The sequence below is a fragment of the Tiliqua scincoides genome, chromosome 1, assembly GCF_035046505.1.
Source record: "Tiliqua scincoides isolate rTilSci1 chromosome 1, rTilSci1.hap2, whole genome shotgun sequence".
In the NCBI taxonomy this organism is placed as follows: domain Eukaryota; kingdom Metazoa; phylum Chordata; class Lepidosauria; order Squamata; family Scincidae; genus Tiliqua; species Tiliqua scincoides.
Genome location: NC_089821.1, coordinates 208,074,339 through 208,318,131, shown reverse-complemented (window position 1 = coordinate 208,318,131; position 243,793 = coordinate 208,074,339). Strand labels below are relative to the sequence as shown.

Here is a 243,793-nt window from a genome sequence, read left to right as displayed (position 1 = left end):
TTTGAAGATCCTGTTTTCTAAAGCCAATGGGTAGAAAGATCAGCTTCAGACTGAAGGCAGATAATGGCAATTTAAGCTGTTTCTGCCCAACACTGCATATAACAGGGACCAAATGAGTACACCTGTGGGCCTGGCAAAAATGGGTTAAGATACTAGAGATAGCTAGGGGGTAGATGAGCTTAGGAACAGGAAAGCCTCTTAACAGCTAAAATATTTACTCTGCTTATGGGACTGGAATTGGGGGGTTTGAGTCAGAAATATACCGCCTTATCTTTAGTCCTGGGACTGGAGTGTTCATTAGAACCAAAAGGATGGTGTTTCCTGTAAAATTGGGAATATGCATGCGATTCTATAAATCCTAGGTTTTTATAAAGCTATAAAAATGTTGACTGTGCATTAAGATTACCCAGGCTGTGACAAAGACTGCATATGGGAGGTATATATTACTGAAAGACAGCAAGTTTAGCTCATTCTTATGGCCTTTCCTTGGTTTATTTTTAAGGAGCTGTCAGTAGCTAAAACTCGAGTTATCAAAAAAAGTAGAAGATAGATTTAACTGCTGACCAAGCTCTTCTATTGTAATTTTATGTTCCTCGCTCTGGTTCTTTGACAGTTTCAGCAAGTGCCCTGCTACAGTTAGTGTTGACAGTTACTGGAGAATTAAAGCCACAGCATCTGAGGGCAAGTGGGTTAGGGATATTCTTTCATGTGGTTTGTTGCCATTCTCTGTCTGTATGTTCTGTTTGTGGCTGCAGAAGTATACTGTGTGCATGTTCTGTTTCTGGAAATAGATTTTTCTTATCTAAATAAAGTTTTTCTAAACAGTGTCCTGATGGGATGAGAGGATCACTACTACAAATGGTGCTGGCTGGTCTGCAATGCAATGTCTGGCTTCCTGTTCACAGAATGTGTTCTTCTCTTCTATCTCCTGCCCATGTTCATACTCAATTACATCAAGGGAACACTGAGTTTGAAAGAGATCCTAGTGCATTAAGTTTAAAATGTCGCTCTGGAAGCTTACAGCAAATAACAATCTTGTTATTTAGCCTTGCTCTGTCAGTGCAGAGTACGTAGATATACTTTGCATATTATTGACTACACCATTCTGAATTGGATTAAGGTATACTACTGAGTTACTAATTGTGGGGGAATTGGCCCTCTCTCTCAAGCGCTGGCATTCTGTATGACTTTTGAACTACAAAGTACTAAAGTTCTGTTTGCAAATATTATTATTATTATTATTAACTAGGGTATTTATCTACCACCTTTCTGGTCATCGGATTACTCCTCTGACTTTATTCAGGGTGGTTTACATAGGCAGGCGTTTCTAAATCCCTCAAGGGGATTTTTACAATCATAGAGGTTCTCTCTTTCAAGAACCAACCACATTTCTGAACGGATCTTCCTGGTTTGGTCTCACTTCTGGCCTCCAGTTCTCCCACGCAGGCTGACAAGCAGCTCCATCTCTCACAAGGAGGGCAGCCAAGATGCTTCTTGCTCACACCAAGAGCAGGTGGAATCACTCAGCTGGGCTTGTCAGCTGCTTCAAGGTCTCGCCATTCTCAGCCGTTCAGGGAGCTGCCGGTGTCCTCAAACTGGCGACCTTCTGATGTTATCTTTGGGCTAACAGAGGCTCTACCCTCTAGACCAGACCTCCTGTTCCTGCTTACATAAATAAGGGAGGATAGTTGTCAATGAAATAAATGGATTTCTCTTTGGTTCTCTATGGTTCTCTATGCATGATCAAGGATGCTAAGCGAGGTCAGCATTTGTATTTGAAGATGCAGACCCATTAACCCACTAGAGAACATATCTATTTACAGAGAGACCTTTCTAGCACTAAGGCTAGAGACCTTTCTTAGAGACCTTCCTAGGAGTAAGGCTGGTAAGCACTGGACAAAAATTCCACTTGTGTGTTGTATCCTGTCTACACTACATGGTGAGAATGCCAATAGTAGTTTTTGCTTGCTCACAGGTTTGCTTGTCCTGAGAAGTGCCATCTTTGCTCCTTCTCTCTTGACAGTGGTGTTCACTGCACCAAGGAGGTGAGGCAGCAAGAGGCTACAAGGCTTGGTGGCCCCTGTTAGTGGGGGGCTGCATCCATGCCTCAAAGTCCATTCTTAATGTGCCACTGTTCCATTGTGTCTGTTTCTTTCTCAGGTTAGCACTGGTTGGTTTGGCTTAAATTTACCTTCAGCATGAAGTTCATCTTCCTTTCTTCCCTCTAAGGTCTGGGTTTAATTTAAGCTTGGTGCAAGCTATGCATATACACCTCACAAGCCTTGATCCCATTGAGTTGTTTCTAAGTGAGTGTTGCAGCTTTATGGATCTCTGACTGTCTTTCAGTACATTTATTACATTGACGTATTTTAAACAGAATTTAACTTTTTCTCTTTTCAGCTGCAGCAAATATTTTCTGAGCTCTTCTGGCACGAGCAGTGCTAATTTTTAACTGGCACTGAAGGACATTGCTTTGTAAATGTCTCTGCTACTGAATCTCTTAAGGCAAGTGCTGGAATATTATGGTGTGCCACCAGAGGAGGTAAGCAGATAGTATTGTCTGGGATGGTGGTGGGATGATTTTAAGGGCCGAGTTATGGTCGTATCTGTTTTAAGGCAAATGTTATAGATGTTATAATGTGTGCTTCGCCAGTTCAGTTTCATTTTAAACAAAAATAACTGGGCTACTGCTTCTCTTTTGTCAGCATTGTCACTATAGTTGAGAACTTACCCAAGACTTGGGAGGGGGGGAATTAATTGTGGTTTTTTAAGGCTTGCATAGATTCCCTCTTGACTTTGCTTTTTCTTTTGGCAGCTCCTCCAAAGGTGTGAAGTTCTCCTTAATGGTATTGCCCATAGGATTGAACCCCATCTTCCATCAAATGCCTTCTCAAGAACACACCTCCAACAGTTATGTGCTATCTCAAGGAACTATTCGGTGAGAACAGTGCCCTCCTTCTCTTGCTTTTGGAGTGCTTTTGGAGAATACAAGTAGTGGCTAAGTTGATTGCAGCCCTGTTCTCATGAATTACATTTTTAAAACTAGGCCACAACATTTTTTAATTTGATTAATTAATACTTTAAGCATCTGTTTTAATGTGTTGATGCTGATTTTTCATCAGTGAGCCTGAAAGCAAAAGGCATGTGCATATTTTGCTACGCCCATTATAGTTCTGAATATTTGTATTAATAGAAAATGGAAAAATAGTTTTCACTATATCCATAGACTATTGGTTTTATTATAAATTCATAAATTGCCTCACTCTTCAGTACCACAAAAAGGCACCTCGACTGAGTTTTGATCATATACACACGTGTCTAAATGTAATCAATTAGAAGGCAAATGACAAACCCAAACTCTTTAATTGGCTGGGAGTTCTAATTAAAACCTTGCAATTTAACTTGAAAGGCTTTCTTGATTCTTAGATGTCTTGGATTTGGGAAAGAAAAAAATACGGACCTACCCGAAGTTTTGTTCGCAGATTGGGGCAAATTCTTTCGTTAACTCCTAGTCAGAGGCCTCACTTACAGGTATGTGGGTTGTTGCTGAGTTCATTGTTGATACCTTGTTTAAATGTCCTTGTTAATGCTAATGTCTGCCTTAGAAATTTTGTTTCATATCCCATGTAATAATGCAACTCTTTACTATCATCAAACAGAATAACATATTTAATAAATTAATAGACATTGGGTAGCATCCTGAGTATTTCTGCAGTCTGTTAGCAAAAATACTCTTGCAAAAATGGAAAGACAGCAGACAAAGTTATTGTGAGATTCCAGAGTAAATTCTATCCAGAGTCTCTTTCATCCAGAGTAGCTCTTGCACTCAGGGAAGTCATTGAGCTAACTCTTGTGCATACTGAAAAGTTCCTATTCCAATAGTGATTGTGTACCATTGTGAAGTGCTGCTATGAATGCCACCTTCTGGAAAAAAATCCCAAATATCATGTACAGTAAAAATGAAAAGCATTGTTGGAATGCATGATGAGTGTCTGCACATCATGGCTCGCTGTGAAGAGGCAGCTATTTTGGTGAGCAACTTAAGAAGTCTCTATGTGTTTGCTGATTTGTGACACTAGCTCTCAAAATATTAGAATTCTTAAGCCTGGGAAGTAGTTAACAGATGGGCAGTATATCTAGTAAACGGTATAGGGGGAATGCTCTCTAAACAGTGACATACTAAGTGGACACCTATGAGATTTTTAAACTTGACACTTTAAAAAATGAACACCTGTAGTTTTTATCGTTTTATTTTAATAGGTACCTATTTTTATTTGTTGCCTTAGTTGGTCCAAAATCTGAACTCCTTAGAGTCTGAGCAAAGTAGGACTGTTACACCATCTCTTGCGGATGTCTTGTGGTTGGCTGACGACAGAGAACCATCTGCTAGATTTAGGCAAGTAACACTAAAAATTTTCTCAAGATTGACTGAATATATATAGAATTAAACTGAAACCAAGAGTGATAAAGATATCTGACTCCAAAGATTGCAAATGTCAGTACTACTACTACTATTTATATTTTTTTTTTCAAAATTTACCTAACCTAAGATTTTCCTATGCTTTTGCTATTGTGTTTGAACTTCTGAACAGCGACTTAGGGCACAATCCAAACTGGAAGTTAGGCCTGTGGCAGTGGCCTAACATTTAATGCCTTTATGCTAGCATTTCTCAGATGAGAGTGCCAACGAAATTAGAATGTTTTTATGCCAAACTTGTGACAATGTAATTTTGTTTTCTTGCAGATTACAAATTGGTTACTGTACTTTACTGTCTTTTGTGTAAACATCAGTATTGGATACATCCAATACAACTCGTTGGTTACATCCCTTTAATTGGTCTGTTTAAATGTTAGGTGTTCTATAATGTAATCCAGAAGAACAGAACTGTACTTCTGTTTACTTCCACAGTCTAATAATTCACGTAGTTCCTGTGGAAGTGGGAAAGGGGAGGGGGAAATCACTTTCTCTTTCAGCCAACACGTCATGTTAAACTTGAAAAATAACTCCAAGGGTTGTGGCGTGTCTAGCCAATAAATGCATCTTGCAAATATTGGAGAAACGTTTATACTTTGTTAAGTATAAGATCTTGCGTTTACAACTAATGTCACTCAGACTGTGAGTAGACAGAATGATGCCGATAACCACAAGCACTTTTGCAAATTTGAACATCTGATTAACTCTCAAATGTGCTGGTTAGATGTTTACTGGAAAGGTGTGTATGTAGAATGTACTCATCTGATTTCACAGGCCAACACACATTTTGCTTCCTTAAATGTTACACCAATTCCTGAGTATATTTGGGGTGCTGATTCCAAAAATGGCATCCATTTTGCCCTATCACGTCTAGTTTTGGAGACACAGCATAGCCTCTTTAGTGAATGGTTCAAGCAGCTTCCTCATGAGGAAGCCATGGTGTAGGCTTCCTCATGAGGAAGCTGCTTGAACCATTCACTAATGAGGCTATACTATATTTCCAAAACTAGACGTGATAGGGCAAAAACGGATGCCATTTCTGGAATCAGCACCCCAAATAAAGTTTTGGAGAAACTTTTCTGACCCTCAGTTTTGTAGGCCTGTGTTTTCAGAGTGATTTTCTGTTCACTTCAGAGCTGCACTTTGTTTTCTAGATTTGATGAGTGGAATGAGGTAGTACCCCGGACTACCTTTCCCATGTCAACGACTTCAAACAGAAGAGCACAAAAAGGAACTGTTGTGGAGGAAGATGCTCTCAATAAAATATCTGCACTAGAGGATGAGTTGGCTCGCCTTCGTGCACAAATTGCTGCTATTGTGACAGTGCATGGGGCAAGAAATGGGGATCAGTCAAGTAAGTTTGTGTGGCTCTTAATCACTACACCCTTGCTTTTGTTTCTCTCGCCCAGTCATGTGGCCTTTTGACGTAGAATGCTATCTTGCTAGCCCCTTCATTTTATTTATTCTGTGTCTAGCTGAAGCGTTGAATTTAAAAGCAATTGCTATGGTTATCCATGCACTTAACTCTTATCTATGACCAACAGGTAAGAGAAGATGAAATAGAGGCCATAAAGATAAATTTAATATGTATGGAAGGAGAGATATGAGGAATATTGACCTGAAGAGCTACACAACTATTGTATATGCCCCAAAGAGGCGCCTAGCGAATCTTTTGAAATTGAGCTGACACCTTCCTGCTCCCTGGTTTCCCTGGATCAGCAGCTGTGTGGGAAAGAACCTTGGTAGCTTGTATCTGCTGCCACCATCCCAAGCTACAGAGATCAGGCAGAGGGGGGGCTATCTGGGGAGCACGCCTAGAGAGCACTCAATTCTAGGGGTTTTTATTAAAAAAAAAAAATCAAACCCACAGTAACATCTTCAGGGTGAAGAGATGTGACAATTCACTGGATTGCCTGTGAACGTAGTCTAGGCAGACAGTCAAAATATAACTAGTTAATCAAGAGTCCAGAAGGAATAAGAATTAACCAAAAAGGAAGAAAAAAAGATGGTAAAGCACAAGCAGGCTGATGGAAAATGCTTGCGCTCGAGTAGAAAGCACAACCAGGTTTTGATCAAATGAATACCATAAACAGTAGCACCTAGCAGATGGAGCTTGGATGCTACTCAAAGGGGAAAGAAAACAAAACAACTCAGCCCACAGACCCCCCATCCATTGTTACCTTAAACCTTGAGCAAGTTTGCAAGCTGGATTGGAGGAAACGGGAAAAGTAAAAATTCTCTGGCTGTAATCTAGCTGAAAACAGTCCCTAGCAACTTATTTTATCCAAGGAATCCTGGCCCTCTACAGTTACAGAAGAGCAAGTGTGTGTTTCCATGTACTAGCATTGGGTATCTATGGGAGGGCCAGTAGAACACAGCCACTTCTTGTGGGCTTGAGTTTAACTTGTTGGCTTGATAATGTCAGGTTACTTGATTGAAGGAATGGGGACTTCCCTGGTCACTCTTAGATCTAGACAGTTTATTTATTAATTATTATTAACAGTATTTATATACTGCTTTTCAACTAAAAGTTCACAAAGCGGTTTACAGAGAAAAATCAAATAACTAAATGGCTCCCTGTCCCAAAAGGGCTCACAATCTAAAAAGATGCAAATGAATATCAGCAGACAGCCACTAGAACAGACAGTGCTGGGGTGAGGTGGGCCAGTTACTCTCCCCCTGCTAAAAAAAAGGAGCACCCACTTGAAAAAGTGCCTCTTACCCAATTAGCAGGTTTGCTACCCAGTTGTCAGATGCAAACTATCAGCTCCTGCAGACAAAGCACATCCACATTTAACCCATGGCTGTTTGGGAATGGCATTTTTCAAATGGAGAAAAGACAAAGCCTGCTTGCAAAGGATGTCCCAGCAGTGCTTAGCTGCTGAATTTCTGGGGAGGTTAAATGTCCCAAAACACAGGAAATATAGACAAAATGTGGGGGGGGGGGGAGCATTCATCACAAACCTTCTAGAAGTTTGCCTTTAAAAATATGAAGCTTTTAGCCCTTACAGCTGTATTAATAAGCCCACAAGAGCCTATTAATAACTTCTGAAACCAACTCTATAAAAGTTCCAGTAGCTGAAGTACTTTATTGAGCTTTCTGATATAGCTTAATATATTTCAGTGTCACCCCAGTTCCATGACCTCAGGGCAGTGTGCAAGGATGAACTTGGATCACTCTCTGTAGCAAACCCTATGAGATAACCTAAGCTGAGTCTAACTCAAAATCTTTCCAGTGATCTAAACTTGGGTCTGACATGGTATCATTCACTGTGTAGCTTATAGTCGGATACCCAGTCTTTTAAAAAATAAACTGTGCCTCATGCCTGACCTGGATTTGGTCAGTATTCTAGGTGTCTGTGCTTTCCTGGGCTAGACTGCGTATAGATTGTTGTAAAACTGCCTACAGTGATCTAATTTGGATGCATCTGTGTGTCTGTCCACGTTTTCTTGTAAAAGATTCAGTTCTCAACTCTCCTAGTAACTCTCCTTTAGTGGACATCCACTAAAATTGAGTATTGGGAGAGTTAGGACAGACAAAAGAAAATATTTCTTTACTCAGCGTGTGGTCGGTCTGTGGAACTCCTTGCCGCAGGATGTGGTGACGGCATCTGGCCTGGATGCCTTTAAAAGGGGATTGGACAAGTTTCTGGAGGAAAAATCCATTACAGGTTACAAGTCATGATGTGTATTTGCAACCTCCTGTTTTTAGAAATGGGCTATGTCAGATGCAAGGGAGGATGCAGATCTCTTGTTATCTGGTGTGCTCCCTGGGGCATTTAGTGGGCTGCTGTGAGATACAGGAAGCTGGACTAGATGGGCCTATGGCCTGATCCAGTGGGGCTGTTCTTACGTTCTTAGTACATTGTCTCTTCAATTGTTTTTGGTAGGTTCAGATGCAGTGAATTCATCAAACTCCCCCTGTAGTATTCTCCCAAAGCCACCAATAACTTCTACACCAGTTCTCATCACTCACTGTAACACAGTCACGCCACCGCCGCCGCCGCCGCCACCACCAGTGCTATTGCCGTCTGGTTTTGATCCCCATAATTCAGCAGTTGAGCTTATAAAGCAACGTCGGGCAGCACGTAAGATCAGAAGTGTTTCTGATAGTGCTGCTTTGCAGAAAGATGAGACTCTTCCTAGTATGATGGATGTTCTGAAGGATATAAATAAAGTCAAACTAAGAGCTGTTGAGAGGTAAGTTGAGCAGAATATGTTTTCTAGAATAATGTTGTAAGGGATACAAAATAAGAGATCCCCATTGTTGGTCATTGAAACTGGCTATGTATGCACACATGCTGCTGCTATCACTATGCCCTTTCTTATATGCACATGCTACATCAGTCTAATACAACTTTCTCTAGCATGCTGGAGAAATTGCGGCAACTCATTTCCTTAAAACCAAAGTGGTCTTTGACTCCTCCTTCATTGTTTTCCCCATTTACAGTCAATTCCCGCCACCCACAAGCGTTACGTTCCTGTTGGACGTGAATTTGCAAGTATGGAACCATTGATCCCGTAGGATCAATGGGGTTCTGTACTGGGAATTTAGGGGTGGGGGGTGAATTACTTGCTGCCAGCATTGGAAACACTCCATGCTGGTTATAGGCACCATTATGAATGTCACTGCTACACACAGGAACTTCCTGAATGCAGCAGGGACGTTCTAAATGTCACCCATGATTGGTGCAAAGTGCCTTGAAGTGGACAGGAAAAGTCTCAGAGGTTTTTCCCAGCCCCTTCAAAGTGCTCCACACCAAAGCCTCAAAGGCTTTTCTGTCCACTTCAAAGCACACCGTGCCAATCAGAACACCATTTGCAATGTCCTTCTGGAAGTCCTCTGCTGGCACTGGTCTCACTGTTGCTCCTTGCGGGTTCATGAATTTGCAGGTAGCGAATTCAAATCTGCCAAGGGTTGACTGTAACTGCTAGTGCAGGGCTGACTGGGTGATAAAGAGGACCCAGATACATGGTATTGAACCTTTGATACTACAGCCTCTTGTTAGTGGTTGAATTTGAGAATTGGAAGTGGCGGGGGAACTTCCATTGTTTCTCAAGGGCCCCTGGCTTAGATGGGGGGGGGGGGGGAGAATCAGGAATCAGGTGAATCTGAAAGCAAGTGCAGGTGCAAGTCCCAGTCAGTTCACTACTTGGATCTGTGTAACACTATTCTGCAGTTGTCTGTAGTTTTCAGATCTGGCTCATAGATATAAGTTTTGGCCTTTCACCTACAGCTGTAGATTGGGCAAGCTGGAAGAAGAGACAAGCTCAAAAGAGAGGACTCTCTCACCTCAAACTTGTCCTGGATATAGCCACATTTAAGGACTGAGGGAAACTCCACCATGTTCTCCCCCCCCCCCCCCAAACAACAAGTTTGGGAATACTGACTTTCATTTCTGGCAAAGAATCGTGTTGTATCTGTACAAGAAAGGATCTCTGTATGGCTCAGTGGAATCCTAGAATTACCCTTCCTCAGCAGGAGCCCACAGCATCACAATGTGCCTGGCCTTTAACTTGAGTGGAAAGCCTGTATGTGTGTTTTGCAGTAACATCCTGTCTACTTTTCTCTTTTCTGTCACCTAAAGGCTGCATGTACTCAAAGCACAATTGCCCTGTGTGAACCAAACAGCTAAACCACTTTACTGAAGACAGGAGTCAAACCATTTGTTCTGATTGTTCAGGCTAATCTCTAACTTTACAAAAATGATTTGTGAACCAGTTTATATTATATCTCATCAAACCCATAAGTGTCTTGCAAGCAGATGCTGCAGGTTTTATGTTACCTTTTCTACACTCAAGACCAGCATCTGCAAATTTTGCGCCCTTATGTTCCTATTCTTCTCATATAAACCACTTTGAATTTTTTGTTGAAAAATGGGCATATAAATTTTTATCATAATAAGCAACACTTCTGAACTGAAGGAAACTTCTCAGCTGGTGACCAGAGGCGCAAGCTTGAGGTGTAACCACCCACGGAGGTTTTCATTTTCACTATGCTGCAGCACACTGGTGTGCTGTGGTCTGCAGGTGTGCCACAGGAGTTTGGGGAACAGACATTTATTAGTAGGGCCATTAGGGGATGTGATTCCCCCCCACCAATAGCATTATGTGGCTTGTCAATTTTCAAAAAAAACTGATGGTGTGCCTTGACAATTTTAGTACCGTGTCAGTATGCTGTGAGATGAGAGAGGCTGAAAATCACTGAACTATATAGTTATCAGCCAGGAGTATCAGTGGTTTTTATTAAAGCCTGGAATCATTTTGCACCTTTCTTTTCAGATCTCCAGGAGGTACACCTCTTTCCAAATCAAAGAAAACCGTGAGATCTCAGTGGGATCCAGCAGCCTTAATAGCAGAAGCTCTTAAGGAGAAATTTGCAGCCCAGAACAATGTCAATGATTCATTTGATAAAGAGAACAGATCTTATGATGCTTCTCCATTCTCTAGTCCAGATACTCCAATGGTATGTATTATTATTTTTTAAAAAGGTGCTATTCTGCCACATTATACCAATAGTGATGATGCAAGAGGCATTATTTATTTTCCAGGAGTTGTGGATTAGGATAAGTCTCATGCAGGTAATTGAAAAAGCACTGAGGCTCTTTCTTTCCGAATGGGCTTTGTGTACAGCAAAAGTATCCAAATGCTCCTTTTACATATCTTGCAACCATTGTTCCCCTTGACACCTCTACACATTTCAGTTCTTTAAAAGAAAAACTAAACTAAAACCCAAGGAATATACTTCATGCCATATACTTCTTACCATTAAAATGGATCATCACTTCTACTGAAATAAAAAGCAAACATAATGCTATCAGTTTTTAAAAGAAGCTCTTTTATCAGCACTTGGAAATTTCAGGGACATCAGAGCAGCATTTAAGTTAAGCCATTTCTGCCCAATGTTGCATATATGCAACAGGGATCAAATGTGTACACTTGTGGGCTGAGTAGAAATGGGTTAACTTTACTTAGATGTGGCTAATATCTTTTTTTAAACGATGTAAAGCAATAGCATTTTTACATTAGGCCAGGGGTGTCCAAACTTTGTGGCAGGAGGGCCACTTCATCTATCTGACACTGTGTCGGGGGCCAGGGGAAAAAAAAGAATTAATTTACATTTCAAATTTGAATAAATTTACATAAATGAATATATTACAGATAGAAATTATATGAATGAGTGAAGGTCTTGCAATAGCTCAAGGCCTATAAAAGCTTTCCTTCACTGCTGCTGCTACATCACAGACGTGAAACAGCAAGCAGCGGAGGGAGCCCTCGTCCAACATCTCACTCGAGGGGTGTTCACTCACTGAACAGGCTTCAGGCCAGAGTGGGCTCCAGCAAGTCTCCAGAGGGCCAGAGGCTCATTGGAGACTGGAGGCTTCCTGAGGGCCAGATTGGGAGTCCCTGAGGGCTGCAAGTGGACCCAGGGCCGGGGTTTGGGCACCCCTGCATTAGGCTGAAAGCTTTTTCAGAGCTTTCTCCTTGTCTTGCTTTGTGCTCTTGGCAGAATCATTTTATGTCGTATCTTCTTGTTTTGAGTGTTCATAAAGACAGGAAAGAATTATTTAAGCACTCAAACTGTTCAATCTTTTCTGAAAATACAAAGTAAAATGTTGTTGTGTTTTAGGTTGGCCGTCATATATGGAAGCCAAGTATTAAGCAGGCACTTAACAGAACGGAGGAACTGGTGCAGGTATCGGCTACCAAAGCAAGAGTTCTCATTTAGCTATGGTTGTGTAGAACTTCGTGGAATGGCCTACCAAAACGTTAATTGCAGAGACTACTTCTTCGGTTTCATGGACTTGCTCTCTTCTGTGCTACAAGGCTGTACAATACTTGTGAAGCTAACAGGTTTTTGTTTGTTTGTTTGTTTCAGCAGGCAAACATGTTCGTGTGGAATTGGTGTTTAAAATATTTTATAATCAGCTTGGAATGCTTTTTACTGTCGTTTTACCTCAACTTTTATAGTATGACCTGACAAATTTTAATCAAATAAGTAAATCTGTCAAAAGAACAATAACAAGAACATGGGCACAAGATACAATAAATGTGGAGGTTAAATGCCTACCCGGCCAAGATGTTAATATATTGTTTAAACAGGACGCAGGGTCCTGGTGCTTATTGGCAGCCATCTCAAAACAATTTTGATAGGACTTCTATCAAAACCAAGCAAATCTAATTGGTGCTGGTGATTTGCTTGGCCATTAGAAAGAGACCTGAATCCTGTATTTGAATGCTTTGGATACAGTAACTTTATAAAGAAGCCAGAGGAAAATCTGCTTGTTTCCATATATGTATTTGAAATTCATAATAATATATTACTCTTGACCTTTTTGTACCCTTGTAAACTCAAGTTATAAAGTAAACCCTGCATGTGGACTATGATCTTCCTACATGATTTAAATATTTTACATTCCTTGATGTTTGTGTCTGAAGATTTATGGAAGAACATGGGCTCATAACATACAAGGGGCCGTGCAGAGTAGGACTATCTATGATTGGCTTATATATAGCTCATTTTTTTCCAGGGAGTCCAGCCCTGATATTTGGGATTCAGCTACCGCACAGGCCAGAGAGTTTATGGATTGCATCCATAAGTAGTTTATCCATTTCTGCTCCTGTGTTCCACCCTTACGATGCTGTGTTGAAGGCTTTTATGTGTTCTTTTATAAATACGTTCCAGTTATAGGATATTTTTTTTCTGTGCCATGATTCCCTTGAATGTAGGTGGCCAGAAGAAGAATCTTCTCATAGAGGACTCTTTCCCTTTCCTATGATGAAAGTAGTTTCCTTCTGATATCTGTTTGATGCTTGGCATGTTACTGCCATCATTATGTACACCTTTCTCAAGTGGAAAATGGTGTTTTATTTCTTTCTCTCAAAGCCTTTCCCTCAAAGGGTGTGGCTGCTTTACCTAACCTATATGTTTGCCTAACTTTTACATTTGAACTTTGGAAATGGTTACAGTGTGGGTAGCTAAAGGAGAATGGTTGAGTCCTGTGCTGCTGTGGAGTCAGCCACCTATTAACCTTGAAATTTCCCTTTGGAGGAGAAGGTGCACCTAAAGATTCATGTGACAAACACACCTGTCAGGATACAACCTTGCTCATGGAGAATCCTGAGCTGCTCCTACCACTGTTGACCAAGGATCCTGAGCCTGGCCCGCAAGAACCTTGACGCATTCTAAACCAGTGTCCAAGATGCTCTACTGAAAAGACTGCATGCCCACAGCTCACCAGGGATAGACTGGAAGATGGGAATGGAGGGGATGATGGGGGATGCTGTAAGGAAATGAGCACAGCCAGAAAGTGGGGGCCGCCAGTTGAATTCCAGAGTCAATGCCGCTAATATTGTGGCTCAAAGGAACATTTGACGAAGGGAGGTGGATCAATGTGCCCAGTCTTGTGTTGTTGGGTTCCCCTTTTCAGACTCAAAAGTTTTTTGAGGAGACACTAGATACAGTCCTAATAGAGAACAGGGACAATAAGAAGATGTTCATAATGGCAAGAATGGAAAGATGTACAAATTTTCCCATTCCTTTTGGATTCCACTACTTCCAATGCTGTAGGGAGCAAGGCAGCACCATCTTTGGTGTAATGGTGGTACTCACGAAAGTGGTATTTGCACCAAAGTTGAAAACCCTGCCTTAGTCTTAAGCTATTAAAAAAAGGGCAGAAAAGATGAATATAGTGTCTGGAAAACTCTCCTGAACAGGTCAGTTCTGAATCTAATTTTTTCAGTGGTAAAACATATTTTTAAAATACAGAGGGCCCTCCTTAGCCACAGACATGGCATCCGCAGATGCCTCAGAGGGCCTCCCAGACACGAGTGGAAGCTACTGCCAGTTAGCATTGGTGACTTCTTTTCAAGTCCAGGAGGTGTTCTCCAGCATGCAGGCTTCCCCACACCTCAGGAGGAGTCCTAGATGCAACTGGAAGACACTTCAGGTTCACTGGTGCAAGCCAGATGTGCCTTCCAGTTGCATCCAGTAGGCTTCTGAAGAGTCTGCGTGTGACCTCTGGAGGGCTGGGTGCAACTCTTCCCCCCTCAACTTTCATTATCTGCATATAGGGGGCCCTATATTCACGGATCCTGTATTCATGGTTTCACTTATCTGCGGAAGCAGGGGCCCCCACCCCCCCTGTGCACCTCCAGAGGCTCTTCTGAGCCCCGCAGCAGCCACATGCATCTGCCTGCAACCTCTGCAAGCATCCAAATGGCCATTTAGGCTGAAAAAAGTGACTTCCAGTTTCCGGAAGTGATGTTTTTATGCCTTTAAAAGGTATTGTGAGGGCCAGGGAAGCATAAAAATGGCACTTCTGGTTTTACAGAAAAACTGAAAGTGATGGGGTTTTTCTGGCCTCAGTGGCCATTTTAAGGTCCACAAAGGCCACAGGCAGATGTGCACACCCTCTGCGGGGCTCAGAAGAGACTTTGAAAATGAGGGGAGCACAGCTCCCCTTGCCTTGTGAAGCCCAAATCGTGCAAGGGGGGTGCCCCTGGTATCTGTGATTTCATGTATCTGCTGGGGTTCTAGAACAGAACCTCCACGAATACCAGGGCACACCTGTAATTCGGTATCTGTGGACAGTCCTGGAACGGATTCCCCACAGATACTGAGGGCTTGCTGTACAGTATTTATATGCTTTTGAGCCCTTTGGTATATTTTAAATCATTTGTACAAAAAAGGAACGACATTGTCGGCCCCCTGAACAATACAATATTACAATACAGTACTCAGTCATCAGTATGTTGAGAGGAACTCAACCAAGAACAAGTGTCAGCTGTCCACCAGAGGGCAGTGTGATACCAGGCACAACTTGGGGGGGAAAAAAATCTTTGTTTTCTTTCATGGGTGCTTTCTCTAAGTAACACTCTCTCCAGAGATGCAGACTCTGGGCTTAAATACCTTGTTCAGTTGATACGTATACAGTATTTAAGCTTCTGGGAATTATGGGAAACATGTTACAAAATGTCTAAGTGTGCTGAACATGTAGCAGATGGAGTCCTTTCAAGTCTGGAAAGCTGTGGTAGGCTGGTGATAAAGAAGACTTCCAGAGGTAGTATCTGTCTCTGGGCTGTTCTTCCCTAACCGTGCAATTGCAGGGCACTTCTCTGCCTCTGAAGTGTGTGCAACAAGTTTTACAAAATCGCCAATACTCCAAATCTACACTTATGTCCCCATCTTGTGGTTGCCTATGAAAGCCTGTGGCTGAACTGTTGATGACAGCCTGTTTGTAACTGGCGTTATGTGAAGTGTAGTGGCAGGCTCTTAGCTGAGCATGCTTGCTTCTGTTCTTTCTTGCTGTGGCTGATAGATTAGCATGTACTAGTGTAATGGAAATCAGTAGCGTAGCCAATTGTAATGCAGCACTGGTCTGTGTTAATACGTTTCTGTGTGGCATAAGCCATGATGCTTTGTGATCACCTTTTGCTTTTCATTTTCAACAAAAGCCAACAAAGATTGTTAGGTCTCTATGTTTTAATCTCTCGGGATTAAAAATAACTCCTGGAGGGGCCAGTGTCTGGGGCAGTGATGATTTTGAGCTGACAGATAACCAGAAAGGTTACACTCCTTGTCTTCCCTTCCCTGACTGGTCTGCCACTTAATATGTAGCCAATGACCCACTTCTGCTTTATCTGATAAGAGTTTGCTCTTGAGGGAAGAACTTCCCTCACCCCTCAAAACCCCATATATTTTGGAACAGACCCTGCAATTCTGTAGAGTTCTATCCTTTCCTTCCCAAGTATTTCATGTGACCTAGCATTTCTTGTTGACTGTTATAACTGCTTGAATCTCTGATTATGAAGAAGCAGATTCTCTCCCCCCACATACATTTTCCCCATGTATGCCAATGTGGGTGTGTATGCTAAAACCAGGGCTGCAGAGAGGTTAGATGCATCCTGGGGAAGATTTTTAACAAGCACTTTGGTGCCTGTGCCCCTGTTCCTTCTCACTCCCAGGTGAAATGTCCTGGTTCTCTTGGCAACTGGGTTGTGTTTCAAGGTGTTTGGGATCCACAAGAGTTGTTCCTACTCCGTTTTTGTAGGGTAAGTCTGCTGCCAGACACTGTTGAAGGCAAGGTAGCAATCCTACTTGGGGTCCCATTTAATGTCAGGGCCCTGGGGAAACCCCACCCTCTCCACAGCCCTGAATCAGTAGCTTCCTTTGTAGCAGGGGTTTCCACACCCTGGCCCAGGGGCCAGATGTGGCCCACGACAAGCCTTCATCCGGCCCGCGGCAAGCCTCTGGTCCCCCGCTAGCTCTGGCCCGCTCAACCGAATGTGACCAGAGCTGTGCTCCAGTCGCGTCTGGAAGGTGTTCTGAGGGCCAGGGAAGCCATGTGCCTCCCCTCAGAATGCCTTCTAAAGGTCTAAAAACATCACTTCCTTGTTTTCTTGGAAAACCAGAAGTGACTTTTTGGGCCATCTGAAGGCCTTCAGCTTTCTGAGGCTTTCTAATTAACTTTTATATTTAAAATATATTTTTCCAGTCCTTGACACCATGCCAGATATTTTATATGGCCCTCTGGTCTAAAAGTTTAGAAACCTTTGCTTTGTAGCATGGTGTATATGCACATGCTATGAAAGCTTTGTGTGGTGAGTGCAAATGCTGCTCAGTACAGCTGTATCCCTTAAGATATCTAGCACCATTTTGAAAGGGGTGTTTGTCAAAATAGGTGTGTTGGTATTTCAGATGACATGCAGGTCACCAGCCACCTCTTAGAAAATTGAGAATAGATTTGAATAAAGGGAGGCTGAAGCTATCATCTCAGGCAAGAGCTGAGATATCAAATTCTGTTGTTTTTTTTTCTTCACAGTCAGTCAAACAAGGCAGCATTCATTTTATAAAGGCAACTGGCACATGCTTCACACACTTTTGCTCATGGACCATTCCTTAGACTTTGATGAATGTCCAGTCACAGCCAGCAATACCTATTGTTTTTAATATCTAGTGGAGATGCACTATGAGAAGACTCCTTATAATAGTGCAGAACCCTCAACAAGGACAAACCCACGCACGCAACAGAAAAATACATTTCTAAGAAGTCTGTCTCTTTCCCCCACACCTGCAGCTGAACCAGCCTTGGACTGTAGTTGGGTTATCAGTGGCAGCCCAGATGTGCTTGTAGAATACAAGCTGTAGTTACCATAATCAGCGTTTGGGATGTTGAAAATGTTGCTGCTTATTAAGACCCAAGACTTCAGCAAGCAGAAAGCAAGTGTTTTATCAAGGCATGCATGCCTCATGTTTGTGGAGCTATAAACACACACACCCCACCACCACCACCATCAGCCTAAAGATTTTTTTTTATTAGCAGTTACCTCTTGACATGAATACTTACAGCACTATGTTAAAAAAGATACAGTTATGTCTCTGTAGTTCTTGGCATCACTGCATAGCAGTCACAGCATTTCACACAATCTATTGCTTTCTTTCAGCTTAATGCATATTATTTATACACACTCTTAGCAGCTGAATCTTGGTCCCATTGAAGCCAATGGACACTGATTTTATCAGGACCATGATTTGACCCTTATACTTAAGGTATGTGTTTTACAATAAACATACTATTTTACAAAGTTCTGTATACAAAGCTTAATGGAATATGTTAATAGCCAAATCAAGCTTTTTTTTTCTCTTGTAAAACTTGGTGTACCTAAAATACTAGATGAATTGTGCAGAAATATTTGCACCAATGTAAAAGTAAGCGGTTACTTCTAATGCTGCTTCCCCCATAACTTTGTGTTCGTGTTTTTAACTTATCTGATAATAAAAAGTCTGGTTTTAGTACAGGTTTAATATGGCCTCAAGTCCATATTGGCTCAGGAGCCCACACTGACCAGGGAATATACTGTGCTTTGTATGTGACCAGGCAAGATATCAGTCACGAGGCAAGATACCCTGAAGGTTTTATGCAGCTGTCCTTTCTTAGGAAAAAAGAACTATTGAGAAGTGGCCCTGAGCCATTATCTCTGTTATCAGGCTAGTATGTGTGTGGGCCATCATCTCACTATAGGGGTGGGTGTGTTTAAATAAAAAACTATACAGTAATTCTTAAGCACATTCACTTTGGAGTATATTCCACTGAAATCATTGGGACTTCTGACAAGCAATAACTTTTCTGGATTGTAACTTGACAAAATTGAGACCAGAGTTTTTTGAGATCATTGTAATGACAGTGTGGGAAAATGGTTCATTTTCCACCTATTAAAAAAACGCCAAGAATCTGACCCTGTATGCTTCTACAGTACTCAATTTGAAAAAAAGGAATAATCTAATCCTATGCACTTTCTTGTTCTCAGCCATGGTTTTGGTTAGCTTGAACCTGCAGAAAGGTATAAAGATACTGTTGTAGGTAGTTTAGGCAAAAAGAATGATACTGTGAACCCCTAATCAGTTTGTTTTTAATCTATTTTTGTCTTGAGTTACACTGTATGAAAATCTTGGATAGTCTTCGCTGTTATTTTGGGAAAGCTAAAGCAGCTGTTACATCTTATATGAAGCTCACTAAAATGTTGCTTCCTTACTCCAATATCTGAAATGTGATTTGAAAGTCAAGATAACCAGGTATTTTGCCATGAGTTGAATGTGATTCCTCAGCATAAGCTCAGCAATGATGTTAATTGAGGCTGGATTCTTTCTTTCTTTCTTTCTTTCTTTCTTTCTTTCTTTCTTTCTTTCTTTCAGCATACTCATTGATTTTATACTTTGGCTTCTTTAATGCCTACTTCTAGCATAGCCTTTTTAAATGAGGGAGGGCTGGATTGGAGAATATCTTTAAGTGCTCTCTTGAATCTGAAAGAAACTTCATTCACACAATTATGATTCCCTATAGTGGTGTGACTCTCAGTGAAAATACTGCATTTTATCAGCTGTGACCATCTGTTTAAGGAAGCTGAGACATCTGAAATCTGCCCCTAAGTGCGTGAATTGGCCCTAAAGAATTGCCACAGACCTTATTAAGGCAGTGGGCATTTGGATATTTCATAATCATAGATGCACTCTTTTTAGAAAAATTATTTGATTTATTTGAAAAAGTATTTGATTAAACCTGCAGTGGATTTGTGCAGTGGTATGTTGAACATTATTCCTCTTGAATACTTCTTGGTATATTGTTCCTAAAAATAAAATCTGTGTATTTGAAACACTGTATCTGATAGATTTTCTTCAAAGTATTAAAGGTGGACAAAAAGCCTTAGAAACCAGTTTGAACAATTTTACCTCTTCATTTGGCTTGCAACACACACAAGTTTAGGCCAGAAACAAATCAGTTAAGCACTTGGAAGAAAACTCCTTGCCTTGATTATAGTTGTAGAATACTCTGGTCATTGTGTGTATCTCCAGTTTGAACCCATAGCTAATTTTCTTGTTTATAATTAACATGACATTTAAAAGTGGTTGTAGCTCAGTGGAAGAATACCTGCTTTGCATGCTGAAAGTACCAGGGTCAAACCCTGGCATCTCCAGAAGGCTAGGAAAGATGCCTGTCTGAAGGAGTGCAACTGCCATTCGGTACAGACTGAGCTCCAGACATGAATCGGACTCTGAATAAGGTAGCATCCTACATTTGTGTGAAAAGGGATATCCTATTAAAGTGCAATGCAGAGACTCAGTAATTTTTTCTTGTGGAGGACTTGACTCTGTGGCATAAAACTAGTGAGGAGGCTCTATGTACCCATGGAATATTAATGAAAAACAGATTTATTGGAACTTATTGGAACAAGAAGGCAGCCAGGTCCTTTCTGTATTTCTTGGAAAATAACGAAAGGAAAAGTGTTCCCTCCATAGGAACAAAGTTTGTATTCTTCTAATCAATGCAGTATAACTTTAAACTGTCCTTAAGTGTCACACCTATTGAAGACTTTTTTTTAACCTTCCATGTTCTGAAACACAGTGCATCAGCTTTACTATGTTTGCAGCCAATGCAAGTAGAGGAAGGAAGCTAATGGGGGGGGGGGGAAATGTAAAGGAAAAATGTTTGCCAACAGATGGAACTGTGAAGTGCTACATTACCAACAGGTTAGCCTAAGTTTGCTTCACAACATGGAATAAACACAAATCCTGGGTAAACATCTCACCTGGCTGAAAGGTTCAATGAGACACTAATAAAAATGTCTTTGCTATAGAAAGTATGAAGTTTACATTCTAGCCTTTGTCAAAAACAAAAAATGTTTGAAAAAGGACATTCTTCAATAACCATTACTAGAAATAAGAAAATGGGGGAGATATGTTGACTGGTTCCAAAGCCTTTTCTTTAAGTAATAGTCTATTTTCAAATTAGGCACATACCATGAAAGTTGCTGATATAAACTTTTTGGTTTATATCAAAGAAACCAAAAGAAATTTCTTTCCATATAATTGGAAGCCAGTTCCCAGCCCTAATCTGAGTGCAGTTTACCATAATGTTTTATGATGGCTCAATCCTGCACATGTTAGTTAGTGATTTGTGTTCATTGGTACGTACTCTCAGGAAAGTGTGATTAGAACTGCAGCCTAAATAAAGTAAATCTCAAACTCTGAATTTATCAATTTAGATTGCAAAACACCAGTGCAACAATTATGTTGAGCTTCTTAATCAGTCACTGAAACGGGGTGGCTTAAATATTTGGAACCACAAAGGAATGATTGTGAAGTTTTGCAGATTTCCCTGGTAGATATTACTCGTAGCTAATCCTTGGCTGGACAACTGAAAATTGGCCATACTAAAATGATATGACTTTGGTAGCCATCTGAATATTAAGGATGTTAGAAATTAAGGCCTTTATCTGCAAACAAATGTATTAAGAATCTTTAACCTATTTACAAATGCTTCCAATACTAAAACTAATAGTATTTTGTTCACAGTGCCATTGTTTATACAGGTAGCTTTTCCATAATACTTCAATATTTTAGGGTGGGAGTTGGTAGCGCTTTATATATACAAGAAACATACATGTGCGAATATAAACAGTTCACGATTACAGTCATCAAAAGTCATCTGGAAACACTGAAACTGTACACCTCTTCCCTTTGATTCAACAGGAAATACTGTTGCAGTAAGAAGAATCATGTCAGTCTTTTATCTAAAGTGGCTTAAAATGGTTAACAAAATGGGCACCACCATGAAAAAGCTTTTGAGTACACAGAATAACCTTATTTCAAGGTTTTTGGCTTCCTTGTCCAGTGCACCAGATACAAATATTAAAAAGGCTTTAATTGTTTAAAATGAGACACTTTTCTCCTGTGTGACCAGATGTCCTCTGAATTCTGACAGTGCTGGTGGTGGTCTCCAATGTGCAGTTCAATTGTCAGACTGTACATCCAGGTCTTTGTTCAGGGACAGGTGGCGCCGTGACCCAGAGTGAAAAACAGACAACCTTGCCTGTGCCCTTTAACACTCTTGTACCCACTTACTGGCCTAGCTTCAGCACTACTGATTGAAGCTTCTCTTTCAAGCAGTTTGTTATCAGAAGTGATGAATGGCTTTGGGTATCAAGATGAGGAAGTAGGGTTTGGTGTAGCTTTAGAATCGAGCCCAGAATGCACTGGGTTTGTTTGGGGAGGATTCTTGTGGCTTCTGCTTCCTCCCTGCTTTCTTCCCTTCCTGCATGGTTAACAATGGCCCAACAGAGCAGGATTCTGTTCACTGTTGCAAAAGGTAGTGGCACTATAGCATAGAATTGCCACTATGGAGTTTCTCCTTCAGTTAAAGTCTGTTCTTCATTCCCAGTCATTTGACCCAAGCTGTCCATGCTCCTGCTACTGCTGTGTTGCTTGTGAAGCAAACTCTTCCACTTGACCTTGTTCCTCCTCAGGTGGTTTAGCATGTTTTCCGATAAGGGGGTTTTCCCGGTAAAGTTGGCCCATTCTTCAAAAAGTGGCTCCACAATGTAAGTTATGAAGCCTGGAAAAAAAATGGCCATGCATATCAGCTGTTGTCACTTGCCAAACAGGCTAAGCTAACACTCCATTGTGCACTGATTGGGGACCATGTTTTCTAGAGCAGCATAGCGTCCAGCCTGCATTTCTTTGGATTTGTTTAATGTTTTCATTAAGTTGGCACTGCACCAGTCTCCTTCTCCTTTGATATAGTTTTACCAACAAGAAATTGCCCAATAGAAAGGTTAGATTTTGCACTTTCCCAGTTTCCCAGAACCCATCAGAATACGTAGATCAGCTGAGAGGGTATATTAGCTTTCTGGTTAACTTGTTGCATACTCTTGCACAAATGCTTGAGATGCAGGTGAGGCTTGGAGACCATTATTGGCCACAACCCAATACAGCAAAGTATTACTGAACTCTCTGAAATTAAGTGAGTGTTAACATGCGTAACTCTCTCTTGGACTATGCCTTTAAAGTTGCTATTGGTTGTTTTTGAATTTCAAAAATACAACAGACACGTAAGCCTTGCTGATGTATTTTCTGCTGTGTCTGAGAGAATGATGATGTGGAGGTGGTACGGCTTGCTTGTCATCACAAAGGTCAAGAACCTAGTTAAAAGCTTTGTGGTGTCTGCAAGGCTTGCCCATGCTTACCAACAAACAGAGAGCTCCTCTATTTCACTTAGGTATAAACCCCAACAACCTACTCACTGCCTTTAGGAAATAGATGACCTTGGTCCTTGACAAAGCCTATTAACAGACAAAGCCCCCTTCAATTTTCCTGTCTCGTACAGTCAAGCAGATGACACACTTAGTGCCTTTTCTTTTCCTTTTTCCATGTGTCAGTGAGTACAAGACTCTTGCAACTAGATTCTAAGTATCTCTGCTTGGAAGTAACACCCAAATCCTGTGCTTCCCAGCACTCAAGTTGGCAGTGGTGCCAAAATGGCTACCACTGCATCCCATGGGGATGGGAAGCAGCACCAGGGCTACTTGGAGTAAGGGAGCTTACCCTTACCCCAGCAGCCAGGCAGCCCCAGTGGGTTTCCTCAGATCTGTGCCTGCTATTGAGCGGTCTCCTGGGTCGGGAGTGGGGTTAGGATGTGGTGGCAGGGCCTGTTGCCTTTTCCACCCCCTTCTGCCCCACTACCTCCTCTACCACGCCTTCCTCTGCCCTTCCCCCACTGCCCCACTTTCTGTTTCGCCACCCAGCAGTTGCCTGGAGCTCCGAGTGGTGGTCCTCCATCCAGTGCTGGCTCAGTGCAGGCTCATGCTGAGTCAGACCAGTGCCAAAACAGTGCAGTGTCGTAGGTGTGCCTTATGGCACATTTGAGATCATGACTGCTGGCTCTGGGGCGACGCAGGCCCAATAGCATCAGGCCCCCAGTCTCATTGTGTTCTATGGGGCTTCCTCCCAGGAAAGTGTGCCTTAGTATATCTGTTAACAGTTTGAGCTGAGATCAGCCACAGACCTCTTATGAGTTAACCAATCCATCAAAGCAAGGGAAATCACCATTTTCCATTGATTCCCTCTGAGGCTTGTGGCACTCTTAAGTGATCATTTGGTGGGAGATACTAGCCTCATGGACCACCAAGGAAGGGACTTGCACTTTACCTGTAGCTCTTGGTTCAGGCTACAGAGATCTGTAACTCAGCCACTGATATTTTTCCATGGCCAGAACCTTGGTATCCTCCTCACTTTGTTTCCCAGCCCCAGTGCCCCGCACTGGAAACCTTCCTGATTTCCTTATACCCTTTTCTTCCCTTTGATTGTGCCATCATGCACCCCCTTGCCTGTGCAAGGATTTCTTCCCCATTCTTTGTCCTAGAAACCATTAGCTTTAGGGCCCAGTCATGTGACTGACTAAGGTCAAATCTTAACCAACTTTCCAACACTGGCATAGTAGTGCCAATGGGATGTGTGCTGCATCTTGCAGTTGGGTGGCACTCACAGAGGTCTCCTCAAAGGAAGGGAATATTTGTATCCTTACCTAGGTGCTGCATTGCCCTTATGTCAGTTCTAGAAAGTGGGCTCGGAGTTACTAAGTGGCCCTTAGTAACTTTGCACTGCTTTTTATGTTTGATTCCCTTTCCCCACTATTGTAGTATTATTCTCACAACAAAGGTCTTGTTGCTGTACCTTCACCTCTCTGCTTCTTCCTTATATATGCCAAACCAGTGAGCCGTGTGCCATTGGCCACCATGCTCTGTTCCTGCACACACAATAGATTTTGCCCACATACATATGTGTTGTATGTTCTGAAAGGCATGCCTGGATATAACACAGACTTGATTTGTCTTCTGCAATGTTCACAGCTGATTTGATTCTGAGTGAGATAACTTCTGCATTAATAAACTGTTTCTTCTTCCTCTTGCTATAGGTTTGGTTTGTTGGGAGGTGAAGTTAATGATGAAAGGCAATACCCACCAATTTGTATAGTAGGAATTGTGTCCGTCTGCTGATTACAAAGAGGACTTATTTCCAAGTCAAATTTCTGCTCCAGATAACCTATCAAAGAGAAGGAACAATTTTTGTAGGCACCAGGAACCACATGTAGTGTTCAGGATATGAACAGATCCAGAGTAGTTTGGATGTTGAAGCTTTACAGAGACACTGAGAAATAATGGTGCATCTGCACCTGGTACTGATATACTGCTTTTAGAAAGACACACTGAGCTACACATGCATAACAGTGCAATCCTAGGTATGTCTACCCAGTAGTAAGTCTTGCCTGAATTCAGTGGGTCTTAATCCCAGGAAAGTGTATATAGGATTGCAGTCCAAGGCATAATTTTTCCCCCCATGACACAGAGATGTAGTCACGTTTTCTAATGCCAGTATGTAAAACAAACTTAGGCTGCAATACTAACCACACTTACCTGAGAGTAAGCCCCACTGAACAAAATAGGACTTAGTTCTGAGTAGACCTGGTTAGGATTGTGCCCTTAATTATACCCAAAGTTCTTTTACTTTGCTGATGATATTATTTTTGTAACAAATTAGATCAGTGTTGCTTGGACCAAGTGGGACTTTATAAAGCTTCATGAATGAAGCTTTATCTGCATGCAGTGTTTTTTTTTCCTGGCATCCTCTTGGAGTACATGGTAACAACATTCCAGTTATTAGAAGCAATGCAAACACAGCCCTCAGGGTAATCGATGCCTCATTTAACATGGACAGAAGTAGAGGTTTGCAAGTAATAAGACAGGGACATTGTGTTTCTTGTTCAGCCAGCTCCTGCAAGCGGTTTGGTGTTGGGACAGAGAAGGAGCAGGCCAAAGTGTGGAGTGGCTTAAAAAAGCAAAGTTGGATGTGGTTCCCCAAAAAGGTGCTTCAGCAAAGTTGTACAAGTTAGGTCCACGAATAACCCATTTTTGCCTGGTTCACAGGTGTACACATTTGGTCCCTGTTGCATATTTGCAACATTGGGCAGGAATGTTAAACAGTCATGACTGTTGTATTCTCTTGCTTTTTTCTTTCAGTCCCAACCGCTTATTCAGTGAAGGCATATTTCTGTCAGCATATTTCTATAGGAGGTTTTGCGTGAGCATGCAGAGATTCAGAATTAATCGGTGAATAAATGCCACTCCCAATTAACACAATTCTGATTCCAATATAGTGCCTGAGAACATAAGGGGGGGGGGAGTATACCAGACTAAAGACCTTGTCTGTAGAATTCCTCACAAACGCGCTCGCTCCACCGTTTGCTCATCTCCCACAGCCGGCAAGGATTGCAGATGTCTGCACACTTCAGCGCAATCTGAAAACAAATGGGAACATGCTAAGAACAATGTATCAAAATATATTGTGCTCCACAGGTCCTTCAAAACTACTGTGTCTTGCCAGAGACAGAGAGAGAGTTGTTTCAATCTATTCTACAAATGCATTCAAAGCATTAAAGCCTAAAATAAATAGTCATGTTGGCATCCTTCAGTCTCGGAAGACCATGGTGTCATGCTCTGAATGGTGGCTCTGGAACAGAGTGTCCTCTCCAGTGCGCGAAGCCTGGGTAAAGTAGGTATGGAGGATAGGCTGTTACCCATGCAGCAAATCCCCCCTCTCCACATCGCTGAAATTGTCCAATGGAAAGGCAGAGGCCAATATGGTTGGTTCCAGCGGCGTCGCAGGAGTTGCCAGAACGTGACTGTGTTCAGCCATGAACTGCCTCAGGGACTCCGGCTTCGGATTTTGCCTCGAGGTTGACTCCTGAAGCCTTTTCCATAACTGGATGTAGCCACAAGGCAGTGGAGGTTTGGGATCAGAGTTTTCCTTCTCTCAGATGAGCTGCCTTCCCAGGCTAAGGAGTCCCATCTACCCGGTGGCTGTTCAGTCGCCTCTTACGACAAGTACAGCCAAACTGAGGGCCTATTCTTATCCCCAGCCCCCAGGGGAAAATAATAAATTTTAAATAGTAAAATAAATAGTAAAAATCCATTAAAAGGCCACACTAAACTATAAAAGCAATTCAGAAAACAATCACACATCAAATCCCTTCTGTAAAGTCTTCTAAAGACTGAGAGGGAGCCTGTTGAATCCCCCCAAGGGAGGGCTTCTATAGCTGTGGCTTCACCACAGTGAAGGCCCTGTGCCATATTTCCAGCAAGACAGAAATGCCACGGCACAAGACCTGCGAAGTCAGTGTTAGGGTTCTGGCAGATTCATGAGGTGAAAGCAGTACTTAAAGTAAGCCAATCCCAGTCTGCTAAAGGCTTTAATGATTAAAACTAACCATTTCAAACTAAGCCTGGAAACAACTGGATCACCAGTGCAACCAATATATCATCAGGGTATTGTGATGTGAACCAATTATAGCACACTGACCAGCATTCCAAGAGCTGTATTTGTACCATTTTGTATTATGGAATGTCAGTGCCATCTTTGGGAATAAGAATTATTTGATTCAGTAGTACAGACTTTAATTTATTGCTTTTCTTATGTTAGATGCAAACATCAAACCACAAGCAGACAAAACTTGGAACTAGTCTTTTGGCTAACAGTTGTTAGGCAAACACTTAAGAAATATACTAATTTCTGTCTGCTGGATCCCAGTCCATGCAAATAAAAGCAAGTCTACGACCAAGTTTATAAGACTCTTGATATCTATTGTATCCAGATAATTACCAGAACTTTTTGGCGAAACTTCTTAATATGTACATGCACACATACTTTCATGTTGACGTTGGACATATATATACACATTCATACATATTCGTACATATGAATGTTGCTTTTCGCTTTGCCACATTCCGTGTTTTCATCTCTTCCCTTCCCATGGTGGTGGTTTAGTTTTCCAAGTGTTTTATCTCAAATTTCCATTAATATGCCGGGGATCCTTCCCTATTTGAATTTCTCCCTTAATGTAATTTGGCTCCTGGTGATCAGGTAAGTTCAGAAGAAAAAACTGTACATTAAGGCTGCAATCCTAACCTCACTTTCCTGGGAGTAACTCCCATTGAACACAAGAGGACTTACTTCTGAGTAGACTGCCTTAGGATTGTGTCCTAAATTCCCTACTTCAGTACAGGTTAGTCTGTACTCAAGTCAAAACGTACTTAAGGTAAAACATTCAGTTCCTGCAGGCCTAGTGCTAGTGTGCCTGTTTGAAAGCCAGCATTGTTATGAAAGACATACTGTACCTGTACAAAAGTGCCAATGCAACTGACCATCACTCAGATGTCCCTAACTTGGGCAGCCATTGTGTACTGTAGTTTGACTAGTGTTGTGTTCCTAACCTTTTCAATGTTGATTGTTTACTTTTTCTTAAACTTTGTACTGTGTTACAAAATAGAGTTCCTGATGTATTCCCTCTCAATCGTCAATTTTCCAGAAGGGGCACAAAATTTTTCTCCTCTGTTTTCTCCTCTGTAGGTTGCATTGTCTCTGAGTTGTTAGGTTGGCTTGCCCTGTTTTTAGAGATTTGGACTGCTGGTTTTGTTTTGCTTGATGTTTTGTTTGGTGTGGATTGATTTATTGCTTTTGTAAACCACCTTGAGCTTTCCAACTGGATTAGCTAAGGCAGGACAAAATTTGTTTTTGAAAAATATGGAAATATTGAAGCAATGTAAGCTGATCCACTGTCTTTTTTTCAGTTTATCTGATCATAATATCAAAGAACCATCTTTGAAAAGTTCTTAAAGCCATGAAGCCAGGCCACCTGGCCTGCATTGTATCCAGTGCTAGTTGGAAACCAGCTGGAGGCCTTCATAGGGTAATGGGATATTTTCCCCCTTACCTTGAATAATGCCCCAGCCAGCCCTATGGGGTTACTCAGATCTATGTCAGATATTTAGCTGGTGGAAATTGGAGTGGCCCATATAGGGCTACCTGGCCTGGGAAGGAGGTTAGGATATGCTGGAAGAGGCCTCCCACAATCCTGCCCCCTCCTGGACTAGACCATCACCTGTTCTGCCCACCCTGCCGCAATACATCCCTCCCCGCCTCCCTCCCCCCGCTCCTGCACCACTTGGTACTTATCCTGCTTGCACCAGCTGCTGGGGATCCAAATGTGGCACTGGTAGGGTGGCCCGGGCCACTCTGCTGGTGTGGCTTGCTTTTGCGGTGTTGCAACATGCCAAATTGGTGACACCTTCTACCGGCACAGTGGCTACTGCAATGGCGGAGCAAGCGCATAGGATTGTACTCTGAATGTCCTGTTTCACCAGTTGCCCTAATGTTCTGTGAAGAGTGATCCTTTTGGTGGTACACCAGGAGAAATGTGCTTTCATCCCATTTTATAAATTATTTCCACAAAACTTATTTCCATCTGTACTCGTTGGAACTGGTTTCTTGCTTTATTTATCCAGGGAGCCACTGCTCTTAATACCTGGCAAAACAACCCTAATGGTTGCTAACAAGTTGTGCTTGATCATAAATATGGAAATGAAGATCTCCACATTCATTTAGCTTTCTGGAGAATGTGTAAATTCTTTTTCAGAGAACAATAACAATTTGTTTTGTATTATGTTACGAGAATCTGATTTATTATCTTCTCTCATCCTTTCATAACAGTGAAACGTCTGTTGGAAGGGTCTGAAATAAGAAGACGATCTTGGCAAGGCCATCTTCTACAAATGTGATTTTTTTTCAAAACCAGGAAAAACAAAAAATCTGCCAGATGTAAATTCTTCCCATTTAATGGTTCATAATTACTATTTCTTGGCCTTCTCACGCAAATTAGCATCTTTGTTTTCACTTTTAAATCTTCACACTGATACAAATAAACTCCCATTTGGCACTTACTATGATCCTAATATCCCAACTTTAGAATACAAAATGTAGTTTTAGTCTATTTTAGCCTATTTGGCTTATGATAGCTTGTTTTTATTTCTAATTTTAATTTTAACTCTGATTTTATCCCAATTTTAGGATATAAGCTATAGTTTTAATCTGTCTGGAGCTTATGTAGTTAATGCAGCTGATTATGTAGTGCAGCATTGTTTTTGTTTTATGCTGGTCTGTGACTGTAATAAAGATTTGATTTGATCTTAATACTTTTTTCAACGGGGGGGGGGTCCAAGGAGATATGCTGAGCCCAGCTTGGGCACATAGGATATAGGTACTGCCAATGTCACCAATACACACACACAGAGAGAGAGAGAGAGAGAGAGAGAGAGAAGATGACTATGTGTCTAACATTTTGCCTAGTTTGGCCAAAAATCATGGAAAATATTCCCTGAACTGAAAGTAAATTTGCCAGCTTCTTTTCTAGCAAGGGTCCTCTGCCTTTTCAAAGAACCCTGAAAGACAGAAATTTCAAATGTGATGCTCCTCCTGGCACGGAAAACACTGATTGGGAAAGCTTCTTTTTGTATGGCAGGCAACTGTTAAGGACACAGAAGCACTACCAGAAAAGTTAGTGAGCCTAGCTAAAAGGGAGAATCTTAGAACCAGAGTAGTCACCAGAGTAGTTGTACTGATTGCATAAATCATGTGACACTAATTTATCTGTATCCCTTTCATGGTTAACATAAACACTGCACATGCATATAAAGTATTATATGGCTCAAAATGTACTGCATGATGAAAATGGCTTCTGTTTGGGCAACAGCTCACAGTGTGCTTGCGTGAAGAGTTAGCAGGACTGAAGATTGCTTTCCCAAGTGACTACCTTGAGTTGATGAAGAAGAATAGCAGCTTGCAGTGTACCAACTATCCTCTAGCATCTCTGCTGCTGTAATCGTATAAACTTTTACTATAAAGCTTATAGTATAGTATAGGAAGCTTCCACTATAAAGCATCCAAAAATTGCAAATACCAGAGGCTGTTTCATAATAGAAACCAACATACAGAGAGCACGAAAATTTATTTTGAAAACTTAAAAAAAGAAAAAGAAAAGCTTTGTATTTCTTTGGAAGAAAGAGAGGGTTTCATCTCAACTTTCTCATCTCTGCTTTTGTCCCCACTCATATGAGCAGTTTAACTGCAGTCAGCCAGAACCCAAAAGTTTACTTTATATGGATTTTATAGGAAAAAGTCTGTGCATCATTTTTCATTCGTGTACTAGTATTTTCTCGATGGAGGGAAAAATGCTCTACTGAAAGTGGTATTATGGCAGTCCCCTTTGTACTTTCTATCCAGTAGTCTAGATTTATTTGAAATTCTTTCATATTATCTGCACTCAAGATCCACCTTATGGTAACAGCATCCAGTTTAGAAAATCAGAATCTGACACAGCAGTACAGAAAGACACTAATACAGGCATTAATTCCTTCTGTTTATTAATTTGCTGTCATCAGCTTCTATATGAGGAAACAGTACATGGGCAATTATAACTCACATCAACAGGATCTCCTTTTTGTTCCTGTGGTGCCTGGTTTCCTGCATTTTTCCTTTGGAAAGCAAGCTCCATGCAAAACGTTACACTGGATGAATCCCAGATAGGAGGAGAAGTAATAGAAAATCAAACAGGATGGAAATCAGAGGTGAGAAAAACACTAAGGCTAGGAAGTGGCATAGCAGTTTGGAGACAGAGATAGTATAACTTATTTGTAATGTGTTTGATCTTTTTCTGCAGCCCACATCTTAGGCTCCCTAAGATGTCCGAACCTCAATCATGTGTGGTCAAAACCAGAGCCAACATTATTTCTCATCAGCCTCACCCCATTCCTGTAACTACCCAGTAATGTGCTAATAGTGGTGCTGTTGCTTTTCATTCATACTGGTTATTTTTGTGACTTTTATAGATGGAAGGAAAACAAAGGCTTGTTTGAATTACTCAGAAGCTGGGCTGAACATGCAGCAAGTCTGGTCCACAGCCTCAGGACCTCACTCCAATCGAGTAGCTTGGTGAGACAGGGTAATGAAAAGTGGTATATAAATACTGGGTCAGGGTAATGAAAACTGGTATATAAACATTGTTAATAATAATGAAAAACTCTACACATGCTCTTTTGTTTATCCTATAGCCGGAAGCTTTATTGAAACTGCATGATGAAGAAATTCCTTTTTCCTCAACATTCTACAAGTTGGAGATAGGTGGCATTGCTTCCTTCCCCATATACAGGCACGGCCAAGCCGTAAAGGCAACATGGTTGGCAACCTTCAGTCTCGAAAGACTATGGTATAAGCCTACAGCACCTGGTGTTCCCAGGCGGTCTCCCATCCAAGTACTAACCAGGCCTGACCCTGCTTAGCTTCCAAGATCAGACGAGATCAGGCATGGACAGGGTAACAGTTAAACAGCTGCTTTGAGTGGTGGGTTGTAGGAGGTGGCAAACTAGCAAGGGTGCCCCACCACCTTTCCCATTCTCTTCTCAAGCTTGGGGGGGGGGCTATCTCCTCTTCCAGTGCGACTGCTCCCCCATTGCACACTGGTGGTGGCAGCGGATCAGTTTCAGTCACCCCTACTTATATACAACCTTTGGCAAGAATTGCTAAGCAAGCTGTGCATTTAAATATATACAACCATGGTAACATGAAAAAAATGTCCAGAATAAAGACTATTTACAAAAAAGACTATTTCACTTTATAAAAAGAAGGGGAAACCTATACACTTACTTGAAGCATAAAATGCCTGTCTGGTGCATCCTCTAGCCTCAAATCCTGATTTTTGAGATGAGTTTTCAACCTGGTCAAAAATTCATTTTGCCTGTTGATGTCTGTTGCCAAGATCAAGGAACCCAGCTGCTGTTCAATATCATGTCTGCAATTGAGAAAAAACGATGGAGCTGTTTCTGAAGAAAATGGTTATTGTTTAAACATTGGTCTACTTTTCATGCACACAACTAACTCAAAGTAAACAAAAATAGAATATCTTATTGTGTTTAATAAGCACAATAAAATGAAAAAATCAACAAAATGGCTAAGGTTCAGTTCTACAAAAACTAAGTCAGCAGAAACAAGAAAACAGAAGATAATCTTCTTGCCCTAAAGAAGAGAATCACTGAACTAAAGATCTTCCTGAAGAACCAGGTTTTCATCTGGCATCTGAAAGCTCTCAGTCTTGGGGTCAAGCAGACATCCTTAGGGAGCAAGCAGACACCAGGCAGGCACCACAGCTGAGAAGGCTCAGGGTTGGTTTCAGAGACTGGCCAGGATGAACTCTAGCCAAGGGCATACCCAGTCAAGCCAATGCAGGAACTCTCATTACTTTGGCAGCAATAGCACCAGGTGCATCTTCAGGGTCCCAGTGTGGAATTTTGCCACATAGGCCCACGCAACCTGGAGCCATCACAGCTAACATTCACTTCAGTCACATGACACATGCACAGCTCCTGTTAACCTCATTATACATTAAACTAGAAAGCTGCAGGTAGTACTTTTATCACTTAGAGCAGGGGTTTTTGGCAGGCGGGCCACATCGTCTCTCTGACACTGTGTCGGGGGCTGGGGGGAAAAAAGAATTAATTTACATTTAAAATTTGAATAAATTTACCTAAGTTTACATAAATGACTATATTAAAGATGAACTTCTATGAATGAATGAAGGTCTTGCAATAGCTCAAGGCCTATACAAAGCCTTGTACAAAGCAAGGCTGATCTTTCCTTTGCTGCCGCTGCTGCATCACAGACATGAAACAACAAGCACTGGAGGGAGCCCTCATCCCACAGCTCACTCAAGAGGTCAGTCACCCTCATGCTGAGAGCAGTTGCATCGGGCCAGTGTGGGCTCTAATAAATCTCTGGAGGGTCAGAGGCTCATTGGAGACGGGGCTCCCTGAGGGCCGCATTGAGAGGCCACAAGGGCCGCAAGTGGCCCCAGGGCCGGGGTTTGGGCACCCCTGACTTAGAGTGTTAAAAGTCTCACTTTTGGTTGTGATACCCCAAACACAACACTAGTTGGGGGATAGGAACAAAACATTTTTAGGTTTTCCCTTCTTTTTTTCCTATTCAGTCTCTCATTTTGCTTTGTTTTTATTATCCAAGTTAAACACTGGCCTGGACCGAAAAATAAATTGAAATTTGTAGCTGGTTAGATGTAAGAAGTCTGACAATTTCACAGTACACACTTGGTGAAACACAACACTGATTCATTTTTTGAAAGAGAGAACTAAGGAAAAAAACCCATTCTTTTGAGGCAATCTGTACTAATTCTACTTAGTTTGGCAGCAATTAAAAACTTATTCTTTGACAGCCGCCTTCCTTGTGATGTGTCTAGAACATAACAAAGCGTCCGTAGGGGTGCATGTACTTCATTAAAATATTTCTGACAAGTTTGCTATGCCTTCCCAGGTGTAGCCAGGACAAAACAGATGGTGATGTTTTGTCTTTTCCTAGCTAGGGACTGCCAGGTCAAAGGAAAAATTCTTTGCAGGCTCAAAGCCAAATACTCACTTATCACAGATTTGTTAGCCCTGACCAACCTTTAACCACCCTGCCCTACTTATTGTCAGAATGTTTAAAGAGCAATCAAAGGATGGATTCTTTCCTCACTTATTGAATGCATTCTTAAAGGTGGAATGATAATGCTCTAACCTATTTTAGGGTGTAAGAGCTGGGAACTAAAGGGTGCGGATTATTCAGGATTAATTGAAGAAAAGACCATGGATGCCAAGATATCATATGGCCATCAAAATATGAGGCTGTGCCATTAGAATTGTCTGTTCAGACGAAGTGGCATGCTGGCCTAGTGACAATTCTCCCAGTCACAAACAAACAATTGGAAGTGAGCCATTGGGACTGTATGCTCTCTCTCCTCAATACTTCCCCCATTCTGGAGCATCAATTCCCTCTACCTTTTTACCACTGCTAAATATTACCTAAGCACTATAACTAAGGTTCCTTTTTAATCAGTACTTGAAACCATGAAGTGAAACCACTTACCACCAATTGCGGTGATGGTTGGTGCTGACATAGTGCTTAATCACAGTTAAGGCTGGTGAAGTTGGGGGCTATGGGGAGGCACCACATGATACTGCAGCCTGCTCATCATTGTTTTAACTATCTTTAACCAATTAGAAGTGTTGGCTTACTGCTGCTCCTTCTGAAAAAATGAAAGCTCACACATTAGGGTCTAGTAGCTTGTAAAAAGAGTCTACTCGGGTCTAGTAGCTTGTAAAAAGCAGGGGGAAGTTCAAATTAAAATAAAAAATGTATGTATAGGAAATTGGATACCACTCTATTTTTGGCATCAGAAAATTGTCCAATTCAATTTTTCTTTAGAAAGCCACACTGGTAGATACATCAGCTTAGCCCACTTCCCAGAAGCTGGTGTCTACCTGTCTTCCTTTGGCAGATGTGCAAGGAGCCTTGATTCTCGAAGCATGCCTACTGTGGATCTCCAGTGATGGTTTTCTAAGACAGAGACATTCTGGAGAAGGAAAGAAAGAAATATATAAAGACCCATTCTCACTTGGATCAAGCTAGGGGCAGTATACATGTGGAAGCAGATTTCTGTGTATGCATCCCTAACAGTATGGAAAACTGCATATGCCAAGGGCTGATGGATAAACACTTCCTCTGACCAAACCGTCAGAACAAAGCAATGGGAGACAAGCTGATTTCTTAGCTTTAACACCATGATGTGCCCTCTAAGGCAATGAGCATAATGCTGTCAGACATAAATTACTTTGGTATGTTGTTTCTCGTGTTAACAACACAAATAGTAGGATTACCACTGATTTCTACTGGAGAGTTTGTAATATCAACGCACAGGAAAGCAAAAGCTTATGTTTCTATTTTTAATTGTTTATGAAAGTTAGAAGCAATGTCTGCACAAGATAAGAAGACTTTTTTTATAGTGGAAGAAATGATCCCAAGGTCCCTGTTGTAGTTGTTTAAGGCTACCCTGCTGTCCTCGTGACATTGGAAGTTTGAATCAGACCTTTGTACTTTGGAAGGCACACTATAGTATTTGGTACATGCTGTTCCCATCTGGAAATCTCAGGTCAGGAAAGACAGCTCCATCATGCATAAGTGATTGACTGTATTAGAAAAAAATACATTTTCTTTTCAAGTTATTCATGCAGCAACCACTTTGACTTGATGGCTGCTTGCTGTTTGATTCACAACCAGAATTTTCACAAACCTTAGGATATGCATGTATCAGGAAAAGGCTGATCTGGTCAGATCATGTGGGCAGTGTGCCAGAAGAGTCTTGGTCTAGGAATATGAAGGGGGACTTAGAAGACCTAGGCTTGGAATTCTAAGGTCAATGACCAATTTGTATTAAACACAGGAATACCTTTCAAATGACATTTTGGGGAGCAAATTGATTGAGAAGTCTTGGAATCCTTTAATGAAAAGGACATCTGCTTCTTATGTTTGTAATGGTGTTTATGCAATCGAGGGCGCAATCCTAACCCCTTATGTCAGTGCTTTCTGGCACTGGCATTGCGGTGCCAATGGGACATGTGCTGCATCCTGCAATTGGGTGACACTCACAGAATTTTTTGTTGGCATCCTTCAGTCTCGGAAGACTATGGTATTGCACTCTGAATGGTGGTTCTGGAACAGAGTGTCCTCTCCAGTGGGTAAAGTAGATATGGAGGATAGACTGTTACCCATGCAGCAAATCCCCCCTCTCCATGTCGCTGAAATGGTCCAATGGAAAGGCAGAAGCCAATACGGTTGGTTCCAGCGGTGTCGCAGGAGTTGCCAGAACGTGACTGTGTTCAGCCATGAACTGCCTCAGGGACTCTGGCTCCGGATTTTGCCTTGAGGTTGACTCCTGAAGCCTTTTCTATAACTGGATGTAGCCACAAGGCAGTGGAGGTTTGGGATCAGAGTTTTCCTTCTCTCAGATGAGCTGCCTTCCCAGGCTGACGAGTCCCATCTACCCGCTGGCTGTTTAGTCGCCTCTTGCGACAAGTACAGCCAAACTGAGGGCCTATTCTGATCCCTCAGCCCCCAGCCCCAGCACTCACAGAAGCCTCCTCAAAGTAAGGGAATGTTTGTTCCCTTACCCCAAAGCTGCATACAGTGCTGGAAAGCACTGACATAAGGGGTTAGAATTGCGCCCTGTGTTTATGTTTTACACAGCTTTGGGTTTTTAGAAAAGCTGTAAATAAATAAATAGTAGCATATGGGCTGGTTTTCAGTGTCTATTACACTTATATTTATTCAGAGGTCTCATTTAGTTCAATTATGCTTACAGATAAGTGAGTTCTTCTATGAGGTCAGAAACTTACTGAAGTTTGAATGTTGCATACAGTGTCATCATCTTTCACCTGTTCTACCAAAACAAATCTGAGACCACCCTTACTCATGCTGAGTATGCTATATAGAGCTAAATATTACAGCCTGTTTTATAATGGTTGTCTCAGCGATGCTTCCACACCTCTATGTAACATTCCTGCAGTACAATTCTAAGCACGTTTACTTACATGCATAAGGGCCCAATCCTATTCAATTTTCCAGTCCTGATACTGCTGTGCCAATGGGGTATGCACTGCTTCCTGTGTTGGGGAGGCAGTCACAGAGGCCTCCTTAAGGTAAGGGAACATTTGTTCCCTTACCTTGGGGCTGCATCGGTGCTGGAAAGTTGGGTAGGATCGGGTCCTACGATTGCAGTCATTAGTCTGAATTCTGCCCTGTTATACAGAAAAGTGTAGATTCTTTTTAAAAAACGGTATAATTTGCAAATCAGTTTATTACAGTCTCTTTGTATGTGATGATATCCCATGCCCTACTGATTTTTTTTCTTCTGAAGTTAACATAATAGGTTGAGCAGATACACAACACATTGTAGAGCATGTCTTGGCAGAAAGGCACAGCCTCTGAAAGAAGTTTGGCAAATATACTTCTAAAGATTCCTGTCATGTAACCTTCTGCCTGTAACAAATGTATGCTTGTTTTGTTTGGGGGTGGGGTGCATATGTGAAGACTGCATAGTTGTCAGAGAGTAACCTTAACAGAGAAATACTCTCTGACTTTCCTCTCCGCCCTGAGCCAGAAACCATGACATTCAGAGGAGTCTGGAGCAGTGCCTCCAATCACAGCTGAGTATGTCTGGTTGTCTGGCTGTTGCTTGTCAAAACTGAACAGTAATCTAAACTAGTCACAGGGCATCTCAGCAACCCTCTGTCATAGCCTTGGCTCTCATGGCCCTGTCTTTTCCTTTATCTTAGGGTAGAAGTCTAGGTTGTTACATAACTGACAACTTTGAGGAGAATAAACACATATGGAATTGAATTCCACACATGGGAAAAACACACGAGGGGCAGGATCCTGCATTCTTTTCAACTAGTTTAAGTATAAAATCAGGATTGATTTCCCTCCACTGAAGCCAACTGTTCTATTAAGTGCCCAGTGAGATCCATAAATTGTTGCAGTACCAGGAGCCACTTTTGTGCAGTCAAGTCCCATGCGATGCCAAATGTAAGAAGGAACTACATGGGTTCCACGAAGGCAAATGGTTCTTCCTGTGCTGGCATCACTCCAATGGCCATTGTTTGATGGTGTACTAGCTAGTATATAATACTATAATAAAGCCCTGGCCTGGTCCATGGTTAAAAGTCACTTAAGATACAAAAGTTCATTGACAATTAATTGACAAAAGTTCTTATGTTATTTCTCATGTTACTGATGCTCGCAGCTAGTCCAAAGTCTGTGAGAAAATGACAACTTTGAATTATCTGCAATGTCTAAAATTATGTATTTTAAGCACATTTTGCATATTTTCTGCACTACTGTATATTCTGGTTTTGCTAATCGACGTGAGAAAAGAGGAGCTCTGTAGGGTTCTGGAAACTTTTCCCGTATATGTTCAAACATATTTTTGCAGCTACAAGGACTTTTTTAAAAATATGGAATCATTATTGTTATCATCATCATCTCACTTTTTCTCCAAGGAGCTCAGGGCAGCACATGTAGATCCTTCCCCTGCTTTTATCCTTACAACAACCTGTAAGGTAGTTAAGGCTCACAATGACTGATCCGTTCAGTGCAATCCTATCTTGCACTGGAACAGGCAAGCCAGGAGGCCTGCACTGTATCCAGCGCAAGTTTGGGGCCAGAAGTGGCTCAGCCGGGGGCAAGGGGAAATTCTTCCCCTTACCCCTGGGTAAGCCACCATGGCCCCCAATGGGTCTCCTTCGACTTGCACCATTTCAGAAGGTGGCATAAATCTGAAGAGAATCAAGTGGCTTCAAGCTGCTCCACACTGCTTGGGAATGGGGTTGGGATCCGGCATAGCAGCTGGATCTGGGCCCCACCTTCTGCTCTCTGCCCACCTACCCCCAGGACCACCCTCTGCCTTCCCTCCCCCTGCCCTGGAATGCCTCCTTCTTGCCTCCTTCCCACCTCCTCCCCGCCCTCCCCTGCGTTGGCCGAGCTTGGCCAACATAACCCTCCCTCCCCAAGTTGGTGTGGATGCTGGACGCAGCCTCCATGGGCTGGCGCATGTCCCTGTGCCAGCTCAACCAGCTCCCAAGGAGGTGCAAACATGCTTTATGGGATGTTTGCAACCCTCCTGGGATGGTGCAAAGGGCTTGCGCTGGCCTAAACAAAAGTTAGGATTTTGCCCGTAGTCATCTAAGGAACTTCACAGCTGAGTAGGAATGTGAACCTCAGTCTTCCCAGCCCAAGGGTTGAACCCAATCTAACTTTCCAGCACTGATGCAGCCATGCCAACATGGTGTGTACTGCATCCTGCAGTGGGGGGGGGGGCAGTCATGGAGGCCTCTTCAAGGTAAGGAAATGTTTGTTCCCTTATCTCAGGGCTGCACTGAGACTGTATTAGCTCTGGAAAGTTGGATAGGATTGGGACCCTACTCTACCGTGTTAACCAAGACATGACATGACTACAGCCTGTGCTTTTTCTGCATCTCTGTGGAGTCATGCAGTAAGAACTACTTTGTAAGACTACAGTGCTTGGAGCCAGCCACCTCATTTGTCATTGTACTTTCTTTCCAATGTGTGCACAGTCCAAATTATTTTGCACAAGCACAGATGGCAGGCTGGCATTCCCCCTGCCTAATCTACACCTGGGCTGGTTATGTGAAAAGTGTAATTGGGAAGTGAGGTGCAAACAATCTGCAGCTTGCAATATGGGCACATGAACAGGTCCTGAGATGGGAAAGCCCAGCTCCCCAAAGTCAACAAAATGATATTCCACACACTCAAAGACATTCTCACCTGGTATAAACTTGCAAGATGGTGTTTGGTTTTTATCAAAAATGGTTGGTTGACTCCTGGATGGTCTACATCATGTGCTGCAGCAGCCAGTAATCCAAGCATAATATCCAGAGGTGTGAGGAAGTTAGCAAGCTATACCATGAAAAATTTAATATAGCATTACATGGAATGCATGATATCATTTACTGTAAACACAGTTAAGCCAACTCCTGTCTATGGAACTGTTCAGCTTTCAAGTGAATACATAGTAATGACACAAAACACTCATTTATTAAGCCCATTTTAATAGGAAAATAAAGTCTTTTCCATTATAACTCCAAATTATCAATTTCAATTTTTGCCACAACAAAGAAGGGGAAATGGAGGATGTTAAAGAGCCTCCTTTTGCCCCAGTCCTCTGTCTCTGCCTTTCCTTCAGCCTCCTTGGGTTCTCTTGTCCCATAGCTTCCCCTTGTCCAGGAACTTCTTCTCAGTCCTTATCCATCTTATGAGGCGTGCAGACTTGGATATTTTTTCATGTATCAGTTGAATGGATTCAGTATCCACTATGGGAAAGTTAATCTGTCACACTAAATTAAAAAAAAAAAAAAAGGATCGGTACCTTGGGATCCATTAGGTAGCAGTGCATAGCTTGTGTGACATCAGCAGCATGAACAGCATTGTGGTATGGGTTTTGGCTATGGTAATCTTCTTGCACCATAACTGGAAACAAAAGTGAAGATAAAGTTAGCTTCCCCCATTCCCAAACCATGATCAGCCTTTGAATCTGTACTGAAAATACTCTTGGTCATTTTGGAATTTGGGGTTAACACATCTGAATTTGGCACGCGTGAGTTCATGTAAATGGCTTGGAACTACTATGTGACTGCCCTTGGGGGGAAAAAACAGCCACACACCGCAAAAGGTTTGTCAGACTTCAAAGGATTACTTTATATAATCACCTCTTTATTGCTTTTTAAGTGAAGCAGCAATTCAGAAGAAAAACAAACAAAAAACTATTGGGGGGGGAAAGGCAAAAATCTATTATAGTATAATTATTTGAGGTTGCATTCCTATGTGGATATTAGAAAGACAGTACTTTACCATACATTTAAAGCAGTGTTTTCATCCAGTGGTACTTGTACCACCAGTGGTACTTGAGGTGGTGTCAGGTGATACACACAGGACCTGCAGATCCCCGCCACCTTGCAGCAAGACCAGCAATGCAATGTGACAAGCAGCAGTAGGAGGAAGAGCTCCAGTGTGCAATTTCCACAAGCTCAAAAAAGCCCACCTACCCGCTCTGAGTCTCTTACTGGTGTTTGCTGTGTTGCATCTGGTCTCCCAATCCAGAAGTAACTGGCGATGACATCATTGCCAGTTACTTCCAGTGGTACCTGCAATAGGAGAGCGATGCAAAGTAGTACAGCAGGGGACAAACGCTGAGAAATGCTGGTTTAAAGCAACAGATTTGATTTACAGTATTTTAAAACAACAAACTTCAAATATAGTTTGTTGCTCTTTTGACTTATTTTGTGCATGAGATAATGGAGCCCTGTCTCAGACTTAGACTGGGGCTATACGTGCACAGGGTTTGGTGGTACTTTTTTAGCACATTTGTTAGGAAACCACACGGTCCACTGAGGGTAACAGTAGACTACATGTCTACTCACTGCAGCTCATTTGCACTGCAGAAAGCAGCCACAGTGACACCAATGTGAACACTTTCCTCATCTTCCAAGGTGCAATGCCAGTGCACCATTTTTCCACTCAACCAGCTTCCTACTTCTCCAGGAACACTCTATTTGGGTAAAATAAGTGCAAAGTGGAAGTGCTGGAAACTTCTATGCCCATGTTCCCAACAAATGAATCCACATGACCCACTGCAAGATACCTCCTTTACTGGAAGGTTCATTAGCTACAAACCCAGTATAACTTCAGCAAGTTTCTAAAACAGGTTTCCTGAAATTATTCTAAAGATGCAGCACTGAGGAAAATACTGTCCAGGCATTCTCCGTTTAGATTATCACTTTTTTACTCTTGTATTTTTATGCTCCCTAGACTATTTGAAATTTACCATGCTGGAATAGTTAAATTTCATGTGGAAGGCTGGCAGAGAATTTTATAGCTCTCTCTGCTCCCATCAGCATAAAAAGTGAAAATTCTACAATTCTGCTGCTGTAGCCAGTTCATGCTATGTGGTGGTCCAATTTTAATCCACTGAAGACTGATAAGGGAAATGTCACACTAACCCATTTTAGAAATGGGCTATGTCAGAATGCCAGATGCAAGGGAGGGCACCAGGATGAGGTCTCTTGTTATCTGGTGTGCTCCCTGGGGCATTTCATGGGCCACTGTGAGATACAGGAAGCTGGACTAGATGGGCCTATGGCCTGATCCAGTGGGGCTGTTCTTATGTTCTTATGTTAACCCAGCACTTTAGAAGAGTGTACTAAATAATCTGTAAGACATTTTCCTCCTTGAGAAAGATATTTATAAGTATAGCAGAGCTGTTCTGAAAAATGAATAAGTATGCTGGACCATGATCCAGTTCTCAAAATCACTGCAGAAGCACTCATTTAAAACAAAGCTCACAACTGAGCAGATGTTCCAGCAATGCAAATGCAATATTAGCAGTGGCATCACTAGGATTCATGTCACCAGGTGTGGGAGGCCTGCAGGTCACCCCATGCAGTGGGCAGGGCAACGCCCCAGGTGGCGTGGTGATGTACCATCGCCCCTCCCCCACCGGTTTTTTGGCTGTACTTTTGGTTAGAACACAGATATTTCAATGTGGATTGTTTCATTGCATTCTGCATGAAATTACTCATTGATTGATATATAACATAATGGTATTATTCCTCCAAATTCTGATTTTAGTGATTTTGAAAACTTGTAGTCTCTCTCTCTCTCTCTCTCTCTCTCTCTCACTCACACACACACCCCGTGTCAACTTACTAACAACTTATTGCAGCAGTTCTCAAACTTTTAGCACTGGGACCCACTTTTTAGAATGACAATTTGTCCAGGACCCATTGGAAGTGATGTCATGGCCAGAAGTGACGTCATCAAGCAATTAAATAATTAAATAAGGGGGAGCCGTCCTGTTCCACCCTGAGTCCTGAAGCCTCAGGGTTGGCCCAGTATGGACTCTCCAGAGGCAACCAGAGCTGTGTTCCTGTTACCTCTGGAATGTGTTCTGAAGCCTTTGGGAGGCCTTAGAAGGTCACTTCTTTTTGGGGGAAGGCTTGGAAAGGTTTCCCTGAGCCTCAGAGGGTCTTCTAAGGGCCTAAAACATCACTTCCAGTTTCCCCCTAAAAACTGGAAATGACCTTCTAAGGCCTTCCAAACACCTCAGAACATCCTCTGGAGGTGACAGGAGTGCAGCTCCCATTGCCTCCAGAGTGCTACAGGTGCCCAAACCTGTGGATTTCATTATAACATGGACAGTGTGGAACACCTGTAGTACTTTGCACCACACATTATTAATTTGTGGAAGTCATTACTATAAGTTGTGATGTGATGGCTAGCTTGGATGCTTTAAAAGGGATTGGTCAAATTCCTGGAACAAGTCTATCAATGGCTACTAGTCATAATGGCTATGCGCTTCAGGAGATTCAGAAGCAGGATGCCTCTGAATATCAGTTGCAGCAGAGGTGCCTTCTCTCCTGCTTGTGGGATTCCCAGCAGCAGCTTGGAAGCCACTATGGAAAGCAGCATACTGGACTAGAGAGGCCTTGGCAGGGCTTTTCTTATGTTTGCTTAAAAAAAAAATCCTTACAAAAGAAATGAAAAAACTAGAATGACACCTATCTTTCTGAGGAAAAAACTAGAAAGACACCTATCTTTCTGAGGCTAATGCAGATGCAAAAAGAAAAGTTTAATCGTGGAACACATTAGTAGCTGATGTACTAAGAGAACAGATATTCTGAATTGGATAATGGATATTAAGGTACCATCTTTTCTGCATTAGGTTTTGTGGTGCTACTCTTTTTGAAGAAAATTAAATGTAATTCCTAAATGAATACGGTGATAAATAGCCTCAAGCGACTGTCATTTTGAGACTAGGGGCGAAGGGGATGCTTATCCATTTCCCTGAGGGCCGTTCCAATGCTCAAAAATCATCCCTTGCAGCTTTTTTTCCTCTCAGGAGGATTCAGGTTCATGTTTAAATGGATAAAGGGTTAAGAATACTCTGCAAATTCTCCCCCTCCTGAGGCTGCTTTTCACGTTTCAAAAAAGTTGGAATTTCATCACATGTATTTATGCACAATTTTGCCACTTTGTTTACACACAATGCATTAAGAGGACAGGGAGGCAGTTTCTCCCCTCCAACACACGTACCTTGTTACTTAGGTGCATATTAATCTGAGGGTCAAATTTGGAAGGGCAAGGTGGTGAAAGGTGCAATGGCTTTTAGAGTGCTGGAAAGAGGGCATCCTTGTTCCAAATGTCTGGGAACATAGGTACTTAGATAGTTGCTCAGCTACTGTCTGCTCAGGAAGTATTTTATGCTTACCTTTCTCTGTGTGTCCTTCTGTTTGACATGGTGAAATTACACTTGTAAGTTCCTACAAATAAGTCCTCTAACAGGAAATTGAGAAAAGCACTTACCTAAGAATCTGTGTAATGTGACCATGTCTAACTGGAAATGGTGAATAAGCCCATGTACATTGAAGAGGTGGCACAGCAAGGTTACCAGGCTGTTTCCTAGAAAGAACAAAGGAACTCTATTAACTTCACAAAGCATCTCATAATTTAAAGAATAATTTAGAATGTTGCTCAAGTCTTTAAGCCATGGATTAAAACAAATTATAGGATCTCATAATTATCTGATTAGCAACCTTACTGGTTCTGTTACTTTTGGATCAATGCATAGCTCTGTATAGGAAAGTAAAGTTACTTGTATGTGGTATATTTGGAAGATTCATGGATTATTTTGCTAGACTAAGGTCTTGAAGTAGTCACAGATCACCCTGGAAAACCTCTTTGTACATTCAGATTGCAGAAGAAAGCCTAGAATACTCCTGATAGCAATAAAGTCTTCTAGTAATAACATTATGAGAAGCATCTCCAAAATAATTTGGTGGCAGTTCGCATGATTTGCTTGCAGAAGATTTAAGGTTCAAACCTGAGCATCCCTCAAATGGCAGTGGGGTTGGAAATAGAACTCTCTGCCCAAGACTTTGGCAAGTAGCTGCTGGTGCGTGACTAGATGGATCTATGTTTGGATTTCAATGTAAAGCAGCTTCATTATGCCACACATTGGCTTGAATTGCTGGGAAAAGAATGTGTTCATCTTAAAACATATTTATTTCATTTATATCCCATTTGTCTTCCACCCTGGAACCCAACACTGGGTACAGGGGAATTCCCAGATGACCACCCAACCAGGCGGTGATCTGGTCTAGACTGGCTTAGCTACAGCAAGACGGTAGCATCATGTACCCTCAGTTCATGCCCTGGGACTAAGGCTGCACAGTAGAAGTGGCGTTAAACCTTCCAAACCTTTCCAAATTCTGATGAACAACACCTGTGCATCAGCCACAGACTAGCTGCTAGAACGTTGCAGATTCTGCCACAGCACAAAATTCTTGCAGATCTAAGGTTCACATTTTAGGACAAATTCTCAGTTCATATGGTGAACTCGCCTGGTCTATGTACACAGTACTCTGCTACAGGTACACTTCGCAGGGGAAAATTAGTTATCTGACAAGAGGCTTCCCAGGCTTAGACAAAGGGCACATAATTAAGCCCTCCCTACTTTACACACTGCCTTGAGCTCCATGGTGGAAGAAAAGACGTGATACAAATACAGGTGGAGCCTATTTGTTTGCAGAATTCTATCCGCGAATCTGGCTCTACACAGGTCCCCAGGACCTCTGGAGGTGACTGCAGCTGTGTTCAAGTCACCTCCGGAGGCTCTTCTGAGGCCCATGGAGGCCACATACAGCCTCCATGAGCCTCAGAAAGACTTCTGGAGGTCCTAAAAAGGCACTTCCAGTTATTGGGCGAAAACTGGAAGTGCCTCTTGAGGACCTCTGGAGGACATTTTGAGGCTCATGGAGGCTGCGTGCGGCCTCCACAGGCCTCAGAACAGCTCCAGACACGACCAGAGAAAGGCTCTGGTTGCGTTTGGAGCTTGGTGGAGCCCGAATTTCGCATGCCTTTGTTTTACCCGAAATTCGGTATTCGCGATGGTTCCAGGAATGGAGCTCTCACAAATAACAAGGGTCCACCTGTATAACAATTAATCAATAAGCTATCTTCTGAACATCTTCTCATTGAAGAAAACCCTGATAACTCTGAAGAACAATCAGTATAGTACAAGAAAAAAAAACATTCAAAGAAATAGTCAATCTGCTTCAATAATGTTTTCATTTTTTTTTATCCTGAATACATAGGCCAAATTAATCTGCATCTAATAGCAAACGAACTACTGAGAAACCAACAGATATTTTAAAAAAGATTAGTCAAATGAGAACTCAATGCTATGCCATCTACACAGAAGTAAGTCCTGTTATAGATAATGGAGCTTACTCTCAGGAAAGTGTGGATAGGACTGCAGCCTTACATGCACATGTCCCATCAGGGCATGAGCTGTTATTGCATTTTGTGGTTAAACAACTCTCCACCAGCGGTACTGGTATTTGTGTCTGTCACCCCACGAAGCAGGTCACAGCCTCAAAGGAATGATTTCAACCAGGGAGCAGTAAGAGGGAAAGTAGGCCATGGTCCTGACCTGAATTTGGTGATACAGAAGAACCAATTTGGGGCCCACTGAATCCTGTGGAGGAGTTTTGGCCTCCAGAGGCCTCAAAAGGTAAGGGAACATTTGTTCCTTTGCCCTCAGGGTAAGCCTGAGCCAGTCCACTGGGTCTGTTTGAACAATCACCAGCTATATAGCGGGCACAAGTCTGCATGGACCTCGGCAGGGGGATTGATGCAGGAACAAAGACAAAATTTGGTACATGATGGCAATGTAAAGTCATTTTAAGGAAGATCTGATAAGGGAAAGGAAATACTAGCAAACTTCAAAAAAGGGCAGCAATTAACAGTGTCAATAGCCATGGGAGAGAATATACGTATGCTGTAGTCTAAAACTTCCTAACCACTGAATGTCACATAATTATCAGCTAGCTTTGAGCCTTTTCATAAATTTCCATCCCTTGTTCCATAATCATGGAGGCTAGAAACCTGAATTTTTAAAATACAATGGTTGAGATTTTTCAGGTTTTTGCATGCACCACTAGATTTTCATGAGACTGATTCCATGATCAGCGGTGGTGTGATTTCATTAATCCATTTTTCTAAACCTCTGTATTCATTTGGACATTCAAATGTGTAGAAAGAACCGTCTAGCAATTACAGACTTCAGGCTGATGGGAGAATGTAAAGACAATGGCTATGAATAAATAGCATTACTATGCTATATATTTTATAAAATAGGGTGGCATTTGGAGGCAACTTACCATTTGTCAAGCGGTCAAACAAGAAAATGTCAAAATCCCACATTCCCACTTTGGATAGCATGTACTGAAAAAAATAAATATGAAACACAGAATGACCACGTGAGCAGTAAAATCAGACGTAAAAAGTTTCAAATTCAAAAACAAAAGTTTCAAATTCAAAAATGAGATAAGATTTCATTGACATTTATCTTTCAGATGTCTATAAACATAGGAACATTCTCTAAAGTATACATTCATGCAGGAATTCCACATTGGGTCCCTAACACTACTTGAAGCCTTTGTACGATTTCACTTGACGGGTAGTAGCTTGAACTATAAGGAAGTGAGGGGTGAAACTACAGTGGGGGAGGGTTAGGGAGCCTTAGTTTTTTGCCCCTCCATGATTTGGATTTCAGTTACACGTATAACACATTTCTAAATGAAAAAAGAAACACTCTTCACTTGAAGGCCAATGTGCTTCTTCTAGCCTTAAGAATTGAGTTTGTTAGAGATGCCTCTTACCCTTGCTTGTCCAAGGTAGTCTTCATCCAATAAGTACAATGAAGATTGTGGTATAATTCCACGCAATAGCCTGGATGCATGGAAATACCGCTGAAAGCTTAACAGTCTCTTTACCTTTTTCTTTGTTCCTATTTCTCCTGAGTAAACTGTATCTGTGGAAAAACAATTGGTACAAAGATCTTCACTAAATCAACAAGCTAAAACTTAAAAGCCAATGAAATTGGCAGGAGGTCTGGTCTAGAGGGTAGAGCCTCCGTTAGCCCAAAGATAACATCAGAAGGTCGCCAGTTCGAGGACACCGGCAGCTCCCTGAAGGGCTGAGAATGGCGAGACCTTGAAGCAGCTGACAAGCCCAGCTGAGTGATTCTACCTGCTCTTGGTGTGAGCAAGAAGCATCTTGGCTGCCCTCCATGTGAGAGATGGAGCTGCTTGCCAGCCTGCATGGGAGAACTGGAAGCCAGAAGTGAGACCAAACCAGGAAGATCCATTCTGAAATGTTGTTGGTTCTTGAAAGAGAGAACCTCTATGTTTGTAAACCACCTTGAATAAAGTCAGAGGAGTAATCCAATGACCAGAAAGGCAGTATATAAATATCTAATTAGTTAATTAGTTAGAAATTAAAATCTCAGGTTGTCTTTTCTAAAAATGTATACGTGCAGAGCTGGCCCAACTATCAGGTCAACTGAAGAAGCCGCCTCAGGCAGCAGATTAGCAGGGCTGTCCACTTGCTTCCACTGATCTGACTGCCTGCTTCTAATGATCCTCTTCCTCCCATTCCCCAGATTGGAAAAGGAACACGGGGTCAGAGTAGAAGTGGAGACAAGAGGAGAGCAGTGGGCTGCAGCATAGACGGAGAAGAAATTGGCACATCCCCAGGTAAGGGGGGCTGCATTTGGCACGAAGAGGTCTGGGGCTGGCCCTGCATACATGGCATAATTGTGGCTCTTTTTTCCAACCCACAATACAAAGAAGTCAACAACTGAGCCTTATAGTAATCTCTCATCGTGGTTGCAGTCCTAACCACACTTTCCTGAGAGTAAGCCCCATTGAACAAAATAGGACTTATTTCTGGTTAGACCTGGTTAGGATTGTGCCCATGTCTCCTACACTTCTTTGTATTTAACAGCTTCAGTCTTTACTACACAAAGAATCTAACTGGAGATTCTCTATGCTGCAAGTGCCAAGGAACTGTGCTCTCTGTTTACTGAAGAAATAAATTAGGGACACAGACAAAGGAAAATGTTTGTGATGATGGTCACAGCTACCCTCATATTGACCTGGTAAATGTATGTGCAAGTCACAATAAAAATAACATGCCAGACTGCCCAATCCTACCCCACACCATTGGCGCCAATGCAGCTGAGCATTCTGGTCAAATTCAACAGAATTCAAATTTCAAATTCAAGTTGTCTGATTCAAAGCAGAAAGTTGCCAAGGAAGTTCAGTATTTAATTTCAAGCTTCTTTGAGCTTCTGTGATTATGGTTTTAAATACTCACCATTACGGAAACCCTCTTCTCTCCCTCAACTAATTTTCTCTTAGTTCAGCATGATCAGTATACAAAGCCCCTCTCTCCTCCCACTAAGATGTTGCACATCTCATACATGCTATTTAACACGCAAAAAAAAAAAAAAAAGCAAGGACCAAACTTGTGTTTGTTGTAATGTGTAATTTGACCTCACCCTTTTGCCCTGGCACAAATCTCTGTTGTCAGACATCCTGGTAAGTTTAATAGTTAAAACAACTGCTCCGTTTGCATCTGAACCTGGAGCTGCTGGTGAACTCTGGTTTATAAAACACTGTTAATCAACAGCTCCGGTTTTGAACAATATACGAAGCACACAAGCAAAGCACACGTGCAAAGGAGGCAGAACTGGCCCAAATGCATCTCTTTCCTTTAAGCCCTGTGAAAAGATGGAGCACTGGGAGGAAAGCGGACAATTTGGTTCGCTTTTAGTGAGTGGGAATCAGATCAACGTGGCTCACATCCGTGGCAATTTGGAGGGAGGTGGTGATGAGATTGAGGTAAAGTGCACTCCAAATGCACCGCCCCTCATTCTCCTCACCATCCACCACTGATGCAAGCTGCATCAGATCATGGTAAGACCGACCATGAGAGGAGGTAACAGGGGGAGGAGGGAGCACTTGGACTCAGGATATTTTAGGTCATCTGAATTGGCCCACTGTCTGGCATGAGGAATGTAGAATACAGGAGAACTCAGACTGAACCAATGCCCATAAAGTTGCTTTTATGTTCCCAAATAGTTCTTATATTAAAAGTCGAATCCACAAGCCAAATAAGGCAAAGTACAGAGAACTTGGTTAAGCGTCACTCATTCTAGAGCGTCAGAGAATTGTCCTGTAAATATAATCGCAACAGACACAAGGCAATTAATGTGAAAGGGATTCTAAGGCTGAATGTCTTCACCTAGGTACTTAATTCTTATCTGAAGTTATAATAGGATATTTTTAAAAGTTAATAGTATGGCTGATTATAGAGCAAGTGAAAGGAAATAGCCCTTCTTCCCCTCTTCCTGTTCCCCTTTAAAGAAAATGAACATAACCTGTAATAACAGAAAACGCCATTTTTCATTTATCATCTTAATGGCTCTTTCACTTTGTTCTCTCTCTTCCTTGTGTCATTTGGATATGCGCCTCAGTGTTATCATCAGAACACCCTTTTCCTTGGAACAGAAGGTCAGGTAACAAATTTAACAACTCATCACTTGGAAAAATCTTGCTTTAAAGAGAATATATATATTTAAGGGAAAACTCATGTATGGAAAGGATCAACTGACTCATCATATCCTTACAGATGTCATGTCCAGGTAATATAAAACATATTTATTGGATTAAAAAAATCCTCGACTGGGTTTGCAAGCCAAGCTAAAACATCATTTTACAGAATAAATTTTGGTTTATTTTTGCATTTCACATTTCATCCTGTCCTTCCTCCAAGGAGCTCAATGTGTTTTGGATTTAAAACTGTGCAAGGTAGATTAGGTTGAAACTGGACGGTGCAAATGGGCTTGCAGCTGCTACCTCTTCTGTGGTGTGCACAGGGGAAAAAATAGGAGCTCCTTTGTTCACATGGCCCTTTTGAATAAAACCAGAAGTTCCATATTTCCTGGTTTGGGTATGCAGCAGAACATGGTAAGGAGCCCCCCCCCCCCCAAAAAAAAAAACATGCTGGAGAATTTGCCTGGTCATGTGCTACAGCACATTGCATTTTGCAACACCAGAAAGGCTACTGCACTGCTGGAACATGACTTCCAATGGTGCAGCACCCTGTTACAATTGGGCCCTAAATGGCTTAGCAAAAACAACCCAACTCCATCAGTTAACTTTTGCTTATGTGTACTGATAATGGAATCTATTAATAGTGTTCCTCAGTATTTTGATGCTTCATAGCAAGTTTGCAATTAGGAAGATGCACTGGGGAAAGCGCATCCAATTCTCTTCAGACCACACTGCGATTCACCATCTCACCACAGAGGCACTACACAGAATTCCCTTTTGTACTTAATTAAGGCAATCAAGACATGTGCTGTATCAGTCATTGACAGGCTACACCATCTGCAAATGAAAGCTAATTTTAATCACCTCGCATGAGTCACGGAAAGGATTTGGTTCCCTGACTCACTGAGCAGTTTAGGTAATCCAAGAATTAAATTATTACTGCCTTACTAGTGAAGTCTTTTTTTGAAAGCCAAATGCTCTTTGGGTTCCAATGAAAGGAAAAGTGAATGAAGGAAGTTGTTACAGAAGTACACCAGGTTTGAAAATTGCACTTTGTAGCGTTCAGGTTACCAGTTCTTCTGCAGATGGTTTCGTGTTTAATTTGTACAAACCACTCCTCTCATCTGAGAGAATTAGGGCTGAATCCTATCCACAGATTCCCCATAAACTTCCCAAGAAGTGATGTACTCTTCAGTAGGCAGAAGTTACTCAACTTACTGTTGAGAAGACGAAAGTCTATAAATGGGTAGGAACCACGTCGTTCAGAAAGAACCGCTGTCTGACCTCTCAGCCGTGCATCTCCTGCAAAACATGATATCCAACCAACATTAGATGCAGTTTTCTTCCTAGGAAGCACGTAAATCTTGTTAAGCAGCAAAATCAATGTAATCAAAATGTTTACTACAATGACTCTTTCAGGATTAAATAGCTGCTGGAATGGGGTTTTATCAGGAAAACAGCATGAATGTAAAGGGTTAAATGTTCCTTTACACCTCCAAGCTGTGCTCCTGATCTGAACTGCTATCCCACATGGCTGCTATTCATGAGTAAAGTTATCTCTAACTACACGCTAGGGCACTTAATGTTATGAGTACTTTGGCCCTTATTTGTCTAGAAAGCTGTTCCATCTATTACACTAAATGGTGCCCCTATGAATAAAACGTAAAATGTCTGTAAAGACTTTAAAAATGTAAAGATCTGAAGTCTGCATCCAGCTGACCACATTTTGTGTTCCTCTATGATGCTATTGCTGCAGATCCATTGTTGAAGAATGACAAGAGGTGGCCACTGGACTAATTTCATCCCACCCCCTTGAGTAAAAAGTATTTGAGTACTATACAATCAGCACAAGCAATTCCTTTGCGAACTGAATGTGCATTAGCAGGAGCTGGGCACAACCAACTGATGATACAGTGATATAATTCAAAACATTGTAGCCATTGCTTGCCTAGGAAGGAAATCTGTGTCTGCATACGTATCTGATTAGCAAGTGTGCATACTGGAACAGCTTTTTTTTAAAATGGCTTATAAGGAGCTTGACTCTTGCTCGTTGATTAGTTAGTAAAAAACAGTTGTCAATTGCTATCATGTCTGTCTAGGTAAATTCTAACATCTAATTTACATCCCATGGAAAAATACATTGGAAAGAATACCAGAGCAACATCCACTTGAAGAGCTACAAACAGGAGACTTTATTTCTGTCCTCTCTTACTTAGGGATCTTTCCTGCCAAATGTACACCCATTTTATATTCATAACACAACATCTTCATAGGTATTCCTTCTGTGAAAGAAAAATATTACTATGAAACCTATTTCTATTTCTCTCCCCAGCACGTAATTAATGTGTGGAACTCCTTGCCACAAGACATTGTGACAGCTCCTGTCCTAGATGCCTTTCAGAGGAGATTTGACAGCATATAGAGGAAAAGTCCATGATACGTACATTACAAGCCATGATACAACCTCTGGGTTTTATGTATCATCTGGTTTTGAAAGGTAGCCTCTCTCTGAATACCAGATGCAAGAGAGTAGTAACAGGTTATGGGTAAATTGTTGTCCTGAGTGCTTCCTAAGGTACCTGGTGGAACACTGTGAGATACAGGAAACTGGACTAGGTGGATCCTTGACCTGATCCAGCAGGGCTCTTCTTATGTTTTTAATGTTCACCTGCTAAGCTTGAAGTCTTTTGTGTGGCTAGCACATCTGTTAACAGTTAAACCGAATTTTCCAATCACTCAAATTGGAGTATTTTTCACTGATAAAGTGTGGTCCACTTCCCACTTCTAACTAAGCACATCTCCTGTAGTTCCAAGAGCAGTACAGAATGTGCTTGAAAGAGTACCACAGGAGCATATTGGCTCCTGAGAACACCACTAAAGGAAAGCAACTCTTGCAACCCATGTCCACAGATTTAACAAACCTTTGACTTGATTTGTGGTGTTCTGTATCATAGGCCAGCTATTTTCAACCACTGTGCCATGGCACACTGGTGTGCCAGGAATGGTCTGTAGGTGTGCCGCGGGAGTTTGGTGGAGGTCATTTATTAGTGGGGCCACTGGGGGATGTGAGCCCCCCACAAACAGCATGGTGTGCCCTGTCAATTATCAAAAGACTGATGGTGTGCATTGACAATTTTAGTACCTTTTCAGTGTGCCATGAGACTAAAAAGGTTGAAAATCACTGTCATAGGCAAATGATTCTGATCAGAGCGTAAGCATCAGAATGCTCTTTGGTCCCTTCCTTTTTCTTATTTAGTTCAAGGATGTTTATATATTTTTTTCCTCCAATGCATGTTGGAATGCATGCTTCTCATGTTTACAGGAGTGAGAAAAAAACACCTTAAATAACTTGGGCAATCTGCCCAAATTGTGTTGTGGGTTTCCATGAACCCTTTGCTCCTGATTCCCCCCTCTTTCCTTGGCTTTAGAAACTGTATATGGTACAAATCAGAATTGAAGGGTGCTTCCCGACTTCTCCCACAGCAGGAGCATCAGCAGCAAGAGCACTTAGGTGCTGCCTTTGATGCTTTTTTCAAAAGGACTTTAGCTGAGAAAAAGCAGCTAACTCAGAAGGAAACAAAACTGAGCAATCTGTCAAGGAGCCACATTAATGGCTACGTTATTGTCTTCCTCAAGGGCTACCTGAGAGATGTATAGTTCCTGCTACATCAAAATTATAATCACACATTTACCTGGACTTAAGTCCTATAGTAATACAACTTAATTCTAAGGGAACATGCTTAGGCTAGCACTCTAATAAACTTTTTATATTTCTTCAAGATATTTTTAAATTCCATTTTTCAATATTTATACATTTGTTTTAAACCATTTTGCAAACAACTCCAAGAGTTTTGGATGAAATGCACTAGTCCTTTAAACAAAGTATTGTATAGTAAGTTTAAAAGTAAAAATAAGTGATGGGAAAGAAAGGATCCTAATGAAGACATTTAAAAGTTGATTTTTCTTAATGGGGTACGGCTACGTGTGTGGCTATGAATGATGTCACACGGCAAGCTCCTGCTCTTTAAAATTTACCACTATTCCCCTGAGAGGAAGGCCATGTTTGATGGCATCCCCATGGCAACAGTAATGCATTTTCTAGCTTTAAGTTTACTTAAATATTATAGATTCACCATTAACTGTAGGAATCAAGTCTGCATTTTAGGCTTTCTTGTGTACACACCACCTTCCAGCATTGTTTCTTTCAAACCAAAGAGAAGTAGATATTAAGTCCAAGCATGCTTGCTTTCTGGGGAAAAAGGCAGATGATGTCAAGAGAAAAAAGCAGCAAGAAACTATGATACTGAAGGCAGAGCATTGCTCCAGCTGCATTCTAGTGCTAAGCAAAACAAACAAAAGGCAGAATCTTAACCAGGTCTACTCAGAAGTAAGTCCTGTTTTGTTCAATGGGGCTTACTCTCAGGAAAGTGTGGTTAGGATTGCAGCCAAAGAGAAATAAAAAACCAAAACAAAACTTCCTCCTGCTTCTTCTGGCTGAAGACAAAGGAGACCACTCTGGAATGTTTAATGGTACAAACAGCTACTTCTCTGCCAGAGCCAACTGCTAGAGCAGCCACTGGTTCTCCCAAAGGAGACATTTCTTGAATTAATCTGCTGTCAACTTGGCATCTCACTTTGTCTCTGTTTAATAAAAATCTGAGTTTTTGTTTTTAACATGGTTTATTATGTAACTGTCAGCAAGGGTGGATACTCTTAACTTTGATGACAGCTTACAGTTACTGGAATATCAACTAACTGACAAAAAAAAATAGTCTGGTTACAACTGGGGAGTCAAGGCCAACTGTCATCTTCCAAAAATTATCATCGAATGGGCAAAGACAGCACAGATAAGTAGAAAAACAACTGTTCAAATCCATCAGCAGTGATGTGAGTAAAGCAACCATCACGACAAACGAATCTACTGAGCAGGGGTGCAAGAAAATACTGCAGGAAGAACAAACACCTGCAATGGGAAACCAATTTGCTTGATCAGCACTTTGTTCCAAGGGATGCCATCTTGGCACAACCCCAGTAGCAGTTTTACACTAGGGGCTGAGGTTTGCCCCATAAGACAGGGCCACCCAGCTCAGAGAGCCCCATTGGAATGAGGGGAGGCAAAAGGTTCCCTGCTGGGAATTACTGGCACTTGAAGTTGCTGCGTGAACTTGTCCTTTGATAGGTCTGCCTCGCTCTCCTCTGTAGTGGCAGGGGGCGGGATTAGGATTGGCTGTAAATTACATTGATTTTAAAGCTGGAAACACTTTGAAATTGATGGTTTCAAGATGGCAGGCTCATGCCTCAAATTTCTAACTCATGAAAATGAGCTTGAAAGCATGTGGGTAATTCCTGGCGAAACCTCAGAAACAGGAAGAAGTTGAGGAGTTCATTAGGAATTATAATAGTTGGGAATGTAGCTCCAGTATCCAAACCCTATGTTACTTCTTGCACTTCTCAGTGATGAGCAGAAGAAAAATAAAGAATGCAATTCAGCTCTTGGGGACAACAAATTTGGGTTACTTGGTTCAGCTTTTCTGCTATTGCTTGTGCAGGGTACATGCAGTTCTGATACAGCTAAATTACTCACTTAGCAACAGGTAATGCATTCTGTCACCATAGCAACAGTACAGCCAGGTCCTTCATTAAGAATGTTTCATCACTAGAATGCATTTTATTAGGCATGTAAATACTGGTTGACAACTCTTCATTTGGTTTGTACAATACTTTGGATAAGAAGAAAAATATTCATTTAAACTGATGTATGGCCTGGAATCGCCTCAGAGATTATTTAACATTATCCTATAAACTGTGGAATTCAACTTACACACAACCAAGAGAAGATCTTGTACACACCTATGAAGCATTGCATTTTTTTCTTTACTTCTCACAATTTTGTTCTAATACTTTTAAATGTTGTACTTGGAGAAGATACATTTATAGTTGGAGATTTTGTCAGCACACAGATACACTTATTCTTTCTGTTTTTGTGGTCCTTTTTTGGTACATGCTCTTCAAACATAAATTGTAAATAGGAAATGCACATAAAATATTTGAGGAATTTTTAACCTTTGCATTGAAAATACAATTTTTCTGCTTGGTTCTCAACTATAGAATCTCATCCATTCTTTGCAAAATACCTCCATTTTCTTTCTGTCCTCCCTTCTTTCCCTTTCCCTCCCTCCCTCTCCCTCTCCCAGTTAGATAACAAGGAGAGCTGCTCATGGATGAAGGGGGTTACTCGTTGCAGTAGGAAAACAAGTGTAGCTCATTCATGAGTGTCTGGTGGTGGAGCAGTTTATCTGCATACTTCCCAGGAGGTTCTTAGGCAGGTAGGGGATGACAGACAGAGGCAGTCAATGTGAGCTGGAAGGGACCCAGGTAAGTCTGCCCTTCGCTCTTGAGCAGCCTTCAGCTTGCTGATGAAGAGGGATAGAATATAGGAGAGGCCTCTGCAGTAGCATTGTGCAGAGTATGTGCTATGTCTGCCTTCTTTCCTGCAGTTCCTGTGGACTATACATGAGCAAGTGCAAACTGGTAAGAAGAGAAGGCTGGAGGAGTATGGAAGTAAGTTTCTACCTTCTGACAAATCCAAACAGTTGAGGAGATCCTGGACACAGCTCATACAGAACTTCTCCAGAGAAGACTACTATGAAGAAAGAGACCTTTACATGGGAAGACTCTACATGGAAGTGACTGATTGCCAGGAGCAGGAAAATCAAAAGGCATGCTAAACCACTGGATCTACAAAACCAGTGTCTCTCAGATTCTAGGACTTGTGAAGATCCCTTTTTGAGACACCAACAGTTTCCGAGGAACCAGACAGTAAGAGGGAATTTCTGTTGGAGGAAATTAAAAATAGTTTCCTCTTTGGGGGGAAGCAGAGCAGCTTAAGCAGCAACCCCCCCCCCTTTTTGGGTATCACCCCAGGGAACCTCCCTCACCCAGCTGACTGCTAATCAATAAAAAAAGACGAAGAGGCAATGGCTTGTTACAGTTGCAAAAAAGAAGTTATTTACTTACAGTTCCATTGAGTGTATATTTACAGCATCTGATTAGAATCAGAGGTTCAGCTAACACTTAAGAGATAGCAAGGCCCTGGAGCTGCCTTGCCCTGCATGCCTTGTGCTCAAGATGGCCTGGGCATCAGAGCCCTGGTGTGCGCCATCTTAACAGGTCGGTGGTCAGAGTACAAGAGGAAGTGCTCAGAGGAGAAGGGAAGGATAAAGGGTTAGGGCAACACCCCACAAGGATCACAGAGAGAACAGGTAGAAAGGTCAGATTTACTGGGCCATAGCTTGACCACTTCTGGACAGTATCCTGCCCCCTCTGGGCAGCAGATGGAGTTGCACCAACTCCAACAATTTCAACTTGGCAAGTACTTGGTTCTGCACTTTATTGGCAAAAATAACCAAAGACACAGTTATAGAATGAGAGATACCTGGTTTGGCAGCACAACATGTGAGAGGGATCTTAGAGTTGCAGTGGATCACAAAGTGAATATGAGTCAGCAGTGGCAAAGAAGGATAACACAATATTAGTCTGAATTAGTAGAACCATAGCTTCCAAGGTAAGAAAGGAAGTGGATCTGCTTTACTCCGCATTGGTCAGATCTCACATGTTGTGCTGCCAAATAGCACCTCTTCTATTAAAAGTGCCTCTTACTAGTTAGCAGCTAATCTATTAAAACTGGCTCATTTGATGGATAGCTCACTACAACTAATTGTTTATTTTCAAATGGGATTTCTCTGTTGTCATCATCACAATAATCCTTGCCATTTAAATAGCATTTTCAGTGTTCAAATGTTGACAGAGTAATCCTTTCAACAGTTCTATAAGGTAGGCCAGTGAAATTACCCCATATTGCATATCAGGAGGAGGTTCAAGCTGGAAGATCAAAGGCATGTAAGGTCATCTTATGAGTTTAGAACTGAGATGACATTTGATCCGGAGACTTCCTGGATTGGAGTTTATTAGCTACTATAGTACATTAGTTCTTCAGATTGTTGTTAGTTGTTCAAATGAAAACAAAGAATCTCAGAGGCTTGCACTGGATCCAAAAAATACATTACATTCAGAGTCCTGCCTATGTCCTTGAAATACTCTCCCTTGCTGTTTTTCATTTACCACCCTCCCTTGTTGTACTATTGTGCTTAGATGGAGTTGAGAGAGCAGGACTGTTTCAGCATGCAAGGAATGAAGAAGCTGCCATGTCTCCTTGCCCTGGCCAAAACAAGCTCCTTAGCCAGCATACACAAAGGCAGAGACTCTTCTGTTTTGAACAGGCTTCAGTGAAGAGAGACCTGAATGCCTGCAGGTTTAGAACAGCTTGTGAAAAAGAAGAGATCAAAGGCTCTTTCTTACCTCCCTTCCATTCTCCTGGACAAAAATCTGGCCTTCAGATTGCAAAGCTTTGGAGAATGAGGTTGACTTGTATGTTAAGTTGCATACTCATCTAAGAAAACAGTTAAAAACAGCTGGTATTTCAAGCTGTAATCAGGCTCCTAAATTACCTTTTTACATGAATTTTTCCTCAGTGGTTGATATGCTACACTCAATGTATCCAAATGACATCACAACAAACATTTGCTCAACAACGTTACTTTCATCTAAAATCTGAGCTGGGTTCGGCAGAACAGGAGGCTCAGAGTTTTGCTTTTTTCTTGAATATGTAGCATGGGTTGTTTCCTTTCCTAGGTGTCCTTCTCCGCCTTCTGCAATGCTACCTTCATTATTCCTGCTCTCTTAATATGGTCAAGCACTGGGTATCACCAACAGGAAGAATTGTAGCCTGGGATACTGGTTCGAACAAACACATTTTGTATCAGAATTCAGAAGAAGTTTACAAAGTTCATCAAAGTTTATTATTTTTAGTAGTACTACATATATTGTTAATTATTTAATATTTTATTTCACATTTTAACAAAAAAAATTCAAAACAGCAAAAAAAAAAAAGGAATTAAAAATAAAAACAAATTGAACGCCATAAAAATAACAGAAAACAAAATATTATAGCAGTGGTTTCCAAGCCTTTTCAGCCAGCGGCTCCTTTGAGCTGCTGGGCCATTAGTTGCAGCTCCCCATTAGGGCTACAATCCAATACATTTTATAGGGCAGTGGGTTTTTCATGAGGATTCCACAGCTCCCCAGCTGTTTTCCATGGCTCCCTGGGGAGCCATGGCTCACAGTTTGGGAACCACTGCACTGTAGTGTGGGAGAAATGAGGTTTATTTCCCATAAAAATCAGAATCCATATTGGCAACTTTGAATCCATATTGTCTGTGTGTCACATGATTCAAAAGCTGCTAGGCCAGCTAGTGAACTTTTGACATAATATTCTGAACTCCACAGGACCCTGTATGGGTCAGGAGTGCAGGACAAGGCCAGTGCTTGGGCACAAACCATTCTTTAATAGATATATCCTGATCCATATCTGTTATATACATGCTATTTCCAGACTCTTTCTTCTGTGTTTTATTGTATCAAGGTGAGTTTTTGTATTCAAAAAAGCTGTTTGAAACTAAAGTTAATATAGCATGACTTTTGAATATTAACTATGCAAATACCTATATCAAGTTTCCTTCAACTTAGTCAGATTTGTCTCTAAGCTACGACAGAAAACTAAGCAGGAAAAGAAATTAACATTTTTGGGAATTTCATTCATTCTATCTAACTGGAGAAGTAGGAGAGAGTAGCTATGTTTTTCATTTTACTTCTTGTCCATTGCTCGACCCTTTCAATTATGGATTTTAATATCATTCAAGGAATTGTTTTCAATAGCCATTCAACAGCTTTCAAGCAGTTACCCAGACTCTTCTTGATGGTATTTGGATACATAAAGAACAGGATGTGTAAGGAATTGGGTTGTTGATGCAGACTCAGCCTTGCCTTTTCATGCACCTCTTTGAGTTCTAAAAGCCATACCCCTGGCAAGCCTGTCGGGCAACCTTGTGCAAAAACAACACAAAAAATGCTCACCATATCCTCATGCTATTCACACAATAATAAAGGCGAATTCCCCCTTCTGCTGCTCTTACTGTCCAGGCTTCATAAGGTATAGTTCAGTGTTTCTCAAACAGTGGGTCAGTTGTGAGCCAATTTCAGGTGGGCTCCCATCCATTTCCTTTTCTTATCTTTTATAATATTATTTTAAAATACCAAAAATTAACAGATACAAACTCAAAAAGTTAGACATTAAGAGCCCAATCCTGTGGTTGGTGGCACTGCTCTATGCTGCCAGCCACAATTGCAAACGTGCCATAAGGCACATTTGTGGGGCTCACCGCCGGGCTCCCACCGGTGCTAGCCCAGCACTAGGAATCCCAGCAGTGAACATAAGAACATAAGAACATAAGAACAGCCCCACTGGATCAGGCCATAGGCCCATCTAGTCCAGCTTCCTGTATCTCACAGCGGCCCACCAAATGCCCCAGGGAGCACACCAGATAACAAGAGACCTGAATCCTGGTGCCCTCCCTTGCATCTGACATATCCCATTTCTAAAATCAGGAGGTTGCGCATACACATCATGGCTTGTACCCCGTAATGGATTTTTCCTCCAGAAACTTGTCCAATCCCCTTTTAAAGGCATCTAGGCTAGACACCAGCACCACATCCTGTGGCAAGGAGTTCCACAGACCGACCACACGCTGAGTAAAGAAATATTTTCTTTTGTCTGTCCTAACCCACCCAACACTCAATTTTAGTGGATGTCCCCTGGTTCTGGTATTATGTGAGAGTGTAAAGAGCATCTCCCTATCCACTCTGTCCATCCCCTGCATAATTTTGTATGTCTCAATCATGTCCCCCCTCAGGCATCTCTTTTCCAGGCTGAAGAGGCCCAAACGCCGTAGCCTTTCCTCATAAGGAAGGTGCCCCAGCCCTGTAATCATCTTATACGCTCTCTTTTGCACCTTTTCCATTTCCACTATGTCTTTTTTGAGATGCGGCGACCAGAACTGGACACAATACTCCAGGTGTGGCCTTACCATAGATTTGTACAACGGCATTATAATACTAGCCGTTTTGTTCTCAATACCTTTCCTAATGATCCCAAGCATAGAATTGGCCTTCTTCACTGCTGCCGCACATTGGGTCGATACTTTCATCGACCTGTCCACCACCACCCCAAGATCTCTCTCCTGATTTGTCACAGACAGCTCAGAACCCATCAGCTTATATCTAAAGTTTTGATTTTTTGCCCCAATGTGCATGACTTTACACTTACTGACATTGAAACGCATCTGCCATTTTGCTGCCCATTCTGCCAGTCTGGAGAGATCCTTCTGGAGCTCCTCACAATCACTTCTGGTCTTTACCACTTGGAAAAGTTTGGTGTCGTCCGCAAACTTTGCAACCTCACTGCTCAACCCTGTCTCCAGGTCATTTATGAAGAGGTTGAAAAGCACCGGTCCCAGGACAGATCCTTGGGGCACACCGCTTTTCACCTCTCTCCATTGTGAAAATTGCCCATTGCTGGGCTAGTGCCAGGTGGTGGCCCAGGTTCCGCAGCTTGGCGGTCTCCCGGACTGGCAGGCTGCGGAACGGGAGGCGGGGGCGTGGACAGGGCATGGGGGAGGCATGCCAAGGGGTGGGCAGGAGGAGGATCCGCGTAGCTGAGCTCCGCAGGATCCAGGGCGCTCCTGGAGGGCTGCGCGCCCTACACGAGCACCTTTATTCTACCTTTTGGTCGGCGGTAAAGTGAGTAGCCCCATTGTGGGGCTGCTTCCCTTACTCAGGGGGAGGTAGCGTGGGAGGCGCAGGATTCGGCGGCAGCCCTTTCTGGTACCATCGAGCCTGGGTGCTCTGGGCAGCTCAGGATTGGACTGTAAGAGTAAGAAAAAAAATGAAAATAAAAACAAATATTGAAAGTTGTGTGGTAAGTGCAGAGTTCTAAATTTTTTTGTTCACCTACATAATCATATATCATACTAGGTATCATATCTTAAACAGCCTATTAATTCTCCTAAAATGCATTTTCAAGAACAGAAAAAAGAATTTTCTATATATCCATTATCTTCTCATCGAATCCATAATTCATTTGACCCATTTTCCCCTTTGTGTGCAGAAAGTCCATGAATGGTTTCCAATTGTCCATAAAAGTCTTTACTGACTTCTCTTTAAGAAAAATCATAAGGTTGTCAGTTTCTGCAAGGTCCAATATCTTTACCCACCATTCTTCAACTGAAGGTATATCTGAAACCTTCCAGTACTAAGCATATAACATTCTTGCAGCAGTTGTCATATATAGAAGTATACTTTCAAGATCTTTCTGAGTTGAATCATCAAGTATTCCCAACAAAAAAACTGGTTTCATTTGTAGATTTACCTTCAGTATCAATTGTATTTACTGGTGTATCAAGGTTCAATTTTATTTTTTTTTGCATTGGTACAAGTCCACCATAGATGATAAAAGGTTCCTTCTTGTAATTTACACTTCCAACATTTATTCGGTACATTTTTGCTAATTTAACTGGTGTCATATACCATCTATACATTGTTTTATAAAAATTCTCTTTAAGATTTACATTTAATGTAAATTTTAAGGTTCCCATTCATTTCAATGTGTATTTTTCTTAAAAATATATTCGACTTGATGCAGTTACATACTATCGTACCATTTGGGGAAATGTTACAGAACTGTACTTTTAACAGGCTTTTAAATGTATATGCTTTTAACAGTGATAGTTACAGCAGTGGTCTTACTCCTGGTAAGTATGAATAGGTCTGTGTGGATAGTTGATTAATGGGTCTTACCCCTGCGTAAGTGTGGATGGGACCATGTGGATAGAATGTTTGGGAACATTTTTTAAAACATATCAGCAACAGGTTAGGTTCTTCATTACTTTAAATAAATTTTTATTATACACTTTTACTTAATTGATTAATCAGATTTGATTTTGTCATATAGGGGGTGTTAAAATTTTCCTGCTTGATTATGTCACTTCTGACCATGACATCACTTCAGGTGGGTTCTGACAAATTGTCATTCTAAAAAGTGGGTTCCAGTGCTAAAAAGTTTTAGAACCACTGGTATAGATCATTGCTCACAAAACAGTGAGGATATTAATTTTGGCACGAAAATCCTTCAGTCACTTCTCTGTGATTTATTCAATCACAGGCAGTAGGGTTGTCTTGTGAATATAGTTTTTATTTTCCCTAAAATTCAGGAGTTCATGCAAAACAGATGAATACTCATAAGAACATAAGAACAACCCCACTGGATCAGGCCATAGGCCCATCTAGTCCAGCTTCCTGTATCTCACAGCGGCCCTACCAAATGCCCCAGGGAGCACACCTGATAACAAGAGACCTGCATCCTGGTGCCCTCCCTTGCATCTGGCATTCTGACATAGCCCATTTCTAAAATCAGGAGGTTGCACATACACATCATGGCTTGTAACCCGTAAAGGATTTTTCCTCCAGAAACTTGTCCAATCCCCTTTTAAAGGCATCTAGGCCAGATGCCATCACCACATCTTGCGGCAAGGAGTTCCACAGACCGGTTGGAACCGGTTCCATACACGGAGTAAAGAAATATTTTCTTTTGTCTGTCCTAACTCTCCCAACACTCAATTTTAGTGGATGTCCCCTGGTTCTGGTGTTATGTGAGAATGTAAAGAGCATCTCTCTATCCACTTTATCTTTCCCATGCATAATTTTGTATGTCTCAATCATGTCCCCCCTCAGGTGTCTCTTTTCTAGGCTGAAGAGGCCCAAATGCCGTAGTCTTTCCTCATAAGGAAGGTGCCCCAGCCCAGCAATCATCTTAGTTGCCCTCTTTTGCACCTTTTCCATTTCCACTATATCCTTTTTGAGATGTGGCGAGCAGAACTGGACATAATACTCCAGGTGTGGCCTTACCATCGATTTGTACAACGGCATTATAATATTAGCCGTTTTATTCTCAATACCTTTTCTAATGATCCCAAGCATAGAATTGGCCTTCTTCACTGCTGCCGCAAATTGGGTCGATATTTTCATCGACCTGTCCACCACCACCCCAAGATCTCTCTCCTGATCTGTTACAGACAGCTCAGAACCCATCAGCCTATATGTGAAGTTTTGATTTTTTGCCCCAATGTGCATGACTTTACACTTACTGACATTGAAACGCATCTGCCATTTTGCTGCCCATTCTGCCAGTTTGGAGAGATTCTTCTGGAGCTCCTCACAATCACTTCTGGTCTTCACCACTCAGAAGAGTTTGGTGTCGTCTGCAAACTTACCACCTCACTGCTCACCCCTGTCTCCAGGTCATTTATGAAGAGGTTGAAAAGCACCAGTCCCAGGACAGATCCTTGGGGCACACCGCTTTTCACCTCTCTCCATTGTGAAAATTGCCCATTGACACCCACCCTCTGTTTCCTGCTCTTCAACCAGGTCTCAATCCAGCTCAATCCTGCTCTTCAACCAGATCTCACTCGAAGACTTCTTGTTGCAAATTTTTGCAAGTTCTGAAGTAATGTAAGCAGTCATTGCTCCAGTGCTAGATCTCTCTAAATGCAGCCTTGAATCTTTGGTCAGAAACCAGTATCCAGATTTAACACATAAGTGTATAGGACTGGTGTTGTCAAGGCCTTGTGGAATTGTATAGACTGCTCAACATGGTTTTGCTGTGACCTGGCTAGCAGCCTATTTTAGCATGTGTAAACATGTATGAAATGTTGCACCTAGTTCTTTCCAGGAACACAAACTCATCATAAGTCAGTCAGGGTATATGTAATGTACCAGATGATGTAATGTACCAGATGATGATCAGATGATATATCATCCCCGATCTTCCCCATTGCATGCAGAGGAACAAGTGCACACAAGTCCTCTGACTCTGCCCAGCACACTGTCCCTGCTTCATCCCCACATACACACATGGGGACAGAATAAATAGATGCCAGCTAATTGTGTGCTTGATATACTATTTATTTGTATATCATTTTTGTGGTACTAACTGCTTCCAAAGATCTCCAGCAGCTCATGGATCGTTTTAGCAAGGCCTGCCAAGATTCTGGACTGACAATCAGCCTGAAGAAAACACAGGTCATGGTTCAGGATGTGGACTCACCTCCCTGCATTACAATCTCTGTGCATGAACTGGAGGTTGTCCATGACTTTGTGTACCTTGGCTCAACTATCTCCGACACTCTTTCTCTCGATACCGAGCTAAACAAGCGCATCGGTAAAGCAGCTACCACGTTTTCCAGACTCACAAAGAGAGTCTGGTCCAGCAAGAAGCTGATGGAACATACCAAGATCCAGGTCTACAGAGCTTGCGTCCTGAGTACACTTCTGTACTGCAGTGAGTCATGGGCTCTTCGCTCACAACAGGAGAGGAAACTGAACGCTTTCCACATGCGTTGCCTCCGATGCATCCTCGGCATCACCTGGCAGGACAAAGTTCCAAACAACACAGTCCTGGAACGAGCTGGAATCCCTAGCATGTATGCACTGCTGAAACAGAGACGCCTGCGTTGGCTCGGTCATGTTGTGAGAATGGATGATGGCCGGATCCCAAAGGATCTCCTCTATGGAGAACTCGTGCAAGGAAAGCGCCCTACAGGTAGACCACAGCTGCGATACAAGGACATCTGCAAGAGGGATCTGAAGGCCTTAGGAGTGGACCTCAACAGGTGGGAAACCCTGGCCTCTGAGCGGCCCGCTTGGAGGCAGGCTGTGCAGCACAGTCTTTCCCAGTTTGAAGAGACACTTGGCCAACAGTCTGAGGCAAAGAGGCAAAGAAGGAAGGCCCATAGCCAGGGAGACAGACCAGGGACAGACTGCACTTGCTCCCGGTGTGGAAGGGATTGTCACTCCCAAATTGGCCTTTTCAGCTACACTAGACACTGTGCCAGAACCACCATTCAGAGCGTGATACCATAGTCTTTCGAGACTGAAGGTTGCCAACAACTTAACTACTTCCACATGAGTAGGCGATATTCAAACACAGAGCTGCAGGGGTATTTACATGGCAGAGTAGGAAGCCTAGAATGGGCAAGATAATCTGGTCAGCCCCATGGTTTCTCTGATTTGTTGCATTTTAGTAGGAGGAAAAACTGAAAAGCTTATTTTTATCCTGTCAAAAAAGAATGTTGTAAATGGGAGACCAAATGCTTCTGGATAGTGTCTTTTTAATAAGCATCTAAGAGAAATTCAGAACATATTGATGTTGCTAACTTTGTTAAAGACAAGCAAGCCGGAAAGGAGAATGCCTTGGTATCCTCTGTTATGTAAGTCGCTCTGAGCTTCCTGAAAGAAGACTAGGATAGCCATATAATCAATACATAAATTTTAACAAAAGGAGGAGTCAAAGTAGGCATAAACTGCTTACAAATTTAGCAGTTTATGCCTCCAGCCCAAAGTGGTGTCATACCAAACAAAACAGCCCCCCCCCCACTGTACTTAAGTATTAGAGATGGGAATTTTTTTTAGCCCTCTAACACCTCACCCAGTTTGGATCTAAGCACTGATAGCATTGATTCTGCTGTTTGAAACAGGCCCTTCCCTTCTATTTTTTTTCCCCTGTTAAAAACAGCCAACTTGGTTCCTGGTTCCTGCCAACTTTCAAATATTTCCCCCCTTTATTCTTTTTCTGTCAGGAGGGGAAGAGGACAAGCAAGCAGCATGTTGCCATTTTGCCTGTCTTCCTCGCACTGTGGAGGAGATGGGTGAGCTGCTATGCTGTTCCTGAGAACTGGCTTGCACTCAGCCACCTGAAGGAGCCTGTGTCTCCCTGCTTCATGGGAGGGCTAGCCCCAGTGGCCGAGCTACAGGGGGGTGGCATGGTAAGTACTGCAGACATCCTAACACGCTGTGTAAGTGGCCCCTCCTGTGTGTATTGCCATCACTGCCTGGAATGGCTCCAACAGCAAATTGGAGGGGCCACTTACATGGCACATTGCGGTACCTGCAGTACTTACCACGCCATCCCCCTGTAGCTATCACCTTGGCTACTGTATGTCTATGGCTTTGGCCACTGGCCTTGGCCTTCAGTAATCACAATGAGCTGCTTCACAAATGACATGAAAGAAAAAAATTTTCAAGCCAAAGAGCTTAACTTCCCCACAGGTTAGGCACCTGGGAGCTCTGGCATTTTTCATTATAGAATTTTTTTTCATATAAATACAAGCAACAAGGGTCGCATAATTAAGGAATGAGCAACTATTTAAAAATGAAGATTATTGTGCAGTCCATAACTGATACCTTCAGCAACAATGGACAGCGGATGTGACCATAGCAATGAAAATGCTGAATTCAGCTGGAAAACGGAAATCAAAATGGCTTCTAAGGTGGTCAGGATACCTTCTGACTATCATCCATGGTCAGATGGAAGAGTGTTCCAAAAGACTAAGCTGATGGAAAGTGACTGACAAGGAATGAAGTATTTCATTAATGCTACAACAAAGTCTTACAGAATAAGGAAAACAGGCAACCCTAAGGTCTATTTAATAGGATTATTGGAGGTGTTTCTGAAGCACTTTCTTCTAATGGCAGACATCTAAAACTCTGTTCCCCTTCAGCTGAGTTTCTTTTTCACTTTAATTAGTCCTTTACTTGGTGGACTGAGGGCACATTGCTTCTTTTAACAATCCATTATCTCCTGTATATTACTCTGAGCTACATGGAATAACAATGTAATAAATAAATCAACAAACACTAGATCAGGCCTCTCAAACCCAGAAATATCTATTTTAGCCTGCAAGGTAACTGAATAAGGTACCCTGCCCCAGAGTTATTAAATAACTGGCAAACTGCAGTATAGGGATGGTGAGTTATAACACATTTTTCTTTTTTAAAATTATGTACTGGTTTTCAACCTGAAATGAACCCCCAAGGATGTTCACAAAAAGGAGAAGAAAAGGCTCTATCAATTATTATTTTAAAAAACTGAAATCACAAGAAATAAATATAAATTTAAAGCTGCAAATCAACAGAAAAAATTTTCAAGGCAACAAAAAACCTCAGCATCATCCACCAAAAGAAAATACTGGAGAGATCAACTTATGTCAAAGTCTCACTGGAAGTGAGTAATCTTAACCAGCCTTCTCAAAATGGAAAGAGGCACCCCCAGATGTGGCAGACGAATGACATTTTTATACTTCTGCTCCCTCAGGGAGTTCAAGGTTCCATCCACTTGCAACTGTATCCTAACAACTACGAGTAGATTAGGCTGAAAGATAATGACTGGCCCAAGGACACCCAGTTCAACTGCTACTTCCCTCTAAACTGCAAACTTTTATCTTTATGTCGAGCTCCAATTTCTTCTGGCCCACAATCTGCAATAATTTGCTGTTAATCAAGCAGCTGAGCTGATCAGCAGGTAGCAGGAATCAAGCTAGAAAAAATGATTTCCAGAACTATAGAACAGACATGTCACAACATGTCAGAACTTGTCCCAATGCTTCACTTCAATGTTAATCAGGCAGGGCGCTTTTTTTGGTAGCATTCTTTTATTTTTATTATGTTCATTTGAGCATCTAGAGGGGCATTGTGTGAAACTTGGAGAAGTTAGGGAAGCACCCATCATCAGTTCTTACAGTTTCAGGGGAAAAAATAGCATTCCATATTGAATTCTCAAATGGAAGTTTTTAACCTTCTTGCCAGCAAGGGGCAGAACCCAACAGCATTCATGTAGATTAGGTGGAGGTTAGATGCTCATTTTACAGGGAAGGAAAGACACCACGAGACATGTTTCCCCTGGCCCAATGGACACAATGTTCACAAATGGTACATCTGTTAACCACACTGAAGTAAATACCTGCCCCATACAGAATTCACATCTCTATTATGATCAGACATTGACACTTGTCCATTATACCCTTGATGTAACAGCTTTCATAACAGCTTTCTGTTTCATAACAGATGTCTGTTCCTTTAAAAACTAGTCATATGTTTTCTGCATGTGCCTTTGCATTGTCAAAAATGTATTCGGATCTAAGGGGCTTTCAGCATTAATGGACACCCCTTTCCTCCTATTAAGCCATTAAAACAAGGGTTCACTGTATTAATGAAGAATTCCTGAAATTCCAGTACTCAATTGCATTAGTTATCCCAGGGATCACCTACATAGCTTTCATTTTACCATACCCATAATGACACATTTTCTTGTACAGAGCATGGACTGATGAAACTTATTTGGGTTGGTTTAAATCCAGCTACTTAAATTGTCTAGGCAGGGATCAGGATAGGGCTAAACAAGGTGTTCAAAAGCCCTGTAGGAAACCTGGGATAGGGATGTGGCTCTCATTTGAGGAGATGAAAGGAAGGAAGGAAAATGGCGCAGGGTGAAGAGAAAGGAACCAAACATCTTTCTAATTTTTTCCCTTCTAACATGCAGTCTTTCTCTATTGCAGAAAAAGATTAATTCTGCTCCAGCAATTGCAGCCAATGTTTCTTTACTAGAAACTAGATTTACTATATTAGTAGAGGAATCTCTGAATAGGGTAGTGACTACAGCTTCAGGTAAGAACAGGAACCTGAAAGCCCCAACAATGGGGTCATCACCATGTTAGCCTGAGCATCAATGGGAAGTATGCATCTCTGCCAACTGAGGCTACAATCCTTTCCACACTTTCCTGAGAGTAAGCTCCATGGACTATAATGGGACTTACTTCTGATAGGCAAGCATAGCCAAGCATGGCTACTCAGAAGTAAGTCCCAGAGTCAGTAGGGCTTACTCCCAGTGTGGATAGGATTGCAGCCTGAATCTGTTGGTTTCTGGGAGACTAAAGAGGAGCCCAGTCTACACTAAGATGACTTTTATTTGTGGACAATGATATTAAAGGCTCTACATTACAAAATGTGCAAGTTTGTAAATATCTAAGGGCACAATCCTAACCAGGTCTACTCAGAAGTAAGTCCTATTGTGTTCAATGGGACTTACTCCCAAGAAAGTGAAATTAGAATTGCAGCCTGTGCTCTTTAAACATCTCTTCTTCCTACAAATTTTAATCCATTGCCTTATCAAGGGCCTATTAGTCACATCTGCACCCCCCATCCCACTTCCATCAGCTTAGTTGCTCAATAAGAGAATGCTTTAACTTAGTGAGCCTTCTCACAACAGACTGTTGAGCTTTACTGATTACTAATGCCATTCTTCCTTTCATTTCACTAGGAGAAAAGACCAAGGAATTGCAACCAAGGAATTGCAATCAGTAGTTTTCCTGCCATGTTGCAGGTGGTATAGCACAAAGAAAGCCCCACAAAACATGGCTCCTGAGCTTAAGACATGCTTTAAGAAGTGAACCTCTGTTCCAACAAAAGTCCACACGGAAAAATATTCTCAAGCAACCATGAATTTTATTATATCTCCCAAATAGGTATAAATTTACTCTGATATTGACAGAGGAAACTGTCACCCCATTAAGTCACACATATAATCACTGAAGTGAATTAGATGTCCCATCTGTAGCTATGCTTATTTTTAAAGGGCCAATGCACAGATGAGACCTTAAAAACCTATGAGACAAAACGAACTTCCTTAGCAGCTGGACCAAAGCTACAGAACATGCTGCAAGGAGAAATGAGAAGTTTGTTCAGAATACAGGAAAAACAGTCCCGATGCTCACAGCAGCACTGACATAGGCTTTCTATGCTTTTATTTTCAAAAAACCAAGGAATAAAAAGGTGCATGATTGCACTAAAGAGAACTGTGTATTACATGATCATCTCAGGAATAAATTGCTTATGCCTTATTACATCTGTATCCTGCCTTTCCTTCTAGGTGCTCAGGATAGTATCCATGGGATTTCCAAAATCACACACACACAAAACCCAAGAAGTTGCATGTGAGAGAGAAATGGTCTAAGTCATCAAGTAAGCTTCATGGCTGATCAAGGTTGTAAATCCAGGTCTCCCTGATGCCAGTTGCCAACATTTCCATTAATTTAAGTCAGTTTGACTGAATTCAATGATGCTAATTCTATGATTGGATTCTGTACTGCTGGTATGCCCAGGCCTGGACGAATGGACCCCATCAAGGTTACAAGCATGACTGTCACTCTTGAATCAACACACTGAGTTGAACTCCCGTCTCCAGTACAGCTAGCAAGGAAGGTGCAGGTCTCTCTTCCAGTCCTGCCTTCCTCACTACATATAGCCTACTGGTACAAGTTGCTGCTGACATTACATGAGCTACTGATGAACAATGAGACTGGATTGCTTGGTTAAAAAAAGGAACTTATTACAAAACTAATATATTTAAGATGGAGATACCAATCAGTCAGATCCAGTTACTTTGGCTTCAGTGGTTTGTGCATAGAAGCACCGTTAACACTTTCCTCATACAGACAGAAACAAGCTGCCATGAACAGTTGGAACGTTCAGCCCAGCGTTTTAAAATGGTCCCAGTTTTATTTTTAGTGCATTTTAATTTTGTGTTAGCTAGCTTGTGGTCCCGTTAGTGAACTGGTTTCCAAACTGTGCTTTGGGAACCACAGGTGGTCTGTGAGACCCTGAAAAGTGGTCCACAAGATCTCAGAAAAGAACACCTTTGATCACTTGAGCAGCTCGCCGAGTGAGCACTCCCCCACAGACCACCAGAGAGGGTGGAGAGACAGACTGTTTGTAGTTGACACTTCATTGACAGCTGCAAACAATCTGTTTCTCCACTCTCTCTGCGGCTGTGAGCAGTTCATTCTCTGCCATCTCTGGAAGTTCATGGGAGGGGGCACTTGCTTGGTAGATGCTTCCTCACAGACCCCATCAGAGAGAGCAGAGACCACCTGCAGCCACAGCTGGCAACAAAAGCAGCAACTCAGAAATCTTCTCTATAAATAATTAATAAACATCTAATAAATATTCTCAAATTATTACAAATTTAATTGTATTTTTTGTGTGCAGAGGGTAGTGTGGGCCACAATAATTCCAATTTTTGCCTCAGTGGCCTGCAAGCTCCTAAAGGTTGGGAACCATTGCATTAGTATATGTCCTTTGTTGTAGAGCTGAAGCAACAAAAGTTCTGAAGTAGACCTTTATCTTGTGCCTTCTGTTCTTCCCTTGTATGTAAAAGGCAAAACCAGAACTGAAGTGTGATCAAAGGAAAGAAAAGGTCAGAGATATGGTACTTCTGGTCAGCATACTGCCGCTGCTGAGACCCACTGTACACTATTGCAGAAATAATCAGAATCTCATGGGAAAGATTTGTCTTCCTCACCAAAATTACATGGCACTAAATCACACCTTGTACTGGAAATGCCCAACAGCAGGTTTGTGCCAGAAAGTTGTAAGTGCTTGAAAAATGTTAATCACAGGTCCTTCCAGTGCCCTTTAGTTATGTGGCTTCATTTTTAATTAGCATGAATTCATTTTCATGGGTTTGGGGAATGACTGGCACACAGCAGGTGCTGAACTTCATACTACTTATACTGTGGTGTGAGGAGCTGTTAAGAGACTGCAGGAGGATTTTTTTGAGTAATGTAATTCTGATGTACATGATGCTTTACAGTGCTTACCAGGACCCACTTTTTAGAATGACACTCTGTCAGGACCCACTGGAAGTGATGTCATTAACCTGGAAATGATGTCATGACCAGAAGTGACATCATCAAGCAGGAAAATTTCTAATACGCCCCCCCCCCCACACACAACAAAATTAAATCAATTCAAATAAGTAAGGAAGGACGCAGTCCTAACCAACTTTCCAGCACTGACATAGCTGTGTCAATGTGGCGTGCTCTGCATCCTGCAGTGGGGAGGCGGTCAAGGAGGCCAACTCAAGGTAAGGATATGTTTGTTACCTTACCTTGGGGCTGCATTGCAGCTCGGTCAGTGCTGGAAAGTTGGATAGGATTGCGCCCTGAGTAAATTAAATATTTACAATAAATATGTTTAAAAATTTATTTAAAATAAAAGAACTGCACTCCTAACCATCCCAATCAGTTGCTGATCTGTTTAAAAAAAAACATCCCAAAGGATGCAGTCCTATTCACACTTACCTGGGTAAGTGGTTTGGAGTGTGGTTCTTTAGCATTATCATTGTTAAAAGGATTTACATAGTAGCCTGTTAAAAAGAACAAATCTGTAACATTTCCCTAAATGTAATCGCATACGATGTATGTGTATATGTACCACATACAATCAAGTCTAATATATTAAAAATAAACTGAACATTGAAATTAATGGGCACTCACCTGAAATTGGCTCATGACTCACCTAGTGGGTCCTAACCCACAGTTTGAGAAACACTCCTTTACAGAATTGATATGAACAAGGCCTACTGATGGTGGACTCAGTGGTACCATCTTTATAGACCAGATATACCTTCTGCTTTCCTTTACAAACTATTACTACTAAATTACATACCAAATAAGCTATCCCTGACCCAAAGGGCAGCCCATTCATTAGGCGAGGTGATGCCTGAGGGAGGGTAAGAGGGCGATAGGTTCAGGGTGTCCACCTTGAGTTTGTCAGCACCATTGCCTCCTTCCAGTCTGCCGTGGGCACCAGTCACGTTGTTCTGCTTTCTACGAGCCAAAAGTGAGCAGAAAGCAAATAGTTCACCTTCTTACCTTGCTCTTGGTATGGTTTCTTCAAACATGGAAGTGCAGGACTTCCAGTTAGACTTCCAGGAAATGTACAACCAAAGGAGCTCCTTCATTTAGTCCCTTTACATCAAACTGGAAGTCCTGTACTCCTGCAGTTGAAGAAACCATGCAAAACACACAGTGGCGTAGCTAATGATCATGTAGCCTGGTGCCAAGCTCAAAATGTTGCCCCAGAAGTGATGTCAGAACCAGAAGTGACATCACACCCAGGCTTTTTAAAAAGTAAAAATTGGGAGGAAGCCACCTCCTCCCCCCAGCAGCTCACCAGCCACTTGGTCTGCTGCCTCCTCCCAGTCAGTGGCATAGCTAAGGGATCTATCTACAACCTGGGGTCAAAGAACATTTTGTAGCCCCCCCATGACAAAATCAAATTTAATTAAGTAAATAAATAAAAAGTTATTGGTTCCATGCTGTATCATAGTAACATCTCATTGGCACTCAGAACAAACAGTCTCATAGGTCAGTTTGGAGTTAAGCAAATCCACTTTTTGTTCCACAAGGCAGTTTTCATTTTTGGGTCAATTGGCCATAACTTCTGATAGAATACAGATATTCCAGTGCAGTTTGTTTCATTGCATTCTGCATTAAATTACCTTTACAGTGATATATAACATGATGGTATTATTCATACATACCAAGATTTTCACAATTTTGGCCACTAGTGTCAAGCTCAGCTTGTTGCCCCCTTAAAGCTTGATGCCCTGTGCAACTGCTACCCCCTGCACCCCCTTAGCTATGCCACTGAAAACACATAGTACGGGTTTTTAAAAAAAAATTGTGCAGAGGTGGTGGCAGCAGATCTGAGGCAGCATCAGATGGTGATCCAGGTCACACCACCTCTGCCTGTACCACCCTCTCTTGTCCAGAACACCTCCATTTTCACAACTAGTCAGCAATTGCTGGTTTACTCTCTGTGTCCATTCTTTTGTTATGGAATGAGTTCTGAAAATGAGGTCAACTCAAAGAAAACACAAAATCAAGCTTTTCCAAAATGCTCCATTTCACGTTTTCTCTGGATTGCCTTCATTCCCAGAATTCCTTCCATAATAATTTCCATAAAACATCCCATAAAAAAAAACAAGCACAACAAATGCAGAAGTTTATATCCTATAACAGGGCTTTCCAGACTCTGGTCCACAGGCCGGATCCACCATCCTGCATAATCCCTCTCCCGCGTGAACTGCGCTTACCTTTCTGCACGTGAGCCTTGTGGTTACGGCACTGCTCTCTTCGAACTGTGCCCCAACTTGCCGTCACAAGTTGTGTCTGCCTGGAAATCCGGGCGCAATGGCTGCTGGGATGACAGACCCCAGAAGTGGCAAGCTGGGGCTCAGTCCAGGAGAGAGTGGCACCTTGACCACGAGGCTCCCTGTTGGAACAGTAAGCACTATTTGCACTGGGAAAGCCTTTCCCAGCGCACAGTGGTTTCCACTTTGGAGACCGCTGCCCTATAATAAAGAAATAATTACCCATTACTTTGATTTTTGACTCACTTTGCACATTAAAATCAGTATGCTGTTTAACACAGTGCCAACGTGAAGCTATGATAGGGCATGATCAGGCATGACCATAGCATAAGAGTTAGAATTTCACCATCTGTAGCATATCCCCAGCATTGGTTATGGTTTGCAGTTCTCAACTGCAAATATTTGTCTGGCATCTAGGGTGTCCTCAAAAAAAAATTTTTTTGCTGAATTATTTGCAACCTCAGAGCCAAACAGCAACTTTTCACCTCTTTCAGAATGTCATTCCATAGTGAGGTTTGCATGCGAAAGTGTAGCACAGTTGTGTGACCATCTGTCCAACTTTCCTACCTTATAGTCCTTACCTCTGCACTCTTTTAAAAACCGGACCATACCATTCAGGGCTGGCCCAAGACCCCCCCTAGCAGCTGAGGCACTGAGCCAAATGCTGCCCCTCCTGATCTAGTGATTTGCCAACCTCTTTTCCTCCTACACTCTAGATTGGCAAAGGAAGAAGGGGGTGGTGTGGAAGAGGTGGAGGAAGGGAAAACAGCGGCGTGCTTCAGTGCCATTGTTGTCTTCTCCATACTTGCTTTGCTGCTCTATTCCCCCCGTTCCTTTTTCAATTCAGGGAATTGGGAAGGGGGAGGAAGAGAAGCAATAGAGGTAAATGGGCAGACAAAGGTGAGTGTCTCCTGCTAATCTGCTACCTGAGCCAATTGCTTTAGTTGGGCCAGCCCTGACACCACCTCCTGTTTTATATCTGACTGGAGATGACTTGGGTTTAAAAAACATGAGTTTACTATGATCTTGTCTTGTTTCTAGTAAGGACGTTCTATTGGCCCAAGCATTTGAAATCATTAAGCTAGATCCAGAAAATTGCACATGGAGGTTGTCACATTCATGTCAATGGAGAAAACAATACGTATGGGGGGGCCTCACTTTAATACAATGCATGGGGATTCTCCACATGCCCATCATTTCATACTCAATGAGAGAATCAGGAGCTCAGGGTCATGGGGTCTTGTATTCATCCTGGCTCACTAGATTACATACAGCAACAGCAAAAATGTCTCACTAATAGGAAGGAACAATTATAATTAGAGCAGATCACAGCACTGACATTATGCTGCAATATTTTAGGCTGTGCTATTGTTTAAAAAGTCACTTACAGCCCAATCTAACCTAAATACCTGTGCAGCAATGCAGCGGCGCTGGCACAAACTATGCTGCATCCCACAGGAGATTTTTAGCTGCAAGAGCTCTCCTTGGGGTTAGGGGACATTTGTTCCCTTGCCCCGGGATAAGTCCCAGCAGCTACAATGGATCAACTTGGACCTGTGCCAGAGATATTACTGTAATCTAGTGAGCCAAGTACAGAATACAAAATTCTCATCACTCTGAGCTTGTGATTCTCTTGTTATGTATGAGCTCCATGATGTGCAATATTGGTACACGTCTGGGTGGATCTGTGCAGCAGATCAGGCTGGGTAAGATTCAGTGTGTACTGGTGCTGCTAATCCCACCCCTCTCTGGCCCACCTCCTGCTTTATACCTGACTGGAGATGACTTGGGTTTAAAAAACATGAGTTTACTATGATCTTGTCTTGTTTCTAGTAAGGACATTCTATTGGCCCAAGCATTTGAAATCATTGCAGGAATAGTAGCAGCAACTACATGTACAGTGCAGTTTTCAACAGCCGATTAAGATGTACATACAGCAAGCAAAAGGCTTGCAAAAAAGAAGGATGTGGGACTGAAAAAATCAGAGCGCAGGAATACAAAAAGCAATAACAGAGCTGGGTTATCTACACACACAAGTGCAGTATAGAGTGTTATAAAAGAGAAAGAGAGAGAAATCCTGCTGCCTGGAACATGATGTTCTTTCACATGCCATGGTTATTGTGCCATCTTTAAAACATCTCAGTTGTTATGCACAAAAGATAAGATATCATCATCTGTTCCAGTGCTATACAGCAGGATCAACATCTTTCTTCTTTTGTGCAAAAAACTTTTGGGAAGGAGGTACTGCTTGTCAGACACTTTATAATTGCTCTCCATTAGTAATAATTTAAATGATATTAGAGCTGTCACAGAATGCCAAAACAATTCTATTATCTCTCCCCATTCCCTGCCACCTTTTTCTCGTTAAATCTTCCAAGAAGTCTTGTTGAAAAAGAGCATATTGTATAAATGTGTTTTTCGCAAAGAGAAGATGAGAGACAAGGAAAGGTACAGAAGTCAATAAGTGGAAAAGATCTCATCATTTCAACCCTGCTTTAAAGAAAAAGATTTGCTTTCCCCCTTGCAATCAGAAAGATAGAAAAAGGTAAGAAGTAAGGACCTTCATCTGCCACTATGATTGTATGATGGGACAAGGTAGACAGAAGACATTCTACACAGGGAAGTAATTATTTGTTCAATATTAGTTAACAAGCTCACTGTCATTTCTATTAGTAATTTTTCTTAACCTACAATAACCATCTTTAAGTGTTGGGGACGGAGATACCGAAAGTAAGATGACTTAGGGCCCAATCCTATCCTATTTTCCAGCACTGGTGCAGCCGCAATGCAGACCCAAGGTAAGGGAACAAATATTCCCATACCTTAAGGAGGCCTCTGTGACTGCTGTCCCACCACAAGATGTAGTGCACACCCCACTGGTATGGCTGCACCGGCACTAGAAAATTGGATAGGATTGGGCCCTTACAGACTTCCTTCCAGTCAGAAGTCCAAAGAATAGGAAAAAATGACTGATGCGTACTTTATGGGTTCTGCCAGAGAAGTGGATTGGGCCCTTTAACGACCAATAAAGCTGCCTTGTATGAGGTTAAACCATTGGTCAATCCAGTGCAGTGCTGTCTAGTTGGCAGTGGCTCTCTAATATCATTGGCAGATGCTTTTTCCAGTCTAGGAGATGGAAGGAACTGAAACTGTGCCCTTATTTATGTAAAACACCGTACTCCTCCATCAAACGTACATCCTAAATCCTTTTCAAGATTGAGCCGACACACGACAACTTTTACAACAGAGTGTTATATAAAGGCTGCTGATGGACTGCTGCATGTTTTGTTGGTGGTCATTTTTCAAGCAGTGCCACAAAGTTGGCAGCACTCCAACCCACTAACAGACACTACCAGAGAAAGTAAAGCAGTGGTGGGGGCAGGGAGGGGACAAAACTGGGTGGGGGAAGGAATGAGGAACAGGGAGACTTTGGTATGGAGTGGATCCAGCAGTGATAGTGTGCACCAGATCCTATCCCCTCTTTTAACAGCCTCTCTTTCCCTTTGCCTCTTTGGACTGGTGGCAACTGAAGGGCTAGTGCAGGTCTGGGGAGACCCACTGGCAATTGGGAGGCTTATGGGAAGGGTAAGGGAAAATATTTTCCTTAATTTCTCCCAAGCCTCCTTATCTTCCCCCGCCCTTGCAAGATGCAGCACTAACCTTGTTGGCATGACTGCATCCATGGGGGAGGGGGAGGGAGAAAGGAAAGATTGGGCTTTCTAAGGCTGTATCCTTACCAAACTGACACAATTTTTTCTGATATACTGTACCAGGCTGATGCACAGAACACCCTTTTCCAGTATCATCCAAGAAATTATTTGGAATCATACTATCAGTGTATAAATACCCGTAGACTGCATTTTGGGGAGGATTTTTTTGGGAGGTAGCAAGACTAGAGAAAGCAAAGTGATTTATTTATAACAGTTATATTTTGAAGTAGCTAGGTTCAATATTTATACCATTTGAAAATATTCAGTAGTATTTTTAAAGTTGTAAAATATTTTGGTAGAGGAGAATTTATTTGGGACATAACCGTCATACGCAGTCGGGACAAGAGTTCTGAGAAACAAGGAAGAGAAAGGAACATCAGGAACATTCCTTTTGCATCAGGCAGCAGGCTCTTTGAAGATTGGCCTAAGAGAGACATGTTTTGAAAATTAGGTGGTCTTCAGGAGGTTTGTTCTCAGGGGAGCAAAAGCAGGGGGAAAGCATGGGAAAGACTGAAAACAGGATTGCTGTAACCAAGACAAAGGTTCTCTCACTCTGGACCAAAACATGTCTTCATCGAAGCAGGAGAAGACTAGAAAATAGACCCAGCTTGCAATTACATTTAGCAGCAGGATTCTGTGTATCAAGTTTTCATTTTCTTTCTGATTCATCTAATCAAAATCTGTTTATTTTGGATACACGCATTGCTGAACAAAACCTTGCTAATCTCTCCTTCTCAATTCTTCCCCCCATCCCAAGATAAGCAACATTGGTAGACCCATTCTCTTTACTCACCTTTTGTATAACTGGATCATGGGCGTGACTTTTCAGTTAAGGAGTTCCTTATTTGTGTTCAGAACGGCAGACTATGAATTTAACAAAATCAGTCAAAACATGGCAAGTGTACACATCAATGCACTGATCCCACCAACGGCAGCAACATTCACCACATGGAGACCTGGAGGCAATTCTTGTTGGCAAACGGAGCTTCTATTTTTAAATCTAAATAGCCTTTGGTACACAGCCTGTTTGTTCCCTTAACACCTTTTCATTTGAGGTCAACTCTAGAGAAACTCATACAGTCAGGTAGGTGGAAATAAAATGTTTTCCAAAACACTCCCTTGTCTCTGTCCACCTAACAAAAACACACCTCTGTTTCAGGCTGGCATTTTTTTGGTTTATGGCTTTGTCTGAAAATCCTTCACGCTGAAATATTACAAACTTGTTACAAGCTTGTGCCCCACTTTTCTGGGTGGTGAGAAGTTGGAGCTGGTGAGAAGAGGAGCTGAAGAACAGCCCAGGTTCTTCTGGACGTGGAATCACTGGAGGCTTACAATATCTTTGAAATATTTGTCTTGTTTACAAAACACAGGTTTGAGCATTTGATGGAGTAAATTGCATGTGCTCCTGAAAGCAATCAAGCTGCATGTGTATTCTAAACATGCCTGCAGCTCATAGCAAGTTAGTTGTTGCCTTTTCCTCTTGGCTTCCATTGTAGTTGCTCCTAGATCAAATCCTAGAACCTCCAGCACAATACTGCTTGTGGGAGAGAAGACATCACCTTAGGGTACAATCCAAACCCCTTACGTCAGTGCTTTCCAGCACTGGCATAGCTGTGCCAGTGTGACGTTTGCTGCATCCTGCAGTTGGGTGTTACTCACGGAGGCCTCCTCAAAGTAAGGGAATGTTTGTTCCCTTACCTCAGAGCTGCATTGCCCTTATGTCAGTGCTGGATTGTGCCTTTAGTCTTCAACCTCTCCACTCAGTTAGATATACTTGAGGTCCCCTGATGGAGATTCCCATTCAAAGAGATTCTTGGGCCCCTAACATTTGTTAACCCTCTTTTGTTCATTCCAAGCAAATCTTCATTCTCAACATCAGATCCCAATCTCATAGCTTTATTATGGAAAACTACAAAATAATGAAATTACAGGACACAATCCGTATTTCCCAATGCCACAGCAACTCACCTCTCTAAGTCGGCAAACCCCTTTTCCATTAAGTGATCTGCTACATGCATATTCTTCCCTTGTATACACTACTGCTCAGGGATGGATACTTGAGTCAGGTGACGTGAGTCTGAGTCGCGAAAATCAGCATTTTTTGCTGACTTGTGTACACTTGAGTCATGCGTGTGGAAGACTCAGCAAAACACTCAGCACAAGAGCCCCTGACTTGGCACTCAGTCCCCACGCATGCAGACTTGAGTCTTTCTGTGTTTGGGTGTGCTTGCTTACTGTTTTTGTAGCATGAAAAACCTCATGGGGCCATCATTTAGACTGGGTGAACAGCAGAGAAGTTCCAGCCAGGAGACAGGTAAGGCTTAATATTTTCCTTTTGCATCAGGCAGGAGGCTGGAGTTGGCTCTCCTGCCCACCTCCAAAGGAACAGATGGTCATTTGACAAAGGATGGATGGCAGAAGGAGGATCCCAAGGGGGTTCTTGCCTTAGGATTAACTGGAGAAGTCCAGGGATCACACTTTCCAATCACATGGCTGCTGTGAGCTCTATTGTTACTTGGCTGAATGATCAGCACAAATGGGACTACTTTGGAGTACAGCAGCAAAGGAATGGGTCATTCTGGTAAACCTCACAGCTGCTGTGCATGACCCTCTTCCCTCTTGCCACTTCTGTCCCTGCTCTCTCACAGTCTGTCCCACCCCCGCCCACCTTGTTTACAGATGAGATGGGGCAGCAGGGGAGTGCTTAAAGAGAACTCTGACACAGGCACAGACACACACCCTGAGAGTAGCTCCATTTCTGGATCATTTCTGTACCTGACAAGTGTATCAAAAAGACTCGTGATTTGAATCTTTCTGAGTCATGTAAACACTCCAGGTGACTTGAAAAGCATTCCTATTAGGACTCGTTTTCAACTTGAGTCACGAGGGAGTGGAGACTCGTGACTCAACTCGAGTTAAGCCACACTGGATTTAACCATCCCTGCTACTGTTATCTAGGCTTAGACACCTCTGAGGCAAAATGAAAAATAAGTCAGCAAGAATTGGTTATAATATAGCCAATGGAAAGTGAACACAGGTTCAAAAGTTCGAGAATATTTAGCATACACTTGAACGTAGCTTCACTCATTGACTCCTTTCAATGTCCTCCATTGCCAAGAGGCAATAAGAAATGAAAACTCTGTCCATACATTGAAAACACATACAGCAAAATGCTCACTGGGTGGTGGGGGGGAGAGATGGGGTCTTAGTAAAAAGTTCTGCTGCTAGCCTATACACATTCAATGGTCTTCATAGCCTGTGTCTAAACTCTGATGAACTTTAGTCCATCTCTAAACTGTGGTGAATATCCATTGCTAGAAAGATCTGGAAACTTGCTGGCAAGGCTCACTTACTCTCTAAACATCCGTAACAGACTTTGAAGTGAAAATGCTTCCTGTAGAAATACTGAGAAGAATTAAACATACACATGATAATTCCAAGGGTGAACATTAAGGCTTGCAGACATCCAAACTAATAGGAAAACACATGAAACCAAATTCGTCTAGAGAGTACAAGCGATTCCCATCTGGAAACAGTCATTTAAGACAGTTAGGGTGCAATCCTAACCCCTTATGTCAGAGCTTTCCAGCACTGGCATAGCAGTGCCAATGGGACGAGTGCTACATCCTACAGTTGGGTGTCACAGAGCACTCTTCCAAGTCAGGGAATGTTTGTTCCCTTACCTCAAAGCTGCATTGCCCTTATGTCAGTGCTGGAAAGCTGGAAAGCACTGACATAAGGGGTTAGGATTGTGCCCTTAATCACTCAGAAAAATCCACTTTTCCCTCTAAAAGTGAATTTTTCTAAACATTTTGTACGATTAAGGCTGCAATCCTAACCACGCTTTCCTGAGAGTAAGCCCCATTGAACAAAATAGGACTTACTTCTGAGTAGACCTGGTTAGTATTGTGCCCTAACTGTTTCAAATAGCTGATGGGAATCATTTGTGCTATCTAAATGAATTTAATTCACATATACATGTGTTTTTCCATTAGGACTTAAGACTAAGAGTTCTGCAAATATTGTCTTTCATAGCCTTTTCATAATTCTTTTAGTATTTGACATACTCAGTAATATTGTAACTACAAAACCACTTGAAGCTCAAGATTTTGAGGAAGTTCTAATAGTTTTGCTTCCTCTTAAAAAAATCTTTTGCTTTTCAGGCTATGTAAAATCTAATTAATCATATTTTTAACATAAAATCTTTTTCATTTACTCCCACAGTGTAGCATGCATGCCTTTTTTCTTTTCTTTTTTTAAAGGAATGCTTGCAATTTTGTGGTATTATGAAAACTCCAATTAGTGATCCACAAGATGGATTGGAAAACAGCACACAAGGTGTTACAGACATTTTAGGGCTCATTTCCAGAGGCCTGAAAAATGTCTCTCTTGAAAGAAATATTGAGAATTGAGTCATTGCAGCCTGATTAGCAAATGCTGTTAGAAATAATTCCTCTAGCAGTTCATAAAAGCCTTTCTACTGAGAGGGTACAATGTCCTCTGTGTGCAGAACAGGATATAGGTGGTGACAAGAGGGCCATATTTCCTTCCATAGTGCAGAGGCTTACTACTAAATGAGATGTTTACCACCATGAGCTGTGTCATTGCTAGGGTGTTTTTTTTTGGGGGGGGGAGGGTTAAAAACACATAAAACCCACAAAACACCACCTTTTTGGTGTTATAACATCCAAATAAAAACACAAAACACCGCATTTTGGTGTCCAAAGTATTTTTCAGAAATTAAAATAAATGACTTTCCCAGTTAGAAATAATTCTGAGTCTGAATTTGCTGACACTATATCACTTGCCTAGTACATTTTAAAAGTGATTATATTTATTAAATTTATAATAAATTTAATAATAAATTAACACATAACACCACAATTTGCTATTTTAATCAAGAAATTTTTGGGGAAAAAATCATCAAAAAATCCCCACCCCCTACTCATTGCACAGATAATTATTTCAAGTTGTTGCTGAATCTGATAACTTTGACAACTCTGATTACTAATTACACTTAATGATCCTTGAAACCAGAAGTGGTTTTTTGGCCCTCAGATGCCTTTACAAGGCCTTTGGAAGATTGGGGAGGCAGTGTGCTGCCTCCCTGAGCCTCCAAAAAGAAGACAGGGCTGGCGGCTCATTGCGTGGGAGGCGGCAGCTTGGTGTGGGGGGAAGCAGCTGCCTGCAGTCTTGGCCCCAGCCGCTACTGGGGCCAGGATTACTACTGTCTGGGACATCTTGGTTTAGATGCTTGCCACCTGCTTCCCTTTAGCCAGGCACAAGTCCTGCGGGAGGGGGCAACAGATGGGCAGTGCAGGACTTTGCTGCAGGGCCTCCAGCAACATGGTGTGGACACTAGTTCAGGGGGTGTATTTTGCTTGCATTTTTTACTCCCCAAGCATGGTGTCAGGATGAGGAAACAAGATCACCATCCTTTGTCAGCCATAAACTCACTAGTGGGTAGCATTGTCAGGTCTCAAGGTTTGCCAAAAAGTCTCAGGTTTTTCAGGGACATTTCTGATCAAGCATGTTTAAGACTGAATTGTTAGGATTCCCAGGGATAGAAGCAAAATCTGAGTGTGAGGTACCACAATCCAGGGCCAGGCTATTTTCTCAATGCTTGACAGCTTTTGTGATTTGCTTTCCTCTGCCCATGATCTTCAAGGTTAATGCAGAGACACCAGGCACAAAGAGAATTTTCCTTTAACCTGCCAGCTTAAGAACATAAGAACAGCCCCACTGGATCAGGCCATAGGCCCATCTAGTCCAGCTTCCTGTATCTCACAGCGGCCCCACCAAACGCCCCAGGGAGCACACCAGATAACAAGAGACCTGCATCCTGGTGCCCTCCCTTGCATCCGGCATAGCCCATTTCTAAAATCAGGAGGTTGCGCATACACATCATGGCTTGTACCCCGTAATGGATTTTTCCTCCAGAAACTTGTCCAATCCCCTTTTAAAGGTGTCCAGGCCAGATGCCATCACCACATCCTACGGCAAGGAGTTCCACAGACCAATCACACACTGAGTAAAGAAATATTTTCGTTTGTCTGTCCTAACTTGCCCAACACTCAATTTTAGTGGATGTCCCCTGGCTCTGGTGTTATGTGAGAGTGTAAAGAGCATCTCTATCCACTCTATCCTTCACATGCATAATTTTGTGATTTCACATGCATAATCATGTCCCCCCTCAGGCATCTCTTTTCCAGGCTGAAGAGGCCCAAACGCCGTACCTTTCCTCATAAGGAAGGTGCCTCAGCCCAGCAATCATCTTAGTTGCCCTCTTTTGCACCTTTTCCATTTCCACCATATCCTTTTTGAGATGTGGCGAGCAGAACTGGACACGATACTCCAGGTGTGGCCTTACCATCAATTTGTACAATGGCATTATAATATTAGCTGTTTTGTTCTCAATACCTTTTCTAATGATCCCAAGCATAGAACTGGCCTTCTTTACTGCCACCACACATTTGGTCGACACTTTCATCAACTTGTCCACCACCACCCCAAGATCTCTCTCCTGATCTGTCACAGACAGTTCAGAACCCATTAGCCTATATGTGAAGTTTTGATTTTTGCCCCAATGTGCATGACTTTACACTTACTGACATTGAAACGCATCTGCCATTTTGCTGCCCATTCTGCCACTTTGGAGAGATCCTTCTGGAGTTCCTCACAATCACTTCTGGTCTTCACCACTCAGAAGAGTTTGGTGTCGTCTGCAAACTTAGCCACCTCACTGCTCAACCCTGTCTCCAGGTCATTTATGAAGAGGTTGAAGAGCACCGGTCCCAGGACAGATCCTTGGGACACACTGCTTTTCACTTCTCTCCATTGTGAAAATTGCCCATTGACACCCACTCTCTGTTTCCTGGTCTTCAGCTAGGTCTTAATCCAGGAGAGGACCTGCCCTCTAATTCCCTGACTGTGGAGTTTTTTCAGTAGCCTTTGGTGAGGGAACATGTCGAACACCTTCTGAAAGTCCAGATATATAATGTCTATGGGTTCTCCCACATCCACATGCCTGCTGACCTTTTCAAAGAATTCTAAAAGGTTTGTGAGGCAAGACTTACCCTTACAGAAGCCATGCTGATTCTCCCACAGCAAGTCTTGTTCGTCTATGTGTTTTGAGATTCTATCTTTGATGAGGCATTCCACCATCTTACCCGGTATAGATGTTAGGTTGACTGGCCTATAGTTTCCCAGGTCCCCCCTCTTTCCCTTTTTCAAGATCGGAGTGACATTTGCTATCCTCCAATCCTCTGGCACTGTGGCCATTTTGAGGGGCAAGTTGCATATTTTAGTCAAGAGATCAGCAACTTCATTCTTCAATTCCTTAATAACTTTAGGGCGGATGCCATCAGGGCCCGGTGACTTATTGATCTTTAATTTATCAATGAGGTCTGAAACATCTCTTTTAAGCTCTATATAACTTAATTCCTTGGTCAGGAATTCCTTGGTCAGTATCTGCCCGAGGTCTTCTGCTGTGAAGACATTCAATTTCTCTGCCATCTCTAAGTCTCCTTTTATTTCTCCTTTCCCTCCCTCACCATCCAGAGGGCCAACTGCTTCTCTGGCGGGTTTCCTGCTTCTAACATATTTGAAGAAGCTTTTATTATTCCCCTTAATGCTACTGGCCATGCGTTCCTCATAGTCTCTCTTGGCCTCCCCTATCACCTTCTTACATTTCTTTTGCTGCAGTTTATGTTCCCTTTTGTTCTCCTTATTAGGGCAAGACTTCCATTTATGAAAGGAAGCTTCCTTACCCTTTACGGTCTCTCTAACTTGGCTGGTTAGCCATGCAGGCACCCTCCTGGACTTAGTCAACCCTTCTTCCTTTGCGGTATACACTTCCGCTGGGCCTCTATTACTGTTGTTTTAAGCAGCCTCCATGTACTCTGGAGAGATTGGACTCTTTTTACCCTCCCTTTCAACCTCCTTCTAACCAGCCTCCTCATTTGAGGGAAGTCCGCTCGTCGGAAGTCAAGGGTTTTTGTGAGAGATTTGCCGGGTATTCTTCCCCCGACATGCATGTCGAAACGGATTGCAGCATGATCACTGTTCCCCAATGGCTCAGTAACATTGACATCTCTAACCAGGTCCTGAGTACCGCACAATATTAAATCCTGAGTCACCTGTCCTCTGGCGGGCTCCATGACCAGCTGCTCCATGACTAGCTTCTCACAATGAGACTCAAGGTTCTACCTCTGATACACTAAGTTCTACTCACTGATCTACAAGGCATTACAAATTAGCTTCCAGGTTCCATCCCTCCCATCTCAGGGTCTGAGTTTCAGAATCTGGGAAACCTACCAATGTTGTCCAGGACCTCAGAAGTATAAAGAGAACACTGCTTTGTTGTTTGGGTTGTCAGCCAACCAGGGGAAAAAAAAAAGATACAGCCAAGCTTTTGCTTTAGAGTCACTTGCAGAGCTGTTCTATCATCACAGCTGTTGTTTATGGTGAGCTATGCTCACATACCTGCCAAAGACTGCTAGTCACCACCCCCTGACTCCAATACCACACTAGCTCTGGTATCCTCCCCCAAGCCTTGTCCAGGTACCAGCATTTTTTATGTCAAAGATTGGCAACTGAATCCATAGTACAGACTGGCAAGGCCAGCCTTAGGAACTGTACGCCCGGTTTGTCATGCCCCACATCCCCCCTACTTACTGAGAAAATCAGCAGGTTTGTCCCGGGCCAGTGGTGCCTGCCACAAAGCATGTAACCTGGAAGTAGGTGGCGGTGATGTGATGTCACTGTCAACTTCTATGGGGGGGGGAGAGGGTTATGGCTAAACAATCACAGGGGTGGATGGCAGGGCTGACCAGTTGCAACACTCTGCTCACTACGCCAACCTTATCGGCATCAGCTGAGTGAGGTGCTGGCTGTGGTAGTGAGCAGTTCACTTGCTGCCCTAGTGCACGGCCACATCATGCATGGGGACCAATGGGACAAAATTGGTGAAATCGCCCTAATGCCAGCCTTGCAAACTGGCGCACAGCACAGACTCACTGCTTCAGTTTTGCATAAGAATACTATTACTAATGGAAACAGAAGAAATTCATTTACACCTTTGTGCTTTCCCATGTTTACCCTTTTCAGCATCTGGGTTTTACATCTAGAATGATATGTTCAAACGGATCTGGTCTGTGTATGTTTCTTTGTAAGGAGACTTAACAATAGCAATATACTAGACATCAACAGTAATAAGCCAAGTCAAGTGCAACGGTGTCAGCTTAAGTGGTTGGTGGATCACTGCCAAAGCCTGCTTGCAGAAAATCTAATTTTCCACAGAATCCAGCTATTCTGATAATATCCTTGGAAAACCTTAGCCTTTGCATTTATGAATTATCTTCCACCCAATCAAAATGCTCACCAGTGTATATAGGATTTTAATTTGTTTTTTACAGTATGAACCTGCAGGTCCCATTTTACCATTTTTATTCCAGTGGAATTATAAAGTGCAAGGAGAGAAGCTGCCACTGTGATCCTAAATAATGTGGATGTAGTTAAGGGCTTTATTTCAAGTTCTTGTTAGTTCTGGAAAGGTGCCACTCCAGCTCAAATGACTCCTGCCTTAAGTTGGCCACATTATGTTGTACAGACAGAGGAGGGAGGCCTACAGCTGCAAAGAAAATAAGAAATAGGACTTCCGATTCCATGTTCACAGATCTGATCAATTCTGCATAATTGCAGTACAGAACTTAGGAAGTTGTGAGCAACTGCCTGCCTGCCTGCTTCTCATTCCAGTTCTGGAAGTCTAGTGCTTATTGCCCAACAAGAAAGTAGCACCAGACCACCTTGGATCATCACCTATAACACAGTAATGCAATTTAAAGAACTTCGCAAAATGGCTCATAACTCATGTATACTCCTTTCAATCTACAGGAGGGACAGGCAGGGGCGTGTTGGAGGTGGGTTGGCCCTTTATGTTAAGGAAGGGATAGAATCCAGCAAAGTAGAGATTGAAGGTGGGTCCGACTCCACCGTAGAATCTCTGTGGGTTAAATTACCAGGTTTGTGCAGCGATGTAATACTGGGGGCGTGCTAACGTCCTCCAGACCAGAAATCGGATGGGGACCTTGAAATGAGGAAACAGATCAGGGAGGTGACAAGGAGGGACAGGGTTGTACACATTGATCAGCCCACTCGTCACAGCCCACACATTGATCAAGAGTGGTGGTACCTAGTAGTTAGCATGCTCACTCCTATTTTCTTCCCTGTTTGGGCACACACCTGAATAGGGAAAGCCTTGGTAGATGGAATCACTGCCACCAGCCCAGGAGATCAGGCTAGCTAGAAAAGTTCCCTGGGCAGAACACGCCCTTCCTGGAACAATACTGAACATCAGGAATCAGTCGGTTCAATACTAACTTAAATATTTCTGAATTCCAGAGGAAGAGACATGCAACTGAAGGTCTGCAAACAAAGCAGGGTTCGTGAAGTACTCCTTAAGCAAGCTGCAGGGGTACTATAAAGGACACACAGAATGACACAGCGAAACACAAAAAGAATAATACACGCATAAAATATAGGGATTTTATGGCAGTTATAAATCTAAAATTAAATCCGATTTCATACTTTCTTAAAAAAACAGCTCAGTCCTTCGATAGTGCCATCCTAGGAAGTTTCCCATATGGCTGAGCCAGTCACTGGATTTGTAAGTGAATTATGATATCTTAAGTCACTGACTGTGTGAATGGCTTCTTCTGTGAAAGTTTGCTTCTTGAAGGGGGAACACAAACAATGATCAATGAGGCACCTGTCTTCCCATTGCCCGCAGGCATCATCACCTGTGAAGCTCAACAGAACCATCCAGTGAGAATCTTGAGAAACTGCATATAGAATCCTCTCTATCCTAAATATTAAAGCTACTTCGTTCCCGTTCCCCACTGGTTTACACCAGAATGGTTTGATCAGAATGTGGTCCAATATTGGACTGCAAGACCTGCAGCCTGATCTAGCCTGTCTTTTTAAAGATAAATGTTAAAAAAATAAAATCTGCAAAGTATTCTTGGATGAGCCAACATTAAAGTAAGCCAGGCTTGCAGTGGGCAGTATAAATTTTGTTCCATTAGCCCTCATATACTGCCCAATTATGATTCCTTTCAATTAGGAAGTATCAAACACAGTATTTATTATTCTTATTGTAGAATATTTATGTACAGCATTTCAACAAAAAAGTTCACAGAGTGATTCTAGAAACAAAAATCAAGTAATTAAACAGCTCCCTGTCCCAAAAGAGCCAACAATCTACAGAAATACAGAAGAACACCAGCAATGAAGTTTATTGCCATGAAGTTTGAATCATGGGTGGCATCTTAAGATTTTGTAGTTCAGGTTTCCACAATTGATTATTCTCAGTTTCCCTCTAATTGCTTCTTTATGACTCATGCTTTTTCATGAAGTTGCATATAAACTGTGTGTGTGTGTGTGTGTGTGTGTGCGTGTGTAAAAGATAGGAAAGGCCAGCTAAATATAAAGTATGCATTTTCCCCCTAATTCTACAGTAATTTGACCTTGCCCAAACCCTATAATTTCCCAATCCTTCACTGTAAGCAAAGCCAGACGTTAGCACATTTTTGGCTGCACGGTGCTTACAGAAATATTAGTGAAAGGCTTGTGAGTTCCGTGTGGCAAACTTGGTCAAGAGACATGCAACGTTTAATTAGCTATGGGCGTTTTGCACTTTTGTTATCAGACTTGCAGCATGTAATTAGGAAAGCCTGTTAAGCCTCGACGCTACTTTGCCAGCCGCACAATGCATGCCTAAAAATAACACACTGTTGGTCAGAAAAATAAAGAGTCTCATTGTACCTTTAATCAAAGCGAGAATTTAGGTGAGTGTACAAAGTTGAATTTTAGTCATGAGTATAGCTGGCACTCATCTAATAAATCTGGACTTAATTAAACTGTATTTCCCAGCTGTGTACTCCAAAACAATCTACAAGGTCAGATTTGGATACATATTTTTGGCCCTGTAAGAGAGGGTCAATTTTTTTTTTCCCTAACACAAAGACATTCTGAGCCTGCAGAATTCTGAAAACTGAACTGTCATATTCAAAATCAGGTGGACTTCCTGTCTGCATGAGGCTGTGTATGGTAATCATGAAAGCCAGAATCCAGAACTTCTCCTGTTAGTGAAGGGTGCAGTTAGCCAAGTGCTGCTGCGGAAACCAGTCTCCATTCTTTCTTTCCATGTTACTTCTGAGTGCGAGCATAGTACACCAAGCACTGCTGTGATACAACAGCCATTCATTCAGTGGTGTTCATGCAGGCCTTCCTGTGCAAACCCCACTGAGGTTTTGAAGCAGCAATGTCTGGTGGATTGTCTCTGCAGATCCTTTTAAAGCAGTGCTACTCAAAGTGGTGGTCTGAAGATAGGTGCTGATCCGCGAGCCATCGGCTGCTGGTCTGCAGTAAATTTTCAGGGAACAATGGTAATAATATGGCACATACCGGACTGGTCCGTGGCACATTTGAAAAAAGAAATTGCTGATAGTGCTTTAATGCTCATTGTCGACATATGCAACAGACCCATGAAAACCAAAAGCTTAGATGGGGTAAGTGGAAGCTGTTTTGCCAAATTCCCTTTCCAAACATAGTCTAGAGCAAGGGTTTCCAAACTTTTTGGCCAGAGGGCCGCATCAAATATCTGGTGTGGTGTTGAGGACCGAAAAAAAATTAAATATAAAATTTAAATAGAGATGGAACTTAGATGAGTGAATAAATGAATGATGGCACAATCCTAACCAGGTCTACTCAGAAGTAAGTTCTATTTTGTTCAATGAGGCTTACTCTCAGGAAAGTGTGGTTAGGATTGCAGCCTGAATGGGCTCATTCTCTGGCCCTCAGAACACCCTACAGACACTATCAGAGCACAGTTCTGATCATATTGAGTTGAGTGGGCCAGAGGCTTTTAGGGGACAAGAGGTTGGCCACGGGCCGGAAAGAAGCTTGCTGCAGGCCGCATCTGGTCCCCAGGCCGGGGTTTGGAGACCCCTGGTCTAGAGTAGTGGTTCTCAAGCTACACAGGAGCTTTACTCCCCTAGGTAAGTCTTTGTAGGGGCGGGGCTGGAGGCAGGGAAGTGATCCCCAGGATTGTGCCCTTAGGGGGGGGCTATTTTTTAAACTAAACATACAAGCTCTTAGGTCTGAGGGGCACGGGGAGCAATGCGGAGCACTTGAAGGTCTCCCTTCAAGTGCTTGCAGTTCTCCCTGCAGTTTCTAAATAGTGGAAGTTGCAAGCATGATTAAACCAGAAAGGGAATTTCTGGTTTCATCGCGCTTGCAACATTCACTACTTAGAAGCCACAGGGAGACCTGCAAGCACTTCGTGGAGCTCCCCACACTCTGAGAGCATGTATGTTTAGTTTAAAAACAGTCCCCCTTCCCCTACAGGGACACGATCCTGGGGATCACTTCACAATTATTCCCCTGCCCCAGCCCCTTAAAGGGAACAGGGCATCATTACATGAGCTGGTGGGTTATGACCCACCAGTTTTACCACTGGTCTAGGGAATTTATGCTCACTTTAAACTAATCCATTCCCCTCTTGACTTGAAATAGCCCTAATCCTGCAGAAAGTGCTGCTAGACCACACCACTAGGGTAGCCCATCTGTTCAACCTGCAGAGGTCCTCCTTCTTCCATTCTCCTGCCAGTAGCTTCTCCAGCTGTTGCAGCAACACCTTGGTTCCCAGCAACTCCTGGATGTGGCAGCCACAAACCAGTATCTCTAGCAGTCTCTGTTCATTCAGTCCATCCTCTTTCCTTCAAGCTCTTTCCTTCCACTCTCCCTTCCAGTCTCGACAACATCTTCTACACCCTTTACCTTCCTCCACATGCTGCTTTTATCCCTTTAGGCTTTTTTTGCCTCAAAGTGGCTGCAGCTGTGCAGCACACTCACTGCAATCTAAGGCCCTGGTGTTAATCCCAAGCTCACCTGTCAGAACAAGGGCCACAGTTGACACAACACCTTATCTCCTCAAGAGATCTTGCTGAAAGAAGTCCAGACATTCCAAAGTTTAGCGAGGGCACTTGCTTCCTTCATGGTGAGGTCCACTGCCTCCAACATCTGCCAGGGATCCATTTGCTTTCCTCTCTTATTACACAGAAGGGGATACTAATTGCCTTGGGCTCACACCCCATTCTTGGCACCAATTTGTTTTGCCAAATTCCCTTTTCAAACTTGTTCTGGAGAACTTATGCCCGCTTTAAGCTAATTAGTTCCCCTGAATCAAACACGACTAGCGCTAGTGACATACTAAACTCCTACTGTACTCCAGCACCAACGGGAAGGTAACTAGTAGGTAACTAGTAGGTAGCTTTCCTGTGGGGCTGCAGGGTTCTTCTTCCCAGTCCTTGAAACAGCAGCTCTGCTAGACAACAATGCCCCTTCAGCTCTCCACCACTCAGTAGTCTCTGTTCAGCTAGTTTACCAGGCAGTCAGTTCATTAGTCAGTTTGTCAGTCAGTTAGCTAGTCCGCGAGTCAGTCCACTAGTTCACTGTCCATCCACCAGTTCGTTAGTCTGTTTGCCAGTCCATTGGTCTGTCAGTCAGTTTTAGTCCTATCTCCTTCCTTCCTCCAAGCTCTACTCTTTCTACAACCCACAAACTCTTCCAGATCCAGATGCTGCTTATATTCTGTAATGACCTGGCTGCCTCTAGTGGGTGTAGCATACCCACTGCTAAAAGCCTAGGTTTTAACCCCAGGCTTCCCAGGCCTACCAAGGGGCCACGGTTGACACCACATCCTGGCTCCTTGAGGGATCTTTCGCATTTCTGCTACAGAAACTCACATTATATTTTTAGTGGTTGCAGGTTTATTTTTATGTGTGACAATGGAACACAAAAATATTAATCATGAATATGGTGTAGGAATGCATATGAAGTCCCAGTCAGATCCACAGAAGCCAGGGTATGTTGATGAAAGATAAAATTAAGTGCTGATGATGTCACTTTTTTGCTTTAACAGAACCTGACCTTAAAAAAAAAAAATCAATGACTTCACAATTTTGTGGCTCATCCAGTTTATAATTATGCATTATCTGTAAACCATATGAGGAAGTGCTTCACTGAAGTGAATGAAACCTACAGAAGCAAGCAAGCGATACAGCTCTTCATCAAGATCATAATGACTGCGTAAATAGCATCAGCCATTTTACTTCAAGGTTTTAATTTGTCATAGCTAGAGACCACTCTGCTATAGAGACAACAGTTAAATAAACACAAACTTGGTCAGATAATAAATGGAATGCCTTTATAACTATAGTACCGAGATCTCCACTGTATCTGGCTATAAGAGCTATGGTGAACTCTAAACCAACTTCCAGGAAGGAAATGCCAGATGTAAGGGAGTGGCAATAAGATGCAGGTATCTTGTTGCCTTGTGTGCTCCCCAATGCATCTGGTGGGCCACTGTGAGGTACAGGAAGCTGGATTAGATGGGCCTTTGGCCTGATTCAGCAGGGCTCTTCTTAAGAAATACATGAGGAGAGGACAAGCAAGACAACATTTGAATGGCAACTCTCAAACTTTAGATCTCCTCCTTCATTAAAGAGTTGGGCTCATTTACATGTTACCTCCACAGCAACAGTTCCATGATGGAGTGGTTGGGGGTAGGGTGTATGTGAGAGATAATATAAAACATACAGAAATGTTTATTTCATCTTATTTCTAAACCACATCATGGCATGACATGGAGATATGCCATGGAGAGGGAATTCCTGACAGCTTCCAGGTAGCTTGATAACCTGTAATCTGAGTTTTTGGATAGTGTTGCAAGATCTTTTTACTTTTGGCCAGCCCTTTGAGATCAAGGATTGGAGAGAAAGTGACAGTGTGTATTTTTAATGGAGTTTAAATCCATTACTTATCCAGGTTTTTGAGAGGTTAGGATAAATTAAAGAGTTTTTAGAAAAATACAAGGTATCTAAAAAAAGTATGAACTGTGGTTATTCCAATCTGTTTGACCAGCTATGAAAATGCTTTAAAAAAAAATTCTTAAACAATTAAACAATCTTAGAGAAAGCTTCAGTCCTTTGCGTCAGTGTATTTGCTGGAAAACATTCGTGCGGTGTAGTTGTTAAAAGACCTACAGGAAAAGGGAGAGGCTACCAAGATGTTTCACTTCCTGATGGCATCCAAAAAGTAAAGTACACACTCCTGCATCCTTATTGTATATGACAGCATTTGAAGTGATTGTGTGTGTTCCTCCTGTTGGGGAGACAGAAATTTGTCAAGACTTTAAATATGAAGGCAGGAAATGGAGAGAGCTGGATAGTTCAAGGAAGGCAATGGCAATTGCTGTGAATGTAGATGCAGAACAGATTTACCGCTTAAAAAAACAGTAGTTGTGTTTTAAAATACAGAATGAATTTCTGCTGTTATGCTGCACTCAGTCCAGTGAAATTCTGCTTTGAATATTTGCACCTGCTGAAGTGACCATATATTCTTAAGTTAATGCCTGCAATTCAACATCCCTCATCAGTGACGTATATGAAGTGTTTGCCAGGAAGAAGTGGAGGCTCTTACCTTCTGTGGCATCCTGTCATTCAGTTCTTCAAAAAAAAAATCTACGGCACGTTTTTCATTCTCCTTTCCAGAGAAGGAATGGAAAGTGGGGGAAAGAGATGCTTTTTTTAAAGCTTCCTTTCTCAAATGAATATTGATTGGATCCCTCCATTTAACAACCATTTACTTCAGCACAAAATATAACAGTCTACAGCACCTCATTGCTAGGCAGTGTATGTATGTGAAGGAGTAGTGACTGAATTTGAACTATCTGCACTGCAGTATCTCTTGCCATGGGCACTACTATCCACGTTTGTTGTATATTCAGCATATTGCAAGCTTTCACATGACTGACCACATACCCCTGAAGAACTTTTTTGTCTAATAGTAATGTGTGAAACTGTCTTTTATGCATGTGTTGGTATAATTTTACAACCATCAACTTTATGCAGCATCATCATAAGAACATAAGAAGAGTCTTGCCAGCTCAGGCCAGGAGCCCAACTATTCCAGCTTCCACACAGACTCCTATCGCCTCTCCCTTGCATCTGGCATTCAAAGACAGCTTACCTCTATAACCCAGAGGTTGCATATGGTCATCATGACTCGTAACCCATGATTGGACAGATTTATGGAGGAAAAGTCATTCTTTGACAGATTGTTTTATAGTTGAAAATTTCAGAATGATAGCCATATTAGACTGTTGTAGCAAAAACAATAAGGCATTTCTTGGCATCAGATTCCTTTCACTCCTCACAGACAGACAACAATACAGATGGTACTAGAGAAGTGGATAGGAGAGAAAAAGGAAGAGCATGACACAGTGAAAGTTGGTTAAATTTGAGTGGTGGGGTACTGTTGAGTGAATTTTTTTAATGATCTTGTTATACAATTAATAAAACACCTGAGAAGTAATTATTTTCTTCACAATTCCAGATGTTTCCACAGCCTGCTTGGTAAATGCCAACAATTGTCAGTAAATAATGAAAATGGCAGTCACATAATTGAGGGCCCAATCCTATCCAACTTTCCAATGCCGATGCAGCTGTGCCAATGGCACTTGCACTGCATTCTGCAGTAGGGGGTCTCAAGGCGTAGGCCTCCTCAAGGTAAGGGAAGGTTTGTTACCTTATCCTGGGGCTGCATCAATGCTGGAAAGTTGGGTAGGATTGGGCCCTGAATCATTTATTAAAGATACTTGGTGGCCCTCGAGATGTATTCAAGACCAGGGTGAAATGTGAGAATTTTTTTTTGGTCATGCTCTGGGTATTTACAGACTAGCTATAGGCAATATCCTTTCCTAGTGACAGAACAAACTTTTCTGATGTTATTTTTTGATGTTTCCCACGGGCCCCTGAAAATTCTAAAGAAATCCAATTTCTGCCAGTGACTGTATTACATACAAACTTCTATTACATTACTTGGTTTCTACAGAAGATCTACATCCTAAGCCTACAAGCACACCGGAGCCACCAAAGCCCTAGAGAGAGCCATCATGTGAAATTCACTCAAGAAACTTGCCTTTAGCTGTTGCAAGGAGTTAGAATTATTGTTTTCCTTACCTTGGTAGGTTTCCCAATATGTTCCAATGTCAGTTGCCCACAAAATGTGGTTGACACAGCATTAGCTCATGCCTCTATGACCAAGGTCCACACCTCTGCATTTTCATCTCCTAATTGACCCACTTCAAAATCCTGTTCTGTTTGTCCCATCCGATCTTTAGCCAACTTGCTTTAGAAACCGTGCACAGCTTGATGTCCTCCTTTTACCAAAATAACCTCTCTGCAAAAACTTCTAATTTAGTGTCATTTTCATACAAATGGTCCCAGCTTGCAACATCAAGTAGATGGTACATTTTATCTTTGGAGGATGACATTATTCCCTTACCTTACCATCCCTGGTTGTATTACAAAATAAAAGTTTTGTTTTATTACAAAAAAAAGTTTAAATTCCAGTGTTTAATTGTTCCCTCCCACACTGATTACTAATGTTGAAGCACAGCTGCTTGGACACAGCCACTGAGCCAATCATTCCCTCCACCCTCCCCACAATGTCATGTGGACCAGAAACCATCCTGCCAAAAGCAACATGAACAACCTACCCAACACACCCTGCACCCTCCAAAGATATACTTTTTGCCTTCATGAATTAAAAGCACAGCAGAAACTGCATGCTGGTTGCAATGCCTTTGAATCAAAGCTTGTGGATTCCTACAATGGCTTGTTGAGTGCTCACAGTAGGAGGCTATGTATTGCAAAGGCAATCTTCCTTTGCAATCGCAAAAATATTGTGCTGCCAACATGACATCTGCATACCATAACCTCATGCTGGGTGCTTGCTTATCATAACCTTCTCCTAAATACTTTGTACTTCAGTTGTAAAATGCTGTTTACACAGTAGTAAGAAAAAGAGAAAGCAGGTCATGAACCAGGATCCCAGGTATTTGTTACTGTTTGTATAATACACAACCCATTTCACTGGGAGTAATAATGTGTAAACTTCCATAAAGCTTTTTTATTCTTGCTTGATTAGCATACAGAATTGCAGCACAATCCTAGGCATATCTACTCAGAAGTAAGCCCCACTGAGTTTAATGGGACTTACTCCTAGGTACACGTCTACAGGATTGCAGCCTAAAAGAGATAGTACCAGTGATGTAGCGAGCCAGGGGTGGGGGGTGGTGGTCTGCCCTAGGTACCAACTTTTTTGGGGGACATGAGGGGGACAACACCTCATGTTACCAAAAACTAAAATCACAGTGGTTAGGAAAAATACCATCATGTTTATACCGCTGGATGTGGAATTTGCAGCAGAATGCAACAGAAAAAACTGGAGTGAAATATCTCCTTTATATCAAAACTTATGGCAAAAAACCAGAAAAACAAGATGCATGGAGCCCTATAGAAAATAAAATGAGCCATATTGCGTGTTTACTTGCAAGTAGATAACTTGCCTTAGTCCTTCAGAAAGGGCAGGCTGAGAGAAATCCAATGACACCAGAATGGTTCCAATTTGATAAACACAGCCCTGCAAAAACACCTGAGAAGGAAGTCCCTCCCTCCAAGCTGATGAATGTATTGAGCCCTATGGAAAGCTAAACTAAGCATTTACTCACAAGTAAGTAAATGTTCCTTGGCTCATGGTCAGGTCAGGCAAAGAGGAATGTGAGGCCACTAGAATGGTGTTATTGCAGGCAGGCAACATAGAAAATTCATTTGGTGGAACAGAGCTGACTTAATTGTTTGTTTTTCTTTAATATATTTATAATTATTTATTTTAACTTGCTTAGTGATGTTACTTCCAGCCATGACATCTCTTGAAACATTAATTATGTGGTACAGGGTGACAAAAATTTATGGGCCCTGGGTGTTAAATCACCTAGGTATGCCATTGGATGGGACCTCCACATGGCTGTAAATATTCATTGAACTTGACCTGGTAAGTGCAGAGGTGCACAACCCTTTCAATGGCTCTAAAACTCAACTTTACCCAAGTTTAATCAGCAGAGAGAAAGTGGAAAAATTATGATAGTGTCACTTGCAGTACCTTTCCTCATGCTTCCTTCTGCTTACTTATTGTAGTGACCCTTGAAACATAATTCCAGTGCAGCTAAAGCTATTCATATTCATTTATAGTTTTTTGGATTTTTTGTTACTAAAATAATAACTCAAGCATAATGCAATCATAATAAGGAGAGACAAATGTTCAATATAGAGCATTTGTACATACTGGCTATACACCATGCAACAGAAATCTGATGTCTCTGAAAATTCACAGAAAGAGATAGTCTTTCCATCAACATTTACAACTAAACAGTCCAATCCACAACCCATTGGGGATTAATCAACTTGAATACTACGATCCAAGATGAGAACTTAAATAAAAACAAACGTTATAAAAATGAGGAACAAAGAAGTCTGAAAATTACAAGGGTTCACAGTGGAACTTATCTGATAGACTTCACAGATCTTTATGTTAATGAAAATACAAATATGCTGGCAGTTTCATACTCTTTGAGAATGTGTGCTAAATCAAGCTTTCAGTGTCTGTATGAATACATTGCCTCAATCACTGAGACACATTTCCCTTTTTGGGAAGCATTTCCCAAATGCATTTCCCTGCTTTGACTCTCCATATATAAATATTCTGTGGCAAGATAAAATAATATTAATATTAAGAAAAATATTGAGAATTTTTTAAATTAAAGATACTACTTTTACATATATGGCCTGTCAGAAATTTTCAGTTGAAAACAAATAAGCGAAGGGGAGAGGGCATATAAAATGTTAGCAAAAATAATGAATTAGACACTAAGGGTGACAGAAGAGGACAGAAATTACAATTTGCTAAAGGCAGATTACAAATCCAATTAATAATAAATAATAATAATAACTTTTAAAAAAATTCTAAAGTTCATGGTTTTTTTACTTTTGTCCCACCCTATCTCCAAAAACCAAGACATAAGGAAATAAATAATAAAGATTATAATAAAGATTATTTGGGTACAATCTAGTTAGTTAAGCATTTTTAAATTCCTTCAATTTCAGCAGGACAAAGCTAAGCACTTAACACTCATTTTGAGTTTACTTTTTGCTGGATTGTACTTTTGGTTTTTAAAAATTCAGTTATTTCCCCCCATTTATTCTCTCTTTACTTCCAGGCCATATTGAACATTTGAGCTGGAGAAGACACAGATTTACAAAGACAGAGAATGGCCACTAAGGCTGCCTCTCTACATGCAGCACTCAGATTATGGGGGGGAAAGGTAAGGGGACATTAATACTGTAATATGCACAAGCTCCAACCTCTGACTCCCCCCTCCCCGTTTTAGCCAAATATGGCTCCTCTCTTTCCAAAGACGATAGCTTGGTATGCCATCTCACATCTAAGGGTCTCTTCTGCCTGGCCCCCCCTGCATAATTCATGCATTGTCTATATACCCTCACCTTTAGGACTTTAACATATGGAGGTTATGAGGGACCATTCCTGCTGGTTTCTAAAAATATTACCCCAAATGTAGCTGATATTTCTTAGCATGTTATTCACTGCTGCATGTAAAAGCAGCTTTCATGGATGATTGCAATTAGGGAGTTAGACTCCAGCATACTAGTACAAGTGACTTCACTAAATTCACAAGCTTGCTTCCAAATCACAATCCTTTAACCCTCTTAAATGCATCACCACAAAGGGTATCCATGAGTTTATGCATCATTTCCATATATCTAATGGCTTAGGCACTACAAGATGAAATTGACAGCTTGTTCAATTACATTATTAGAAATATACCCAAAATGCACTATGCAAATTATAATAATATTAATTTACCTGATAAAATATTTGGAACCTCATCGCTTTCCAGAACTCCTTTCTGCTTTGTCCCCCGGAGCTCACTTTTTGACTTCCAAATGAGCTTTACCATTCTGAACATTTCAGGCCACTTCCAAGCTAAGAGCCCCTGCTGACAGAAAGGCAGGCTGCCCATGGACAAGGGCATCAGATCATCCTCAGTTCCCCACCGCCTACCCATGTCCAACACGCTGAACAACCTACTGAGCACAGGCATCCTCAGAAGACACGGCTGCAACTACTGGAGAGGAAAACTCCTTAAATGCCAGGAAAAATAAAAAACACCACACAGCATTGTTCCAGCCCACAGAGAAGGCTTCTCTAAGCTTGCCGCAGCTTTGATACTCCTTAAGTTCAAGCAACAAACTCCATGGAGAAATGTACCTTCCAGAGTGTCTCAGTCATGAATGTTCTGAAACTGTTCCTTCTCACATACATGCAAATTCTGTCGCACTGCCCTTTCCCTCCCCTTCTCTCAGGTTTCGAGTTAACTGCACTTGATTAATCCCAGCCTACAGCTGGAATCATAAGGGAAACAAATAAAAACTGGGAGATCCTTCTTTTCTTTTGCTTTTCCCCTTTGCAAATGCGAAAATACTGGCAATGACATCTACAGAAACATGCTTATTTACCCCTTCTGCAATCAACAGGCAGTATGATGTGACAGCTGTTGGGTTTTAAACAGCAGAGCTTCACCAGCTCTGCCCTGTATTTTGAATAGGGAGGGGGAGCCCAGCAGAACCTGTTGGAATTTACCTCACTTCAGTTAGAACAGTTCTTAAGAACATTGCCTTCTCCACTAATGGCGGTCTTATGATGACAATATTAAGAAGGCTGCGTTTGAATTTATGTGCAAAGTAATCCAATTAAACCAGCTCCCCCCCTCCTTCCTCTTCCCAGTTGTTTGGTTTTCAATCTCAGCAAATCTGAAGCGTAGACTATTAATCAAGCCATTTTGTAACCTCAGCTGCCCTTCAGCTGGACAGGAAATAACTTTGATTCACATTCCAGAGGGAACTGTGAATGAAATGAATCAGGAAAGCAGCAGAAGCCAGGGGTGGTGGACTATCTAACAAACAACTCCAGGGAGGTTTTGAATACAGAATTCAATTTAAAAAAAAAAATAAAAAAAACAACCCTTCAGAAGGCACAGAGAGAAATTATGCTATGGTTGACTGGCAGGCAAAAATCAAGATATTAAAGTTCCACTCCTCCAAATCCATTGTATGTGGAAATCCATTGTGAGCAGGGGGGTCATCTCAGTATGAATATGTTACCCTGCACATTCCTGATCTTGGAAGCTAAGCAGGGTCAGGCCTGGTTAGTACTTGGATGGGAGACCGCTTGGGAATACCGGGTGCTGTAGGCTTATACCAGAGTCTTTCGAGACTGAAGGTTGCCAACCAACCTTGAGCTACTCCACCCAAGTGAAGGTGTAAATTGATGTGAAGATATTTACTTTGCTAGGCTGGCAGACTATAGAAAGAAGTATGTTGTTCTTCATTAAACTTGATACCAGTCCAAAGCAAGCCTCCTTACTATTCTGTGGACAAAGGGCATAAACAGAAACAGGATGTATTGTATTACAGACATTTTCACAACAAACAGGGTGATCAATATTTGTTAAGTGGTGATTGGGTGTTTCCTATACAAAATGTTTTATAATTCTTAGCTCATTGAGTTTTGTTCTTTCCCTTTTTCAGATTCTGTTTTATTTCAGGAGGGTAGTTCTGTTCCAGCACAATCCTATGCATATCTACTCAGAAGAAAGTCTCATGGTGTTTAATGGGGTTTACTCTCAGGAAAGTGTGTATAGGATTGCAGCCTTAGGGCCCAATCCTATCCAACTTTCCAGCTCCAGTGTAGCCACAATGCAGCCCTGTGGTAAGGTAACACATGTTCCAATACCTTAAGAAGGCTCCAGTGACACAGGATGCAGCGCACATCCCACTGGCATAATTGCATCAGCACTGGAAAATTGGATAGGATTGGGTTTTTAGTCTGCTATAGTTTAAAAAAAAAAAAAGCCATATGACACCTTAAAGCCTAATAAATTTATTGTGACATTTTTATGCCTTTTAAGGTGATATTAGACTCAGGGAAGCCTCCCTCAGGCTTCATAATGCCTTAAAAGGCATAAAAACGTCACTGACTTAAGTTGTGTTTTTTGGAGTTATATGGGCTATTTTGAAGCCTGCAGAGGCTGTGGGTAGATGCATGTGGTCTCTGTTGGCTTCAGAAACTCCTCTGGCCCCAATCCCCTTAGAAGGGCATAAGGGGCAAAAATCGTGGATTTGCTTATCAACTATTTTTTGTATCCATGGGGGTGTGTGTCCAAGAATGGATCCCCCACGGACACTAAGGCCCCACCTGTAATTTTGTTTTGACTAGGGCCTTCTGTTCCGTATTGTTCCATCCTATGCTCTTCCTTCCGTATTGTTCCATCCTATGGTAACATCTTGTCTATAGCAGAAGACTGTTGCTGTAGCTTATCACACAATACACAACAGTGTCAGCACAGAGTCTAGTATCAATTCACTAGGTTCTGCTGGAAGAAATACAAGTTGATTAGATTTAAGGAAAAATAGTCATCGCTGAGGCTGGAATCATATGCCCACGTTTTCCTGCAAAATTTGTTTTGCTAGGTGAACAGGGCCAAGCGGAATGGGAACTTGAGTCAAATAACTCAGACTCAAGTCATGAAAATGCACATTTTTCTCTCACTTGTGGACTCTTGAGTCACATGTGTGGACGACTTGGAAAAACACTCAAGTCAAGGGCCCCTGACTCAGCACTCATCCCCATGCATGCAGACTTGAGTCTGGGTGTGTTTGCTTACTCTTTCTGTGGTGTGAAAAATCTTGTGGAACCATCATTCAGACCAGGTGAGCAGCAGGCAAGTGTCAATGCATCCGAGCAGGAGGGGGGAGGTGGGAGCTAGCTTTTACCCACCTCTGATAGGAAGGAAGGACCCAGTGATCATTGGAGAAAGGATGGGCATTCTGATATTTTCTTTGGCTGAGGCAAGGCAGGAGGAAGAGCCGAGGGGTTTCTTGCCTTATGATTGGCTGGAGAAGCTGGGGGGGAGGAGGGAGATGAAAAAAACTCTTTTACCCATCTCTGATAGGAACGAACCAATGATCTTTGGACAAAGGATGGGCGTTCTGATATTTTCTTTGGCTGAGATAGGGCAGAAGGATAAGCCTAGGGGGTTCTTGCTTTATGATCGGCTGGAGAAGCCCAGGGAGGGGGGAGGAGGCAGGGAAGTGGGGGGCAGTTCATAGTGATCATGCTTTCCATAGCAAGGCTGCTGTGAACTCCATTGTTACTTGGGGGAGGAACCCTCATTGAATGACCAGCTGGAATGGAACTACTTCTGAGTAGAGCTGCCAAGGACTGGGTCATCCTGGTAAGCCTCACAGCTGCTGCACATGACCCTCCTTCCTCTTGCCACTTCTCTCCCAGATCTTACGAAGTCTCTGCCACACCCTCAAACCTTGTTTATGGATGGGTGGGGACAGCAGGGGAGTGTTTAAAGAGAACAAACAACCCTCAGCAGCAGCCTTGTTTTTTCCCACAGTGGGCTTTTTAAAGGGGCAACTCTATTTAACTCGAGTCCTTTATAGTTGCAAAAGGGTGACTTGGCAACTCAGAAAGTGCCCTTGCTATGACTCATTTTTGAGTTGAGTCGAAGGGGGGCAGTGACTCTAGACTTGAGTCAAGTCAAGCCATGCTGGGTTTTCCCATCCCTGGAAGTAACTATCTGACAGGGCTGCTGTGAGAATAAAATAGGATAATGCCAGGTGCACATTGCCACAAGCTCTTTGGAAAAAGGGTGGGATACAAATGTGACAAGTAAATAGCTTAGTAAGTTGTACTGTGGATGAAGAGCCAATTGTGTTGAACTCTTTCATGTGGCAAACTAGGCTGGCCACAGACAACAATTTTTATGAGTGTTGAAAGTGGTTCAAAAGAGGCAAAAGAGACACACACTTTTCTTTTTCATGGCCATCCCTGATCAGAAAGATTTTGTGGGTTTCAAAACAAATGCAAAACCCCGCAAAACCCATTTAACAAAAACAATGGGTTGAATGCAGAAACCATGAGCAGATACCCCTTACAAAGTGCCTTCAACACTGGGGGAAAAACTCACCACCTATTTCTTTTTTTCTAATGCAGTTGTACAAAAAATCATGACACTCATTAAATTTGGATTCTAATTACAGTATTCAGTGATTAAGTTGTTTTTTCCAGGCTAAAATTAAGCATATTGTACTTTTCTAGAAAGAAAAATACACTTGCAAATAAACAGGATCTTCTTTTCATAGAGGAAGGAGGAAAAACAGTAGATTGAATTTTAACATCCTTCAGTTTTGAAAAACAGAACATACAAGTTTATCCTGCTGTTGCCAAAGTCATCAGAAGCAGCAGCATGATACTTCCACTGTCCTAGCATCCTTTGCCATGTTTACCTTAATGCTCCTACCTCAAACAGGAGACGAACGTTCCATTAAGCGTTTCTCAAACATTCTCTAAAGTGCTGTGCTATTAAATTATTTTTTTTGAATGTGCTCTTGTAACAGTGAGCACCATAAGGTCAAAGTGGCATGAAGAGTGAAGTTTCTCTTAAGTAGCATGCCATTGTTGTTGTAATTATATTATTTTCCAGTAGTGGTTAGCACCAGGATATCCTGACCCTTAGAACAAAGGGGTTATAAAGAAAGAAAACAAGGATATGCTGTAGCATTCCAGTTGCAACGATCCATTCATAAAACACATGAGCCCCATCATGTTACATCCCTTCAAGTTGCAGACACTCAACAGAACCATCCTCCTGTCCACATTCCCTGATGCTGACGCATTCAACTTTGTGAATAAGGAGCTGTATATTCATACAGCTGTATGTGTGTAGGGCTCCTCCATTCAATGGAAACTCTGATTCCTGGGGCTGGGATTGTGTTGCAGAGCTGTACTTATTGGGTGTGTGTGTGTGTGTGTGTGCGCGCGCGCGCGCATTGGGCATGCTGATATTGAGGGTATGGCATTACTGTGATTAGGTATACATGTTGGCAACCTTCAGTCTCGAAAGACTATGGTATTGCGCTCTGAAAGGTGGTTCCGGAACAGTGTCTAGTGTGGCTGAAAAGGCCGATTCGGGAGTGACAATCCCTTCCACACTGGGATCAAGTGCAGTCTGTCCCTGGTCTGTCTCCCTGGCTATGGGCCTTCCTTCTTTGCCTCTTAGCCTCAGACTGTTGGCCAAGTGTCTCTTCAAACTGGGAAAGGCCATGCTGCACAGCCTGCCTCCAAGCAGGCCGCTCAGAGGCCAGGGTTTCCCACTTGTTGAGGTCCACTCCTAAGGCCTTCAGATCCCTCTTGCAGATGTCCTTGTATCGCAGCTGTGGTCTACCTGTAGGGCGCTTTCCTTGCACGAGTTCTCCATAGAGGAGATCCTTTGGGATCTGGCCATCATCCATTCTCATGACATGACCGATCCAACGCAGGCGCCTCTGTTTCAGCAGTGCATACATGCTAGGGATTCCAGCACATTCCAGGACTGTGTTGTTTGGAACTTTGTCCTGCCAGGTGATGCCGAGAATGCGTCAGAGGCAGCGCATGTGGAAAGCGTTCAGTTTCCTCTCCTGTTGTGAGTGAAGGGCTGCTAATTATTTAATTATTTGTAATTAAATGTTTTGTAATTGATGTTTTTATCCTGTGTTTTATGTATTTCATTTTCATATTATTAATTATTATTGACAGTATTTATATACCGCTTTTCAACAAAAAGTTCACAAAGCGGTTTCGTAAGCTACTTTGACATTTTTTAAAAGAAAAGTTTGATAGAAATTATTAAAATAAATAAATATGCATGGTTTCATCCCTTCCGACACTGCTGTTCCTGGCTTTGGTACACCGCTGTGATGGAGGCTCACTTGTTTAGGCATGCAACTCCACAAACTGACAGGGCCAGAAGCACTGCACATCTTTTCTGGACCTGAGACCAAAGTGTGTGATTGCAGAAGCAGGTAGCAGTTGCAAAGCAGCCAGTAAGAGAGAAACATACCTGACTTTGGCTGATGGTTTACAAGAAGGAACTATGACCTTGTGGGGGGGGGTGTCCAAAGGCATATTGTTTGCTTTCGGGAACTGATGCTGTTCTGCTGACTAGCACTGTCCATCTACGCACACTTGCTCTGCATAGTTTGTACATTTTGTACATTTGTAAATATTGAGATATTAAATGCCATGGGTCAGTCGAGAGAAAATTAAATCCTATAGTGTTGCCACTGGCAGTTCTCACCATTCAGGGACCAAGAGAACATTCAGCATGATGCAGATGTTGCAGAAATACAGGATTGTGTTTTTTAACACTGGATATATTTTGATTTGTGTTTTAATTGGCTGCTTTGGAATCTCTGGGACGAAAGGGTGGGCAAATATTATAATGCTGGTGGTATTCCCCACTCTCATATCTTATGAGTTCCTGGTGTTTTATGTGTCCAATCTTGTGATGTCATAGTGCGACAAAATTTGAGGTACATTTCAGGTTAAAAGAATCAAGAGTTGTCAGGAAATTTATAATAAAGGTATAAGCTGTAATGGGATGGTGCAGGCTGGTTTGACTAGCAACAACAACATCAGTGGCATTCTGTCCTTCTACAAATGCTATCTACAAATGATATAAAAGAAGCTGCAAATGTTTATTCTTCATCACTTTTTTCAACTAAAAGAAAAAACCAGAGTCCACAATTGCATATTCCTTTCTAATGCTATGTCTAGTTATTGCTAACATACCCACATCTGTATTTCCCACATTTTACCACATACCCACATTTCCCCTAGGGTCTGGGGGATAAGAATAGGACCTCAGTTTGGCTGTACTTGTCGTAAGAGGTGACTAAACAGCCAGCGGGTAGATGGGACTCGTCAGCCTGGGAAGGCAGCTCATCTGAGAGAAGGAAAACTCTGATCCCAAACCTCCACTGCCTTGTGGCTACATCCAGTTATGGAAAAGGCTTTAGGAGTCAACCTTGAGGAAAATCTGAAGTTCAGTTCATGGCTGAACACAGTCATGTTCTGGCAACTCCTGCAACACTGCTGGAACTAACTATATTGGCTTCTGCCTTTCCATTGGATCATTTCAGCAACATGGAGAGGGGGGATTTGCTGCATGGGTAACAGTCTATCCTCCATATCTACTTTACCCAGGCTTTGCGCACTGGAGAGGACACTCTGTTCCAGAACCACCATTCAGAGCGCAATACCATAGCCTTCTGAGACTGAAGAATGCCAACCCACATCTGTATGTCTGAGTAATGTTAAAGAAAACAGCAGGGGCTGAGTATGCCTTTTAGATGTCATTTTGTGCCTCAACAGCAGAGTGCAAAGAGATTGGTGGTAAACTGAAAAAAGAGCTCTTACTTGTTTCATATAGGATGACAAGCGCTTCGCCATCAGCATTTTGGCACATGGTGTGAACTCTGGTTTAACATTCTTTCCTAGAAAGCATTTTGCAGCAAGAGTAAATGGGGCATGAACGTTATAATAGCCAGAGGAAAGCAGTGAGGCACTTGTGTGCTCTTTTGCTTGTAAATGAGATAAGATGTTCCCGAGATAGGGTATCTTCATCATACTTGCTGCCTTTGAAAACAGAATGAGGCAAAGCAAATGCCTCCCTTGCAATCAAGCTCTGTGAAAAATAAAACACCTACAGATGAAGTTTTGAAATATTTGTGGAAAGGCATTCGCGAAAGCAGAAGAAAAAATCTGCAACTTTTCCCCTTTTGGTTCATATATAGAACACATATATAGATCTGATCGAGACTTTTAGAAATGCCTTGGTTTCTAATAGTGGGCAATCAGATGTTCCTGGGAAAGCTCACAAACTGGGTTTGATGGCGACAATCATCTTCTGCAGTTTGCCCCCAGAATCTGGCAATCAGAGGTAGAGTGTGTCTGTACACAAAGGGTTTTGATTTTTACTATTACAGCTAATAGCATTGATAGACTCTCCTCCAAAAACAGACATTTCCTATCAGCAATTGTCTGATACCAACAGTGTATCATTGGACTTCCATTCAATGAATTAGGTATGCTGTAAGTGTTTTTCAAACATGGGATCGTGACCCCATTGGGATTGCAAAGCCTCACTTGTGGGATCATGAAAACTTACAGGAATGAAAAAGGTTGAAGACCACTGAACTTGAGCACCACCAGGTAAAGGGGGAGGCAATTAGCGTATCCCTTTAGATACCAGGAGATTGGGTCCTAGTTTGGTCAGGTTCTTAGCAATTGTGCTAAAATAGCTTTCTCTAGTGCCAGGCTCCATGGTAACTTCACGGGCATCTGCATTGACAGAGGAAGGTGGGGTAAAAATCTCTCAAATAAACAAATTAAATAAATAAAATAAACTTTCTTTTTCTGCTCTCTCTGAAGAATATTTGGTTACAGTGAACAGTGCTGGGAGGACATTACCAGGGCAAGGAATGGGCAGCAACAGAGCAGGGTGGGTGGATAGGATCCTATGAGGTGGTCAGGATCTACAATGGGTCTTCAGTAGCATGATTGATTGATTGGTTGATTGATTGGGGTCATGGCATGAAAAAAGTTGAAGACCACTGCTACAAATGGTAGATAGTACCATTTACATCATTTAAAAATGTAACCAGTAGAATAGCTTCCCACTTGCTCATAGAGCTAGAGATGGGACAGCTCAGTATGGAGCATGTAATTATAATGGAATTTATTGCTACCAGGCATAACAATAGTTACAAGCTTAGATGACTTTTAAATAGGTATAGACAAACTCATGGAGTTAACAGTGGTTGTTGCCTGCTAGCCAAAAAAACAGCCTACATATTTTGCAGAAGTAGATTTGTGTCAGATACTTAGGTCAAACAACAAGGAAGAGCTTTCTCCATCAAGTCTCATAAGTGTCCCCAGGGTGTATCTAGCTAGCCACTTTGGGAGACAGTAGATGGATCTTTGGTCTAATTTAAGAAAGCAATTTGTACGTTGTTATGCCCTGAAGGTTTCCTTTAGCTTCAACATCTGGGTGTTGGGGAGAAATTCTGTAGGTACAGCTTCGCTTGACATTTCAGCATTATGATGGGAGGAATGCTTAATGAGGCAAATGCTGGCTTGCTATGCAACTATTAAAATGTATGAAAGAAGTTAGGACCAGAATTAGCAAAATCTTCATATTTTAGAGTAAAAGATGGTTCCTAGGTCTTTCACGCTGCAAAAAAAGTAAGCAAGTACACCAAGATAGACTCGAGTCTGCATGCATGGGGACTCATTTCCCAGTCAGCAGCCTCAGACTTAAGTCACTGAAATGCCTGACAAATGTATACGAGTCAGCAAAAAAACCGTGTTTTTGCAACTTGGACTTGAGTCACATGACTCTAGTTCCCATCCCTGCTTCCTATGCCAATTGTTCATGACATTTTCACCAGCAACTTGCTTATTGTAAATGGAAGGGGAATGGTGAAACAACCCTCCCATTCCTTCTCTGAACCATATTCTCCCCTCCTTGGTGTTCAGATATGCCCACTAAGGCAGATTCCCCTGGACTACCTGGTCATCTGTAGCTTGCAAGCCAGACTCCTTTGTCCCAAAGACACTGCCAGAACTGCCTGGCGTGAATGTGGCAAGTGCACCTAATGAGGATTATACCTGGGGGTATACTCCTTCACTGGTGGAACTAGAGCATTTCATGCAAAATACAGGCCATGTTCCAGCCCCAACCAAACAGGTGCAAGGCATCAGCCCAGCCCCTACAGAACAGAGGCAATTGAACAGTCCATTTTTACAAAGCTTATTCCTGGTCTAATGACAGGGAAAATGATGCAAGGCTGAGAGGTCTCTGATGTAGAAAGGGAGCAAAAGAAGAAGATATCTTTGAGATGGAGGAGGAGAACCCCTCTCTCCTTGCTACAAGTTCTGAGGCACACCAAAAAGTGCTCCTTTTTGAATTGGGTCAACTTTACAGGTAGGATTCTGGATTCTCCTGCCCTGATGTGGTAAGCAATGGAGGGCCCCTACATTGGGGCACCGCTTACTGAAGATCTTTGTAATGGAGAAGGAGTAAGCAGTTACACACAAGTTACACATGTGACTTGTGTGTAAGGTATAGTTTTTCTTTCAGACAAACTGAAGTTAGTGTTTGGTGTCTCATCTCTAAATGTACACTGGAAACTAGGTCAGAAGGTAGAAATAAAGCCCAAGATCACAGTATTGCTTTCAGCTTCAGCAGGGCCCTTCTTTCTGTAGATCAGAGTTGAGTTCTTGTGGTACAAGAAAGCTTCAGACAGCACAATGTCAATAACACAAAACAATAAATCTAGGACTTTGGCCGTTTGTAAACAATGGCAATGTAGGGGTGACTTACTTGACATCTGCCAGATACAAATGCAAGGAAGTGTTTCATAGACTAGGTAAGAGGATGTACAATTAGCATCTGTTTACATTTTTTTACAGGCCATAAGTCAGGCAAGCGATCATTTGCAGCCCTTTCTTGCTTCCTTAAAGGCAAGTTTATGACCTGAGAACATACATCTATTAAGAGCTGTCAGCAGGGTTTAAACAACCTTTTCTTGCTAGTTTGAATTGAGCCCATTTACTTCTCCCACCAGAGTCACAGGTGTTGAATAGGTGCATAACATGCCATGAGTGTATTTCTCCCCTTGTATTACACAACAATAAATATACTGGAAATGCATTTGCTTACTTAGGGCGCAATCCTAACCAATTTTCCAGCACTCGCATAGCTTTGCCAGTGGGGCGTATGCTGCATCTTGCAGATGGGGTGGAGTCACGGAGGCCTCTTCAAGATAAGGGAATGTTTGCTCCCTTACCTCAGAGTTGCATTGCCCTTACCTTGGTGCTGGAAATTTGGTTAGGATTGCGCCCTTAGTTACTTTTGCTCAGAAGGAATAGTGTGCATTTGTTTTATATCAAGAACTTTGCAGTACCCTCAGCAGTAAATACACACCCTCTGTGCTGGAATGCAACCATTGAAAAGTGAAGTATTATTGCAGTATGCCAAGAGACTCAATAATTAAAGGTAAGAAAATTGTATTAAACTGCAGTCAACTGAAACCAAGGGAAAAGACTGGTAGGTTAGGACAATACAAATGTGCCCCCATATCCACGGATCTGGAATATGCTGATTCAGTTATCCATGGATCCAGTAACCCCCATGTACCCATGAAGCCATTCTGCACCCACTCTGCCCAAAGTTGCATATTTGCTACGGGGTCCAAATGTGTACGTCTGCAGACCAGGCAAAAATGGGTTAACATTGTTAAGGGTTTTACTGGCGCAAAAATGTTCTTGCTTTTACAGGTCGTATAAACATTCAATCTTAAAGCAAAGTGCAGGCAGGCTGCTGGCAGCCTGAATGATTGAAAAACTAGATCAACAATAACAGGAAGCAGAGCAAACTTAGATACTACTATACTGGTACGTGGGGCTGTTTGAGACTGTGTAATCAGCTAGGTGATTATTGCAGTATGCCAAGAGACTCAATAACTAAAGGTAAGAAATTTGTATTAAATTGCAGTCAACTGAAACCTATAGGAAACCTATAGGTAGGTTATAGGAGCTGGAAGGTGACATCACTGGACACAAGATGGAGACACATGAATGCACCAGTGTCTAGGATGCCAACACACTCTAGTAAGATGTGCTGAATATGATATATATCCTTCAGACTGGATGCTGAAGGATGCTTCACTTGTTTCATGCTATCACACTATCCTTGTTGGTAATATCCTCATTTCTAGGTTTGCTAGCAATCCAAATACCCTCAATTAAAAAAAAATTCCCCCTATTTATTATTACACTAAGGCTGCTCTTAGATTTGTCTTGAATCCAAGTGCTTGGGCATGTCACATCTGAGGCTCTTTGGGCAAGAGCAGCAGGATGATGACGCAATATTTTTACTGGATAATATGTAACAATTTGGCAATGTAATGCTCAATAGGAGCCCAAGAATGAAATGTTCTGCAATGCAATGCTATCGGCTGCCCAGCAGAATGCAAATGATTTTGTCATGTATCTCATTTTTGGAACCCACGTGAATAATGAGGCTCAACCTGTACTGCTAAAATAAGCCTTTATAACATTTTACATGGTTTACTGAAAAAATGGCTACATTTTGGTAGCCTCTGTCCTGTTCACATATTATTATTATTATTATTATTATTATTATTATTATTATTATTATTATTATTATTATTATTAATAATAATAATAATAATAATAATAATAATAATAATAATAATAATAGATTTATATCCCGCCTTTTTGCCCCATGGGCACACAAGGCGGCCTACAACAATTGAAATACAAAATTGACAATTAAAAACAATAATTAAAAGTTTTCAAAAAATTAAAAATCTAAAACAAACCCCATGGATTCTAATATAAAGGAAAAAGAAAGCCAGCCAGCCAGTCAAAAGCTTTTTGAAATAAAAAGGTCTTCAGTCCACGCCGAAATATTAGCAAAGAGGGAGCAGTTCTCAGTTCTAAGGGGAAGGCATTCCAAAGGTCGGGGGCCACCACCGAGAAGGCCCTCTTCCTGGCCGCCGCCCCTCTCACATCTCTTGGTGGCAGCACAGTCAAAAGGGCCCCCCCAGATAATCTAAGAGCACGGGCAGGATTGTAAGGAAGGAGGCGGTCCCTCAAATACCCCGGCCCCAAGCCGTAAATGGCTTTAAAAGTCAAAACTAGCACCTTGAATTGGGTCCAGAACAGAACCGGCAGTCAGTGTAGTCGCCGAAGCAACAGCTCGACAGAGTCAAACCGACGTGCCCCAGCAACCACATGAGCAGCCACATTCCGTACTAGTCGTAATTTCTGGACCATCTTCAAAGTCAGCCCCACGTAGAGCGCATTGCAATAATCTAATCTATATGTCACTAGGGCATGGGTTACTGTGGCCAGGTCCGCGCAGCTCAGGTACGGTCGCAGCTGGCGAATCAGCCGAAGCTGAGCAAAGGCTCCCCTGGCCACTGCCGCCACCTGGGACTCCAGGTACAGCTGTGGATCCAGGAGAACCCCCAAGCTGTGGACCTGCTCCTTCAGAGGGAGTGCAACCCCATTCAGAGCAGGACGATGGTCCAATACCCGAGCTGTGGATTTCCAAACCAAAAGCACCTCTGTCTTATCCGGATTTAATTTCAGCTTGTTCGCCCATATCCAGCCCCTAACCGCCTCCAGACAGCGATCCAGGACCCCAACCGCCTCCTCAGAATCAGGGGGAAAGGAGAGAGAAAGCTGGGTTTCATCAGCATATTGATGACACCCCACTCCAAACCCCCAGATGACCTCTCCCAGCGGCTTCATGTAGATGTTAAAGAGCATGGGGGATAAGATAGAACCTTGCGGCACCCCAAATTTAAGAGGTCGGGGTGCCGAACAAGCATCCCCCAGCACCACCTTCTGGGATCTGTCAGCCAGGAAGGAGCGGAACCACTTCAAAACAGTGCCTCCAAGCCCCAACCCGGCCAGCCGACCCAGAAGGACACCATGGTCGATGGTGTCGAAAGCCGCCGAGAGGTCCAGCAGGACTAACAGGGTCGCACTCCCCCTGTCCATTCCCCAGTGAAGGTCATCCACCAAGGCAACCAAGGCAGTCTCCGTTCAAAACCCCAGGCAAGCCGGCCAGCTGACCCAGGACACCATGGTCGATGGTGTCGAAAGCCGCCGAGAGGTCCAGCAGGACTAACGGTCGCACTCCCCCTGTCCATTCCCCGGTGAAGGTCATCCAACAAGGTGACCAAGGCAGTCTCCGTCCCGAACCCCAGCTTGACGCCAGATTGGAATGGGTCCAGATAATCCTCCAGTACCCTCTGAAGCTGGGACACCACCACCCGCTCAATCACCTTGCCCAGGAATGGGATATTCGAGACTGACCGAAAGTTGTTTAAATTAGTGGGATCCAGGGAGGGCTTCTTCAGGAGGGGGCGAACCATTGCCTGCTTCAAGGCAGGCGGGAGCACCCCCTCCCTCAGAGATGAGTTCACCGCCCTCCCCGTCCACTCGGCCAGCCCTTCCCGAGCAGCCCTAATTAGTCATGCTGGGCAAGAGTCGAGCGGGCAAGCAGCAGGTCTCACACTCCAGAGAATCCTGTCCACATCCTCAGGCTCTACAAGCTGAAAAGAATCCCAAATAGCAGGATAGACAGATTCCCCGGGGACATCACTAGATATACCCACAGCAGCGTCTAAGTCATGCCGAATCTGATCGACCTTCTCCGCAAAGTGTTTTGAGAACTCGTCACAGCGAGCCTCCGAGTGCTCCTCCCCACTAGTAGGGGGGGCCAGATGTAAAAGGCTACGGACCACACGAAAGAGCTCAGCTGGACGGTTCTCTGCAGATGCAATGGAGGCAGAGAAGTATGCCCTTTTAGCTGCCACCACCGCCTTAGAATAAGCTCTTAACTGGGCCCTAGCCCGTGTACGGTCAGATTCAGTCCGAGTCTTTCACCACTGATGCTCTAGATGTCTGCCCTGCCGCTTCATCATCCACAGCTCCTCAGAAAATGAAGGAGCTGCTCTGACTCTGCGACTGGGCAGAGGATGCTCAGGAGCGATCTCATCCAGGGCCCTGGCCATCTCCGTATTCCAGAGATCGACCAGAGCGCCGGGTGGGTCTCCAGCTCTGGCAACAGGAAAATCCCCCAGAGCCCTCAGGAGCCCACATATAACAGAATACATGAAGGGATTTGTCTTTAAGTACAGCCAACCTGCAAATAGGGCACACCAGTTGCAGAATTACCTTTTTATAATCTTACTTTTTTTAAGTGGGAAGAAGAGGAGCAAAGAGGGAAGGGGGAAAGAGAAAGATGGAAATATAGGATAAACATTAAAAGTGTGTTCCATGTTGAAGGCAGAGGTTACTCTAGATTTTGGGTCTAGGAAGACAAAAGAAAGAAGATAGAAGATAGAATATTTGCTTTAAAATACAGACGTGTCCCCATATCTGCAGGGGTTCCATTTTGGAACCACCACCCTATGGATACGTGAATCCATGGATCCCCCTACCCTCCAGAGGTTATCTCTGCTTGCCTCAGGAGGGCCTTCTGAGTCCAGCAGAGGCCATACATGTCCGCTTACAGCCTCTGCTGGGTTCAGAATGACTGTCAGTGGTGAAAAACCAGAAGTGATGTTTTTAAGCCTTCAAGGCCCAAATCCTAACCCACTTTCCAGCACTGGCATAGCTGTGCCAATGGGACATGTGCTGCATCCTGCAGTTAGCAGTCATGGAGTCCTCCTCAAAGTAAGGGAAAGTTTGTTTCCTTACCTAGGAGCTGCATTACCCTTATGTCGATGCTGGAAAGTGGGTTAGGATTGTGCCCTAAAAATCATTATGAGGGCTGGCATAAAAAGTCTCTTCTGGTTTTTCCGAAAGAACCGGTCTTGATTTTTTTTTTTTTGCCTCTGGCAGCCATTCTGACCCTGACAGAGGCTGCAAGCAGCTTCTGCTGGGCTTAGAAGACCTTCCAGAGGCAAGGGAGCAGAGACCTGGGGTTCACTGAAACTGCAGATACAGGATCCACAGATACAGGAGGGGGCCCTGAATACTCTTATTTCATAAATTTGAGATGTAGAACAACATGGATAACTATGCGATACCCTGGCATAGTTGCTCAGAAACAAAATAGACTGACTAGAGGCCTTAATTGATTGGTTATTCTGAGACAAGGGAACTTCTTAAGCAAGTGAATGTCAATTGAATCACTATTTAATCAGGTTGAAATGATATTTAAAAGTGTAATGGCGTTAGGAACATTATGTACTGTGTTCAAGTTGCTCAGAAAATAGAAGACCTCGTAGAATAGCGTTCTCCAAACCATGGCCCGCTGCATCCCCGAATTACCCGCCTGGGTGGCAGCTTTCTGTTCCACACCGTAGCCCCATCGTTTTGTTGCTGCCAATCTTCTCAGAAACTCAGACCAGGCATCAGCGTCCACTGCTGATCGCCCCAGAATTTGATCTAATTCTAAACATACTTGCTCATGCGTTGGTTTTAGTGAAATACATAGACAGCCTCTTTCTTCTGTCTTGTATTAAGGTTATCAGCAATATACACAAGTCTTAGCCTTAATTTCCTTCAGCACATTTACAAAAAAAGAATAAGAACATTATTTAGTGCTGCTGCATTTTCATTTATGTTTTAATTTTTGTTTTGTTGTTGGTACAGTTTTATATTTAAGCCACTTTGATTACTTATGTTGACAGCAGGATATAAATAACCTGAAATAAATAGCACAATGACTTCTTTCTTCCAGCATTCATCTTTGTTATCCCTTTCTAACACCTGGGCAAAGCTGAAGAACAGCAATGGATTTCCATCCTGGTTAGTAGAGCAAGTACAAACCTCAGTTTTTTTATGTCATCAGCTGAACAATCATGGAGTCTCTGGATTTGCCACAAGTCATCCACTAGTGCCACGAACCAGAAGAAATCTCAATACACGTGGAGAGAAGGAACCAAATGAACCTGAAGTGTCCTTAAAGGGTTGTTTACATAACAGCAAATCATGGTTTGATGTTGTCTCAACCAGACCATTGGTAACAGAGAACACTGTGAAATAATTCCTCATCATTTCTCTCCTCCAATCCCTCAACAGTTTTAGTCGAAAGACCCACACTAATGGCCTAACGCTAACTGGGATTGGGTCAGTTCACAGGGGGTTTTACAGTAGCAGAACAATATTTCACTGTCATACGGTGGTTGCTGTTGGCGTGAGCAGCACGCAGCCGGCGGCCATTTTGTGAATGTGCTGCTGCCTCGCTACCAGAGTCCACTGCCCCATTGCAATCCTACACATAATTTTTGGGGGGTAAATCTCACTGAATTCAATGAGACTTACTTATGAGTAGATATAGCTAGGATCACACTAAAAGGTTCGAAGAGATACTGCTCAATCCTTCAAGAAACATGGGACTCAACAATTAGTTTGGGTAGTATGCAAGAAGTTTCAGCAGTTGGTTCTTGATTCATAGCTATGAAAATTTAGTCATTCAAAGTTATTTCTGGATCTGCTACTAAAAGGAGGCCTTGATCCCAAACCAACAGATATTTAAGAATATTTAACCTCATGGTTTTCAATGAGCTTAAGGTTGCAATCCTAAACACAATTATATGAGAGTAAGTCACACTGAACTCAATGGGTTCTGAGTAGACATGCCTAGGATTGTGCTCTCAGTGTTAATATTATTATTATTATTATTATTATTATTATTATTATTATTATTATTATTAACAGTATTTATATACCGCTTTTCAACTAAAAGTTCACAAAGCGGTTTACAGAGAAAAATCAAATAACTAAATGACTCCCTGTCCCAAAAGGGCTCACAATCTAAAAAGATGCAAATGAATACCAACAGACAGCCACTAGAACAGACAGTGCTGGGGTGTTCTTATGTGTTCTTATGATTTGCTTTGGATTGAAGTTCTTATGTATAAAGGACTACAAATCTTGGACATTTTCATGGTGAGGAATATTTTTGTTTCAACAATAAATCCTCCTGCCTACCAGAACTTTTCTCATTCACTGCCATCTTTTGTGCCCATCTTCCATGAAAATTTCAAAGATTTTGTTTTTTAATTTTAAATGTACATTTTAAAGCAACTGTGGTAACTAAAATGGCTGGCAGAGCATAGATTCTATTATGGCACAGGAAAGCCAGGCTGAAATAAAATGGAAGGTTCCAGCAACAGTACTTTCTGTCCAAACTCTTCGGAGAATAATTATGATGTGATCTTTTTTCATATTACAAAGACTTCAAAGGCCTCTAGTCTGTTTTGCTACAGATGACAGCAAATGAGATTATACAACCAGATTTATGTTCCTGCAGATCCTTTTCCTACTCTTTTCAGGATGAAAATATGGTAATAATTAAAATCACATGGACTTCAATTCTTCTGGCTCCTAAATATTAAGGCACTAAATATTAAGGCATTAATTAATATTAAGTGGATTCCCCAAAGAATCCACTGAAGAAAGTCTGCCACAATATCAACATGAGTGCTGTGGACCTCTGGGCTCCTGTTCAGTGTTCACCTGTGTAAAGGGTGATTTTATGTAAACATTGCTACACAGTCCTGTTACGATACCGTTGGTCCTCCTTATCCGCAGGTTTAATACCCATAGATTTGACTCAATGTGGGTGTCAAGCCCACATCTAGAGGACCTCCAGGACCTTCCATGAGGTGTTCTGAGGCGCGGAGAGGTTGCATGCAGCCTCCCTGCCCCTCAGAAGGCCTCCCAAATGCTTCTGAGGAGCACTTCTGGTTGCCAGTGTGCTCCACCCTCCACTGCAGATTATTATCTGTGGAATTTGGTATCCACTGCTGGACTGCGAACAGATCTCCTGCAGATATGGAGGGCCCACTGTACTTTTCTCTCTGTCACTTGGTGTGAAATTCATAGTGAACTGGGCTATGTGAGGAATTTGACATATATTTGTCCTTCAAAGAAAAGATCATGTAACCAATCCAATTTTTTAATTCTTGTAAAATATGTGTGCCCAGTCATTCAACATATAATCTACCATCAAAATGAACTATATAGCTCTTGCCACATGGTATGTGTAAAAAGAAAATTCATAAGCTAATGGAGAAAGATAATCATGTTCACATTATTTATGAAGATGCTGCCCCCAGATGCCAGCTCTAAATAGTTTGTCCTGATGTTATTGTGCTTGTCCACCCAAGCTGAAGCTTGTTAGCTATAGTGTATGAAATGACAGGCTGCACACTACATGGTGCCTTAATGTTATGTGTAAGCATGTCTGTTAGAATTACAGTATTCACCCCCCCCCACACACATTTGCAAACATTTAGTTGAAGCGGCAATGCTCGCAACACATGCGAACTAGTGAAGGCTAGTGAAATGTACTCCTCATACATTTCTGCCATTTAACTCATATTGTTGGTTATGCTGGTCTGATACCATATTTATTTTGTGCTAGTAGTTATGTTGAAATTGATTTTTTTTAAAATTTATTTTCTTGTGTTTCCCACAAAAAACTGAACAGAAATGTTTTGAACAAAAGATCATAAATAAATAATGACAACCATGTAAAATCTGGCCCCCAAATTTCCCCAAAAGTGAAGCAGGGACAGTGTTCCTCCCCCCCCCCCACACAAGAGCTAATAAATAGGACTATTGGGAGCATGCAATGCTAATGATAATTCTCCATAACATCATTTTTTCTAATTGGAACTCAGATCTGTAAACATTAAATTACTGCACATTTTTTTAAATTCTTGGGGTAAATTATCATATTTGTGGATGGAACTGGTACAGAGTGGGAGTGCAAAGGGAGATTTACAGTGTTTGGGGTTTGGTTGTTTTTTTTTAAAAAAGATAATAATGCAAATTATGACAAAACAGACAGGCATAAAGAATGCATCTTACGCACAGAAAGCTTACGGATTTTTGCATGTACTGAACAAATCTCATGGTTTTTCTTTCAATGAAATTGCAAAATCGATTATTAGTGTTAATGAGCAAATGGGATCAAATACTACCTGCAGATTTTTTTTTTGTTACATCCAGTGCTGTAGTATTAAATTTCGTAATGCAAAAGCTCATAATGATCCCAATAGACACACCAAATGAGGACAACAACACTCCCCATGCTCTGGCTGTGATCAAATTTGGGCTCCTATGGCTGCTTTTATAAGAAAGTTACATTGGAAGTTCCAGTCATGTAGCTCCAACAGGCCATGTACTTTGGCCGGACAGCATCCCTACTTAAATCTGTGAAATGCTGGAAGGACTTTGAGGGGGATCTGCATTCATTTATAGCATGGGAACAGACGAGAAGTAGCATCCTGTCCTTCTTCATATGACTACAGTGCAGTCAGATTACCCACATAGGCACACCAGAAGTAGCCAGGCTAGATTAGCTGACATAACACAGGATGTCTGTTTACTCAGTACTTAACAACCGTAATTAATTGGCATCAATTCAGGAAATAGCATCAGCTTTGCAGTTTCTGCACAGCATCCAAGGGGAAAAGCTTCTATGCTACATTGCATGAGTTTTCAATTCATTTATCCAATCTTTGTCTACCTATTAACATTGTCACAACAACTCCCAAATTAATCTTTTCCAGATGACCCAAGGATGGCATTGCCACAAAGCAACACTAGACAGCTGCCTGGAGCAGCATCTCTGCTATGGCTGAAGATTGGTGGAATGCTCTTTTTCCAGAACCACTTTGATTCATGCAACTCTGATGCTCAGAGACAGAAGGGGACACAGAAAGCAAACGAAAGCCAAGCAACAACAGTTGCAGTGGGTAAGACTGATTGGGGAGTTCAGTGGGCCTATAGTAAGGGGGAGTTATAAGAAGATGTCCATTGGAGTTGGAGTGGGGGTGAAGAATCCAGCTGGCAGCAGCTCACTGGGGCACAGGGCTTGGGGCCCACCGAATAGAAGAGGCATTGGCAGGGCCTGCTAAGAGAGAGCAACTGAGAAGACTAGGGGTGGTGTGTATGTGTGCATGAAGAAAGCCTCATCGCTCTTGAAAAAAACAAAACAGGGAGGTGGGGCAGAAGAGGCTGTTGTCAAGGAGCTCCAGATTCTAGTGGATGAGAGTGCATTATAATTTATAGTAGACAAGAATGTATTATAGTATTTTACCTAAACTCTGAGTAAAACAACAACGATTCCTGATGAATTGTCACAAAATAAAAGCACACTGCCTAAGCAGAAAATGGTGGTACAGCTATCCTGGAATCAGTTCCCACCCCGAAAAAAAGAAAAAGAAAAATGAGTATTAAGTCAACAGACCAATGTGGTTGCATTTGTCATTTCCATTCTATGTCATGCTCAACAAGTAGGCTCCAGTGCAGCACAGAGAGCTGTATTTGAATGGAAAATCATGGTAGTCACATGCAAGTGCCAGAGCAAGCACATTCAATTCTTTAGATCTTGGCTGCAATATAGTATGCAAAACTAATTTAGAACTTTACTCATTGATGTACTGACTCCAAACAACAGAAGCCCATCTGTGTTTAAAGTTACACATTACTATGAATGGTATCCCTAAAACTCTGTTCAGTCCTTAAGCATCTTATAGAGTTGCTGAAGATAACAGGTGGTCATGCCAACTTCTCAAAATGTGAGCGTCCTCTCACCTTCTGCTCTAATCAGAATTTTCAGCACAAATGTCTTCTGACATGCAAATCTGCTTGGCTTTCAGCACTTCCAGTAGTTTTCATGTTCCAAGACAGCAGTGATTAATAAGTAGCACAATTTCTTTTTGGTCAAAAACTGTCAGGTCAGCAGGGGAGGATAGTCCTTGCTTTCCCAATAGCAGAATGGCATGGGAGCATAGGGAGATAGCAAAAAAAGCAGGCAACCCCAAACAGAGCTAAGGAAGCAGACACAAGCTTGTTTGTTGCAGAAGCATGTATTGGTAAAAAGAGTAGGCAGAAGAGCAGTCAGTCATATGGTCCAGAAGTCAGGGATACAACAGGTCACAGTCACAAGAAGGCAGTCCAAATCCATACACAAACCAACAGCACACAGAAACTCCACCACAACAACCCACACCAGGAGTCTGTGCTTGCCCCATATATACTGGGGCCAGCCAATCAGAGTAGGGCGACCTCATAGTCACAAGACAGTCTTGTGACTCACTCTGATTGGCTGTCCAGTAGACACTCCAGAGATCATAACTACCAAGGACTTCTTCCATATTTCTGCATTTTGCAAATAAGAACAGACCTCAGTTGCACTTTACCAGCTGCTTACCAAGCTAATTGTACTTCTTACAGAGTTCCTGATCTCTTTTCGGCAAGGTCAGCAGTCAGCAAGAGCATGCTACTTCAAACAGAAAGGAAAAGGAAGGGACAGAGTGAGATGGTGGGTCATGCCACAAAAGAAGATATAGAAGGAAGGGCTCATTAAAATATAGAATGAGGAAGAACAAATGACTGCACAGCCCTGATGAAGATGAGTGAGCAACAAGCAGGAGGGGAAAATAGACCTGTGAAAGGGATAGTGACCATCTTCAGACTGGAAGAGAAAAATAAGTGGGGGCTTGGCACAGGAAAGCTCATGTACCTAAAAATAAAGGACGAGGAGAAAAGCAGGATGGGATGCCTAAAATCTTTAATAAGAAGTTGATTGTAAACAGCAGCGAAAGAGAAGGAACCTCCACCCCAAAAGAGAATGCAGGCAAAGAGCTATGATCACCTGGGAGAACTGTGAGGAACATAAGCAGTGGCTTCAGCACTTAACAAACCCGTTCCTATGGTTACCTATGCTACCAAATTTCAGACAACCAGAACTCTCTGAAACACAGTTCATGAGGCATACACAAGGAAACACCACATATACTCAGGTACATGTACAAAAAGTGAATTTAAAAATAAATGTTAAAGAAAGCCTGATATCATTGGCATCTTGTTACGTAGCAATGCATTAAAATGTCCATAAGCTTTAAAACTCACACAGAGATATCTGGATATAAGATTCTGATAAAGAATGAGAGCTCTGCTCTGTTTGGTACAAAGGGTCAGGGCTATGTGGCATGGAAACAAGCTGTCCAGACAGGCTGGGTGAAGAAGCTGGTTATATAAGTTTCACATGAGTTAAAAAACAAAAGGGGCAGCACCAGAACAATGAAAAATCTTAGACTAGAGGCAAGCTTTAGACTGCTACTGAACTGTGGATCTTCTTACTTATGTAAAATAAAAATCAAAGGAATGTTTAAAATCTTCCTCAGGAACACCAGAGTTTAGTTTCCTTTTTACCGAGATAGAATTAAATTCTCTTGGCATCTGTGCTCCATAAGCCAGACCATGGCTAGAGTAAAGGGTTTGTTGGGTAGCTGCTGAGGGCCACAACTGAGATTATTTCAGTGCCCACAGATTTGTAGTGGTGGTGATGGAGAAACTATCTTGGGACCCACCAGTATGTGGTGCATTTTCCCAAATGCCCCCTGAACAGTGGAGTTAGCTGAGAGTCAGGCCACTGGGAATAATGAATAACAGAAAAACCTAGGTGGATTTGATGGCAACAGTTGGTCACTGTAGGTATTAAGCAAAGATTTAAATAGGAAGGTTGAATTTGATGTCTGGCGGCTGACTTGGGTTGGGGAACTTGGGTTTCCTTTGAACAATTGCAATTCGGTGGTAAGAGGGTAAAATCTGTGGCAGGGAAGCATCAGAGCGGAAAGATAGAGTGGAATCCTTGTAGTGCCCACCAGTCCTCCCCTAGTAACACCCCCTCCCCGCCAGCTTCTTTGGGCCTCTGTGATTCTGATGAGGAGCAGAGGACAGAAAAGCCCAGAAGGCAAAGAACACCACTGCCACCTCCACCTGCGGTTGCTTTCTTAAGCTTGGACTGCACCCCTCCCCCACTCACAGTGGCCACACAATCACTAACTTGCTTGCGAGGAGAGAAAAGAAACAGATATGGTGCATTTCCTCCCTTCCCCAATTTTATAATGAATTTTCATTGTTTGATTTTGTGTAAGCCGCTCTGGGAGTTTTATTGGCTGAAGGGCGGAGTGCAATGTTTAAAATAATAAGAATAATGAATAACAATACCATGAACACAGTCACCCAAATTAAAAATGTTTACTCAGTTTACCACTTTTGCTTTTAACCAGTGAATTCATTAATTACCTGATTAAAAAGAAGCAGTATAGTCTCAATACATGTGACGTTTTGAGGCTGTTTAATGAGGTTTGCAGAACACAAATCAGAACACAAATTAATTGTGTAGAACACGGGTGCCCAAACCCAGGCCCTGGGGCCACTTGTGGCCCTTGAAGCCTCTCAATGCAGCCCTCAGAGATCCCCTAGTCTCCAATGAGCCTCTGGCCCTCTGGTGATCTGTTGAAGCTCACACTGGCCTGATGCAACGGCTCTCAGTGTGAGGGCAACGGGTTTGACCTCTTGCGTGAGCTGTGGGATGAGGGCTCCCTTCACTGCTTGCTGTTTCATGTCTGTAATGCAGTAGCGGCAGCAAAGGAAAGGCCAGCCTTGCTTTGTGCAAGGCCTTTTATAGGCCTTGAGATATTGCAAGACCTTCATTCATTCATAGAAGTTCATCTTTAATATATTCATTTATGTAAACTTATGTAAATTTATTCAAATTTTAAATGTAAATTAATTCTTTTTCCCCCGGCCCCTGACACAGTGTCAGAGAGATGATGTGGCCCTCCTGCCAAAAACTTTGGACACCCCTGGTGTAGAATATGATGTCTGTACACGTTGCCTGAATGAAAAGCTGTCAGTACTGAATGCAGTACCACAAGGGACTGCTTTGGCTAAAAGCCTTTTTTTTTTTTCATAACCAATGTTAATGAGTTACTTGTCCCACTGTCCCTTTTGTCATATTTGTCAAAAAATGTGAGAAAATGTATGAGCTGTTCGGTGAAAACTATAAAGAATGATTGACAAACTGCATGAAAGACCTATTCTTAGAATTTTTGAAAATCCTGAAGATGTTTGCAAAATGGATAAATACAGAAGCTTTCAATAGTCACAAAGTTTGCCTCCCTCTCCCGCTACATATATATTGACAGAGTTCAAACTTACTTCTCAGTTAAATCAGCATACATTTAGATATTGAAGAGAAGTTATTCTGATCTATAGCATTTTGAAAATGGTTTAATATTGATTACTTTGAGAATCTAAAAACGCCAAATCTAAAAAATATTTCGCCTAGGTGCAAAACAGTTAAAGCACATATTTCCAGTTATACACTTTTTTTTTTTTTACAACAATCTGTATTTAGGTTTCATAACTAGGAATCAGAAATCAGTCTGTCAACAACTTTCTACAAGTGAACTGAGAACTCATTATAATCAATTAGCACTCATATGCATTCAGCATTCATACTGGTTGCAACTCAGCCAACTATACATCCAGAAGAATTATGGCTACCAACCAACCTAATTAAAATTCAGACACTCTCAGAAAAGAAACACCTCATTAAAACAGTGCATATTTCTACATGTACCAAAGCCAAGATGAAAGAGAAGGAAGGCCACTTACCTAGCATGCAAACACATTTGGCATTCTGCTCTGGGCTATCGAATGAAATTTCTCCACACCTCTGAAAAAGAGAGAAGCATGTTCAGAACGAGACCTTATGAGGGAGGTATATTTAATTCACATTACTGCTGAAAACTTGTTGTCCGCATTTGGAAATCACAGCACATATTTTAGGAGCCAAAGCTCAAGGGGAAGTGAGCCCTGCAAGAAAGAGAAGGTGACTTCTACATAATATTATTAAGCTCAAGACTCACGCCTTGAGCTTGAGGCTAACAATGAGCTTTCACTGAGGAACAATGGGGAAAATAAAATGTAGAAAGAATATAACGGTATATTCAAATAAGTCATAATTTTTAGATTGTAAGACTTTTTGTGTTTCATTAATTTTACTATGGAAACCACTTTCTAAACTTTTTTTGTTGAAAAACAGTGTATAAATATTCTAAATAATAATAAAACAATAATTCCACATTTAAGCATGAAACTGAGACAGGGCTGAAGACCTGAACCTTGTAAACCTATTTATCTATATAAAATGTAAACACATATGCGTACACACATAACCACCCTTCCTCTTAGAGATGATGAAGAAGACTCAGAGCCCAATCTGAGCTCGACGCGGCCGGCGTGCACGCAAACGCTGGGCAAGCACCTTCTCCCAAGGTGCTGCCCACAACTCCCGTGGAAGTGAAGGATGCGGTGGCAGCCGTTTTTGATGCTGCCGCAGCCGTGCATCATGGAAGCTCAGGATTGGCCCCTTAGGTGGCTCATAATCAAATTTTTAAAAAAGCAATAAAACAATCAGATAGGAAGCAAATCTACAAAAGAGCAAAAAGAAACAAAAATATTGTAGGTTGCAATCTTAAGCACACATACGAAGGAGTAAGCCCATTAAGCTCTGTGGGGCTTACTTCTGAATAACCCTATTTAGGATTATGCCATTAAACTGTTTGGCATTTATATATAACTTTTCAGGCTAAACTGTTAAACAAAAAAAAAATCTTAACATGGACTTATCACAGTATAATCATAGTTTCTTGAGATTTTGAGAACTTATATCCTGCTTTTCAAATTGACAACATTCTTAGAGCAGCTCAGAAATTAATACATATAGTTTAAAACAGTTATTTCATAGTGTAAAGTGATTTTATGTTGTTTATAATTAGATTTTTTTAAAGTGTGAAAACTTTCAGATCAATTTAGATTGTAAAGTCCTTGGGGTACCAAAAGCACCTTAAAGCATTGAAAGAATGAATGAATGAATGTGTAGGACTCATTAAGTGCAGGAAGAGTAGGTTTGTTCAGATCTGTTCTCCACAACTGCTGCCCTTCTGAACAACTACAAAAAAAATTTAAGAGCACAATCCAAATACTGTAGCTATATACTCAGCTTGTGCTATGATAAGAGTCTGCCCACCATCGAGTTTCTTCTGAGACTGAAAATCAGCTTGCTGTGTAGTGAAGGACACTACTGTTCCAAACAACACAGTCCTGGAACGAGCTGGAATCCCTAGCATGTATGCACTGCTGAAACAGAGACGCCTACGTTGGCTCGGTCATGTTGTGAGAATGGATGATGGCCGGATCCCAAAGGATCTCCTCTATGGAGAACTCGTGCAAGGAAAGCGCCCTACAGGTAGACCACAGCTGCGATACAAGGACATCTGCAAGAGGGATCTGAAGGCCTTAGGAGTGGACCTCAACAAGTGGGAAACCCTGGCCTCTGAGCAGCCCGCTTGGAGGCAGGCTGTGCAGCATGGCCTTTCCCAGTTTGAAGAGACACTTGGCCAACAGTCTGAGGCAAAGAGGCAAAGAAGGAAGGCCCATAGCCAGGGAGTCAGACCAGGGACACACTACACTTGCTCCCAGTGTGGAAGGGATTGTCACTTCCGAATGGGCCTTTTCAGCCACACTAGACGCTGTTCCAGAACCACCATCCAGAGCGTGATACCATAGTCTTCCGAGACTGAAGGTTGCCAACATATAACTGTACAGAGTAGAAGAAGACAATCAAAATAACCAATGGACAGGCAGAGCTATTTTTACAATTTTGCTGGATTGTGGCTAGTGCTTTTGAACTTATCTAAGTAACGAGCTATTGCCTTTTTCAAATGTTGGTCAGCCAATCCCAAGCTGCCAGTTGCTCTGGAACTACTGTGGCGCCGAAACAGCTACTGTGGCATCCTATGCACAACAGGTCAGCCATCTCCTTTGTCCCCTCTTCTACCCTTTCCCTGGGGAAGGGAAATAGCCCCACAAAAGCCCTTGAATCTTTTTGTGGGGAAATAGCCCCACAAAAGCTGCCGTAGAATCAAGAGCTGCTGTGTCGGGCCGCACAGCCTGACACAGAGCTCAAGATCTGGTGGAGCTGAACTCTGGCTGGCGCTGGGCTAGCTCCGGTGTTCCGCTAGCATTAAGGGCTTGCAAACATGCTTTATGGCATGTTTGCAACAGTGCATCCCAGCGATAAGCCGATGTACACTATTTAGGATTAGGCCCTTAGACTGTGCTTCTATGACATTGGCATGGAGGAGTGCCTGCACTCTTTATTCAGTACCAAAAGGTTCTGTTGAAGTTTGTCTACTCAACAAGTTGGGGGAAGGATCGGTTTGGGGAACAGTTGGGGAAAGGAAGTTTATCTACTCAGCAAGTTGGTGGAAGGTACAGGATAGCCTTCAGCTCTTTATATTCCAGGGAACTCAGAACTTTAAGTGATATAATAATAATAAATAATAATAAACTTTATTTGTATCCCGCCCTTCTCCCTAAAAGGGACCCTGGTGTGTTCCACTTAACAACAGGATACGTTCTCTGATCCCCATTGTTATGTGATTAGGTCATGAAGTGCACATTCAGTCCAATCTATTGCCTTTGTTTTTTAAACAGACACTCCATGCCAGACACTAGCTGGCTGCACAAGCTACTAGAGATAGATTACCTCTTCTTTGCATTAAGAGCCTCTCTGTTGTGTAAACAGACACTCTGCTGCAGGCTATGGGAGATGCCATTGCCTCATTAAGAGCATCTTTATTGTGCTTTGACCACCTCATATATGCGATCCATCATTAAGCGAACTGTTTTGTTAGGAGGCGGAAGCCTGTAATTATAAATTATATATTGATCAACTTGATCAAATTATTTTACTTAGATGTTTAATTTTTGTTGTAAAATTTAGCAGAAAATATTTGCATACCCAGTAGCTCTTAAAACAAGTCATATTTTGTCTCTTATTTTAAAACAGGGGTGGGCAATCTTTCAACTTTAGGGATTCTGAACCTTTAACAATTGTATAGAAGAGGGAATTTCAGCAGGTGCAATTTGTCATCTCACAGATGACAAGCTGCACCTGCTGAAATTCTCTCTCCTACGCAATTGTTAAAGGTTCAGAATCCCTAAAGTTGAAAGTTTGCCCACCCCTGCTTTAAACCAATTGTCTAGAAAAGTATCTCATTTGCCCTCTCCCTGGGAAGAGCACATTCTTCACCCATGCAATTCTCATCATGGTTCTTTTGCCCTGGTTGTCTGTCTATATGGACCCAGCAAATCTGTGATACAAATAAGTATATTTGTACTTACTTTGTTTTGAAGTTTTCTTTGTGTCAAGGGCTTTGCTTAAGTAGTTCACCAATTGTTCTGGTGAACATACATAGAATGTATAGGAGCTCAGTTGTTAGAACCAACCTGAAATCTCAGTATAAAGGAACTGGAAAACACTGGAGCCCAAAGCAGGTGCTCTGTTGACCAGGCAGAGACAAGACACTTTGTATTTGAGCTGTGTCTGGCCAGTCCACAGTCTTCCTGATGAGTACAGGGGCAAATGGAGGAGCATACCTACCCTTTTTTGTCTGAAGGGAGTATGCACAATCCCAAATAAACTAGACCCCAACCTCAGACCACACAGTTCTCGCATCCTCTTCAAACTCTACAAACCCTGATAGCAAAAACATAAAATACCCCTGACAGTAAAACAAACAAAAAACAACAGGGAATGACTAGTTTTTACAAAAATCTGTCATGTTGGCCTCCTTGATGTGCCTTTGTGTATGGTCCATTCATAGATGGAAATTCCATTCACCATTTAGTGTCATAGCAACAGCTTATGCATTCCATTTTTTAAAATCGGGAATACATATACTGTGTACACACATATTTACAATATCAGGTACAAGAGAAGTAAGAAGCAGGATGTGGAACAACAAATCTGTATATGCTGTATAACATAATTAACCCATTTCTGCCCAGCCCACACATGTGCACATTTGATCCCTGTTGCTATATGCAATGTTGGGCAGAAATGGCTTAAATACTAGCAAACACATCTCTATGTCTTTCCCACCTATTCCGACTTCTGAGGAAAATGCAAATAGTGTCATCCTTGCTAAGTTTTGTTGGTTTTCTTACTGCAGTTTCTATGTCTACCTATTTTAAATGTGTGATCCAGATTACAATTTGAGTTGAAAACCAAAACAATATATCAGTTAATTAAAAAATAAAACTGGAATCTGAAAGAGATTGTACAGGCACAAAGTCACAGTGCTTCCCTCTGTAGCAACAGTATTCTTGTTCTTCCATACACCATTCAGACATTTTCAACAATGCTAGAGTTCCAAGGTGCTTAGAACTGGACTATTTTTCATTACATGGAACTGGAGATTTCCCTTGGACTTTTACGGAAAATGGATTCATCCCCTGAGTATGTTTTGGGAGCCATGGCTGTGCTCTACACCGGTGAGCTCACTCCATATTTTCCAAGAATGCAATACATTTTACTCTGGTTTACCGCAGGAGGAAATGGATTATACAGTACAACACTGTTTGGTTAAGAAAATCATTTTTTCCTTTCCTCATTTCACAGCATTTAATAGGCCTCTTCATTCCTACTGATTTTTCATTTAACAGAACAGAAAATTTCCTTATTTAAAAGGAATATATTGGAGTTATTGGTGCTGGAGTAAAAGGCTACTATATTTTTTCTGAGAAATTGTAGGTGCGTATGTGCCTGTTCTTTATAAATACTTCTTTCATTGCTATTTAATTTTCTTTTACTTTCACTGTTATTGATATTTTGTATGTGTGTGTGTTCCAGCTTTCCATATAAACGGAGAAAGTAAGATATATACCATGTATTTCTCATCTCCTGCACCTTATAAACTGTATCTTTCAATCCCTCATTATTACATGACATGCTTAAGACCTGTCCATTTGATGGACCTGGTATGTATATGTTGCTGGGTAGAAGTGCTGTGATTCTTCCAATTCTACCTCTTCCATCTGTCAAGTTTCTCCCCTCATGTCATGCTAGCTCCTTTCCCTTTACAGCTCTCTGAAGATATTTCAAACACATTCTGCATTGCCTAAACCAATCAAACATAAGGAGTGTCCAACATAAGGCCTGTTGGCCAAACGCAGCCTCTAGAAGCAATTTATCAGGCCCCTGATATAATTGGCCTCTTTCATATCCTGAAAATATGAACGAGATTTGCACATTCTCTCTTCTGTCATTTGCAGCTAATGAGTTTTAGTGTGAGAACAAAGCACTTATTTCTGGCTATCCTCTGCTCAGTGACATCATTTCCTGCTTAATGATGCAATTTTCTGCTTAATGATGTCACTTCTGACCCTTAGCAGGCACCATGAATGCCGACTTTGGCCCTCTGTATGAAACGAGTCTGACACCCCTGGCCTAAACAATATGATAACAAATTGACCAGAGCATCTCTTTTGAACTATACTGGCTGACAGACAATTTAAAACACTCCTTAGAACCCTGGTCAGAACACACAAATACTAGAGTGGATCTAGTGGTACCAACTCTAATTCCCTCTCTCCATGCATTCACTTCAGCATGAAAATCAGGAACTTCACAGAGCTTCAAGCTCACTCTGCATTAAATGTCATGGAAGTTGCTACAACATGGTTTCTCCTAAGCAGTTGCAGAAGTCCATACAGCAGCCATTTTCAACCACAGCACAGTGGCACATTGATCTGTTGCGATTGGTCCACAAGTGTGCCACAGGAATTTGGGGGAAGGTCATTTATTTACAATGGGGATATGAGCCTCTCACTGGCAGCATGGTGTGCCTTGTCAATTGTCAAAAACCTGATGGTGTGCCTTGACCATTTTAGTGCCTTGTCTGTGAACCGTGAGATGAAAAAGGTTGAAAATTGCTGCCATAGAGCATCTCACTGCAGTAGCCATGATATGCATTCCTTTTCAAACCCTACTGAGATGTGTGATAAATTTAGGTTTTGATATGTAACAATTAACAATAACGTCTTGTGTGATTTGATTTTTTAAAATACAGATGTAAACAACAGATGCAGGAAAACTTGTTTGCCATGATTTCTACATAGTGGACAAATTGCATGCAAAACTAACACCAAACACTCAGAATCACACTATGAAATATATTAACTTGATGGAAACAATGAATCTCATATCATGAGACATGTGTGATTTGATCTAACACTATTTTTGCCTTGGTTTTTTTTCTGGTTGCACCAACTGAGGTAATTCGCTTAAGGCCAACAATTTAAAGTTCACTGCACCAACTTCTATAAATACCAAAAATTCAACACACTATATACAGTAGCATCTATAGTAAATCCAAATCTTCTGTACAAATACCATGATTCAAATATTTGTGGGATGCCTCTCCAGCATGTGACCAAATGGGTAATTTACTTTGAACAGAAGAGCATTTGTAAAGGACTCCTTGCATCTCCAGTCCAAGATGCTCCTGCTTGTGAAACTAACAATCAAATGTTATTTTATTCCCTTCCGTTTTGAAAATTGTAAACCAGGCAATGGAACTAAATAACTTCAATGCAAAGTGAAAATGAACGCCAGAACTACAAAATGTAATACGCTTCTAAAAGACCGTGTCAAGCCACAAAATAGGAAGCAGCATTCTGGAGGGAGGGGGAAGCTTGCATTTCACCACTTGATGACAAACAGCTGAGTACAGTTAGAAATATCTTCAAATAGTGCCTACCATCAGACAAGCATACACCCAAGTTTTCATGCAGATCAGAATACTATGCTGGGATGTTTTATCTTTCCACTAAAGTCCTATACATGTGTCACCACATGTTTAAGGAACATGTGGTTAAGGGGTGAGGAAAGTGGGCTTCCAAGCCCTGTTTCCACATTGACTTACTCCGGAAGCCCAGCCCATTGCCCTCCCTCCAAGCATTCAACATTTGTCTTTGGAATGTTCCAAGCTTATTCACCAGGAGCAACTCCCCCCATATTCACTACAGACAAACACTGGGAGGACCAGATGTTTGAAGCAGGACTTCTGGAGCACACTGGCACAAGGGAGGGCCTTGCCGGAATGCTGTTCCTGCCTCCTGATCACAAGGTCCTTCAGGTGGACAACATCTGTACAGGGTTTAAGAGGGGGAAGGACACCTTTAAAATTTCAACTGATATCATTATTTACAAGCAACTGCTTGTTGATATAATGTTATCATGAAAACGTAAATTTTAAAAGTGTTCAGAAATCCATCTGAGTTGTGTGTGTACCCAAACGTTTTAACAAAGAAGTTCTCATCCCAGTTTCATATGATTTGAACACACAGGACCCTTGTCCCGCATGGAATATCAACAGTAGATAATTGGTGTAACTACATCAGAAGCATACGCATGTCTGCTTTTCCTGGGTTTGCTTCACAAACAGATGTTCTGAATCCAACGTGAGGAAAGGACGTGTGGGATAGGATTTTGGAGTGTACCCGCAGCAGGTGGAGAAATGGTTGAGCAATCTTGGTGAGCAACTGATCATGGCACTCAACTGAGTTGCAGAAGAAATACAGCTGATCAGATGGAGAGCAGAGTAATGACCAATGATGACATCATCAGCTGTCACCCACTCCCAACTACTGACAGAGCCAGCTGATGGTTGCCAGCTGGAGTGGAAGTGGTGGCGCTGGAATCAGCCCATAAAGCAGCCACGAAAGGCAAGCAATGGAGAGAGGAAGGAGGAGCAAGAGAAGGATGGAAGCAGGAACTAGTGCAGGGTTGGCAGAAGGAAGGAAGGAAGGAAGGTAAGGGGAAAAGCAACAAGAAAAGGAGGGTGAAGTATCCAAGGGAGACTGGGAGATTCAGAGGAATCACCACACTAACCAGGGCCGTATTAACCCATGGCCAGGCCCCTAGGCTTTCAGGTATTTTGGGCCACCAGTCCACCACTTCACAGTCTTTTGTCCCCCTACAGCTGACAGGATCAGGCTGATCCTGGTATGGTAGGTACTAGATGGCAGTACATAGCCCTATATCCATCAGGAAGGTTTCCTGATAATTCCACTCACAATTTTTAAAATATTTTTTATTGCACGAGTAGAACTCTTCAGAAAAAGCACATTTTGGGTTAAATACTGTAAAATTTTGAAGTGAATAAAAATGTTATTTATTTAAAAATAATTTAATAATATTTTAAAAAATTACACACACACACACACACACACACACACACACACACACACACGTATTTCTATGGTACAGAGTGCAAAGTGCCTTTAACCATTGGAGTCCTAGAATAACAGTGCCTCAACACTGTTACAGTACTCAACAGTGCCTCAACATGGGCCCCTAGGCTTCTGCTTCATCAGCCTTATAAATAATACGACCCTGCCATCAACTGTTTATGCCAAGGTGGACTAGGGACACCCCATAAAAAGTTATCTGAGGTAACTGATGCCAGTAAGTTTCTCTGCTGAAAAGTCACATGGGCATTTCAGTGTACCTGAAAACCCTGCCACAGACTAGACATAAGAACATAAGAACATAAGAACAGCCCCACTGGATCAGGCCATAGGCCCATCTAGTCCAGCTTCCTGTATCTCACAGCGGCCCACCAAATGCCCCAGGGAGCACACCAGATAACAAGAGACCTCATCCTGGTGCTCTCCCCTACATCTGGCATTCTGACTTAACCCATTCCTAGAATCAGGAGGTTGCGCATACACATCATGGCTTGTACCCCATAATGGATTTTTCCTCCAGAAACTCGTCCAATCCCCTTTTAAAGGCGTCTAGGCTAGACGCCAGCACCACATCCTGTGGATAGACTTTTGGTGGATATGGCATAACTTGAGTTAACATCACTGCCTCAGCCATTCTTTCCCACATCAGTGGTTTTCCAGACCCCCTTAGACGTTGAGCTGTCTCCCTGGGAGGAGGAAGGGCCCATGAAAAATCTGCAAAACTTCTTAAATGTCTTCTTGGGAAGATCCCTATCTCTATAAAAGCAACTTTCAGGTTGCTGTTACATATGTGTGCATGCAATGTGTTGTTGAACCCTGTGACTAAAGAACAGCTGCTCGAGCAGCTTCTATGCATTTATCAATGAATGGGTTAATTTGCATAGCAGGACGCGAGGCCAGAATAACATTTTTTTTTTACCATGGTGGATGGTTAAGTGGAGTCAATTTTGTGGTGCCTAATATGTGCCTCTGGTCTACTGAAAACATGTATTTCCAGAAACTCAGCATGCCTGCTGGAATTATCTCCCATCCCTTTAGTTTACTGTATCAGTTTAAACCTAGAATCTTGCTCATAAGCAATGTGGGAAGGAACTGATCTATACTGACCACAAAATGTACAGGACAGACAGTATCATTCCGCCCCCATTTCAGATTAGAAAGGGGGAAGGCCAAGGAGAGGAGTGATTTGCCTAAGGCCACCTAGCAAGCTCATGGCTGAGGCGAGTTTTTGAACCAGTGGATTTTTGCCTTACAGTTCATACTTTTTGCCACTATGCAATGCAACACCAGCTCTCAATCAAGAAGCCAAATCCTACCAATAGATGTTTCATTGACATAATTCCTTTTCCAGATGTTTATACAAGGATAAATTTGTTCCTGCAACATCCTGCTTCTGTTGCAGCCAGTGGCCTTTCTAGGCGACAACTGCTGAGTTCTTGTATACAAAGAGAAAGCATATCCTTTAACCTCTTCAGTTTGGTTAGCTGTAGAATATGAAAAGCAGAAAGATGCAAAAAGAACTGGTTTTCATCAAACACAGGAAGAGTTCTATTAAAATGACTGGCAAAAAAGCCATACAGTCTTGCAGGCTGTCTTTTAGTCTTGCTGAAATAAACAGCACACACATCTACAAGGGTTACCTTGTAACCTTCCCTCCAGTAAAAGGGATGGAGAGATTGTAAGGGGTTGATGTTCTCATGTCAATTAGAGCAGAAACATTTTGAATTTTGAGCATTTTTTAAACTCAGTGCAAGAATGCAGATGCAAAGCTGTCTCTAGATAAAAACAAAGAAGCTTAAAAGTGTTTAACGTGGGCTGGATTGTGCTCTGAAATTATGTGGGTTTTCATAAACTCTGTGGATTAAAACCAAGCACAAACTTGCAAAATTTAATACTGAACTTTAATGACTTGGTATTGTGTACCCTCCCTCCAAGTTCTTAAACCAAACAGCATCCATAACTAGGGATTCTGGAAAACAACTGAACTGTGAGAATCTAAATTCAAACTTTGGCAAGCAAATAGGAACATTTTCTGGAGAACATGCCACCTTTTAATTTATTTTGGCTCTGATTCCACAGTTTTTTGAATAGGTTATAAGAACATAAGAACATAAGAACAGCCCCACTGGATCAGGCCACAGGCCCATCTAGTCCAGCTTCCTGTATCTCACAGCGGCCCACCAAATGCCCCAGGGAGCACACCAGATAACAAGAGACCTCATCCTGGTGCCCTCCCCTGCATCTGGCATTCTGACATAACCCATTTCTAAAATCAGGAGGTTCCGCATACACATCATGGCTTGTACCCCATAATGGATTTTTCCTCCAGAAACTTGTCCAATCCCTTTTTAAAGGCGTCTACGCTAGACGCCAGCACCACATCCTGTGGCAAGGAGTTCCACAGACTGACCACACGCTGAGTAAAGAAATATTTTCTTCTGTCTGTCCTAACCCGCCCAACACTCAATTTTAGTGGATGTCCCCTGGTTCTGGTATTATGTGAGAGTGTAAAGAGCATCTCCCTATCCACTCTGTCCATTCCCTGCATAATTTTGTATGTTTCAATCATGTCCCCCCTCAGGCGTCTCTTTTCTAGGCTGAAGAGGCCCAAACGCCGTAGCCTTTCCTCATAAGGAAGGTGCCCCAGCCCCGTAATCATCTTAGTTGCTCTCTTTTGCACCTTTTCCATTTCCACTGTCTTTTTTGAGATGCAGCGACCAGAACTGGACACAATACTCCAGGTGTGGCCTTACCATAGATTTGTACAATGGCATTATAATACTAGCCGTTTTGTTCTCAATACCCTTCCTAATGATCCCAAGCATAGAATTGGCCTTCTTCACTGCCGCCGCACATTGGGTCGACACTTTCATCGACCTGTCCACCACCACCCCAAGATCTCTCTCCTGATCTGTCACAGACAGCTCAGAACCCATCAGCCTATATCTAATAGGTTTTGTGAATGTTATCTCTTGCGTGGAGTTGGGACTGCTGTTGGCTCAGATGATCTGTGCCTCTTGCCATTGCTTGCATAAATTGCATAAAAGAACTAGCAACAAACTCATATGAAGGTGCCCATAAACTAGTGCAGAGGTGGCCAAACTGCAGCTGGTGAGCCACATGCAGCTCTTTGACATATAATGTGCAGTTCTCTGATCTCCTTTTTGCATCACAATTAATATGAAAGGTAAATAAGAAATTTTCAAACTTGATAATTATTTACCAGGTTTAGCAAGTTTGGCCACTCCTGAACTAGTGCCTTCACATGGGAGAAGGACATGCAGTCACTGTGCTTTTTGTTATTGTAGCAATACAAAAAAAGGGGTTTTTTTTTGTTCATTTTTTGGCAGCATGCTTTGTTTTGCCACTGATTTGGATCCTTCATTTCAACTTTGATTTTAAATCATTTCCCATTTACTTCAATCGGCAAAATTCACTTCACTGTTAACGTTTTTATTTCTATTCTGAACTGCCTGACATTTACAAGAAAACAAGCCTTTAATGTAAGGTGTAGCCTGCAAATTTAATCCAAATAGGTGCTTGGGTTTTCATTCTAAGCGGGATAGCTGAAGTTTGATAATTTAAAAGTGTTTCTGCTGGTCTTGCCACATCTTTTTGTGTCCAGTCTGCATGAAACTCCCCGGTAATTAGAGATGTGTCTAGGTAAGATCCCTGCAAAGTTTGAGAAAAATAGTTGCAGTGGTTCTGGAGCTATCCATAAAAAACAGCATTAGATGCCTGAGCTTAATATAATTTTGATTTCTGGCCAAGATGTATCACAGTCCCCAGAAATGCAGAGCCAACCATAGGAATTTGCCTGGTAAAATTTCAGAAATATAGGTAAAGGGCGACCAGATACAATGGAGAACAGTGTGCCTATACTTTTAACCATGGTATAGAGGAGGGAATTTTGGCAGGTGCAGTTTTCATGTTGAGCTGCACCTGCCCAAATTCCACTTTCTAGACCAGTGGTTCTCAAACTTTTAGTACTGGAACACACTTTTAAAATTGAGAATCAGTTCATGACCCATTGGAAGTGATTTATAACAATCTGAGGCTGCAATCCTACCAACACTTACCCAGGAATAAGTCCCATTTACTATCATTGTTTAAAGTATCTACATAGTAGCCTGTTAAATGTACGGATCTGTAATTTCCCCAAATGCAGTCACAGACCATAGTAGCATCAAGTTTAATATATTAAAAATAAAATATTGAAATGAATGGTGACCCACGTGAAATTGGCTCGTGACCCACCTAGTAGATCCTGACCCACAGTTTGAGAAACATTGGTTAAAAGTATAAGCACTATGCCCTCCATTGTATCTGGTCACCCTGGATGGTGCAGAGTTTTCCAGGGAAATCACTATCAGTGGGGTACCTGGAGGGCAAGGGGGTTAAATGCCTTGGGTGCCCCGTCTGTGGGGGCAGTGGCACCTTCCTCACACCAACTTCCTCGCTGCCCCCCCCACCGCAGCCACCTTCCGAGCCCCCTTCAGAGGGCCAGGAAGGCTGCGCACAGCCTCCACGATCTTTGAAAGCCTTCTGAGGACTCCAGAAAGCCTTTAATGTCCTCTACCAGTTTTAGGAGAAAACTATAAGTGACATTTAAGGAGCCTAGAAGCTGCATGAAGGCCAGGGAAGCCTCCCCTTTCAACTACACTTCTCTATCTTCCTTTTTGTGCCTTGAACTGCTGCTTCTTGATAGTCATATACCATGTCTCGTGTTCAGTATTTATTATATGAATATGTGTGCCTGAGCTTTTGACGACTTAGAACTTCCAGCTCAGTTGGTACACAGTACACATGCAGTGTTTTACACACACACACACACACACACACACACACACACACACAGAGGACTAAAACAGATTCACTACTACACTACCTTGAACTTTTACAGATGGACAAACAAGATGCTAACAACTAGAGAAATGGGGTGGGTAAATGATTTAGGGTTGGTTGCACTGAACTTACTGAGAAAAATAAATACCAAATATAAATGAATTGCACGCATGTCTGCACAGACACACACGCACACATACAAAAATTATTTGGGAAAGAATTAACTGGAAAGAATTGATTGACTTAAAGAATACGTCACAGGCTTCCATGAATGTTTACTCCAAGTGGGAACTCACACAGGACAGAGAAAACAGATAGCTCAAGACCTATTTCCCTATTTCCATAGTTCCGTCCCACGAATCACTGATTGGAAGAGAAAAGAAAGAAAGCACCAATTTGCATCATTCATTCAGTTGCTAGCTACGTGCCTCACTGAGAGCTCACAGCTGTCAGTCACAGTGTCCCTTGCCTGAACTTCCCCTTCTCCCAATTACTATCTGGAAATCACAATCCCTATGTGTATGAAAGGCTACAGGCTGCCTGAGAAAAAGAGATGAAGGGGAGAAGGGCAACGAAGCAACCAGTCACCTAAAGCAGCCCAGATGGCTTTGCTCCAACTTGGAGTGCTTCAGAAAAACTTTTGATCCATTCAGGACTCTCTCTGAAGCAAGGTGATTTGGTTTGCAGTGGGATTCTTTTCAAAACAAATGCATATCCCTACCAAAAATAAGGAATGATATGGAGGAAAAAAGGGCATCAATCACAACACTGAAGATGTAATAAAATTGCTAACTGCATGCAATCTTGCCTAGGTCAGAAGCCCACCGGAGACCCGATATGGTCTCCCAAGCCTACCATGTGTGGTTGTTGGCTCTATTATTATTATTATTATTATTATTATTATTAACAGTATTTATTACCGCTTTCCAACTAAAAGTTCACAAAGCGGTTTACAGAGAAAAATCAAATAACTAAATGGCTCCCTGTCCCAAAAGGGCTCACAATCTAAAAAGATGCCAAGGAATACCGGCAGACAGCCACTAGAACAGACAGTGCTGGGGTGAGGTGGGCCAGTTACTCTCCCCCTGCTAAAAAAAAGGAGCACCCACTTGAAAAAGTGCCTCTTACCCAATTAGCAGGGGTTTAGTCATGCTAACCTATTCTCAAACAGGGGTGCGCAAATTTCCCCAGTTCTGTTCATGTAATATGTGCACTGATTTTGGAAACAATAGGAAAGTTAAGGATAGAACTGATCTAAAATTGTGGTGTGCATACAGTCTGTGGGGGGAAAAAAATCATTTTTCATGAAACACAAATCCTTTTTAGTGATTGTTCTGGGGAACAGCAAATTGGGGCAACTTTGCTCCCATTCAGAGTGAGGGCAGGCGCTCCCACTCTGATTTGGCTTTGGGATATCATCGCATCGCCAGAGCTGATTATCTTGTAGCTGATGTGATATCATCCCATTGCCTATGTTATCCTTAACTGGCTATATTATCTCAGGAAGAGGTTGAAGTTAGGTAGGAAGAAGCTGTGAACAGACAACAAACAGGCAAAAGCTAATGGGGGAAATTCATGGAGCTCCCTGCAATCTCCCTTCCATCCCTCCCAAAATGTTGCAGTCACAATGCACCTCTAGTAATGGTGATATTTTTCTCTCCTCTCCAACAAATTCCTTAAGCATGAAGTGGTGGAGTATATCAGGCTGTTGGGACTGCTCTGTATTTTTGTATGGATTACATTTGGTTTCTAAGAGCGAGAGAGATTATGAATAATTCTTTCTATGGCCTCTATTTTCATCTTCCTAAATATTAAACATACAAATGATTTCTTTTCCACTGTATCTGACATGCACTATAAGGTAATGTGTCATCCTTGCAACGTTAAAGAAAAGTTGATATTCATGAAACAAAAGACTGGATGAGTTACTCTTCCCATCCTGGATTGATGTATAATTTTTTTTTAATAATGGGGGGCGGGGGAGTGAGATAAAGAAATGCCCATGAAATAATCCAGTTCATGTATCTACCTTTAAATTCACCGCACATACTCGCCTATAGGTTGAAAATTTATGCCTAAAATGGAGCCTGGGACCCTGGGTCAACTTATACCTGGGTCAATGCAGTGAATGAGGCAGGGTCCTCTGGGAGCTTCTGGGAAGTTTCTGGGGGCTCAGCAGCTGTCTGGTGAAGGGGGGGCATGGAAATGGCTGAGAAACAGGAAGCAGGTGGAAAAAAAGGAGAATTCTTACCAGTAATTACGGTATTCAGAGGCAGCCACTTTAGCCTCTTCTCCAGAGAGGAAGAGAAGTGAAGGCTCTTCTGGAAATTGTAGTCTGTATGGGCTGCTGCTATGGAAGTGCAACACATACTCCCACAAAGCCTCCCCACAATTCCCAGAAGCCCTTTTGTCTCCCTTCCAGTTTGGGGAAGAAGGAAAATGCCTCCTTTTCTTCTTTTGCTGCTGCCCAGAACATTCCTGGCAAATCATTTGCGAAGAATTAAACCCCCCCCCACCAAGTTTAGGGGTCTGGTTTTTACAACCCCTGGATGTGATCCTCATTACCCTCTGAAACAAGGTCCCAGGCTGCAATGCACCCTTACTTAAGAGTAACACCTTTAGAAAGCAGTGGCTGTGCTTCTGAGGAAAGAGGGTTGCAACTGTGTGCAGCTCGGTCCTTGTCGCTTGTCTCCCTGCTGTGAACTGAACTGCACACTCCCAATTACATGTTTTGTGTTGCATGTTTTATGTAGAGCCTCTGGCTTCACACACCAGGCACCTTAAAGAAGCATTTGATTGATGGTTCTACTGGTATGTTGTTTACAGGCATTTACTCTAACAGTATTTACACAAATGTTGTGAAGACCAGAATTTGAAAAGTTAATGTCAAAAATGCATCTTATGATCTTTTATTGTATTTTTAAAATTAGAAACTGTACAGTTTTAGGTAACAATTACTGGAAGGTTATTTTTCAGGATCTGGCTTCAGGTAAAATCAGACAAAATTATAGTCAGACCCCCCCCCCCCAAGTTTAACCCCCCCCCCTTATCTGAGGGTCATAGAAAATTCCATGATTTGGGGCTCAAAACCTGCCCTCGACTTATCTGTGAGATTGACATAGAGGCAGGTATCTGCGGTATTTCTCACTTTTCACTTTACACCCAAAGTTGCTCACTAATTAATGCAATTGCGTGGCTCACTAAACAATGAAGCGACAATCCTGTATGCAGTTAGGCAGCTGAAACCTCCCCAACAGTCTTCCATGTTTTCAAAAAGGGACAATGACCTCAAATAATGTTTCCTGCAAAACGGCTTGCAGTTATACCTGTGAGCTCCAGGAAGCCATGTTTATCTAAGTCACAAAACCGGGGTATGCATTAAGTACATTAAGCATTAAGCACAGAGTTCCTTTTGTTCTCTCTCTCTCTCGGCACTGAATAATATCCAATGTAGCCAGCTACATGCATTAGCCAACATTTGCAACTCAATCCTATGGAGAAAGGAGTGCTTTGTGATAGTGGAGTGGCCATTTTGGAAGTGCTGCTGCAAGAGGGGTGCTGCAAGTTTGTCACCAGATTGCCATGGCCACCAGAGCAGGTAAGGCAACGGTGGGGGCAGGAGGGGGAGGAATGGGGAGGGAAAGTTGTAAAGGGGGTATATCCAGCAGTAAAGGTACACGCCAAATCCAACTTCTCTGTCACCACCCTTTCTCTCCTCGAACTTGTGCCAGTGTGAAAGAGCTGGTGCAGGAGACCCATTGGAGAGCAGAAATCTTGAGTGGATACATCTTTCCCTTTCCCCTCCAAAGCCTAACAACACGTTTCCCCCACCAGCACCACTAGATGCAGCAGGTTCTTTTTTGACACAGCTGCACCAAAAGGGGGTGAACAGGACAGGATTGGGTCCTAGGTATTTTTGGACTAGTAAACAACCTAGAAAAGATTCAGTTATGAAGTTAGAGCAAAATCAGATATTAAACAAAATGTTTAACATGGTCTGGTGCAGTGGTTCTCACACTTTTAGCACCGGGACCCACTTTTTAGAATGAGAATCTGTCTGGACCCACTGGAAGCGATGTCATGACTGGAAGTGACATAATCGAGCAGAAATTTTTTTTAACAATCCTAGGTTGCAGTCCTACCAACACATACCCAGGAGTAAGCCCCATGACTATCATTGTTATAAGCATATGCATAGCAGCCTATTCAAAATACAGACGTGTCACATTTCCCCAAATGCAGTCACATAGCATGGTGGCATCAAGTCTAACACATTAAAAATAAAATATTGAAATGAATGGGGACCATCTGAAATTGGCTCGCAGCTCACCTAGGGGTTGAGAAACACTGGTCTGGTTGTTTGGGTTTTTCTCTTTAAATACCAATAGTTGCGGGGGGGGGTGAAATTTGGAGGAACAGTAGATGGAGGGGCTTTAGAATATTGCTCCTGTTGTGATTCCGATCCTGATCATAGCCTTGTGTGTTATTTTAAATATAAAAAGTCTTCCACTGACAGTTCTGCCCCATTTCATGCTAGCGCTGGCCACTATTTAAAGAGAAAAACCCGAATTACCAGCCCACATTACGCATTTTGCATTATTGTCTGATTGGGCCTTTATTTTTCCTCGTTTTAAAAATGCAGTCAGTGCAAACTGGCTTCCATTCTTATGGTCCATTGCTACCAGAACACCACACAGAATGAACTGAACTGGCAATGGTTTCAATTTCATGCAGAAACTCGGTTCAAATGTACATTAAAACTATACACCTAGGTAAAGACTAGGGCCTCTTCAGTTATGTCATTTTTTAGTTTTCCTCTTATTGCTAAACAGAAATGGTTGCCTGAAGTAAGTTAGAAAAAAATGTAAGAATATATCTCCAGTGGAAAAATAAAATAGTTTGTAACTTTGCCTTTAAAGATGAATTGTATAATTTTATTCCCTCATTCAACACATCGCAGTAAGAACAGACATTAAAAAGAAGTCCATATTTATGGTCAAACGAAAAGAAAAACCACACACACACACACACACACACACACACACACACACACACACACACACACAATGTCCCATCAACATTAAGAAAACTCTTAGGAAGGCTACTTTTGCCATCTGGATGTAATGCAGTCCAGTGAAAGGATAACAAAGTTATGGTTTGGGTTTATAATGTTTTCTTTAGTGTTTTATGTGGTATTTCACAACCCATTGGGGCCTCCTCTGTTAGTACATTAGGAAACATCCACTGCGATATTAAATTCACTATTTGAAAAATTACAGCTTGCTGGAAATATGACTCTTTTAAAGGAGCATTTCTTTTGAAGCAATGCAGATCTCAATCATCTAGAAGTAAATCAACCAGCTGAACAACCAAACAGGCAAACAAATGAATCACTCAAAGTGATAGAAAAAAATTATTTTCTATTTTTAAGGAGACCAATTAGTCAGTATGACTATATCCCCAAACCTACCCTACAGCTTATCATTTAAATCCACAAGACAAGCCATACATTCATGAAATTACAGACAAGGGAATCTGAAATGGTTGAGGCCAACTCTAACATAATGGATAGATTTGCCTTTATCCTTTGGTGAAGCTTAAGGGCCCAATCCTATCCAACTTTCCAGTACCGGTGTAGCCACAATGCAGCCCTAAGGTAAGGAACAAATGTTCCCATACCTAAAGGAGGCCTCTGTGGTTGCTGCCCCACCACAACATGCAGTACATGCCCCATCGGTACAGCTGCACTGGCACTGGAAAATTGGATAGGATTGGGCCCTAAGATCACTGGAATGTTCTTTACAAGTATTGAGATATAAGAGAGCCTTGAGAAGTTACTTACTGTCCTACTCAAGCCAAATTTAAATACCTGTATGTGCTTGATGGGAATAGAGTACTCAATGAGATACTGAATACAGATGTGATACCCTGACTACTATGCTTTTTGCCATGCTTTTCCTACGTTCAACTACATGACAGTCACCCTGGCACTCCCAGTTTTGGTGTGCTGTACAGGTTGCTTTATTGGCTACCAGCTCTGTAGGGTAAGAGTTTCACTCTAGTCCAGCTCTATTCAGTTATGTGTGACAACGTGGGGCAGGAATCAAATGGGACATGCATTCAGGTGCATGTATGAATGTGCATCAAAAAAAACAACGTGGTATTGTGGGTGAATGACATCTGTATGGCATCAATATTCTGTCCCAAATGCTCAATTACCTGTGACTATATTGAGCCAAGGGAATATTAGCTTGGTTCCCTTGGCAACAGGACAAGTTCCTTCCTCCCCAGACACTTGCTGAAGGGGGGGGGCAGGCTTTGCAAGAGGAAAAGTATGCAAACACCCCCCTCCTCCCATTTGGCTTAACACTATTTACTAGTGAAGTGGAGTCCAACAAATGAAACAAAACCAACTTAGAAAAAAGCCCTTACAAAATAGCCTGGATAATGTACTGGAGGAATCCGAGGCTACTCACATTTTTTTGCCAAAGACACTGAGCATTGGGTAAACTCAAGGTTCCTTTCATAATGAAGATTAATTATGAAAAAGTTCCCAGTCCTCCACTAAAAAGACTAAGCGGGGCATTCCAGTCACCCAGATATATTGCCAAGGCCACTCACAATGCAATCTGCTCTGAATTGGATGCAGACAGTTGTTCCCCAGAATCCAGCAGGGTGACTCAAGTCTGACACCTTTCAAACTCTGCTTTCAAAGAAATTCAGAGCAAAGAAAGAAAAAGTCTGCAGAGAAACTAACTGTCCTCACCTCACCTCACTACTAAATGACTACTAAAGACTAAATGAAGAGCACTTAAGGGGTTTCAAAGCAGCGGGCCAGCATGTTTAGATACCAACTGAAAATAAATCCTTTGTGGTATAAATATGTAGCAAGTACATGTAGCCCTCTCTGTTTCCACTGCCCATAAGTGAAAAGGAATATTCAGCAGCATAAGTTTTTCACATTAAACCAAAATATTGAGTCCCACCTGCACACTATGCTACACACAAATGATATGTGTTTCTGAGACCTCAAGCCTGATAACTTTTGTCATATTCTCTCTCTTTTTCTCTTTTCCATATATACCAGAATGTATGTTTCAGTCACATGTAGGAGGCATTTTGGAGAGGCTGTGTGCCATCTTGCACAGCCCCTCTGAGGCTCAAAATGCCCCCTAGAGCAATTCTCGAATGACTTTCAATTTTACCAGAAGTCACCCCAAAACTACTCCAGATGGTTTTCTGAGCCTTGGAGAGGCCACACAAGGTGGCTCAAAAAGCCACCCAAAGCGGTTTTCAGGCGACTTCCAGAGGTCACCTGAAAATCACTCTGGGGGCCATTTTTGGCCTCTCCGAGGTTCAGAACGGCTCCAGACGTGACTGGAGCAAAGGTAAGCTCTGAAAATCATGGATTTCATTACCTGCGATTTTCAGTATCCATGGTGGGTCCAGGAATGGAACCCCTGCAGATAAAGAAGCTCAACTTGTATATAGCATCCTGCCCTCAGCTGCTGAGCCCCTGAATAAACACCAAAATCTCTATCACTGAGGGTGGTTCAAATGAAATTTTAGTGTTCCTGAAGAGGCTCTGCATGCTATGGACCTGTATACAACTTACTTTTATCCCATTGCAGCCTCTTGTCAAATAGGTTTTGTGTTTAAAAACATACAAGAAACGCAAAAACCTGAGGAGCGCTCTCTCTCTCTCTCTCTCTCTCTCTCTCTCTCTCTCTCTCTCTCTCTTTGCAAATACCTATTCCTCTTTCAAACTGCCTTCAACTGTGTGAAATAAGTATTCTCTGTCTCCAAGCTAATTTGACTGTGCAGGACAATTTCTTGGCAGAAGGTCTTGTCATGGTTTGCAAAATAAATCACCACAGTTGCATCAACATTTCACTGTGCCAGGCACAGGTCCCTCTCCCTTTTTTTTTTTTAAATATTGACAACACTAAGAACCCCCTAGAAAAGTACTGTAGTTGCTTAAAATGCTGTTTCCTGTTGCACAGGCAGTGAAAACTTGAGGAGTGCCAGCCTGAGATGCTGACAGCATAATTGAAGAGACACACCATGGGCATGTTAGCCATTGTGCAAAAGAGTTCTACAAGTGATTTTCTCATGACTGTTGTGAGCAGGCACCCTTCTCCTAAATGGCAAGCCCTTACCATGTATAATCGGACACTCTCTTAGCTGAGTCAGCCTGTCACCATCACCATTCTGACAACGCCTCTTATGTACCAGAGGTGGGTCTAGTAAGAACCTCAACATGACTGGGATTGGCGGGAGAAACAAAGCTGCCAACAAAAGCCCCCACCCCAACTTCCAGCTGAGGCCAGCAGCTGACCTCACCCAGTCATTTTCCAAGTCAATTCATTTGGCAGTCAGCAGGAAAATTTGGGAGCCCATGAAGTTTAAGTTATCCAATCAGAACTGAGGATGCAATACTTCCCAAAACATGATAAAAAGAAGCCAAGCATTTGGAGTCAGCATGAATTTGAATTGTACCCATGCCAATAGGGATGGTGGTGCTGACCCGGACAGGATAGGGTTAATTTGTCAAATATCATCTCTCTCCAGTTCCAAGTAAGGGCTAAGAAATGTCTTACCAGTAAGGAGACTTTTTCTGTTGAGGACATCTAGATAGAACCAGGTTTTATAATACTTTGGATGCAATCCTAACCAACTTTCTAGCATTGACATAGCTGTGCCAATGTGGTGTGCACTGCATCCTGCCGTGGGGAGGTAGTCAAGGGGGCCTCCTCAAGCTAAGGGCATGTTTGTTTTGTTTGATCTCTTTTTCCCATTTGTTAAAGAAAACCCCACTTTCTGCTTTCAGCCAGAGTGAAAACGATTGCTTCCACCTTCTTTCAAGACCTTCTAAGCTCAGGCTATCAGAGAGGGGCTAGGGTGTGTATGCTTGCATGAGAGGAGAAAGGGGGTGCCTGTATCAGTGCTCCCCTACCCTCCTTCTGTAGGTTATACAATGCTGACACCTTCCAGGGTTAGCTGGGGAATCCAAGGCTGGAAGAAAGGCTTGGAGATGGAGCCTTAATTCATCATTCTAGCTGGCACTGAGAATTTACCTTTTTTTGTTTTGTTATAAATGGGAATCAAGGGTGTGTGGGGAAGATCAGGTTCACAGGCTGTGTGCCTTTCCTTCTTTCAAGCACTACTGCACAGAGGGCTACAAGGTCACTTCTTGCTCACTATAGTGACAATAGCATAGTACCCCCCCTCCCACAACATGTTTTGAAGAGAAAAAGGGTAGTTAAGGTAAGGAGCACACCGTGCCTAGAGAAATTTTTAAAAAATCCCTAAAAACTAAAAGTTCACTAACTGGTTGCTGCAGAGAACAACCTGGCTTTTCTTCACCAACTTAAAAAAAGAAGACTGAATAGATGAACAAGAGCTGTCCAGTGGCAGGACCAAATGGCCATCAACAAATTTTAGAAAAACATTACAAACTATGTTTTAAAAAATGGCATGTGGATGAAAAGAGAGAGGGACATGCAAAGTTACTCATTTATATCACAACCAGTACGCAGGGAATGGCAAACATTTCATATAGAAAAGTCGTAGTAGACCCATTCTAGCCTGGGAATAGTTTAGAAACAACTCCATATTCTCTGTCCAATCCTTTTTCACTTTTTTCTTTCCTAAAATATTTTCAAAAAATTTAATTTAAATTATGAACAATGGAAACAAAATTAATCATGCTAATGTAGCTCAGTGGAAGAGCACATGCTTTGCACATAGCAGACTATAAGTTCAGTCCCTGGTTTCTCCAGGTAGGGTTGAAGAAGACCCCTGTTGGAAATTGTGGAGAGCTACTGCCAGTCAGCAGAGACAATACCGTACTGAGCTAGATGGACCACTGGCTTGACTTGGACTTCTTAAAAGACCACTTCATATGTTTAGTGCATGCAAACAAATATACCTGATATGCACAGTCTGACAGCAACAGTTTGGATTGTTGCACAGATAACATAACAAGAGCTTGTTATGTTACATAAGAGAATATGCAACTGCAGCCCTTTGACTCCTTATTGCATAGCAGGGGCAGCTGAAAAACATTTCTGCACACTCCAGCACAAGCAATGTAAGGATTATTAGGCAATTTGATCAGTCTGTTATGACACCTGGGACAGAACCACACACCTACAAACAATGCGTTAATAGGACAATGGATTTGTTCCTAGGAAAATATATATAGTCTAGAAAGAGAAAAACCACTGTTTAATTAGTAGTCTAGTCATGTTCTTGTCTGTGCAATTTCTTCTTGCGCATGATAATAAAAGAGAATTTGTGTGCTTTGAAACCAGTAGGAATAGTGAGCCAGCTCTCCAGGAGGTGGCTGAATCCTATTGTTTGAAGTCTTTGTACCATGTTCACTGGCAGAGACCCAAGAAGCCTGACGTGGTTTTAGCTGGAGGCTCAGAGAGAGAGAGAGAGAGAGAGAGAGAGAGCGTGCTGTGGTTTACAGCCAAGCTCTGGAGCTGGAACTCAGAAATAAAAATACACTGCAAATTATATGATGGGTCAACAGGGGGAAGCCTCTCTTCATCTCATGACTATGAAAAGGAACAGCGGAGTATTCCCCAGAGAGGATTATGTCAAAGGCAGATAATAGGTGCATTAAAAAAAATTAGAAACAAAAAATACCCACAAAAGAGGGTCCCAATGTAATCAAAGTAGCAGACCTTTCTCATAGCATGTCTAAGATTGCAGTCCTATGCACACTTGCCTGGGAAAAAGCCCCAATGAATACAATGGACTTTCCCTTGAGTATATGTACATAGGATTGTGCCTTTAGTCAGTAAAGTAGAAGTTGCCCAGATTTTCCGGCAACTGCCAACCTGTAGGTAAATCGCCACAAAGATATTCCTTTAAGGAAGGAAGACCTCGCATTGACACCAGCAAGACCTGGGACCAGGGAAAGTGGAGGAATTTGCACAAGTGCTTGAGGAATCTCTTCCAGGCCCGGCTGATGCAGATGCATCCAACAGATGGGAATATTTCAAAAATACCATTTACAACAATGCCTTGTCCATATTCGGCAAGAAGACCAACAAGACGGCAGACTGGTTTGAAGCCCACTCTGAGGAGTTGACACCAGTCATCGAGGAAAAGAGGAGAGCTGTAGCAGCATACAAAGCCTGTCCCAGTGAGCGCAACCTGCAGGTTCTCCAAGCTGCTCACAGCAAAGTCCAGCAGCCTGCCAGAAGATATGCTAATGACTACTGGCTCCAACTCTGTTCCCAGATACAGATAGCAGCTGACTTGGGCAACATCAAGGGGATGTATGACAGTATCAAGCTGTATGATACTGTCATACATCCCCTTGATGTCGCCCATGTCAGCTGCTATCTGTATCTGGGAACAGAGTTGGACCTGTATGAAGTCTGCCACAGGCGAGGTCATCCAGGACTGGGTGCAGCAGATGGGACGCTGCGTGCAGCACTACTCTGAGCTATATTCCTGAGAAAATGCAGTGATCGAGGAAGCACTGAACAACATCGAGTGCCTGCCTGTGTTGAAAGAGCTTGACAGTGAACCAACCCTAGCAGAACTTCATGTGGCCCTGGACTCCCTTGCCTCTGGCAAGGCACCTGGGAAAGACAGCATCCCTGCTGAAGTCCTAAGTGCTGCAAAGAGATCATCGCCACTGAGCTGCATGAAATGCTCTGCCTCTGCTGGAGAGAAGGTGGAGTACCACAGGACATGAGGGATGCAAACATTGTCACGCTGTACAAGAACAAAGGCAACAGGGGTGACTGCAATAATTACTGTGGCATCGCTCTCCTTAGCGTTGTAGGAAAGCTGTTTGCCTGAGTTGCACTGAAGAGGCTCCAGGTACTTGCAGAGAGCGTCTATCCAGAATCGCAGTGTGAATTCCAAGCCAACAGGTCCACCACTGATATGGTATTCTTCCTTAGACAGCTGCAGGAGAAATGCAGAGAATGACAGCCACTCTTTATAGCCTTCATAGATCTCACAAAGGCTTTCGACCTGGTCAGCAGGGACGGCCTATTCAAGATTCTCCCCAAGATCGGATGTCCACCCAGGCTCCTCAGCATCATCAGGTCTTTCCACGAGGACAAGAAGGGCACTGTAGTCTTTGATGGCTCCACATCAGACCCCTTTGACACCCGAAGCGGAGTGAAGCAGGGCTGGGTTCTCGCGCCAACCTTGTTTGGGATTTTCTTCGCTGTCCTGCTGAAGCAGGCCTTTGGAACTGCAACAGAAGGCATCTATCTCTGGACCAGATCAGACAGAAAGCTCTTCAACCTCTCCAGACTGAGAGCAAAGTCCAGCTGAAATGTCTGCGTGACTTCCTCTTTGCCAACGATGCAGCTGTCACCGCCCACTCTCCCAAAGATCTCCAGCAGCTCATGAACTGTTTTAGCAAGGCCTGCCAAGACTTTGGACTGACAATCAGCCTGAAGAAAACACAGATCATGGTTCAGGATGTGGACTCACCTCCTTGCATTGCAATCTCTGCGCATGAGCTGAAGGTTGTCCATGACTTTGTGCACCTTGGCTCAATTATCTCCGACACTCTTTCTCTCGATAATGAGCTAAACAAACGCATCGGTAAAGCAGCTACCACATTTTCCAGACTCACAAAGAGAGTCTGGTCCAACAAGAAGCTGATGGAACATACCAAGATCCAGGTCACACACACACACACACACTTCAGTACCTTTATTGGCATATTAAAAGTTTACAGAGAATAAATAGCATAATAAAATAGAACAGCTTTGGGAATGTTAACTTCAAACTTTGGCCTTAGAGACTACCGCTAAAAATTCCACCAGATTCAGGTCTACAGAGCTTGCGTCTTGAGTACACTTCTGTACCACAGTGAGTCATGGACTCTTCACTCACAACAGGAGAAGAAGCTGAACGCTTTCCACATGCGCTGCCTCTGACGCATCCTTGGTATCACCTGGCAGGACAAAGTCCCAAACAACACAGTCCTGGAACGAGCTGGAATCCCCAGCGTGTGTACACTGCTGAAACAGAGACGCCTGTGTTGGCTTGGTCATGTCGTGAGAATCGGCGATGGTTGGATCCCAAAGGATCTCCTCTATGGAGAACTCATGTAGGGAAAACACCCTATGGGTAGACCATAGCTGCACTACAAGGATATCTGCAAGAGGGATCTGAAAGCCTTAGGAATGGACCTCAACAGATGGGAAACGTTGGCCTCTGAGCATTCTGCTTGGGGGCAGGCTGTGCAGCATGGCCTTTCCCAATCTGAAGAGACACTTTGCCAACAGACTGAGGCAAAGAAGGAAGGCCCCTTAGCCAGGGAGACAGACCAGGGGCACTATACGTGCTCCCAGTGTGGAAGGGATTGTCACTCCCCAATTGGCCTTTTCAGCCACACTAGACGCTGTTCCAGAACCACCAATCAGAGTGCAATACCATAGTCTTTCGAGACTGAAGGTTGCCAACAAGAAAATTATACCTGCCATACCTTTATCTAGTTTGAGTTGAAATAGGGGGTCACTTGAGCACTTCCAGTAGCAGAAAGATGCTTCCCCCTTTCTAATTATTTTTCATGTGGGGGTAATATCAAAAGGAGTTTCACTAGAGTTCATTCTACTCTGCCTTTTAAAACTGCCTTTTAATATTTTCAGGAGAAAGTTTTGTTCTGGGTTGTTTATATATTACATAGGCCTTCTCTGTGGTAAAATTCCAACTCTGAAATTCCCTTCCTAGGAAAACTCATATAAGTCACTCTTTATGCCCCTTTTGATGGCAGATTAAGACACTTTTACTTATGTTGGTGGTATACTATGTTACTCCTCTGTATTAATTTTTCATTGTGCTTGCTGATAAAAGATAGTTACCACTATGAGTTACAAGTTATTGCAATGGTGGTGGATATCTTTTGAAAATTAATGAGAGATAGTGCCCCCCCCCAATTTATCATGCATGAAATATTCAAGAACCGGGAATTCATATTTGATACATTGTTGACCAACAGAATTGTTATGACAACACAGAGTTAGAATTCAAATAATCTGCAACAACCTTGTGAGATACTTCAAGGTTTTTCCCATTTCATTGATCAGGGACTGAAAGAGAAAGCAGTATAGTCAAGGTGATCTAGAAAGTATGTGACTAAGCAAAGGGATTTCCAGATTGTACTGTAAACCAGGAGGTTGAAGAGCATATACTGGATCAGACTGAGAGGAGGAAAGCATGCCTGACTTCCCCATATCCTCTGCAGGAGCTGATGGGGGTTGGGGAAAGGGAAACAGGGATTGAAGGCAGGGCACAGAGCGGAAATGGCAACCTCCATCCTTCCAGTCTTCTCTCAGGAACAATCAGGAAGGGCTGGGGGGATTATAACCACCATCGTCATCATCATCCCAGCCCTCCTGGCATTACATTGAGCTTCCTATATTTGTGTCAGCTATATAGCTGGCATGTATCCGAGAAGCTCCATAGGGCAGGCTGGGGCTTGACATGGGTAAGGGTGGAAATGTTCTCTTATTTCTAGGAAACCTCCAGCTTCCTCCTAACCCGCGCTGGATAGATTGCAGGCTGGGCAGTCTGGCTGTGCCAGTGCAGGTTAGCATTTGGTGGCCTGTCTCTTAGCTACTCTGCTATGTTGGCTGGGAGATAATGGATTAGAATATTCTTACTGCATCTCAGCAAGAGAGCAGCAGTGGTCCTCCTCTAGTTCCTCCCTCTAGAGAAGGAAAAGTAGAATGTGGTAGTCAAATTTCTTTAAAAGGGGACTGCAGGTGTGTTTTGGATCCTCAATTCTCCCTTAAGGTCATGGTGTCCTACCAGAAAAATGAATTGCTGATCAGAGCCATAGGCTAACCAACACTTTATTTAGTGGGCCAAACCAGTGTGCCATTTTGATAGCAAATACTAGCATTTAATTCAGAATGCTGTCTATGTGTATTTTCTGCCCCAATGGTCTCTCAAGAATGCCCATAGATACAACTGGCTGCACTCTAAAATGCAGTGCTCAACAGCCCCTGTGAGTTTTTCTGTGTGGTAGCCAGTTGCTCCTGTGTTCTTTCTTTATCTTTTGACACCCAACCTTAACAACAGATATGCAGTTAGAAAGGCAATATACACTGGGTTTTTGCTTCTTTCTGTCCTGTAGCAATTGAGTACTGTAGCTTTGTTTACAGGAACATAAAGTTTGGTAGATATCCCACAGTGATGTCATCCCACAGATGGAAGCTTCTCACTGTGGCTTTTTGGGATAGTTTCAAAACTTGTGATTCACTTCCTTATTTAAGGGCAGGAGGTCTGGCTCAGTTGGTAGAGCTGCCGCCTTGTATGCCTGAAGATCTGAGGCTGCCAGTTCGAAACAACCGGAAGTACCCAAGAACTGATGACACGCTGATATACTGATGAGCTGACCCTCGGTGGCAGAGAGGAGTTGCCGTCAAGTGGAGCGTGGGAGGCGAAGGGCCAGAGAGAGGCCAGACCGGGAAGGAATCCAGTTAGAACGAGGAGTTCTATGAAAGACTAGTATTCAATTGTAAAAATCCCTACGGGGGTTTGGAACAGCCTACCTATGTAAACCGCCTTGGATTAAAGTCTGAGGAGAAATCTGATGACCAAAGAAAGGCGATTTTGATACCCATTGACAATATTGGACTGGACAAATGGTTCAACCTACTACATAATATGGCCCTTTATGAATAGGTACACAAGTTCTTTTAATTAAGTGAAAACAGAACTGCCTGAGAAAAACTTCGCCATCCCCCTGCATCAGCATGCACAATCCACATGGTGCATTGCATGTGGAGTTCCATTTGAGGCTGTACAATTTTTCCCAAATAGCAGGTAGTAGTTGCAAACAACTATGGTGCTCTCCATGATACTCTTTTCAAGACATCTGTACAGCAGCTACTGAATGCTGGTGTATGCAATCAGCAGAATCAAGTGCTAACATTTTTCTGGGACTGTACCACTTCGGGCAGCAGGTGGACTATTGTGTTGAATGTCTAAATATTTATCCAAGGATAAAAATCACTTGTGCATGGGAAATTAGCACGTGTGGTATAAGGGGAAGGTTTGACCCTGCCTTTTCCTGATATATTGGTATCAAAGAGAGATCAGGAAGTTTGATTTGGAAAGACCTCTGCACATGATCCAGAAGAGATGAGTTTGGTACCTATGGACAGCACAGGATGAGTTGGACTCTTAGCTGAAGTCATTCCAAGGTGGTGTGGAGAGTTTTATCCAGGAGGATATACATATACAATCCTGTTACCTGTTCTGTTTAAACATATACAGTCCTGTTACCAACTACAGTGAATAAAAGGCCCTGGCTCACATCAGTTAGCAAAAGTTTTCTCCTAAGAACAGAGGCAGCTAGGAAGATGAAACAGTTTCTTCTCCATCAGTGAGATTATATGAAACACAGTCCAACCTTAGCTAACTTTCCAGCACCAGTGCAGCTGTGCCAACAGGTTACACACTGCATCCTGTGGTGTGGGGGCAGTGATGGAGGCCTCCTCAAACATTCCCTTACCTTGGGCTGCATTGGCACTGGCAACTTGGTTAGGGCTGAGCTGACAGTTTTGCAAATGAAACTGTAAACATACAGATGGGGTCACAGGAATCCATCCTGATTCCCTTCTGAAATGGTCTTGTTCTACTATTTTTATACTACCATCTGTTTTGGGAAAATATAATATATAATGTCCAGCCCATCCTTATGTATGCCTACTTGGACGAAAGCACCATTGATTCAATGAGACATATTCCCAAGTAATCATGTACTGTATAAGATTGCAACCTTAATTGTCATTTCATATCCTCTTTTTGGTGTAACGTGTGCAAGTTTCTTGCAAGCTTCCCAATTGATTAGAATCTCTGTAAAGGAGCTAGCTGGCCTGGCCCAGGAAAAAAATGTCTTCATTAATTTGTGCTATATCAGTTAGGGTTGCCAGTTTTTGCACCAGCTCATTTAATGCATTACAGCCCCAGTGTACAAGGAAAAAATGAAAAACCTTCCGTTTTTTGTGGATCCTTGTCAGAGGACCTCAGCTAAGAGATTTATGCTACCAGAAAAAATTACCAGGTGTTTCCATATACCTGAAAGAAAATGTTGCGTTTCTGCAACTTGGGGACTTTGGTGGGTCAGAAAACCCATTGACTTGCATTGTAGCTGTCAAAGAATGTTGCTTTGACTGACTTTTGAGCATTACAGTTGCACAAAAGAGGATTCACAGCATACTTCTTTGCCGCAATTTTCTTTGAACAGTTAGGGGAGTTTTCCTTTTTATTACTTTTGGAAGAGATTTGTGAGATGTGTTTCTTCTCATTTTCTAATCCAGCTTTTGCAGTTCTATCATAAGAACTCTCTCTTTGTTTAATGCACTTTATTGTTTTGAATTCATTGTTTCCCTCTGTGCCCAAGTTTGATTTTATTTTTACTCTAAGACATGCATCGACGACTGTGCTGTTATTGCCTCTTTACTTCTCTCATTAGACTTCTTTCTATGTTAGGAGGGGAAACTATTTTGGTGACACTTCCTAGTCCCTTTTCTATTGTGCCTTTATCTGTTTTTGTTTCATCTTGTTAAAATGCTAAATGAAAAGAAGACCTCTGGAACCCAGTAGGGCTTGCTGCCTGGTAAGTGTGCATTAGACCATAGCAGAAGATCTGGTAAAGCTGCTGTTAAGCATGAAGACAACATTGAAGGTTGCCAGTTCAAGATAATCAGAAGCTTCCATGTGTGGCGAGACCTCAAAGCGGACGAGCTTAGCTGAGCTCTCTTGAGAGAGACAAAATGAAGCCGGCTGTAGCTGTTTGTCAGCATGGGAGGCGACACAGCCAGAATGATGACCAGACAGAAAAAGATCCATCTGGAAGGTAGTGTGTTCTTGAAAGACAGAACTTTTTTTGTTTATTGCAAAAACCCTCTCAGGGGTTTAGAGAAAGCCTGTCCATGTAAACCACCTCGAATAAAGTCAAAGGAGCAATCCAATGACCAGAAAGGTGGTATATAAATACCAGTGTTATTATTTTATTATTACGCGTATTAATTCTCTAACATAGAATTCAAACACAGCTTTTCAAGATTCCAGCTAGGTTTCATGGCTAACGTTTTATAAAAAATGGCCAGGCAAGTGGATATTTTTTGTCTTCCTGGCACAGTCAAGGCGGAGTGGAACTCTGGAACTTCTCCTACAGCAGGAGAGGTGATGTCATCAGCAGGAATGCTCAGGTGCTGCCTTTGAAACTTTATTTCCACCGGACTCTAGTACTGTATTAGGTTCAGTAGGAGTCAAAATGGAAAACCTAACTGTGGCAGAAGTCACAATGCCCCAGCCAAAGAAGCTCTGGTTTTGCCCCTTAAGGAGCAGGGTGATGGTGAAGACTATGACGTGATTGGTATGGTCGTGCCACTGCCAGGGCAATTTTTTTTTTTTTAGTGATGGCCTCATGGTCCAAGGAACCTGCAGACCCCTCTGCAGGGCTCCCCAAGCCTTCCAACAGCTGAAAATAGTAAAATACAACCGCTTCCAGTTTTTGTTGTGAAACCGCAAGTGGAGGGTTCTTTATGTTTTCAGCAGTTTGGAGGCTTGGGGGGCCCTGCAGAGGGGTTTGCAGGCTTCCTGGATCCCCCAGGAGGCTGGCGCTGCCTAGGTAAGTTAAAAAAAAAAAAGCAGCCCCTTTGCCTCCAGCAGTCATTATCTTCAACCCTTCCCCACAGAAACTTACATCTGTTCCCAAACGCCCGGAGAGTTTGGGAAGTGCTGACCTAGAGACATATGACTAGGCCACCATCTCCCCCAAGGGTCTCCTGAGAGATGTGTCTCATATTACATGAAGGATATAAACCTATGCAAATATACTTGGGAGTAAATAATGTTGAACACAGTGGGGTTTACTTCTGAGAAAACATGCAGAGCTTAGCACTCTAATATGCCTTTTATATTTATCAGGGATGTTTTTTAAATTCAGTTTTTTATATATTTGCTTTCAACTGTCAAGCCACTCCAAGAGTCTGGGATGAAATGAGATTGATCTTTCATTGAATTATAATAAATTTCAAAGTAGGAATAAATGTTGAGAAGAAAACACTCTAATGAAGAAAATTTAAACGATTTTTTGTTGTATAGGCTTAGTGGGGCTATGGGGAATGTCAGTATGAGCTTTTGCACTTCAAAATTTCCCATTGTTTAGAGGTCAGCAACAACATTCAAAATAACTTTGATAATTTAAAATATTAAATATAAATGCAGTAATATAAAAACCCATAAAGATGTCTGCCAGGATGGGACATAACTTACTAGGCTCCAACTGATCTGGGAAGGAGATTGAATGTAAATGCAATGCAATTGCAGCAACCCAAAAAGTAAGTAAGTAAGTAAGTAAGTAAGTAAGTAAGTAAATAAATAAATAAATAAATAAATAAGGAGCAGTGACTGTAGTCCTCATCAATGGATGCTTAAATTCCACTGAAGTCCATAGGAGTTGACTAACCTAATGGCCTGACTGCAGCCAGTACCATTTACAAACAAAGCTTTTGTGGGAGACCCAAGATCAGTCTTGGGCTCTGTTCTCAAGCAAACTCACACTGATCACTCCACCAAGGACTCTGAAAAAGGAGAATCCCTTATTCCAGTTTTGATCTCTTATGGAGGCTTGGTACATCCATCAGGAGCTCTGATTCAGTAGGAGGGAATCCTGCCAACTGCAAGTGGGTGTAGTGCTTCCACAGCCTGTCACAGAGGCTCACATCTTGCCTGTAGCCTTTGGTTCAGGCTCCAGAGAGGCATTCCCAGCTGCAGCCTTTTGCCAAGGACCGAATGTCTGTATGTGTCTCTTCTTTATCAGGGCAACACAGTGCATGCATGTCAGCTATAGTATTTCTGTGTTGAGCTTAAAGTGTGAGTTAGTTCAGCTAGACCCCAATAGTCTGACACAATGTAAGGCAGTTTCTTATATTAACTTGGGACTTCTCTATAGGAACTGTCTCGACTAGTTCCCCTCACCAGTGAAAAGCAGCTATGCAACTGTGGATGACACACAACATTAGTTTATGCATGTTTGTTTGGAAGTAAGTCCCCTTCTTTGGAAGTAATGTCCAATGGGATTTCCTTCCATAAAAGTGCAGCCACAAATGTGTTAAGACAGTCTTATTCTGAGTTCTAGAGTTTCCCCCCCCCATGCATTTATTCAACCCTTGAATTAATCTGAAGCACACGTATTGTTACTAGGTAGGCTGTCTTACTTTATGATAAATGAGTGTGCCTAAGCTGGGACCTGATGAGGGACAATGAACTTAATGGTGGAAAACTGCCCTCCAGCATTTGAGATATTGCACACCCAACTTGTGGCTGGGTGGGATGGAACAGGACAATCTGAAGCGGTTAACAAAACGGAGACTTTAGCTGGAGTTAATCAACAGCCGAAAACTATCAATGTCTGCTCAAAAGTAAGTCCCATTATCTTCAATGGTTCTCACTCCCAGAGAGGTGTGTCTATATACAACTGCAGCCTAAAACTGAGATGAGGCCTCGGGAATACTCCGCTTATTTCTCTTTGGACATCTGATGCAGGATCTGTAGTTGTGCTCTTGCATTAGGAGACCCTTTGCCCCCAAATTGCTTTCTTTGTAAGTTTGGAAAATGGATGTTATAAAGCCAGAGGGTCTCCATTGCTCTCTTTCAAGCAAGGAAATAAACTCTGTCATGAGGCTGTCTGTAGAATTTCGTGTTGATAGTGTAACTATTATGTACTGCGGTGCTTTTGGGAGCAAAAGTTTCAAACCTACTCCTAGTTTGGAGTGCTTAAGATTACAAAATAATGCCCACTTACTTGGAATGAGCAAGACTTCCCTGAAATTAAATTTTCGAAGTGGGTTGCAAGAATAATGACTTCAGTGGGGTTACACGAATCTGAAAGTATAGAATTGCAGGCAGAGTTTCAGTTCCCTCCCATCAAAATGGTTAACCTTGAAATATTTGCAGCACGATTCTGTAATTATCAAAGAGCTGTGCAGAGTACAGAAAAGAAGGCAATTTGAAATGTAAATGAACAGAGGAACAATAAAAAGCCTCATTATGTTATAAAAAGGAATTGATAAAGTAATTCAAAAATTCTATTTCTGAGTATCAGCTACTTTGAAAGTCCTGAAGTTTCTTAGTTTTAAAAATGTTCTGCATTAGAAAAGAAAAAAAAAAATCTTGTCCAAATTAAGAAAAAAACCCAACAATCTAGATTTTAACACTAAACTTTTTGGCTGTAGTTATCCAAGGGCTTTTGCTTCAGTAATGGAACTGTAAGTTAGAACAGTGTTCTAGATAGTATATAATGACAAATGACCTAAGGCAGTAACATTAGTCTATGCTGACATTCCACTGTATGTCACTAAACCCACGTCAGCGCCAAGAATAGTAGGGGATAAAATAAGCCAATGTGTCAGCAAAGCAAGACCAACCACAACGTCAGCAAATATTCAAAACTGTCCCTGCTGCCTAAGACCATGTGAGATGCCTGAAGCCACTTGCCCTTGATGATGAGATGTACTTGGAACATGACAGGATATATAAATATATATGTGGAGGGGGGAGTGAAAAATGTAGTGAAATCCTAAGCATGCTTACTCAGAACTAAGTCCCATTGGGTTCAGTGGAGCTCACTGCCCAGTAAGTATACTGTATGTTTAGGACAGCAGCCCATGCCTGAGATCGTGGGTACCTGATAGAAGCAGGTTTTTGTCGCAATGAATGGGCTTCAGTTCCAAGCAGCCCTGCCCAAAGCTCCTCAGCGCCCAAGGCAATGCACCCAGAGACACCCCCCTTACCCAGCAGCTTGCTATCCACTGCCTGAAACTCCTCCTCTTCCCTTTTGAATCCAGGTAGAGGAAAATGGAGTGAAGGAAAGAAGAATGTCAGAAACCCTGGCCCACTCCATTCCTCTCTTTGTTTTCAAATTCAGGGAGTGGGGAGAGGGGGAAGAAGGCAGCTGTCTCCCATTCTCTTCCTGAGGCAATTGCCTCCGTCAGTCTCATGGACAGGCCGACTTTGCTTCCAAGTAGCATAGCAAGAAAGAGGAAATTGAAGTTATCGTCCTACGCCCCGAACTCTTGGGTCAGGTTCTGAACCAGAGTTTAGTACTACATGCACGAGCAGGGATGGGGGTTTCTGTGCTTTCCCTTCCACTTCTGCATGCAAGGGGAGGGGATTATAAACTTTTGCTTGCTGTTAGCGCAAGGAGCATAATCTTCATTCATTCAGATATGGGAAACGGCACTTCCCCTTGTGCACAAAGCGCTAAACTATAGTTTAGCATAGGATGTGCATGCAGCAATGTTCTGTGGTGTGATACAGTCCTTTCATGCAATTCTACTGTCTCACATTTTGTGTGGGATTTTGCTTTGGGAAGTGCAATGAAGTCCAGGCCCAGGGAGGCAATACACAGTAACTCTTCCCTCTCTCTCCCCACTTAAGCTCATTCTCTGAAACACCCCCCCCCCGAAATAAAGATCAGACTCTGGAACATACTCCCCCCCACCCCACCAAAATAAATGTAAAAAAAATCCCTCATCTCTTCTTCCCCCACTGGGAGCAAGGAATAGCTCAACACAGATCCCCTGAAGCAACCAAAAAGCTGCTGCTCCTTGGCGCAGGCTCCGTGCTTTTTATGGCTTTATTTTTTTTTTTAAAGAAGCAATTCTTCCTGCTGCCTCCTCAGAGCTTGCTGATGCAGGCACCCTGCTATTTTTTGATTGGCTAGCCAGCTGCCCTGCTTTTTAAAAAAATTGGAAGACACCCCTGATTACAGCCTAACCTGTTGGAGGCAAGTCTTCCTGCTGCCTCCCCAGAGACTGATGACACAAGTGCTGTCTTTTCTATTATTGGCAAATGGAGGCAGCTCTTGCTGGTGGCTTTAATTGCACAGGCATCCCTGCCTGTTTTGTCACTTGCAAGCCATCATAGCAACTGAACTGATTGACAGCTCTCTTAGTTCCCTCCATGTTTTGTGTGCATGTGTTGTGTGTGTTGCTTTAAATGGATAGAGCAGAAAGGAGCAGCTTTGGAAAGGCAAAAGGAAGTTGATTTTTTTTTTTTAAACGTTTTGGGTCATTTATATTTTATGCCACCTCTATAGGGCAACTTGGATCTGAACCAGCAATTTCACTGGGGCAAATCCAAGCAGCCCATGTAAGGCTGATCGGGCTGGGAGTGGGGGTTCGGACACACACACGCACGCACGCACACACTATAGTAAGTTATTCACACTATAGTGAGTTACTGGTTATAGAATCATAGGAGGAAGCTAAAAGGTCATCTAGTTCAACCTTCTGTCTGTAGCAGAAAATCTTCCTACAGCATCTCCAACAAGTGCTTGTTGAGCCTCTGCAAGATCACCAGTGAAGAATCCACCCCTCCCCCCTTGGTAATTGGTTTCCACTGCTGAACCTCCCTTTCTGTTAAGAATTTCTTCCTGATATCCAGCTGGAATCTGCTCTCTGGAAGTTTGAATTCATTTGATCTAGTTCTCCTCTCAGAGGCAGCTGAGAACAAATTTCTTCCTTCTTCCATATGATAGCCCTTCAAGTATTCTGAGAGTGCTGTTATATCCCCCTTCAGCCTTCTCTTCTCCAGGCTAAACATACCAAGTTCCCTCAACCCTTCCTCGTAGGGTTTGTTCTCCAGTCCTCTGATCATCCTTGGTGAACTTATCTGAACCTGCTCCAGACTGGCTGCATCTTTCCTAACAAATGTTCATCTTTATTTTCCTGAAATTTTCCTTTTATGAAAAATGTTTTAACAAGATTTCTGTAACCGGTGTTACACTACATAGGCTGGTATGGTAAACTTCTGATATTGCTTCTTGTCTAAGATGTGATGTACATGGGCTTGTCAAGCATCTGGCAGGCCAGAATCCATGGCTGATGGGTTACATTTCGGCTTGGTAGGTCTCAGATTCTTCAGATCCAAATTGCTGCATTGTAAAGATTACTGGGTTATGTAGGTTAAAAAGGTTATGCAGACAGAGATCAATGCAGTTCCAATACAGAGATCAATACAGTTCCAATACAGATCAATAGCATACCTACTGAGCCGGCAGTGCCAGCACAGAGGCCCATGCTGGCTCCCAGATACAGTCCTGGACAGAGTGAGTTTGTGCCAGTCAAGGTAGACCAGGGCGAGGTTGGAGAGGTTAACAGAGAACATTCCAGGGGGCATTTTAAGATAGGGTAGGGTGGAACAGGAGGTGGATTGGGCCCGGGAGGTAGAGGGGTCAGCCATGGCAGCGCAAATGGAATCTGAACCCCCACTCCCAGCCCAATCAGCCTTACATGGGCTGCTTGAATTTGCCCCAGCGAAATTGCTGGTTCAGATCCAAGTTGCCCTATATAGGTGGTTCAAGCCTGACGTGGTGTAAGGGGAAAAATATCCCCTTACCCCAAGGTAATTTCCAGCTGGCATCTAACTTGCTCTGGGTACAATGCAGGCCACTAGGCCTGGCTGTTTCAGCACAAGACAGGATTGTACTCTCAGAGAATAAGCATAAGAGCTGAATAATTATTCTCTAGTCACTGATGGAGCAATCACTGCAGGAGAGTTCTTGAAGGACAAAGCTGGCTCTGTTGATACTGGGACTCTCAGAATGAATACGAAAGTTTACCAACTACTGATTTGCTATGTCTGACTGTTTAACTTGCAAATCTTATTACATGTCTGTACCTGATCAAAAACCTGGGGAAGCAGAAGCGATAAGATTCTCAACACTTGACAAGACAATGCAGAAGATGAGGTTCTATTCACATCCTAGTGAGTTACTAGCTGACAAATGCACACCTCTATTTTACTGGAACAAAACACCTTAAATTGAAAATTTTCTATAAATAAGTGAAGCAGATGGATCTTGTATTAAAAAAACAAAACAGAACTGAGTGTTTGAATGAATGCCTGTTCTATAGGGCTTTATGGAACTCTGAAGGACAAATACAGTGTTGTAGGAGATGCACAGAAGGCCAGGTGACTATCCATTTAATATATAATTCAAATTAATTATTTATAATTTGGAATAATAATTCCAACATTAAAATCTGCACAAAGTCATTCATAATAAAACCATGAAAAGATCAACGCACAACAAAAACAGACAAAATGAGAAACATAAAATAGGGGCATCCACCATGAGTGTAGATAGCTAACATTACAACTTTCTTGCAGATCTGCTAACAGATGGATTGAATGAATGAGGAAAATTTAAAAGTTCTTTGATGGGTTGGCATTAGTTTGGCAAGAAATCTAGATGGGTAGCTTTATTGTTTTGGTACAGCACACATGCACGCAAAGAGTTTGATAGCACCTTGAAGTCTATCAGATTTATTGTATTCTAAGGCATAGTGTTTCTCAAACTGTGGGTCGGGACCCACTAGGTGGGTCACAGTCACATTCATTTCAATATTTTATTTTTAATATATTAGACGATGCTACCATAGTATGTGACTGCATGTGGGGAAATGTAACAGACCTGTACTTTTAACAAGCTACTATGCATATTCTTTTAACAATGATAGTCAAGGGGACTTACTCCTGGGTAAGTGTTGGTAGGATTGCAGCCCAGGATTGTTAAAAATTTTCCTGCTTGATGTTGTCACTTCCAGTCATGACATACTTCTGGTGGGTCCTGACAGATTCTCATTCTAAACAGTGGGTCCCGGTGCTAGATGTGTGAGAATCACTGCTCTAAGGAGAAGAATGGGAAGGGGAGTTTGCCATGATGACTCTGAAGCACCAACAGTCTAGGCCAGGGGTGTCCAAACATTTTGATAGGAGGGCCACATCATCTCTCTGACACTGTGTCGGGGGCCAGGAAAAAAGGAATTAATTTACATATAAAATTTGAATAAATTTACATAAATGAATTTATTAGAGATGGAACTTATATGAATGAATGAAGATCTTGCAGTAGCTCAAGGCCTATAAAAGGTCTTGGATAAAGCAAGGCCAGCCCTTCCTTCGCTGCCACTGCTGCAACACAGATGTGAAAAAGCAAGTAGTGGAGGGAGCCCTCATCCCACAGCTCAGATGAGAGGTTGAACAGTCATCCTCACACTGAGAGCAGTTGCGTTGGGCCAGCACAGGCTCCAGCAAGTCTCTGGAGGGCCAGAGGCTCATTGAAGACTGGGGACTCCCCGCGGGCCGGATTAGGAGCCCCTGAGGGCCGCAAGTGGCCCCCGGGCCGGGGTTTGGGCACCCCTGGTCTAGGCCAAAAGCTACTGAGTGCCCCTACCAGAATATCTGCATCTCTCAAGACTGTGAATGCCTCTCCAAGATGCAAATGAAACTAAATACAGGAAGTCCACATTATCCACTAGTGTTCCATTCCCAGAACCCCACAGAAAAGGAAAACTGGGTATTAAAAACCTTTGGTTTACAGCCCTCCCAGACCAATTGAAGCTAAGCTCCAATCAGGTCTGAAGGCTCTTCTGAAGCCTGCAGAGGCTACATGCATCTGCCCACGGCCTCTGCAGACTTCAGAATGAAACCTGGAGCCATTTAAAGGTGACTTCCGGTCTTCCAAAAACAGTTCCACTTGTCTCTGGAACTAAATATAGGAACCATGGGTTCAGGGATCTGTGGATGAAGAAATCTGCAGTTACTGAACCCATGGATAATGTGGGTCACCTATATTAGTTGTTACTTCCTAATGGAGAAGAGAAGCACAACCATCCAGAACAGATGTGCAGGTCTACATTTCCAATTCTTTCCCATTTTCCAAATACAACAGGTAATACAAGTTGAGTCTCATATTCACGAGGGTTCTGTTCCCAGAACTCATGTGGATGGCAAAAATCACATTAAAGCAAATCTATTTAAATAAGGGTGTCCAAAGTTTTTGGCATGAGGGCCACATCATCTCTCTGACACTGTGTCGGGGGCTGGGGAAAAAGAATTAATTTGCATTTAAAATTTGAATAAATTTACATAAGTTTACATAAATGAATATATTAAAGATGAACTTCTATGAATGAATGAAGGTCTTGCAGTATCTCAAGGTCTATAAAAGGCCTTGCACAAAGCAAGGCTGGCCTTTCCTTTGCTGCCGCTACTGCATTACAGACATGAAACAGCAAGCAGTGGAGGAAGCCCTCATCCCACGGCTCACGCAAGAGGTCAAACAGTTGTCCTCACGCTGAGAGCAGTTGCATCGGGCCAGTATGGGCTGCAACAAATCTCTGGAGGGCCAGAGGCTCATTGGAGACTGGGGGCTCTCTGAAGGCTGCATTGAGAGGCTTCGAGGGCCACAAGTGGCTCCAGGGCTGGGGTATGGGCACCCCTGATTTAAAAAACAATGCCCCTTTGCTAGGTGATTTAAAAACAGTCTTGCTGAGCTTTGTAATGTAAGACAGAGTCATTAAGCAGACAATCCATCAATAGGTCTCTCTGCAGGCTCTTAGAAAGGCTTCATTCCAAGCCAGCGACCCCTCCCTTCACCCAGAGCAAATTGATTATCTTTTTTCCACATGCTCAGAGGAAAGGGAGGGGCTGCTTGCCTTGGAGTGAAGCCGCTCTAAGTGCCTGGAAAGAGAATGATTGATGGATTGTCAGTTGGCTGCCCTCTCTTGCATGAACAAGGCTATTGTTACTGTTGCTGCTACTGTTGCATTAACGAGGCTACTGTTTTCCTTTAATTTAAAGGGCCCTTCTTTAATTTAAAGGGCCTCTCTCACGGTTCAAAAATCCATGGATAATTAGGTTATACCTGTAATCTCTTGCATGACTGCCTCTCTACAAGAGTAAGAAAAGCAGTTTTTTAAACTGTGATTTTGAAGGGATGCATTTTTCTCCTTCTCTAGGGATAAGCACATTCCACAGCATATTCCACATTCATTTGCAGTGGCCATTCATGTTCCTGTTGTTATTATTACTATTTACTTTATTTATTTTCTCCCCGAAGGGACCCAAGGCGGCTTACAACAATGATTAAAAACACAAATTGAAAACATAATTAAAACAAGATAAAACATGTTGAGTCAAATCCTTGTATATAAAAAAATGTGTATAACAAGGTTGGACCTGTAAATAATAACAAATATTTGCATGGAGTATTTCAAGCTTCCAGAGTGTTTAATGTGCGCTATCAGAATAATTCTTACAACAACCCTGTGGTATAGGTTAATATTACCTCAATATAGCAGAAAAGATGAGAATGCATCTGAACCCAGAGTAGTTCAGATCCACCTGTAGCATGACCTGTGGCCTTCCAGAATCACAGTCACACTTTTGGCCACTGTGCAACACCAACTCTTCAGACTATACTGTGTCTATATTCAACAATGTACATTTTACAGTAAGGTGAGATTTAAATTTTAAAAAATCAAACTAAATTAAAAACTGCTGCTGTATAAGAAAATCTGCATTGAAGGAAAGTATGTTGTTGCCCATCACTCGCCCCCATGGCACTGGTTCAAGAATGGAGGACTTGGGCCTTAATGCTATATTCATTTAGGAGGTCGCTTGGCACAGGATATTATGAATTATAAGTTAATCAACAACAGACTGCATCACCAGGGCACTAAACCAGAGACCACACACCCTGAACATCCCCCCTCCCTCTCTCTCATCTGTACATGTTTTTCTTCTAATACAGGCCAATACTGGCAGGAGGACTGGTCTAGAGGGTAGAGCCTCCATTAGCCGGAAGGTAACATCAGAAGGTCGCCAGTTCGAGGACACCGGCAGCTCCCTGAAGGGCTGAGAATGGCGAGACCTTGAAGCAGCTGACAAGCCATGCTAAGTGATTCCACCTGCTCTTGGTGTGAGCAAGAAGCGTCTTGGCTGCCTCCATGTGAGAGATGGAGCTGCTTGCCAGACTGCGTGGGAGAACTGGAGGCCAGAAGTGAGACCAGACCAGGAAGATCCATTCTGAAATGTTGTTGGTTCTTGAAAGAAAGAACCTCTATAATTGTAAAAATCCCCTTGAGGGATTTAGAAACGCCTGCCTATGTAAACCGCCTTGAATAAAGTCAGAGGAGTAATCCGATGAGCAGAAAGTCAGTATATAAATATCTAGTTATTATTATTATTAGTTATTATTATTAATCAAAAAGCTTAAGGATATGAGAAGATCGTGCAATGGACATAATATATGTTCCAAGAAATGGAAGTACATAATAAAAAGGAAATGATGTAGAGCTTATGGGATTGCTGCTTCAGTAAGTTTCTCCATCAGTGCTGGCAACAGGTTGCTGGAGGCCCTGGGATAAAGGCCTGCTCTGTCCCTCATGCTGTCTCCTGTCCACTTCCTGAGGGTCATGGGGTTCCACTACTTCCACAGGTTCTGAGGATTCAGGAGTTGGCATGACCAGGCTCTGATGGGCGTGGGCTCTCAACCAGTGCCTCACCTCGCTGACTCTTGCCTTCATTCCTAGGTTTGCAGATAATAGGCATATGTAATAAATTAAAATGACAGCCATATGTGGAGTCTGCAGTATCTATACATTCCATAAGCAGGTGACAACATTTCATACTCCACAGAGCAGGGGTGTCAAACTCATTTCATATAGTGGGCCGAACAGCATTCATGGCACCTGCTGAGGGGCAGAAGTGACATCATTATGCTGGAAGTGCCATTAAAAAGATGGTAGCCAGAAATGAGCAATTTCTTCTCACACAGAAACTCATGAGCTGCAAATGACCGAAAAGCAAATGTGCAATTCTTGATCATATTTTCATGATATAGGAGAGCCAATCGTCATGTGGGCTGCCCTTTCAGCCGTGTTCACATAACCACTTTACAGCTTAGAATCAGAGCTGCTCTGCAAAGTGACGACTTGGCAGAAGTAGTAATGCTAAAGGATGGCTTGCATAATAATTGGGCTCTCCCAGAGCCTTGGGACCATCTCCCTCTCTCACCCCTCTTACTCTGCCCCTCCCCATAGCATTCTTTGACTTCTGAGGCTTCCTTCTGTCTCCCTCATTGTGGAGGGTGGGGGCGGATAAAGAGCTTCTAGGGGCTGCATCTGATCCATGGGCCTTATGTATGTAGCAAACTGCTTACTGTTTGTAGCTTTGAAGCATGCAGCAATCCTTACAGGTGGGAAGTAGAAGTTGTTTTTTTTAAAAAAACATAGTTATACAGTAAAACATATCTACTGTTAGGGATTCTCACTGTGTTATCTGATCTACTAGCAACATCATAAAGGGGAATGGAGAGTGGAAATTCTGTACAGTATAGTATGTAAGTTGTTGAACACAATATTTTTTTTTTTTTTAAAGAGCATCTGTGGTTGGAAACAAACAAGAACTTTCAAGAGTCGAAAGAGGGGTATCAGCTTCCCACCAACACCATCCCAGCGTGGTGACAGTGATCACATGAAGACTTAAAAAATTGTTTATACATTGTGGCCTATCCAATGGTGCTCTTATTTCTTTTCGAAGTCAGACCGTTCAGAGTACTCAAGCCAAAATAATACAGGTTGAGTCTACTTATCTGCGGATTTTTGATCCACAAATTTGGCTCGATGGGGGTCTTCTGGAACCCTGTTGAGCCGCATTTGGCCCAATCTGAAACCTCCAGAGGCTGCATACAGCCTCCACAGACCTCAGAAAGCCCCCCCCCCCAAAGCATTGGAAGGCGAAACCATAAGTCGCCTTCCAGTGCTTTGGGAAGCCCCAGAAAGGCCTCCAGAAGTCCTAGAAGAGCACTTCCAGTTTTTTGCTGAAAACCAGAAGTACACCCTTCTAGGAATTCCGGAGGCTATTTTGAGGCCGTGGAAGCTGCGTGCAGCCTTCAAGCAGGGCCTAGTGGGAGCCTAAATATGATGATGCTCATTGTAAGTATTATAGAAAGTCTTTAAGTATTTATAGAAGTATTCTATAAAGCTAAGTATTTTCTATACTTAAAAGATTTTAGAGAGATTTAGGAGTGTGTTTGGTTTTCTATATTACTGTATCTAGTGGCCGATGCCACATGGGTGGGTAGGCCTGGGCTCCAAAAACCTTTCCAGGTGTCCATCCTTTTACAAAGACTTTTCCAGCTGGATCCACCCTTCCCCCACCCTGCCCCCATTTGCTCGCCCGTCACCACGCTACCCTACTCCCCTCCCCCTTTGCAAAGGGGCCCAAAAGAAACTTTGTACCCCCCTGATAAAATTTCTCTTTAAGGCCCTGCCTTCAAAGGCCTTAGAACAGTTCAGGATGTGACTGGAGCAAGGTTCCAGTCACATTTGGAGCTTAGCGGACCCCAAAATTCACGTGATTTGATATCATAAGGAATTTGGTATCCATGAGAGGTCTAGGAACTGAACCCTCGCAGATAACGAGGGTCCACCTGTAACCCATAACACACTTGATACAAAAGCCAAGGAAAAGCAACTTTTTCCAAAGGGCTTACACCTGCCCTCATCAAACTCTGTTGTTCATTTCTTCTAGTGCCATTTGTTTTACCGACACCCATTCCTGTGCCCTTAACTTGATTTGTAGATAATAACAAACAGTGGCTGAAATCCTAACCACACTTTCCTGAGAATAAGCCCCATTGAACAAAACAGAACTTACTTCTGCGTAGACCTGGTTAGTGCAATCTGTTGATTTCTGCTATTAAAAATCACTTGAGGAAACAGGGCTCCTGATGGTGTGGAGAGGGCCATCCTCTCTTCTGCATGTATAGCTGTATCTGTGGGAGCTCTTTCTGACCCTATAACGAATGCATTAAAGCTAGCCACTCCCCTATCACGTATACAAAAACTACCTAAAAAGGACACAAGGCTTACTCTGTCATGCTCATCTCCTTTCTCCCTACATCTCCTCCCTCCACCTTCTATGCCTTCCCAGTACTTCCTCAGACTTGTGCAGCCCAATTCAATGCCAGTGTAATCATGAGTAAGGCATATGGCGTTAAATGGGATCCCCCTTCCCCCACTTTAGCATTCATAGAGTCGCAGCCGGATAATTCACCTGCTTTGTCTCTTCACAGACCTGCTTTCTCTCTTCAGATCTGGCTCACCTTCTCACAACACAGTGCTGCTGTATTAAACACATCCCAAATAGCCACGTTGCCTCCTCACTGCACATTCTGTCCCTCATGCAAACAACCTCTAAATTAAGATGGGACAGCTAATGTGTTGTGACTGTAACACCTGCAGTTGGTTTGAGCTGAGGTTCGCCAAGCACTACTAACTGTGCTGCCTAGTTTGTGGTTGGTAGGAGCTTGCGTAATCCCCACTGGGGGGAAAAAAAAACATTGTGGGTGAAAGGCAGCAGCACTTGATGTGTTGCACTGTTAATAAGTATTTTCTAATGTGCTCATGAAACATGAACGTGAATATTTGCATTTCCTATTACCATATTTCAAAGCCCATTATGCATCTCTCCCCCCTCCCAGTTTTAGTTACTGCTAACTTTAGTCACAGTAACAGTTCTCATTTGTATTTTATATTTTTACTCTAAAGTAGATGTTTTGCCAACTTTACTTTTGCTTATGGTAGTTTAAATGCAAAAGATGAAACAATAAAAACAGTCAACTAAATGCAACACAAAACCATAAACAAGAACAAGTCATATCCTAAGTAAAAGCCGTGTGAAAGAAAAAGGTCTTCAGATCTCTATCGAAATCCAGAGAGGAAGGGACAGTCCTAATTTGGGGGTAGGGAGAGAGGTTAGGTACTTCCACTAATGAGGCCCTGTCGTGGGTTGCCACCAGCGTAATGTCGAAAGCCAATGGCAACCCACTGCCTTGCTTGCTAATAGTCAGTGACAGTTCATGTTTCCTCCATGAACTGTAAATGCTGGAGTGTGTTTCTTCAGGTGAGTAATACTAGCCATGTCCCACCAGCCAACAGAGGGCTTCAAAAGCTGGGAAATGGGGAAAAAATGATCTCTACCATAAAGAGAGAAGTTGTAGTATAGCCAGTAAAAGAGATATGTCTGAGATTTGCAGTTGGTTTAAAGCAGTCCTGAGGACTCCAAGTGGATGCTGTTTCCTTTGGGTGCAATTGATGATAACAGATTGTCTGTCTGGCTGCCTATCCATGGGCCCAATCTTACCCAATTTTCCAGTGCCAGTGCAGCTGTGTCAATGGGGCATGCACTGCATCTTGTGGTGGGACAGCAGTCACAGAGGCCTCCTTAAGGTATGGGAACATTTGTTCCCTTACCTTAGGGCTGCATTGCGGCTGCACCAGTGCTGGAAAATTAGATAGGATTGGGCCCTATGTCTCCTATGTTCATTCATATATATTTCTAAATAAAGCAGATAATTGCTAAGACACAGGAAGTCTCCAGTATTCTCTCATTCAAAGGAAAATAAATCTGCACTGTTGCCCCAAGAATTTCTTGGGAAAGTAGGGAACATCTAATGCTTCAAGAAAAGGTACCAATGGGGACTTGAGTGGGATAGCATAAGAACATAAGAACAGCCCCACTGGATCAGGCCATAGGCCCATCTAGTCCAGCTTCCTGTACCTCACAGCGGCCCACCAAATGCCCCAGGGAGTACACCAGATAACAAGAGACCTGCATCCTGGTGTCCTCCCAACATAGTCTGAGTAGGATGTTATGTATTCCCTGCAGAAGCCACAGAAAAACATTTATATGTTTCAGGGCCCAATCCTATCCAATTCTGCAGTGCTGATGCGGCCATGTCAACGGGGCATGTGCTGCATTCTGCGGTGGGAGGGGGGCAGTCACAGAGGTCTCCCCAAGGTAAGAGAATGTTTGTTCCCTTACCTCAGGACTGCATTGCTGCTGCATCAGCACTGGAAAGTTGGATAGGATTGGGCCATCAGTGGTATATTTAAGGAACCAGGCAGATGGCAGGGTAGTGTGCTACTATTCACAGAGATATCACAGGAGCTAGCCAGTAGGTTCACACATGTGATATGAATGCTGATTGTCCTGCTGGAGATTAGCTCCAACTTTTCTCAGGTCTTGCTTGGAGTGTGACAAAAAGCAGGCATGGCAAAGACTTTGGCGAGGCAGGGGAAAAAAGTGTCCAGTGGGCATTAGTGTCTCTATAATATTACCTTGATGCCTCTGAAAGGTCACCATGTGCACAGCCTTTGAGGAAGAAGTGTTGAGGGCTTCACAAAATTTAGGAGCAGCTGGGGATGTCTCAAGAGAGAGAAAGAGAAGTTAAGTCAGGCCAAGGGCTGGACACGTCCCTTGTCAGAACTGCAGTTGCAAAGAATTGCTTACTACTTAATTTGCAGACGCTGACAGTTTGAACACTGTGCAGGGGTTTATTTTCACAGTGTTGTGGCTGGCCTGGAGGGAAGGCAAGAGAGACATCAGGGCAATGAAAGTGCCAAATGCTGTTTTGAATTATAGTGGTTTCCAAATACTAGGCAGCAACACTGGGAAGATCCTGGCTGAACTTTAGAAAAATAAGGTGAAATAAGGCAGAAGTTGCAGTGAAATTGGGTGCACACATTTGCTTTAATGAAATCATTATACCTATTTAGCTAGCAAAAAAAAAAAAAAAAAGTCTTACTTGAGAGTTGAACAAGACCATAGGTTTGTTGCTGGTTAGAGGTGTGCTTTTTTCCTCTCAGATTTTGACAAAAATGATAAGTGCAGAAAGCAGTGCAATTTTTTTTATTCTAAAGGCACATTTTTATAAATTATAATTGCTTTAAAAGTGTACTAGGTAGGTGATACAGGTGGTATAGTGTCAGCAGATGGAGCCACATGCATGTAGTAGTGTTAGAGCAGCCATTTTCAACCACTGTCCCATAGCACATTGGTGTGCTGCGAGTGGTCCACAGAAGTGCCACAGGAATTTGGGGGAAGCTCATTTCTTAGTAGGGTCAATGGGGAATGTGAGCCCCCCACTGGCAGCATGGTGTCAATTGTCAAAAACCTGATGGCGTGTCTTGCCTGTGTGCCACGTGATGAAAAAGGTTCAAAATCACTGTGTTAGAGAATTGTTGTGTTTTATTTTTCTGCAGATTTCACAAATTTTGGTTTTTGTTTGTTTCTTTTACAAAAATGAGAAGTGCAGAAAGTGGTGCTATGTGTTTTATTTTGTTATCACTATAAATAAACGCATCTCTAGTTATTGTAACCCATCTCTGCTACAGAAGACACTTCCAATCTGTCCAGAACAGAAAGGCAAATTCCTGTTAGAGCTAAATGGTTAATGAATCCATATCAGCAAGTCAAATTCTGTGTGTACTCCTAAGGATTGAATTCACAATTTTTCAACCACAATATAGGGGATGTACCACAATATAGGGGAAATTTTCCCCCCATGTGTCTGTTTTCACTAGGTGCTACTTCTTGTGTCAATGAATCTTATATGACTGACTCTGGTTGCCAGATACAGACAACCCTCAATATTCTGGTATTCATAGGTATACTGCAGCATGTTGGATCACACCACAGGGCAGCAGTTCTGACACATGAAGTGGGCAGTGGTTGTTTTCAATAATAAGATGTATTTATTTACTGATCAGGAAAAGCTACTTAATATTATTGCTTTAAATTGATCAATGGGACATAGCCATTTAGTGTGGTTTTTAAAAATATATTCTTCTGTATTAAATTTCAAAAGTGAAATTTAAAAATAGATTAAACTATAAACCATTGACTCCTGAAGTTTATTCAGATATCAAATGTGCAGAGATAAACTTCAGTTCTCAAGGATAATTTTAAAATTTCTTTGATTTGTGTAACAATGCTCTCAGTTTCAAACTAGTAACCATTCCTTTCTCCTATTTTCTTGGCTCATTGAAAACACTGTGATTCAGTGTTTATTGCCTTTTGCAAGGGATGAGCAAATCCAGCGCAGCTTGACTCAAGTTGAGTCACAAGTCTCCCCCCCCCCAGCGATTTGACTTGAAAATGAGTCATAATGAGGTCACTTGCCAAGTCGCCCTTTCGTGACTCTAAAGGACTCAAGTTGAGTCGCCCCCTTTAAAAAGCCAGCCATGGAAAGAAATGGGACTGCTGCCTGGAGAGTGTGTGGGTCACAGATCTCTTTAAACACTCCCCTGCTGTCCACATCCCATCTGTAAATAGGGCAGTAGGGGGTGGAACAGACTGCATGAGAGTGGGGACAGAAGCACCTGCAGGCTTACCAGCATGACCCAATCCTTGGCAGCTGTACTCAGAAGTACTCCCATTGCAGCTGGTCATTCAATGAGGGTTCCTCTTCCAAGTAACAATGGAGCTCACAGAAGCCATGTAGTGGAGTGATTACTATGAACTGCCTCCCCTCTGCTTCCCTGCCTCCTCCCCCTCCCTGAGCTTCTCCAGCCAATCAAAAGGAAAGAACCCCCTTTCCTGTCCTCCCTCAGCCAAAGAAATTATCAAACCTCCCATCCTTTGTCCAATGATCATCAGTTCCTTCCTTCCTATCAGAGATGGGCAAAAGAGCCTGCTCCTGCCTCCCCTCCCCACTTGGATGCAAAAGCAAACATGAACCCTTCCCTTCCTCCTGGCTGGAACTTCCTTGCTGCTTGCCCCAAGAGATTTTCACACTGTGAAAACAGTAAGCAAGAACACCCAGTCGCAGGCAGACCTGAGTCTGCATTCATGGGGATGAGCGCCAAGTCAAGGGACTCTTGACTTGAGTGTTCTTCCGAGTCTTTCATGCACATGACTTGAGTATAAATGAGTCAGCGAAAACATTTTTGCTGCTTTTTTGCGACTCCTGATTCAAGTTCCCATCCCTTCCTTTTGATAATTAGGATATCTACTGAGCAATGTTATTGTGAATGTCCCTTAATTGAACTAGATACTCCAGTACATTTTTTTATGCCCAAAATACACAGCAATGAGAGATAGATTCTTAAAGAAATTGATGCATAAATACTCAATGTTTTCTGATTTCTTAAACTATTCTTAAGTAGTCTTTGTAAAGAGTGTGTTGTGGATGCAGCCAAATATTGTTTCACTGTAGTTTTAAGCTCTGGTTTTAAGATTTTAGATTAAAAGGTGGCTTATGTCTTATAAGCCATAAGGTGTATGGCTTATTATAGGTGTATGGCTTATGTGCTGTCAAACTTAATAAACTTTGACTTTGTTAGTCACGACTTTCTTGATAATCCTAAAGCTTCCATGGTCAAAAAGCAATATAAAGATTCAGGAGAACATTTGACACACACGTTTGTGGCATTTCTTCTTTGAACAGCTCTTGGACCTAATCCCCAAAGTGCTTTCTGAATGAAGGAGATTCTTTAAAAAGAAGTTTGGCATTGGAGAGGGGAGGCGGGGAAGGGGGGACACTGGAAAAAATTGGTGCATTTGTATCCCATCCTTATCCCAGACCATATTTCCCAGTACTTATTCCTTTTTTTCCCCAAGTTGTTTTTATTCTCAAAGCCATCTGCTAACTAAAGCCATATTCTCTTCCGTGGGGTCTGTGGCAGTAATGAACTTTGAGGACTATTCCATGAGTCAGTTTTACATGTCATGGAAACCATCCTAGGATTTCTATGAAAAAAGGCATCCCCTTCAATGTTTGACAGTGGATAATAGGTACATGTGTTTAACATTAAGTGTGTAAAGGGTTCATAGCATGGTAATGAGTAAGCCAAATAAACCAGCCACTTTCCATGGCATCTGGTGGCATAAACCGCCAAAGAATTTTTGTAAAATTAAATTTAAAATATATTCTTTCCCAGAAAGCCTGTTGTCCTGTCAAGATGTCATAAATCACATGTTTGAATGTCACATAGTGTCCCCACAAAAAAGATCAAAATATTAAGACTTTCAAAATTAATAAAATACTGACGTAAGATCCCACTTTCCAAGACCAAGAGTATTTTGTCAGCCAAGAAGTCCTGTTTCTCCATTAATCCTAACACTAGGATATGTGCACAGCAGCCAATTTTGACCTGATTTCCTGAAATCGATACCACCAATAAATTATTCTGTCTGCACCTAATGCCATGTTCTGCTCTAGTTTTACAAGGCACTTTCAGTTTTTAAAATGAATACACTGATAAGCAAGGATCAATCTAAGGTGCCATGACCAACCCCTGGGGGCTGGGGGATAAGAATAGGCCCTCAGTTTGGCTGTACTTGTCGTAAGAGGTGACTAAACAGCCACTGGGTAGATGGGGCTCATTAGCCTGGGAAGGCAGCTCAACTGAGAGAAGGAAAACACTGATCCCAAACCTCCACTGCCTTGTGGCTACATCCAGTTATGGAAGAGGCTTCAGAAGTCAACCTCGAGGCAAAATCTGGAGCTGGAGTGCCTGAGGCAGTTCATAGCTGAACACAGTCGTGTTCTGGCAACTCCTGCAACACCGCTGGAACCAACCGTATTGGCTTCTGCCTTTCCATTGGACCATTTCAGCAACATGGAGAGGGGGGATTTGCTGCATGGGTAACAGTCTATCTTCCGTATCTACTTTACCCAGGCATTGCGCACTGGAGAGGACACTCTGTTCCAGAACCACCATTCAGAGCGCAATACCATAGTCTTCCGAGACTGAAGGATGCCAACAATGACCATCAATGGTACTTTAGGTATGCTTGCCTATCTGCCTATCTTTCTATACAAAATAAATAATGAAAGGGCACAATTGTCATCATCATGCCTTCAGGACTGGCAAAGATTTTTTTGATAAAGGTTCTACCATGCTGTCTAGTCCTACCCTTCCCTGTCTTCATATTGCAACCCATCCCAATCTGCTTATATCATGGACATGTCTGCAACATGAGCAATTTTCACAAGCAGAATACCACTTTCACTTGTCAGATTTGTATGTCCCCGCAGAGAGAAGGATGCCTATCTGGCTGTCCAAAAAGTGGCTGGCTGAATGGGTGGCAGGCTCACACACCATTTTTTTTTTAAACTTGACCTAAAAACTATTATGGTGGCACCAATGTGAATGGTTCTTTATAGAACATGAGAAGAGGTCTCTGCCCCAAAGGGCTTGTAGAAGTTGGAGAAAGTCCAGATGTACTTTAATCAAGGTATAGGTGTCAAAGCACCTGAAGCCCACGGTATAGACAAGAGGCAATCCATTACAAAGCCAAGAAAGCCAAATCCTGTAATAGGTACAGACAGATTCAACATTAGGCACATGTTCCCATAGTGAAGAAAGAGATGTTGTCCTTCTTCAGTATGAACAATCAGAAAGCACAGAGAAGTCTCTCAACATTTCAAAAGCCCAAAGACACCATCACTGCAGGAACTACATAGTGGCACCAGAAGTTTTTCCTGAACCTTCAGCATCCCTCCTCTGAAAACAATGTTGGCACACTAAACATGGAAGATATTTAGGCTCTGTGATATGTGGCAGGTAATTTTTTACTGTCAAGTTGAGGAAAGGCAGTGGAAACCTGGAAAAAGCTAGTGAGCGAACAAAGTATTATTTCAGCTCAGTCACCTTAACTAAGCACAACACTATATAAATCTTTAGACTACATTTTAACTGCAATGGTGACTTCTCCTTCCTTTGGTGTGGCTCAGTGAAGAGAGTAGTTCACACTCATATCAAAAGTTCCAGATGTACAAGGCACAAATGCTGGCCAACTTTCATAGCCAGTCATTGCTGTTGCCAGTGATAGGTACATGCACTGTGAATTCTCTGGCACATGCAGAGAAAATGGAAGAGCCTGTCTTTTCCTTTGTGCTGTGCTCTGAAGACACTTGAAGGCAGAGAGAACCTGTCCTGTTGGTTCCACACATCTCCAAAATGTGGTGAGAAGTAAGAGATATCCCCCCACACACATGCCAAGTCACCTGGGTAGGGACAGGGTTATTTTTTCACTTGCACCACTCTCAGAAGACACTCAAACAACCCAAACCTATCTAAATCACAGCACAGCACTGGCATGGCTGCTGCTGTATCCTGCAGATTTTCGGCTGCTGGAGATCTCTTCCGGGTAAGGTGATATTCTTGCCCCAGGGTAAGCAGCCACTATGGGTCAACTCAGACCCATTTGCTGGCAGAAGTCCATGTTGATCCAGGAAGGTAGATCACGCCCACGCCCAAGAAAGGAGGCTAGGATTTAGCACACACTGCTGCTGATCCTGGCCCCTCCTCCCCTGATCTGCCGCCCTCCCTGTCCCATCACCTCCCCATTCCACCCACCCCTTGCCCATTCAACTGTTTCTCTGCCTCCCTCCAACCCCCTGCATGGGTTTACCTGCTCTAGCATGAATCTACTGGCATTAGGCCTCTCTGCCGGCAGGCCACTGTGCAGATTAGCAGAGGCTGCTTTATGACTGCAGTAAAGCAGCCTCTGCTAGTGCAGCACTAGTTATACTGGGTGGGAGAGGCATAGGATTGGGACAAAAAGTAGTATTCTCTCTGCCTCCAAAGAGGATGGCTTCTTCCCACCTCTGCACTAATCTCATGTATGCCAGTATAACAAAAGTCTTTCCTCTGATATCTCTGTGAAACGTTGAGAGCAACTGGAAAGTTTATCTTCTCCTTCAGTCTAGATAACCAGGTGCAACTGACACATAAATGTGCCTTCCACTGATAGGACTACCTAGTTCAGTACTGATTTCTCTGATTGGAAGCAGTTCTCCAGGGTTTCAAACAGGGGTTAATCCCAGTCCTGTTTAGAAATGGTGGAGATTGAACCTACATGCAAACCAGGTACTTATCACTGACATATGGTTCCTCTTCTGAGACTGCAGTGGGGTGTGCTTGTACCTGTACAAATGACCTCCATATAGAAGTACTAAATTTGCCAGCAAAATGCAAACAAGCCAATTATTAAGAGATGGAAAAATGTATATGTATGGTAATCTGGGTTTGTCACATGAGATAAACACGTAGTTGTAGTAAACATATTTTACATAGGTATTTGCACCACGGAGCTGGGGTGACCATGGCTTTCTGCTATATGGGCACACTGAGGCTCATTTGGTACCATACAGTGTACGAAGGGACCTTTAGGATAAGATTCTCAAGTTCAACTGCTTACGCAATAAAGAAAGCAAACCTTCCTGCACACTATGAGTACCACGGAGCAGTGGCAAGAACCATTCACTGTGTAGATTACCCTTATTCCACAGCTAATCTGGAAGGCCAAAAGCAAGACTGCAGGCAGGTGTCAGCCCTGTCACCTGAGAGTGACTCTTGCATATAGATATTGCTGTCAAGGGGAAGCATTTCTAGCAACTTCCATCTAATGGATGTAACATAAGAATTTGCACTGAATTATCTTGGTCAAGTCCTTGTTTCACATTTACACCTTCTGTTTGTAAAATGGCAAAGATGACAGCTTCCATCACAAGGTTCTTAGGGGGGCAAATCAGAGAATGATTGTAAATCACTCACAGTTTTAAGGTCTGGTAGAAAATGATCAATAATATCACAAGCTTCTTACAATCTCACAGTGATTATTAAGTGTACAAATGAGTTTCCAGGGCAGAAAAGTAAGTTTTCCTAGCCTGATGGGGAAAATGTTAAATCCAAGTATTTTCCTCTTGTAATCTTCCATCATGTGTTTTTCACAATCAGTGTGCTTTGATGATGTTTTTATAAAAACTTTCCATTAAAAAAATCCATTATAAAAGCATGGAGAATAGCATTAGCAGATCATGATTTTATCTTACACTGTATATTTACAACGCTGGATTTCCATGATACATTAACAGGCATAGCAAATAACACATTTGCTGTTTGTTTTAGTGGTGTTTTTTTATATTGTAATCAGTTGTTCTTAATCTTACATGCTACTCTGGGCAATTTTCACTGGAAAGATTATTTATAGAAACCATAAATAAATGATTAAAAAATTAAGAAGCCTTAATACTGTGCATGTGACTCCATTTGTAGGTATATATTCATCCCGATATCCTTGTTTCTCTCCTTCCTGCTTTGTCTCTGTCGCACTGTCAATATTCAGTCTGCAAGCTGATACCTGTTTTCTTTGCTTTTACTCTGTACAGTGCTATAAGCATTGATGATACTATACAGCAGTGTTTTTTTAACCTTTGTCCCTTTATGTACCACTTCTCATGGTCTAATTATCTTAAGGACCACTAGAAGTAACTGATGATCATGGGATGCCAGACACAGCACTACAAACAGTGGTAAGAGGCTCAGACCGAGCCAAGGCTCCTACCATTGTTTTGGTCTCAGGTCATTGGTCTTTGGTCTCACTGCCAGGCAACAGGCCTCCCCTGGGAGCCACATGTACCACTGGACAACAATGTGTGCCACCAGTTGAAAAATGCTGCTATACTGTATATGAAACTGGGCTTAAAGCTTCTCTGCCTAACTCAATTTCATTCAAATTAATATGAAAACTTTCAGTAATCTCATGTAAATAATACTATTTTATTACTAAATTAATGGGCATCTGAACCTGGTGCCTGGAAAGGCATAGTGACAATTGCTTCTGAGTGTCTCATCAGTGGGGGGTTATCTACACTTCAGTCATACAAAAAGACAAAGCTCATCTGAGGTCTGAATTTTTATTCTATTCTTGTTCAGACAAAACTAGAGCCCCCCCCCCATTAGAAACAAGGATGGAATGATAATGTAAGACTTGGCTTAGAGCAACCAGTTCTTCAAGGAAATGATTTTAATCAGCTCAAGCCTGTTTATACAATAAAACATGACACAAATAAAACATTTCTATCCAGAGATAATTATTTTTCATAACAAGAACGTCTAAAAAAACTGCCTCAACAGCAGTTCTCACACTGCATAGCATGTGGGGAAAAAAGTAACAGCTTGATATTTCTGTCACTGTATTCCTTTTTAATTCTTTTATTTTCGGCAAGGGGAGGTCTTCCATTCACTCCTTTTCATAAAATCAGAAATGGAGTTTAAACCATAGGAAGGTCCATCTAGGCTAACCATTAGAAGAAACTTTCTATCACAAGAACAATTCAGCAATAGAATTAGGGTCCAGTCCTATCCAACTTAACATAAGTTGGATAAGTGCATAAGTGCATAAACTCTTCTGTGGAAGCTTTCAAGAAATGTTTACATGATATTCTGTACTGAAGGCTCCACACTGTTCACCTTCCACATATTGCAGCTCTATAGCAGAATCGTGTCTATGCCCAGACATGCTCAATGATTAAGGACTAGCAAAAATGCATACTTTCGTACATCAAACAAGTTACAACTGTCAGAACACAAAAGATACCCAGTAAAAATCTCTCTTGGTAATTTTGAAAGGCAAGAAGGGATCCTGAACATATTGTTATTATTACTAAGGATATTTATATAGTGCTTGTCAACATATAGACTTTAAAGGATGAGAAGAGAAATTGTTGTTCACTTTGTTGCCACCAGTACTTAATTGGGTCCCTGCCAGCCTTCGTACATGACTGGCACTTAACTTCTAGCTGCAGCTCAGATTGTCACCATTTTCCTGCACCTGGTTCTGCATACAGTACATGTTGTGTAAATTCACAGGCTGACTCTCAGTCCTTGAGAGACATTGCCCACAGCCATTTGGAGAGGAGCCTCCATACTCACCAAAAGCCTGATACTTCAGTATCCCTGACACTGGGTTTGGTCTGGTCCAGACACTGACTCAAGAAAGTGCGCTACTTGACCACTTGACCTAAAATAATAGGTGCAGTGAGTGCTCCTTATGGAGACTTGCAATTCTTGACCCCAAAAGGAGCCATGTATCCCTTTTCTGTGCTGCCATAGCTTCCGCTCTTTGAAGAAGGGGAGAACTTTTTCCTTCAAATACCGCATATGTGCGCCTGTGCAGGTATGCACAGTAATACTGTGTTTGAAAGAATGTTTGAAAAAAAACTGACAGGATTTTACCCCAATGTGGGAAGTTTTGCTGGACAGTGGAGAGAAGCGTGCTGAAGGAAATGATGATGGGGCAAACTAGAGGAATACCCGAGGCTGAGGCAGGTGGGGGAGAATCTTCTCCTGCACTAACTGGAAAAGGCATGGTGACACTTTAGCAGGAAAAGCATAGCTTATGAAAGGTGGTAATGTGCATTGATTAAAAGGAGCCACGTTCACAGCCTGAGACACAGTGGCAAATTCCAGCTTGATCAAACCTGCCTACATTCAGAAAGTGAACATTGTCACAGAAGGGTGATTGCAGCTTACTCCAGGTGAGCAGAAGAGAAAGAAGTTATAAGGCTGCTATAGTAGTTGACAACTACAGTGCAAGTAACATGAACTGTGCAGGAAATCAGGCTAAGATTAGAGCTCACTGGCAAAAAAAGAATGTAAAGACCTAGCCCCACTATACAGAACAGTGTCACCTAAAAAAAACACATTTGGTTTTTTAATGAGTATATAGCTAGGACTCTTCAGTCAGTAGTACCAGGAACAATTAATTCTAAGTGTGGCTCACCAGACATCTGCCCCAAGGAGACTGTGGAAGAAAGACTATCTGGAGAGAATTTCCAAGCAAGGTTAACAAGTGGCCTTCAAGCAAAAAGAAGTGTTTGTTGACAGTTCCCTTAGCATACAAAATTTGGGAAGTACTGACTGAAACAGTGCTGTGGCCAGTTCAGATCAACTGTACTAGCTAAGCAAAAAAATTCTAGCTCATTCTATACGTTATATAGTGGGTCCATGCGAATAAAGGAAGGCATAGAGATAACAGCTCAATACATTTATTCCATCTTCAGAACAGGACCTGGCAATGAATCTGACACAAGGCAAACATCCCTGGCTTTTATACCCTTTAGCTCTGCGCAGACTCCCCATGATTGGTGCAGTTGAAACATTAACCAGAGGGCCAATCAGATGGTAGGATTTCGATCCACCACCTGATTGGCCAGCCAGAAATCTGGGCCAATCAGTTATGCAAGGATTTTGATCCTGCATAACTTGCATACATAACACTATATCTAACAGGAATAGCTGTATGAATGTTTTTATGCTGCTTTGTATGTTAGAAAAAGCCACAATAGAGGAGATGTTCAACCTGCCTTCTATGTGTGAGACAGCTCTTAACGTGCTCAATTTAGCATACAGTACTGTAGCTAAAAGTCAAATAATGTTATATTTGTGAAGATAAACCTTAAATTACACAAGCTAGTTTTACTGGCTTTACTTTCTACATGGGTCAGGCAGCAGGGACTAACAAACCAAGGGATAATCTGTATATGGCCAGGTCTCGACAATGTTCATTATGATTTCCCATGACTTTTGGGGGAAGATGCAGGCCACTGTAGTGCCATATCTGCTATAGTCGTTGAATGTAAGGGGATGGGACTATAGAAAAACAGCTGCTTCACATGCAGAAGATGCCTGGTTTGACCCTTGCTATCTCCAGATATTGCAGGGAAGAACTCCTTTCTGAAATCCTGGAAAGCTACTGTTAGTCATCCTAGACCAGGGGTGTCCAAAGTTTTTGGCAAGAGGGCCACATCATCTCCCTGACACTGTGTTGGGGGCCGGGAGAAAAAAGAATTAATTTACAGTTAAAATTTGAATAAATTTACATAAGTTTACATAAATGAATATATTAAAGATGAACTTATATAAATGAATGAAGGTCTTGCAATAGCTCAAGGCCTATAAAAGGCCTTGCACAAAGCAAGGCTGGCCTTTCCTTTGCTGCCGCTGCTGCATCACAGATGTGAAACAGCAAGCAGTGGAGGGAGCTCTCATCCCATAGCTCATGCGAGAGGTCAAATAGTCACCCTCATGCTGAGAGCAGTTGCATCGGGCCAGAGTGAGCTCCAACAAATCTCCAGAGGACCAGAGGCTCACTGGAGACTGGGGGCTCCCTGAGGACCGCATTCAGAGGCCTTGAGGGCCGCAAGTGGACCCAGGGATGGGGTTTGGGTACCCATGCCCTAGACCTGGGATCGGCAACCTGCGTTTTTAGAGCCGCGTGCGGCTCTTTCAGCCATCTGCTCTGGCTTCTGCAGGCTGGGATTTAAAGGGGCTGCTGCTGCTCTGGCTCCTGCAGGCTGGGATTTAAAGGGGCAGGACAGGCAGCTGCTGCTTTCTCCTTGGTTGGAGGGGGACATTGTTTTGTGCAGGACGGGCTGCTGCTCCTTTCCCCTTGGGGGGAGCAGGAGATTGTTTTGTGTTGCGGGGGAGGGAAAGGGGGGCTTGGCCGCTCCTGCCTGGGAAAATGGTGTGCTGGGGCTTTGCCTGCTCCCATAATGCGCTGTGCGCCCTCTACGCACACACTATGGTGAGTGTGGTTGACAGCAGCCAGGCTCCCCTCCTGGCTTCCTGCCACCCTGAGTGTGGCTGGCAAGGGGTGGGGGCACCAGGTGGGTGGGCTTCCAGTGGGGGGTCGGTGGGGGGCGCAGAGGCAGGAGGGGGAGCCCAGGCAGGGCTGCCTGGGTGGAGGGAGGCAGGGGCAGCTCCCAGGAGAGGGCAGAAGGCGCCTGCAGTTCCCTTGTGGGCATCTCCTGTGCACACAGCTGTGGGGTAGGGCTTGGCACAGTGAGGCAATGGGGATGACCTCACTTTTGTCTTGTAGGGCAATAGGTGAGGCAGAGCAGTGGGAGAGGGGGGAGTGCAAGGGTGGGTGGGTGTGGAACTCCTTGCCACAGGATGTGGTGCTGGCGTCTAGCCTAGACGCCTTTAAAAGGGGATTGGACAAGTTTCTGGAGGAAAAATCCATTATGGGGTACAAGCCATGATGTGTATGCGCAACCTCCTGATTTTAGAAATGGGTTAAGTCAGAATGCCAGATGTAGGGGAGGGCACCAGGATGAGGTCTCTTGTTATCTGGTGTGCTCCCTGGGGCATTTGGTGGGCCGCTGTGAGATACAGGAAGCTGGACTAGATGGGCCTATGGCCTGATTCAGTGGGGCTGTTCTTATGTTCTTATGTTAAGAGGGAGGCTGTGGAAGGGCTGCCTGTGTAACTCCATCTTTACCTTGCTTTTCTGGGGTGCCATGGGGAGCAGGAGGGCAGAGATGGGGCTGTGGGAGCCTTAGAAAGGGGTGCTCTTTCAGGAGCAAGAAAGATGGGGGTTGACCTGGGGAAAATGAAGAGTGTTAAATTCAAGGGTGCCGTCTTAGCATGCACCATCCCAGTGTGTGCCCACGGTGACCAGAGGTCCTCTTTTTCCAGGGCATGTCCTATTTTTTAGCCCCATGTCCTGGAAAAGAACTTAAATGTCCTGCTTTTCCCTGTGAGCAGGCAACGCATCCCCTCTTGTAATTAATAAATTATATGTAATACAGTTTTAAATTCAATAATAAGTAATTTTAAATTAGGCACATGAGATCAATAATACAATATATAATAAATATATAATCTATATATTGATCAATATATAATCAATATAGATGAGTGTTTTAAGCTTTTATTTTGTGGTCCTACATGTTTCTTCAATATCCTACATTTTGGGGTGACTTGTCCTCTGTTATTGTTATGACATCTGGTCACCCTGTGTGTGCCTCAGAGTGCCGTCTCAGGGCCCAATCCTATCCAGTTTTCCAGTGTCAGTGCAGCCATTCTAATGGGGCATGCACTGCATCTTGTAGTGGGGAGTCAGTCACAGCCGCCTCCTCAAGGTATGGGAACATTTGTTTCCTTACATCTAGGCTGCATCAGTGCTGGAAAGTTAGATAGGATTGGGCCCTCAGTCAAGATATATCTATCTTGACAATAAGTATATTGTCTGGTTAGCACAGGAAGGGGAGCTTGCAGCAGATCATAAAGGTAAAAAAAACTATATATGCAGTGTTATCTTCATTTTAGATGTCAAAAGGGTTTTGTGGCTCCCAAGGTTTTCTTTTCTCCAGAAAATGGTTCCAAATGGCTCTTTGAATGTTTAAGGTTGCCGACCCCTGCCCTAGATGAATTAGATACACACATTACTAACACTGCAATCCTACACACACTTACCTGGGAGTTAGTCCCATTAAATTCTATGAGCCTTATTTCTAAGTAGCCTTGTATAGGCATGTACTGTGATTATAGAAGAGGCTTCTCACACACCTGTGCACCTAGTGAACCAAGTTCTATCTTACCTAATTTAAACCGATGGCAATATAGAGAAGTAGGGCATATGTGTCTGACACAACAGACTAATACTTTGCAAGAGTTGTGCATACGCCATTTCTCAGCATTTATCATACTGGATTTTACTGTGAGTCACTGAGGCTGAACTGCAGATGTGTAAGAACAGCTCAAGGGTTATATTGTGGAAGAAAAAATGCATTAAATATGAACTCTGGTATAAGAGGAATTGTTCATATGGGTCAAGATCTTAAATTTTTATGCTGGCCTTTGGTATGTAGGATCAGATTCAACATATCTTGGTTGGAGACCACAAAACAGTAAATCACAGAAAGGTTATCTCAACTAATCAGATCCCAATCATTTCATCTAATTCTGACACATAACTGTTCATCTTGTCCTAAAATTTCTAATGTTTCTTTTCTTCATGCCCATTGGAACTTCCCTCGTCTGGAAACTAGCCAAACTCTTGGCCCGAGAATTTGTGAAAGTGTAACAGAACATCTTTATTTGGGTCAATATTTTTTGGCATGGACTAATCAATCTGAAGGGTGGGTATTTTGAGCATTTGTCACACATTTACCTGAATTCAGCCTACACAGATCAGTGTGCATCTCTGCGCCAGCCCATCTGACTCTAGAGGAGTCAGTCAATGTTGAATTAATTTAAGTATTTCAAACACAATGGGCAAGGAATTTAAATAATTACAGCGCAATCCTATCTTGTGCTGGAACAGGCGGGCCAGGAGGCCTGTGCTTGCAGCCATTCCATGCTGCTCAGGAATGGGAACTAGGATCCGGCATAACTGCTGGGTCCCAGCCCCACCTCCCGCTCCCCACCCACCCCTGGGACTGCCCTCCCCTGCCCTGGAACACCTCCCTCCCGTCTCCTCCCTGTCTTCCCCAGAGCCTTGTGTCAACTTAGCTTGGCTGACCGAAGGTTCCCCAGCAGCGTCAGCATGGAGGCTGGATTCAGCCTTCACGGATCAGTGCGCGTCCCTGTGCCAGCCCATCTGACTCTAGAGGAGGTGCAAATGTGCTTTATGGCACATTTACGACCCTCTGAGCCGGCATACTTGTGCAGGCCTAAATGAAGTCAGGATTGTGCTCTTAAATAAATAATAAAAAATAATTATTAATGCACTTTAGATAGGGCAACACACCTGAAATCAGGAACTAGCTTTCTGTATCCAGGCGAGTGTAACTTGATGTCTTCACTTTGCTCCAATTCTTGAACTATATTAGTATGCATATCAACAATTTTGATAACCATTTGTAAATCTGAAAAAGTCTGTTGTCTAGTGTATATAGTCTCATTTTCCAGATATCCTGGGGACATCAAAAATGTTTCTATATAGCAGAGAAAGGGGATCAGCTGTTTACTTCAGGAGAAAGGGCGTCATCTACTTAAATTTATATGAGAGTATATGGAAGACTTCCACATTCAAAGAAAGATTTGTGCAACACTATCCCCCGTCTTTTTTGTAATGTATTGCATAGTATAACATACTCAGTGATGTGATGTCATCAGACTTCATGGACACACCCATATCATCGGCAACCCCTGTTGGGCAGTGAGAAATGCGCAGCCTGATGACATCATATCATGGGGTGTTACTACATGCTATATTGGAACAGAGGAGAACTTGATATGGGATGCTGTTTTTAATGTGTAGTATCTCCCTTAGTCATGACTGATTTAAGTCCAATTAATTTCAGCAGAGTTTGAGCATAACTAAATTTCTCTGGATTGGGACCAAAAAAATCAGGCAACCAATAAATCTGGATAATAGAGGAGCAGAATTCTCTCTCAATTTACAATCCTCATTAGATTGTACTTTGCATAGTGCAATCCTCATTTGACTGCACTCAGTATTGATTACATACACTAATTTTCAGGTCAGAAATTTATGAAACCACAGAAAGCTCAGAAACGAGGGTTCTTTTGTTTCTTCAGAAAGTTCAGAGATTTTGAAGACCACTTGGTCCTCATAGAAATCTCTAGTTTTTCCATTTCCCTGTGACAAAGTGATTATTTCAATTGAAAAAGGTACCATTTGTACATAGTAATAAAGACTATCCTCACAGTTTTGGATTTCTGAAGTTGGCTGAAATTTTCAGCGTGAAAGGTCTTGAGTGGCAGAGGATGGGAATGAGAAAATCTTTAGCCAGCGGTTCAGCTCAAAAATTGACTGTGGACCAAGAGGCAAAAACAGAGAGGAGGATGCTTTCGCACCACAGATGAGATGTGTCATTTAGCAATGTATTAATGACAGCAGTCTCTTTGTTCGTTCCTATAGCTGTCAGCGAAGATACAGCAAAGGAAATGGAGAAGCTGCAGTTATGCATTTGTAATACACAAAGTCCTTGTTTTTCCCACCAGGCATTGCAGAATAGCAATTGTCCATTCACAGCACATAGCAGATAGTCTGCATTTCAGAGCTAATATTTTGCCATTCCTAAGCTGGTACTTATGAATCAAGTGCAGTTCATTATTTCTCCCCCACTTAACCCTTACAAGTGCATGGTCAGGGCAACTTGTCCTATGCCTCTGGATTTGTCATCAGTTTATAAAGATGAAATGACTTTAGACTCAAAGGTAAGGTTCTTTTGCCTCCCTTTTGTAAGGGAAGCTCTGTGTTTTTCTCCAAACAGCTTGGTCAAGTTCCCTGAGCTTTTAAGTCTTGCAATATATTGATCAGACAATCCCCCTCTCTGCCCCCTCTTGCATATAGAGGGAATGAAGCTCTTGGGGCAGGATTTTACATCTGCATCTTTCCAAGTGAGTCACTTCTCCAGATGCATCTTGCAACTCCTGCAAACAATGTGAGTCCTGTTTGGAACCAGTGCTCCCGTTTCCTGCAGCAGCACACGCAGATCCCTTGAATGCTGCAACAGTCACTCAAGTGAGAGACTACAGGCTGCTGCTGAGGACAGGCTGGACAGACAGACTCCGGTCTGAATCAAGTTTCCACTACCTTTTCTTCAGCTGGTTGGGCAAAGCTCTCAGCAAAGAAAATGAAACATTAACAAACCCGTTTTCCCTTCAGTGAAGTTAAAGAAATATCTGAGCATTTGCTACTTGGAAATCTCAACCTGCGACAGAATCCAGACAAAAACGATACTCCGCAAAACACATCTCACTGAGAAATTGTTTTGACAGAAATCACCATCCACATGCCTCCCCTAGAACCAGTCCAAAAATCCCCTGCCCCTCAAGCTCCTCATTATATATGGTCTCACACATTGTCACTATCAGAGCTCTACTAAAACTACTGAAATGCTCAAGAACTGAAGACAGCTTACAGGGTGGAAATTTCTGTCACTCTCCTCATGGTCATGAAGTGTCACTGTACCAGAGCCCCTCATTTATCTTTTGCACTTAGCGCTATTAAAATTCATGCAATTTCCTGGTTAGAATTGCTCAGGAGAACAACATCAGTGAAAATGGAAGTAGCCACATGAGAAAAACAAAAAAATCCTTTTCTGTATTAACAGTCCTGAGTATTTTCTTCTGAATACAAATATTCCTTCCCTCATTAACTTTGGCAAATGCAGTTTCCCCCTTTAAAAATCATCATCAGGGTGCCTCTGAGGGTTTGCTATACATACCTCAACCATTAAACAAGACATTTAACCATAGTGGCAGTTCTGTGACCTTTGAATGGCGTGAAATCTGTAAGCGGTGCAGCTTGTTCATGAAGACTTGTACTGCAGGATCCAGCAACTGCATCCAGGATTAGGCAAATAATTAAGTGAGACTCGCAAGGGGAGAGAGAAAGGTGCGCATGCACATGTAAAAGGGTGGGAGGGGGAAAAAATGCCCAAGAAGATAACAGGAAGAAGACGAAGAAGAAGCAGCGAGCGAGTGAGACAGACTCTCTCTCAGGAGAGGAGACTGCACTTTTCTGGCAGGCAAGTGCTGGGATAGAGCTGAGCCGTGCTTGCTGCAGTCTCTGACTGGCTGAGTGTTAAGCAGTAAGTAGAAGGCCGTGCCTGGCTGGGAGGTGCTGTCAACTGCCACAGGCACAGCAGAGCAGGCCAATCAGCTTGAGCACTGCGAGCTCGCTGGAGTGGAGCCTTTTCTGTTTATGTTTCCTCGTTGCAAGAGTGACGTCAAAGGGGTTTAGTTTTTCCTCTGCATGTGCTATTAATTTTAAAGGACTACTACGGGAAGAATGTGGCAGTGATTTCAGCAAGCTACCACCCTACTCAAAAGAAACCAGGGCTGTAATTTTTTTTTTGTTTTCTTAATCAGATCTGGATCTCACTTGGAAATGTTTTTTTGTAGTCAGAGGCTGCTGGAATGATCAGACACATGCCTGCAAAATGAAATGATCAAGGGTCTGTGTATAGGGATGTGTCAAATCAGGGTGTAAAACGGCACGTTGCAGGGGCTTGGTGGAATGAACCTACAATCTGAATTTTATCCTACACAATAAGTGCACAGGAAAAGGAGCATCAATAAGGCAAATCCAGATCTACTCACTTTCCGTGTCCTGTCTGAAATATTATATGTCCTAAGATATTATATGTCCTGCTTCACTTTCAAAATATTATTGGCAAGGGGAGTCATTAAAGAACTCTCTCTTTACCTTTTACTAGGACCCCCACATGCTCACTGTGGGAAGGCAGCTGGGCCATCAGCACATGTGAGCCATGTGGATGAGTGGGGGGGGGGGAGATCAGCTTAGTGTGGAGCTCTCTTCACATCTGGAATACAGGGGCTTAAAGTGCTGAAACAGCACACCTGATCCTTGAAACCAAAATAGTGCTCTTTAACCTAAAATCGAGCCTTATTTAGTTCACTGTCATGACTACTATCGCTGCATCATGGTTGCAATTCATGCATCCTCCTTTCTCATCATAATGGATTGTCCAGAAATGCTACAAATATGGTACTAGCACTACACATTCCTCTAACGGTATAATTGCTGGAATTTGCAGATACTAGACTAAACTTGCACTAAAAAGTCAAGATGGCACACACACTGTTGCCATCAGAATTATTAAAGAGCAGAAAGCATCCGGTCCATCATCGTATCACAGATTCTTTTCCAGCTTGAGTGCAAGAATTTTTGGCAAGAACCTTGAAAAATGACAATTCAGTTTGTAACTGAACTCTGCCAAGGATGGTCCCAATCTGCTAAAGGAGGAAGGTGGTCACCCTGCTGCAGTGACCAGAACTGCAGACGCCTGTGGCCTCTGGGAACCAAGTGCCTCTGGGAACTAAGTGCCAGGTAAGGCACAAGAGTTTAGCATCTGGGCGAGGAGAAGGCAAGGAGACCTCTGAGTTTTGGAGAAGGAGAGGAGGAGGAGGAGGAGGAGGAGGAGGTAAGTGTACTCATTCTAACGCTTTGTCTTTCTAACTCCCTGTCTTCTAACCTTAATCTTACCTTTAAAGCAACCTTAAATCAAAATTGAAAGTTAGCACCTAAGGGAGGTACATAGGGCTACTCGTGAGCAGGAGCAGAGTCCTACTCGTGAGTAAGAGCAGAGTCCTACTCGTGAGTAAGAGCCCAAGGGTCAGGCATTTAAATCAAAGTTGAAAGTTAGCTGCACCTAAGGTAGCACTTAATCGAAGGAAGGGAGGAGGATAAAGTGGAAAGCAGGTTTTTCTACTTGTTTAAATTAAACCTATACTTAACCCAGGTTAAACCTAATCTAAGTTAGAACATAACCTAAACAGGTCAGTAAATTGGGACACAGGATCTAGAGAGCAATAAATAATTAAACAAACCCAAATAAAAACTAGCTTGAGGTTACAAAAACAGTCCAGCCTAAGAGAACAGAACTAGGAGGGAAAGGACCTAGGAAGGGCCAATTCCCAACCCACTAAGAGCCCCATTAGGCTAATCCAAGCAGTCCATTCAGGAGCCTGCAGAGTAGGTCACGCCCATCAGCAGCCATTTGCCTTCCTGAGCTTTAGTAAACTCACCTGGGAAGGCCAGCCCCCTTTCAATCAGGAAGGAAGGAGGGGGGAGGAGCCAGCCAGGAGTATAAAGCTAGGCGGGCCATCGCGTGAGGCTCTCTGCAGACGCCTGTGGCCTCTGGGAACCAAGTGCCTCTGGGAACTAAGTGCCAGGTAAGGCACAAGAGTTTAGCATCTGGGCGAGTTCAGCAGCAGGGCGAGGAGGCCAGGGCCCCAGACACTGCCCTTCCTCTTCCCTTGAGAAGAGGGCTGCTATCCAGTGTACGGTTTTTAAAAGAACCCCTAAATAAAACAACAAAACAACAACAAAAAAGCTATGCAGTCAGACAGCCAGCAGCAGGGTGGGGGCTATCCAGTGTTCTGCATCGAGTGCCACATGTATGATTATATGCCTCTGGGGCATAAGTCATGGGTGTGTCCTCGGTGCAAGGAGCTCCAGGCTCTCAGGGAACGCGTCCGCTCCCTTGAAGCCTTGGTGGCCGACCTGGAGAAGCGCAGGCAGCCAGAGGAGGACCGTGGGGAGACTTCCGGGGACGATCAGGCTTCGTCCCAACCTCAGGCGTGCAGCTCCTCGGCTGCCCGGGTGGGAAGTCTCGGGACTGGAGGACGTCATCCTGGAGAGGAGGGAAACAATCCCCTAGGGGGGATCCCTTCTCCAGGGGATGGGCCCGTATCCGAGCGCACTCGGGATACTCCTCGGCGGGAGGGGGGTCGGGGGCTTCTTGTAGTGGGGGATTCGATTATTAGAAACATAGAGAGGGGGGTTTGCGACGGATGTGAGGACCGCATGGTGACTTGCCTGCCTGGTGCGAAGGTTGCGGACATCACTTCTCGTCTAGACAGGCTGGTAGACAGTGCTGGGGGAGAGGTAGCGGCTGTGGTGCATGTCGGCACCAACGACGTGGGTAAGTGTAGCTGGGAGGTCCTGGAGGCCAAATTTAGGCTTTTAGGCAGGAAGCTGAAAGCCAGGACCTCAAAGGTAGCGTTCTCTGAAGTGCTACCTGTTCCACGCGCAGGGCCAGCTAGGCAGGCGGAGATCAGGGGTCTCAATGCGTGGATGAGACGGTGGTGTAGGGAGGAGGGGTTTAGATTCGTTAGGCACTGGGGAACGTTTTGGGACAAGCGGGGCCTGTACAAGAGGGACGGGCTCCATTTGAACCAGAATGGAACCAGACTGCTGGCGCATAACATTAAAAAGGTGGCAGAGCAGCTTTTAAACTGATCCCTAGGGGAAGGCCGACAGGAGCCGAGGGGCATCCGGTTCGGGACTCCTCATCCCTATGGGATGAGGATGGGGAGGTTAGAGAACAACAAGACAAAGGCAGGGTAGGAGAAGAAATTGGGAAAGGTAGGGTGAAGGGATGTGATAGACGGTTTGGCACAATGAGAGGATGCGGGGACAAAGGAGCAAATAAGCAGCCCATCCTGGGGCATTCCGTGTATAAATGCTTTTATGCGAATGCCCGAAGTCTACGAGCAAAGGTGGGAGAACTGGAATGTCTGGTGACAAGGGAAAATATTGACATAGTGGGCATAACGGAAACCTGGTGGAATGCGGAGAATCAGTGGGATACCGCAATCCCGGGCTATAAACTCTACAGGAGGGACAGGCAGGGGCGTGTTGGAGGTGGGGTGGCCCTTTATGTTAAGGAAGGGATAGAATCCAGCAAAGTAGAGATTGAAGGTGGGTCCGACTCCACCGTAGAATCTCTGTGGGTTAAATTACCAGGCTTGTGCAGCAATGTAATACTGGGGGCGTGCTATCGTCCTCCAGACCAGAAATCTGATGGGGACCTTGAAATGAGGAAACAGATCAGGGAGGTGACAAGGAAGGACAGGGTTGTAATCATGGGGGACTTCAATTATCCTCATATTGACTGGGTCAATTTGTGTTCTGGTCACGATAAGGAAACCGGATTTCTTGACGTGCTAAATGACTGTGGCTTAGATCAGCTAGTCAAGGAGCCCACCAGAGGACAGGTGACTCTGGATTTAATTTTGTGTGGTACGCAGGACCTGGTTAGAGATGTAAACGTTACTGAGCCATTGGGGAACAGTGATCATGCTGCGATCCGTTTTGATGTGCACGTTGGGGGAAGAATACCAGGCAAATCTCTAACAAAAACCCTTGACTTCCGACGGGCGGACTTCCCTCAAATGAGGAGGCTGGTTAGAAGGAGGTTGAAAGGGAGGGTAAAAAGAGTCCAGTCTCTCCAGAGTGCATGGAGGCTGCTTAAAACAACAGTAATAGAGGCCCAGCAGAAGTGTATACCGCAAAGAAAGAAGGGTTCCACTAAATCCAGGAGAGTGCCCGCATGGCTAACCAGCCAAGTTAGAGAGGCTGTGAAGGGCAAGGAAGCTTCCTTCCGTAAATGGAAGTCTTGCCCTAATGAAGAGAATAAAAAGGAACATAAACTGTGGCAAAAGAAATGTAAGAAGGTGATAGGGGAGGCCAAGCGAGACTATGAGGAACGCATGGCCAGCAACATTAAGGGGAATAATAAAAGCTTCTTCAAATATGTTAGAAGCAGGAAACCCGCCAGAGAAGCGGTTGGCCCTCTGGATGGTGAGGGAGGGAAAGGGGAGATAAAAGGAGACTTAGAGATGGCAGAGAAATTAAATGAGTTCTTTGCATCTGTCTTCACGGCAGAAGACCTCGGGCAGATACCGCTGCCCGAACGGCCCCTCCTAACCGAGGAGTTAAGTCAGATAGAGGTTAAAAGAGAAGATGTTTCAGACCTCATTGATAAATTAAAGATCAATAAGTCACCAGGCCCTGATGGCATACACCCAAGGGTTATTAAGGAATTGAAGAATGAAGTTGCAGATCTCTTGACTAAGGTATGCAACTTGTCCCTCAAAACAGCCATGGTACCAGAAGATTGGAGGATAGCAAATGTCACGCCTATTTTTAAAAAGGGAAAGAGGGGGGACCCGGGAAACTATAGGCCGGTCAGCCTAACATCCATACCGGGTAAGATGGTGGAATGCCTCATCAAAGATAGGATCTCAAAACACATAGACGAACAGGCCTTGCTGAGGGAGAGTCAGCATGGCTTCTGTAAGGGTAAGTCTTGCCTCACAAACCTTATAGAATTCTTTGAAAAGGTCAACAGGCATGTGGATGCGGGAGAACCCGTGGACATTATATATCTGGACTTTCAGAAGGCATTTGACACGGTCCCTCACCAAAGGCTACTGAAAAAACTCCACAGTCAGGGAATTAGAGGACAGGTCCTCTCGTGGATTGAGAACTGGTTGGAGGCCAGGAAGCAGCGAGTGGGTGTCAATGGGCAATTTTCACAATGGAGAGAGGTGAAAAGCGGTGTGCCCCAAGGATCTGTCCTGGGACCGGTGCTTTTCAACCTCTTCATAAATGACCTGGAGACAGGGTTGAGCAGTGAAGTGGCTAAGTTTGCAGACGACACCAAACTTTTCCGAGTGGTAAAGACCAGAAGTGATTGTGAGGAGCTCCAGAAGGATCTCTCCAGACTGGCAGAATGGGCAGCAAAATGGCAGATGCGCTTCAATGTCAGTAAGTGTAAAGTCATGCACATTGGGGCAAAAAATCAAAACTTTCGATATAGGCTGATGGGTTCTGAGCTGTCTGTGACAGATCAGGAGAGAGATCTTGGGGTGGTGGTGGACAGGTCGATGAAAGTGTCGACCCAATGTGCGGCGGCAGTGAAGAAGGCCAATTCTATGCTTGGGATCATTAGGAAGGGTATTGAGAACAAAACGGCTAGTATTATAATGCCGTTGTACAAATCGATGGTAAGGCCACACCTGGAGTATTGTGTCCAGTTCTGGTCGCCGCATCTCAAAAAAGACATAGTGGAAATGGAAAAGGTGCAAAAGAGAGCGACTAAGATGATTACGGGGCTGGGGCACCTTCCTTATGAGGAAAGGCTACGGCGTTTGGGCCTCTTCAGCCTAGAAAAGAGACGCTTGAGGGGGGACATGATTGAGACATACAAAATTATGCAGGGGATGGACAGAGTGGATAGGGAGATGCTCTTTACACTCTCACATAATACCAGAACCAGGGGACATCCACTAAAATTGAGTGTTGGGCGGGTTAGGACAGACAAAAGAAAATATTTCTTTACTCAGCGTGTGGTCGGTCTGTGGAACTCCTTGCCACAGGATGTGGTGCTGGCGTCTAGCCTAGACGCCTTTAAAAGGGGATTGGACGAGTTTCTGGAGGAAAAATCCATTATGGGGTACAAGCCATGATGTGTATGCGCAACCTCCTGATTTTAGGAATGGGTTAAGTCAGAATGCCAGATGTAGGGGAGAGCACCAGGACGAGGTCTCTTGTTATCTGGTGTGCTCCCTGGGGCATTTGGTGGGCCGCTGTGAGATACAGGAAGCTGGACTAGATGGGCCTATGGCCTGATCCAGTGGGGCTGTTCTTATGTTCTTATGTTCTTATGTAACTGGGAAACCAGGCAAGAAAGCACATGGAAATCGGAAATGCTATCATATTCAGGGTAGCCAATGCACTTGCACTGGGGATCCAAGGTGTTGGTGAGAAATGTAGTATTGGCCAAAAAATAAAATTCATGACAGCGAAATTCAAAATACACTTCGCTGCACGGAATGCGTGAACTGGGCACTACATTGGACAAAAGGAAATCAATGCCATAGGATGCAAAATCTTTATCGCTGCAGTGTCCAAACTATGCCTCACTGGGACACTAACCATCCACCCACCAAAGATGACTTCTAGACATGCTGGATACGATCCTGCAGACTGAGGGCACAATCCAAACCTGCGCTGGAGCAGGCAAGCCAGGAGGCTTGTGCTGCATCCAACGCAGGTTCGTTGGCTGCAGCAGCTCCGCCAGGGGCAAGAGGAAGCTCTTCCCCTTACTCTTGGGTAAGGACTGCTCAACCCAATGCATCTCTTCGGACTTGCACCACCTCTGGAGGTGGCGTAGGTCCAACGAGAGCAGAGCGGCTTGAAGCTGTTCCATTCTCCACGGGGATGGGGGATGGGATCCTGCATAACTGTCGGGTACCAGCCCCGCCCCCGGCTCCCCGTGCGCCTGCCCCTGGGGGCCCCCATTGCCTCCACTCCCCTGCCCAGAAATGCCCCCTCCCACCTCCTCCACGCCCACCGTTGCCGCTTGCGTTGGCGCGGGTGCACTGACACAAGCTGCAACGAAGAAGCTGCCGCGGAGATTTCTGCTGCCCAACGTGCTTCCTCCCATGGAGGTGCAAATGTGCTTTATGGCATGTTTGCGACCCTCCCAGGGGACTTATGCCAGCCTATGTGCTGGTTAGGATTGCGCCCCGAGTTGATAATTTTGGTGGAAGATTTTAATGCCCACACTGGTGCAGATAGGACTGGTTGGGAAGAAACACTGGGCAGATTTGGTCATGATTGAGATGACAATGACAACAGACTTTGCCTGCTGTCCTTTGCCTCAATGAACAACCTGATAGTAGGTAACAGCCACTCCAGCACCTTTGCAAACTCCAGTGTACATGGCTCAATCCATCTAGCAAAGACTCAGCCAGCCGCGGACCTCCGCAGCCCCGTGCCCAGGGCAAAGCACTGCGATGGCGCCCCCCCGCAGGCTACGCCGCCACCCTGTGCAGAAATCCGCCCTCACTACTCACAAGAGACTCACAGAACCTTGCGCAACCTCCTCCCATGCCAGGGAAACTACTGTGAGGTTCCCTGGCACTATAAACTGTGCTTCTGGTGAACTTGAAGCACAGTTTTTGCCCCCATCGGGAACCTCAGAGAGGCTTCTGCAGGGTCCCAGCAGCCAGCGCCTGGGGCATTTGCCCGAGGTCAATGGCATGCACGCAACTGGACTCAACTGTCCTAGATAACATTCTGATCAACTCCTGATTCCGATTGTCGCTCAAACATGTATATACAATAAGGGGGCCTGACTGTGGATTCAATCACTGATTGTGGATTCATTCATGCTAAGGTATAGCTGCAACTATAATGGGCAAAATGCAAGGCACCCCCACCAGTCAAACTGAACTAGGCATGTCTGAGGAATCTGGCACTCAGACAAGAATTCCAAATCACCCTATCCAACAAATCCATAACTCTCAAACCATTGGATGATGTTGATACAGAAGAAAAGCACCTATCGGAGTCCATCCTCGAATGCACTGCCCCTCTGTGTCCACCCATCCATCATAGGACACAGACCTGGATTTCAGATGAGTGCCTGAATCTGGTGGACAAACAGAAACGAGTCAAACATGCCAACTTCAAACAATACCGAAAACTAAACAAAGAGGTCAGACAGAAGATGAAGGTGGAACAAGAAGCGTACTGGAATAGTGTTGCAACCAACCCGGAAGAAGGAGCATCCAGGCATGAGTTTCAGACTCTATATCAGACCCTCAGCAGACTAAATGGTAATGTCAACTGACAATATCAAGAAAGTGGATGGCACCTTCGTGAGTTCCCCTAGTGAACGCCTGTAGTGGTGGAAAGAATTCTTCCAACAACTATATAACCACACCACACCCCAGGGACCACCACCAGAGTCACCACCCATTGACCCACCTAAGAATCCATTCCTTGATGGTGAGCCAATGATTGATGAAGTGAAGAGCACTATCAGATCATTGAAGAATGGAAAGGCTCCCAGAGTGGACCAAGTTCACTGTCAAAATGATCAAAGCTGGGGGAGATATCTTGCTAGAACAGCTCCACATCCTTGTAACATGCACCTGGTGCTCAGAACACATCCCACTAGCATGGAAAAAAGCCATCATCATGCCAATCTTGAAGAAAAGCAATAGTCAATAATGCAAGAACTACTGCAGCATTAGCCTACTTTCAATCATTGGCAAGTTGTTTATGAAGATCAAGGCTACAGAAACATCGTGAATAGACCAGCTGGGAAGAACAAGCAGGATTGAGGCCACATCGGGACTGCCCAGATCAAATATTCACCATTCGCCAATTGGTGGAGGAAAGGATCAGGTATGGAAAGTGAACCGTCATCTTCTTGACTTCAAATCCGCATTTGACTGTGTTCACTAGCCTGCCCTATAGAGGGTGTTGGAGAATATGTGCCACTGAAGATCATACAACTTCTCCAAGTCTCGTTCAATGGCTCATCTAGCAGCATGCAGATCTGAAATAAACCATCCAACAAACTTCCCATCCAAACTGGAGTCCGCCAGGGAGATGTTGCTACTCCCCTGCTTTTCAATATTGTGATTGATGCCATTAGGAGGAAAGCATTTGAGGTACAACTACACAACTTCCTGACCAACATGATGTTCATGGACTACAGTGCCGTATTTGCTGATGCAAATGCAACTGAAATTCTTTACCACACTGCCCACATTACCCAAGTCTAAGAATCAATGTGGATAAGATCAAAAGTATGATCACAAATGGATCTGTGGTCACATCACAACATTCACCTTGATGGAGCAGATTTAACAATTCAAATACGTAGGATCACTGGTACAGGATTAAAAAGTTGCATCTATCACTGAAGTCCACAGCAGGATTGACCAGGCAACAGTAGCATTTGCCTCACTCAAATGATGCCTCTGGGAAAAGATCAATACCTCCATCAAGACAAAAATTTGCCTCTTCAGAACACTGTTCTTGCCAATTCTCTTATATGGATAGGAAACATGAAGTCTGCTCAAATCAGTCATGAACAAGCTCGAGGTCTACCAAGGTCCTCAAGGTCTTCTTGTGATCTTATGTTTAGAGGATTGTGACAGTATTGGGGGAGGTGCAGTGATCTGCAATCGAGCTGCTGGCTCTGTGCTGAGATGCCATATGGAGGAAGGAAAAAAAGCATGAAGTGTAAAGTTTAAGCTTGAAATTTAAGATAAGCAAGTGTTAATATTGTCCCTGGCTCTGATTGACTGATTTGGCTAAAAGCCCTGGATATATGGCTTTTAACGAGAGACTTTTTAAGGAGGTTGAAAGTGCTCTTTTTCTCTGTCGTGGAATAAATTGGTGGTGGATTATAATTACAACTATAACTTGGGTGTGAACTAAAATCCAGAATTATTCTTGGACATAATTGGATATAAATACAATTCTTATTAGATTTGAAAGAGCTTTGTTTTCTCTGCACCAGAGACGGCGAGACTGTTTTCTTGTGTTTCGTTTCTGTCTCCGTTAACCGCACTGGACTGTTATCTGCAAGAAGTATGTAAGGAATGCGGATGGCAGAGTAGTAAGGACATGGTGGAAGTGAGGAGAATAATATGTTGTGGACATCTAGTGGACTAGAGAGAAATTGCAAAATGGACTCTGTTCCAGAAATGTGGATACAGAAAATCTTGATTAATATGGAGATATTGCTTGTTACGGAGCGACAACAGCTGAGTTGGTCCTTGCAGATTCAAGCCAGTCTGGAGACTCTTTCCCAATAGATAGATGTGTGTAAGGAACAATTGGAAGATGTGAAGAAACAAGCAGAAGATAAACAAGGGAGTGAAAAAGCGGACAAGGAGGAAAATCAACAGGATGATCAACAGAACAAAGAAGAGGCGCTGATGGAGATCAAGAAAGATAAGATGGACAGAGTAACAGGAGTGCACAAATCACAAAATTTGTTGGAACAAGAAGGAGAAAATAAATCCCAGTTAACTGGAAGAATGAACACACCCTATATAAGAAAGTGTGGATCTATCAGATTCTGTTATAGAGATAAATTATGAAAGATATTGCAGGAGAAAAAATGGAAAGTAAGAAAGAAAAAGAACCCTGAGGGGTAATCTGAGGGTTAAAGAAAATTGGAGGATTTATTCAGTTAATAACAATTGCCTAAATTTATTTGAAGAAAAAAAAAGAATATGTATGAAATTGATAAACATGAATTAGACTGTATTAAAAAATATAGCTGGAAATGTAAACGTGTAGAAGAATTGTTTTATATGTGATTATGTCAAAGAAAAAAGTGTAATTAGATTGGAGAATTAGTTTGGAGTTGAAATAGCTGAGGTGATAATTTTGGTAATTAGATTATTTTGTTTTAATATTAATGAGCAACTGAAGTTAGTTTACGCTTGGCAGAAAGTGTATATTTATAAAATATAGTATAGGGCATTAAGGAAAATTTATTGTATATTATATAATAAAATGGATAAATCAATAAGAGGTAGAAATAGATGAGTAAGTAGATTAGGAGATATAGTATGATTAATTAATAATGGTATATGGTATTTAGCACTCCTAAATGTATGTTATATGTTTGTGTGTGTTAATTAAAAATAAATAAATAATTTTTTAAAAACGACATTGAGAAGAAGGAAGGAATGGCAAACATTGTGCCATTGTTTGAGCTGTGATAAGTTGTCCTGTGTAATCAAATCCTAGTTGAGAAGGACAGTTATTTCTGCTTCATCTTTCAAAAGCAAAAGGTGAATTTTTCAAACAGCCACAGGAAGTGCTGTGATTATGCTGGAGGGGTGAGGAGGAAAAAAAAAAATCCTTGAAATTCTAGAGCCTGAGAGAACTTTTAAAAACAATCATTTACAAAACCTTCCACATGTTCAGTAAGAGCTTGTTTCACGTGATGATCTCCCAAGAGAACAGCAAATCTTCTCTGCTGGTGAAACCTTTTTAAGTAAAAGTTTCCAGAACTATTTTGTTTACTAGGGCTAAAATTCTATGCACACTTTCCCGGGAGTAAGCCCCATTAAACATTATGGGACTTACTGTTGAGTAAACTCACCTGGGATTGGGCTGAGTTATTAAAACTGATGGTTACATTTCTAACTAGATAGATAAAATAACAAAGTTTAATATGTCATGTACTATTTGGCACGCCACTTTTTAAAACTTCTTTTCAATAAAATCTAAATTTTAAACAATTCAAAAATTTTAATCATGTCATAGTATTAGAATCAACAGATATCATGGTATTAGTTGAAAAGCGGTATATAAATACTGTTAATAATAATAATAATAATATTAGGTGTAGCAGCAGAGGCATTGTTCACAGTGTATGGGGTCAATCAGACTTTCAAGACATAGAAATGAGCATGTTTCTAAGATCCTTGGAGGCATTTGTTTCCCATTTGTTACCCTCACTTCCCAACCCTATGGGCCTTCTGTTGTCACAAAAGGCACTAGTCTTTTGCACTAGTCCACTAGTCCTGCACTCGTGGACATGTTGTGCCACTGTCACTCATGAGAGAGCTACTGGTGGGAAGGGCCAGCAGAACCACATGCATGTCAGACTCAGGCATTTACAAAACCTTCCACGTGTTCAGTAAGAGCTTGTTTCATGTGATGATCTCCCAAGAGAACAGTGCTGGTAGGTTGTTGGTGACAGTGGGTCATGGATTGGGAGGGGAAGTAATGGAGCATTTCAGGGGAGGAACCAAGGCATGTCAGGGAGGAAGGGGGTGAATCTAGTGGCAATCATGCATACCAGATCCTATCTCCATAACTTCTCCCTTTAATGCCCCCTGGCTCTCTTTGTACAAGCCAGATCCATAGCTAGCATAGGTCCCCATGGAGACCCATAGGTTTACATGACCCATAGGAGGCAAGTAAAAAAGTGTTTTACTTACCTCCAGTTTGCCTTCTGATCCCCCCCCCCCCCAACAGCAAGCTGTCACTGGTGCTGCATGTTATGGACAGGCAGGGGATAGAACTAGGCTCTCTGTCTTTGGTGTCTAAGGGTTTTGAGTGTTTCAGATTTCTTTTGGTTCATCATTTATTACTGAAGAAATAAGTTTGAATGTTCCAAACCAACACTCCGTTTGCAAGACTAACATTTTTGTTTGAAAGGAATCTCTTCCTCTTTTGACTGCCTGTGTTTGGAAACTAAATGTTTATCTTCACAGTCCTTTTTAAGAGTGCTCCCCTTTTAACCAGAGTAATACTTCAGGTATAGATTAGGGATTACAGAAAAAATATTGGAAAAACTTATAGTTTCATTGTGTGACACCCAGAATGTGCAACATGTGCCAGCACACGGCATTGCCCCCCCCCCCCAATTGAAGTTCCCTGAGGCCCATGAAAAGCTACTACTGAGCATTAGGGGAGTTTTGGCAATGGCACGGGAAGCAGTGCACAGAGCAGCAGTGGGAAATGCACATCTAGAAACTCCCAGGGAAACCATCTGCAAAGTACCTAAGTGGTGCTTTGTTCATGGTGTCTAGACATTCCCTATTCCTCCTCTTGCAGTCCACCTTGCCACATTCTATGACATATTCAAACATATTGTCTGAATTGTGTTTTATACTGGTTAACTTACTGTGAAGGCGGATCACAGGATGAACAGGGTTGAAATCAAGCCCACCACGCAATGCATGGCGGTGTATAAAGGCCAGAGAAATATGTGTAAGTAGCGACATCAAGGAGCACATAGCTGACAAAAGAAAGGAGGAAAAATAAACGTAATCGTCGGAATGTGAAGATCAATCATGAGTTAGTATGTACTGCATGCTCAAGCGTTTGGTTAGCATACCCGATAGACACAAAAGCCCAACCATTCCAGAATATTGTCAGATATTCAAATTCCACTGATACTTTCCTTTTGTTGAGTGTAAGTTAGTACTGAGAGTATAGGACAGTTTGTACATAGCTAGTGGGACTAAGAGGTTTAAAATTATAATCCCATAAAGACAGGAGGATCAATGACATTATATCAAGGCATTATATATATCAATGCCATATATCTATGGCATTATATCAAGGAGGATCCTTTGAAAGGCATATTCCCTCAATGATTATCCTTGCTCTTGAATACAAGGTTACAGAAAATTTGTTAAAACCATATAGAATGGGCACCTTTGTTACTTGGCCAACATTTTCTGTTCTTGATCATCCTAAAAGGCAACAATTTAGCAGAGCGTAGCTTCCCAGCATACAAAGGACTTCTAAACAGGATACAAATTGTACAATAAACACCGGCACTGGTTGCATTTCCAGTGTATTGTGGTCTCAAGTTAACCTCTTTCTATTGATGGCCTTGATGTCATACCATCAAAGTAAAGAGAAGTGGGAAGGTCACTGTTGCATGTCCTAATGCCTGGGCATTAAACTTTCAGCAGACTGCATCAGCTCAGGAGTTTATTATCACAGTAGATGACTGTCAACCGAATCCTAACTTCCATGCAGCGATGCAACAGCGGCAGTGCAACTCCTGCTGAATCCTGCAGGGGAGTTTTGGCTTGTGGCCGTCTCCTTAGGGTAAGGCAACATTTGTTCCCTTACCCTGGAGTAAGCTCCAGCAACTGTCATGGGTCAGACCTGCACCAGTGATATTGCTAGCGCAAGTCTGTGTTGATCTGTGAAGGGGGTTAGTATTTGGTGGGTCCTGCTACTGCTGAGCCCGCCCCCAAACCTGGTTATTATAACAAATGTAAGATTATGTAAGCCTCAGTAGCTAATCTTGCTTGTTTTTCTCCTCTCTCCAGACTACCTTTTCCTTTTGTACTGTGTTTAATATTCAATTGTATGCCATTATTTTAAACTGCAAACCACCTACAGTGCTTTAGCAGAAGGGGAGTACATAAACAAAGCAAATAAACCAAGAAAACCAAGCATTTCTCTCTTTATATAACGCCATATTTACCTCTAATTCTCTGTGAGGGCTAGTCCTCTGTGACTACTCCCATCATAGGCTGGGCCCTTGTAAAGGCTTCTGTTCACAAAGTTCTTCTGACAACATATGACTATTCCACTGAAGCAGCATGCTTCCTAAGCGTTGTGGTATGATTAGTATGTCACCAGAGCAAAGGTTCTCAAACTGTGGGTCCGTGGCGCGTCAGTGGATCACGGCCCAATTTTTGGTGGTTCGCAAAACTGACAGGGTAAATTAGGCTATGTGCATCAAGGGTTGAATGACCTGCTACTTGGGAGGGAGCACTGCTGCCCAAACACCATTACAGCCATAGAGGCTTGAGCAGCTGTGAAAGTGAAACTTTTTTTTAGGTGGGTCCTGATGCTAAAAAGCTTGAGAACCACTGCAAGGAATCATATGGGTGGACACTTTTACAGGAACCCAAACTAATAAGTCTCTGAGGTCTAGATAGAAACAGGATATCCTGAATGAGTGTACATTCATGACTAAGAACCAAAAATATCTTACTTAAAAGGCAACCAAAATGTAACAATGCTGAAGCATACAAGAAAATAGTAATCCATCATGTTGAAAAATAAATTTAAAAAACCCAAATAAGAATAACACTGAAAAAAGAGATACACAAAGAAAATATAAACACTATGTTTTAAAAGGAATAAAAGGTAAATTAAGGCATCTTTGGACTGAAATCATTTGGGTATTTCCTGGTCTATAATCCTAAAGGCAGATTGTTCTACCAGTGAAATTCATAATCAGGCTAAACATGACCCAGATTAAGAGAAAAGCTTCTGGCTGACAGTGGAGAGAAGATGAAATTTGCGATGCTCAGAGATTATCTCAGACACACTATAAGGATCAGCAGGGATTTGACAGTCAATCTCTTGTGAAAGTGGCAAGTCAGCAGTATTCTCTCAGGGACAGTGATAATGGAGTCATATTTGTCAGGTGCACTCTGCTTGGGAAAATGTGAAAATACTGAACCTGGTGCCATTCTTAACCCAAAGAAACAGTCAAATGATTGGGAAAGTAATGCTCTGATTCAAATTGCATATACATGCCTTCATGCCCACAGAAGCATTATAGTCAGTTACTCGCCATCACAACTCACATGGCTCAAGATCACTGAGATACCAGAACCCTTATTGTATTGCTATTCTGCATGCAAAAAAGGATGACTGCCATATCTAGCGAACTATCATCCTGATTATCTCCATATTACAGCGTAAGGTGTAAAAGATTATTTAAATGTGAATGGAAGGAGGTGATCTAGAGGAAAGCATTTATGCTGAAGGACTTCACTGAATTTACTAGCTTACTTCAAGAAAAACTAATGCTGGAAAAATGCATGCAGAACCAATGGTATAAAATGATGACACTTTTTCTTTACAACTTTATGCAAGTTAATAGGTTTCATTTTCACTCAGTGGAATGTATTTCCCAGCAAAATTCTAAGGAACCAGGAAAATCTGGACACAATAATATCGACCATGAAGGATGTGAAGAGTGCTCATGGATCTCCACATCTGGGGAAGCCAGTGAGTTCCCTGGGAAGTGGAGTCATTTTAGAGCAGTGATTCTCACACATTTAGCCCCAGGACCCACTTTTTAGAATGAGAATCTGTCAGGACCCACCAGAAGTGATGTCATGACCAGAGTGACATCATCAAGCAGGAAAATTTTTAACAATCCCAGGCTACAATCCTACCCACACTTACCCAGGAGTAAGTCCCATTGACTATCAATGTTAAAAGAATATACATAGTAGCTTGTTAAAAGTACAGATCTGTAACATTTCCCCAAATGCAGTCACATACCATGGTAGCATCAATTCTAATATATTAAAAATAAAACATTGAAATGACTGGGGATCCACCTGAAATTGACTCATGACCCACCAAGTGGGTCCCAACCACAGTTTGAGAAACACTGTTTCAGAGCATACGAACACCACACAGCCCAGAAAACTTCTGATCTGCTGGCTTAGTATAATAGCACGTGTGCTGTTCTTGCCTGCAAGCTTCTGACTCTACTCCATCATCTGAGTTAAGGTAGGGCTTTCACATACTTAGGGACCACATTTTTCAGGGTGGGAGGGCATGAAAGCATGGAGCTTGCAGGAACAATGATATGCTTTATTTTATTTATTTATCCCTTATTTTGGGATCACAGCCCTCACAGCTGATGAGGTTGTGTAGCTCTTGGAGACCAGTATGGCATAACCTCTTTTCTTCCCTCTGTACCCCCAGTAAGAAGTAGGGTGAAGTTCTTTCCTGGGGAACTGAGCTAGAGTGTTTTCAAGCCACTGAGAAACAAAATTTAAGCCTTATGAGTCCTATTATTTCGGCAGCGCTTACAGAGGAGAACTTCCTTAGGCATTTTGTTCCCATATTTCCTTCAGAACTATCTAAAAAATAAGGAGTTTTTACTGATTAACAGCCCAATCCGATGCAGGCTTATTCAACAGTACTTTATATTGATTTCTGTGGGAGTTACTCCCATGACAATACTGTACACACAAGATTGCAGCCTAAACAAGAATGTAAACATTGCAGTCTCTCTCAAGAGCTGACATTTTAAAGATATTTAACTAACGATCTCTTGCAATTGAATAGCGCAGACAAATTGTGTGCCGTTTATGTATGAGCTGTTCTATAACAGTTGTCTTTAGAAATATGAATTTTCATAATCAAAGGATGTACAGAATGTGCATGCAACAGTCCTGTTTAATACAATACTTTTTCCATCTTCCACTGTTGCCCCTATCCTAATCTGTAAAGCACATAGAGGATACTTCCTAAATAATTGTATTACAACTGTAACATACTCGTTCCTATAGTTTTTAAAAGAAAAAAAATAAATTGTAATTAGTAACTGCTTAGACAGTACTCAAAGATGAACACAAAATCCAGGACGATTGAATCCTTGACGAATTCCATACCGGCCAGGGGTCAGCATTAGCTTTGGGAAGCCTTTGTACACACATATAGCACAATCCTAAAGTTGGATTGAGCCAACTCAGGGCCCAATCCTATCCAATTTTCCAGTGCCGGTGCAGCCATGCCAATGGGGCATGCACTGCATCCTGTGGTGGGGAGGTAGTCCCAGAGGCCTCCTTAAGGTATGGGAACATTTGTTCCCTTACCTTGGGGTTACATTGCGGTTGCACCGGTGCTGGAAAATTGGATAGGATTGGGCCCTCAGCTGTCCCCACACCAGCTCAGAAGGTATGTTTGCTTATGAGCCAGCAGTTCTGGCCCAATAGCCTGCGCCAGCCTTCCTGCACCACATCCCATGCTAGTGCCAAGTGGTAGAGAGTTGTTGTTTCTGGATGGGGGGAGGATGGAATGGGAGAGGACTGGGCCCAGGAGGGGATGCAGAATGGTTGGAGGCCTCTTCATATCCTAACCCCCTTCCTGGGTCAGGCAGCCCTACATGGGGCATGGATCTGAGAAGCCCCTTGGGGCTGGGGCTTGACATGAGTTAAGGGGATATACTTCCCCTTACCCTGAGGAGACCTCCAACCACCTCCTGAGCTGCACTGGATGCAGCATAGGCCATGTGGCCTGGCTGTGCCAGTGCAGCTTAGGACTGGGCTGATGGTGTAAGTAAGCATACATTCCAGCCATTTCCCACCCATCTGAGCAGAAGCCACATAAGAGACAGACGAGAGTTCTCCTTGTATAGCCACTGCAGTTACGGCATGAAGAACTCCAACCATTGCAGTCACTGCTTCTCTCCCATTGCCCAGTAACTGCCCCCCGACTTACTCCTCCTGGATAATGGGGCCCATTGTTTCATGGGTGTTTCATGGGTGCAGCATTTGGGAATTCTAAATGGAACCTGGGAAGGAGGTCAGATCACTGCAGCTGCTGCTCTGACTAATGATGAAGAGCACTGGGGGGAGAAATAGCCACAGCAGGCCTGTGCTGCAGACAGGATGTTGTGGACAGGCACAGGTGCTGTTGCTTGCAGAGGTATGGGCACTATGTATCACATACCCAGGTGGACCTCACCTGTGCCACATCCCCTCATCCCTGCAGGCCAATCTGATGCATGTTTATTCAGAAGTATGTCCCACTTATTTCAGTGGGGTCTATTCCTAAGAACACATGCATAACCTTACAGTGCAATCCTATGCATGCCCACTCTGAAGTTATCCCTATCGGGTTCAATGGAGCTTACTCTTCACCAGAGATGGGTAGCCCAATCCTATGCTTCCTGGTGCCTGCTGGAGCAGTGGTGCCAAAATGGTTACTGATGTATCCAGCGGGTACCAGGAAGCCACCAGGACTCCTTACTTTCCATATGCTGTAAATGTGCTTTAAGGCAAGATTACGGCACCTAGCACCAGCGCTGGAGCTCGGTGCTGGGAGAGTTCAGCATTGGGCCCTAACTGCCCAATCTTATGCAACTCCCCACATAGTGATGCAGTCATGACAACAGGATTTATGCTGTATCCTGAGGTGGAGTTTTAGTCCCCAAAAAGGGGTAAGACTTGCCACCTGAATGGATCAACTTGGATCTGCACCAGTGGACCTGTTCAGACTGGAACGTCTGAATGGAGCCAGGAAGGTGGACTGAGAACAGGAAGGGGGATTGGATATCTGCAGCACTGCTATCGCCAGTACTGCCCCCTTCCCTGCCTCAATCTAGCTCCTCCCTGCCCTGTTTTCTGCCCCATTCCTCCCCTTCCCTACCCCATTCTACCCACCCCCTGCCTCCAGTGCTATCTTATTGGTGCTGGGGCTCCTTTCCAGTCTTCTGGCACATGGATCTAGCCACTTGTGGCAGCAGCCAGGCTGTGCAGAATAGTGTGCTGCACTTTGTGACAGCCATAAAGGACCTAGTGCTGCCAGATCAGTAGTTCCAGTAGTGTAAGGCCTAATAGGATTGGGCCATGTCTGTATAAGATCCCATCTCAATAATAATGTAACTTTGGGTGCAGTCCTAACCCTGAATTAGGCTGGACTTTAGAAAGTCATAAAGCACATTTGTGCCTCTTTGGGAGCAAGCTGCACCAGCACACAGAGGTGCACTGGAGCATGGAGGCTGCATCCAGTCCCCATGGCAGCTTGCGTCAGGTAGGTTGTTTCAGCTAAGCTTGGGGAGTCTGGAGAAGGCAGGGAGAAAGCGGGGAAGAGGCGTTCCAGGGTGGGGGAGAGCAGGCAGAGGGCAGTCCCAGGGACTGGCAAGCGGGGAGCAGGAAGTGGGAAGCGGGGCTGGGACTCAGCTGTTATTCCGGATTCCAACCCCGTTCCCCGAGCAGTGTGGATTGGCTTGATGCCGCTCCATTCTCTTCTAGCTTATGCCACCTCCTGAGGTGGCGCAAGTCCGAGGAGACCCATTGGGCCATGGTGGCTTACCTGTGGTAAGGGAAAGAGTTTCCCCTTGCCCCCAGCTGAGCCACTTCTGGCCCCAGTCTTGCGCTGGATACAGCGCAGGCCTCCTGGCCTGCCTTTTCCAGCACAAGATAGGATTGCGCTGCACGTTGATTAATAAATCCAGGCTCAACCTAAACTATCAACACAACCATTTTTATTCCATTTTTCAGCTGCTCTTTTCTTTGCTGCTGAGACTTCTGTCCCACAACAGTCAAATAAATGACCTGATGTATAACTCAACTACTGTACTCATGAGAACATATGTCCAGATAGCACTGAGCAACCACTGCCTAAGTTTGAACTGATGAATCAGCTAAATCAGCATTTCTCAAAGTTTGTCATCCGGCTGTACCACTTTGCATGGCCCACCTATTGGAAGTACCACTGGAAGAAACTGGCAATGATGCCATTGTCAGTTACTTCTGGAGTGGGAGAACAGATGCAATGCAAACACCAGTAAGAGGCTCAGAGTGGGCAGGAGGGCTTTTTTGAGTTTGCAGAAATTGCACACTGGAACTCTGCCTGCTGAGCCAAACCTCCTACTGTTGCTTGTCATGTTGCATTGCTGTTCTTGCTTCCAGGAGGCAGAGGTCTGCAGATCCTGGGTCTACCACCTAAGACCACCTCAAGTACCACTGGTGGTACAGATACTACTGGTTGAGAAACACTGAGCAAAATCATTGCCATAAGCATAACTGCAAATCCACAAAAGATCAGCTATAAGCAGATGCACAGAACTCTTTTCCAGGGGAGATGGGACATATTACTCTCCCCCCCCCCATGTCTAACAAAGATTTAAAACACTGGTGCTCACTGAAGTGCACGAAGCGCGTACCACTGAGAGGGACGTTGATCACTAGTGGCAGCCACTCATTGTAGTAATCAAGAGCATTAGAGGTTACATAGATGAATGTCACCCCGAGCAGAGAATAGGAAACAGGCAGCCTGGTTCAAGAAAGGGAATGATTGAGAGAAATGGGAAATGAGGGTGAAACTGAGAAACGGAAACTACTGAAGGAAAAAAGAGGGAAGGAGTTCATGACCCTGCTCTCTTGCACTTAGCATACCAGGAAATGTATCTGCAGCTCCATTTCCTAGCCTTAAAGTGGGGGAAATATCACTAGTCATAGTGAGGATGAATACATCCTGAAATGCTGGTATAATGTAACCAAATGGAACACACTGCAATAAACAGGGGGAAAGACACTCTTTTGTGCTCCACCTTCTTCGACTGGTAGGATGTCACAGATGGTTTTTATAGACCAACTTCCTCTAATGGAAAGTGTACTTGAAATTTAAACATTGCCTTTGAAATGAAAGGGTGACTTTAATAGTTTGCCCCCTGTGGTTTTCATCCTGATCACCCCGTCTTCCCAACCATGGGCCACTTTTAAATGAACAAAAGTTGACTAAAGTTCAGTAGAAACCAAGGGATTCAGATGAATTCCCATTGGACTGCTTGTTGCATATGACCACACTACACATTACTCAAGAGAGCCACAACTGGGCTCCCCAACATATTTTAAACCAAATTGCAGCTGCAGCTGGGAGGCTGCCAGTTTTTTTTCAGAGCACAGGTGGGGTGTGTGTGTTTCCCCCCCAATACTGTTTTTCTAATAATTCCCCCAAGCTGCTGTTTGTCCTGTGATAGGAAGACATGTAAACCTGCATGTTTTTTTCCACTCACAAACAGTAGGGTTGAGTTTTGGTGGAGTAGATGGCACAATTCTGCAAGCAACAACAGCTACATGCATCCACTAAGCAAGTCTGCAGCTGCCAGCTTTTCCTCTTGGTTTCCGTTCCAGTCTGTCCAAGACCAATTCCTATCTCAGTCTCTGTCTCTTCCAAAACCATCAACACACTCTGTCATTGAATTCCACTTCAACAGCAGCACTGAATCACAGGAAGAACAATTTCAGCTTATCACCTACTCCCACTACAATTAGCAATCAAACAATTTTACAACTACAGGCAACAATCCCCTTTTCCAAAATTACATTTTTTCCCCAGCAGCCCCAGAATACAACCCTGTCCTCATAAAGCACTAACCAAATAATTCTTAAAATCAGTACACAGCTGCAAAAGCATCACCCACAATCCCACAACATGTGTTTTCTCCAGGGGCTCTTTGTCCCAGATTCAACATGTCCAGGAAAAGCTGAGGAAAAGTCCAGTCACATTGTCTCTCAGTGGCATAGTGGGAAGGGTCTCCCCCCTCCAGGAATGACAGTGCAGGGGCCTCCATAAGGCCTTATGTGAGAGGGTTTCTTGTGCAGGACAAGCAGGGCTAATCTGCTCAAGGTAGTAGGATGGAATCCCCCTTTCTCTTCATTATACCAATCATTTTCACTGCCCATTATCTCAAATGGAGGCATAAGAACATAAGAACAGCCCCACTGGATCAGGCCATAGGCCCATCTAGTCCAGCTTCCTGTATCTCACAGCAGCCCACCAAATGCCCCAGGGAGCACACCAGATAACAAGAGACCTCATCTTGGTGCGCTCCCTTGCATCCCCAATTTCTTTTGTTCCATAACCAGCAGGCTTCTGGCTTACTGCCATTTCTGGAGCTTGGGACCAACTGTAGGGGCCTGATCCTAGCCACTAATTCTTTCACACGGGGTACCCTGCACATGCCCAATCTCGTCTGATCTTGGAAGCTAAGCAGGGTCAGGCCTGGTTAGTACTTGGATGGGAGACCACCTGAGAATACTGGGTGCTGTAGGCTTATACCATAGTCTTTTGAGACTGAAGGATGCCAACCAACAAAGTCCATAAAGAACTTTTCTTCACCTCTGTCTCCAGGAGGTGTCTGTACGCCTTCTGGCCCATGTGCTCCCACTTCTTTCTATGCCACTTCTTTCACAGGTACACTTGGTATGGAGAAGTCTATAAGTAGGATCTCCTCACCTTCAGGCTGCAGCTTCTCTGACTGCAAAGCACTCAGTTCCAGCTTGGATTGCACTTCTACTAGCTTCAGCTCCTGCAAATCTCACCCCCTCCCCCCATCTTTCTCAATCCTGAGATTATTTTCCAACTCTGCACCTTCAGTGTTACCAGCAGGCTCCTGGACAAAAGACACCATTTCCTTCTCAGCTACTGAGTACCAGCTCATTCCAAGCTCCTCTGGGGCTCAATCTCCTTGTGGAACTTCTCAGCTACTCTTGACTGGGCATTCTGTAGCTGGGCTTCTGGTGACAGGTGTGTCCTCTTGTAGTGAATGAACCAATAGCATTCTCACCTGGACTCTGCATTGGTTGCATCTGCAAGGTCTCTGGGTTGCACATGCTGACTTTGAGATCTTCTCTTTGCTGCTTTCTTTGTACGAGCTGCTGCAATATCAGCTTCAATTGTTCTAGGAATGTTGGTGATGCTTCCTTGATCTTGGCTTATCACATCAGTTCACAGTTGCCCTCCAAGGAAACACTATATCACTGTTAACACCAGTGTTAACACCAACTTTGAGTCCCTTCGGGGAGAAAGGCAGGGTAAAAAATAAAGTTATTAAAGTTATTATTAACTTTATATACTTATGCCCAGTTTCAAGGACAAGAAGTTCCAAGCAAGCAGCAAGACCTGAGTTTGGCTTCATGTGGTGGAGAAATCACTGAAGAATCTTTGTAAAGGCCCCCCTGTTTCAATCCCCTTCCCTCTTAGAGAATGAGAGACTGTGGGCCCAATCCTATTCCAACTTTCTAGCATTGGTGAGGCTGCAATGCAGCCCCAAGGTAAGGGAACAAAAGTTATAATACCTTGAGGAAGCCTCTGTGACTGCCTCCCCAACACAGGAAGCTTACCCCATTGGCACAGTAGCACCGGCACCTGAAAATTGGATAGGATTGGGCCCTGAGATCTCTTCAGGGACCCTGACCACAGGGTGTGAAAAGAACCACATCTTGCCTTTCTGGTGCTTTGACTGAAGGGATGCCTCCCCCCTCATCCATTATTAGCTGGACAGAGGCCGAATAAAAGTGTAGAAGCATCTGAAGTTTGGCCCCTTAGCAACACAAATATACAACACTAAGTATTGAATGGAGTAGTTAGCACAGTCCTGCCAACAACATCAGCTACACGTGTCTACTATGCATGTCTGCAGCAGCTAGCTCTTCCTCTTGGCTTCCATTCCAGTCTTTCCAAGTTTAAATCCTATCTCCATATCACTCTCGATCTCCTCCAGAATCTCTAGCATGTGCTCTTTCTCTCTTTTTCGCTAACTCAGAAGGGGAGGAGTCACCTTATCCTAAGACGTTCCTCTCAGGCAGTTGTACTTGAGGTCCCCAGTGGTGACTCCCATTCAAGAACTTTCTTGGACCATTAACATTGGTTTATCCTTTTTCATCTATTCCAGGCAACTGGCTATGCATTGCCTCTGAGGCCGGGTCTAGTGCCATGCTCATTCACAACATCAAGTCTCAATTTCACCATACAGTAAACCACACTGAAAAAAATGGCCAAGATTTGTTATTCTACAAAATTATTTTCAAAAGAATTTTGTGACCTAGTCATTTTGATTGCTGTTGCCTACAAATATCCATGCCAAAATCCTTCTCTTATAAAGTACACTTCGATACTTTACTTTGTCTTGCTTCCAGTCTTGCATAAACGGCTTCCTTTGGGACTTAAAGAGACAGTAAACACTGTTCTTCACAGCCTTTGGTCCTAATTCGTAAAGGGCCACTCTTTCATGCCATCATTTTGCATTCTGCACAGTGTTGGATGTTCATGACAGCTTACCAGTCACTTGACTTTAAAAAGAGCCAATATCATTTCTTTTGATGTCATTTCTATACAAGAATTGGGACACTGGTAGGTATGACACTTGGGTTATCTTTAAAGTTGTAGAGACAAGAACAGTCTGGTAACTGACTGTGTAGACTTGGGTCACTCCATTCAGCCATATTAGAAGGTTGCCATGGGAAACTGGAACATGCACATTTCAAGCATGCTTTGTAAGACAAGAAAAACTACGTCAATGGTGGTCATTTTGTCTCTTTCATGGCTATTTTGTCTCTTACTTATTGTTACCATCTGAGAACATTCCCGCTTTTGAATGTGTTATGGAACTAGTTAATTGGAATAATGAATATACCAAGTTGGCTCACAGATATAGGAGATAAACACATGAAAATTCATGGAAAGATTTGTTCCAATGGGTTTATTCTCTGGGCTCTCTAACTGAGAGCATCCAGTCCCGGACCATGTTTGAAGTTAAGTGGGTCTGGACTTGATCAGCGTCTGGATACGAGACCACTAGTAGTCTCATGACATAGCTTCCAGCTGTCTCGTTAACCAGGGACACCCTCTTTTTTTCCATTATCTCCCTGTCCAAGATAAAACAATGTCCCTGTTTAGCCTTGTGGGATGTACTTGGTAACATTTGTGTTAGCAGGGCACACGCATGCACAAGAGCTTTTTTCCAGCTGCCGTTCAAGCCTCTAGAAATATATGGATTCCAGCTTGCACATATGTGAAAAATCATTCACATGGACACAAAATGCCAGTGCACAGCTTCCTGCTCATCAGCACATATCCAGACTGACTCCCTGCTTTAGAAGCCAGTGAAAGATTAGCTAAAAATGAACAGCAGGCAGAGAATAGACTTCAGCAGTGTGTAAAATGAGGGTACAGGATGGGGAGAATTTCAGGCAAGTGATTCTTGGTGTGACAAGGGGGCATTCCAAGATCATAACAATGTCCTGATTTCCCACTATGAAGTGTCAAAACTTGAAGGTCTGCCATTTAAGGCACACTGGGTGCAATCCTATCCTGCACTGGAACAGGCAAGCCAAGATGCTTGCATTGCATCTAGCGCAAGATAGTGGCCGTAAGTGGCTCAGCCAGAGGCAAGGGGAAACATTTCCCCTTATTTATTTATTTTTCACGTTTTTATACCACCCTTCCTCCAAGGAGCTCAGGGCGGTGTACACAACTGCTCCCCTCCTTTTGTCCTCACAACAAGCCTGTGAGGTAGGTGAGGCTGAGAGAAAGGGACTGGCCCAAGGTCACCCAGGAAGCTTCATGGTTGAGGTGGGATTCGAACCTGGATCTTCCAGGTCTAAGTCCACCTCCCAAACTACTACACCACCCTGGCTCTCCGGGTAAGGGCTGCTGGCCCCTATGGGTCTCCTCGAACTTGCGCCACCTTTTGAAGCCACTCCGTTCTCCCCGAGAACGGGGTTTGGGATCCAGCATAACTGCCAGATCCCAGCCCCGCCTCCCACTCCCTGCCCGCCCACCCCTGGGGCCACTTACGGCCCGCCCGCCCTTCCCCCGCCCAGGAATGCCTCCCTGCTGCCTCACCCTGCCTGTCTTTGCTGCTTGCATCGGCCCGGTCGGAGGGGTGCAAGCCTTGGCGAGGAAAACGCCACAGAGGTTGGATTCAGCCTCCGTGTGTTGGTGCATCTCTGTTCGCCGACACGGCTTCCTCCTGAGGAGGCGCAAACACGCCTTATGGCATGTTTGCAACCCTCCTAGGCTGGCGCAAGGGACTTGTACCTGTCCAACTCATTTCCAGGATTGCGCCCTCTGATTTTTCCAAAGAAGAATGAGTTATACATAATAAAAAGAAAGAAAGCATATTCTAAATCCAGCTCTCCTTTCTGTCCATGCCCCTTTATAACAAGAACAAAGTGCACATTCTGTTTGTAAGCTTCTGCTGTGTGTGTTTTATCTAGCAGAACATGATGTGACACAACAGCTCAGTCAATGTGTATGCTCACATTCAGGCAGAGACTCCTCTATCTCCATTCCCTGCTTCTTCAACATCCCTCCATCCACCAAGAATCCTTGACCTGGTTTGCTGATAGGTCCCAGAAGCCAGGCAGCACCTGGAGCAAGGGGTAAAATTTGTGCCCAGTGGATATCCCCTTCCCCTTCTATCTCTGGTGCTTCATCTGCTGACACCCTGGGTACAGCTCCAACACTCCTGCTCCTGCCCCAGGCAGCCACCCCTGCAGGCAGCAATGTAGGTGCTCGTGAGACGGCAAAAGTGAAATACCTTCTCCAAGAAAGTAAGGACAGAGAAGTGATTTGCATTGCCTCGTGCCCTTGCCAGTCATCTCAGTCCTGCCATTTCAAAACAATGGCAGGTTGAGGCCTTCTCTGCCTCACTCTGATGCAAATGAAAGGAGAGGGGGGAACTGGCAGAACAGGAGCAGTAAATGTGGAGTGGTAGCAGATAGATGGAGTGGTGGCAGATGCCACCACAAAGATAATGAGTGTCAGTGAGTGTGGTGCATCTTATGCACTGTGTTGGTCTCAGGTGCCAGGAAGGCTTGGTCCAGGCCTATCTATTTCTATTCCCTGTGTTTCCTGCTGCTTCTCTCTATCAACAGTGTTCCGCACTCTCCTTAATTCATTTCTGCCCAGCCCACAGGTGTACGCATTTGATCCCTGTTACGTATATGCAACGTTGGGCAGTGGCCTGCTTTGTGTCCAGCGCAGGTTAGGTGCAGGCTGGAGGCTACCTAGATGTAAGAGGATATTTTTCCCCTCAGCCTGTGCTGAGCCCCTGCCTACCCTATGGGGCAACTCAGATCTGCACCAACTAGCGAGGTGCTCCGCTGGATCAGGCAAAAGGCCCATCTAGTCCAACTTCCTGTATCTCACAGTGGCCCACCAGATGCCTCAGGGAGTAACAACAAGAGACCTCCATCCTGGTGCCATCCCTTGCATCTGGCACTCCGAAGCAGCCTACTTCTGAAATGAGGAGGTTGCACATACCCATCAGAGCTTGTAACCTGTGATGGACTTTTTCTCCAGAAATCTGTCCAATCCCCTTTTAAAGGCAGCGAGGCCAGATGCCATTACCACATCCTGTGTTAAGGAGTTCCACAGACTAATTACACACTAAGTAAATAAGTATTTTCTTTTGTCTGTTCTAAATCTCCCGACACTCAATTTTAGTGGATGTCCCTGGTTCTAGTATTGGGTTAAAGGGAAAAGAACATCCTCAATCCCCTAATCCCCTAATCCATGAGAGGACCTCTTATTCCCTGACGGTGCAGTTTTCTCAGCAGCCTTTGGTGAGGGACTGTGTCAAATGCCTTCTGAAAATCCATTTAACTGTTAAATGAATTTAACTGAAAATCCATTTAACAATCTATTTAACTGGCGTAAATCTGAGCAGCTCATGTAAGACTGCAAGGCCCAAGAGTGGGGATTAGGATCTGGTGTGCACTGCCTCCACCAATCCCACTTCCCTTCCCAGACCCAATCCACCCAAAAACATTGACTTCCCACTCCCAGAACACCCTCCTGCTACCCTCTCCCACCTCCTGTGCCACCTGGTGCAAACATACTCCAGCTGGCTGACTCAGGGACTGGATCTGGCCCTCCTGAGCTGGCAAGGGCCTCTGCACTGACCCAGTTGGCTTCCGAGGCAGTGCAAATGTATCTTATGGCACATTTGCGACATTCGGGAACTGGCAAAAGGAGCCTGCACCAGTTCAGTGCGTCATTTGGCTTAAGCCATTGGTGTGGTGGTGGGAAAAAAACAGTTGCTAGGAGCTTCAGTGCTCACTTTTAAAAGATTTAAAAAAAATAAAAATAAGGACTGCTACCCTTAGTCTTCAAGGGCTCCCCCAGATACAGCATGTTACAGCAGTCATCTAGATAGTCACCAAGGCTAGTATCACGGTGCTTAAGTCTGGCTGACTCAAGTGTGGATGCAGCTAGTGCATGCGCCTCAGCTGGACAAAGTCCCCCCTGGCCACTGCTACCAACCTAGGAATCCAGGAGCAGTGGAGAATTCAGAAGGACGCCCAAGATGCAAACTTGCTCTTGCAAAGGGAGTGCAGCCCATTCAGGACAGGCTGACAATCCAGCACCTGTCATACTTTTCTAACCAGGAGGACCACTGTTTTGTCCATCTTTAATTTCAGCTTATCTCTCATCTACTCTCTAACCATTTCCAGGCAGTGGTCTAGAATATCAACACCCTCCCTGGGATTAGATGGGGGGGGGGAGAGAGAGAGAGAGAGAGAGAGAGAGAGAGAGAGAGAGAGCTGGGTATAATCCACATACTGATGACATCCAACCCCACAACTCCAGATGACCTCCATGTTCTGCCATGTGACAAGGTAAATTTGCCTTGTTACAAGGTAAAATCCCTGCCTGAACACTCTCTCTCTCTCTCTCTCTCTCTCTCTCTCTCTCTCTCTCTCTCTCTCTCTCTCTCTCACACACACACACACACACACACACACAGAGGTGGAAATGAAAATGAGGGGGGATATTTCTGATGAGCCAAATACACTTCCAACACACGGATGCCAATACAAGCAAGGGCTTAGGTCTGCAAAAGAAAGGCGACACAGGATTGCTCTTTATTTTTGAACACCTCTGTTCTCTGCCCTTCCTTCCATCAGCTGTTGGTAGGCTCTTTCCCTGTGAGCACAGCCAAAAAAATGTGAACAGGGCAATAGAAATCAACAGCCAAAAAGAATCTCAAAGCAAGTCCACAGCCAAATATATGTTTGGACCAATTACAATTTCAGCCACTGGAACCAAGTGCACACATGTGCACAAGAAAATGCATAACATGATAGAGAAATGGATTCCAAGAGCTAGGAAGTCAAGCCAGAATGTTATCTTTGCCTTGGCTCTGCTTGCACTATAGCTTCAGAACTATGTAAGGACCAGTTCCTCAGCTCATGTCTGGCATGAGCCACTCCTGGCTCCAATAGCATCCCTTTGGCTACTGGCTGATGTCTGCTACATCCATCCTACAGCTGCCTCCTGTATGCATCTCTCTTTGCTTATATAAAGATATATAAGCCATTAAATCTTTCTTTGGAATCTCTGGATAGCTGCCCTGTCTACTTTACTGCTAACACATTATTCTTAAGAATGATTTTACTTGTGTTATTTGACAGTTCCTGCTGCAAGCGGTGTTCATGTGGAAAGAGGAAGCCTGCAGACTGCTTTCCAACAGTAGTCAACGTTTTCATTTGCCTTCCATGTGCTGTCCTCCTTAATTCATTCCTTCCTGAACTGTCCTGTGGAGCTTGATGCTCTTTATATGATGGCTTTACCAGATAACAGCTTTTCAGCAAGTTAAAACCTCTTGCATTAGGGGACTTTTGATGAGCATGTCCTATTTTAGCTGAATCCTTTAAATGAACAGCTACAAGTCTCAGAAAGCGTAATTATATTTTCCAAGCAGTAATCTTGTAGGAAGCTCTTAATGACTTACGGGGTAAGGTACATTTGAGATGAAGCCACATGTTTTTAGCTACCATCTTTCACAGTTCCATTTTATGGCATAGTAAAATCCAAGAGAAAGCAGCTTAAGGGCATGGCCAAACTATTTTGTATCCGCTCCTGAACTGCATTAACTAAAACATGGTCTTAAAATGTAAAAAGCAAAATGATCCTTCATTAAAGAGCTGCGTGTGTTTGGATATTGTGTATTTTGGATGCGACACAGACATCTGATGGGAAGTCTGCCTAATGTACTGTTACAGACGTATAATCAACAGATGGAACTCTGGGTCACAGCTCTCGGGTGAAGGGAACACAAGGCCATTTCTCCTTTGGAGACTTGATCTGGCTTTTGACTTTACAAATTTAGAAAAAAAGTACTAAATTGATTCTTTCTTGGCTAAGCACAGCTTATCTTAATAGTCCAGGGATCTTACTTATTGTAATATTTAGGAACCAAGTTGATAAATTGAGAGGAAAGGGCACAGAAATGAGAAATACAACAAACCCATCAAGAACACAGCAGGCTGTGCCAGGAGAAGGTAAGTCCAGTACTAACAATTATTTAATTAGCTAATAGTGCAACCTTATGCATGTCTACACAGAAATAAGTCCCACTGTATTAGAAGGGGCTTACTCCCAGGAAAGCGTGTTTAGGATTTGCAGTCTAAGTGAGGTTTAAACAGCAAGGAAGGGTACTCCTAAAAGTCCTAAGGAGTTAATGTCAATGCAATTTTTTGTTGTGGGTTTTGTTTTGTCAGTAAAACTCACTAGGACAGCATTTCAGACTTTGAACTGTCACAATTTACCTCATCCTCTGAGGTGGTTTGCTACCTGGTGCTCCCTTAGTGCCACAAAGCATTACTGGGAACCATCAGAAGTCACTTACAGGTCACTCTGGGTTTGTGACCCATTTTGTTGGCCACAGCAGGCTCCAGAATGCCTTGCGGTCACAAACCAGAAGTTGAGGACATGAACTGGAAGTCACTTCCAGTCACTTCCACAAGGCATCTCAGATGGAAGAAGAGTCAGACTGCAGCAGGGGTCCACTTGGTTGCTGGCTGCCAAGACAAGGGCATGGCCCAAATAGGCAGTGCTAATGCTGGAGCAGGCAGGTCAGGACCTGTAGTGACATAATTTAGACATGCCCTTACAAGAAACATGAAGCATGGGCTTTCCATAGAAGCCTTCAAGGTTCAGTGGGTGAGGGGGGAGCTTGACGACAATGCCAGTGGCATCTTCACCAGATGGTCATCATCTGCATCAGGGGTGCCCAAACCCTGGCCCTGGGGCCACTTGGCCCTTGAGGACTCCCAATGCGGCCCACTGGGAGCCCCCAGTCTCTAATGAGCTCTGGCCCTCCAGAGACTTGCTGGAGCCCGTGCTGGCCCCACGCAACTGCTCTCAGCATGAGGGCAACTGTTGAACCTCTCATGTGAGCTGTGGGACAAGGGCTATCTCCACTACTTGCTGTTTCATGTCTGTGATGCAGCAGCAGCAGTAAAGGAACGGCTGGCTTTGTGAAAGGCCTTTTATAGGCCATGAGCTATTGCAAGACAATCATTCATTCATATAAGTTTCATCTCTAATGTATTCATTTATGTAAATTTATTCAAATTTGAAATGTAAATTAATTTTTTGCCTGCCCCCAATACAGTGTCAGAGAGGTGATGTGGCCCTCCTGCCAAAAAGTTTGGACACCCCTGATCTACATGAACCCTAACATAACAGGATCCAAGGGGCCAGAGAAAAGTGTCAGGGAAGTTTTCAGAGACAGGCAGTGGCGAGAAGAGTCTGCTGTGACTACTCCAACCGTTATGTCACTGACAGCCCAATCCTGAGCAGCCTGGTGTACGGGGCTGCCATGGCAGCAGCCAGCGGCAGCTCCTCGGAGGAAGGGGACATTTGTCCCCTTCTCTTGAGTAAGGAAAGCAGCCTTGCAATGGGGCTAACTTGACTCTGCATTGGCTATTTAGTCGGCACAGAGTAAGGTCACCTTGTGTCAGGCCACAAGGCCCAACACGGGGCTCTAGATCTGGCGCAACTGAGCTCCACCGGTCCCACACCCTCCTGTCTGGTTCCAGCCCTTGCCATGCCTTCCCCTTCCCCAGACTGCCTCCTCCCTGCCTCAACTTACCTTTCTGCCCTCCTGGAGCTCCAAGCATGCACCTGGCGGCAGACCACCAGACTCCCAGCTTAGGCTTTTGCTGGGCCAGTGTTGTCCCAGCATGCGCTTTCGCTGGGCCAGCTCCAGCACTGGGTTCCAATAGAGTGTCATTTTAAAAAGTGGTCCCAGTGCTAAAATGTTTGAGAACCACTGGTCCAGCCTGTTCTGGCATTTGCCTTCCTCAAGGCCTCTTGTTCCAGAAACAGAGTCCTGAAAAAAAGATGACAAGTTGCTATGTGTGATGCTGTGTGATTTGTAAGGCACCGGAGACCAGTGGCATCTCTAGGGGGTGCGGAGGGTGCGGGCCGTGCCGGGTGACACACACACGGGGGGGGGGGGTGACACGCTAAAATAGCGGTGGTTAGGAGTAGCCCTATCATATTATATACCGTTGGATACAGAATTTATAGTGGAATGCAATGCAAAAAACCAGAGTGAAATATCTCCTTTCTGTCAAAAGTTATGGCCAGAAAACTGGAGAACAAAAAATGCATGGATTCCTATGGAAAGTGAAAGTGAGCCATATCATGTGTTTACTCGCGAGTAGGTGAACTTGCCTTAGTCCATCAGAAAGGGCAGGCTGAGAGGAATCGAACAACACTGGAATGGTCCTGATCCAATCAATGCAGCCCCCAAAACACCTGAAAAGGAAGTCCCTCCCTCCAAACAGACAAATGTATTGAGCCCTATGGAAAGTGAAACTAAGCCTCACGGTCGTGTTTACTCGCGAGTAAGCAAACATACCTTGGCTGGTGGTCAGGCCAGGCAAAGGGAAATGTGAAGCCACCAGAATGGTCCTGGTCTGATGGAACTGGAGCTCAACAAATGCTCCAGAAGGCAGCCTCCCCCCCCCCCACTAAAAAAGATCAAAACAGAGGCTTCAGCTGATAAGGTGAACATTTTTGAGACTTGCAAAGCCAGGTGGCTCCTGACAGTGATCTGGTTTAAACAGAAGTTCTTAAATTGAACTGGGCACTGGGTAGGGCTGAAAACCTTACTGGTTTTGGAGTGGGGGTGTTACTGCAGGCAGGCTGCAGAGGAAATTAACTTGGTGGAACAGGGCTGGCTTCTGCTTATTTAATTATTTGTTTTACTTTAATTAATATTTATTTTAATTTGCCTGATGATGTCACTTCCACCATGACGTCACTTCTGGTGGGTCTTGGGCAGATTGTCATTCTAAAAAGTGGGTCCCAGTGCTAAAAGTTTGAGAAATGCTGCAATAAAGTGTTAGTAAGTTGACACCCGGGTGTGTGTGACACCACTAGTGACCAAAATCACTAAAAGCACAATTTGGAAGAATAATACCATCATGTTATATATCAATCAATGCGTAATTTCATGCAGAATGTGTTCTATCTTTGTTCTATCAAAAGGTACAGCCAAAAAATGAGTGGGGGTGGAGTGATGGTACATCACCACACCCACCACCTGGGGTGTTGCCCCACCCACTGCATGGGGGGTGACACGCTGGCATCCTGCACTGGGTGACGTGAACCCTAGTGACGCCACTGCCAGAGACTGGCTATTAGAAGTCCCAATTTGAGACCCACACTCTGGCACCTGGTGTAGAGGGATGAATGTAACAAGGAGGCCATTTTTGTTGGTCTCTTTATGTCATCCATAATATGTAGTTGGCACTTGCTAAATCCATCCTGTGAGGTGATGACAATTTTTTAAGCTGTTTCCTAACTGTACATGTGGAATGTTTAGACAGTATTCTGACGGTATACATGTCTTGTCTTGCTGAATTTTAATCTTCTTTTGGACATAGCTATAAATTCACATTGCAGAACAGCTTCTTCTTTTTTTACAGTTAAGACATTTATAAATACATAGATCTTAGGAAAGGCAATTTGAAAGAAGCTGCACAAGTACCGCAGAACTCTATTAGTAACCAAAAAGGCATTAAGAAGAGATTGCTTGTCATCTATCAAACATGGGACATAAACAAAGCCCCATTAGAGAAATGTTCCCATTAGAAGCGGAAAATTTTGCACAACGAGCTTCTGTCAAAAAACATATGGAAGTGAATTCAGGTACAGTTAAGTTCGCGCATGATGCTAGGAGCAAAAATGAAAAGGATACAGAAATTAACAAAGAGACACCGTCATTGCATTCTTGCTATTTAATATGCAAACCATTCTCTTTCCCATGGCTTTTCTTTCAGTTGTCACACATGTACCAAAGCCAGACTCTGTATAAATGTAGATGGATTATCCATATGTTCCTTTCCTTAGAAATCCATAACAATCCATTTGTATGCATAGTGACAAACTTGGGGTGTGTGTGTGTGTGTGTGTGTGTGTGTGTGTGTTTCTAAATTGCTTTTTTAAATTTTGCTAAGCATGCAGATATTTAAAAAACAAAACAAGGGCCAAAACCTGAGTAATCAGCTCATCATAGTACACATGAAAAGTGCTGTCTACTACACAGCTTTTATAATGGGCAAAATGAGAATTTAGAAAGGAGAAAAATGGTGTGAAATCCATCATGGGTATTGTACAGACTTTCTGAAAAGATGTTTTTCACTATGATAGTTGCCTTCTTGTATATATAGAAGCCTTTCAATATGATAGTTTTTTATTCTCAGTTTCAGTAGACAATAAACATACAACTATGGGGCTTTTGTGTGGACTTTATAAGTGATCTTGTACCTCTCTGGATACAAGTACTCTTCAGCCTTCCAGCCCAGTTTGCCTTTATGTTCCTCCTTGGCTGAAGTCATACCCTGCAACTGTACTATATCATTTGTTATGGTATCAGAGTTGTCATAGTAATGAGAAGGGAAGCATCAGGTCAGTTTCAGAGGCTGGACTGAAATCCAAATGTCAATATTCAGGCTATTCTCATATGAACAACATGATAAACTGGATATTCAATATTCAATAGCAAAAGAAAATTCAGAGAAATTCTCTTCTCTTTAAACAGCGATATACTGTGCCTGTGTCTTTAAAATATAACTAATGACACCAGACAAAATTTCAAAATGAAAAGAAAGGCATTCATAAATATATGCAAAAGGTGAATCAAAAGGTGAATTCACCTCTCAGGTGAATTCTGAGAGGGCAAAAACATTTCACAGGTAGAATAGAGAACATTTTATTATCACAAGGATAACCATCTAACATCTCCCTGCGGCGCCCCACCCCCCCACATCTCACATTGCTGGACGCTCTTCTTTACCTAACATAGGTGCTGCAAGAGGTAGTGGAGAGAACAAAAGCATGCCACTGGACAAACATCTCATCCCCATTCTCCACTGCTGGATCTCAGTGTTCGCCTGTAACAACATGCTGTGAACAAACACTTTCAAGTCTGTGGCAAACTAAGAATAGTTTAAGGAGCTGTATGGATGCCCATAGTCTACCAGCAGATCACCAGCCCACCACCAGAGAAGGCAAGCAACATCACCATACTGGCAATAGAAAGAGACTCTCCAAAGCCCTAGGATGTGAGTCTGTCATTAACTCTGCTGTTTCACACCATTACATAAAAATCAGCAGCTTCAACTTGTCTCAGAGCCCAGTCCTATTACAGATTGGGTTGTTGTGTGCAGCCTTTTGAGATAGCGGAAGTGAATTCAGCTATCACAAAACAGCATGGCCAGTGTGACATGGTGCTTTCAGGTATCTGAATAGCTCTGTATGTCTCTTGGGGGCCAAACTACTTGTTGCTCAGAATTGTCTCTTTCCTCTATTTGGGGTGCTATTGAAAAATACCTCAAGGGCTGCAATTGAGAACAGTAGAGAAAGGTCTGCTTAATCTTTTTTCTTCCTGCTATTTTTTTCCACCCCAAACCACATCATATGAAACATCCTTGAACTGATTTACAGCGAAATCCTATCTTGATAGGGCTAGATAGGGCTCCAAAGTGGCTCAGCCGGAGATAAGGTGAAACTCTTCCTCTTACCCCCAGGTAAGCCACCGCAGCCCCAATGGGCCTCTTTGGACTTGTGCCACCTCCAAAAGTGCACTGCTTGGGAATGCGGGCTAGGATCGGACATATCCCCGCCTCCCGCTCTCTGCCTGCCCGCCCCTTGAACCACCCTTCCCCCACATTCCCCCTGCCTTGAAACTCCTCCCTCACACCTCCTCCCCGCCTTCCCCAAAGCTTTCTGTCGGCCAAGCTCAGCCAATGCAAGGCTCCCCCATGAAGCTGGCACGGATTCAGCATCCGCGAGCCGGCACATGTCCCTACGCCGGACCAGCCAACTCCCGAGGAGGTGCAAATGTGCTTTACAGCACATTTTCAACCCTCTTGGGCCAGCGCAAAGGACATGTGCCTAAGGGTGCCTTAGGATTGCACCGTTCAAGAATCATATAGGGTCTTTCCCATCTGTACATGAAGCAGCAGCCAAGGACTGACCCTGGCATTTTATCCATGTGAAGGATGTGCTCTATCGCAAAGCACCAGACCAAAACACATCTACTAAGACCCACACTCCATTCCGCCCCCCCCCAAATTTCCAACTCTAAGTGCTCTTGGCTGGGAAGGAACTCTTCTACACCACTCTAACCATGCTTTGTTCTTTTACCTCTCCTTTCCTCCTTCATTTCTTATCTGCTCATTTTAAAAAAGTCCCAACATTTTTGTTGTAATGCTTCCTTTTTTCTACACATAGTACATCTCCCTGAGCACTGGTGCATGAATAATATAAGATGTTAAAACACAGACCCACAAACTGGTAATATACTTATTGCTGGTGACTGTTCATGTTGCTGATTTAATCAGTGTTAAACCACACTAGTAGGGCTCTGGAACTTTTCTCTTCACGTACATTAACAATCCTTGGACTGGAATGATTGGTCGTTGTGGCCATGAGGAATTTACCACACATGCAACAGAATGGAAGCGTCTGGGAGTTCTCCCTTTAACTACCCTCAAACGGGGAGTGGGATTTTCTAGCAGCAAATGGGAATGTGTTAAGCTGCATTTACTACTATATACAGATGCATGTGTTCATCTAAACACAAGTCTTGTAAAATAAAGCAACAAAAAGAATCCACTTTCCACAATGTGGAGTTTGTTCAGCTGCTGCCAACCAAGTTATTGTTTTACTATCCTCAAAATGGGGGCAGAAGCGTCTTAACTTCTGAAAATGTTTTCTCTTTTTGAGGACAGAGTTCATCTTTGGCTTAGGGGATTTTTTTTTTTTTTTTTGGTCCAAAAAAGCAGAGAACAGCAAATCCTTTCCTCTACAAACAAAATGTGCTACTTCAATGCTCCCACTAATTTCCATAGCCTTGCTTAAATTGTTCAAAGTGTTAGAGGTGCAGCAGATGCCAAAAAAATTATACTTGGAAAATATATTATGCTTATATGCATATATTTTGATTGAATGAACTTAAGGCTCTTGCAAGAGTGCTGGCAGGCAGGCGTGCTGAAAGGAGCCTTTTTGTCGACTTCCCACACACAGCGTTGCAAAGGGACCCCCATCCTGATCCATGACACACTCTGATATTCCACTCTTGGAAAACTGCTTGCTGGGCCACCTCTTGAGTGAACCCAGCCAAAGCAATCTGGAAACTATGGTGCATTTGAGCAGCACAGTCCTGATGGCTCAGCAGTATTCCCTTACAATTTTGTGTGTTTAGTATCTGTACACTTATGAACTCTTTGCTGACAGGCTCCAACTCACAATTATCTCCTCAACACCTTTCTTGAATTTAATTCTACTTGCCATCCTTACATTCTAAATCGCATGTAGCCACCTCATAACCAGCTCCAGGTGCCTGTCACATTAAAGGTAGTTTTCTTTCTCTGGTCCAAGTCAGCCTTCTCCCTGATGGCTGGACTACACAGAATTAGTGCTGGACCATAGGCAGTCAAGAATGCAGAGAGTGGAAAATCCTTGCAGGATTAGAACTGGAGTTTGATGAAGTGCGAGGGCAGATTCAGAGAAAGGTCAATGCAGCATCAGATTAAATTGCAGACCACATCTAAACTGAGACACTCGTCGGAGGAGCTGGAGAAAGGATATAAGCAGGACCAGGCAGAGGGGAAAAATAAAAGGGACAAGCCGCCTGATATGGGGCAAAGGCAGGAACACAAGGAATTTGAAACAGGCCAGTTTCAGTACCAGCTTGCTGGATTCATGCATTTATTTCAATTTATTCTTACACATGCTGTATGAGGTGCAATGTTTTTCCAATTTCGTTCCACACTGATGATACACAAGAATCATAGATGAAGAAAACAGGCTTGGTCAGGATGGCTGAAAGCTTCTCTGCTAACCTGTAAACACCTCATTCATTTTCCCCAGTTGAAAGCTCAGTGTCATCAGTGTGGCCCTGGCCTTGGGCATCCATCCAGTCCTAGTGAAGTCAACTATTTACATATAAAATAAAAAATAAAAGGGCTGTCCTAGTCATGCCTGAATAGGCCTAGCAGACATTTTCTGAAAAAAGAGCCTACTAACTAGGCTTCCCATCATTAACAGTATCAGACCATTTTATGATCTGCTTTCTGACACACCAAATCCCCAATCAGGGGGGCAGGCAATAAATCAAATATATCTGGGAATCTTAGTGGGAATTATACAAAGGTTTAAATGTCTAAAAATCTTTTGTTCAGGTGTTATGTAATAGGTACATATTTGAGAACCAAAATAAGCCTTTAGGAGGGTCTACCACATTTTCACATATTCCTTCTCTTTGTAAAATTTTCATTTGAAAAAAAATTTCTTACTTCAGGTCACAGTCCTTCACTAATGGTTGCCCTCTCTAGCCCTGAAGCTGATAATTGTGTTTTGGTCACTGTGGTTGCTATATTTCAGTATTATGACTTATTCACACAGGAAAGGAAACTGAACGCTTTCCACATGCGCTGCCTCCGATGCATTCTCGGCATCACCTGGCAGGACAAAGTTCCAAACAACACAGTCCTGGAACATGCTGGAATCCCTAGCATGTATGCACTGCTGAAACAGAGACAGTTTAAGGTTTAACTGAAACAGTCCAGTTTAAGGTTGGGCCACCCAGGAGGGGGCCAGGATCCTTCTTAACTGCTGGATCCTAGCTCCAGCCCCTTCCAGGTCTGGTCCTCCCTCCACCCCAGGACACCCCCTTTCCGCCCTTCCCAGACCCCTGTGTCTGCCTGACTCAGCTGGCACAAACTCACCGGTCTGCTAGCACAATGGCACCAGATTCATCTTCTGAGGTGGGCCAGCATAAGAGACTTGCAGAGGCCCAAGAGGGCATCCGGATTGCGCTCTGTTGATTGCAATTCTAGCAAACCTATTCCAATTGGTAGGGATGAATAAGCTATGATGCCTCATACTGGCATGAGCCCTGTTTTCCTAACTATACAGATCTTGCATTGAATGCTATATGTGTAGATCAGGGGTGCCCAAACCCCAGCCCTGGGGCCACTTGCAGCCCTTGAGGACTCCCAATCTGGCCTGTAGGGAGCCCCTGGTCTCCAATGAGCCTTGGCCCTCCGGAGACTTGCTGGAGCCTGCGCTGGCCCAGCACAACTGCTCTCAGTGTGAAGGCCAACTGTTCGACCTCTCAGATGAGCTGTGGAACGAGGGCTCTGTTTGCTGCTTGCTGTTTCACATCTGTGATGCAACAGCGGCAGCAAAGGAAAGGCTGGCCTTGCTTTGTGCAAGGCCTTTTATAGGTCTTGAGCTATTGCAAGACCTTCATTCATTCATATAAGTTCCATTTCTAATATATTCATTTTTGTAAATTTATTCAAATTTGAAATGTAAATTAATTCCTTTTTTTTCCGGCCCCTGACATAGTGTCAGAGAGATGATGTGGCCCTCCTGCCAAAAAGTTTGGACACCCCTGGTGTAGATGATAGTTTTAATGTGTTTTTTGATGGTGCATTATTGTCAAGCACTTCATTACACTTTCCCCATGTTCTGTTGAGCTGCAGAGTTTGTATGAAACAATGCTCATCACCTTTTACAGCCATAGCTCCTAAAGTGAGAGCAGGACAATTAAACAACAACAACAACAACAGTATTTATATACCGCTTTTCAACTAAAAGTTCACACCTACCACAATTAAAAACCTACTACCATTTCCTTGTACAGGTGTGCCCCCCGTATCCACTGGGGTTCCATTCCCAGAGAGCCTCCCAGGGCCTCCTAATGCCTTATAACAGTGGTTCTCAAACATTTTGGGAGATTTAGTCCCGAAGTAAGTCTTTGCGGGGGAAGGATTAGGGCAGTGACATGATCCACAGGATTGCATCGCTGAGGAGAGCGAGGGGGGGGTGCTTTTACTCATGGAGGCGTGCAGCAGGCTCCAGGAGGTGCAAGGAGCCCCATGCAGCCCTCCCTAGGGTTTCCCGAAACTTGGAAGGTTGAGAAAAATGTGAGCGCAAAGCTCCTCTGGTGTGCCAACACAACCAGGAGGTGGTTTGCTCTTGCTTTCTTCTCAACATCCCAAGCCTCTGGGAGTCCTGTGGAGGTCTGCACAGGGCTCCCTGAATCTCCTGGAGCCTGCTGCACTCCTAAGTGAGTAAAAGCACCCCCTCACCCCCCTTAGCAATGCGATCCTGGGGATCGTGTCGCTGCCTCTTCCCTTCTCCCGCCCCTTAAAGGACGGGGGAACCTTTACAGGAACTAGTGGTTCGCAACCCACCAACGTGACTACCACTGCCTTATAAGGCATTAAAATGTCACTTTCGGTTTCACAGAGAAACTGGAAATGACTTTTTTCACCTCTCGGGCTTACGTAATCTGAGGCCATCCATGGCCTCTGCTGGGCTCAGAGGACCCTCGAGAGTTGAGGGAAGCAGAAATGAAACCACAGGAAGAAAAGGAGAATGAAGAAAAGCATCAAAAGATGCAACAGTAGACATGGTGGGGGGGGGGGGGGCAAAAGATTCACCCCATTCCCCCTGTTTTACAGATATACTACAATTTTCCAATCTTTCAGGCTAACGCTGTTATGGCTCTACATCTTTCTTTAGAGAACCAAGTCAACTTTAATGCCTAGAGTACACACTGCCAATCACCATCATGTTGACAGATTTCAAACACATCACTATCTCGGCAAAGTCTGCTGGAGAAACCAAGTGTCTGGTTATTTATATTATGTGAAGAGAGGACTGTTATCAGGCAAGTGGTACAATTCATTGTTTCGCTGTGAGCGATGACAAGCTTCCTTCCTCTTTATGTATACTTAAAATCTGACTAATGGTTGACATATATTTAATGATAGCACTGAACAGTCAAGAAGAGGAAATGAATAGGTCTTATGGTTCTGTTGAAGGTAAAGACTGAAAACAATGTCAGCTTGTGGGAGATACAGAAACACTAGGGGGGGGAAAGCCTTGTATTAGTCAACATACAATGACTAATTTTTCAACTGAATGTCATAATTTGGAAATGCTGGAAAATTCAGCAGATATTCACTGGGTCCCACACAACTGGCCATGTGCATATATGAAACGATGTCAGGACCAAAATAGACAATAGATCAGAATAAATACTGATAAGGCCTTCTCTGTGGAGGAGAAGGATGATCAGGCCCCAGTAGAGTATCTGTCAGTGAAGAGACCCACCTGAAGCCAGAGCTGTTTCTCCACAGATCACCTCTCTGAGAAGCTGGGGCACAGGGTCTGAATGACCTAACAACCATCAGCTGTACCCTTGGTCTCAGAACCAAACTCCTTTTCTCTCTCTCCCAGGACCCCAAGAGCACTGGTGAATGCAGGCTAAGTTGCAAGACTGGAGAAGGAGCGGCGGCTTAGGTGCCCGGGGCTTACCTTCCAATGAAGCTACTCAGTTAGTGAGCTACAGCACGTGCATATCAGGGCCTGGCTGACTCCAGGAAGAGTAAGGGCTTCCTGTCTCTTACAAAAGAGCTCAGTTCTTTGCTGCTGCAATAGCTTATTCTTGAGCTGTCTTTAGAGTCAGTACCTAAACTTGGTGCTCCAGTCTCCCTTGAGATCCCATCTTGGTTCAGACTTGATTCACTGTTCTCGCTCACTAGTGCCTTTGACATCTCTAGCCTGCTGGCTTGGGCTGCCTGTTCCCACTCCGGGGCACTGATAGGCTACCAGTGGACTTGCAATCTGAAGGGATAGGTGTGAAGTCACCAAAAGAAAGAACCAGTGCCTCCAAAAGGCAGCCTATACACTTGGCTGCTGTGATTTCTACTATTACACTTTCACAAGCAGCCATGATTGTACAAATAGCTTGGCTACATCTACAGGTTCTATGTGGAGGCACCAGTTAGTGCCTCCACATAGTGGAGTTAGTGCAGTTAGTGCCTCTGCATGATCTCTACCAGGTTGTGAGCTTTCCCTCAGAATTAACTGGTTGACTGTAGTTATATTATTGCAGCCAAATCTTGGAATGTATTTGGTAAGAGTGGGGATGGAGAACACTTGGGGATGGAGAGCATGTAAAAACTTGACAGGACAAACTACAGGGACATAGCTATGTGGAACATTATAGATTCCAGAACTGGTTCATCAATTCAAGAAAGGACTTGAATTAAATGTATCCTCCTCTGCTTCGGTCCCCTTAAAGGTGAGCTACTGTAGAGCAGAGGTGGGGTAGCACCTCCCAGATTCTAGCATGGTCACCTTCCCTTACAATCCTTGGTGACCTACTTAGCCATGAATGCTTCAGAGGCATGTAGGGTCTCTTCTGATCTTGTCTGTATGGAACTCTAAAAAACTTTTAGGTCTGACTTCCTCTATCTGCCTGGTATGACCCTGGTTTTACTTTCACACTGCCATCTCTTTGCATGTTCTTTCTGGTTTCAGCTTAAAGTTAGCAATCAAGGAACCGAAGGATGCTACAATGGAAGTTCACTACTTTCATGGACAACATCTGCTCCACAGTAAATGCTGCAATTACAAAGCTTTGAACTATGAGATAGCAGCACACCATTGATTAACCATAAGATAAAGAGATACAGGACCCTGTTTCCTTTATGACTCATCAGGTACCCTCAGCAGTTTATCGACAACTCTTCCACTACTTTCTCGACAATGATCTAGTACATAATTTATTACACATAATCCTAATTTTATTACTGTACTAGTGTCAATGTCCTCTCAGTGGGGTAGCTCAGTGTTCACAGCATCTGGGAAACACAACATAGGCTTAGTGGGGTATAGACCTGGAGCAGTGGCATCTGAAGCCATCCCAAGGTCTCACAAGGTGGAAAGTCCCAAGATCTTGGGAAACACTAAGAAAGGCAAGATGGCGGCCACCAGAGAGTGGTAGAAGATAAGTGAAGAAGAAGAAGAAGAAGGTAGAAGTGGCTGAGGAAGATAAAAGGGGATGAATGAAGGTGGGAGGGGTGGTGGAAGGATAGGAGGAGAAGTGGAGTGTCAGAGGAAGGTCTGGAATTACTTACAAGGGGTGGAGGAGAGCAGAAAGGAGAAGGCTGTGTGCTGTGCAGAGGAAGAGAGGCAAGGAGGAAGTACTTGTTGAGGCTGGGGGACAACCCTGCAAGGCACATACTGGAGGTCCTGAGGGCACTTAGGAGAGTGTAAGCTCTTTTTTGAGGGAAGACAGAGCCATCAGGGACAGATCGCTTGCCCCTGGTTGGACCAGGAGTATGGAATAATGGACACTTACCAGACAAGAAAGACAGCTGAATAATCCTGTGTATAGGACTAGAGAGGGAAGCTGCTCAGGCTTCGTAATAACACAGGATCTATATTGGAACTGAAATGGTGGACTGGAAACCTGAACTTGTATTATTGTGACTTCATTGTAAATAAACCCTGTTCCCTTCAAGCATCATCCAGGGAGTCAGCAGTCTTTGAGGAATGCAATCAACGCCAGAAATATTCCGAAAAAACACTTTCTACCCCTTGTGATGCAGCTGAGCCAGGGGGTGACATCATACTGGGATCTAAGTGTAAAGTTTTATTGGCAAGTCAGCAAAGAAGGTGGGAGATTGTGAGGTGATCTCATAAGATAAAGGTTGCCAGGGGTAGTGGAGGGCCCACAAAGTTTCATGGCTCAGGAGCCTTCCTGAGTCCAGGACTGATTCCTAATTCTCTTTGAGGTAACCCCTGGGTCCATCTTTGACCATATAGTAAGGGATTTCTTTAACATCTCTGGAGATTTTCTCCAGACCTCTTGGTGTCCTGGCCCTACCAATGCCTTCTTTGCTGCCCCTTTCTGCTATCTAACCTCCACCCTTTCTAGTTTCCCTCTGGTCTTCCTCTTCCTCTCCTTTCCCAGTTTCCGTCTGCCTTATCCAGTTCTCTTGTTGATTCTCCTTCCCCTTTCCACCCTTTCCTCTGGATCTTTCCCTTTCCTTGCTTTTCTTCCATCCTCTCTTCTCTGATAAGCCCTCGCTGCTTTTAAGGGCTATTGATAGCTGACAGCATAAGCAGTTGTTGACCATCACAACTGATTGGTGCCATCTTCTCCTTCTGCCCTTCAGTAGGGCACCATGGCCCATAGGGCACCATGGAGTAGGGCATCTCCTTCAGTAGGGCACCATGGCCAGCCAATTGGCACAACTCAATTGGACTGCATTTAGTGTTTTTCTATTCATAAGGCTCCTTGATGTTAGGAATTGATCATTCACAGCCTACATTGCCCATTTTATTTTCACCCAGCTAGTTTGCTGCACGTCTTTCTTGATATAAAAAGCACAAGTGTTAACATAAGTAATAATAGCCTGATAGGAATGTATAAAAATCCTGGCTGTGGGAAGAACAGCTCTGAAAACATTGCTTGCCTGCACCAGATTCTGCCCATTTTCTACCAAACACCAGCCCATCAGTCGACATTTGAGGGCAAGGAGTGGTGGTCTGAATTGCTCCCCGCCAATGTAGTAACTAAGCATAATATTTCATCATTCATCTCCCTTTCCTCCAGGCTGATAGGGAAATTTTAGTTGAATGAATTATTTTCCCCTTATATTCTTCTCTACAGGCTGTCCATCTCATTGCCTTATACAATGTCATGCTACAAATATAAGACAAGGTGGGTTGTTCTGTGGATTGAACCACACAGGTAGTTCATGCAGGTTCTAAAGTGAGAAGAAAATGTGAATGTACATAGAATGACAATTAGCCCCCCCCCCCCATAGTGAAAAGTACCCATTTGGAAAAGGACAATCCCCACCCTCAGTTTCATGAAACTGCAGGGTTATTATGGTCACCCTGAAACAATGGATTTATGGAGTCAAGCCCAGAGGCTGTTGCAGTGATTCAAGTAGAATCTTTCTCCCAAAACAACATGAACCCTGTGCTCCAGTTGATTTTCTGACACTGGCATTTTGTGTCAAGCTTGTGTAAAATTTAAATGGGAAAATAAAATATAAGGATGTCCTATACCAGTGGTGCCCAAACCCTGGCCCTGGGGCCACTTGCAGTCTTCAAGGACTCCCAATGTGGCCCACTGGGAGGCCCCAGTCTCTAATGAGCGCTGGCCCTCCAGAGACTTGCTGGAGCCCGTGCTGGCCCGATGCAACTGCTCTCAGCGTGAGGGCAACTGTTCAGCCTCTCATGTGAGCTGTGGGACAAGAGCTACCTCCACTACTTGCTGTTTCATGTCTGTGATGCAGCAGCGGCAGCAAAGGAATGGCTGGCTTTGTGCAAGGCCTTTTATAAGCCATGAGCTATTGCAAGACCTTCATTGATTCCTATAAGTTTCATCTCTAATGTATTTATGTAAATTTATTCAAATTTGAAATGTAAATTAATTTTTTTCCCCTGCCCTTAACACAGTGTCAGAGAGATGATGTGGCCCTCCTGCCAAAAAGTTTGGACACCCCATCCTGTACTAAGTGAAGAACAAACTGGAGTAGCTTAATGTTTCCACGTTATGGTGGAGTGAGTCAGCCCCAAATGTTCAGGAAGATTTGCAATCACCTCTCCAGATTTGGCTCAACTAATTCGGTCATTAGACATGCTGAAACCCCAAACGCAACCAAAGACGACGGAAAATGAGCTCCTTTTAGTCATGACAGACAGTTAAAGAGGCGTTAAAAGGGAAAAAGTAACCCCAGTCATATTACTTCTTGAGACACAAAAGGTGGAACAGCCTCCAAATTAGGATTTTTGACTTCTTGGAACAATGTTCAAATTCACTGGGCTGGTATAAGCTTTGAAATGGGTGTTAAATTAGTCACATTTCATCCACTTTTCAACTGGATCTTCTCTGCATTATCTCTTCCTTGTTCCTTTCTCTGCACAACAGACTTGATTATGTGTGGGAGCCTACTGTGACCCTTGCCGACTTCCTCTTCCACACAGAGCCAAGGCCGGATAATTAGTCAAAAACTGGGAGATGACTTGCCCAGCCAGGGTCATTTCCTAGTTTGACCCCAATGTTAGTCTCTTTTGATTGGACCTGATATCCAGTCCCATGGTTTTATACACACACACCCCATAAATGAAGTAAATAGCAAGCTGTTTGCTGTGCCCCCAAATTAGCTGTCCCTTACGATACCTTGCATTTTGGTTGGCTTTTGTTCTTTCCCCCTTCTGTGAAGAGCCAAGCATTTACAGCACAATCCAGTGCATGATTACTCAGAAGCAAGTCCTGCTATATTTAAGGGAACTTACTTGCAGGGAGGAATTGCAGTCATGCAGTGCAAGCCTGTACATGTTTACTCAGAAGTAAGTCCCAATATGTTCTGTGAAGCCTATTCCCAGGAAAGTAAGGATAGAATTCCAGCCTTAATCATGTAAACACAGCAAAACCAAAAGTGCTAGAGCTTACCTGTGACGTGGACAACATGGAAAGGTTTCTCTTGAGTGCCAATGACCTTTAGTGGATGCTCCTCTTGGAAATCACATTCATACTCTTAACCAGGAGCCAATCCTAACTATATTTCCTTGACAGTGAAGTCTCACTGATTTCAAGGGAGCATAATTCCAGACAAGTGTGGTTAGTATCACAGCCTTAAGCACAATGATAAAACCAACAGGGACCTATAGACATAAAATCTGGGACTCTTCATCTGCAAAATCCACTTGTGTGCATAACTGGTAGGGAGGTATACAAGCTTGCACTGCAGTCCAGAGAGGCGGGGGGGGGGGGGGAGAGAGAGGTTCAAAGGCTTTTTGCAATAAATACAATAATGGCTGATGCCTGGCATTAAAATTTTAGCCTTCTTTGAGCACTACTCAAAACCATCACCACCAAATAGCATTTTTTTCTCAGCTATTTATTTGCAAGTACATTTCCACCTCCAAGTATCAATCCTGGGGCAGGGAGCAGGGAAAAGATGATGGAAGCTCAAGCATGAATTCAGCTGGGGCATTATTAATATTGTGCCACAAAACACCTAGCTGCTTCAGAGTGAAATGCACAATATTTTCCCTCTTAAACAAGACACTGGAAAGAAATCTGCCTCTGATGACTCCTCCTATGTCATATGCCAGGCAAGAATAGCTGTTCTGCAGGTAACAAACTTAAAATGTGCCATTTCCATACCTCTTCCCTCACGCACGCCAGTTCGATCCAGACTGGGGCCTGAGAAAGATATGCTGTAAGCAGAGTCTTTGAGGCACATGCTGTAGCAGCCCTGTTCTGACATTTGCTAAGCACCAGAGTCCCTCAAGTGACTGGGAGCTAAGCCATTGACGTCACTGAACAATAGGCAAAATATTTCCTCCTCCTCCATAGCCCTGAACTGTAAACACCAAGCTTGCATACAGCAGGCTGAACATTTGGGGAGAGGCGGGAGAAAGAGACTGTGCGAAGCTCTCTTGAGCAAGGCTGCCAGGAAACAAGCAGCTGCTATCGTGGCAACACAAGCGCCTTCCTCGTCCCTCTTGTTCATGCAGTGCTGCAAGGCTGTTGGCATGTGGTTGATTTCGGAGCACAAAGTGGTGGAAATCTTATAAGGGGGGAAAAAACAACGCACCCCAGCCTGCCCACACAAATACCTTTTGAAATCTCCCCTTCTCTTTATAGCTGCCTGTCTAGTTAGCCACGGGCACATATTCCCAGAGGGAACAAACTTGTCTTCCTTTCAGCAATTGAATTTAGGAAAATTGCAAGGCAAGTCAAAGCAGGGGAACAAAAGGTCAGATGGCAACCAGGGGTAGGAAAGAGGGAGGGGTGGTACTGAAGGGAAAGGGTCTTCTTTCATGGGATATGGAAATGGAGACTTGGACAGGGGAAAATCATATCTGGTTGATCCTATTCAACCCATCTTGCCATTCATCACGAGGTGCTGAGGAGCCCACCATTTGTGACACTGATCTTAAGGGGTTCTGCTAACTCTTAACAGAGGGTGGCAGTTTTGGATCTTCTTGCCAGAAGAGCAGAATAGAAGAAAGGGAGAAGGAACTGCATTTGGTGCCTGCATTCTTTGACAAGGTATGTTATTACCACCACACAGTTAAGCTGCCTCTCTCCCTTCTTTAATTTCTCCCTCCCCTCCCCCCCCCCCATAAATTTGCAAATACCAATATTTTTCTAAGGAAAACTAAGAAGGCCTTTTTGTTTTTGGAACAACTTATTTGTGAGGGCCATTAATGTGAGATAAAGTGGAAGGAAACTGTTTTAAACTCTGAAGACACCTTCTAATTCAGTGGTTTTCAACCTTTTAGTACCAGGATCCACTTTTTAGATTGAGAATCTGTCAGGACCCACCGGAAGTGATGTCATGATTGGAAGTGGCATCATCCAGCAGGATAATTTTTAGCAATTCTAGGCTGCAGTCCTACCCACACTTACCCAGGAGTAAGTCCCATTGACTGTCATTGTTAATAGCATATACATAGCAGTCTGTTAAAAGTACAGATCTATAACTTTCCTCAAATGCAGTCACATACCATGGTAGCATCAAGTCTAATATACGTATTAAAAAATATTGAAATGAATGGGGACCCATTTGAAATTGGTTTGTGACCCAGCTAGTGGGTCCCAACCCACAGTTTGAGAAACACTGTTCTAATTAATCTAACTTTCATTCTTTTTATAGATGGAGGGAACGAAAAAAAATGGTTTAAGTGTTAATTGTGCAATTGGCCTAAATTCTAATTACACTCCAATTGCTTTCCTCTTGGTGACTATTTTGCTCACTCTGTCATTTCTCGGTATCTCCAGAAGTGGGACTTTCTCCCAGCAGTGTAGTCCAAGAGAAAATTGAAATGGAAAGTCTTATCCTTGGATCTTCTATTAATGCACTGAGCATGAATGCAAGCATAACAACAACAAGAAAAATTAACATTTCATGAACTCTGGGCACATAAAACCAAAGATATTAAGATTCTGCTGCATTTTATTTAGCTTTCTTCTTAAAAATAAGGTCTTAATTAGGCATTATGCTAAACCTCATTAGCACTGGCAGATTCAATTGTTCCTTCAACCATAGCAAGCTCAAGTGGCTGATATGAAGGGAGAGCTTTAAACCTTTATCCTGCTACACCATCACCTGCCTTATTACAGGTGATATTTGACAGTAAAGAAGAAGGCCCCCCAGTGCTAGTGGGTGCTTTCTCCCCTTGTCAAGGAACAGCTGAGGAGGACTCCAGTCTAGACTGAGACCATGGTAAGGGCAAACTTAATTTAACATTTAGTAAAAACGCAACAACTGCAGCACATGGGAGATCCTCAGACTCCTGATTTGAGGAAAGGGCAGCCCAATCCAATGCAGCACTAGCACTGTGGGGCCACTGGTCCCATGCTGTATCCAGCATTGCAATTGATCAGACAGGAGGTTTCCTTGGGGTAAGGCAGAGCTATTCAAACTGACGTCCTGGCCTGAAAGCCCTGGCCTCTGCCCCCTTAAGGGCTCCCCACTAAGGGGGGGCTGCAGGGACTGGGATGTACTCACCAGTCCCTGCAGCAGCCTGTCTGGGGTGCAGGGAGCCCTGCGCGAACGTCTGCAGGGCTCCCCAACATTCCAAAAGTGAAAGCGGAGCGATCGCGCTCCCCCTTAGCCCCCCTTATGCTGCCTTCCCTCCACCTCCACTGCCTCTCCCCCCTCCCAGGACTTACTGTGGTCCTCAAACTCCCTGAGAGTTTGAAAACCGCAGCGGTAAGGGAACATTTGTTCCCTTACTTTGTGTAGAGCCCTAACTTGCTCAGTAGGGCTACTTGGAGTTGCATCAGTTAAATCACTGGCACAGAGCCGAGTAGCCCTGTGTAGGGCTAGGAGCCAGGACAGGGGTTAGGGTGCATTGTTACCAAAAAGGCTGTTTTGTTTAGGGGAATTAGTATATTAGCCTTTTGGAAACTTTTAGGATCGCAGGCTGGATAACAAGACAGCGTAGAGCAAAGAAATCCCTTGTTTAGCTTAAAGAGGAGACTGGGAGAAAGGTCACTTTCAATCAAAGGATTATATTTTTATTGCAAAAACACACAAAGGTAAACATAATACACATGGAGAATTGATAAGTATAGATTTCTAGTACTTGTGTCTAGTGTACCTAGCTTATGGTGGCTGCATGTGCTATGTATTTGGGTGCATCCAAAAAGGAATCAGATAGGGTATAGGGAAGTATTTTAGGGGTTCCTTAATCTGCTAAACCCAGTTTGCTAACTAAAGATGGGGAAGAAGGGAGGAATAGATAAGATGGAAGGGAGAGAGTTTAGACACAAGATATATTTACCTGTCCGGGGAGCAGTTGGATGGGAAAGAGTCCCAGGAAGGACCACTCCCGTGGGAGGGCAGCCAGAGAGAGACATGTGCTCTGAGTTCTCTCTTAAAAGGGTTGTGTTTGACCTGGAAGCTGATCTAGAATGGCCAGATCCCAGAGCTGTGCGCATGCTCAGTACACACAATGGTACACGTGGAGTATGTGATGAACTGGAAGGTAGTCAGCTTACCAGCCAGGCTGACCTTCTGGGGGAGGGGGGAGTAGCTTGCTTCCTGTTGCTACTGGATTTTGGAGTCTGGAGGTAGCTTAATGGCTGTGATTTAGTTAACAATAGGTGATAGACTTTGCTGCCAAAGTCCTCCTTTAAGGTGTTTGCATATTCAGTGATTGACTTAAACAATAAAGACATTTCCAGTGTCTCTAGAGAAAATGAGTCTTCCCAGTCTGAAGGTGGCCAACAACATGAGAAATGAGTGAGCTTATGATTTGACTCCTTTTGTGGCCTGTAAGAGAAGTTTTAGGCCTGCATTTTAGTCCAAAATACATAACCAGATATAAAACACAACTTGGAAGGGAAAAGGGGATTTTCACGTAACAGCATCAGAGGCCTGCTCTGCCATCCGTGCCCCCTTCCCAGGCCTGAACCACACCCTGTCCCACCCTGAAACACCTCCCACCTTTGGAAGGTCCTCTCCCTTGCTGCACTTACCTGCCCTTGCAGCTGTTGGACAGGATGTGGTGCCTGCGGAATAGTGCAGGCCTTTCCACAGGTGCAGCTTTCTTGCACAGTGTTGAAAGCACTTTGCAGTGCTTTTTAAGACACCCAGTGCCAGGGCTGCCTGACGATAGAATTGAGCTCTAAGTTTCAAACTGAACACGAGGAAAGACATCTAAAAATGTAGGTATGAATGAAATGGTGCCTGTGAGTCCCTTCTATATGTCATTTCAAAGTGACCAAATGTTCAGAGGAAAGACTTGTTTGGACTTCAAAAAAAAAAAAAGATAGATAGTTGCATGATTGACTATTCCTTCACATCCAAAAACTCCCTGTTCATGGCATGCTACCACTCCAGAGAGAATGCTAAATTGTAATGAAAAGGCAGTACCATCCTCAAGATACATCAGCTTATCTCCTCTGATGCCAGAACCACCATCCTGCTGGCACAGAAGTTTCCCCAGCAACAGACATGCCATGGATGCCGGTGCAACTTCAGAAAAATGCTATTCTGCTAACATAGCTCAGATGTAACTCACAAGGCAGTGCAACTCTGCTAGTGGAGAGGCCAGAAGCACAGTTTATTCTAGTTATGGATTTCACATTCATCAGGATCCTGTTGCTTCACAACATCCCGGGCACGGTGATCCATGCCACGGTGACATCAAGGTTAGATTACTGTAACGCACTCTATGTGGGGCTGCCCCTGAAGACGGTTTGGAAACTACAATTAGTACAGAATGCGGCAGCCCGTGTGGTCACCGGAGCCAGGCGGTTTGACTCTGTCAGTCCGCTTCTCCGGGGGCTACATTGGCTGCCCATTCGTTTCCGGGCCCAATTCAAGGTGCTGGTTTTGACCTTTAAAGCCCTATACTGCTCTGGTCCAGGATATCTTAGAGACCGCCTACTCCCGTACAATCCGGCTCACCCTCTCAGGTCATCAGAGAAGGACTTTTTGCAAGTGCCGCCACCCAAAGAGGTCCGGGGGGCGGCTGCAAGAAATAGGGCCTTCTCGGTAGTGGCACCAACATTATGGAACTCCCTTCCCCTTGATTTGAGAATGGCTCCCTCTCTTGAGAGTTTTTGGCGAGGCCTGAAAACACTGTTGTTTAAACAAGCCTTCTGATTTCTGGCCTTCTTAACATTTTTATACATCTTTTAGTTTTTTACAGGCTTGATTCCTCGGTGACTTGCTCTTTTATTCTGTCTTTTAATCTGACTACTGTTTTTATGGCCTC

General features: G+C 43.1%; 2 protein-coding genes and 1 pseudogene across 3 annotated transcripts; 2 read left to right on the top strand and 1 right to left on the bottom strand.

Annotated features, from left to right (window-relative positions):
* Positions 1-2,425: 2,425 nt before the first annotated feature.
* Positions 2,426-12,213, top strand: MTFR2 (mitochondrial fission regulator 2). Its single transcript, XM_066611224.1, has 9 exons — positions 2,426-2,542; positions 2,816-2,938; positions 3,427-3,531; positions 4,287-4,396; positions 5,629-5,823; positions 6,873-6,880; positions 8,365-8,674; positions 10,757-10,940; positions 12,105-12,213. The coding sequence occupies exons 1-9, from the start codon at positions 2,480-2,482 to the stop codon at positions 12,201-12,203; spliced, it is 1,197 nt and encodes a 398-aa protein (XP_066467321.1). The 5' UTR covers positions 2,426-2,479; the 3' UTR covers positions 12,204-12,213.
* Positions 12,214-20,422: 8,209 nt separating this feature from the next.
* PDE7B (phosphodiesterase 7B) lies at positions 20,423-191,023 on the bottom strand. 2 transcript variants are annotated; one of them, XM_066614863.1, is made up of 13 exons: positions 190,704-191,023; positions 125,948-126,008; positions 51,767-51,850; positions 47,810-47,961; positions 47,309-47,372; positions 44,451-44,546; positions 40,459-40,559; positions 39,858-39,989; positions 35,000-35,091; positions 32,340-32,484; positions 26,007-26,103; positions 24,771-24,851; positions 20,423-22,365 (listed from the first exon to the last, which is right to left on the bottom strand). In XM_066614863.1, the coding sequence occupies exons 1-13, from the start codon at positions 190,722-190,724 to the stop codon at positions 22,148-22,150; spliced, it is 1,344 nt and encodes a 447-aa protein (XP_066470960.1). In that variant the 5' UTR covers positions 190,725-191,023; the 3' UTR covers positions 20,423-22,147. The 2 variants fall into 2 exon arrangements, with proteins under 2 accessions (XP_066470960.1, XP_066470950.1); XM_066614853.1 differs by lacking the exons at positions 125,948-126,008; positions 190,704-191,023 and adding an exon at positions 100,883-101,120.
* A 22,550-nt stretch (positions 191,024-213,573) lies between these two features.
* LOC136637937 (5S ribosomal RNA) lies at positions 213,574-213,692 on the top strand (annotated as a pseudogene).
* The last annotated feature ends 30,101 nt before the right edge of the window (positions 213,693-243,793 follow it).

Bases quoted from the DNA above. Each gene is read 5' to 3' on its own strand.
- MTFR2 (XM_066611224.1), top strand. From the start codon at position 2,480: ATGTCTCTGCTACTGAATCTCTTAAGGCAAGTGCTGGAATATTATGGT. The intron at 2,543-2,815 runs GTAAGCAGATAG...TTCTTTTGGCAG, and splicing joins ATGGTGTGCCACCAGAGGAG to CTCCTCCAAAGGTGTGAAGT. The intron at 3,532-4,286 runs GTATGTGGGTTG...TTGTTGCCTTAG, and splicing joins GTCAGAGGCCTCACTTACAG to TTGGTCCAAAATCTGAACTC.
- PDE7B (XM_066614853.1), bottom strand. From the start codon at position 101,120: ATGCCTGTGCTCAGTAGGTTGTTCAGCGTGTTGGACATGGGTAGGCGG. The intron at 51,851-100,882 runs GTAAATTAATAT...CATGTTTTGCAG, and splicing joins GGTTCCAAATATTTTATCAG to GAGATGCACGGCTGAGAGGT. The intron at 24,852-26,006 runs GTCTTTAGTCTG...TCTCTTTGATAG, and splicing joins TGAGGAATTCTACAGACAAG to GTTATCTGGAGCAGAAATTT.